Here is a 288,358-nt window from a genome sequence, read left to right as displayed (position 1 = left end):
ACATTCATAGCGTATGCATTCTCAATCGATAAAACTTCTAGATACTAGGATCGGGGGCAGTCTTAAACATCGCAAACAAGACACAAAATTATGTTTAGTCGTTAAAACAAAGAAAGAAGCTATAAAAAAAGGAAAGATGTAAATTCACCTACGTTAAAAGTCATTAAAAAGCCCCTATTAAAATAAACCTACTGTATGACGCATTCCAGGAAATTGGAGACTGTTTGCGTAGGACCCTTCAATAAAAATGGTTCAAATGGCTCTGAGCACTATGCGACTTAGCTTCTGAGGTCATCAGTCGCCTAGAACTTAGAACTAATTAAACGTAACTAACCTAAGGACGTCAAACACATCCATGCCCGAGGCAGGATTCGAACCTGCGACCGTAGCGGTCGCTCGGCTCCAGACTGCAGCGCCGAGAACCGCACGGCCACTCCGGCCGGCTAGGCCCCTTCAACATCGTGGAAAAATGACTTAATTTTTATTCACCACTCACAGACGTTTTTGATATCTCTTGACTCGAGTCATTCGCGACCAACTTGATGGCACGATATGCTGGAGGTAGGATTCTGCACATGGAAATCCTTAACGACTAATGAGATTGCTGCAGGAGTAGTCTGACCGAACATCTGCCAATCATTTCTGTTCGCCTTCCGGCACACATCGTACAGATAGGCAACACCGGGACAGTAATAGCGCTTAAGAAGCATAGGGCTGCCACGCACCTGCCATTGAGTTGACCTAAGCATGCCACGTAAGGCTACCGGGTTCGCCTTCTGACGGATTACCAGCTCGGAAGCGCCACTTGCTATTCAGCTGGCGCACCAGAGGGACTAATAGCTTCGCTTAGCGATGTCGAAGACGAAAAGCCAAAGCATATCTCCTGCCTCCGCAGACAGTACACATAGCATGTCACAGATATTTGGAGCACTTTGATTACCTGTTCAAAGCTGTGTTTTGTGCGACGTGCTCCTCTACACTTTCAACATTATTCATCGATCTTGCAGGGACCTGTTAAACCGACAGCAATCATTCATTACGCCGAAATGCTCTGAAATTCTACTGGTTAAGTTATTTTGTAGTTTTGCTTTTATTTTGAAAGCAAATATGTAGTTGTTTCTCAAATATCTGTAGTTGCGTATTATCCAGTGTACTTCCCACATTCTTATGATTGTGCTATTCTTATACAGCAAATGCGACCACCTCTAAATCATAATAATTTTACAGCACCCTGTAAAAATTGGCTGTTTGTAGAGATCCCACCCATAACGTGTTCCTCACTTTGTTGAGAAATGAACATCTTGATTCATTGTAACATAACCTAACCAATGTTGGTGAGTCAACCTTGCAAATTTACAGCCAAATTTCTTGGATTAAGTCCACGATCAAGATGTCAGTGCACAATATTGCAAATGAATCTAATTAACATAGCACTGAATTGCATGTGTATCGCATATCGTCTTAGAACTGTCAGTGAAGTGAGCGACAGAACTGAAAGAGGGGCTACAGTACGACGTACACGCCTGCCCAGCTGGCCGTGCGGTCTAACGCACTGCTTTCCGGGCGGGAAGGCGTGCCGGTCCCCGGTACGAATCCGCTCGGCAGGTTAGCGTCGACGTCCGGTGTGCCAGCCAGTCTGTGGATGGTTTTTAAGGCGGTTTTCCATCTGCCTCGGTGAATGTGGGCTGGTTCCCCTGATTGCGCCTCAGTTACACTATGTCGGCGATTGCTGCACAAACACTGTCTCCACGTACACCATAATTACTCTTATACGCAAAAATTTGGGGCTACACTCGTCCGGTGTGAGACGTTGCCGCGATCCACTGAGGGCCGAACCGCACAATAACCCTGGGTTCAGTGTGGGGCGGCTGTGGGGTGAGTGGACTGCTGGGGTTTGTGAACCACTGAGGGCTACGGCGCGGACGGTCTCTCCGTTCTTTCTAGGTCCCCAGTTCAGTACAATGCAATACACGACATAAACTGATGTGTCAAAACATTGTGACCACTTTCTTAGTGATTTGTTGGTGCACCTCTGTAATGCGAAAACAGTAACGTTTCTGCGTGGAATGGATTCAAGAAGCCCTTGTTAGTTTTCCGGCACACTGCAATATCCACGCCTATATTATATTCAGAATAATATTCACGACACCATTGTGTGTGGAATGTGAATTAATTATTATAATTAATCGCATTCTCGTAATATTGATAAAACGGACTTCATCCATAATAAAATAATAAATAATTACTGTCAATGACAAAATTTAATATTTAGCATAAACTTATATCTCAGACAATACCCATGGAAAAACATAATGAAAATCTCAATCTTTTGTTATCTATGATTTTTCTAGAAAAATCCTTCTTCTTGTTCGAACTCTTGTATTGACAGGATGTGATTGATGTCTCGTAACACGGAGGTCTGTAAAAAACTGTTATGCTGCTAATTTAATATTTGAAAAATAGAGTTAATGTGTCATTGAAATGAATCTTCTTTGTTTGGTGTTTTATTTCATTGTAACTGTCGTCTGCTCAGCTACAAGAAGAGCAGCGCAGCCATTAGCGCTATTGATCTACAGCACGGATTATTGGTAACTGCTGAATAATGAGCGATTAACACTGAGAAATATTTTCAAATGCTAATGCATATAGTGAAGGTAGAAAAAGATTTAATATGTATCATTTGTTAGTAGCAAAACAGAGCGTGAAACAGAATCGATAGCTGTAGTCTTATGCTTGGCGCCATCTAAGTGATGTATTGCTGCGGCAGTTTTAAATTGATTTTCTACGCAGACATAAATCTTGTTGGTCATATTTGCGATACTGATTGTGTATTGGTGGCCCAGAACCCACTCTGAGGTAATAAATTCCAGTCAGACTCTGAATACTGCTCAGCTACAAGCAGAGCAGCGCAGCCATTAGCGCTATTGATCTACAGCACGGATTATTGGTAACTGCTGAATAATGAGCGACTAACACTGAGAAATATTTTCAAATGTTAATGCATATAGTGAAGGTAGAAAAAGATTTAATATGTATTGTTTGTTAGAATGCAAACAGCATCTTACGTGGTATTAATTCTTATCTGCTGATGTATGAAGCCTGGTTATTTCGTAACAGCTTTTATGAAATATTTTGACAGGAAAAATACATTAGTGTTATGTGCGTGTGGTACTGTGTTACAAAACTGTTCATTTTGCTTAAAGAAAAGTGCTGCCACATCGAATAACAGTAGCGTTAAATTCGACAAACGACCTGCAACTAGTAAAGAGACTATTATGTAACAGCACTGAAACGTTACTAAAAGTCACTACTCTTGTTTAGTTCAGATTACTTATCACGCATTTAGCTTGTTTGTTGGTTACATATGATTACTTTTGTGCATGAACGCAGTGCTATTTGGGGTTGTTTGGGGGAGGAGACCAGACAGCGAAATCATCGGCCTCATCGGATTAAGGAAGGATGGGGAAGGAAGTCGGCCGTGCCCTTTCAAAGGAACCATCCCAGCATTTTCCGGGAGTGATTTAGGGAAATCACGGAAAACCAAAATAGAAATGGCCGGACGTGGGATTGAATCGTTGTCCTCTCCAATACGAATCCAGTGTGCTAGCCACTTAGCCACCTCGCTCGGTCTGAGTTTCAGACAGACAATACTGCTACACGTTTCCAAGTGGAGATTTCTTTAACAAATTAACTATCATTAGCCGGGAAAAGCAGTGACTTAATAAAACTTCATATTACATTAATAATAAGTAACTAGTTTTATTGTAATCTTGCTGAAATTGTACAACACGCAGTCAAACGATACACGCCACATTGGCGGCCAACTTGAGGCCACAAACACAACATTTATTTTAATACTGTATTTACTATAATGTATAAAATATTAATACTTATGTTAGTCTCTTTTCGTGTGTGAATATCACACAAGAGAGGTTACTGTATAAATATATGGCATCTGAAGGGTTGCTAGCAGTAGCTAAGAACATTTGAGCTGTACTACCCACCGACAACCGGAGCTAAAGTGCGAACAGATGTCCGTGTTCATTTCCTGGCTTACACACAGGCACGAAGTTGGCATTAGTTACGTGTGTACTGTTAAAAAGATCAATTAAGCTGTACTACCCGCCGACAACGGGGGCTAAATTAGAAGCAGGCGTTCATGTGCTCAGACGTTGGGTTCATATTCCTGGCTTACGCACACGCACACGCATTAACTACGTGATCACTGTTAGATATATAGCTGCAGTTCTGTTAAAGTGATAGCAGCGTTAAATATCAGTGCTTCAGTATTCCGGCTGTTCATTAATTTCCTGGTTTACACACAGGCACATGTGCTCAGACGTTGGGTTCATATTCCTGGCTTACGCACACGCACACGCATTAACTACGTGATCACTGTTAGATATATAGCTGCAGTTCTGTTAAAGTGATAGCAGCGTTAAATATCAGGGCTTCAGTATTCCGGCTGTTCATTCATTTCCTGGCTTACACACAGGCACGAGGTTGGCATTAGTTACGTGTGTACTGCTACACGGATCAGTTAAGCTATACTACCCGCCGACAACGGGGGCTAAGATAAAAGCAGGCGTTCATGTGCTCAGACGATGGGTTCATATTGATAAAAGCAGGCGTTCATGTGCTCAGACGATGGGTTCATATATCTGGCTTACTCACACTCCATACTACGTGACTACTGTTGGATATATAGCTACAGTTCACGGACTTGTAGTCCGGGGTGATATGTTCAATACAGCATCACCGGTCTATTGCGGTCTAACTGTGTTGGTGAGGCGGTAAATTTGCACAGCGCAGTGACTGCGTCACTGTAATTCACTTTGGAGGTGTGGCGGTGCGACTTGTAGTCCCGTACCACCCTCTGACGGTGATTGTACTACATGAGTCAGGCAGAAAAATTTTGCCTAACATGGGCGGGTGAGGGTGCAGCGGTGGGACTTGCAGTCCCGTGACGAGATGCTGAGTTCACAGAAAGTGATAGCAGCGTTAAATGTCAGTGCTGCAGTATTCCGACTGCGAGTGTAATATTTTCAGATATAAATATTCTGGTATATATTTTGTACACACAAAAAGGTTGAAATGGCTATGAGCGCTATGGGACTTAACATCTGAGATCATCAGTCCCCTAGACCTAGAACTACTTAAACCTAACTAACCTAAGGACATCACACACATCCATGCCCGAGGCAGGATTCGAACCTGCGACCGTAGTAGCAGCGCGGTTCCGGACTGAAGCGCCTAGAACCGCTCCACCATAACGGCCGGCTTGTGCACACATTTCAGCCATTTAGCTATTGTTATTTGCGTATGTGCTAGATGTAAGATATTTTGTGGGATTTATTGTTATAGTCAGTGATATATTTTTCTGCAATATTATTGTCAAACATTGTTAGGCCAAAGGAGCACGTAAAGTCGAATGAGCATGCTAATGCAGAAATGGCATCAGACCCTCAAATAGATCAACCATCGCACACTTCAGCGCAGGTCCTTGACAATGTAAATACAGATGATAACGATTTATTACCTGATATTCCAAGCGGGAATGACATTTCTGCAGTTAAACCTCCAGAAGTGAATAAAAATATTTCTACCGGGCAAGGGTCAGAAATTACCCAATTCTCAAGCTATGCCACTACCCGATACTAAAATTATTATTTGAAAAGTTCAGTATCATGGAACAGGAAAGGAAAAGCGTAGGCAAGGAAAGGCCGTAAAGTTCAATATCATGGAACAGGAAAAGGAAAAACATACGCATCAAACGGATATAGAAGAACGAACAGCAACGCGAGCTCAGAAAGCAGGAGAGTGATAGGAAATTCATGGAACAAATAAACAATATTTTTATTAGAAAGAGATAAGGAAACTTTCCAGACAATCAATCAGCTGTTAGTCGATCGCGATACAGCAATTACGACTCATTTCAACAAAGAAATCAGTGCAATAAAGATTAGTATTAAACCGTTTGCAAACATATGAACTCAAGTGAATGATCTTTAAACCGAAGTAGATATGTTAGAAACGCAGTTAAAGCTTTGACTACTACTGTGGAGACAATACAAAATAATATCCGCACTGAAGAAACAAGTCCTAACGGAAGTAGCCATGGCACTGAACAATGAAAATCACATTCTTGAAACAATGTCAGCAGTACACAGCAACGAGGACGCTGGTACTGACCGGCAAAAGAACATTGAAAATTTGCCGAGAACGTCTATTGCAGTGCAAAATAGATAGGTAATCAATCTGTATTACCCCAGCAATTTGTTTCACCAAGAAACCTGAAATATGATGCAGTGTTTAGTTGCGATGAAGTCAGAACACCGCCTGCGAATGACAACTCCATGCACTTAAGTACCTTAAGGCATGAAGAGAGCCTGATTAAACACCGCAAATTCCAAGTATTAAACGAGGAGAGTAAAAAGAACATTCATCCCGTAATTTTCATGGGAAACTTCAGAAGCGTTCCTCCAAAGTCTTGGACGGAGGAACAGAAAGTCCAATTTGGCGTTGAACGCAGCAGAAACATGCAAAACATTTAACGAATTTGAGAAGGCGTTTCTCGACCACTTCTGGCCAGCATAGACTCAAGAACGACTGAGGAAGATTGTACGTAAAGCAGAAATATATAACCCGAAGACAGGCTCTTTGAGAAAATACTTTGAAAAATATGTTAATATGACAACGTACAGGGATGAACCAGTAACCACACGGGGCCTGTTACGAGTATTGAAGGCTAGGTTGCCAACAGGTATTAGAGAGAAATTGTTTATCGTCACCAGATACTGATCTTGAGGAATTTTCATATGTGACAGACTCGTTAGACTTTGTCCAAAAAGACGCCAGAAAGAATTCTTACGCAATAAATAGTGCCAAATGTTCTAACGGAAAAGGTTCCTGAACGGAAGCAATGGAAATAGAGTCGAAGGCAGTCCCGAAAAACAAAAACAAAACCCATTGCAATGGAAAGTATACTAATCGTAAAATTCTTTACAACCGAAAATCTGATTACTTCTGTAATAATAATAATTACCAGGAAACCAATGACTACCAACATTCGAATGGTAATCAAAGGTAATCTAGTAATGAAAATGCCAAAAATAATAATAATTCTAATCATAAAAGACGAAATGAATATGAATCGGACAGTTTGTACAAGGATAAACTAAAAAAAACATTCGTGGTGACAACGAATACTGGCAACAACCAGGGCTAAGTCATCGGCAGCCACAACAAAATTTTATGAATCCGGGTCAGCCAGAAAATTAAGTTCATGCTATTCCCATGCCGAATAACCAGTATCCACAATGGTGGGACCCGAGTAGACTACCTCCGACTGTAGAATCACAAAATGTGAAAAAAGGGAGGTATTCTCGGAGCCGAAAGAGAATATACCAAAGTGAATAAACTAATCTCGGTGCCTGTAGGCCTTCGCCAGATGACCTAGACCAAGAATGAAGGCATTAGGTCTATGCAAGAGAACTTCAATATGATTCGCTACCAGGATGGTAAGAAAATTGAAGATGAACTCTATCAAGAAACCGCCGTCGCTGATAGGGAAGAAAAGGAAAGTATTCAGGCAAGTGTCAATGGAACCATGTATAGTGTAACAGAGGTGCGAGTTTATAGGTGATGAACGCACAATTTTTCAAGAAGGTAACGCAGATAAAGAGACTGCCGATTTTGCCTGCTACGAATTGCAAAGTTATAGGAGCGCTGAGAAAGAAGGCACAAATTGTAAAGTACCAGACATAGGTTGAAGTTTCCTTTGGAATTGATAGCGTTATAAAGACGTTCCTTTTAATGGAAAACTTATGAATACCGGTGTTAATGGGCCTTGAGTTTTTACGGTACAGAGAGGCTATAATAGATCTCGCCCGGGGAACATGTGTACCTAAGTACGGCAACGACCAATAACGTTGAAGGTGAAGCTGTAGTTCGGTGCGAGCCTTGGGCTGACAAGATGATTAGACGTATATGTTGGCAAACAAAAATTGTTGGTGTTTGAGTCTGATCACCCACAAAAGTGCCATACTAAGCGAAACAATGACGCACCCAATACCATGAGTGACATAGGCCCAACAATAGAGGAGAAGGTTGAAAGAGGCATCCTGCACTGACGCTTCACAGGTTGGACAATTAACAAAAGTGCTATCCAGGTACCATGTAGTGTTTATAGATCGACCAGGTATCATAAGAGATTATATTTATGATATGAAAGTCTATCCCCATAAGACCGATTGTGGAGCTTCATCTCCGTCCCCTGGACGAAGAAAATGGCAATTATTGTACGAAGGACAATTTAAAATAATCTCAACTAGAAAATGTCAGTACAGGGGACCTAAAAAGGATTGTATTATCATACCGACATTAGGAAATATTTGCAGTTGGAAACCACTTATTTGTCTCTGTAAAGAGAATAATATGTTCAGTGAAAATGCACGATAGCACAAATGTAAATATGTAAATAGTTGTTATAGTGAAAATGTTATCATAAATAATTTCACGAATTTATATGTACTAGTCTGTAAGGTCACATGTCAGTAGTTGTGCGGTAGTATTCGTGAAGTATAAATCCCAAAGGGGTAGAACAATATATTTCATGATAAAAAGTTTTAATTATTCTGAAAAGGTGATTTACTCGGTAGAAGTAAATGCTATCTCAATAAACAAAATTTTCTTATCTTTTCTATGTAGATTATAGAAGTTGGTTTTGGGTGCGTTTTTCCTTACGCAGTTATCTTTGCCTTTTGCTCTCATTAACTTTTCTCTTATTAGGTGAACCGAACGTGGACATCTGTCCCATAATCTAACATGAATATGAATGAATGAGTATACATGAACATAAATAAAATGTTTGTCATCAAATATGGAAATGTACGGTTATCTACACAGTACAAAGATGATCCTGTGGCCAGAACAGTGTAGAGGATTCTATCAGTCGTCTTTTTTTTTTTTTTTTTTTTTTTTTTGACAGTATATGATCTTTGTTATCATGTTATTACAATATGGAACGACGTGAACATGAACAAAAATCATTACTTTGTAAAGTGTCAGTTTATGGACGATTGTCTTCTGATGGTTTATGAAACACTAGCAGCAATCAGAACACTGAAGCGTGTCTCAAAAGAACTATGTAAGTCTGGTGGACCCGTGAAAGACTGTGTTTTCTTTTAAGGAAAGTGATGAACAGAGATTATAGGTGTGATCTTTGAACAAATGAACGCTGATAGAGAGTTAATGTTAGCAGCAACGACATGGACGATGAAAAACGGTCAATAGTATAAAAACTGATATAAAATTTCAGAGCTCAATTAAAGCTGTTACGAGTCATCTTCGTGTGCGAAATGTTATGAGACACACAGCCAGTTGCGCGGCAACAATATAATGTTTGCTTACCGCAAAAATTAAACAGAGCACATGAAGGACACCAGAACGAAAAACGGTGCAGTGTCGTACATGTGCATAGCTAATTAAAGTTGACAATGAATCACTGCATTCAAATGAACAATGTTAAGATGTCGGATATCGTCCGAAGACAAACTGTAAGAATCCGTGTGAATGAAAGTGAACTTGAAACTAACACTTCTTTCACAGGATGAATATAATAATTACCTTGTAACTGATACCTCTTTTCGACATTTCACGTACCCACCTTGTACGAGAGTGATGTGGAAAGAGCGAAGCAGGACCTGCTGCAGTAACACTTCCAGACAGCAACAGATCCAGACCAGGGTGCGGCCGACAGCAGCCGACGCTCCATCCACGCTGTCTCCACCTGCTCTCGCGTCCGTCGGCCGTCGTAATTTATTATATTATTATTGTTATTATTATTTATGATTGTTGCCAACTTACGTGGTGGGCCTTAATAAAAATGATATTTCATTCAATTTTTGATTTACGATTAAATGCTTTTGTGAAGTTCTCCTTTTTAACAATATTAATCTAAAATTATTTGTCACGTTAACGAATGTTAGACTCGCTGAATCTTAAGACATGAGCATATAAGTTGAACCATGGAACAAACTTTTCTCATTAATTTTTTCGGCTAGTCAGTTCACTTTAAAGCAAAAAATCTTTGCTTATTAATTACAATTGCGGCCCACACGCGCGCGAGAGTATTTTTTCTTACCTCCGTTAACCATTGCATTGTAGTCGGAGTCCTGGCTCCGGCTCTCGGTTGTGGTACTGAAAATAAGAACCTTCAAGCTACTTTTTTTCTGCAACTTTGGGCGGCTGTGGAGAAAAATGTATATTATGTTAACAGCGGCCGAGTATTTCGCTTCCGCAAATTTTTTGTAAGTTAATATCGCCACGTAATGGCGTCGTTGGCTGTATCGGCCGCTGCGATTGTTGAACTGTAAATTACTTGATTGCAGGATAATTCAAGGAAGGCGGACATGAAATCAGGATCACCTCTTACAAATTTAAAGTGCACAATAACATTAAATCCATATATTATCTGCTTAATTCGTACAAATATGCTTACATTTGCCAGCACACGCAAGATGTCCGTCTACACGCAATCAAGACAAGAGAAGAAGTGAAGACGACTAAAAAATTAACAAATGAGCCTGTCTTGTCGTCTCTTTAGATCATTTTGTTATATTTCTTTGCCCTCGAAACTTACACAGAGAAATTATTATAATATGGAAAAAAATTTATGTCCGCCTGAGCGGCTAGTGTCCATTTATTATTCAAATTTTAAATGTCTCTTCTTTATAAATACCGATTTTTAAGTCTTTTCGTAACATAGCACTGGGGCCGCTATATTGCCCCCCGAAATGTTTATGTCATAAAAAAAATGTTCGTGTTTTTTGACATAAATATTTCCTATTTCATGTCCACAGTGTCCACACGCAGATTTTGTCTTCACAGTTTACATATGTCACATCATGTTTAAATTGTTGTACTTTGCACACAAAGTGTAATATAGATAAAGTTATTTACATAACAATATAATACACAATTGGTTACGTATACAGCCATGTACAAAAGAAAAGAACATAGAATTCAAGTACGAGTTAGTCTGTGTAATTTTAGCAGTCCCAGGGGTGTCAACTGTTCGCTCTCCATTTGGCGCGGCCGTAGGGAAACCCTGATGAAAGCCTCAGCGGAGCGACAGACTAACTGCTTTTGTTACTTTCAATTAATTGTTTCTGGGATGTCATTGGTGTACAGAATGTGCATACGTTACTAACAATTTTTCGTTGCAGTATGCAAAGAAATGAGGTCATTATAACAACTTATATATCGTCGTTATTGATTGCGAAGTCGATGATCTACACCGCGACGTTTAGCTCGCGACGGCGCCGGTTGGTGTGTACGGTGCTCGGTGTTCGTGGCGCCTGCGGAGAGGTCAACGCCCGCTCGACGCCAGCGTGTCTCTCGCCGTCGCGGAACGTCTGAATCAGCTGATCGGCTGCATGGTTGGCGATGGGCTTCTGTCTCGGCCGGGCGTGGCGGAGTGGGATGATATCCGCCCCCCGCACTTGTTGGCAGCAGTCAGCTCTGCTACGCATCTCCGACGTAGTACATGAAACATACACGCAACCAACGTAATATATCCGTCCCGCTGCAGATGGTTACGCTGGTGGGAAAGAAGCATTTATTAGTGCGGCAGTTGTTAAGTTTTCGCCAGTTTCCGTGTGTCAGGCCAGCATTGTCTTGCAGAATACATGACATGGATCTTCTCCCGTGAATGCGGTTTTGATGCGATATTGTTTCCATTACACGTCATTTTTTGTCTTGATAAAATTATTTATGTTTTCACCGCACCCGCAGGCACTGGTGAGTGTCCCAATACGAGTTTGGCACAAGCATTCGCCGTTTCTGCGGTCGCTGGTTTGCAACAGTCCACGCATCGCATTCCAGTCTCGCATTATTGTACTCACTGAAATTACAGTCTGTCCCAAAAATATTGACTGTAGGTTCACTTCACATTAACAGTTCACATTTATAAGTAAATTCACAGTTTTTCGTGCGTAATATTGGCGTTTGGCGTTTTCACCGCTGTTGAACTTACAGTACTAGCACTTCACTGTCCGTATCACAGTTTCACCTTCACAGTTTTTCACACTGTTTAAAGTAACTGTTTCGATTAGTTCACAAACACTAATGTATTTCATTTAGTCTGAACTGGATTTTGGCTCGTGCTGGATTTTACAGTCTCTCGCACTATTTACCTCGTTCCATTTTCCACTACAGTCGTACTTGCCTTCAGACTTTTGACTACACAATTGTATTTCCGTCTCATCTGAGGTAAGTTCCCATGTCATGTCTGCCTATTCATTGCGTACTTGCCCTCCAGAGCCAGGCTCGACTTTACAAAACTTTGCCTCTCGTATTATTTTACACATTTTTGAATTTAGGCCTAGCGTGCTAGTTCCTAGATTAGTGTTTGATTTGTGACTTTTGTTTACACGATTAATTCGTGCAAATATCTGCCTTAGTAGACGGCATTATATTTTAACAGTGCTTAGCGGTAGTCGCATTTACTGATTTGCTGTGTACCTTGTCCACAACACATGAGGTACCTTAGGTGATGTACACCCTGCACTCACGTCGTTTAGTAAATTATGATTGAGCATATTTCAGGATCGGTACAGACATAAATATATGGAACAACATATACACTATAATATTGAATTTCATAAGGTTCATTACTACTACAGTTCAAAAATATTCATGACATACTAATGAAAAATTCTTTCATCATTAAATGCTGTTGAATTTTTTTAAATATTTTTAAAGCATTTTTAAAAATGAAATTTGTAAAGTATTCTATGTTCATTTTTCTTTCAAAATGCAATTACTTAAAAATACTGTTATTCCTTAACATCTAAAAAACAGAATCACACTAATCTTGTGTGCCTCATTGTCTTTAAATGTTACACTAAAATCTGAACATTTACACACAGAAAAAATACGCTCTAAAGTTGCTCTACTGCACTAACTTCTTTAGGTCTTTATTTTTTCTTATTTCCTTCGTAACTGCCTCCTTCTTTGACCACGGGATGGTGTAGTTTGCGTGACAAAATATCGTGAGGTACCACTTCGTTGTTATAGGTGTAGCCCTCGATAACACCGGGTTTTTCCGAAAACACATTCTCATAATCTGTAAGTAGCTGAGTCAATTCCTTTTGTTGTGCTTCAGTCAAATGCTCCGAATCCCTGACTTTCATGGCTATCAGTTTCCTTTTTTCCTCTCTATCTTTAGTAATAAACTCTTTATAACATGCTTGTCTTGTACTTAAGTCAGAATATAAATTCATTGCCTGTATTCCTTCGAATCTCGACTGAAAGCTCCGGCAATATTTACCGTGCACTTCCCGTGTCCTTAACAACGGCAAAATTACACGTCTACCTTCATCCATAAGGCTTACTTCCCCGCACAAGAGGTCGATTTTTGCGCCACTCTGGCGTAAAAATTCCATCCCCAGGATGCAAGCAACACCTAATCCCTTAACTACTGGGAACGAGCTTTTCATTGCTTCATTTCCTACTGTAAACTCGACTTGCACCTGGTGCTTTATGATATGAGATTGTGCACCTATTGCACCTGTTACACGACAATTCTTCACTGGCAATACTGGTATTCTATTATTTTGACTCAAGTACTTGTAAAAATTTGTACTCATGACATTGGTTGACGCACCGGTATCGAGTATTATTTGTATTTGTGCTCCGTACATGTTGCTGTTGTTGTGGTCTTCAGTCCTGAGACTGGTTTGATGCAGCTTTCCATGCTACTCTATCCTGTGCAAGCTTCTTCATCTCCCAGTACCTACTGCAACCTACATCCTTCTGAATCTGCTTAGTGTATTCATCTCTTGGTCTCCCTCTACGATTTTTACCCTCCACGCTGCCCTCATATACTACATTGGTGATCCCTCGATGTCTCAGAACATGTCCTACCAACCGATCCCTTCTTCTAGTCAAGTTGTGCCGCAAACTCCTCTTCTCCCCAATTCTATTCAATACCTCCTCATTAGTTATGTGATCCACCCATCTAATGTTCAGCCTTCTTCTGTAGCACCACATTTCGAAAGCTTATACTCTCTTCTTGTCTAAACTATTTATCGTCCACGTTTCACTTCCATACATGGCTACACTCCACACAAATGCTTTCAGAAACGACTTCCTAACACTTAAATCTACACTCGATGTTAACAAATTTTTCTTCTTCAGAAACGCTTTCCTTGCCATTGCCAGTCTACATTTTATGTCCTCTCTACTTCGACCATCATCATTTATTTTGCTCCCCAAATAGCAAAACTCCTTTACTACTTTAAGTGTCTCATTTCCTAATCTAATTCCCTCAGCATCATCTGACCTTATCAGATACATTCCATTATCCTAGTTTTGCTTTTGTTGATGTTCACCTTATACCCTCCTTTCAAGACACTGTCCATTCCGTTCGACTGCTCTTCCAAGTCCTTTGCTGTCTCTGACAGAATTACAATGTCATCGGCGATCCTCAAAGTTTTTATTTCTTCTCCATGGATTTTAATACCTACTCCGAACTTTTCTTTTGTTTCCTTTATTGCTTGCTCAGTATACAGATTGAATAACATCGGGGATAGGCTACAACTCTGTCTCACTCCCTTCCCAACCACTGCTTCTGTTTCATGCCCCTCGACTCTTATAACTGCCATCCGGTTTCTGTACAAATTGTAAATAGCATTTTGCTCCCTGTATTTTACCCCTGCCACATTCAGAATTTGAAAGAGAGTATTCCAATCAACATTGTCAAAAGTTTTCTCTAAGTCTACAAAAGCTAGAAACGAAGGTTTGCCTTTCCTTAATCTTTCTTGTAAGATAAGTCGTACGATCAGTATTGCCTCACGTGTTCCAACATTTCTACGGAATCCAAACTGATCTTCCCCGAGGTCAGCTTCTACCAGTTTTTCCATTCGTCTATAAAGAATTCGCGTTTGTAGTTTGCAGCTGTGACTTATTAAACTGATAGTTCGGTAATTTTCACATCTGTCAACACCTGCTTTCTTTCGGATTGGAATTATTATATTCTTCTTGAAGTCTGAGGGTATTTCGCCTGTCACATACATCTTGCTCACCGGATGGTAGAGTTTTGTCAGGACTGGCTCTCCCAAGGCCGTCAGTAGTTCTAATGGAATGTTGTCTACTCCGGGGGGCTTGTTTTGACTCAGGTCTTTCAGTGCTCTGTCAAACTCTTCACGCAGTATCGTATCTCCCATTTCATCTTCATCTACATCCTCTTCCATTTCTATAATATTGTCCTCAAGTACATCGCCCTTGTATAGACCCTCTGTATACTCCTTCCACCTTACTGCTTTCCCTTCTTTGCTTAGAACTGGGTTTCCATCTGAGCTCTTGATATTCATACAAGTCGTTCTCTTTTCTCCAAAGGTCTCCTTAAATTTTCCTATACGCAGTATCTATCTTACTCCTAGTCAGATAAACCTCTACATCCTTACATTTGTCCTCTATCCATCCCTGCTTAGCCATTTTGCACTTCCTGTCGAACTCATTTTTGAGACGTTTGTATTCCTTTTTGCCTGCTTCATTTACTGCATTTTTGTATTTTCTCCTTTCATCAATTAAATTCAATATATCTTCTGTTACCCAGGGATTTCTACTAGCCCTCGTCTTTTTACCTACTATATCCTCTGCTGCCTTCACTACTTCATCCCTCAAAGCTACCCATTCTTCTTCTACTGTATTTCTTTCCCCCATTCCTGTCAATTGTTCCCTTATGCACTCCCTGAAACTCTGTACAACCTCTGGTTTAGTCAGTTTATGCAGGTCCCATCTCCTTAAATTCCCAACTATTTGCAATTTCTTCAGTTTTAACCTACAGTTCATAACCAATAGATTGTGGCCAGAGTCCACATCTGCCCCTGGAAATGTCTTACAATTTAAAACCTGGTTCCTAAATATCTGTCTTACCATTATATAATCTATCTGATACCTTTTAGTATCTCCAGGGTTCTTCCATGTATACAACCTTCTTTCATGATTCTTAAACCAAGTGTTAGCTATGATTAAGTTATGCTCTGCACAAAATTCTACCAGGCGGCTTCCTCTTTCGTTTCTTAGCCCTAATCCATATTCACCTACTATGTTTCCTTCTCTCCCTTTTCCTACGATTGAATTCCAGTCACCCATGACTATTAAATTTTCATCTCCCTTCACTATTTGAATAATTTCTTTTATCTCCTGATACATTTCATCAATTTCTTCGTCATCTGCGGAGCTAGTTGACATATAAGTTTGTACTACTGTAATAGGCTTGGGCTTCGTGTCTATCTTGGCCACAATAATGCGTTCACTATGCTGTTTGTAGTAGCTTACCCGTACTCCTATTTTTTATTCATTATTAAAACTACTCCTGCATTACCCCTATTTGATTTTGTGTTTATAACCCTGTATTCAGCTGACCAAAAGTCTTGTTCCTCCTGCCACCGAACTTCACTAATACCCACTATATCTAACTTTAACCTATCCATTTCCCTTTTTAAATTTTCTAACCTACCTGCTCGATTAAGGGATCTGACATTCCACGCTCCGATCCGTAGAACGCCAGTTTTCTTTCTCCTGATAACAACGTCCTCTTGAGTAGTCCCCGCCCGGAGATCCGAATGGGGGACTATTTTACCTCCGGAATATTTTATCCAAGAGGACGCCATCATCATTTAATCATACAGTAAAGCTGCATGCCCTCGGGAAAAATGACGGCTGTAGTTTCCCCTTGCTTTCAACCGTTCGCAGTACCAGAACAGCAAGGCTATTTTGGTTAGTGTTACAAGGCCAGAGCAGTCAATCATCCACACTGTTGCCCCTGCAACTACTGAAAAGGCTGCTGCCCCTCTTCAGAAACCACACGTTTGTCAGGCCTCTCAACAGATACCCCTCCGTTGTGGTTGCACCTACGGTACGGTTATCTGTATCGATGAGGCACGCAAGCCTCCCCACCAACGCCAAGGTCCGTTCCGTACATATCTGCTTGCAATATAGCCTGCACAACACTTTCGTCGGTTCGGTTGCATTTCTGCGGTATGTCTACAAGCTCCTTTTCTATTTTTATTCCCTCATTGTATCTCAGCATACATGGTTTATGGCTGTCATCCGTGAATGTGTCCTCACTACACCATCCTGCAGCCAACAACGGAGAGCGTATTGTGGCTGTCTTTAGTTTAACGGATGAGCATTAGTGGGTTGACAGTTGTCTGTCACTTCCACTAACCTCACAATGTGGTTCTGGTTGTTGTTGTTGCTACTGTTGGGTTTGCTGCCCCGCCTCCCTGATGGTGTATTTTGATACTGTGTATGGTCCTGGTTTTGCGGCTGTCGATTGTAACTTCCTGACATGTTCTGGGATGGACCTGGGTTGGCGTCCATTGTGGCGCTGTGTTTTGTTATCACTGTGGTGTCGGTTCATTACAACCACGCCACTGGTTTCGGCTGTTCCGCCATTGCGGATTGCCATTACCATTATATCCATTACTCATGCGTCAATCGTGATGTCTCTACCAATTTTGACAATTATAAGCGTTGCCGTTATAACCATTGCCATTGTTTGTGCCTCGATTCTGTTGCCGGTGCTCTTGCCTATTCCCGTTGCCATTTGGTACTAAGTTACTACCGTTACTGTGGCTGCCATTGTAATCGGCTTTTTGTTGATTACAGCCTGCATGGTTCCACTTGTTTTCGGTTTTCATGTCTTCGATCAATAAGTCAACAGAATCCACTATTTCCATGGATTGTTCTATATCGTATTCCGGCACATTGATGAAATATCTTTTAATTTCACTTGGCAACTTCATTTTTATTAATCTGATTATGTCACGATCGGACATGGGCTCGTCCCAGTACCTGGTTTTGTTTATATACTTTGCAAAATATTTGCGTAACGTTCCCACCTTAGGAGTGTACATTTCTGGACTGTACAACTCCTTGCGTAGTCTTTCTTGGACGCTATCGGACCAGAATTTTTGCAAGAAAGCACCTTCAAACTGTTGCATCGTTAGACATTTTTCGGACACGTCGGTGGCCCACAGTGCCGCGTCTCCTTGAATAAAGGAGACCACGAACTGTATTCTTTGTCTTTCCGTCCATGTCCTGGGAAACACATTCCTGAAGCTCTTAATAAATACCACCGGGTGGACATTTCGCTTTTCGCTATTTAAGGGTTGGAATGTCCTGCGTTTTATCACATTGTCCTCCTTTTTGCACATCTGATTGCCACATTCTGTAACATTCATTACTTCGTGATGTGCGCTGCACGGTATCACATGTTGTTCGTGCTCATAATTCACATTAGGTTGCGGTTGCGCACTCGCACCCTGCATACCGTCAGCGATATTACAGTAATCAGTACGCGGAGTCGGATTCATTATCTGTCCGCCACTGTTTACATTGCTTTCAAACGCAGACAGACTCCGCGCGACCTCCTGATGCCAATTCGGCAACTCCGCTGTCACACGGGATTTGATTTGTGTTAATTCGGCGTGTAGTGTGGCAGCGCTAGCGTCAATATTTACACTCGCGGCCGCAGTCGCTTGTTCTAAAGCTGTTTTTACGTCGCTTTCAATCTTTGCAGATATCTCGCGATCCTTTACTTCTAGCCATACATTAAATACTTTTTCGACTTTTTGCGCTTGCACTTCCAAATATGTATCAATACTTTTCCGTGCATCTATCTTCACATTATCCACGCGGTTGGTTAAAGTATGGACATTGTCTTCCAGCCTAGCCTGCGATATCTGTAATTTTTGCATCTCGCCGGCTAAGCTTTGCACAAGATCGGGTACTTCTTTGCAAGTGTCCCTCATGTCGGCAAGTTCGCTTTGGATACTGTCTAGTTTCGATTCACTGCGCTGCTCTTGCTCACGTAGCATCTAAGCCAGTTTTTCGTCTATTTCTTTTTCCCTCTGTTCTGACATTCTTTCTCTTTCCCTTTCTTTCTGTTCTCTTTGTTGCTCTTGCTCATAGAGCATCTGAGCCACTTTCTGATCTCTCTCCCTATCTCTTTCTTCTAACCCGCGCAGAAATTCTGCAAATGGGTCTGCAATCGGTGAGCGTACTGGTGCCCCGCTTAATCTAGCACTCGATTGGCCCCCCTGCCCAGGCAGTGGAGTTGTTGCTATTCTATTCCCATTCAGATGTGGAGCGTCATTCACTGTCCACAGATCCTCGCCCCCCGCTCCGGAAATTATGTTATCCGAGGCAGTGGCTTGGGATTCGTTTACGTTTTGCAAATGATCCTCACTTTCCATATTAACAAAATTTTGTTCGTCTGGTACGGATGCTTTAGCTTGTCCTATCTTACCCACAATAAATTCACTTTAAGCCACTGACAAACCTTTAACACTGATACATACGCGAATAATTATCCCCTCCAAAAATAAACACATAGATACACAAATACAATTTAAATTGCACTATACTTACTATTTTTTCACCGAAGGTATCTCATGTGCAGATGGGTTCGATATTCCGCACAGAGCTACACAGGATGCTTGCACAATAGGCCTTACCTTTGTTATTTTTCTTTATCGAAATCCTTTTTCTTTTCTAGACTTTTTCTTCTCCAGATCTCCTCAGGGCGTGGTTTTGTTGTTGTACATGTAAAAGAAATCATATAGGCATTAATATTTTACAACAATTAGACACATACACAAATCCATTCCTTACAATAGTAAGTATCATATTAATACATGTCGAATTTTCTTTGATCGGGCCCCAAAGTAACGGCGCCAATCTCACGTCCGTCGGCCGCCGTAATTTAATATATTATTATTGTTATTATTATTTGTGATTGTTGCCGACTTACGTGGTGGGCCTTAATAAAAATGATATTTCATTCAATTTTTGATTTACGATTTAATGCTTTTGTGAAGTTCTCCCTTTTAACAATATTAATCTAAAATTATTTGTTACGTTAATGAATGTTAGACTCGCTGAATCTTAAGACATGAGCATATAAGTTGAACATTGGAATAAACTTTTCATATTAATTTCCTCGGCTAGTCAGTTCACTTTAAAGCAAAAAATCTTTGCTTATTAATTGCAGCAACACTTGCGGCCCACACGCGCGCGGGAGTATTTTTTCTTACCTCCGTTAACCATTGCATTGTAGTCGGAGTCGTGGCTCCGGCTCTCGGTTGTGGTACTGAAAATAAGAACCTTCAAGCTACTTTTTTTCTGCAACTTTGGGCGGCTGTGGAGAAAAATGTATATTATGTTAACAGCGGCCGAGTATTTCGCTTCCGCAAATTTTTTGTAAGTTAATATCGCCACGTAATGGCGTCGTTGGCTGTATCGGCCGCTGCGATTGTTGAACTGTAAATTACTTGAATGCAGGATAATTCAAGGAAGGCGGACATGAAATCAGGATCACCTCTTACAAATTTAAAGTGCACAATAACATTAAATCCATATATTATCTGCTTAATTCGTACAAATATGCTTACATTTGCCAGCACACGCAAGATGTCCATCTACACGCAATCAAGACAAGAGAAGAAGTGAAGACGACTAAAAAATTAACGAAAGAGCCTGTCTTGTCGTCTCTTTAGATCATTTTGTTATATTTCTTTGCCCTCGAAACTTACACAGAGAAATTAAATAATACGGAAAAAAAATTATGTTCGCCTGAGCGGCTAGTGTCCATTTATTATTCAAACTTTAAATGTCTCTTCTTTATAAATACCGTTTTTTAAGTCTTTTCGCAATATAGCACTGGGGACGCTATACTGCCTTCGATCCCGCGGCTCGACGAGGAGGTGGCTACATGACGTCGTCGAGGAAACGATGAACTTTTATTTTTTTGAACCGCAGGAACTTCTCATTTTCGTGTTAAACCTAGGTGAAATCGTCTATTGACCTCTGATACAACTAAAGTGTAGTAAACTCGAATAACACGCGTTAAATTCGATAATTGATCTGCATCTAGTAAACAGACTATCATACAACAGCTCTGAAAATTACTAAAAATCGTTACTGTTGTTTAGTTCTGATTACTTATCATACATTTAGCTTGTTTGCTGGTTATATATGATTAATGTTGTGCATGAACCTAGTGCCATTTACACTGCTTGACAGACAACATTGCTACACATTCCCAGGTGGAGATTTCTGCAACAAAATAACGATCTTTAGCCTTGAAAAGCAGTGATTAAATAAAACCTCATATTACATTAATAATAAGTATTTAGTTTTATTGTACTCTTGCTGAAATTGCACAACGCGCATTCAAACCATGCACGCCACAACACGAGTCACACTGTACCCGGAAATTCCACTCTAAGACGAAAAAGAATAAGGCGCACCACGAAGCAATTATTGAATGCGAAGGAAATCCCTGTGAGTGATGTAAATGAAATAAGTGATTACAGTTTCAGAAAACTTGCATAATTATTCAAGAGGAAGGGCTCTTCAAACTCAGGAAATGAACAGTGCGTTGATCTACCTCCAGCCCTCATGCAAGGATTTATTTAGCTAAGCATTGATTAACAGAGTTGTAAGATGTCCTCCTCGGAGATATAGAGCCAAATTGTGTCGACTAGATCGTCAGAATCCCTAGTTGGTTCGAGGGCCCTGCACATAATGCTCAGAACGTTCTCATTTGGCGAGAGATCTGGCTAATTTGCTGGCCAAGGTATAATTTAGCAGGAACGAAGATGACGACAGTCAGGTTGGAATGAAATCTCCGTCTGGACACGTCTTCAGGCTGGAGCTTCATTGATGAGTAGAACTGTCTTCTGTAATGAGTCGCACTTCGAACTGACGACCCGCGAATATGTGTCTGGAGAAGCCCAAGAGAGCGATGGGATGCAAAGCTGACTGTCGCCCGAAGTACAGCCTGACAAATACGAGTGTTGGTCTAGGTTACCACTTCTTTTCGTAGCATGACGCCTTTCATTGTCATTCGGGTCACGTCAGCGATATTCTAAAGCCCCGTTTTGTTGCCCTTCATGGCAAGCAATCCTGGGCTACATCTCGGCAAGCTAATGCCCCCCACAACAGCGAGAGTTTCTGCTGGTTCTTTTTGTGCTTGCAGCAAGGTTGCCTGGTCTATACCCAATTGAGAACGTTTGGGGCATTATGGGCAGGGACCTAACACCATTTCGGACTTTTACGATCTAATGTGCCAGTTGGGCAGAATTTGTCACTATATCGCTCAGGGGGCCTTCCAGCAACTGTACAGGTCTGTATCAAGTCGAATAACTGCCCATAAGGGCTAGAAGTGGGTCAACGCGTTATTGACTTGCTCGAGTTGTGAATCTCTTAACTCTCCAATAAATCATCCAGTTTTTCTGAAATGGAAGCATTGATCATTCATACTCGTCTCGAATCCTTAGCAGACACTCAATGAACGTGTTCTAAAACAAGTCAATGAATTCATTAACAAATAAAGAAGGTAAGAAATAGATGAACCCTGAGAATAATGATGTAAACGTAAGATTAAATTTTGGAAATTTATATGCCAGAAACAATACAAGAGTATGACTTGCATAATACAGCCAAAGGGTTTCAACAAAATTTAACTTAGCCCGATTTCGTAAACGACTACCTTTAAAATATTACGAAACGATTAATGTAGCTGAGAACCAAGATTAGTTGGTTAGGACACCGAAAAAAATTATGACGTGACTGTACTCACTTGCAGTGACAAATGAAAACAGATGTACGAGCAAAATGCTCTTGTCATATAAAATAACCTCTTACAAGAATATTTAAAATCATATAAAATTATATGTATTGGGATTGATATCAAAGAGGTAGTTGTCAATACAAACTGTAGGTACATGACGTAGCACACTATAGCTGCTAAGGGCTGTAAGAGGAAACAGCCAGCGGAGGTGGCATCATACTAAGAGAATCACTGGCCGACTTTGACACAACATGGACACGAAACGAGTAGCACATCTATTAGGTTCAAATGGTTCAAATGGCTCTGAGCACTATGGGACTTAACATCTGAAGTCACCAGTTCCCTAGAATTTAGAACTACTTAAACCTAACTAATACAAGGACATCACACACATCCAAGCCCGAGGCAGGATACGAACCTGCAACCGTAACGGCCGTGCGGTTCTGGACTGAAGCGCCTAGAGCCGCTCGGCAACTGCGGCCGGCATCTATTAGAAACTGAAGAAATCAGCTGCTTACCTTAAAAAAATATTTTAAATTGCATACAAGTGTTCATCTCGCAACCCAACAAGTAATACTACGCAAAATAAATATTTATGCAAGACAATACAATAGCATTGTAAGATGGCAAGAGTTATGCCCCTTACATGAAGTCATTAAAGGTCACCTAACTCACGTTGAGCGAACAGTAGGGCAGAAGAAAAATGACTGACAAGGCACAATGCATCTTGTAGAGGGTATAGTATGGACGTATTGGAATAATTAATGTCGGATGACGTGAAGTAATTCATATGATATGGAAACTTTCTGGAAACGCGTCGATTTAATGGAGGCTAGTTTATCCCAGGGAAGTATTCAGAGTTGAATGTGGCTGGCTGGGGAGCGGCGAAGGGAAGCGACAATATGCAGCATAGGGCGGCTCAAGCTCTGAGAAAGCGGTAACGGGACGCGGCCTCCAGCTGCATTAAGATTAGTGAGAGTGAGTGGGTGGTTGACCGCATGCTGGTGTACCGGGAAGCAGACGGAGAACTTGTATGTCTGTTGATAAATGTCTGTCGTCCCGTTTTCATTGTAACATGCGAGAAAGCCGCGAAAAGCTACGGTGGAGCAGTCAACAGAGGCCGAAATATGCGTGTTCGTGACTATAGAAACTTCACGCTGAATTCACGGTCCACAGAGTCTGAAGTAAATCAGGTGAAGAGCGACGCAATGAAATACGTCGGCCTCCGATGAGAACGTAGGACCAAGGGATTTGAAGTACTCTCCTGGAAGTTAGAATTCCGGAACAATTGGTGTTTTGTGCAGACACTAACCCTGATGGGTGGCCTGGGAGGAGCTAAATAGCAGAAGTTGAGAGGAAGGGAAATTTTGTGGGAATTTGTTTACTTCCAAGAGCAGCCATTGGTCGGCGCTGGGAAGCGACGCATAATTAACGCGACTTCCGCTGCAATTGGAGTAAGTGATTTTGCTGGAGGGGAAACTGAGGCGAAGAGCGAACTGGGAGAATTCTCCGTAGGGGTCTTCCGTTCCCAGCTTGCCTGGAGTGCGGACGTGGCGTTCTTTACTCAGCTTGGCTGAGAAAGAGTGAGCAACTCTGCAGTTTAGGACTTAGCAAATGGAACGATTGAGCTTGGAGATAGAAAGTTTTGGTTCGGCTATGTACTGACCAAAATAGCTAGGAGTGAATAGACGAGCACAGCCTTGAAGCACCACGAGGCCGGCCGACGTCCTCACAACAACGACACCCTGCTACGCTGAATTCGGTGATATTGCACCCGCTCTGGCTAGAACTAGGCCACTGATTAATTTGTTGGAGCAAAGTTTCCACAAGGGTTTAATGGGCTGTGTATTGGGGAATTCTTCTCGCACTTCGCATTACGCCTGGGTCAGTCGATAGGAATTAATTTTGATTTATCGCGCTTTACTCCACGTAAACGCAATTTATTACCACTGATAGGAGAGTCATGCAATGTGTTGATTGATGGTCGGGAGTTCGAATAAATTTGTGCTAATCGACTGCATGTGTTTTCAATCAAGTAGTTGAAATCCCAAGTCACTTTCTTAATTAATTTTATGTTCAACATTTTGCATCTGGTGTTCAATAGCTGAATATAACATCAATGTGCACCCCTTCTTAATTAGAAGTGATCAATTATGAATCAATTAATGTCAACGCGGCCACCGCAGTTCAATCAGGAGTGACAGGGCCTTATTACTTTCTTTGCGTTATCTGATATTGCGGCAGTTTTGCACTCTTTGTTGATCTGTTGGTCTTTTAGCTGGAGTGAACACACGCCAAAACCAGATAAGTGACAGGTGGGGTGTTATATATATGGCTGACCCATACCAGGATACGATACTTCGGGATTTGCAAGGAAGTAGTCTTGAAAAAGGACATTTTTCCCCGTGATACATTGATTATCCATTTTTAATTGAAAAAAGGGGTAGCATTAATTACAATAAGTTACATTGTCTTCTTCATGTGCTGTCCTTTCAAATTGACATTTTTAGGTGCCTATGCATTGTATTTGTGATTTGTTGGAATACTTATGATGTGCAGTGCCGTAATCAGCCGATAATGAGCACACAGAACACAATCATTGGTACTAGCCGTTTTGGGGGAATGCTTCATGAACAGTTTGTCGGGTCACTGCTCACACCCAGTGTATCAATTTGTGTCCTGTTATACATTTTGCGTTATCTAATTATTGAGTGTAAGGGTTACCTGGGTTTTGAGTTCTCATGTAACATAAAAGAGCATATGATAAAGGGGGGAAAAACCAAGACAATAGCAGAATATAATCAGATTGTTAACCGGGAGAACATGGGTGATACAAGGGAAACCTCTAGCGATGAGCGTGACGAACGCGAGTTGGAACTTCGTGAAACTGTGTCTCACGACCGGTTTAGTCCGCTGAATAGCAAGGACGTTGATTCAGGCAGTGATGATGAGGGTTCGGGGGACGCAGGGAGCAATCCATATGTATGGAAAATCCAGCCTAAGAAGCCAGAGTGTGTTGAAAGAAAACGGTGTCCAACCATTATCAAACGATTCATTCACAAGTGATCCGACGGGGGCGCGGAGACGGTACTTGTCTAGATATCGAAGGGTTCCTCAGAATAGAGGAGAAGAGTCGCATTTTCAACCACAAAAGAACGAGGATCAAAATGCGGCTACTCTCAAAAATATTACGGACCTGTTGCGACAGATGCAAACGGCGAACTTACAGCAAAGCGCCAACCTTAATGCCGAAATTAAAAAGGCGAATTCGGAGCTGAATTATAGGCTCACAGAAGTTCATATGGAAGTAAAGAGGAGACATAGAATCTCGGCGCCAAAATAGAGGAAGAGATTGCCATCATCAAACGAACGGCAATTGAAGCCAAATTAATTGCGAAATGTGCAAGAAAAATCGCGAGAGAGACTCGGGACTCCACGCAAAGCACGGAAAAAGTAGGAAGGGTCATGTTATCAAGGCTACAAAGCCGGATAAAACATGTCGAAGAAAAGCAACAAGAGCAACCGGACATAGGGCCTAACGAGATGTTGAAAGAGGAGGTGGCGATATTAAATAGAAATTTAGAGGACGAGGAAAAATGTCTCATTACAGAGACATCAGGAAAGGAGAAGGGTGTAATTACTGCGTCGACTGAACCGTCACTTGCCGGAACACAGGTAACCGCTTCACGGTGTGACAAAGTTGACACTATAAGCAAAGGGAGCCACGCCTTGATTCACAGCTCTGAGGCAACGACCGAGGTAAACACGGACGGCGCGCAGTAGTCCAGTGAGCACAATTGCTGTCGGCTGATTAGATGTACCGAACAACTGTCGAACATACAGAGGGAGAGATAAGACGGTATCGTGTCGGAACGAAGTAGTCCACGTCCAGAAGTTCATACGAATCGTAAGAACCGGCGAAATGATAACTGGAATGATGACCGGTTTGACTACAAGCATTTTGTATCAGTCGGAAAGTTCCATCAATTCAAGGACGAAGGTAATAGCTTGCATTCAAAAACTTTTATGGGACAGTTCGAGGTATCTTTGCCCCCACACTGTCCATTGATGTACCAGCTGGATTTTGTGTGCTCCCATATGGAGGGCGCGACCCCTGAGTACATGAGACATGTAGCGAAGACGAGCGTCTCGTTCGAAGAATTCAAAAATGCCTTCTTGGGCAAGTATTGGTCTAAAGAAACCCAAGAAAGGATCAAACAAGAAATTATGATGTCCAGAGATATCGAAGGGGCAAGATACCGGAGTCCGGTCAAATTTTTAGAAAATATGACAAAAAGGAACCAGTACATAGACAACCCATGTAGCGGTGCGGAAATCATCAGATTATGCTACATGAAACTTCCCATCTCGTATCAACAATTACTTGCCGGTTGTTGTGGTAGCGATACTGAGGTATTTAAGGGCATTTTGCGCGAACTGGAATTTGCATTTCAAGAGGAATAGGCGCGGGAGAAACGCCGGAATCGTGAACAAAATAAGAACCGTCGCAATAATGGACCCCAGTGGGATAGTAGGCCAGTACCGAACTACAACGGCCACAATCAAGATAAGAATAATGGCAACTCGAAAAGAAGGTACACGGAAGAAGAGCGACCCTCTCCGGTGCATCATAATAAATCACAAAGGACTTGGGGCGGTAATCAGCAATCGGGAAGGAACAGGAATAATGGTTACCAAAATATCAATCAGGAAGAGGTCGAAGTCCGCCTTCCGAAGCCTGGTCCATCCCACCTTAACGGGCAGGATTACGAATGACTAGACCAGAGCGCGGACGTAGTAATTATAGGCTTAGAATAAGGATTTTTGCTAAAGTGTCTTGTTTGTTTGTGTATGTACTGATCTTAGTGGTAGAATGTCTCGTTTATATGTCCCTATATCTTGTGTTTTATTATTAATAATGATATCTCGCCTCTCGATATTGTGAAAGTGAATTGCACTAGATTATTTCGTAAAAACACATGATTAAAGAATAGAAAACAAATATTTCTGGGCGTACCCCTAGAAAATGATAGATTAAGAACCCTGTAAGTTATAGGACGGTTCACCGTAATTGTATCTCCATCACTGGAGAACATATTTAAGGTGGCCAGTCCCGAAGGTAGTTATGAGGACGCACCGACGCATCACGTATACCCCTGAATACGTTAAGAGGTGGATAGCTATGAGCAGTTGCGTGAATTAGGGCACCCAGTGCATGTTTAAAATGAACCGGATGTCATCTTCTACAGAGCGAACAGCAGCATTAATACGCCAGAAATGCTTGTTGATACGAAGATAGTGTAACAACTGCGAGTGTGAGCAGTGAGCTATATTTGTGTTGTGCCATTGTGACACTGCTAATCCGAAACATGTTCGCAGGCCTTATAAAACCATTCGTGACAAAAGGAGAAAACGGGAAGAAAATAGAGGAGAGAAGAAGCGTCGCAATAGAACACGATAAAGGACGCTATCCAAACTTCCAACAAAAATCTTGGTAAGACTGACACATGTCTAAGTTTGTTGTGTTTTACACATGTTAGTAGGCACAATAAGAGGGACGTATGCCACAGAGGGAATTCAGAAGAAAAAAAAGATTAGAGATAAAAAGTAGTAAATAGTAGATATGTAGTCGGGTTGGCCAACACCGTGTTAGTAGTAGGAATTGGTAGTTAGAAATGGTGGTGGGATCCTGTCCAGATAATCTTGATTCTCCATCCCTTGATTGTGTGTGTGTGTGAACGACTGTGAAGCAAGTTGTCTTGTAGATATTTATGTTTATGTATAAAAAAGTTCTGTTACATTTCTATTTTAATTGATCCTGAAGATGATTTACCAACAAGTAAAATTATTCCTTTTTCAATTAAACAAGTTCATTATCTTAAATCAAATGTAAAAAAAAAAAAAATATGGTACTGATGGTTAAACATGAGCACTTTCCATGTACTAAAATTAGTTCCCTTAGTGTGTTAAGGTGGCGTAACTGAGCAAGAGGGAGTTGAAGCTACGACACCTGGCACACCACACACGAGCTGACAAGGAACGAGGACGACAGCAATGGGGGGAGCACACAGCTGACGATGGTGATGGCATGCAGACTACGCCCTGAATCGACGGGAACGGTGGTCAACCCCGCAGCCAAGGAGAGGTGATATCCAGCACCTCTGTGTACGACAAAGATTCGGTCCTTGTCTCTGTACACGGTGTGGATCGGGGGCAGCAATGAAGAGGTCCAAGAAGGTTTCTGTATTTGTTGCTCGTCACGTCAGGTGGAGCGACAGCCCAGCTGACCTTTTGTGCCAACTTTGAGGACCTGAGCAAAAAATAGGCTGTTGTCTGATCATGGTCCCTCCCTTGCCCTAAAACGTCAATAGAAGGAGCAATGACCTGTGGCCGAGCCGCGTGAGGTCACCGATCATAGATGCACCGATGGGGTCTTGTACCTGCCGGACAAGATGTCAACAACGAGCTCTTAGGTGAGAGCCAGGAGCCTCAAGAAGATGCGGGTGCCTGTGGCGCCGTCTCGGTAATCGACGTTGCTCTCTTCTCAGCCGTTAGCCATCCCTCAACTTGCTAGTCAGAACTAATGTCACTTCCGTTCGTGCAAGAAACCTGTGCCGTGTGTGTGAGTGTGTCAGTGTGGATTCAAATGAATAACATGCGCCTCAACGAACGTAAAGTACTCATTTGTTCTGTTTATGAATTATCTTTTAAGAAGGATATGATTTTATAAATGTGCCATTTGTTAAAAGTCATATATTTGCCATGCCACGTCTCTTTGGGTTAGAATAAGATTTCATACTTACACCTTGTTACAAATACACAACAGTGGTTGCTCAATATGCAATGATTCTTGTCATTTTGGTTGTGTTATATATATGGTACATGTGTGTACACAATCCTGACACTGGACTGGGCCAGACCATGTTGAAGTGTGTAAAGATGACACTTACACCATGCACAATATAAACGTCCAGAGACAGTGAGACACACAAAAAAACCTTTATTTATAAAATATCAAATGGGGGTTCACATGTAATTGAATGAGAGCAACCACTATCAACTTCACAAAATGTTACACGAATATTGTTCATGTACGTTTTTAGTTATTTAAGTCGAGTCGGAATGGATAACTGAGAGTAAATAGGTCTTAAATTATAATTACGGGTCTTGACATTCAAATGACAAGCACAGAGGTGCTTCAATATGTGTATTTGCCCTTGTAATATAAATGTAGTTTTCTTTTGAGTACTCTGACCAATTATTGTCTCAGGAATCAGCAGAGATTAAAGTAAAATTAGACTAAATAATGACATCTGTAACAGTAAATTCAGTCATTGAAGGCAGGCACCCTTAGAATGAGTGGGAGTTTGCATCAGAGAGGAGGCAGTGGTAATCAGTCGCCCATAACTAATCATGTGAATGGATTAATATACCAGTTATGTAGATATTAATTTTGTAACACAGGTGGTAACACCATAGGAGTCATCACCTGTACTACAAAATTGATTTGAAGAGAGGGGCTATGTAAGATGGCAAGAACTATGCCCCTTACATGAAGTCATTAAAGATCACCTAACTCATGTTGAGCGAACCGTAGGGCTGAACAAAAATGACTGACAAGGCACAATGCATCTTGTAGAGGGTATAGTATGGACGTATTGGAATAATTAATGTCAGGTGATGTAAAGTAATTCACACGACATGAAAACTTTGTGGAAACACGTCGATTTACTGGAGGCTGGTTTATCCCAGGGAACTATTCAGAGCTGTACGTGGCTGGATGGGGAGCAGTGAAGGGAAGTGACGATAGGCAGTTTAGGGCAGCTCAAGCTCTGAGAAAGTGGTAACGGGACACGGCCTCCAGCTGCCTTAAGATGAGTGAGAGTGAGTGGGTGGTTGACCCCATGCTGGTGTACCGGGAAGCAGACGGAAAACTTGTATGCTTGTTGATAAATGTCCGTCATCCCATTTTCAGTGAAACATGCGAGAAAGCCGCGCAAAGCTTTGGTGGAGCAGTCAACATAAGCCAAAATTTGTGTGTTCGTGACTATAGCAACTTCACGCTTAATTCACGGTCCTGAGTCTGAAGTAAATCAGGTGAAGAGCGACACAATGAAATACGCCAGCCTCCGATGGGAACATAGGACCAAGGAATTAGAAGTACTCTCCTGGGAGTCAGAATTCCGGAAAAATTGGAGTTTTGTGCTGATGCTAACCATGATGGGTGGCCTAGGAGGAGCTAAGTAGCAGAAGTTGAGAGGAAGGGAAATTTTGTGGGAATTTGTTCACTTCCCAGAGTAGCCATTGGTCAGCACTGGGAAGTGATGCATAATTAGCGCGACTTCCGCTGCAATTGGCGTAAGTGATTTTGCTGGAGGGGAAACTGAGGCAAAGAGCGGGCTGGGAGAATTCTCTGTAGGGGTTTTCTGTTCCCAGCTTGCCTAGAGTGTGGACATGGCGTTCTTTACTCAGCTTGCCTGAGAAAGAGTGAGCATCTCTGCAGTTAAGGACTTAGCAAATGGAACGATTGAGCTTGGAGATAGAAAGTTTTGGTTCAGCTATGTACTGAGCAAGATAGCTAGGAGTGAATAGACAAGCGAAGCCTTGCAGCACCACGAAGCTGGCTGATGTCCTCACAACAACGCCGCCCCACAACGATGAATTCGGTGATATTGCACCCACTCTGGCTAGAATCAGGCCACTGATTAATTTGTTGGATCAAATGGGCAAAGCTTCCTTGAGGGTATCATGGGCCATGTATTGGGGAATTCTTCTCGCATTACGCCTGGGTCAGTCAATAGGAATTAATTTTGATTTATCACGCTTTACTCCATGTAAACGCAATTTATTACCACTGCCTGATGGGAGATTCATGTAATGTGATGATTGAAGGTCGGGAGATAAGATAAATTTATGCTAATTGACTGCATCTGTTTTCAATCAAGTAGTTGAAATCCCAAGTCACCTTCTTAATTAATATTATGTTCAACATTTGCATCTGGTGTTCAATAGCTGAATATAACATCAATGTGCACCCCTTCTTAATTAAAAGTGATCAATTCTGAATCAATTAATGTCAACACGGCCACCGCAGTTCAATCAGGAGTGACAGGGCTTTATTACTCTCTTTGTGTTATCTGATATTGTGGCAGTCTTGCACTCCTTGTTAATCTGTTAGTCCATTAGCTGGGGTGAACTCACGCCAAAACCAGATAAGTGATGGGTGGGGTGTTACAGCATATATTCTAAGCATTTTGTGCGAGAGAGAATTAGAAAGTACTGCATGAAAAGGAGGGAGGGGAAGACGATGTTTTGGAGTCTTCTCTGTGAAATATGAGGCGTCAGTTTTAGGCGTATCTTAATAAGGGCTTTATGCCCGCCTGGCTTGCCGAGTGGTCCAATGCACAGCTTTTTGGAGCGGTAAGGAGCACCTAGTCCCCGGCACGAATCCGCCCGGTGGACTTGTGTCGAGGTCTGGTTAGTCGGCCAGTCTGTGGATGGTTTTTAGGCGGTTTTCCATCTGCCTCAGAGAATGAGGGCTTGTTCCCCCTATTCCGCATCAGCTTCACTATGTCGGCGATTGTTGCCGGCCGGAGTGGCCGAGCGGTTAAAGGCACTACAGTCTGGAACCGCACGACCACTACGGTCGCAGGTTCGAATCCTGCCTCGGGCATGGATGTGTGTGATGTCCTTAGGTTAGTTAGGTTTAAGTAGTTCTAAGTTCTAGGGGACTTATGACCACAGCAGTTGAGTCCCATAGTGCTCAGAGCCGTTTTTTTTTTTTTTTGCCGGCGATTGCTGCGCGAACAAGTTCTCTACGTACGCGTACACCACCATTACTCTACCACACAAAAATAGGGGTTCAACTCGTGTGGCGTGAGACAATCCCTGTGGGGTGGGAGGGGGGGATACCGAACAGCACAATGACCATGGGTTCGGTGTGGGGCGCCCGCATCTCGTGGTCGTGCGGTAGCGTTCTCGCTTCCCACGCCCGGGTTCCCGGGTTCGATTCCCGGCGGGGTCAGAGATTTTCTCTGCCTCGTGATGGCTGGGTGTTGTGTGCTGTCCTTAGGTTAGTTAGGTTTAACTAGTTCTAAGTTCTAGGGGACTTATGACCACAGCAGTTGAGTCCCATAGTGCTCAGAGCCATTTGAACCATTTTTCGGTGTGGGGCGGTGGAGGGGTGAAGTGGATTGCGGTAGTCGTCTTGGGGTTGTGGACCACTGTGGCTGCGGTGGGGACAGAGCCTCTCTGTCGTATCTAGGTCCCTGGTTGAGATACAACATACAACATACAACATTAAAGAGCTTTATACTGTTAACGAAATTTTTGTAACGTAGATGCAATTGTTCATTCGGAATGAAACCGTCGTTAAGGGAAAGGTGTTTGAATATTTGTAATTCTGATAGCATATTAAGTCTGGAGTCTTACTTTCCTGTGTGCAAGATACTGATGTCATCAATGTCTTTAAATTTATGGTCTGTAAGTAATAAACGATCAGGAAAGGACGAATTATAGTAGTACCATTTTTTTATAAGACATGTTCTTTAAATGTAACAGCAATAACTGCTCGTCCTATCTGTCCTACGTAACAGGCTGGACGTTTGTCACAACTAATTTTACGGACACCTGACCTTTTTAAGGGAGAATGCACTGATTTCAGACTATGAATTAGGTTATTTTTAAAACTATTGTTAGCAGAAGAGCTACATTACAATCGTATTACATAATTTTTTTTCTTTTCGTTACGTTCGTTGTTAGAAGTCCCAAGAGTACGAATTTTATTATTGGTTGCATTTTTTGAAAATATTATCCACTATGGTCGTTTCGTATCCAGAATTGACTGGGATAATTTTAGTCAAATTAATCTCAGCATCGAGTTTTTCGTCAGATAAACGAGTGGAAAGAGCTCTAAGGATGAAAGCACCATAATGGATAATATTTTCAGGTGTCTATAAAATTAGTTGTGACACATATCCAGCCTATTGTATAGAACAGACAGGACGAGCGACTGCTGTTAGGTTTAAAGAATATTTCTTAGGAAAAAAAGGTTCAAATATCTACACTCCTCCAATGATGATCATTTGTTACAGACCATAAGACTAAAGAAGCTGATGACGTCAGTACCCTTCACATAGAAAAGAATGACTTCAGACTTAACATCGTTGAAGAATTACAAATTTTCAAACATCTTTCTCTAATGACTGTTTCATTCTGAATAAACAGTTGCACATACAGTATAAATATTTCTTTAATGATACAAAGCTCCTACATAGAAACGTCTAAAACAAAATCCTCATTTTCCTTGTAGGCTTTAAAATATCGTCTTCCTCCCTCTGCTTTCATTTATTACATTGTAATCACTCTCACACAAAATGTATAGAGCATTTGCTACTGCGTTGTCCTGCATACAATTTGTTTCCCGTAATACTGACTGTTGACTTGCGAGAGGAACACTTACATACTATTTACAATATTTTTGTTATTATAAGCAGCGGATTTCTTCGATTCTTGATAGATGACGAGACTTATTTCGTGCTGACGTTGTGGCAACTTCGGCCTGTGAGCCTATTAAGGTAAGACCGCACAGAGCGGAATTGCGCTGCGGCGGAGAGGCGCAGAAAGACGCTACCAGACGTTGTCCATATAAAATCGCACGTGGCAGAACGCCTACGCGACAGCGAAAATGCGCGGCGCGGCACTGGAAGGCAAAGTGATCGACTGGCCAACTAAGACGTACCTTGCGGCGTCCCGTGGTTCCGCTGTAGCTAGTACGGTACAGGAAGTGTCGTGACAACATACATCATAAAAATCGCTGCTCTTTTGACGTGGGAAACGAAAGTTTCTTTAGGAAAACGGCGTTACACGAGGGAAAAATTAATTGTACGTGTAAGTTGATATTCAGAGTTCTATGATCCTCGTTACAAAGGAAATGGGAGTAAACGTAACGTATAAATACCTAAATTCCTTTTTCTAGTTTATGAAACGAACGTTAGGTCTTTATTGTTATGAGTACATAGTTATTATCACATTTTATTTCGTATTTTCTGTTCGACGACATTGCCTGTAGCATGTCGGTTTCTAGGCCAAACAACTTTGCGAGGAACTCAAATAATCTTTGGATATATCCCGTACGTAGACAACTTTATTGCGAAATTGTCTTCTATATGAAAATGAGCTCGTTATTTTATCTCTTTACTCTCTTCTTCGTTAACAACACTGCATCGTGTCTGAGAAAATTCTGCAAGATACAAGTGGCAAGGATCACGTTCTATATATGTTCCGGAGCGAGACAGATGTTGCGACAGTAAAGCCTAAACTTTAGATATAATATTTCAAAAGCGTTATCTTAAATTCTTCGTGCTCTACTAAGCTTTAACTGAATACTTTTTTCTAGCTGTCTTCTGATTTTGTAACAAGATGTGGTCTCATCAAATACGTTTTTAGTGGAAAAACTTCGTATCCAACAATCATGTAGGGAAGTCGAATTCTCATTCCTGGTAATATTTTGGGCCTGGTATATTCAAGATATTAGTTTCCAGTTTTGTTGCTAAATCTGACCGCAAAAAGATCTCTGCATTGCTGTTCTTTGCAAGAGCACCTAAGTTCACACACATATAAATTTATAGTTTTCCTCCACACATAACAAAAAAATTTTCACATTGAAAGGTGGCTACACTGAGCCACTGCGCCAGAGATTGCGCCAAAGAGTGTTATTAACCCGCCTCCACAGTGCTTGGTAAGAACTCGTAGTAGTCAGTGCTTGTCGAGAGCTCGGGGTAGTCTGAGCTGAGATGTTGTAGTGAAGAGTGTTTGTTGAGATGTGCTAGTAGGCAGTGCTTGCTGAGATGTGATACTGAAGAGACTGGTTGAGATGTGATAGTAGAGAGACGGTGTGAGATATATTGTAAGGATTAGAGTGAATTTCATCAATATAAATGAGGTAACAAACTCAGTTTATTTTTATTTCAGTATCCTAAATAATGCGTCATTACAGGTTCAGTCAACAAAGCATCTGGCGTGTGTTCTTGTATTAGAGTTTAATTCTGCTTTCCTTACGCAATTATAGTATTTGTAATTTTCTTTTATCACGTCAGTAAAATTGGTATTTAAAAATTCTTGTCTTGTTGGAGAAGAACCGTGCCAGATGTGTACGTTGAGTCACACTCCCACACACAGAACATTTACACTTGTGCCTTGGTTTAGTAGGTTTTATAGTTGCTGGGGACTTAATTAATTAACTGTGTTAACGAAAATTTTCTTTCATTGTTTGTTGTTATTCTATGCAGTCAGATTGCTTACAAAAACCAGTCAGGGCCAACCGCTTATGAAACAGCGTAATCGGACATACAAAACTAAAATTATTTGCATCATATTTAATTAAGCCCCCATGCACGTGGCGACCCTGCCAGGATCGTCCCTTTGAATTCTTCTGATTGTAAAAATAGTAGACAGTAATATTGTTGTAGTAATTGTAGTTAGTAATTGTAGTCTATTTTGCATGTGTAGATTCTTCTAATGGTATTTTCCTAAATTTAAATTTGTTGTCTTGTCTATGGGTTTGACAATTTAGTGCAATTATTTCAATTGTTCAATTAATCGTGTTTGAGGGAAACATTTCATGTAAATGGTATTGTTGGAGATAAAGTGTCATTGTGTGCAATTTTCATATAGTAACGAGTTTTGTATGATTTGTAAATGATTACGCGGTCAATGATACAGGCAAAAATGATGAATAGTGAGAATAACGAAATTGTTGACATGGCGAACTCGCCAACACAGGACAACAGTATGATGAATAATGGAGTTGAAAATACTTCAATAAGTCGGGAAGACAGTCCGGAACCATTTCAAAATTTTTCTCAATCAGAAAATTCACAGACTACGAGATTAACGATAGAAGATTCTGAAATAGTATTGAACACAGATAGCTTTACAGCTATGCAGAAGGAAGTTAGTTTTGCGGGAAATGTTAGGGGCGAAAAGAATTTCGAACCGGCTGATATGGAGCAGTTGATGGGTGCTATATTAAATTTGAGAGCACGAATGGAAACACAGTTTAGATCTGAATTAAAAACACAGATGGGAGCAATCAAAACTGAGATGGGAACAATTAAAACAGAGATAGGAACAATTAAAACAGAGATGGGAACTTTGGGATCTGAATTAAAAAATGATATGGAAACAATGGAAACACAGTTTAGATCTGAATTAAAAACACAGATGGAAACAATGGAAACACGGTTAGACTCACGAATAGGGACATGTTTCAAAAATATGAAAGATGAGTTAAAGAAAGAAATCAGAGAAGAAGTACAACCGATTTTGAACTCTCACAATAATAGATTAATTGCAGTAGAGATTAGACAAAGGGAACAGGATAAAGAACAGGAAGAAAGAGATCGCGCACACGATAAGGAAGAAATAATTGAAAGAATCGAGGAATTCGTACCAAATGACAGAATAAATAACCTAACACAACAGTATGAACAGTTAACTACTAAATGTGTTAATACTGAAACCCGAGTCGCGACACTTACGGAAGACGTGAATAAACAGAAAGAACAAATAGGTGACTTATCGGAAAGAGTTGAGGAGATTTCAGACAAATTGACAAATCTTAGTTTACATGGGGACAGAGATTCGGATGATACAGCTCCATTACCATTTGCAGAAACCGAAGAGTATCAGAACATAAATAAGCATGTTGAAAATCAGGGAAAATTTAATGAACGCGTGAAAAGGGAATTTGAGGTATTAAAAAAGCAAGTCAAACAAATTGAAGGCGAAATCGTAGGAAAAGACGGCAAAGGAAATTTGGAATCACAGATACCAGAAGGGTTTGAAGAAAATAATTTGTTTCATTTACGGGATGCAACAAGAGAGCGCCAGGCGCGCGAACTTTACAATAATCGACATTCGGACTGGGACAGACGCGGTAGGTCTTTGTCGCCACGAGGCGAAAACTTTGACTATAAACACTTTTTGACTGTCCGGAAATTTAAGATCTTCCGCAATTCTAAGAATGACATACATCCATGTGCATGGTTAGATCAATTTATGTACGCACTCCCGCCAAATCTGCCACTAAGTCACAAACTAGAAATTATGTGCGGCTATTAAAGTCCTCAGGGGATTCACTACTCTAAGTGAATATGTGCCGTAGCGAGCATAGGGCCCCGAGCTGTAGTGGTGCTATTTCTCTTTTAGTTTTCTGCACCGCTGCCTACTCTTTTACTATTCTTTGCATCTGTCAAACCAACTCTTCGACTATCAATCTATCTAGAGAGTAAGTAAACATTAACCGGATATGACTAATTGTACCTAAAAGTGATTTCGTAAATTACCATTTGGACTTATTGTACCTTCAGCAGCATTCTTTCGTAGCTTAAATGAAATTTTACCTGTTTATCTTCGTGACAATATTACTTCATATGTTGACGACATTCTTATTGCTAAACATTCTTGGAGTGAGCACAACAAAATTTTGGATTCATTATTACGTATCTTTGCACGAGTTGGCATTACTGTGAACTTAGAAAAATCTGAATTTGGTCGTTCTCAGGTGAAATTTCTCGGTCACATTATTTCTACAGAAGGTATTCTTCCGGATCCAGAAAAACTAGACGCTATTCGTAATTATGCTGTACCTGCCACAAAACGTGATGTTCGTAGCTTCCTTGGTGTCTGTAATTTTCTTAGGCGCTTTGTTAAATTGGACGATTTGGCCACACCTCGTTTTTGCGATCTATCTGGAAACTTCTTTTTAAACGAAAATCGGTCGACAACTCCGTTTGGTTAGTTTGTATTCCTGATGAGTGGGTCAATAAATTGATTTGGTATACGCATTTCAGTTATGCACACTTTGGTCCCAGAAAATGCTTTCACAAATTACGAGAAAATTGTTATTTCAGTAATATGGAAAAACGTATTCGATCTGTTCTGGCCAAATGCAAATTATGTCAAAAGGCTAAGCCGCCAACAGTTTCTCACAGAGCACCGTTGTTTCCTATCATTCCAGCGAAATTAAAGGAGATGGCTGCAGTCGATTTGTTCGGTCCAGTGGTTCGTTCTACTAATGGTTTTGCGTACATTTTCGTAGCAGTGGAGTTGACATCAAAATATGTGTGTTTTACACCTTTACGCAAAGCAACAGCTCGTTCAGTATCTAACGCTTTCATCAAACATTTTCTTAAAGAAGTTGGTCATGTTGATAAGGTTATATCAGATAATGGATCACAGTTTCGTTCTAAAATTTGGCTTCGTACTCTACAGCGTCGTAAAATTAAACCAATTTTCATTTCACTTTTTCACCCTCAATCTAACGCTTCAGAGAGATGGATGAAGGAAATCAATAAATTGTGTCGTCTTTATTGTCATCAGAATCACAGAACGTGGGATCAGCATCTTCATATTTTTCAAAACATTCTGAATGAACTCTCTAATGATTCAACTTCTTTACCGCCTATACTGGTATTAAAAAATAAGGCACCGACAAATCGCATTACTGAAATCGTTCCTTTTCCGCCTACACGGAAACTGCGGCATTCTGAAGTTGTGAACTTGGCTCTGCAAAATATTGCATCTGCGGCTGCTAGAAGAGAGAAATCAGCTAAGCGTCCTGGTCGTTCAAAAATCTTGTCAGTTGGTCAGAAGGCGTTAATTAAGTCTCATCGTTTGTCTCACAAAGGAAAAGGCTTGTGTCGCAAATTTTTTCTTCTTTATAACGGTCCATATAGAATTCGTAAAATTATTCATGATAACACTGTCGAAGTAGAAACTCTTAAATCTCGACGCTCTAAAGGAATACATCATATATCTAACGCAAAAATTTTTGTGGAATGATATACTTTTAAAAAATTTTTGTGGAGTGACATACTTGTGAGAAACTAACAGCTACATGTAAACATGCGGAGAATACAAGGATACCGCGCTGTGTTTTGGCGGCGGCATATACTCAAAGCAACAGTCAAGTCTGCGCGCCGCACAAGGCAGTCGTTGACCGCGAACAATTGCTTCCTACGTCACGCGCCTACAGCTGATCGAGCGCTCAGTGCGAATGCACTGACAGCCGTAAACAAATACACAGTTTAATTTCTCCGATTAAATTCAGTATAAAGCTATAGTGACTTGATGAATTATGTTATTAACATTCAATATTTTTCAGGATACGGTTCTATAAAATATTTAAGAACTTCAGGTAAATTCTGTGTGTCTCCGACGTTAAGACGACTTGCTATCGAGAAATGTTCAGGAAGAATGTAATTTCGAAGAAGAAACTAATAAACTAAAAAGGTAACTATTAATTGAGTTTATTTTTCAGGTAACATATTTCCACTTAGGTACGTACTTTAGACGTAATTTGCTGCTCGTGATTACGTGATTCATACTTTGTGCTAATTTCATGTTCTATGAATTTACGTGTGAAGCGACGTGCTTGCGTACATTTGCTGATTTTTGTCAATGTTTTATTAATGAACAGGATTGTTATTTGTATATGTTATGCATCGCTTGGCTGCACTGCTTTTTTCACTGATGTCATACTTTTTAATTATGTGCCTGCTGTGCTTATTTATTTAAATTATAATTGTCACCTGATTAGTTGTGCTGATATGTATGTAAGTTATACTTTGTGATTTATCTGCTTGCGCCTTCATGTTTACTTATTAAGATGACATATGAACATTATTTGCTTATGCTGATATGATGCTAATGACCTGTTTGCTGCTATGCGTATGGATTGCATATTTATACATTTCTGTTTGTTGTCACAACTATACTTTAATTTGGTATATAGCAATGCTGATGTACAGTGTACGAACATAGAGTTTAGGTTACAGTATGGTGTTAATTATAGATTGTTCGCTTGGCAGAGCCTCGTTGTAAGGATTGTGCTGCATCCACTTGTTGACATTCTGTTCTCTACTGGTATATTTACTCGCTAGTGCTTGTTTTGCTTACGCTCAGTGCCTTATATTTTTAAGATAAGAAAATGAACTGCTATAATTCGACGAACGACATTGGTACAAAGAACTTCGTTGAAGTCACATGAGCTGGAGGTTTTATGGAAGCTGTATAAATTTATGCTAATAGGAAGGAAGCTAACGACATGACATACCGAAACTAGGTTTAGACCATTGACAGTCATTACACTGCATTTTTCGTGAGCAATTGAAATAGGAAGTGACACTAGACACAAGAAATACTCCACATGTTTGCTTCTGCCATAATTCTTGAAGTGGTGTATACACTGTGAGATATTATGATCATTCACACTCCGTAATCGTACTTAAATACTGAGAGTTATTCGAACTATGTCTGTTAGAGGTCATGTATGCATTTCTTTTGTTTATAATTCATAATGAGTAGAAGATTTGGGTCAGATGGATTACACAGAGGTTGTGTGTTGGCAATGTGTCTTCGGATTGTATGGGATGATGAACTGAAGTTTGCACTAGGATTTTATCTGTACTTGTTCGAGGAGACTGACTAGAGGAAAGAGTTGTTATGGAAGTGAAATGATATTGGCAATAAGGTTTATATGTATCGACGTATTGAAGAGGTATTATTGAGGTATTATTGAGATTATATGAAGTTGATGCTTATTGGAGTTTTTGTGGACAAGAGGTAAGGTAAATGATGTTGATGATAAGATTTATATGTATCGACGTAAGAGGTATTATTGAAGTATTGAGATTATGTGATGCTAATGATTATTGGAGTTTTGGTATATAAGAGGTAAGGTAAGTGAGGTGCATATTTTTTTTGTTGGTCTTATGGAACAAGGAGGATGAAGATAGCAGACTAGAACACTAAAGTAGAAAGAAGATAGTCTATACACACACTTTGTTAAATCACTAAGCAGTATATACTTTTTTTTTGGAGAGAGGAAGTAATTGCGTATCTTGGCTCACTGACAGTTGTTCAGCAACCATATATTTTGATCTGGGTTGGCAAACATTGGTCTTGACATGATGACTATGACGTTGACTTAACTATTGTTGACTCTTATACATTGCTGCCACTACTACTTGATACACATGATGAACATCAGATTTTGACAGAATTGCATTTACACAGTTAACACTATTCAGTTACACAGTAGTACTTAATGTGGATGAAAGATGAGTGAGTGTGTTTTGTGTGTTTTCCTTTCCTAATCTTACCCACCTATCTCCTAAATATTATTTTATTTGTTTGTAGTGGCTTGCACTGACACCCATAAATATTATAGGTTTACTGATATTTGAGTATTTGTAATAGTTAATATGACAATTATCTGATATCATTTGTGTGTTTGTTATGATTTGTATGTTTAGTGTAAAAGCATTTGTATGTGCATTCAAACTATTGTTCATGCCTGAACTGTGTGATCAGTGATAGTGAATATTATGGACTGTTACTTGTACTTTTTCTACATGATTGGTGCCACTAGGACATGTTTAATTTCTGCTGATGAACTGTGTGATCAGTGATAGTGAATATTATGGACTGTTACTTGTACATTTTCTACATGATTGGTGCCACTAGGACATGTTTAATTTCTGCTTATAAACCTTGATGAACAGTGTGATCAGTAATAGTGAGTATTATGGACTGCTCTCTGGACCTATTCAACATTGCTGGGTGCCACAGATGGAGCTGCTTCTACTGATATAATGTCACTTGTTGCTGTCTGCACCTACTCAGCATTGCTGGGCGCCACTACATTACTGGGTGCACAGATGAAGCTACTTCTATGGAAATGATGTCACTTGCCGGTGTCTGCACCTACTCAACATTGCTGGGTGCCACTGTTAGAACTGTTTCTACTGAAATGATGTTACTTCTTGTTGTCTGCACCTACTCAACATTGCTGGGTGCCACTGATGGACTGCTTCTACTGAACTAATGTCACTTGTTGCTGTGTGTACCTCTTCAACTTTACTGAGTGCCACAGATGGAACTGCTTCTACTGAAATGATGTCACTTGTTGGTGTCTGCATCTGCTCAACATTGCTGGGTGCAACTGATGGACTGCTTCTGCTGAAATGATGTCACTTGTTGGTGTTTGCACCTGTTGACCATTGCTGGGCTGGAATTATCAACTATTTTTTTTGAATAATTAAAAGTATTTTATGTGAACATTGGTATAAACTGATTTTTTGTGTATTGTGTAAACTATTATGTAAAGCCACATGTATGAAAAGAAGTTGTATTGCTTACTGTATTTCATATATTAGGTTATTGAAAGGTCAGTGCAAAGCCAAAATTTTAACTAATTATGTGATATTTGGTATTAATATTATCTTTTATTTTTGTCTGTATTTTTGTGGACGAATTTGGTGGTATTTTCACCACCAATGCTGGAAAAATACCATCAAATTCTTGCCTGTGGAGGAGGGGCATATGAAAGGTGGCTACACTGAGCCACTGCGCCAGAGATTGCGCCAAAGAGTGTTATTAAGCCGCCTCCACAGTGCTTGGTAAGAACTCGTAGTAGTCAGTGCTTGTCGAGAGCTCGGGGTAGTCTGTGCTGAGATGTTGTAGTGAAGAGTGTTTGTTGAGATGTGCTAATAGGCAGTGCTTGCTGAGATGTGATACTGAAGAGTCTGGTTGAGATGTGATAGTAGAGAGACGGTGTGAGATATATTGTAAGGATTAGAGTTAATTTCATCAATATAAATGAGGTAACAAACTCAGTTTATTTTTATTTCAGTATCCTAAATAATGCGTCATTACAGGTTCAGTCAACAAAGCATCTGGCGTGTGTTCTTGTATTAGAGTTTAATTCTGCTTTCCTTACGCAATTATAGTATTTGTAATTTTCTTTTATCACGTCAGTAAAATTGGTATTTAAAAATTCTTGTCTTGTTGGAGAAGAACCGTGCCAGATGTGTACGTTGAGGCACACTCCCACACACAGAACGATTACACTTGTGCTTTGGTTTAGTAGGTTTTATAGTTGCTGGGGACTTAATTAATTAACTGTGTTAACGAAAATTTTCTTTCATTGTTTGTTGTTATTCTATGCAGTCAGATTGCGTACAAAAACTAGTCAGGGCCAACCGTTTACGAAACAGCGTAATCGGACATACAAAACTAAAATTATTTGCATCATATTTAATTAAGCCCCCATGCAACATGCATATTACTTTCGTCCATTTTGCTTAGAGATTGCCGAGCTACTTACGTAGAAAACTGGCTACGTATTCTCGCCCTACTGCGGATTATACATGGGACAATAAACAGAGCAGCGGCGTGCCGCGCAGCTCTGCTGCAGTGCAGTTCTGCTCAGTGCGGCCTTACCTTCAGTCGGGTGCCACCTCCGGTGCCTGTTTCCTCTTACAGCCCTTAGCGGTGTGCAGTGTGCTACGTCATGTAGATATAATTTTTACTGACAAATATCGTTGTTATGCCAGTTCCAGTATTTGTAATTTTTACATCACTTCAAGAAGTGCTTTTATATGACGAGAGCATTTTTGATCGTAGATCTATTTTCATCTGTCAGTGCATATAAGTATAATCATCTCACAAATTTGTTTAGTATAGTAACAATCTATTCTTGGCTTTCTCTACATTAATCATTTTCTACTTTTTTAAATGTAACTGTTATTTTATTTTTCTGATGAAGAAACCCAAAGTCGATGAAGAAACTGGGTCGAGTTAAATCTTGTTGCAACCGGTTGGCTGTACTGTAGAAAAAAAAAATATATTAAATTTCGATCAATCGCTAGTTACGAACAATGATGGTTTTTATTCTATGTCGAAATTATGTGAATCAAATTTGTATGTTAAATCTGTCTCCACGTACACCCCTTACAATTTCCACGATCTATGTGCTAGCTTGCCCTAAAAAATAATCACTGCTGCAATCAAAAGTCTGTGTATTTTTCCACTAAATAACAATTTTCAGAATATACTAGCACTACTGTAGTTGCTGACCACACGGTGCCGACAATCTGTGTACAGTGTTGACATTTAACACCAATACATGTACTGTATTCATTACTGTCCGGAAAAATTTTGGAATGGCTCAGCAATTGCGTACATAAATTGAGAGTTGTGCCCTGCTTCTTTCGGAACTACGTTACTCCTTTCCAGCAAGTACGTACATGCAACGTTACGCAATTTTGCAGCTGACTGATGTATACCTAGGCAAACACACAGGTGTCATTAACATGTTCCGTGCACGTCTTCGAAAAAGTAAATCCAAAATTTCATTCTACACAAAGTATGAAAACTAATAACTCCCGTTTTCATGAGTGTGCAAACACCTGTTACGTATCCTTTTGTTAATTTTTAAATGAAATTGTCAGATGGCCTCAGTCTTTTTGCCAAACAATTCTGAGGAACGAATAAACTTTGGTTTTTTTTTATTACAACACTTTAGTCCTCGAAGTTAGACAGTCGAATCATCACCCTATCTTTCCAGGTGTTGGCAAACGTGTACTACTAATGTTTCCTTAATAAATGGTCACTCACCACTTTAATTCTGTAAGTGAATGATAATGCTGCACAAAGCTCGCAGTAATTGTTCCTTTCGGATAAAATTGCTAAACAATTCAGGGAAATATCTTTAAGAAGCTTCGGGCAACACACGCTGCTTGGCCAAAGCGAAGTTCCGCTTTAAAATACATGGTGCCTGTTAAATTAAATATTCCGCGACAGAGTCTACACTCCGCTTAACGCAAATTACGAAACCAGTCTCCAACACAAATGCAGCAGCCGCTCGTAGGGTGCAGAACAGGACCACTAGCCACAAGATAGGGAACAAATGGGGTTGCAGTCCGATCACAACAAATGCTCACACCAAAATCCCAATATTAACAGTTTGCTCAAGATACACCTCTACCAATACAAAGCTGCAATAATCTAATAACTCATATAAGCCGACTCTCTATGTCTGAAGGGACTCGTGATCACACAGGCGCCCAAAAACGGCTTGAAATGTTGTGTGACGTGTTTGGTGTCTGTGAGGGTACTTGTTTTGGTATAGCCGTGCTGCCTTTCGACCGTTTGCATCTGCTTGGGCCGCGCGGGGTAGCCGATTGGTCTAGGGTGTCTTGTCACGCTCAGCAATTCTATTAATTGTCCAGCTTGTGAAGCGTCCCACGTTATATTGTGTACGTATCAAGGGATAATATCATTGCTCTTCTTTTTGGGGGGGTACAAGGGGACGCATACATCCCTAGGTCCACTGTTTCCGATGTGATAGTAAAGTGGAAACATGAAAGGACACGTACAGCACAAAAGCGTACAGGCAGACTTCGTCTTTTGACTGACAGAGACAACCGACAACTGAAGAGGGTCGTAATGGGTAATATCCAGACCATCACACAGGAATTCCAAACTGCATCAATATACACTGCAAGTACTACGACAGGTAGACGAGAAGTGAGGTAACTTGGATTTCATGGTCGAGCGGCTGCTGATAAGCCACATATCACGCCGATAAATACCGAACGATGCCTCGCTTGGTGTAAGGAGCGTAAACATTGAACGATTGAACAGTAGAAAAACATTGTGTGGAGTGACGAATCACGGTACACAATGTGGCAATCCGATGGTAGTGTGTGGGTATGGCGAATGTCCAGTGAACGTCATCTTCCAGAGCGTGTAGTACCAACAGTAAAAATCAGAGATGGTGGTGTTACGGTGTGGTTGTGTTTTTAGGGCGCTTGCACCCCTTTTTGTTTTGCGTGGCACTATCACAGCACAGGCCTACACTGATGTCTTAAGCACCTACTTGCTTCTCACTGTTGAAGAGCAATTCGGGGATGGCGACTGCATCTTTCAAGACGATCGAGCATCTGTTCATAATGCACGGCCTGTGGCGGAGTGGTTACACGACAATAACATCCCTGTAATGGACTGGCCTGCACAGAGTACTTACCTGAATCCTATAGAACACCTTTGCGATGATTTGGAACGTCGACTTCGTGCCAGGCCTCACCGATCGGCATCGACACCTTTCCTCATTGCAGCACTCCGTGAACAATGGGCTGTCATTCCCCAAGAAACTTTCCAGCAGCTGACTGAACGTACGCCTGCGATAGTGGAAGCTGTCACCAAGGCTAAGGAGGGGCCAACACCATATTGATTTCCAACATTACAGATTTAAGGCGCCACGAACTAGTAAGTCATTTGTAGCCAGGTGTCCGGATACTTTTGATCATTTAGTGTACGTTTTCCATTCGTCCCACGGGAACTTCGTAGCTACGAGATGCTTACCCAGACCTGCTATTTTTGAGCACGTAGTACAGCAGAGACACCTCTCTTTACGTCACAAATTATGCTGCCATCACCATCTGCGAGGACATCAAGCATTAAGCAACAAAGGGTACACAGCGACTGGAATACATCGCAGGTCTCTCCCGTTTCAGGAAGGGCCTCCGGACTAATGTACAAAATCATAGAACTATATCCTAGACGTCAATCTGTTGTAGAATTATGAAACATATGATACGCTGAAGAATTATGACGTTTTCGGTGAATGAAAATCTCCTCTATAACGATCAACATGGATTAAGCGAACAGAGATTCTGTGAAACAGCCGGCTCTGTTCCTCCGTGAGATTCATAACACTGTAGACAACGGCGCTGAGGTTGATACCGTATTCCTTGACTTCAGGAAGGTATTTGACACCGTCCCGCACTGCCGTTTAGTGAAAAAAATACGAGCTTATCGAGTATCGGAGCGTATTTGCAACTGGATTCAAGACTTTCTTGCAGATAGAACTCAAAAAGTCGCTGTTAACACAACATAATACACACATATAAAGATAATTTCCAGAGTACCCCAAAGGAGTGTGATATGACCGTTACTGTTTACAATGTATATGAATGATCTACTGCGAAACGTCGGAAGTTCTTTAAGACTGTTCGTAGATGATACAGTTGTCTGTAAGAACGTAGCAAAACAGGAAGGCAGTAACGATTTGCAGGATGGCCTACAAATTATTAATGAACGGTGCAGGTTCTGGCAGTTGGCTCTGAACGCCAATAAATATAAAACATTGCGCATACAAAGGAAAAGAAATTCATTGAAGTGCAACTACACTATTGATGACAAATTACAGGAAACCATATCTACCGTAATACGTCTAGGTGTAACTATTCGGAGCAACCGTAAGTGGAATGACCGCGTAAAACAAACAGTGGGAAAATCAGATGCCAGATGATACTCTTAGGAAGTATCTTAAGGAAATGTAATTGATCCACGTAGGAAGCGGCTGACAAAGCCCTTGTTAGACCGTACCTTTAGTAGTGTTCATCAGTGTGTGACCTTCACCGGGTAGTACTGATAGAAGAGGCATAGAAGATCCCACGAAGAGCGGAACGTTTCGCCACGGGATCGTATTGTCGCAGCGAGACCATTACACAGATGTATCAATAAACTCCAGTATCAGGCGCTTCAAGGGGGGCGTTTTGCATCACATGAGCTTCACTACTGAAATTTGCAGAGAGTACTTTCCGGAAAGAGTCGGACAACATGTTACTTCCTGCCACATGTTTAGCGAGATTACTGTGACGAGAAAATTCGCTATGTTAAAGCTAACAGTAAGTTTTCGATGATGCTGGGCCAAAGTCATGCAATTTTTTTTTGAAAGACCATTTGACCGACATTTTACTGTGTATTACTGTAATTAAGCTTCTGTACAATCTAATGTTCGGATTTTATGCCATTATCAACTACAATGCTAAAAGTTCTTAGACCACTAACGCGTCATATCTGTAAAGGCAGCACAAAGCAGTTAAACAAGAATCTTGTTTACTTGCTTTGGACTGCCTTAACAGATAGATTTTGTTAATGGTCTAAGAATTTTCAGCATTGTAGTTGATAACGACATTAAAGCAGAAATGTAGATGATACGGAAGATAAATACATTCATAGTCAAATGGCATTCAAATGCCCTTTAAAACAAACAAATAAATAAAACTAATACAGGTTTACCGAAAATGATTCTCCCTACGAACCGTTCACGACATGGCGTGTGGAGGGTGGGGGGGAGGGGGGGGGGGCAGTTATGGTACCTTCCGCCACACGCCGTCAGTTGGCTAGTGCGTATTGATGTAGATGCAGAAGGGGCTCAGGTCTGCAGTAATAATCTTGTAGCCTACAGCTGACTAGTTGACATAGATCATTGCCTCGGGTCACGTCGAAGTCCAGGAGGGTATCCACTACAGCGTAATATTGGTCCTACAGTCTGATTCCATGTCACTGCGCGTGTATCGACCAGGTATTCGCCTGGACGACAGCACTTCCCGACCCGACCAGCAACTGAGTATAACAAGCAATGTGACTCTTGTGACCAGATGACAAATTTCCCTTGACTCACGATCAGTCTCAACGATCCCTCGCCCACTGTGATCGTAATCTACGATGTCGTTGACTCTACATGGGAACATGCACGTATCTACTGCTGAGCTCCATCCTGAACAATGTGTACTGAACGGTGAGATATAAAACAGTTGGGCCTGGACAAGTAATGCACTCTGTCTTCAGTTAAACCACAGATAGAGCCGGAAAGTCGCCTACCGCCTGGCTCTGTGAAATGGCACGGTCGTCTAACATTCTGTCGCCTCCTTTCGTTTCACCATCTTTCGACCATTTCTCACAGATACTCACAACAGTAGAACGCGTATCCCCGAGAGTCTCGTTCATAGACGCTATGCCTGAACGAACTACTCTTTGTCCAGGTCACTTAGATCACTTAAGTCACTGCATTTCCCCATTACGGTTCCGTGTCGTCGCTAGAATGCCTCCCTATTAATCCTCTTTCAGCTTATTTACTTTCGTTGCTGCGTCACGAGCCAAAAGGCGGCCTTTAGACTCGCGTTGGGCTGTGGTTATAAAGTTTTGGCTCTTCAGCGTGATTTCCACATGGTGTATGATTCACACCTCTCTTTAAACGTAGATAAATGAAAGCTAATTCCATCACAAAAGTGAAAGGACCGCATATAATCTGATTACATGTGGTGAACGTCTAGTGTACGTTATATTGTGTACGTATCAAGGAATAATATCATTGCTTTTCTTTTTGGGGTGCACAGGGTGACGCGTACCCCTAAACTTTTCCTTCTCCAAACTAACTTCTTTACGATACTGGAGAACTTTAAAGTTTGCCAACGATTTGTTTCACGGGAGTCAATCGGATTTATTTCCCTTTTTGATGTAGGTAATCGCAATATGAGCGATGCCAGTGCAGTATGTGATGGGAAAAGCGATTCCTGTAACAGTTTCGAACGTTTCGAAGCGGCAGGCAAACGTTCTCGACAACTGAATCGCTGGTAGCCAATCTTTCAGTCCACCATCTCGATCCGTAACTGAGCCTAAGTTCGGGAAACGGCATACTTGATTATTCACTTACGCTTGCCATCTCATTGGTTGTATGCGTGATTGTACGCTGTATCCTGCCTTTCATTCCAAGACAGCTTAGAAGTTAAGGTAAGATGAGCAGCTTAATAACAAACTGTTTTACTTGTTCTCCTTCTGTTAAGAAGCTAAAAATTGCGAATAAATCTTGTGCTAACGAAACTTCAGAAATTTACACGTTGACCGTGGATGACGAAAGTGAAAATATTAACTTGAGCACTGAACCCAAGTTCGAAGTTACAGTGAACGAACGTTGTACGATAGCAAGTCACTTGATCGTCCAGAATGGCTCAAGAAATCGCATTCTGTGAGAAAAATGAGCGGTAAATCGTTTCAAACAAAAATCTTGGCTGAAAAATCTGCAAAGTACAGGAAATTTGGCCTACAAAGAGATAAAAATGTCACCGAACAACATTGGGCTACCCTATCTGTGTCGTCTTACCGTGATTCAAGAAAAGAAGAGATGAGTTCTTTTGGTATGAAAATATTTATACACAACGAAAGTTCCGTTCAGAAAGCTGCTGCCTAAAAAAAAAAAAAAAAGGTTCAAATGGCTCTAAGCACTATGCGACTTAACTTCTGAGGTCATCAGTCGCCTAGAACTTAGAACTAATTAAACCTAACTAACCTAAGGACATCACACACATCCATGCCCGAGGCAGGATTCAAACCTGTGACCGTAGCGGTCGCTCGGCTCCAGACTGTAGCGTCTACAACCGTACGGCCACTCCAGCCGGCGCTGCTTCCTAAATACTACTTTGTGCTAAAGAGAAGACTTTGGAAAATGCTTGGTCCGCAGCGTTTCCAAATGCACGGGAGGTGACAGCAAATATATTTCGTGCTGCTATTAACGTCATGGAAAAGGATGTATGTGTCAATGATTTTCTGACCGAAAGTGGTCTTCAAGAACTTTACTGACACGGGTCACAGTTTTCATTCCGGAGAGAGGGACACTTAAACGATCGCAGGATTATTTGACAGAGAAGAAAATGCCATCATCACTATTTCCTGTTCCCAATGCAGTGAAACGTTTGGGGATATCTCGAAGTAATGAACCATGATCACACCTACAAGATCCTTATTTAATCTTTTTATAATCATCAATTGATGTTCGATAAATTGGTTGGTGCTCCACTGTAGCTGCTTTAACTTGTGGGTTACGTACGCTCTTGGTTTATAAAAGGCAGACCTCTTGCTACTGATTCGAAGAGTAAAGTAAGAAGGCGTGAAGTCTATAGTAGCCATAAACTGACGTCAGTTTGGAAACTGTTATAATATAAGGGACTGCTATTAGAATTAAGTTTTATGGTTAAATAAATAATCAGCTACGTCGAAAACTTCAGTAACTTTCGCTGCATTATATATAGTGTAAACTTACCCCTAAACATTTTTTAGGAAGAGAGCACTGCGCAGAAGGAACAGCACATCGGATGTCCTGGAAAAATTTAATGCATCAGTAAATGAATTCCCATGCAGGACGCTAGTGCGACGAGTTCTATGATCACAATGTTTGGGGTCCTTGTCAAGCAGGCGAATCAAAGGAAATTAAACGAGTTCAGTGGCGCACTGTTCGAATTTTAACAGTTCGGTATATCACAGAAGATAACGTAACAAATGTACGGCGAAATTAAATGGGAATCCTTGGAAGACAGATGACGAATTTCTCGCGAGTTAGGAGTTACGTAACTTTCGAGGCGGAAGATGACTGTTAGACCATTATGTTTGCACCTACGAAAATCTCTGGCCTTGGAAGTAGCGTAGCGTTTCGAAGGTAGCGACGTGGACTACGAGTCGTAAACATAGTGCCATTACAGTTTACGAATCTGACTGTGAGTTCTGACCCCAAATTCTGAGTTTGATGGTGTTCATGGCGTATAACAGACGGGAGTGGTGCTGATATTTTGTAAGGCAAAGATGCCGAGGAGACTGGCATGGCTGAAAATGAACACATTTCGTACGCCGTGATCGCATTGTAGACACATGTATTGTTCCAAGACGATCGCTTTCAACAGTCTTGTGCTCCTATCACCCGATCTTACGGAATCTGTTATAAAACAACCGTATTACATTACACGAAGTTAAAGGTAAAAGGCACTCCCCTCATATACATGTCATGATAGAAATCCAGTTGACACAATGCACACAGCTGATACAATGCGCGCAGATGATAAACTGAACAGAGTTGGTAAAATCCTCGTATCGTCCAAGCTTGCCGCACTGCACTGCGCTGCCGGCGGGTCGCTACCTTGGAGGCGGCACACCCACTACGAAGTTACCTAATTCGCCGCTGGATGCCGTGTATCGGACATGCTAAAAATTAACTCCGCAGAGCACTTTCTTAGAGCTCGTCGTCTCTCCCCGACCACTTATAGCGGTAATTAACGACTTGCAGCGCGTCTGAAATTAATTTACCGGCAGTTCGCACCTCGGCCGCCTCCCAGCAAGGCACTGGCGGATCCACAGTGCCCGACACTTGCAGCCCACTCCGCAGCTCACAAAGCTACCTCATGGCGCCCCTTGCAGCCGCACTCTCTCCTCTATTCTGCGTCTGCGACCTGCTCGCCCCCTTAAGCAACCTGCGATGAGTCCTGCGTCCCTGTAAGTCTGGCACTACGTGTGAAACTGCCATACCCACCGGATGGCACGTTCATTGGAAACAATTTCCGTGCATCGTCTTTTCGATAACGCGAGTCTTTAAAGTTGAGCGCATGTGAACTTTTAAGTATATGTATGATGATCTCTCCATTGGCAAAAGATTCCGGAATAGTCCCCTATTCGGATCTCCGGGAGGGGACTGCCAAGGGGAGGTTACCATGAGAAAAAGATTGAATAACCAACGAAAGGATAACGTTCTACGAGTCGGGGCGTGGAATGTCAGAAGCTTGAACGTGGTAGGGAAACTAGAAAATCTGAAAAGGGAAATGCAAAGGCTCAATCTAGATATAGTAGCGGTCTGTGAAGTGAAGTGGAAGGAAGACAAGGATTTCTGGTCAGATGAGTATCGGGTAATATCGACAGCAGCAGAAAATGGTATAACAGGTGTAGGATTCGTTATGAATATGAACGTAGGGCAGAGGGTGTGTTACTGTGAACAGTTCAGTGACCGGGTTGTTCTAATCAGAATCGACAGCAGACCAACACCGACAACGATAGTTCAGGTGTACATGCCGACGTTGCAAGCTGAAGATGAACAGATAGAGAAAGTGTATGAGGATATTGAAAGGGTAATGCAGTACGTAAAGGGGGTCGAAAATCTAATAGTCATGGGCGACTGGAATGCAGTTATAGTGGAAGGATTAGAAGAAAAGGTTACAGGAGAATATGGGCTTGGGACAAGGAATGAAAGAGGAGAAAGACTAATTGAGTTCTGTAACAAGTTTCAGCTAGTAATAGCGAATACGCTGTTCAAGAATCAGAAGAGGAGGAGGTGTACTTGGAAAAGGCCGGGAGATACGGGAAGATTTCAATTAGATTACATCATGGTCAGACAGAGATTCCGAAATCAGATACTGGATTGTAAGGCGTATCCAGGAGCAGATATAGACTCAGATCACAATATAGTAGTGATGAAGAGTAGGCTGAAGTTCAAGACATTAGTCAGGAAGAATCAATACGCAAAGAAGTGGGATACGGAAGTACTAAGGAATGACGAGATACGTTTGAAGTTCTCCAACGCTATAGATACAGCAATAAGGAATAGCGCAGTAGGCAGTACAGTTGAAGAGGAATGGACATCTCTAAAAAGGGCCATCACAGAAGTTGGGAAGGAAAACATAGGTACAAAGAAGGTAGCTGCGAAGAAACCATGGGTAACAGAAGAAGTACACCAGTTGATTGATGAAAGGAGGAAGTACAAACATGTTGCGGGAAAATCAGGAATACAGAAATACAAGTCGCTGAGGAATGAAATAAATAGTAAGTGCAGGGAAGCTAAGACGAAATGGCTGCAGGAAAAATGTGAAGACATCGAAAAAGATATGATTGTCGGAAGGACATACTCAGCATACAGGAAAGTCAAACCAACCTTTGGTGACATTAAAAGCAACGGTGGTAACATTAAGAGTGCAACGGGAATTCCACTGTTAAATGCAGAGGAGAGAGCAACTAGGTGGAAAGAATACATTGAAAGCCTGTACGAGGGGGAAGATTTTTCTGATGTGATAGAAGAAGAAACAGGATTCGATTTAGAAGAGATAGGGATCCAGTATTAGAATCGGAATTTAAAGGAGCTTTGGAGGACTTACGGTCAAATAAGGCAGAAGGGATAGATAACATTCCATTAGAATTTCTAAAATCATTGGGGGAAGTGGCAACAAAACGACTATTCACGTTGGTGTGGAGAATATTTGAGTCAGGCGATATACCATCTGACTTTCGGAAACGCATCATCCACACAATTCCGAAGACGGCAAGAGGTGATAAGTGCGAGAATTATCGCACAATCAGCTTAACAGCTCATGCATCGAAGCTGCTTACAAGAATAATATACAGAAGAATGGAAAAGGAAATTGAGAATGCACTAGGTGACGATCAGTTTGGCTTTAGGAAAAGTAAAGAGACGAGAGAGGCAATTCTGACGTTATGGCTAATAATGGAAGCAAGGCTAAAGAAAAATCAAGACACTTTCATAGGATTTGTTGACCTGGAAAAAGCGTTCGACAATATAAAATGGTGCAAGCTGTCGGAGATTCTGAAAAAAGTAGGGGTAAGCTATAGGGAGAGACGGGTCATATACAATATGTACAACAACCAAGAAGGAATAATAAGAGTGGACGATCAAGAACGAAGTGCTCGGATTAAGAAGGGTGTAAGACAAGGCTGTAGCCTTTCGCCTCTACTCTTCAATCTGTACATCGAGGGCCGGCCGCGGTGGCCGTGCGGTTCTGGCGCTGCAGTCCGGAAGCGCGGGACTGCTACGGTCGCAGGTTAGAATCCTGCCTCGGGCATGGGTGTGTGTGATGTCCTTAGGTTAGTTAGGTTTAATTAGGTCTAAGTTCTAGGGGACTTATGACCTAACATGTTGAGTCCCATAGTGCTCAGAGCCATTTGAACCATTTGTACATCGAGGAAGCAATGACGGAAATAAAAGAAAGTTTCAGGAGTGGAATTAAAATACAAGGTGAAAGGATATCAATTATACGATTCGCTGATGACATTGCTATCCTGAGTGAAAGTGAAGAAGAATTAAATTATCTGCTGAACGGAATGAACAGTCTAATGAGTACACAGTGTGGTTTGAGAGTAAATCGGAGAAATACGAAGGTAATGAGAAGTAGTAGAAATGAGAACAGCAAGAAACGCAACATCAGGATTGAAGGTCACGAAGTCAATGAAGTTAAGAAATTCTGCTACCTAGGCAGTAAAATAACCAATGACGGACGGAGCAAAGAGGACATCAAAAGCAGACTCGCTATGGCAAAAAAGGCATTTCTGGCCAAGAGAAGTCTACTAATATCAATTACCGGCCTTAATTTGATTAAGAAATTTCTGAGGATGTACGTCTGGAGTACAGAATTGTATGGTAGTGAAACATGGACTGTGGGAAAACCGGAACAGAAGAGAATCGAAGCATTTGAGATGTGGTGCTATAGACGAATTTTGAAAATTAGGTGGACTGATAAGGTAAGGAATGAGGAGGTTCTACGCAGAATCGGAGAGGAAAGGAATATGTGGAAAACACTGATAAGGAGAAGGGAGTGGATAATAGGACATCTGCTAAGACATGAGGGAATGACTTCCATGGCACTATAGGGAGCTGTAGAGGGCAAAAACTGTAGAGGAAGACAGAGATTGGAATACGTCAAGCAAATAATTGAGGACGTAGGTTGCAAGTGCTACTCTGAGATGAAGAGGTTAGCACAGGAAAGGAATTCGTGGCGGGCCTCATCAAACCAGTCAGTAGACTGATGAAAAAAAAAATTGAGTTAGTGGGTAGCAGCCGAGTACGAATGCATGCAGCCATGAGTAGTCGAAAGAATCGCGCGAAACTGTAGAGATGCGGTGGACTGTTCCGATGGCGGTTCCCCAAGTGAACTTTTTCCCTTACAGGATTGTTTTTGATCCAGTTCTGCAATATGATGTTCATGGACTTATAACTCAGCTGCTACGACGTTACCCTTACTTTACGGTGGCAACAAGTGCGGTAGCAAATCGCAGATAAAAAGAACTGAATAAACGGTTGAATCGTGATTTATTTCCAAAGATTTCTTAAGAATTTATTTTATTTACTAACGATTCATCAAGAACATTAACACATATAAACACACTATGTAAACATGGAAGTAGTTGCCACGGAGTAACTGATGAAATCATAACCAAATTCCTTTTAACAAATGGGAATTCTATTCACTTTAATGGTGCTAAAAAGCATTTTTTAAAAGAAACAGATTTAAAATTATAATCGGAAAGCACCCTCAAAATATCAAATTTACAATTTATTCAGAGGCAGAATGAAACAAGTTTTGACTGTATGAGCTTTCGGGCAGAGAACCTTGCCGCTCCCTTTTGACACGGCCGTCATTACGACCGCTCACAACAGCCTCTGAAAGACTACACTGGTGCAAATCTGCAGCACACTAGATTACTTTAAACTAACAGTTTTAACCAATTACACAAGCACACAAGCTATGCACCCCCCGTAGGAGGGATGGAAATGGTACAAAACACTAACAATTAAAATATTAACCTTGCCACCGAAGGTGCAACTTGTTTTTAACTTCTAAGAAGAGTCTTTTGGTGAAAGGGTGGCAACTTTATGTACTAAAATAATCATTTAAATAAAAGCCCATGAAATGCAATCTTAAATACAATTCTACAAGGTTGGTGAAACGATAGTTAAGACGCTCTAGAGTACACAGATACCGCCTCTCAAAATCATAGGCAATAATATCAAAGTTTCCAAAGATCAAAACATATTTTAGGTATTAGTCTGTTACACTCCAAGCAATAAATTAGTTAACACACCAAATCCGACAAACATGACAGAGGCAGCTACTAACGTACGGTAGATTGATAGGGAGATTACAGAATAACCCGAACCGCAGGTTGCTCAAACCCGCCCCTACTCCACAAGGGAAAAACGGACCACCCAATTGATAAACAACCACCTTCGTGCGGGTGGGCGACCCCAAAGCAAAACGGCTGGTGACCTCACCAAGAAAACAAGTAGAATTTAACAAGAATAAATCAAACAACATACCACCAATCACTTAACTTCTAATAAACTGCGATTTCTCGAGAAGACCTGGCGCAGCACCCCCAAATCGCTCTCCCGAACCGTCCGCTGCCAGCCGCTTCAACAGACGCAGGAAGGCGCGCCGATCTCCCGTCTCACGGCGTCGCAGCTCGCACCTGCCAGACTGATGTCGTGGGTTGACTCCTGTTGCTCTCGTGTCGACCGCGAAATCACTACCCCTCGCTAAACGCCGCGGCCCACTGAACTCACGTGGCGACCTCACATGCGCCAACGCTCAAGACGTACAAGTGATGTGTCTTAGTGTGCGATCGACCAACCGATCAATCCAACCGCCAATGACCATTGCCTGAGCAAACTCGAACAGACTGGCAGCCTAACACGCAGACCCAGATGCCCCAATCGGGCGACCACTCACTGAGTTCTCTTACTGGTGGAGTTGAAAGACTCTCATGTTGCCGGCTTCAAAGGTTGATCTGAACGACAGACATACTAGCACTCCGAACACTAACCGCCTAACAAATGTGGAGGAAAGACAGACTAGCAAGCTGGGGACGAGAGACTGACCCAGACTGACCACTGGCGAATTTTTTTTTTTCTTAATTCTGATTTCATTCCCCTGCCCCATATAGGCAGGCGAGGGCTGTCAGCGGCACAATCCGCCGCTCTTCAGCCGAGTGACGTGACAATGTAAAATAAGAATAAAATGTTACATACAGAAGGCGATAAAGGGGAACTTAAAACAGAATAATGGGAGAAAATAGAGGTAATAAAAAGACTAACATGTAGACGTTCATGGTGGACAGTTAAAAAAAAAGTCACCAGAAAGTCAAAAAACACAGTTGGCGATTCTTCAAAACTCAGAGAAGACACTCAATGGACATGCACACGTTAAAAGTTGGTCACAGTTGTAAAAACTCTCCGGAACAACACACTTAAAAAGCCACTTGGAGCACACACAACGAAGAACTGCCAGGTGGGACCTGCAGAGGGAAAGGGCAGAAAGGATGGGAAAGGAGGGGAGAGCTAGGGGCAGCAGGGGAAGAGGCAGGATGAAGAGAGGAGGGGTATCAGTGAGTACACGAAGAGGCAGGAGACATGTGGGGCGGGAGATGAAGAGGAAAGACAGGGCAGGAGAGAGTGCAGAGACACTGAAAGGAGTCGCAAGAGATGGAGGGGGAGTAGGAGAGGGGAGCCGCTCAGGAAGAGGGAGGGGGAGGAGAGGGAGCCCTGAGGAGGAGGCAGGAAGATGGGGTTAGAGTTGGTAGGAAGGGTAGATGTCAGGGCGACCCTCATCATCCCGGAGGGGCAGATGGTGGAAGTTCGGTTGGGAAAGGAGATAGAGGGTATGGAGATGGAGAGAGGGTGGGACAAAACGGTAAAGGCACGGCAACTAGTTGGGGGTGGAGAGGAAGGGAGACACCAGTGGGTGAAGGGGATCAAGGCAGCGGACAATATATAGTGTGCAGGTGTGTTCAAGGAAAAGGAGAAGGTGGGGGAAGGGGACGAGATCGTAGAGCATGTGCATGGGGGACGGAAGGCGGATGCGGAAGGTGAGGTGGAGTGCATGGCGTTCGAGAATTTGGAGGGCTTTATAGAAACGGGGAGGGGTGGAAATCCAAGCTACCATGGCATAACAGAGGATAGGGCGGATCAAGGATTTGTAGGTGTGAAAGATGGTGGAAGGATGCAGACCCCATGTCCAGCTGGACAGGAGTTTCAGGAGGCAGAGGTGGTTGTGAGCTTTGTTTTTGATGGTAAGGAGATGGGGAGCCCAGGTGAGGTGGTGGTCGAGTGTGAGGCCAAGGTATTTGAGGGTAGGAGTGAGGTGGATAGGACAGCCATAAATGGTGGGGTAGAAATCATGGAGGTGGAAGGAGAGGGTGGTGCAACCTATGATGATTGCCTGGGTCTTGGAGGGATTAATACAGAGGAACCACTGGTTACACCAAGCAGTCAGTTGGTCAAGGTGGGTTTGGAGGGTACGTTGGGACCGTTGAATGGTAGGATAAAGGGCTAGGAAGGTGGTGTCATCAGCGAACTGGAGAAGATGAACAGGAGGGGGAGGTTTGGGCATATGAGCAGTGTACAGGAGATAGAGGAGAGGGGAAAGGACAGAACCTTGGGGCATGCCTGCAGAGGGATAGAAAGTACAGGAGTTGGAATTGTGGATAGTCACATAGGAGGGCCGATGGGAGAGGAAGGAAGCTACGAGATGGACAAAGTTGATGGGGAGAGCATAGGTCTGGAGTTTGAAGAGGAGCCCAGGATGCCAGACATGGTCATAGGCGCTCTGGAGATCAAGGGAAACAAAGATAGTGGAGCGACGGGAGCTAAGTTGGAGTGAAAGAAGATTGGTAAGGTTAAGGAGCTGGTCGTCGGTGGAGAAGGAAGGCCGGAAGCCACATTGGGTAAGAGGAAGGAGGCGGTGCTGGTTAAGGTGGCGGTGAATATGGCGAGAGAGGATGGCCTCGAAGACCCTACAGAGCATGGAGATGAGGCAGATTGGACGATAGGAAGAGGTATCAGAGGGGTGTTTGTCAGGTTTAGGGAACAGCAGGACACAGGAAGTCTTCCACAGGTCGGGGTGAAATCCAGTGGAGAGGAGGACATTGTACAGGGTAGCAAGGACAGACAGGAAGGATGGAGGGGATTCCTTAAGGTGACAGTAGGTGATGCCAGGGGCGGTGTTGCGTTTGGAGTGAAGGACGAGTGTGATGTCTTGTGCATTGATGGGAGTGTTGATGGCTGAGGGGGTAACCGATCCAAGCACTGTAAGCTAGGGGCGAGTGGGGGGACAGAGGTGTCATTGAGGTCAAGGACGGTTTGGAAGAGGGAGTAATCAAAATGGGGATCGTCAGGAATGGAGGAAAATGGTTAGCCTTACTGAGGTTGTCAGGAAAGGGTCGATCGTCATGGAGGATGGGGTAATGTGGGGTGGGATGGCTACTAGTAAGGTGGGTTGAAGGCTGACCAGTACTGGGAGGAGTTGACAGGGAGGGTGGAGTTGAAGCATGTGCATGTCTGGCGCCAGTCCCAGCATTTCTTTGCTGTAAGGAGGTTCCAGATATGTCACTGTAATTGTCAGTGGCGGGTGAGAGTATCTCGGTCACGAGTGTGGAGGAAGGAGCGATAGAGCCTGCGGGATTCATGCAGAAGAAGGACAGCCTGTGGAGAGAGTGTAGGGTGGTGAGGATGGATGAGTTTGGTAGGGACATGAGCCTCCACAGTGTCAGTGATGGTCTTCTGAAGGAAGGAAGAGGCATGGGTGATGTCATCAGGGTGGTGAAAGGTGAGTGGGGGGCTTTCGACCTGTAAGGCAATGGATTCTCGCTAGGCATCCCAATTGGCATGGTGGTAATCATTGACAGACTTTGGAGGGGCAGCTGGGCGGGTGGCTGCAGTGGCAGGACGGGTAGTGGAGATGGTGAGAAGGACAGGTAGATGGTCATTACTGACGGGATCGATGACATCAACAGCGATGCGACCAAGGAGGTTGGGGGAAACGAGAATAACATCGGGGGTGGAGTTACTTTCAGGACAGGTGTGCTGTGTGAGAGGAACAAGGTCAACATGGAGGGTGGCAAGGAACTGATGCCACCACCGAAGGGTGGCAGAGTCACGGCTGTGGATGTTGAGGTCAGCAGCGATCACATAGGTGGAGAAGGTATGGTCAACATAGGAAATGAAGTCAAAGGGGAGAGGAGCTGTGGGGTGGATATAGATAGTGGCACAGCTGATGGTGAGGGAGGGAAAAAATAGGCTGAAGAGAAAGTGTTTGGTCGGGTCATTGAGGAGTGGCTGTGGCCGGACAGGGAGATGCCTGAGGTGGCCTATTGCGACCCCACCTTGGGCTAGGGGAAGGGGATTGTCAGTGCAGTGAAGGAGACAGGGGGAGGTGCGGATAACATGATGACGTTGGAGGAAGGTTTCATTAAGGATGAAGGAGTCAACCTGGTGCTGGGAGAGGGTATGCATGAAGAGATATTTGTTTGTAGGAAGGGAGCGAATGTTGTGGTAGACGAGACGATACTGTTGATGTGCCAAGAGGTTTGAGGTGGGAAGGGTGCAGGAAGGGGAGAGAGGGTCTTAAACAAGGGTGTCAAGGCAGGTGAAGGTAAAGTGGGCATGGTGGCAGGAGTAGTTGGCGTAGGTGTTTAAGTGGAAAATAGTGTGGGCAGCAAGGGAAATCTGCTGGAGTGTGTGGGGGCGCTGAAAGGGGTGGATGTTCTGCAGGACGATGGTGAGGAACCGGATGATGTCTTCTGCTGTAGGGGGAGGGCAGAGGGAATTGTTAGGGTGGATGGGTGGGTCAGTGGGGCGAACAGGGACAGTGAGTTCAGGGTTGGTGGGAGGGGGCTTAACTTTGCATTTGGAGGAATAGATGGGGAGAGGTTCATTGCAGGTGTTGCAGGAAGGGGGGGAGGCGAGGTTGGGACACTAAGGAAGTGGGAGGCTTTACAATGGGGACAGGTGGGTGGGTTCTTGCAGTTTTGGGTGAGGTGGTCATTGTACGGAAGACAGTGCTGGCAGCAGTAGGACTGAGGAGGGGAACAGGACGGGTAAACAGGGTGGTAGCGGTTGGAAATCGGGGCTCCCTGCGTGAGGAGGTGGTCAATGGAATAGGCGGACTATGTAAAAATACGCATGGGAAAATTAGGGCCAGAAGAGTTGTAAATACAGCGGGTGTAGCAGACTTCCAGGGCGGGTTGAGCATTCAGTTCCGCCAACACCTCAGCTTCCGTGACCACAGGGCTGAGTTTTGTGATGACGGCGGTGAGGGTCGGCGGACGACGAGGCAGTTTGGGCTGATGAGGAGAGGAGGATGTAAGGAATGGTGTGAGGGATGCATGGGGCCCAAAAGTGATGCCGGGAAGGCGCCGGAGGAGATCAGTATGCAAGGATGGAGAGGAAGACTTGATGAGAACAGAGTCACTGTGAGGGATAAGTTGGGTGATGGGTGCACTGTGGATGTACTTCCGGATTTGAAGGGTGAGGGTGTGGGCATCCAGGAATTTAGGATCAGGGTAGGTTAGGATGAAGGTATACAGGGAGGGGGCTGGAGAGAAGGGAGGTGGGGTGGTATCCATAGTGGGGACATTGGGAGGTGGGGGAGGCAGTGGCTTTTTGGTTGAGGGAGTAGAGGAGAGGCCGCCACTGGACCGTTTTGAAGATTTTTTGGGGGATGTTGCCTGGGAGGAGGGATGAGGGACTGGATGTATGGGGAGGTGGTGGGAGGCAGGGCCCTCCTGTGAGGTAGTAGCACTGGATGAGAGGGTAGGGCGCTCTGTGGTGGCGACTGAGTGCGGCGGGCGGTGACTCGGGCAGGGGAAGCAGTGGTAGGTGCAGGGGGGAGAGAAGGAAAGTCGTCTCGGTGGGAGGCAGGAGCGGGAGGGGGGGTGGGAGCGGGGGCAGGGGCAGGAGCAGCAGCAGGGGTAGTAGCAGGGGTAGGAGCAGGAGTGACGTACGGGTCGGTGGGAATACAGTGATAGGGAGGAGATAGATGGGGAGGAGGCTGTGAGTAGGGGAGGTGGATGAGACAGGTTAATGCCAGAGATAGCACTCCATGATGTCTCAGTGGGGACAGGGGAAGGGGAGGTGTAGATAATGGTGATAGTGGGGGTGTCCATGATTGCAGGCAGTCCCCACTGGCGACAGAAGAAGCCGAAGTACAAAATGAATGAAAACGGGGGGTGGCGACAAGCACTGGGCGGCGGTGAGCACAGGGAGACGGCGGCGGCGGTGGCGGCGGCGGCGGCGGCAGCAGCAGTAGCAGTAGCAGCAGCAGCAGCGAACACCGAGAGACGGCGGCAGCGGCGGCCGCAGGAATAGCAGCGAGCATAGAGAGACGGCGACCAGGCGGCGGCGGCGGCGGCGGCGGCGGCGAGTACAGAGAGACAGCAACCAGACGGCGGCGGCGGCGGTGGCTAGCACCGGGAGGCCGCGACCAGGCGGCGGCGGCGGCAAGCACCGGGAGCCGGCGACCAGGCGGTGGTGGCGCGGCGGGCAGCAGTGACGGCGTACAGACGGGAAACAACACGACAGGCACGGTTGGGGCTCTTCCACGTCGAAGATACACCCTGAGAGTAGCCCAGGCAGTGCGAGTCCTCCATGTGGAAGTGAGGGAATCCAACCCTCGAACGCCACTGGCGTATTTTTTTTTTCTTTATTGTGATTTTAATACCCGTAGAAAAACAGGTGGGCTGGCAGCAGCACAATACGACGCTCTTCAGCCCAAGATATTACAATGGTAAAACAGAAAAGACACATGAGTTGGTACAAAACGGCGGACAAAAAACAGTAGACACATAAAAAACATGAATCCGTTCACACTCGATGACAATCCACACTATAAACTGTTGACACGACGTACAAACACTGATGATGTCGATGGCACTGGTGAACGATGGAGTGTGACGGTGAACACTAAACACTAAACATGACGACACACACAAGACACTAATGGCGATGATCTCTGGCGCGCAAATGTCCATGTAGCATGTGCGAGTCCGGGGACCTGCCAAGAGGGGAACAAGGGTGAGGGGGGGGGGGGGGAGAAGAGAGAACAGAGATGCCGATGGCTGAGGATATGGGAGGAGGAGTAGAGGGACAGGGGAGGGGAAGCCTGGGGGAGGAGTGGGGAGAAATGGAGGAGGGAGGGAAGGGGAGAGAAGGAAAGGGAGGATGCACAAAGGAGCAAACACAGGAAGAGGGAGGGAGGATCAAAGTTGATATGAGGGGTAGATGGAGGAGAGGAGGGCATCATCAGGGAGGGGGCGCTGGCGGAAGTCACCTTGTGAGAGGGTAAGGAGGGTGGAGAGATGGAGACCAGGTGGGACGTGGAAATACAGGTGCGACAGCGGGCGGGGGTGGGAGAGGATGAGGGAGCAAGTGGGTGAGGAGGATCAAGTTTTTGGGAGGTGTACAGGATCCGTATCCATTCAAGGAAATGGAGGAGGTTGGGGATCGGAGTGAGGTTGTACAGGATCCACATGGGGGAGGGGAGACGGATGTGATAGGCCAGGCAGAGACCATGGCGTTCAAGGATCTGAAGGGATTTGTAAAAGGTTGGGGGGCAGAGATCCAGGCAGGATGGGCGTAACAGAGGACAGGGTGGATGAGGGATTTATAGGTGTGGAGGACAGTGGAGGGATCCAGACCCCACATACGGCCGGAAAGGAGCTTGAGGAGACGGAGTCAGGAGCGTGCCTTGGCTTGGGTTGTCCGGAGATGGGGGGTCCAGGAGAGGCGACGGTCGAGGGTAATGCCAAGGTACTTAAGGGTGGGGGTGAGGGCGATAGGACGGCCATAGATGGTGAGATAGAAATCAAGGAGGCGGAAGGAAGGGGTGGTTTTGACTACAATGATCACCTGGGTTTTGGAGGGATTGAGCTTGAGCAACCAATGGTTGCACCAAGTGGTGAACCGGTCAAGATGGGATTGGAGAAGGTGTTGGGAACGCTGCAGGGTGGGGATGAGGGCAAGGAAGGTAGTGTCATCGGCGAACTGGAGAAGGTGGATGGGGGGTGACGGCGGTGGCATGTCCGCCGTATGTGAAAGGTACAGAAGGGGGGAGAGGATGGAGGCTTGGGGCACACCAGCGGAGGGAAAAAAGGTGTACGAATCCATGTTATGGATGGTGACGTAGGAAGGATGGTGGGAGAGTTAATGGGAAGGGCGAAGGTTTGGAGCTTGAAGAGGAGACCGGAATGCCATATGCTGTCATAGGCATGCTCGAGGTCGAGGGAGAGCAAGATTGCGGGGTGATGGGAATTTAGCTGTTCAGAAAGGAGATGAGTGAGGTGGAGGAGAAGGTCATCGGAAGAGCAGGACAGTCAAAAGCCACACTGGGTAACAGGAAGGAGGTGGTGCTGGCGGAGATGCTGGTGGATGCGTCGGGTGAGGATGGAATCCAGGACCTTGCTGAAGATCGAGGTAAGGCTGATGGGACTATAGGAGGAGACGGCGGACGGCGGTCTACCGTGTTTAAGGAACATCAGGATATGGGAGGATTTCCACAGGTCGGGGTAGTAGCCAGTGGACAGGACTACATTGTAGAGCCTGGCCAGGGTGGAGAGGAAAGAGACAGGAGCTTCACGAAGGTGGCGGTAGGTGACATGATCGTGACCAGGAGCGGTGTTGCGATTTGTGTGGAGTGTAGCAATGAGATCCTGTGTAGTGATGGGAGCATTGAGTTCCCTGAGTGCAATGTTGGCCAAGTACTGGAAACCAGGTGCGAGGGGAGGGACAGAACTGTCAGTTCGATCGCGGACATCCGGGAAGAGGGAGTAATCGATCTGGGGATAGTCGGGGATAGAAAAGACATCGGAAAGGTAGGAGGCAAAGTGATTGGCCTTACTAAGGGCGTCAGGGGAGGGGTGATCTTCATGGAGAAGGGGATGGTAGGGGGAGGGTTTAGTTTCGGTAAAGCGATGGAAGGCTGACCAGAACTTGGACGAGTTTATAGGTAGGGTAGCATTTAAATGGGTACATGTCTGTCGCCAGTCCTGGTGTTTCTTAGCCGCGAGTAAGTTTCGGATGTGTCACTGGAGTTGCCGGTGGCGTCGTAGTGTGTCCAGGCCATGCGTGTGGAGGAAGGCACGGTAGAGATGGCAGGATACCCGGAGGAGGAGGACGGCCTGTGGGGGTAAGGTAGGACGGTGGGGGCGGATGGCGACAATAGGGACGTGGGCCTCCATGTCCTCAGTCAAGGTCTGCTAGAGAATGGAGGTGGCGTGGGTAACATCGTCAGGGCGGTTGTAGGTGAAGGGGTGGCCTTCGACGTGGGTGGAGATGGTATCCCAGTAGGCATTCCAGTCGACACAGGGCCGACGATCGTCTGAAACGGTGAGGAGGACAGGGAGATGGTCGCTACCAATGGGGTCCAGGACATCCACCACTATGCGGCCAAGGAGTTTGGGGGAGGAGAGGATGACATCAGGAGTGGAGTTGGATTCGGGGCAGGTGTGCTGGGGAATGGGGATGAGGTCACCTTGGAGGGTGGAGAGGAACCAATGCCACCGCTGTAACAGGGTGGCGGAACGCCCATGGATGTTGAGGTCGGCGGCGATCACGTAGGAGGAGAAGGTACGATCAATGTGGGAGAGGAAGTCGAAAGGAATAGGGGCGTTAGGGCGGACATAGATGGTAGCGCAGGTGACGGTAAGGCTGGGGAAGAAGAGACTAAGGATCAGGTGTTCGGTGGGGTCGGGAAGGAGAGGTTGCAGCCGAACCGGGATCTGGCGGTCGTGACCAATGGCAACTCCGCCACGCGCAATCGGGAGGGGATTATCGGAGCAGTGGAGAAGGTAGGGCGAAGTGTGGATGGTGTGGTGGGCTTGGAGGAAGGTTTCATTGACACTGGCGAACTCATGCACGTGTACAGGCAACCTTTGCCTTTTCCCACCAGAGGGAGACACCAAAGCTGCGATTGCCACAGCGGCGCCACCGCCAGAAACGGTGGGCGACTGCTTCACACTACACGCTGTGGCGCGCTCTTCAAAACAGCAATTTGTACCACGGCTCAACGGTGCCCCGTAAGATTTCCTACCGTATGTTTCTTCTTGTTGTCTCGCTTGAAAACTGCAACTTCTCCATTACAACTGCTCTGAACCACAAACTCTAGGAAGCTCAGCGTCTAGAGGGGAAAAGAGGGGGAGGGGGGCCTTGTCGAAGCAAGAGAGGCCGTTTGCCCGCTTCTGAAATCTGAATTTATAGACTTTCCTATTCCCACGATTCTCTGCTTTCTCCTAACGTGCTGAGTAAAGATCGTCGGGACACAGTGTACCTTTAGCAGTCATTAAGGTAATTAAGTCTGCTTGTCTATTAGGCTGTTCACGAAAACAAAACGCACGATAACGACAGCCTTGCCATTGATGAATTCATTATTAGTCACGCTCCAGGTCAGATAGATAGAACATTCGGTGTTAACCCGGGAAGACCGTACATGTTGGGCGCGCATCCCAAAACTGTAACAGAAGACAAAATACAGATAGGTGATAGACGGTTTGACCGAACACCAGGCTTAATGAACCTTATTTTCCTAAGACCTACCAAAAAACCTATAAATTATTCAGTTAATGATAAGGTCACGTACCGTGAAATACTACACATGACGTGTACACAAGATCACCAAAAGCCTAAGCAACAGCAAATATAAAACCATTATAAAACCAATGCTTTAAGACGAAAACACCAACAACGGTGCCAGCAGCGGTGATAGTATTGACGTTGGTCTTAAAGCAGTGAACAATCGAATCCCTCAGTATATATATTATGACGACCCCAACGAACTAATGGATCGACTACGTCTGCTCATCGTATCAGCTGCTGCAGGTAATACAGCTCATTTGAATGAAGTTGTCTCCATAATCTCTGAGCTTCGAGAGAGAGGTATCATCGAATAAGTATGGAGACCATAGTTCGAGAACTACACAAACCAGCACGCAAAACATACCCACGCAGGCATGTCATGATTAAAGGGTTGGATGACTTGTGGCAAGCTGATCTTGTAGATATGCGGCTATATTCACATGAGAATAATGGCTTCAAATACATTTTAATGGTTATTGATACATACTCCAAATTTGCATGGGCATTACCATTCAAGACAAAAACCGGCCCAAATGTCACTGGTGCTCTTGAACGCTTGCTACAGACAGGAACCAGTTGATGCCTGGACAATCTCCAAACCGATCATGGTGGGGAGTTCTACAATAGGTTATAGGTGCTTCAAGACAGTGATGCAGCGGTATGCAATACATCACTACTCGACATCCACTCACTTTAAGGCGAGTATCATGGAGCGCTTGAACAGAACAATAAAAGGCCGAATATGGATGCGGTTTAACCTTCGCGGGTCATACAAATTTACCCATCTCCCCCCAGAAATAATTGCCCAATATAATAGAACCAAACATAGCACAATACAAATGCGGCCAATCGATGTTCATGATAACACACTCATGGATACCGTATACTTTCGCATTAAGATACTCGATCCATGCAAACAGAAATTTAATGTAGGTGATTTGGTGCGTATTTCAAAACACAAGACCGCATTTGAGAAATCATACCTACCCAACTGGTCAAGTGAGATATTTAAAGTTTCAAATGTGCAGCGAACGAATCCTAGAACTTACGTATTGAAAGACAGTAAAGGTGAAGAAATTGCAGGCTCCTTCAACACTGAGGAGATGTAGAAAAGCTCAGAACCAGATGTTTTTCTCGTGGAGAGAGTCCTAAGACGACGTGGAAATAAGGCCCTAGTCAAAGGCTTGCTTTTCCTGCTACACAAAACAGTTGGATTGATGCTAGCGATTTGCTATATAATGAGCATTCATCGCCCACAACCGCCACAGTAGCCTGACATGCGCAATCGAAGACACATTAGAGGAGGCGGTGGTGTTCTGGACAAGCTACCTGTGGAATTACACATCCAGGGGTATAATTACTGCGGACCTGGGACAAAGCTTCAGAAACGCTTGGCGTGAGGCGGTAAGGAAGAGAATCTGTTTGACGAAGCGTACATGGAACACGACATTGGATACACAGCAAATAAAGATCTATCAAGCCGTCGCATTGCAGATAGGATTTTAGCTGATAAGACTAAGGCGATACGGAAAAGAAAAGATATTGGTATAAGTCAACGTATCGTGGCATTCGCAGTTGATAAAACGATGCAAGGAAAAATCCAGTTAGGATTAGGAGCGATGAATTTCAAGCGAGCTATGAACGCTGCACGACGCACACTACATAAGAAGACCAAGAAGGGTTGTTTGAAGAACTGTGACCTGACAGCGATGTATGCAGCTAAAAACGCAATGAAGGACAAAGAATCACCAACCAGAAGAATAAGAAGATCAGTTAAAGCACCTCGTGGTCTACCAATACCCAAGACATCCGGCCGTTTTATTCCTTTTCTCAACCCGGCCCTCTCTGCGCTCTCAGCACTAGGTACGCTCGCCGGTGGGGCTGCAGTTATCGCTCGAACGGTCAAGAATGCGCAAAACTCGCAAGCCCAGTTAGAAGAGGGGAGAAGACATAACCGCATGATGGAAGCCGCAGCCATTGGAAAAGGCCTATACTTGAAGCCGTACAGGAAGTGTCTTGGTCAATTCATATATAAAAAGAGAGCCGATTAGCGGTCCTACGAGTTCGACCACTCACAAATACGGACCTTCTTAAGTTTGTTAGGCATAAATTCATGATACCAAGATTCCGTGGTGTGTTTATGAGGGATACATTACCTAAGACTATGTGGAAAACTGGTGAATGCGGTATTGTGAATTCAGATGTTGCCGGAAGTCCCGGCACCCAGTGGGTGGCGTACATTATGAAAGACGTTGGGGCAGTGTACTATTTCCACTCCTTTGGTGACCTGCAGCCACCCGAAGAATTACCACAATACTTCACTCACAGAAGACATGTACTACACAAATATCAACGGTATCAGAACTTTAATACATACCTCTGCGGACATCTTTGCAGCATGTTTCTCTTGACGTTCACAAAGAGGAATAAGAACAATAACTAACGTATATAAGCAGGATGTTTAAACATTCATTCATCAGTTGACGTTCAGATGCAATGTAGTACACTTTGACGTTGAAAGGACTGTCATCTATACTGTGTGCTAATTACTTCCCACCAATTGATTTGAGTGGAGGTCAATGGAGTATTCCATTGATTGGACTGCAGACGTACAACAGCACCCCGAATATCACCGACGCTAACAATAAACTGCATCTCGATATTAATGGTGAAAAAGATATTCTTGAAACAGAACCTGGTGCATACGATATTGACGATTTAAACGACCAAGAGGTATTGAACTACGTGCAAACATCAGTACACTTAAATCTGAAATAGGAACTGTAAATGCAACGATTGACTTTAAACAGAAACATGCAATAGGACCCCTGCTTGGATTCACAAAAGGGCAGATTTCGAAGAAAGGTCCAACTAAATTTTACAAGTCAAATCAGTCAGTGGGTACACTCCCAGTCAGCACAATACGTGTCGAGTGTAACATTGCTACGAACTCTTATCTCAATGATACTCTCATTCACACTACTTATGGATTCTTCTCCTCAGTTGCAACGGGGTATAAGATTTTTAGACCCCTGCCAATGCAATATACCTTCCAGTGACTGCTCAGACATTGGGCTATTTGGAGCTACGTATTGTGGATCAGAATAATAAACTTGTTGACTTTTGCGGTGAGGAAATCATTGTTCGTTTACATCTAAGACAAGATGGGCTTGCGGTATAAAACAAGTGCACGCAATCCACAGCACACCCCTCCACTACCGAGCAGCAGACTGACAACACCTGCGAACTACGAATTTCATAAATCAGTTGCTCTCAAACCCCGCAATGATGTCATCACTCAATATAACCAGTCCAGTAGAGTATGATGACAGAATTATACATGAGGAATACTTCTCTCACAAATCTTACGCTTCAACCACGTTTAACAAGAATGATGAAATCAGGATTGTCATACAGCACCAGGACGCACTCACGCTTCCCTGCAAGAGTTTCATATATCTCGAAGGCTCATTCAAGAAAACTGATGGCAGCAATACCGTGGGGTCCAAGCTCACACGCAACGCATTGGCATTTCTCTTCCAAGAGATTCGCTATGAACTGAATGGTTGTGAGATCGATCATACGCGCAATGTCGGCATAACATGGACCCTTAAAACGTAAGTCTCGGCATCACCAGCAGATCTGCGTAGTTTAGAAATTTCTGGATGGTTCATAGACGAGGCGAAGGATAGAACACCATAGTAGTACAAGCGATTTACTGCATGCATAGCTCTAAAAATACTTATGGGATATTTTGAGAAGATGAGACAGATTACTATGAACGCTAAACAGGAACTCATTCTCGTGCGGAGTGCGACAGACAATAACTCGTACATTCAAGGAGCTCAAGAAGAGAATAGGATCACAATCAACAAATTAATACGGAAAATGCTTCACATCAGTGTATCCGACGAGGAACGTTTAAAGCATTTAAAAGTGCTGAATTCAGGTACATTTCTGTCACTGACATTCCGCTCATGTGAGATCTTCGAGTACCCAGTGATACCGACCACGAGCAGACAAACATGGGCTGTTAAGACCTCCAGTCATCTAGAGACACCCAGATTCATCATACTTGCATTTCAGACTGATAGAAGAGCAAATACAGCAAATGATTCCACTGTGTTCGATAACTGCAAGTTAACCAATGCCAAAGGCTGCCTCAATTCAGAATCCTACCCATATGAGAATCCACATCTGGAATGGAATGAAATAATGTCGTGTGACTAGGGCCTCCCGTCGGATAGACCGTTCACCAGGTGCAAGTCTTTCGATTTGACACCACTTCGGCGACTTGCGCGTCGATGGAGATGAAATGATGATGATTAGGACAACACAACACCCAGTCCCTGAGTGGAGAAAATCTCCCACCCAGCCGAGAATGGGACCCGGGCCCTTAGGATTGAGAGTCTGTCGCGCTGACCACTCAGCTACTGGGGAAGGAAGGAAAATGCATACAACCTCGGGTATGACATGTATGCAAGGTTTCGTCATTCTTACTATGAAATTGCAAAAGGAGAGGGAGGGGGATGTCTACTGAGCCCTTGTATGTTCAAAGAGCTTTCACTGATCATTGTAATAGACTGCTCTAAACAGAATGAGATAATTAAGTCTGGACCTATAGACGTGCGAATTGAATTTGAATCATCGACAAATTTTCCAGAATACACCGCTGTATATGCCTTAGTCCTACATGACAGAATAATTAATTACTGTCCGCTCACAGGTGTTGTGCAGCGAGCTGTATAAGTGAATATGTGCTGTCCTCTGCATTGATCATTTGACGATGGCGTCTCAGCCGGTGCAGATCATTTTAGATGTTCAAGGATTCCATGATGGAGAGCGTAGGCAGTTCGTATTTAAAGATGTTGCTTTTGTAGCCTACACACAAGACGCAGGAATAATTGAAACCTTCTCTGCAAATATTCGATCACCAAGACCGTTCACGCAAGTGTTTTACAAAACACGGACCAGTGCACTGTGGTTAACTAATTTTTATCATGGAATTCACTGCGATGATCCTGGCATACTCTATAAAGATATGGTGACTGCACTTAAATTATTCGATCAAAAGGACACCATCGTTTATGTGAAGGGAAAGGGCAAAATCTCCTGGATGTGTCGAATATTTAAATTTGCATCTATTCAAGAACTTGAATGGTATGGATATACATCTATCCATCGACTGAAGAACATTTACCAAAAAAGTGCTTTTGTATCTGCGTATGAGAATGTAAAATTACTTTTAAGTTTTAGGTTTGGTTTGGTTGTTTGGGGAAGGAGACCAGACAGCGTGGTCATCGGTCTCAGCGGATTAGGGAAGGATGGGGAAGGAAGTCGGCCGTGCCCTTTCAGAGGAACCATCCCGGCATTTGCCTGGAGTGATTTAGGAAAATCACGGAAAACCTAAATCAGGATGGCCAGACGCGGGATTGAACCGTCGTCCTCCCGAATGCGAGTCCAGTGTCTAACCACTGCGCCACCTTGCTCGGTAAAGTTTTATTACAAATAAATAATAATTTATAAAATTGACTGTTTTTTCTTTCTATGACACCCAACGTGTCTAGAATTGTAAGTTTATTCGTTGATATTGTATATGAAGGGAATTCCACTGGAACTGTCCAGGAGAGACACATACCTCGGCCTTTGACGTGCTCTCTAACGCTACCTGAGTCAGCAACAGATCAGCTTTCACCTCACCTGCGTGGAATGCACCTACTGTCATAGACGGGTGCCGATGCGTCAGATGCCAAACTCGTGGCCGCCGTCGAAAGCGACAGACACGCACCGCTGCTGACGTTTGGTAGGGGGGTGCGTCAGTTACCGGCCTCGCTGCCGCCGTCGAAAGCGGCGCTGCACTCACCTGCTCACCTGCGTGGAATGCACCGGCTGTCACAGTTAGCTGCCGCTGCATCAGATTACGTTCTCGAAAGTAGCTGCTGACGTAGGGCTGTAAGGGATAGAGCGCTGCGTGTGTTCGTGACAACCAGGCCAAGTCTGGCACTTGTCATTCAAAATGGATTCTTTTTTAAAAGCAGGAAACCTTATAGGTTTCTGCAGTGCAATGTGGCTGTATCTACATATTCAACACACACACACACACACACACACACACACAAACACACACACATACATTTATAATATTTTAATAACAAGGATGATGATTATTCGGGTATGAGATAATAACAACATTCAACTTTTTTTTTTTTTATGAAATAACTGTGTTTTTATTGACTTCAGAATTTGGTTTTTGACGAAAGATATGAACGTTCACATCTTTCCAGATAATTGTTTTTAAAAAATTTTACATAATTCATAAATGTCTAAGCAGAATCCTGGAAACATCCCCCAGGCTATGGCTAAGCCATTTCTCCGCAATATCCTTTCTTTCAGGAGTGCTAGTTCTGCAAGGTTTGCAGGAGAGCTTCTGCAAAGTTTGAAAGGTAGGAGGACAGGTACTGCCAGAAGTAAAGCTGTGAGGACGGGGCGTGAGTCGTGCTTGGGTAGCTCAGTTGGTAGAGCACTTGCCCGCGAAAGGCAAAGGACCCGAGTTCGAGTCTCGGTCCGGCACACAGTTTTAATCTGTCAGGAACGTTCATATCAGCGCACACTCCGCTGCAGAGTGAAAATCTCATTATGTGTATGGATTTCGAGGTGTGGTATACTGCTGAGCGCTTTAGCAGACCCACGTACCTCGCACTCGGAAAATCGGGCCATAATAGCGCTCAGGGTGGATTCTCGGTACCACTCAGCAATCGATGTGCTCCGAGAAATAACGCCATTGTCACCCCATATATGGTGCAGAGTGGTCGTCTCCACGTCACCTTGATGTTTAGGGTGGTGAGTCAATTCATAGCATAATACTGCACTGCATTTAATGGCGTTAAATGCCGGATCTTCTACGACTTTGAGGAGCTCGGTCTCCAAGACTGGGAGGCATGCATCCAAAAAGCTTACAGGATCGCGATACCTCTCGCCCAGATTCTCAATTCTGGTGAAAGAGATTCGCCCCTCAAAGCCCTAACAACTGCTGAGTATTCTAATGGGGTCATTACGCCTTTATTCTGATCCAGTTCACCACCTATAGGATGGGGGAGAGAACTACTGCTAGCCACAGGAAAATTACAGTTAGTACTATTACTACAACTAGGAGTCCACCCGGTAGATGAAGGGGCTGGTGATGGGGCATCGTGATCATCATTATCGGGGACAGGTATGCGTCTTGGAACACATACCTTGCGTGAGCGGCGGCGGCGAGCTACTTCCGGAGGAGAAGAGGAGGTCGGGACAGCCGGCTTGAAGGGCCAGGCTGTGGCGACGGCGGACGGGCTACGCTGCTGCTGCCTCTACGTGCCTGTGGAGCGGGGACTCGATGTTGTTGTTCTTTGCGTCCAATCAGTTGAGTTGCCCCAGGACGCCTGAGTGGCTGCGGCAGCGCTGGGAGTGGAGCTTGCGCGTTCTCTGCAGCCGCCTCCCGCGCAGCCCTTATAGGGGCTATGCAAAGCGCGGCGTGTCTTTTCGGTTAGGTGCGCTCATGCCCCTGCCCCGCAACCACCGCTCTAGGTACACGGCCTACGACATGTGATACACCTGTAACATAAATAAGAAAAAAATAATAATAAGAGTAAATAATGATAATTATTTGAAGGAATGTTAACGTTCAAAATTATTCACCTTCCCCACTCTGACTCCATGGTTTGAGCAACTTATTGCCAAAATCAAGTAGGTCCTCAGTCAGTCAGGCAGGTTGATCTGTTCCTCCTTCTCCTCCTCATAAAATGGTTGACATGGCTCTGAGCACTGTGGGACTTAACATCTGTGGTCATCAGTCCCTAGAACTTAGAACTACTTAAACCAACCTAAGGACATCACACACACATCCATGCCCGAGGCAGGATTCGAACCTGCGACCGTAGCAGTCGCGCGGTTCCAGACTGAAGCGGCTAGAACCGTTCGGCCACACCGGTCGGCTTCTCCTCCTCCTCTAAACGCTGAGTGTCCTGTGGGGCGGACGCCTTTTGAGCGCCACCGCCGCCTCCTTGAACGCTTTGGGTGTACACCCCTCCCCGTGTGCTGAATTAGGAGCATCTACAAGGAAAAGACAAGATTATGAAGACTAAATGTATACAATCGGAAAATGGGTATATATATTAGATGAATTTATATCAGTTTACGAACTATGTTTTTATTAGAAATGCGCTTGACCCCTCTCCATCTCGAGCTGCTTGTCTAAATCAGCCAAGATTCGACGGAAGAAATCTAGAAAGATGGAGAAGACTGAATATAATATCGCGTATGGATAGGAAAGTGTGCATTCACTTAAATGATAGAGAAATAAGCAAACCAGCAAAGATAGACAAAAAGGAAAGAAATGAAATCCAGAATGAGATTTTCACTCTGCAGCGGAGTGTGCGCTGATATGAAACTTCCTGGCAGATTAAAACTGTGTGCCCGACCGAGACTCGAACTCGGGACCTTTGCCTTTCGCAGGCAAGTGCTCTACCATCTGAGCTACCGAAGCACGACTCACGTCCGGTACTCACAGCTTTACTTCTGCCAGTACCTCGTCTCCTACCTTCCAAACTTTACAGAAGCTCTCCTGCGAACTTGCAGAACTAGCACTCCTGAAAGAAAGGATATTGCGGAGACATGGCTTAGCCACAGCCTGGGGGATGTTTCCAGAATGAGATTTTCACTCTGCAGCGGAGTGTGCGCTGATATGAAACTTCCTGGCAGATTAAAACTGTGTGCCCGACCGAGACTCGAACTCGGGACCTTTGCCTTTTGCGGGCAAGTGCTCTACCATCTTTTTTTTTTTTTTTTTTTTTTTTTTTTTTTTTTTTTTTTTGCCATCCCTTTTTTTTTTTTTTATAATACTCAGGACCTTTGCCTTTCGCGGTCAAGTGCTCTACCAACTTTTTTTTTTTTTTTTTTTTTTTTTTTTTTTTTTTTTTTTTTGCCAAGTAGTAAACAGAAATTGTTATGGTGCACAAAAGACTATCACTTCATAACTGAAAATTGAAGGAAGGTTGCTCCGCTCGCTCCGCGAGAGAAGGGAAATGTGAAAGCGAAAATGGGAAAGAAAAAATGCCTTCTGCATTGGTGAGCATCTGAATAGTATCGTAAAATTGCGGCAAGTGCTAAAGTCCCAGGAAGCAAATGGGAGTCATACATACAGGTCACTGGCAACCTCTGCGATCCGAAAGATTGTATTTGAAGCATTTAACCGTTAATTATGATGTTCAGCATATTTCCAAATATCCTCCTGTAGTCACAGTGTTGTCTCATTTTAAAGTGTTCAATTTCTATGTAAGAATAATAGTCGAGGAAAGTAGCATGCCTATTCTGCATAATAAACGATGCTGTGTGGCCCATGATCCACGTTGCAGCGTTGTTTTTTGCTCGTGGATATCTCAGTTTTTGTGGCTGAATGATCTCTAAAAGATCTACACCACAGGGCGTCGTACGGTCTATCACCGACAATCGTTAACGAAGAAATGTAGTAATTTCTTCTGCATGTCCGCACGTGAACCTATGAAGAAGCGTATCGACCCGTCCGCATGCGTCACAGTTGGGCGTTGGATGAAGGCCAATTTTATGTAGCTTTTCATTCGTTGCTACTTTATCGTTGACTGTTAGATACCAGTCGGCTATGACGCGTGACGGTAACACGTCGCTGTGCACATTCCGCCATACTATACTCCAATGTGTATGTGGATGTTTTTCTTCGAGACGATTCCTGTGGTTTGTTGTCGTGAGAAGGCCATAAAGCTTCCTGTTCGTCAGGCTTCCGTTATCGACGATGTTGTGTCGAATGTAGCTCATTTCCATGTAGTACAGTCGCACATGTCGGTAAGCAAGTGGAATGCCGGCGATAGTAACGGGTGGGTCAAGGCTATGAGGCTTCCACCGCTGAATGAGGTTTGTGATGATACTGGTCCTCCGGGTACGGAACTCCTTCCTGATGCGATTTAGGAGCAGGGTGACACATTTTTTGTGTACTTTAATGAGGTTAAGGCCACCTTTGAACGAAGGTAAGGTTAAGGTATCGAATTGAACTTTGAAAATGTGCCCCCTAAAAAGAAACCAACATAACGCTTGTTGTATACTCTTGGCTAGATGGTCGGAGATGGGAAGAATTTGCGCCAAATAAGTCATCTTGCTCGTAATGGCGATCTCGATGGTCTTAACTTTCTGTAGTATGTTCAAGTCACGGTCGGAGTGAAGTATCAAAGCAGCACGAAATTTATTAAGCATGTGTGACCAGTTCTTCGTCAGGAATTTGTCTGGTTTGGCCTCAAAAGTAACACCGAGGGTTGTGTGAGAATCCTTGACCTTGCACCAGGTAACATGGGATATGTCTCCGATACCGCCACCGATCTGCAAAGCTGTGGTTTTAGTTCTATTGAGTATTGCTCCTGAAAGAAACGTGAATTTTTGTAAAAGAGTTTCCGCTGACAGAAGTTGTTGCGATGATGACACAGTTACGCATACATCGTCAGCATACGCAATGCATGGGATAGTGACAGACTCGACGCTAAGTCCGATCCCGCTACGCGCCAAGTTGTTCAGTAGCGGCTCCACTGCAATGGCGTACAAAATCATTGACAGAGGACATCCTTGGCGGACGGATTGCTCAATGGAAACTTCTTTTGTAAAATGGCCATTAATGAGAATCCGTGAAGAGGCGTTTGTAGTAAGTTTGCGAATTAATTCTATGAGATGAAGTCCAAAACCTAGTTTCTTCATGCTTTTAAAGAGGAAGTCATGACGTACACGGTCATAAGCCTTCTCAAAATCTAGAAAGATCAGAGCGCCCTGTCCTTTGGTTTCAGCATACGAACAGATGATGTCCCTCAAATCGCAGGCTGCTGAGATTGCACTTCGGCCTTGCACTGCACTGTACTGGTAACTGCCCAAAACCTTGTACATAACGGTTTGCATCCTTAGCTTAATCGATCTGGTGATGATTTTGAAGTCGGCATTCAGGAGTGTGATGGGTCGCATGTTTTCGACCTTCCTGCTGTTCCCTTTTTTCGGTAAGGGCAGGATGATACCTTCCGTAAATGCCTTGGGTATAACTTCCAGGTGCCAGAGTTCATTCGCGATCGCGAGGAGCGTCGGACCGAGGAGGTTCCAGTAACGCTGGTAAAACTCAGCGCTGAGACCGTCGGGTCCTGGTGACTTCCCTTTCTTTGCACTGTGGACCGCCAGTCGGATTTCGTCCTCTGCGAAAAGAGATTCCAGATTTGCAGTATCCTGTTGCGACAAGCGACAGCTCAAGGTCCTAAGAAAATCGTCGCACGAGTGTTCATCAACGGCTTGCTTCTTGTAAAGTTGACTATAATAGTCGTAGACGTGCGAGATGATGTCACGTTGCTTCGTGATGGCATTCTCAGCGTCATCAACAACGGCTTCAATCAACATGGCTTTACACCGTTTCGTCGTTCTCAGGATGTGGTACAGAGAGGCCCGTTCTTCGGCGGCAACGTCCTTGGGGTGGGCTCGCACGATGATGCCTTGCATTCGTTGGCGTTGTATCGCCGTGATTTTCGCTTTATATCGTTTGATCTTTATGTCGATGTCGCCAGAAGGATTGTTAGCGCGACTGTACAGTTCTCTCAAACAGCGATAATAAAACTCAATAGTCTGTTTCTGCCAAAAGCTTTTTTGTCGGGCGTAACTCATGAGGGTGAGGCGTAATTTAGGCTTAGCACACTGAGTCCACCACTGGAGAGCGCTATCGTAACGACGTCGTTGCCGCTGGAGCTGTTGCCACGTCATGTTCACCTCCTCTTCAAGTTGGGCATCCTGCAGAAGGCTGACATTCAATTTCCAGTAGCCTTTCCCGCGGTATATTTGCTGGCGGCGTAGGTTAAGGTAACACTGATACGCACAATGGTCGGAGATGTTGATAGGAGCGATATCACAGTTCACAGCGTGTCGCTGGAGGGCCTCGGACACATAGATCCTATCCAACCGACTGGCAGAATGACTAGTTACGAAGGTGTACGCTACCCGTTCACCGTGCAGTTGTTGCCATGTATCGTGAAGACGCATGCCATGAATTAAATGTTCAAGTTCGATACATCTGTTCGTGTGAGGAGTTTGGTCTCTGTCGTTAAGCACACAATTGAAGTCACCACCGAGGATGAGATGTGCACGATAAGCGCTAAGAAGAATGGGAACCTCGTTTTTATAAAATGTTGAGCGATCTCTCTTATGAGTGCTACCTGAGGGAGCGTACACGTTAACAATCTGCACACCATTCACTCGAAGAGAAATGCCACGACCACTAGGCAGCCGCTGCACATCCGTAAATGGTATACCGTCGCGCAGAAGTATGGCAGTGCCTACAGCATCCTGGTGATTGATGTTATCAATGAGAACGTAACCGGGCACTTCTAAGACTGTGATTACCTCCTGTAGGAGGGCAATGTCAACGCTGGTACCATACAAGAAATCAGTTAGCGAACGGAGTTTCACCGCACTGTGAATTCTATTGACGTTAAGTGTGGTAACATTGTAGGTTTGGCTATCGCACATGATGGTTCAGAGGACAATGAGCTCTGTGTTGGATCGTCCTTCTCGACGTCTTTGAATCAAACTCGTTGGGAACGTCTGGAGTACTCAGAGAGTGGAAATGTCGCAGCGCGATGGTCATGCGCGAGAGCAGCTACTGCTGCATCTCCTCGTCCTGCTGCCACCACGGCTCATTGCTGTCGGGGTGCTTCGCGGTGCGCGCGCCGCCCTGCCCGCCACCGCCGGCTGAGTCTGTCAACGTGGTCGCATCCGCCTGACCAACACGCGGGGCTGCGACTGACGTCAGCGAGTTCCTGCGGGAGCGCTGCTGCAGCTGCTCGCTGCTCTGCTCGCTCTTCCTCTTAGCCGTTACGGTGCTCTGTTCCCTCTCAGCGCTCAGTAGTGCCTTCAGGTGTTTGGTCTGTTCACGAATGCGTTCTTGCCTCGCGGTGTCCTCGCAGCGCACGGAGTAAGAAGATTGAGGTTCAGTCTCGCTGCCACTTTCTGACATGTGTACGGGTCTCAAATCATCCGACTTGTCCTCTTTGCTACTATTCCCTTTGCTTCTCCTTCGGCGGCCTTTCTTCGTGGCTGCTGCAGTCTCTACCGATAGGGGCGGTTCAGGCAAACTGATCTGCACCCGCTCCTGTATCTCACACGGCTTAGTTTCAGAGGTGGCTGGCGCATCGTTCTTATCCAGCGGTAACTGCCCCGGTGAGGATGACGGTGCGGGATCGACGTCCGTCCTACCGCAAATGTCTTGGGCACTGCATTCCACCTGAACTGGCATCTCCGCCTCGCTAACACGTTCCGGCTGCCGAGGTGGTGGTACCGTCCCCGCGACTACCTCACTCAATAGCGGAACGAGCTTTTCACTACCGTCTGCAGGACGTTCCCGTGGAAGTTGAAATGGACGTCGACGTGTACAGTTCATCCGCAGATGTTCTGTTGAATGGCAGATCGAACAGGTAGGGGGTTGTCCAATGTAAGTTACCTGTGCACGACAGCCGCCAATGGTAACATACGAAGGTATATGCTTTTTTAAGTCCACACGTACACTTCGCACCCCGCTGTTAACTTGGTAGCGATATGCACTCGACCATTTTTCATTGGTAACCGACAGAACAACGCCGTACAGTGACAGAGAACGTGCTATCAGGTCATTAGGGCACTCAGGTGGCACATTAAATACCCTGACGGTTCTCACTCCGTATCCCGAAGGCACGATTTGGACATTGCTAATACTGCCATCATTATGACGAAATGGTCTCATACCAGCATGCTCCTCAACGAATTTCTCATAAGTGTCACTCGAAATAAATTTGATAAATAACGAGTACTGCACAAAGTCCAACTGGAACGTGTCGACTATATCTTCCGGCAATTTCAGATCCTCAAAAATCCACTCATGGATTTCGAAAGCCGTCGGTCGCAAGGCAGCACGATCGAATACACACTGAACGCTGTTCGCTCTGTTAATTGTCGACATCTTACTTACAACAGTGGTACAGAAACAAACGTTAACAGCGCTCGCACACGCTGCGCAGCTCGCCACCGCAGCACTGCTCGCGACGTAAACACTGGCCCGCGCTACCGCCCGTCACCGCGCGATGTGCACTGGCCGAGTGCCGGAGCACGACTGAAGCTACCGAAGCACGACTCACGTCCGGTACTCACAGCTTTACTTCTGCCAGTACCTCGTCTCCTACCTTCCAAACTTTACAGAAGCTCTCCTGCGAAGCTTGCAGAACTAGCACTCCTGAAAGAAAGGATATTGCGGAGACATGGCTTAGCCACAGCCTGGGGGATGTTTCCAGAATGAGATTTTCACTCTGCAGCGGAGTGTGCGCTGATATGAAACTTCCTGGCAGATTAAAACTGTGTGCCCGACCGAGACTCGAACTCGGGACCTTTGCCTTTCGCGGGCAAGTGCTCTACCATCTGAGCTACCGAAGCACGACTCACGTCCGGTACTCACAGCTTTACTTCTGCCAGTACCTCGTCTCCTACCTTCCAAACTTTACAGAAGCTCTCCTGCGAAACTTGCAGAACTAGCACTCCTGAAAGAAAGGATATTGCGGAGACATGGCTTAGCCACAGCCTGGGGGATGTTTCCAGAATGAGATTTTCACTCTGCAGCGGAGTGTGCGCTGATATGAAACTTCCTGGCAGATTAAAACTGTGTGCCCGACCGAGACTCGAACTCGGGACCTTTGCCTTTCGCGGGCAAGTGCTCTACCATCTGAGCTACCGAAGCACGGCTCACGTCCGGTACTCACAGCTTTACTTCTGCCAGTACCTCGTCTCCTACCTTCCAAACTTTACAGAAGCTCTCCTGCGAAGCTTGCAGAACTAGCACTCCTGAAAGAAAGGGTATTGCGGAGACATGGCTTAGCCACAGCCTGGGGGATGTTTCCAGAATGAGATTTTCACTCTGCAGCGGAGTGTGCGCTGATATGAAACTTCCTGGCAGATTAAAACTGTGTGCCCGACCGAGACTCGAACTCGGGACCTTTGCCTTTCGCGGGCAAGTGCTCTACCATCTGAGCTACCGAAGCACGACTCACGTCCGGTACTCACAGCTTTACTTCTGCCAGTACCTCGTCTCCTACCTTCCAAACTTTACAGAACTTTACTTCGTCCACATGAGCACAATTGCTGGTGCCGCTGCTGTCACTGGCGGATCCTGAACGCTTCATTTTTGCAAAGTTAATTACGAAGAGGGGACAAGTACCGGACGAACGATGTATACGAGCAGAGTGAGAGTGAGGTGGACCGTGCACTGATTTATATGGGTCCTGCCTAGCTCGTGTATCTAGGCGGGGGGGTGTGACATAGAGAGATGACGCTATCTCTCTCCCCCTCTCTCTCTCTCTCTCTCTGTCTCTCTCGCACCGCGCCACGGCAGCGTCCTCTTGTGGTGGCGATAGGAACCAGACACGCACCACGTGGTGGGTACACTGGGTACAGCCATGTTGAATAACGGCGCTTTGGAATGGTGGCGGTGATATGAAATAGACAAGTTTGAACTTGGCGCCATTTTTTGTTAGGTTTGTGGAGGTAGGCCAATTGCCTCATCTTTCCGCCAAAATTCAAACTTACCCCCAAAATCCGCCATCTTGATTGACGTCACAGAGGGGTGCGTCTCTGAGGTCACAGGGGGTGTGTGTCTGACGTCATGGCCACCATCTTGGATAATGGTACTTTGGAATAGTACTGGCCTTGCCCCAATACGCCCCTGTGGGGTAAATGGAATTTACTGAGAGGTGAAAACAAAAGTTTTCGACTGTCGTCCGACCAACAAACTAAATTATTTTTAAAAGATTTATTACTATTGTCATTTTTCATAAGTCAGTAATACTGATTCCTTAAGTTACAAATAATAAGGTTTTTTTTTGACAGTACTAGTCTTAAATTGTGACACAGTGTGATGGAGTTTACAAATTGTGAAACCTGTATATGGACAACATATTCCTCACAAAGTACACGCACTGCAAACATACTTTATATTTTGTACCATTCATCGGTGACATTAAAATTAAGACCTACACACCATATGTTCTCAAATATGTCATGAATGTGCTTTCACCTAGTTGTACGCACGAAGGGCAGTGAAATGCAACCCGAACACCCGCAAACATCCATCTCAACGTGTCCGTGGAAAGATTCCATTCAAAAGTAATCACTAAACACGTTAAGATATTTATCCCACTAGGAGATGAGACGAACAGTTACTTTTGCGTGGAACGTCGTCTGCCGCTGACGGGTGCTGCACTTTATTTTCCATTTTGCACAAGTTCTTCCTCTTTTTTTCTTGTCTGATGATTACAAACAAATCACTTTTTTCGGCTATCGTTCATACATTAATTTCATCACATCGTGAAACCATTTTAAATGCCGTTTGTCACCTCTAGGGTGAGACGTATCCGTAACGTGTCTCAAGCGTAGGTCAGCCGGAATTTAACGGCTTGCAGCAGGGTAACTCAACTGTGCGTCCGCTGAGCGACAAGGGAAACAGACCGTGCTGATACTATATATGGTTAAAACAAAAAGACCTCAACGTTTTTATTTCTTCTCCCTGAACTTTAATTCCTATTCCAAAGTTTTCGTTGGTTTCCTTTACTGCTTGTTCAATGTACATATTGCGTAACAGGGGGATAGGTTACAACCCTGCCTCACTCCCTTCTCAACTACTGCTTCCCTTTTGTGCCCCTCGACTCTTACAACTGCCGTCTGGTTTCTGTACAAGTTGTAAATAGCTGTTCGCCCCCTGTAATTTACACCTGCTACCTACAGAATTTCAAAGAGAGTATACCAGTCAACATTGTCGAAAGCTTCCTCTAAGTCTACAAATGCTATAAATGTAGGTTGTTCTTCCCTTAACTTATATTCTAAGATATGTGGTAGGATCAGTATTGTCACACGTGTTCCTACATTTCTCCGGAATCCAAATCCAGCCCCCCCCCCCCCCCCCATCCCGAGGTCAGCTTCTACCAGTTTTTCCACTCTTCCGTAAAGAATTCGTGTCAAGAAAGGCAGAGGTGTTTCTCACACAAACAACATCGAAAAGAAGACTATTATCTTCAGAGGATTCTGTTGCTAAGTAACGTTACTAAGAGTATTAGACCGGAAGCGTTTCGGCCCTCAAGTCTCAATAGGAATGCTAAAAAAAAGGACAGTGAAGACATCGTAATATGAGGTGCAGCCAAATGAAAACGAGATAGGTGGAAAAAACCTTTCAAACTATGTATAGTTTCGAAACTAATTGTTATAATGGTTAATAGATTTATCCAACTGTGAGACAAAGCGGCCATTGCCTTCACGGGAAAATTTATGCGCCTGCCTAAGATACCGTGCACCTCTTCGATTGAAACAAATCTTCAGGGCACCAAAAACTGAAACTGCTTGGGTAGGGATCATGATTGTACGGTGGATATGGAAGAGCCTCCCAACGAAACTTCTGCAGCGTAGTCGAAACAACCTTGGCAAGATGTGGGCCCTCCTACTGTCAGCACCAGCAACATTTGAATTCTGTAGCTCTTGAACTGCAGACACTTGCCTAACTCGTGCCACACTGTTGAATGCGACACATTCACTTCTCTGCTGGTACGGCGGCGTAGTTTCTGGGGCTTCTTTCGTAAATCGTACGAATGCTTTCCAACGCTTCGTTCTCGACTAATGACCGTCCTGTGCTTTTCTTCTTGCATATGCATTCTATCTCTCCGAGTTGCTTTGCGCATCCAGCAATGTTGTGACGGTATGCTGCCTCTTTACCATACTTGTTCCGAAAATGTCATTGAACGATGAATATTGATGATTTGTTTAGTATTCTGACACAATACACCTTTCTAGTGGTGTATGCCATGGTTTTGAATACGAAAGCCAGGAAAAAACGGCAACAGAAACTTTCCGTTGTTTTGTTGTTGCCAGCCTTTCCTGTGAGTGTTATCCATTTAGTGTACTCCTGAAACAAACTCATTACTGTAGTCACGGATATACTTTCTTTTTCTTTTATTCATTTTGAATTACTTTTTCCTATACCAACAGCGCTTGTGGAATAATTAATTGTGATAAATTTTCAGCAGACATCTGGAAGCCTGATTTAAGGAATCAAAATAAGTAGCAAGGAACGCCTTGAGTAAAGGGTCGCAAAAGGCATTCGACGTTCCATATATTGCCTAGCAATCAACCAGAATACTAGCCGCTAGTGGCAACAGGGGATGGGACTGGTGATACCCAGTGGTGAGCACAGCATTGGACTACAGAGCATAGTTGAACTTCTTCGTTGATGAGTAACTCACAACGGTGCTACAGTGTTAGTTGTGTTGATGCAAAACAGAAACATGGCAACGATAAACAAAGGAAATACGGCATTATAGCTACAACAGCTCCCGAAGTTCACATATCGTCAGAAAGTAACCCAAGGAATTTCACAGAGTGAGGGAGAAGTGACAGGTGAAGTATCAGCGTTTTGCAAGATGAGTCAGTGGAATGTATGTTCGCGCGTACGCTCAACTGTGCAGAGTACAAGGATGACGATACGTGCTTAAAACGCGAATGTGATATTGAAATAGGTGTCGGATAAGGTCCTACAAATCTCGTCTCCAGTGAAACTTAATAAAGGGCAATTGTTGTCCAAGGTGCGGTATAAAACGTAAATACTTACGTGGAAGATCAGCCGCAGCATAGTAAAAAGCAATTACGAACAGATTTCGAATGAGCCCTCAGCAATATGACAGTGCAGTGCATAAGGAAACTACAGATACTCAAGGTGCACTTGTCACAAAGACTAGTGTCTGCCCGTTTCGTGGATGCTCGAAACAATTTGCAGGGTGTGCATAACAATGAACTCATTCGCTATCTACATCAAATTCGCGGGACATATATTACAGTGATTTCAAGGGAAGTAGTGGATGGTTACGTAAACTCAGTAGTACAGAACTGGTAGACACAAGATAACGGCCGGCCGGAGTGCGGTTCTAGGGGCTTCAGTCTGGAACCGAGCGACCGCTCGGTCGCAGGTTCGAATCCTGCCTCGGGCATGGATGTGTGTGATGTCCTTAGGTTAGTTAGATTTAATTAGTTCTACGTTCTAGGCGACTGATGACCTCAGAAGTTAAGTCACATAGTGCTCACAGCCATTTGAACCATTTTTTGAACAAGATATTTCAAACGAAGCGTCAACTTGACGATGCACGGCAAACTACTGAGTCAGCCCAAAAGTTATGGACAAGATAAAAGAACTTATCCCATCGTTCAGTAACGATTTCTTTTTCAGTTCCGAGCGGACGGCATTTGAAGAGGAAATACTTGTGAAAGGAACTCTAGAAATTATAGGTACCAAGACAGTCGTATAAAGATCAGCTAAAGTCAGTACTGTAAGTCATTCGTTTATAATTGTGTCGACTGTTAATCTGGATGGCAATTTGGCAAGAAGGTAATTTATTGTGCTGCGAGAAGTTGGAGGAGCTCTGTCCTCTACGATTCTTTCTCGTGTGCGTGATCTTGCAATGGTAGTAGGGAATATTGACGTCACAGCAAGCAAGGGTGAGAAAATGGGCTTAAGACAACTACGATATGAGCACTGCTTTTGGGCAATAGCTGGTGAAAAGAACTTGCATTTCATTGTTTCCCAGTCTGCGTAGAAAAATCATGCTCTTTTAGAGCAAACTATTCCTCTTGAAAAGTGTGTGTTATGGTTCATAGGCTAACACCTTGAACCACTGGACAAATTCAGCCTCTGGATGCTTGTTTCTTTTCAGTGCCTATGCACTATATGCAGCCACGCCTTAAAGGACAACCAGTGTCCCGATAAGTTCCATGACAGACTGTCCAGCATTTGGCTGCATACCATCACATTCCACGAATTCTCGTCACCGCGTTACACCAGTATGACTCTGTATGCATTCTTTAAGAGTGGACGCTTGCTGAACGTGCGACACCGTTTGTAACTGCCAAGGAGTTCGCCTTCGATCTTGATGGTGTGAATGTTTGTGATCACTGTGGCGCGCCGTTTTTCATTCGGTGTTCATGGTGCAAATTAATGGTGTCTTTTGAACATTTCTTGAATATCAACGATGTCCATTTCATGAAGTGTAATATGTACATTCCACAGAAGGTCGACCTCTGCACCTTCCAGACACTCATTTTCTCTCGCCCTCCTGATGCACGTGGCGAGTCATTAGTAGCTGATATTTTTTTCCTGTCATAACTGTTAACACTTTCAAATGAGCCTCACTACAGACTGATCCCGCTACCTCGCACTCGAGAGGTTCCTTGTTAGAATTTCGCAAGAAGACTATGTGGAAGGAAAATCGTAAGTTAACATGTAACATTTATGTTAGAAATTTTGGTAAAACACATTAGACATGTTAGTAACTTGAGAGTAAATTCCTAGTCGCACCGCGTTAAACAACAGTCAGCAACGCTTGGAATGCCCTATACGTCAGAGTTTGTTGTCGGCGATCTGTGTACAAATTAGTTTCCGCTGGAACGATCAGTGGAATAGGTGGAATATCTGCGCAGCAGGCCGCTTAATTGACACTGCGAAGTGAATACCGCGGCTGCTGCGCAGCTCCGCTGATTGACACATTGTAGGCTAGCCGGCCGGCCGCCGGCGTTCCGTGCTGGGTCTGCAGACCTTTGTGGCCAGCGGCTCGTATTGACTGCGTGACGGCTGCGCCACCCGCAGGCAGTGGTCCGGCAGCAGCAGCCGCACTGTCGATCTGTCTGTGTAACGGGAGAGTGGGCCAGTAGGTAAGCGCTCCGGCTGTGTGTATGCCAATGAATGCCATGAATGTTCGCACACCGTATGATTCGTATTGACTGGGCGTGTAGGGTACGAACAGGATTTCAACGTGAATAAACAGGAACACGGAACTCTCATTCGTTTTCTAGAGGACTGAGTTTCAAAATTTTAGGAGTGCTTGTGTACTTCAGTATTTTTCAAAAAACGTTCAAGTAGTTCTTAGCAGAGTGAGTAAGCGTGTAGTATTATTAGAGCGAGGCCTCTGGATGGAATCTTGCTGTTGGTACTTTTTTCCCCATTTCTACGTAGTTCTAAAAGCTGATTTATTATGATTTTGCAAATTACCAATATTTAATTATTACTTATTATTTTCGTGATACTTATCCTGACAAAAACGAGAAAAAAATTATTTCATAAGGAGACTGGAAATAAGAAAAGGGGCACATAAGAACATCCAATAAAATCAGTACAGTAATTTAATTTATATAATTATACTCTTATCTACATTTGTGGCAAATATAATATGTAAACTATGGAGCCCTGCACGGATCGGGATGATACTGATTGTAAGAACGTGGAAAACGACATTTACTGCGACATACTGCTCGTGTGATGAACGCCGAATTTTTACATGTGTGATTTTTCAATGTTTCTATTAAAAACTAATTTGCTTTACGTTGATAAAGGGTTCTCGGACATCACAAAATTTAGCAGTGTACCACGCATATCACCGAAGATTGGTACAGATGACTGAAAGAATTCTTATGCAGTCTTCTCTAGAAGTTACCTCTCTACTCTCTTCGATTATGTTTTATAAGACTCTTCGTTTGCATGTAAAAATAAAAGTCACAAGCCTACACTGGCGGAGTACATTTCGGAGCGATACTGCACACTGACAGAATGAAAGGAAAAAATGCAGTACAGGTGGCCAGATTCAATCCAGGGACCTCACACTTATGAAACCAACTGCTTACTCGCTCGGCTATGGAATCGTGGAAAGCGAGTGACAATTCAAAATAAACATTGTGCCAAAAATTTTCAAACCCAGTTTTCTCGAAAACAGTTGAGGGCTGATTCTTCCTGTTTACATATGTTGTAGGTTTAGTCGTGCCCAGCACATCATGTCAGCCTGAGTAAAATCAATGAGGAAAAGATCAGAGTCTGTGTCCGTTGTTGTTATGGTCTGCAGCCCGAAGAATGTTCTGCTGCAGCTCTCCATGCTAGTCTGACCTGTGCGAGCCTCTTAATCTCTGCTGCAACCAACATCTTTTTGAGTCTGCTTGCTGTATTCATTTTTGGGTCTCCCTCTACGATTTCTACACCCCGCGCCCTCCCCACACCCCACACACAGGCACTTCCCACCTATACCAAATTGGTGATCCTTTGATGACTCAGAACATGTCCTATCAATTGATTCCTTCTTTTCGTCAAGTTGTGTCACAAATTTCTCGTCTCCCAATTCTATTCAGTACTGTCCGCCCCGATAGCTGACTGGCTGTTGTGTTGTCTTCGTCATCACTTCATCCCCATCCGGCGCGCAGGTCGCCCAATGTGGCGTCGAATGTGATAAGACCTGCACCAAGGCGGCCGCATTTGCCCCTTAAGAGGCCTCCCGACCAATGACTCCAAACGCTCCTTTTTTTAAATTCAATACTTCCTCAATAGTTAATTGATCGACCCACCTAATGTTCAGCATTCTTCTTTCGATAACACAATATTTCGAAAGCTTCTACTATCTTTTTATCTAAACTGTTTATCGTCCATATTTCACATACACACATGATGATTCACTACCATACATCGCTGCACTATAGACACATACTTTTAGAAATGTCTTCCTAACTCTTAAATAGTCGATGTGAATAAATTTCTGAAATAGCTGGTCTACATTTTATATCCACTCTACTTCAGCCGTCCTCAGTTATTTTGCTGCGCAAATAGCAAAACTTATCTACTGCTTAAAGTATATCGTTTTCTAATCTAATTCCCTTTGTATCACCTGATTTAATTCGACTACCTTCCATTATCCTTGAATTACTTTTGTTGATGTTCATCTTATATTATACTTCCAAGACATTGTTCATTCAGTTCATCTGCACTTCAGAGTCATTTGCTGTCTCTGACAGAATCACAAAGTTATCCGCAAACCTCAACGTTTTTATTTCTTCTCCCTGAACTTTAATTCCTATTCCAAAGTTTTCGTTGGTTTCCTTTACTGCTTGTTCAATGTACATATTGCGTAACAGGGGGATAGGTTACAACCCTACCTCACTCCCTTCTCAACTACTGCTTCCCTTTCGTGCCCCTCGACTCTTACAACTGCCGTCTGGTTTCTGTACAAGTTGTAAATAGCTGTTCGCCCCCTGTAATTTACACCTGCTACCTACAGAATTTCAAAGAGAGTATTCGAGTCAACATTGTCGAAAGCTTCCTCTAAGTCTACAAATGCTATAAATGTAGGTTGTTCTTCCCTTAACTTATATTCTAAGATATGTGGTAGGATCAGTATTGTCACACGTGTTCCTACACATTTCTCCGGAATCCAAATCCATCCCCCCCCCCCCCCCCCCGAGGTCAGCTTCTACCAGTTTTCCCACTCTTCCGTAAAGAATTCGTGTACGTATTTAGCAACCATGATTTATTCAACTGAAAGTTCGGTAATTTTCCCATCTGTCAGCATCTGGTTTCTTTGGAATTGGAATTACTATACTGTTCTTGAAGTCTGAGGGTATTTTGCCTGTCTCATACATCCTGCACACCAAATAGACACGTTTTGTCATCGCTGCCTCTCTGCAGACTATCAGAAGTTCTGATGGAATATCGTCAGCCCCTGGGGGCTTGTCTCGACATAGATCTTTCACAACTTCGTCAAATTTTTCCCGCAGTATCATACGTCCCATCTCATCTCCATCTACGATCACTTCTATTTCTATAATATTGCTTTCATCTCCCTTGTATATGAACTCTATACACTTCTTCCATCTTTCAGCCTTCACTTCTTTGGTTAGGATTGGTTTTCCATCTGACCTCTTGATATTCATACAGTTGCTTCTCCTTTCCCCAAAGGACCCTTTAATTTTCATGTAGGTGGGATCTATCTTTCCCCTAGTGAAATATGCTTCTAAATCCTTACGTTTGTCCTCTAGCTATTTCTGCCTAGCTGCATTTTTTAAACGTTTTTATTCCATTTCGCCTGCTTCATTTGCTGCATTTTTAAATTTCCTCGTTTTATCAATTAAATTAAATATCTCTTGTGTTATCGAAGGATTTCCCACAGGCCTCGTCTGTTTACATACTTAATCCTCTGCTGCCTTCTTTGTTTCATCTTTTAAAGATACCCGTTTGTCTTCTGTTGTGATCCTTTCCCCTGTTCTCGTCAACATTTGCCTAACACCCCTTCTGAAACTCTCAAAAACCTCCTTATTTTTCTAACTTTTTCCAAATTCTTCGGTTCCAGTCTATAGTTAATAACCAATAAAGTATGGTCAGAGTCCACATCTGCCTCTGGAAATGTCTTCTAATTGAAAATCTGTTTTCTAAACTTTTGTCTAACTGTTACATAATTAATCTGACCCCTTCGGGAGCATCCATGTGTTTTCTACGTACATAATCTTCTTAAACCACGTGGCAGCGATGATTAAATTATGTTTTGTGCGAAATTCTACCAAGCGGCTTCCTATTTCAATCCTTTCCCCCTGTCCATATTCACCCACTATTTTACCTTCTCTTCCGTTTCCTACTATCGAATTTCAGTGCCTCATCACAATTAAATTTTTGTCTCCTTTAACTATCTGCAAATTTCTTTTAATTCATCATACATTTCTACAAAAAAATGTTCAAATGTGTGTGAAATCTTATGGGACTTAACTGCTTAGGTCATCAGTCCCTAAGCTTACACACTACTTAACCGAAATTATCCTAAGGACAAACACACACACCCATGCCCCAGGGAGCACTCAAACGTCCGCCGGGACCAACCGCACAGTCCATGACTGCAGCACCCTAGACCGCTCGGCTAATACCGCGCGGCTACATTTCTACAGTCTCTCCATCGCCTGCGGAACTAGTTGGCATGTAAACTTGTATTCCTGTCTCTCTTGGCGACGATAATGCGTTCACTATGCTGTTTAAAGCAGCTTACCCGAATTCCTATTTTCTTATTTATTCTGAAACCCATTCCTGCGTTATCCTTATTTGACATTGTATTTATAACACGGTATTTACCTGGACAAAATTCTTGTTCCTCCTGCCACCGAACGTCACTAAAGCGTTCTATCAATCTATCCATTTCCCTTTCTAAATTTTCTAACCTAGCTGCCCGATTAAGGTGTCTAACATTCCACACTCCGATCCGTAGAATGCCAGTATTATTTCTCTTGATGATGACATACTCCTGAATAATCTCCGCCCGCAGAACTGAATGGGAGAGTATTTTACCTCAGGAATATTTTACGCAATACGACGCCATCATTATTTCACCATACAGTAGAGCTGCACATCCTCGTAAAAAATTACGGCTGTGATTTCCCCTTGCTCTCAGCCGTTCGCAGTACCACGACAGCAAGGCTGTTTTGATTGATGTTACAAGGCCAGATCAGTCAATCATCCACACTGTTGCCCCTGCACCTACTGGAAAGGCTACTATCCCTCTACAGAAACACACGTCAGTTTGTCGCCTCAGAAGACACCCCTCCATGCAAGCCACCCACCGACAGCAAGGTCCAAGGTGCATGAGGGGTGTTCGATAGCGTCACGAAAACTGTCATATTCCAGGAAAGTATTTTGTCGTCATCTTCAGAAGATGCCTACAACTATTACTTGTAAACTTTTGCAGAAGCCCTTGTGTGTTGCGCCATATGCTGTTGAAATTAGGTAAACTATAAAAACGTTAAGATACTGTCAACTGCTTCCCGGGACTGTGCCATCAACAACGCTATCCATACGGAAGTAAGAGATAATTTGATTAACATAGACAATCGATAACGGCAGCAAAGCCTGGTATCCAGCTCCACAAATCCTATAAACACACATCTTCTAGAAAACGATGCAAGATAAACTGATGTGTTGGCAGAAGAGCCAACACCGTGTAGCTAGAGGAGGCCGAAATGTACGCGTTTAAGCTCACGCAAACTGGCGTGAGGTCTGGAACAGGACAATGTAATTAATATAGCCAATAAGGTACGTTGTTGCTGGAATACTTAACTTTAATCCATAATTGGTGTACATCGCTCTTGACGGTACATTAATAACAATCTCAATATAAACTGGTAATGGCGCCTTGCTAGGTCGTAGCAAATGACGTAGCTGAAGACCATGCTAACTATCGTCTCGGCAAATGAGAGCGTAAATGTCAGTGTAGCTTCGCTAGCAAAGTCGGCTGTACAACTGGGGCGAGTGCTAGGACGTCTCTCTAGACCTGCCGTGTGGCAGCGCTCGGTCTGCAATCACTGACAGTGGCGACACGCGGGTCCGACGTATACTAGCGGACCGCGGCCGATTTAAAGGCTACCACCTAGCGAGTGTGGTGTCTGGCGGTGACACCACATAAACCATACACGGATGCACTAGTTTACTCATTTGGATTCGGCAACACAAATGACTGCGAATTCGGATAATTTTGCTACAGAAAAAGCTGCATTCGGATGGCGAAGCTCAAAACTGTTGATTCACGCTTGTACATTCGTTTTTCATAATGATAATTAATGACCCAGAATGAATATTGCAATCGAGTTCAGAATGTACGCAGTTGTGAGACTTCTTGAGAAAGTCAAAGAGTGTGCCTTGACTCGAACTGAGACAGTTGACTTTCGATAGAGTTGCTCTTCCGGCTAGTAGACCGAAAGTTTAAACATCTGCTCCGAAAAAAGAAATTCTTCTCTTGTCAAACATCTCCTCCTGGCCTTCCGTCACTCCTTCTGCCGATATCGTTGTATTGCATCGGTTGTCGATGGATCTCTGAGGTGTTATACGTATACTTAGGTCTCTCCAAGACTGCTTTCGTCTGAGTATGTTTTCAGTTAACCGCTTCATCCACATTTATTTCTCTACATCTCCATTTATTATTTAGTCTTCTCTTGTGCAGCCCTTCACTGATCTAAAGAACTTGATTTTATGATGGATCTTGCTGTCTTAGATATTTTGGTATCAATGCCCAGATTCCTGTTCCATACAGTACTTTGGGTAGTGCCATGATTTTCTAAAATTTAATTCGTGTTTCTCTTCTCTTTTTTCCGTTCAGTGTTGTTCTCGTCGTGCCACGTATACATTGGGAGCTATTCGTTTTCTTAATTATATCTTACATGTCTTCAAAAGTTGTTTCACATCCGATATACTGGAAATGGGACACCTGTCCTTGGTCCTTACAGGATATTTTCCTAAAAAGACCATTGTTGTTTTGTTTTAGCTATCGATACCTTCAGGTTATATTTAACTCTTGTATTGCTTATTCCATGTAGCCTACCGCTATATGTAGTTTGTCTTTACTGTCGTGTAAAACTTATTGGTCGTCGGTATAAATCGTTCCGTTCAGAAATTATCTTTCGCAGTGTTTACATCTTGAAGTGTTCTGCCCTTCATCCATTGCCTGACCAGATCATTACATTTTGTTACATTTGTCCCCTATTTTAAACAGTGAAATAACTTCAGCACATTACAGTTGTTCTCTTTCACTTGTGCACCAACATATGGTACAGAGACGAAACATTCAGAATTCTAGGAACGTTCCACTAGATATTACCATTTCTGAGTTAATTCTATTCCAACCAGGTCTTTTCTGTCTTCGTGAATGCACGTTTTAATCCCGTTTCCCATCCCCTGCGTTTCGTTTCATTGGGTCATCGGAATGTAGATTATATCATATGTTCTTATAATGATCTTTCCAGTTTTCTGAAGGAATGATATCAATATCTGCAGTACCTTTATCGGTTCTTTTTAGCTGTCTGACCTGTTTATATCCTATTTCCTATTTGAGTTGAACATGGTGTTCGTTGTCGAAAGGAAGTAGCATAAAAGGAGACGTGACAGTGAAACGGTGATGGTGTTGGTCTCCTCTACATATTCTGACCTAGAAGTATGTATACTGTCTGTTCAGGAACGTTAACCTCAAAAATCACCTTAGGTCTATGAAGTCACTAAGAAGAGAGTTATGCAGATGAAATGTTTTAATGGGAGATTATGGTTTCCACCAGAAGGTCGTAAAGACCAGAATCGGTATGCCAATCAGGCAATATCGCCGTGGCCATTGAGGCAGTCGCCCAACCGACGGACCTTGTTGAAGATAACCCTTTGATAAAACACCGTGTTGTGCTGTGTGAAAATGTCCCTAATCCTCGTCCGACAATAATCGTCGAAACTTCAGGACCTTTCAGGCAGAGATGAGGAGTATAGAGTGGGTGCTGCAGTGTCTCCCACTTGAACTGGTGTAACTTTTGCGTTACAGATCGACCAGCGTCTTCTGTTCAGTCACCACCAGCACAAAACTGGTTTCATCATTCCGCAACCGTAGATTTTGTCAAACATGGTGCCCCACACAAATTCTTCACCTTCCGACGGATATCTACCGGTGTTTATCCTTCGACAATCAAGAAAATAGTAAGAACACCTTGTTCCTTTTTGGACGCATTTAGTAATAATGCCCCATAGCTCACGTTTCCGCGTTTACCTCGCGCACGTCGCAAATACACAAATGCCATAATAAACCCTGGTATATGTCGGTGCTCATATACCTGCATCGGAGTCAAGTTACGTTGCAATTACGCGGCAGCTGGGTCCTCAAACGCATACTGGGAATAGAGTTTACGCTGCTGAACTCACTAAGTTTAATGGATCAACCCACTAGGAAAGCTTCCCGTGACGATTCTTCTTGACACGTTCCTATAATGATATCAGCAGATGTTGGCACTATGCTTCTGCGACGCTGTTCCCTTGCCTTGTTTAATGTACTGGGACCTCTACATGGCAGTTCCAAAGAACACTCGCCATCACCATGTCGGTTGGTGGTTCGGTTTTCGCCTCTTTTCACGGTGTTCAGTCCACTTGTTTCAATTCCTTCAAATGCAAAAAATGCGGTACTGCATGATCACTTTAGCAGCTGGAGCTGATGAGCTGGCACCTTTAGCTGCGTGCTATGGCACTGTTGCATGCGGACTTTGGCGTGCACCGTGACTGCAGACAGGTACTTGGAAACAAAGAAGAAATGTTTTACGTAGTTATATTATTTAAGTGTAATAATTACAACTTTTCTACTTTTTCTTGTTTAGAATCGTCAGTCTTCTGACTGGGTTGATGTGGCCCTTCACGAGGTCCCCTCCAGTGCCAAGCTTTTCATGTCAGAGCACCTATACCTTCAATTATTTGGTGCACGTATTTCAGTCTCTTTCTTCCTCAACAGTCCGCTGCTTCCTCTACTACCATGGAAGCTGATGACTTAACACAAGTCCTATCATCCTGAAGCTTACTCATATTTTTCTCAAAAGTTCGAACATTTTGCAGCATTTTGTACCGTGTCGAATAGTTTTCCCAGGTCGACAGATTCTATGAGCGAGTCTTGATTTTTCATCAGTCTTGCTTCCATTATCAATCGCAACGTCATAAATATCCCTCTGGTATCTCTACTTTCCCTAGTGCCAGAGTGGTTGTCCTCTATAGCGACTTTCAATTGTGGGAATCACATTATATGTAAGAGTGGAGATTAAGACGTATGAACGACAAAATATGGAAGTTTCTGTCTGGCCGTGAGTCGTGTACGGACAGCTAATGCGGCTAAGGTGAACTCTTGCGTAAGGCGGGAAATTCGTGTTCGAGTCCCTGTCTGGTACAAGTTTTCGATGTAGTCATTCCGCTATACAGCTGATGGTTGTCCGTATTCGCAATTGTGAAAACGTTTCCTGTGCTTCATGACGGCTGTACTCGTGGCAATGCGTGTTCAGGAACATTCTATAACACTTCTTAACAATACAGGCACTGCTGTGTCGTATTCTTCTATCACTTCACACAGTTCTTCTCCCTCATAGTGGCCTGCCACGCCTTCTTTCCAGCTATCCGCTCCCTGCTCTGCGTTAGTGAAGGCCACTTGCAGCCTTGATATTGACGTCTTTGCTTTAATCATACCGAAAGTTGTTTTCACTTTCCTCTATGGTAAATCAGACCTTCTCACGACCACTTATTTTTTCGATTTATTCCCATCCTTCCTTCAACAGTTTCAACCTATCTTCCCTGCACTTTCAATTTTTTCCCCTTCCTCATTGACGTCTTGCTATATTCCTTTCTTCCATGAATCATTTTCCGTTCTTTCGTCGCTCAACTGAAGTATTTGTCTTGCTACCGAAGGCTTCTTCGCAGTTATTCTCTTCGTACCTACATTTTTCCGTGCAGCGTTTGTGATTAACCTTTAAAGATACATCCAGTCTTCACCTGAACTGCCTTCTGTATAATTTATTACAGCAATATATGCAGCTTTAGATGAACTCAATGTCATCTCGTCTGTCATCAGTATTTCAGTATCCAGTTTCTTTCTACACGGATTGTTCAGGATGATTCTCTTGAATGCTGCCTCTTCCTTGATAGAGCTGTCGATCGCTAGACGATTGGTGGATAAATGCTCTACGAATACCGCAGTACTACTAAAATTGTGTGACGTTTACACTCTAACGAGTCGAGGAATTTGCTCCGCTGATGAATCTGATATGATATCTACAGCTACACAAATACACTGAAACTACGTGGCAAAGGGTTCACCGAACCATTTCTCTACTGTTCCATTCTCGAACAGCGCGTGGGAAAAACGAACACTTAAATTTTTCTGTGCGAGCTCTGATTTCTTTTATTTCATCATACTCGTCGAATTCTCTTCCCTATTTCGCGATAACACAGAATCAACTACCTTTCTCTGAACTTTTTCGACGTTATCCATCAAGCTGATCTGATGGGAATCCCACACCGCACAGCAATACTCGACAAGAGGACGGAGGAGCCTAGTGTAATCAGTCTAATTAGAAGAACTGTGCCACTTCCTAATTTTCCTGGCACTAAACTGCAATCTTTGGTCCACTTTCCACGCAAAACTCTCTTCGCGAGTATCCCTATTTACGTTATTGCTAACTGTAATCCCAAACTAATCAGTTGAATACACGGCCTACAGACTTGTGTGATTTGTCGTGTAACCGAAATTTAGCTGATTAATTTCAGTACTCATGTGGATGACGTCTCACTTTTCATGATTTAGAGAAAATTACTATTTGTCGCACCGTACAAATATGTTGTATCCATCATATTGCAACTGATTTTGATCAAGTGATGACATGACAAGTCGGTAAATGGTAGTATCATCTGCAATCTAAGCTGCTCAGGTTGTCTCTTATGTCGTTTATTTAGCTCAGTAACAGCGGAGAGCCTACAACACTTCCATGGGGAACGCCAGATATCACTTCTGTTTTACAATGACTTCCCAACTACCAGTACGGACTACGATCTTCCTGACAGAGATTAACGAATCCAGTCGCACAGCACAGACGATACTCAGTTTGGCATGCAATTTGACTGGAAGTCGGTTGCGAGGAACGGTGTCAATTTAAACATTCGAAATCCTGTCTAAATGGCTCATCATGTGGGCCGTCATTTAATTTGCGACAGTTTAATTTGTCCCAATCTCCAAGCAGAGGATCTTTGTCGGTCCCTTAGGAAAAATGAGTTCTTGCTGCGGAGGTTGTGCCAGTAACACAGAGAGGTCATCTTGTCTCTTGGAATGAACAGACGTGATAATGTCAATAAAATTTTTCAGGGTATGTGGCCACATCGTCAATATGTAAAGACGTTTCGGCCAACAGCTACCACCATGGCGAAGAGGCTCCACGGAAACCTCATTACAGCTTCGTTCCTCAGCTCATACTGCCCAGTAAACCAGCCACCATGTCCGGAGCCGCCACACCAGAGGTCACTGCACTCAAACGGCATCATCTTAGTCAAAGACCACAAGAATAGTGGTACTGATACGAGAAAGCCGCCGCAGCTCAACCTACGCCGAATCCTAGTGCGGTTTAGGGCTAAAGCTCACGACCTAACATGTACCCTGAATAACCTACCAGTCTTTGTGCGCAATAACTGAAAATACCTGACAATTTATCTGAAAGTTCTAGCTGTCGTTCTCGGCTCATAGCGAAGTTGCGTATGAACACATCATCACTAATTTTAACCTTACATGGATGCCTGCTGTGGTTGTTTCTAAGACGCTGACTTCCATATTGTTCCTAGCCTTACTCTTATTACTCTCTACATATCTCGATTCGATCATGTTGGGCAAAATTTCATCAAGGACCATGAACTGGCCAAGGGTGAGTTAACAGGATAAGACAACATCAAAGAACCTATCGAAGCTTTAATAGCTTTAGGCTGAGCGGTATTATACAAGGAAGGAAGGATAACAAGTATTTTATATAGTCCCAAATGACGCCCTGCAACGGAGATATGAAAGTACTGAAACATGGTTGGTATTTACTTACTAAGGAGATAAATATTTAATTCCTTGCGTTGGATATCCATACGACAAGCAATTCCCTTGCTCAGAACATAATCGTTAACCTGATGTCCCTCTTGTAAGCGTCATTTAAATAGGTAGAATAACTGGGTCTTGATCTTGCTTAAATTTAAGATCAGAAAAGAACTCCAGAACTTCCGTGAGTACGGCTCCCGTTTCATATACCAGACCTGGCTAGTATAGTCATGTTCTTCGAACATCCTGCAAAGAGCATCGATGACTTGACTGTCAGTGCCTCTAATGGGCCTAACGGTGAACTTAAATGTCGATATATGCACAGCCCAACGGGTAATTCTTCCCTTTTTTCCAAGCTCTAAAATTTGAACTTCTCTTGGGCGAAGAGAACAGAGATAGCTTCCTATTCATATAAGGAATATTTTAATTCGACAGTTAATAATCCTCTCGAGACATAAGCTAAGGACCTCTTTGCCCCTCAAACTCCTGCAAAAGTACAGCGGCCACACCGGAGTGCGAAGCGCCGTTTTTAACGATAAAGGGAAGTTCAACATTATGAATTCCTAAAACGTGAAGGTTAACCAGAGCTTCCTTAACGGCTTCGAAGGAGGCTTGTTGCCTTTCACCCCAAGTCAAAGACTACTCCTTTGTTACATAACTTATCGAGGGGGGAGAGGCTGAACCAGACGTACATGAAACATCGCACTGTAGACATCGTTCAGGTAGTTGTAGACATACTTAAATTTAATGTCTCCGAGCACATTATCTGACAAGCAAGACAGTACCGCGGCCCCGGTGGAAAGCCGGAATGGAACACGATTAAACTTGTGAAGATTCCAATCGGTACAGAAGGCGGTTACATGTTTGCATTCCTCAGTTAAGCGTACCGGAAAATAAGCTCGGTTCAGATCTAAAATATTAAAATAATGCGCCCCCAAAAACCAAGTAAAACAAGTGTAATGGCCCCTCTGCCTCTTGGGAACCAAAAAGACAGAAGGGCATAAGGGGAGGTGGACGCCTTAATAACCCCTTCACTAATGGTACGGTCGATTATTCTCCTATGGGCTTTCATCTTCGGAGGGGATAACCCATGAGAAGCTTGCCTAATAGGTACACCATCTTTCAAACGGGTATTATACTCAATTCTACAAGTAGCACCAAGTCTGTCAGAACCTCTGGAGAACCCTGAAAGTTCTTCAACATCTTCCTAACCCAGTCAACGTCCAAGTGAGCATGACCAAAACCATGACATTGCTCGTTTACCGTATTAACAAAAATACTCACCGACAAGAGCTAAGAACAATAAGTACACTAGAACAACAGTTGAAATAAAGATGTTACCACCATAATAAAGAACGAGTCCACTAAGGCATTTAAATCCGCAACTCGAAAGTAAATTAACCGTGAGACCATCAACCACTAAGAGATTAGTGGGCATTAAAACGCCAGAATACTAAGCTTCCTCGCACATCACCTATCAGAGGTAACATTTGACCATTGACAGCATGACATCTCTGTGTAGAAGTACACAAGGAGCGCAGCTTGCAAAAGGCACGATGCACGAGATGCTATTGGTAATCAAGGACAAGATACTACCAAAGTCAAGAAGAGCACAACCAGGCTGATGATTAAACTCCACACAGACATTGTTCCACCCATTGCCGATCTAATGTGGGCGCACTGCTTCGGTTGTTTAGGGGCGTTACCCACACCCGTCTCCTTCTGGCATCAGCTGCTTGGTCGTGGACCCCACTTATCCATGCAGTCTCGTACCAAATTCCCTGGATTACCACATCGATAGCAGTTCCCAACTTTAGGCTGGAAATGAGGAACTCTTTCCGAACTCTCAAGATTACAGCAAATGCTACAACGGGAGTTCCCGGTTTTGTCGCGCCATTCATCGTCCAACCGCATTTCCTTAATGGAAACGAGGAAATGATAAAGTTCAGCCTGAGAGGTGGATTTAGTGGAAAAGGTAAACTGCAGTCAGTCATCTGGTTTCATCCCCCCAAGAACATTATCAACAATGTCTAACTCCATGCCCGGGAGCTCTAAAGCGATCGTAGCGGTGCAAACCTTCTCAATATAATCAGTGAAGTTTTCATCAATAGATTATACACGCCAAAAATATTTATTCTCAGATTCTCTTTTAATTCAAGGGGGTAATTTAAGCTCGCTATTCTTTTGCTGAGTGCTCTTAATGAAGATTGATTTGAGAGAACCTCAGAAAAAATCCTAGTTAGCAACCCTCTAGTTAATGGATATAATAACCCCATAACAATTTTTGTGAAACGCGTAACGTTGAGAGGTGGGATGAGCCCCCTCTCATATTTCTATCTTAAGACTTTCCTCTCTAATTGCATGCAGTGAAAAGTTGCTATTCCTTCACACGCGGACTTCCCATGCAGCGTCTCTTGTCACCCGGGTGGTCCGGCCACAGGCGGACAATGCTGATCTTGAAAGGGTAAGCCGACAGGTGTGAAGGAGTCAAGTGAATGCTTTCAAGACGCCGACATTGTAGAATAGCGGCAGAGACACGCTCGGAGGGGCCTGAAGTAGCGGCTAGGCTAGAGGTTCCGTTACTTCGCAGAAACTTAGCGAAAACACTTTCTGGTGGGCTACCAGCGAGGCGTGGGAATGACTTGTGTACCCAGGCAGTTGTGGCGGGCAAACTCCCACGCTTCCTGGAAAATCGTAACTGTGATTGGCTTGGTCAGGGCATAGCTCCGTGACGTAGCAAAATCAGCGCAGAAATTGGCGCCAAGAATCTCCATTGGTGGAATGGTAGTGCTCTGGCAATAGAGTGGAAAGTACAAGCGGCCTATGTTGTCTGTCTTGGGCAGTTTTGGCTAAAGTTGACTGTATCGAAGTTACTGTGTAACTTCGCTTGTGAAAATCAATGACTGTACCGTCAGTGATTGTGTAGCGAGCCTTCTTCGTCTCCTTCAGAGGTGCGTTTGTATTGATAGGAAGTCTTTAGTCTGGAACAACCAGACCAGGACAATTTGTTTCAGGCTATACTCGCAACATTATCATCACCACGACAGGACGTCGAAGCAACCAGCCATCGCTTGCAGTACGCCAGATCGTGTCCTTGCAGCTAAGAAGACAGCTTGGTAATGTACGTCCGCAGCACCGGCAAAGCAGGCATTTTTGCTAGGCGATAATCAGAGCTCAGCAGAGCGCGCCTGTTCGTCTTTTCTAACTTTGTTCTATCTTGGGTGTTCACTGTCTGAGTTCTCACCAATGTAGCAGCAATTAATGTTGGGTTAGCTGTGTTTCTCTCTTAAGATTTGAGTTGCAAGGCATTGGCTCCACATGCCACTTCGTCATAAACGTCACAATCTAGTTTAGGGACAACTTCACCTTCACAGCGTTTATTTGAGTATCCAATTTGAGCCAATTTGATGTTTTGTAAATGTTTCATGTGTTTTTGTTTATCTTTTTGTGTCTAGTCTTAGTAAATCATATTGTTATTTTGGACAGAACTTTCATTCTGTTAATCGGTAGAGCAACCCTATCATTTCTCACTACATTAATGAACCCTTCCTTTATTTAACTTATTTATCAAATTAAATTATTGCAGGTGCCAAACTCTTTTCTACTCCACTTGCAGGGTTGATTACAGTCAGTTCGCGTATCTTTTTAATCCATGTGCAACAGCAAAAGTCGGAGTTAGAATAGGGGGGGGGGGGCTTAGAGCATCATTTACATATGTAAATTCTAGAAGAATTTAGTGTTAAATACACTGCTAGCCGTGGCACCTCGCAACGTATTCGCATGATGTTCTATTTGGTCTGTTAACTACAAATATCTCTTAAGCTGGATAAGTTGCTCTATCGAAAGATCAGTGACCTCTCTTAATAGCTGATCCAGAGGATTCGGTAATAAAGCATACTCTTTATCAACAGACCTACCTGTTGGTAATTCCGTGACAAAAACAATATTCCGCAAAACTTGTCATATAATTCCACCCTGCGTCTGAATAGCATGTCCTCCCTCTTCTAATCGAAGAAGGCTAACCTTAACATGCAAGTATTTAATTTGGTTAAGTATGTATTCCACTGAACTATCTTGCTCGGCTGTTACCTCTAACTGCTTTATGTCTGACACTCGGTTACTTCAATGCGCCAATCGCGCTAGCACCTGTCACCACTGTCTACTGGCAGGACTGGCAGGTTAATTGTCACTAAGAAAGGCCATATTTTGAGCCAGTTCTAAAAGGGCTGAAGACTAAAATATAGTTGCTGAAACTATGAAACTGATATTGTCAGGAGATATGTTCACTCAGTGCTTATGTTGTAACACTTATATCGACTAGGAGTGGGTTTATTTTAACTAACTGTGTAGCTGCAATTTATGAAGTGTTAATTCCGTGTTGTTTGAACTCCTTGATTTGATGTATGGCAAGAAAATTAGAGTTTTGTAATGTATATATGGAAAAAACAAAAGAATATTTTGAAATTTTAAATTTTTATAATATGAATGTGTTTCTGAAAGACGTATGTTTGTTAAAAGCTGGTTCATGCTTTGGGCACTTGTATTTGTAACATGTAAGCAGTGTAGGGAAGTCCCTCCGCAACGAAAGTGGCACAGCACGATGTAAAAGGTGGGTTTGGCGGTCGAGCTGAGCGGCTCCTTTGTGTGAACGTCACGCAGTGTGTGGCAAGCCTTAGCACGGTACACCTCCTCATTGATTAGAGAGGCAATTGGAAGCTGCATTAGAAGGGATTTGCCTCGGATATCGATCTGGCTGTTATTTGGTATTCACAGAATAATGGAATGGCATTAGTAAGCTGAAAACCCGACGCTAAGAAGAGATTTTATAGAGCATTCGCACATCAAGAGCCATGAGTACAGTTAGCTGACATTTCGCCTGACACTACTCTTCGCCACTGCTTCACAAACTTCATACAATCAGTTAAGTTATATATATTTGCGTGGACCAGTTAACTTATGTGTTGTTTCAGTAATAATCACATGAAACGTCAATTCGTATTCGAAACCAAAACTTCAATCCAGATAACGAACCTATGTAGGGTCCTCACCTGAGTGCTACTAAAAACGAGTATCCTGATTTAAATGAACAAGTCTGGCATTCATGTGTTTAAAGGTGATTTTTTGTCTAAAGTAAAAGGAGTAACAAAAGTTAAAGTAAGAGTAAAATTTGAATGTTTTCTTTATGGACTACTCCAAGTGAAACTATTAAGGTACGAAGTTTAAGCAGAAAATTTTAAAGATCAATCAATAGGAAAGTGAAAACTTTAATTATTTAAAAGTTAAAACCATAAAAATGAAGTTGAATAGACTTTCGCTAAAGTATCCTCAGTTTATTACAAAATATAGTTTTGTAGGATTACAGTGGAAGTGTGTGGAAATAGTATTGCCAAAAATACCTGCTTCACAGATGATTAAAGGACAAGTACATATAAATCTTTAAAGAACCGATTTGCGGTAGTACTAATAGAAGGGAAGTTATGCACATTTTCAAAGATAGTGTAGTTTTCGTACCAATCATGAATGGTTCCCTTTGAAATTAATTAAGCCCAGTGTTGCATTTTATTACCTTGCAAAGTAATTTAAGTGAATGATTAACTTTTAGAGATAGTTTTTACTTTTGCAATAATCAAAGAACCTTGGCTAGTGAACTATACCAGTTTATGGATCCCCATCATATTGTCCTCCTGTTAAGAAAAATTGAAGTATTACTGCTACTAAGGAAAACTGAAATATGCAGAGGAGCCTAAACAGTGTATTTAAGATGTTATTCATCTGTTTTCTTGTTATTCTTGTCAGCCAAGACAGAAGCCGCTCATGTGCAAAATTAATTCTGCACTTCATGTAGTGATGTTTCAGTACTTTGATTAAGTAATGTTGATGATAGTGGCTGTCAATACTACGAGCTCGGCTCAACTTTTCTCCGCATAATTTATGGTGTGTGTTATTGGTAACCTCTCCTACATACAGTACAGAGTGCACTATGTCAGTTTGTATCCTGTTTGCTATTCAAAGGGAAATCTCAACTTTAATAACTAATACCCAATTTTCTCAAATATATATTTCCAAACTAATGTGCCTAATTAGACTGGCGACTGTTCTTTTTTTTCATTCATTTAAAATTTTACCACTTCCATTAACTCCCAAGGTTAATGTCCGTTTGGTTTTACTGTAAACGTCACAAAATTCGAAATTGTAGTCCGATATCCTTGCCATTAGGCAAGCGCACGGCCGAACTTTGAAATCCTCTCAGAGGATAACATTAGCGTGTTTCACGGCACGTTAGAATTATACGTAGCTTTCCCGTGACATAACTAAAGCTTCAGTTATTAGGGAAAAGTGTTGTATGGTGCAAGACTAAATGCGCTGCTAATTCATTAACGATCATATCCGTTTCCTTGCCATGTATTTTTAACTCCAATTAAAATTGCTCGTGATGAAGCAGAGCTATTCCAGGACACGCCTGTGCGTCCATAGCACAATAATAGTTAGCTGAAACAGTACAATAATTAGTACCAGTTCTGAAAAAAAAGCGGTAAATGAAGATGCTTAGGCAAAAAATTTCCACATGACCAGAGAACAACCAGGTTCTGCTACCAGTTGAAATTATATAATTACAGCCTCGTAATTGATCTAGATAGGAAAACTGGGAAGGGCTGGGATACTGGGGATTTTACGCATTTCATTCACTGGCAGAACACAAATTTATTTTACACAGTTTCAATCACATAGCATCCAATTAAGCCTTTTTTAATTAATTAAAAGCCCAAGCAATGAGAATCATTGACAATTCAATGCCAATGTAAATAATTTAAAAAGATTAATTAAAGTTAACTTTAACAAAAATTATTTAATATTCTTTAATGCAAAACACAAGCTCTATATGATACAGAATGAAATAAGGGTAAAGTCGTAATAAAGGCACATGTACATCTAAACAACAGTACCAGAACAGATCAGAGGGGAATTGATTACCAATTGGTGATATTAAAATATGATTTAAATTTGTCTGATAAAAAAGTAGAACCGTACTTAAAATAACGAAAAGCTATTTAACACCAATATGTAGGCATTATAACTTTGAGCCCACAACAGACATCAGTTGAAGATTTAACATATTTTCCAATAACACAAGAATAATTAAGTTACAACACATTTAATACACACTGCCAATCTTCAAAAGAAGCTTTCTTCTTAATCACGGCAATTTATTCAGGCCAAAGATTCACAAGAATGACGAATACGTAACGTGAAAATATAAAATAAATTATAATATATCAGCCAATGAATCAGTCTAAAATGTCTACCCGATCTTGGAATATCATTGATCTTCAAATGCCATGGAGACATGGACGTTTGTACCGAATAAACACAACGAAGAGAGACGAAAATGACAGTGAACAGGGCTCTGACACCTTGTGCTCTTCTGATAAATCACAGCACAAACCACTTCGGTACTCAATAAGTTACATGGAGCAACAATACTGGTGGCCCGCCGACAGCTAACACCACAGCGAAGAGGCCCCATGGACAGCTCGTTACAGCTTCGTTCCTCAGCTCATATTTGCCAGCAAACCGGCCACAACGCTCAGAGCCGTTACACCAGAGGCCGCTGTGCTCCAACGGCAACTTATTAGTCAAAGATCGTAAGAATAGTGATATCGATACATTGTGAGAAAGCCGCTACAGCCCATCGATTTCATTGCATCTGACCATATCTCTCAACTTGAAGCGAGGGTACATAAATCATGGGCGCGATGCCAAAAACTAGGCCAATTACGGTATTGCGCTGAGCCACCACTGTGCCACCGCGCTAACCACGGATTGCCGTTTGCCTGCTGCTCGGTGTCCGTTAAGTTACTGTGACTAGGATTACTTTCGTACAACGGCATACCTTACTTCTGCAGCCGTCGGGCGAGGCTGGGTTTGCGTCGAAAGAGCAAGTCAACTAGACTCAGCCGTCATAGCGATGGCGTCTTCCATGATGTCGCCGCCGCTCTGTCTTATTTCTGACAGGACCGCTTGCCTCATGGGCTGAGAGTCGAACTGAGCCCCTCCTGCTCACAGAGCCACTGGGGCGCTCGCCAGCGTAAATAGTCTTTATATTTACTAAGATGGTATCTGTTCTTTCGGACAGTTAAGGCTCACCGGCCACTTGACCATCTACTTCTTCTGTGCGAATGCACAAACAGTGCCCGAACTCTTACGGGAATCGGCAACGCGCCGCGGGTAATGAGTATAATGGGCGGGGGGACTACGAATGTAGTGCGGAACAATACGTTGAGAACGTGGGTTTGTTAAGTCCCATAGTGCTCAGAGCCAGAACGTGGGTTTCGTGGGAGGCGTGCGAGAGATAAATCCCTGCAGTCGCGCTATCCTCTGTGTCCTCGGTGGCTCAGATGGATAGAGCGTCTGCCATGTAAGCAGGAAATCCCGGGTTCGAGTCCCGGTCGGGGCACACATTTTCATCTGTCCCCGTGGACTTATGTCAACGCCTGTAAGCAGCTAAGGGTGCTCATTTCATTGTAAATAGTCTTTTCCACCTGCCAGTCTGTGGTTCGTTCCATAGATGTCTCTTGCTCAGTGTAAGGCACGCAGAGAGCCACGTCAGGCTGCTGACGTTTCTTAGCCATGGTTAGAACCATTCGTTACTGGAGGTCGCACCACACCTGTGCCCGGGGTCCGAGGGTCGCGGCTCACCATCCAGCACCACCTAGTGAGGGACTGAGTCATATTAAAGGCACTGTATGTAAGTGCTGTAACAAAGGCATTAGCCAGTTTCCAAGTGGCTTCTGACTAACCTTACCTCACCGTCCTCCATCAGAGCACTATCACACTGTCTACAGTTGCCATACTAAGGTTACGAAGTTTGGTTGGCATTACAAGTTGAAATGTAAGGCACAGTTTTTCCCAAGTCTCACTTTTCCGTTAGTTCTGTCCTCCATTGTTCCTTTATTTCGTTATTCCGATTTCTCACAAAATTCAAGTGTTTGGTGACTATGGACCAGTAATAGGGAGTGTGACATTATATCTTAGAGAAAATAATAATAATAATAAAAACAATAACTTCCTATCTAAGGGTTTGTAAGAAAAACAATAGTTGTACCTTTCACGTAAAAATTATAAATGAATATATCTGTGTCACGATATTTCAGCAATATAAATAAGTACATCTACGTCTACATCTACATTTATACTCCGCAAGCCACCCAACGGTGTGTGGTGGAGGGCACTTTACGTGCCACTGTCATTACCTCCCTTTTCTGTTCCAGTCGCGTATGGTTCGCGGGAAGAACGACTGTCTGAAGGCCTCCGTGCGCGCTCGAATCTCTCTAATTTTACATTCGTGATCTCCTCGGGAGGTATAAGTAGGGGGAAGCAATATATTCGATACCTCATCCAGAAACGCACCCTATCGAAGCCTGGCGAACAAGCTACACCGCGATGCAGAGCGCCTCTCTTGCCACTTGAGTTTGCTAAACATCTCCGTAACGCTACCACGAATACCAAATAACCCTGTGACGAAACGCGCCGCTCTTCTTTGGATCTTCTCTATCTCCTCCGTCAACTCCATCTGGTACGGATCCCACACTGATGAGCAATACTCAAGTATAGGTCGAACGAGTGTTTTGCAAGCCACCTCCTTTGTTGATGGACTATCGTTCCGCACGCATACTCCCAGATATTTTACAGAAGTAACTGCTACCAGTGTTTGTTCCGCTATCATATAATCGTACAATAAAGGATCCTTCTTTCTATGTATTCGCAATACATTACATTTGTCTATGTTAAGGATCAGTTGCCACTCCCTGCACCAAGTGCCTATCTGCTGCAGATCTTCCTGCACTTCGCTACAATTTTCTAATGCTGCAACTTCTCTGTATACTACAGCACCATCCACGAAAAGCCGCATGGAACTTCCGACACTATCCACTAGGTCAATTATTTATATTGTGAAAAGCAATGGTCCCATAACACTCCCCTGTGGCACGCCAGAGGTTACTTTAACGTCTGTAGACGTCTCTCCATCGATAACAACATGCAGTGTTCTGTTTGCTAAAAACTCTTCAATCCAACCACACAGCTGGTCTGATATTCCGTAGGCTCTTACTTTGTTTATCAGGCGACAGTGCGGAACTGTATCGAACGCCTTCCGGAAGTCAAGGATAATAGCATCTACCTGGGAGCCTGTATCTAATATTTTCTGGGTCTCATGAACAAATAAAGTGAGTTGGGTGTCACACGATCGCTGTTTCCGGAATCTATGTTGACTCTTACAGAGTAGATTCTGGGTTTCCGAAGACGACATGATACGCGAGCAAAAATCATGTTCTAAAATTCTACAACAAATCGACGTCAGAGATATAGGTCAATGGTTTTGCGCATCTGCTCGACGACCCATCTTGAATACTGGGACTACCTGTGCTCTTTTCCAATCATTTGGAACCTTCCGTTCCTCTGTTAGAAGGGGGGCTAGTTCTTTCGCGTACTCTGTGTAGAATCGAATTGGTGTCCCGTCGGGTCCAGTGGACTTTCCTCTGTTGAGTGATTCCACTTACTTTTCTATTCTTGGACACTTATTTCGATGTCAGCCATTTTTTCGTTTGTGCGAGGATTTAGAGAAGGACCAGCAGTGCGGTCTTCCTCTGTGAAACAGCTTTGGTAAAAGGTGTTTAGAATTTCAGCTTTACGCGTGTCATCCTCTGTTTCAATGCCATCATCATCCCGGAGTGTGTGGATATGCTGTTTCGAGCCACTTACTGATTTAACATAAGACCAGAACTTCCTAGGATTTTCTGTCAAGTCGGTATGTAGAATTTTATTTTCGAATTTACTGAACGCTTCACGCATAGCCCTCCTTACGCTAACTTTGACATCGTTTAGCTTCTGTTTGTCTGAGAGGTTTTGGCCGCGTTTAAACTTGCAGTGAAGCTCTCTTTGCTTTCGCAGTAGTTTCCTAACTTTGTTGTTGAACCACGGTGGGATTTTCCCGTCCCTCACAGTTTTACTCGGCACGTACCTGTCTAAAACGCATTTTACGATTGCCTTGAACTTTTTCCATAAACACGAAACATTATCAGTGTCGGAACAGAAATTTTCGTTTTGATCTGTTAGGTAGTTCGAAATCTGCCTTCTATTACTCTTGCTAAACAGATACACCTTCCTCCCTTTTTTTATATTCCTGTTTACTGCCATTTTCAGGGATGCTGCAACGGCCTTATTATCACTGATTCCCTGTTCTGCACTTACAGAGTCAAAACGTTCGGGTCTGTTTGTTATCAGTAGGTCCAAGATGTTATCTCCACGAGTCGGTTCTCTGTTTAATTGCTTGAGGTAATTTTCGGATAGTGCACTCAGTATAATGTCACTCGATGCTCTGTCCCTACCACCCGTCCTAAACATCTGAGTGTCCCAGTCTATATCTGGTAAATTGAAATCTCCACCTATGACTATAACATGCTGAGAAAATTTATGTGAAATGTATTCCAAGTTTTTCTCTCAGTTGCTCTGCCACTAATGCTGCAGAGTCGGGAGGTCGGTTAAAGGAGCCAATTATTAACCTAGCTCGGTTGTTGAGTGTAACCTCCACCCATAATAATTCACAGGAAGTATCCACTTCTACTTCACTACAGGATAAACTACTACTAACAGCGATAAACACGCCACCACCGGTTGCATGCAATCTATCCTTTCTAAACACCGTCTGTGCCTTTGTAAAAATTTAGGCAGAATTTATCTCTGGCTTCAGCCAGCTTTCTGTACCTATAACGATTTCTGCTTCGGTGCTTTCTATCAGCGCTTGAAGTTCCGGTACTTTACCAATGCAGCTTCGACAGTTTACAATTACAATACCGATTGCTACTTGGTCCCCGCATGTCCTGACTTTGCCCCGCACCCTTTGAGGCTGTTGCCCTTTCTGTACTTGCCCGAGGCCATCTAACCTAAAAAAACGCCCAGTGCACGCCACACAACCCCTGCTACCCGTGTAGCCGGTTGCTGCGTGTAGTGGACTCCTGACCTATCCAGCGGAACCCGAAACCCCACCACCCTATGGCGCAAGTCGAGGAATCTGCAGCCCACACGGTCGCAGAACCGTCTCAGCCTCTGATTCAGACCCTCCACTCGGGTCTGTACCAAAGGTCCGCAGTCAGTCCTGTCGACGATGCTACAGATAATGAGCTCTGCTTTCATCCCTCTAGCGAGACTGGCAGTCTTCACCAATCGTAGAATGAAGGCTTTCACGACTGGGTGACATGGCTGTTGATATACTTTCCGGGATGTGACGTCGTGGTCCAAGAACTTTTCTGCTCCTTACGTTTCGTCCAGAACAGCGCTGGACTTCTTCAGAGGCGCCTCTGAGGAAGTCCAGCGCAGTCCTGGACGAAACGCAAGGAGCAGAAAAGTTCCTGGACCACGACCTCACATCCCGGAAAGTATATCAACAGCCAGTCTTCACCAAATCAGAAAGCCGCCGGAAGCCAGAGAGAATTTCCTCCGATCCATGGCGACACAGATCATTTGTGCCGACATGAGCGACCACCTGCAGATGGGGGCACCCTGTACCCTTCATGGCATCCAGAAGGACCCTTTCCACATTTGGAATGACTCCCCCTGGTATGCACATGGAGTGCACATTGGTTTTCTTCCCCTCTCTTGTTGCCATATCCCTAAGGGGCCCCATTACGCGCCTGACATTGTAGCTCCCAACTACCAGTAAGCCTACCCTCTGCGACCGCCCGGATCTTGCAGACTGAGTGGCAACCTCTGGAACAGGACAAGCAGCCATGTCCGGCTGTTGATCAGTATCTGCCTGAGACAGAGCCTGAAACCGGTTCGTCAGACAAACTGGAGAGGCCTTCCGTTCAGCCCTCCAGAATGTCTTTCGCCCCCTGCCACACCTCGAGACGACCTCGCACTCTACCGCAGGTGAGGGGTCAGCCTCAATGTGGGCAGTATCCCGGGTAGCCACGGTCGTAGTCCGATCGGGGGATGCGTGGGACAAGCTGGCCGTCCCCGACAAACCCACATCCGAATCCCCACAGTGATGCCCATTGGCAACAGCCTCAAGCTGTGTGACCGAAGCCAACACTGCCTGAAGCTGGGAACGAAGGGATGCTAACTCAGCCTGCATCCGAACACAGCAGTTGCAGTCCCTATCCATGCTAAAAACTGTTGTGCAAAGAACGTCTGAACTAACCTACAGAGAGCGCAAACAATTCGACACAAAAGTTAAACGGTTACGAAAATACAAGATTCCCTAGTAAATGCAGTAATGCTGCTACTTGCGCACTGCTGACACACTGCTCGGCGGCGAAAGGAGACTACGCGATTTTACACTATTCAGGTACTAAAACGCGATGCTACAACTCTCAAATACTATAATACGCCCGAAATTTATGGATTAAACAATGCAAGTACCAAAAACACGCAAAGAAATTAAGAATTAAACTATGTAACAAATAAGTGAGCTAAGAGTGTACGACTTGCTGCTGCAGCTGCTTATCCGACGGCGGCAGGGAGCAAAGGCATTAGCTGCAAAATAAATTGTTTTTATGACAAATAGGGGAAGATTATAGCACCAATGCAGATCATAAATAAGAAAACAGTGCCGAAATACGTTTCCCACATTTTCTGACTGAATACCTCAAACATTTGTAACAAATATTATTAATGACAGATGTTTGTGTGAACTACAAGTGTTGATTGCTGCAAAAGCAGTGAAACGTTTTAATTATCAAATCTGCAGATAAACAAAGTAGATGCCATATTTTACAATAGCTGCTACGCCTAATTTACTCTTATCCTGATATGTATTTTCAATTCAAATACTAATTCAGAAAGAACAATCGCTTTCGCGTCCAACTCTAGTAGAAGATTCATGCAGAAGACGATTAGAAACAAAGCGAAAATTCCAATATATTCATCAAACAAATGACTGATGAAATTACTTCAACGCCACTATATCATTAAGTGATTTGCAAGACTGTTCCTGAGAATATGTAAAAAAGTTGTCACAATATTAATGTAAAATATAGTTGGAGGAATTTGACATTACAGGGCCAGTTCAACTCCCTATCACGCTATCCTAACTGAGGAATTTCACAGTTTCCTTAGTGTCATCATTTGGCACTTCTGTGCTTCAAATAGGGGACTGATACATCTTCATGGCATGTAGGCTAACCCGACTTGTGTGCCAATGGAAGGTAGTGAGTGAGGTGGGGATGGAGGAGAGATGAGCATAGGTCAGTTGGAGCGACTGGTCAGACAAATGTGTCCTATGAGCTGCAGGTTTTGCTACATGAGGTGTAGCTATTAAATGGGTACCATAAGAAGTTGGCAGATGGACGGTACGTCATGTGTGATGGATGCATTTTGTACAGCTGAAATCCAATGAAGGTTGGCTGATGGATACACTGATGCTAGTTGTCTGAACATAAAATACTGCACAAATGAGGTGTGCAGCAAAACATGTAGTAGAAAGGGCACAAATGAGGTTAATTGTGGTACACATTATTCAGTGTTTTCTGCATTGAAAGCAACCCTTTCTGAAAGACTGAATAGAACATTGAAAGTAAAGATGTGGAAAAAGTTTGACTTAAAGAGATAATATAAATGGAGTGATTGGGTTAAAATCTATGTTTTTGATCATTGTTAATGTAAGGTTTTTCACGATTTGGTTGACAAGTGTAAATATCTTTAAAAGACTTTCAAAATCGGTATAAATTACTAAAGGTACCCATAATGAATGAGTGTAACTTTTATATTATATTTTTTCACATTCCAGGGGCATTTTTATTCTTACCTCTTTAAGTTCTTTAGCATAGTTTTCATGATTGTCTAATTCTACAGCAAACAAAAATATCTTAAACATCTATCTGAAGGATAAATTTTTCCATCATGATTAGTTGTTTGTGAACTACTTAATCCAGATAAAATTTTTATCAAGAATAATGAGAATTTATTCGAATTAAAAGAGGATTACCAAGATTTTCTTGTTTATTTTTTTATGAGAATGAGGAGGATCAATACAGTTCTCATCACAGGAATATAGAAGATAATACATTTTTTCTTTTTCAAAAATTTAATCTAGTGCTAAGGCAATATAATTTTTTAAATTTACTAAATCTTTCCACAACTAGATACAAAGCAGATTATATTGAGTAAGGAAACATTTTTGATGGGAATTTTTAACATTACACTTCTCCTATCTTTAATTGCTCTCAGTAGACTGATATAGAAACAGCCAGATTTTGTTTATTAGCACTTAATTCTAAATTATTTATAGAAGAATTAAGACCAACCAGGCTTTTTCCCTTGCATTTCATCCATTTCTGTTAATAGATAATTTTCTGATCTTTGATAATGATCTTCTAAATCAGATGTTCTTAATAAAACTACATTAATTGTTTTAAAAATAAATTCTTGTGTTTTCTTGTCCTTTAAAACTACAGTAAAAAGTTCATTTTACCTTCATAAATCTTATTTGTATTAAAATATTCTGAAATTTGCCGATTAATTCTTCAGTAAATGAAATAAAAAATTCTTGTGGTTCAGCAACATTACTGACATTATTAATTTCTTAAGCTATTATTCTTGATTTAAAAGTAGAAGATTTTGTATAAAGTCATTTCGTTGTTTTAGAAAAATCATCATCTCCTAGAAATTTATAACTTGAAAAACTTATCTGATAGTTTTTTTTTTAATTTCTTGGTATTTATATACTAGAACTTCATTCACAATATTATTAATATTACCATCAGACCTTTTGATAATATCAAATGGTTGTTTATTAAGTTCACAATAATTTTTAAATTTCTCCTTTTACAGAGCTCATGAAGAATTCCTAAAGGTATTTCATTCACTCTATTATCATTGTTATTAACACTGATCTCGGGATTTACAATACAGTGGATTAATCGTTCTGTATTAAGTTTAGAATATTTTTTTAAATTTCTAGTTTTACCCATCAGTCAGAGTTATCTTATAATTTTATTTCTTAGTTCTCTCTTATTCATTTCTTTCTTGTTAAAATATTCAATTCCAAGAGATCGAGTATAGTTACACTCGAATAACCTGTTTCTTTACAATAATTTCTTAAATCGGAATAACTCGCTCCATGTTTCCTTTTAATAGTTTTCTTAAGTCCTTAAATTGTAACTTTGAGTTTTATCCTTTTTTACTTAGTGCGTAGTTAAATAAAAATTTCTTTCGTTTGTATAGATAAATTTTTGAATTGGTAGTATACAGTAAAATTGAAATCATGGTTTTGTATAGAGAAATTTTAAAGTAGTTTATATACACACAAATTTTTTTTAGAACTAATACAAGGTAAGATGCACCTACAGCTCATTCCACTCTGTTCATTATCGAGCCTAAGCATGACCTGATTGGGTACCTCCTACACCTTATACTGACCCACAAAGTGGGGTCATACTTTTCTGGATGGCTTATTCACATAGCCTCTTCCTCTAAAGTATCTCAGTAGTCTCAGCATGAATATTTCCCAGACACTGGCTCTGGTTGTATCGTGCTGCCTCAGTTTATGGGCGCTCTAAATATTTGCCCTGGCTCTACGACTATTATCCTTGATTAACTCAGGGTTGTTAACATTGGGCAACAATTCATATATGGACCACATAATTTATACAAGGGAATTCATTTACATCTACATCTACATGGAGACTCTGCAAATCACATTTAAGTGCCTGGCAGAGGGTTTATCGAATCACCTTCACAATTCTCTATTATTCCAATCTCGTATAGCGCGCGAAAAGAATACACATCTATATCTTTCTGTACGAGCCCAGATTTCTCTTATTTTATCGTCTTGATCGTTGCGCCCTATGTAGGTCGGTGTCAACAAAATATTTTCGCATTCGGAGGAGAAAGTTGGTGCTTGGAATTTCGTGACAAGATTCCGTCGCAACGAAAAACGCCTTTCTTTTCATGATTTCCAGCCCAAATCCTGTATCATTTCAGTGACACTCTCTTCCATATTTCGCGATAATACAAAACATACTGCCTTTCTTTGAACTTTTTCGATGTACTCTATCAGTCCCAACTGGTAAGGATCCCATACCGTGCAGCAGTAATCTAAAAGAGGACGGACAAGAGTAGTGTAGGCAGTCTCCTTACTAGGTCTGTTACATTTTCTAAGTGTCCTGCCAATAAAACGCAGCAATTTGGTTAGGCTTCCTCACAACATATGCTATGTGTTCTTTCCAATTTAAGTTCTTCGTTATTGTAATACCTAGGTATTTATTTGAGCGGCTTTTAGATTAGACTGATTTATCGTGTAATCGAAGTTTAGCGGATTCCTTTTAGCACTCATGTGGATGATCTCAACCTTTTCGTTATTTAGTTTCAACTGCCACTTTTCGCACCATTCAGATATTTTTTCTAAATCGTTTTGCAGTTTGTTTTGATCTAACGATTACTTTATTAGTCGATAAACGACAGCGGCATCTGCAAACAACCGAAGGCGGCTGCTCAGATTGTCTCCCAAACCGTTTATGTAGATAAGGAACAGCAAAGGTCCTATAACACTACCTTGGGGGAACGCCTGAAATCACTGCTATTTTACTCGATGATTTTCCGTCAATTACGACGCACTGTGACCTCTCTGACAGGAAATCGCAAATCCAGTCACATAACTGAGACGATATTCCATAAGCACGCAATTTTACTACGAGCCACTTGTGTGCTACAGAGTCTAAATTCTTCCAGAAATCCAGGAACACGGAATCGATCTGAAATCCCTTGTCAATAGCACACGGCACTTCATGTGAATAAAGAGCTAGTTGTGTTTCACAGGGATTATGTTTTCTAAGCCCATGTTGACTGTGTGTCAATAGGCCGTTTCCTTCGAGGTAATTCATAATGTACGGACACATTAGATGTTCTAAAATCCTGCTGCATATCGACGTTAAGAATATGGGCCTGTAATTTATTGGATTACTCCTACTACCTTTCTTGAATGTTGGTGTGACCTGTGCAACTTTCCAGTCTTTGGGTAAGGATCTTTCGTTGAGCGAACGGTTGTATATTATTGTTAAGTACGGAGCTAATGCATCAGCATATTCAGAAAGGAACCTAATTCGTATGCAGTCTAGACCAGAAGATTTGCTTTTGTTAAGTGATTTGAGTTGCTTCACTACTCCGAGGATATTTACTTCTACGTTACTCATGTTGGCAGCTGTTCTCGATTCGAATTCGTCTTCTTTTGTGAAGGTATTTCGGAAGGCTGTATTTAGTAAATCTGCTTTGGCAGCAATCTCCATTGTTATCGCGCAGAAAAGGCATTGATTGTTTCTTGCCGCTAACATACACACGACCAGAATCTCTATGGATTTTCGGCCAGGTTTCGAGACAAAGTTTCGTTGTGAAAACTGTTATAGGGGTCTCGCATTTAACTCCGCGCTATTTTTCCAGCTTCTGTAAAGGATCGCCAATCTTGGGGATTTTGCGTCTGCTTGAATTTGTCTTGTTTATTTCGTTGTTTCTGCAACAGTGTTCTAATCCGTTTTGTGTACCAAGGAGGATCAGCTCCGACGTTTGTTAATTTATTTGGTATAAATCTCTCAATTGCTGCCGATACTATTTCTTTGAATTTAAGTCACATCTGGTCTACCCTTATATTATTAATTTGAAACGAGTGGAGTCTATCAGGAAGACGTCAAGTGAAGTTTATCTGCTTTTCTGATTAGGTATATTTTTCGCTTACTGTTCGAGGATTTGGGGATTACAATATTCAGTCTCGCTACGACAACCCTGTGTTCACTAATCCCTCAATCGGTTCTGATGTTCCTTATTAACTCAGGATTATTTGTTGCTAAGAAGTCTAGTGTGTTTTCACAAACGTTTACTATTCGCGTGGGCTCATAAGCTAACTGCTCGAAATAATTTTCAGAGAATGCGTTTAGCACAATTTCGGATGATATTTTATGCATACCTCCCGAATGAAACACATATTTTCGCCAAATTATCGAGGGTAAATTAAAATCACCACCAACTATTATCGTGTGAGTCGGGTACGTGTTTGAAATCAACCTCAAGCTTTCTTTGAATCTTTCAGCAACTGTATCATCTAAAATGGGAGGTCGGTAAAAGGATCCAATTATTATATTATTCCGGTTGCCAACAATGACCTCTGCCCATAATAACTCACAGGAAGTATGTATTTCAATTTCGCGACAAATTAAACAAATTAAACAACAAACACGCCACCGCCAACTGTGTTTAGCCTATCTTTTCGGAACACCGTTAGGTTCTTCGCAAAAATTTCGGCTGAGCTTATATCCGGCTTTAGCCAGCTTTCGGTGCCTATAACGATTTGAGCATCAGTGCTTTCTATTAGCGCTTGGTGTTCTGGTACTTCCCCAACACAGCTACGACAATTTAGAACTGTTATACCAGTGGTTCCTGTATCTATGTTCTTCCTGTGCTCAGATTGCTCCCTTTGTGCCTGAAGCCCTTTTTATGTTTTCCCGAGACCCTCTAACCTAAAAAGCCGCCCAGTCCACGCCACACGGCCCCTGCTACCAGTGTAGCCGCCTCCTGCGTATAGTGGGCACCTGACCTACTCAGCAGAACCCGAAACCCAACTACCCTCTGGCGCAAGTCGAGGAACCTGCAGCCTACACGGTCGCAGAACCGTCTGAGCCTCTGATTCAGACCCTCAACGCGGCTCTGTACCAGAGGTCCGCAATCGGTCCTGTCGACTATGCTGCAAATGGTCAACTCTGCTTTCATCTTGCAAGCAAGACTCGCAGCTTTTACCACTTCTGTTAACCGCTCGAAACCAGAGAGAATCTCTTCTGATCCAAAGCGACACACATCATTGATACCGGTTCGAATCCTGCCTCGGGTATGGATATGTGTGATGTCCTCAGGTTAATAAGGTTTAAATAGTTCTAAGTTCTAGGGGACTGATGACCTCAGATGTTAAGTCCCATAGTGCTCAGAGCCATTTGAACCATTTGATAGCCGATAGGGTGACTGCCTGACTGGAAGATAGTCGGAAAGTAAAATCCGAGATTCATTACGATTAGTCATACCTAATTTAAGTAAACACTTCCGGAAAACCATGAAACATCTGAAGAAATGCTACAGCCCGATCAGGAGGTTAGTGCGCACGTCGAACCCACTGACTATAGTGACCTGCCCTCCTAGAATGGCGGCACAAACGAAACCTCATCTCAGGCCGAAGTCCAAAATAAAATATCCCATGGACATAATCCAAAACTAATCCCATTTTACTCACAAAATCACACCCCATGAGGAGATGGCTGCAGTTATCAATAGCTCCATGGACCAAGAAAATTCACTGACTTGGCAAGAAATGCACACGGATCCTATGAAAGGAAGACCTTAACCATCAACTGTTCTACGAGCTCTACTTATGGGCTTTAGATTGGGAAACTTACAGATGATTCGATATCTGGAGTACCACCTACGACTCGTTAAGGAAAGACTGCTGCCGCAATGTATTAGCACAAAGAGAGGCTCATGATTGAAATATGCGCACACAAACAGAGGGGGAATATGGGTCACCCCTTTTACTTTATTACATGCTCTCAGCAACGTGAGAAAGGAGGCACGCCATCCATGCCTATGGCGTCAGTTGTCGAAACGCCATTTTCCGCTGATCTCGGACTGGCGTGCAAAATGCTCCTGCTGGCCACACCGGTAACATCCACCTTGTGAGAACCTCATCTTACTGGCCAAAACTGAGGCCGGAGTGGGGTTGAGATAAAGCCTTCTCACAGCCTCTCCTTTGATCGGCTTGTTGTTGAGCCCCTTCCACAAGAGTGTTTGAGTTATCCAGTTCACGATAGGCAGTCGGTCTCTTGAGAAAAAAGATCCTACAAGGATCCTCCGGTTTATACCCTTGCAGTTCAGTGGCAACAATCTTGTGTTCAGCCAACTCCAGATCAAAGGCGATGGCTGCAGTGCGACCTTCACGAAAATACTCAAACAGCTTCTCGTAATCATGTTGGACACGGAGAAAAATTGTTAACTAGCTAGGTCGCTCTGAACACTGGCAGACAGGCTCTCCCTCAGCATACGGGCCCGCAGTTCCCGTAAGTAGCTCCTCCTCGCTAAATCCTCACTGACCATCTCTGCCAAGAACCCTAGACACAACCGAAAAAACGGTCTCCCACGACACCTTAAAACGTTAATGTGTTCCTCCTAAGTAACAGAAAAACACAAAAATTTAACCAACTCCTGTTGAGCATTAATATCAAGACATTCTATTCCGTACAATCCATTCAGGAACAGGTTAGGTAATTTCGGAAAACTGGAATACGGGATCTCTATAATGCCAATTCTGGACCCTGGAGAAACGGTTTCGTTTTCGGTAACCATCGGATTTAACAGTTCACTAGGCCTCTGATCACTTTGCCACTCTACGGCGGTTAACATAATTTGAAAGTTTATCACTATATAATGTAGTCCATCAACCTCAGATTTGAACTAGGAATCCGTGACTACCGAAGTCAGGCCTCCAACCCTACACAACCAGTGCGTAATTGGAGCCCGCATGCGGTACAGCTGAGCGATCGGTGGAGCACTAAACCGAAGAAACTTTAAGGTCTGCTCTATATCTGTCAGTGAAGAGACACACACAGACGATGGCCACATTCACCTGACACATACGCTCTGTTGTCATCCGCACCGTGGCTCCCATAACTGCGCGAAGACGCGGCAATTACTCTGCGGTGTCCTCATCTTCCGCCAATCCTCGGATTATATTATCATATCTCACCCGGCACTTGGGTAGGCAGCAAACTCTCACCTTGACTCGATTTTTCATAAAAGACGAATGCATCTGAAACACAAAGCCAGAAAGATCAGATTGTGCCTAGCCAGATGCAGTACAAGTATTAAGGCTTAATTATATACGTGCTTGACGTTCACTGTAATTCAGTCTCTCAATTTCAAGACACCATCACGCTCTAGCTACCTGAATGGTACGCACTACTAGCATAAGATTGGCTGGGATTGAAGGGACAGGGTAAGTATGGACTAAGCATCATTCATATCAAGATTTTTATAAATACCCCACTGGAAAAATAAACTTTACAAATTAGATCAACAGCACCGTAACGTATTAAGATGAAACTGTGCAGTTACATAAAACAGTTTAAGAACAATTACTAATAATCAATTAACAACGTTATCAAATATTTCTGTGAGATCAAGTAACAAAAACAAATTATAGTGTCAATTCAAATACTTACTTTCAGCTCCCCAATAGTCATTCACGAGAACATGATTTACATTTACAGGAAATATTATTCTCTTTCCAATAATCAACAAATTCTATGTGCCACTGGTTATTGTGGTTCAAATATATACAGCAAATTTTAGTACAGGTAGCAAGATAATATTTCACCATCTGAAATTACGTAACCATCTTTTCAAAGGTTGCAACAAAACAGTCTTGAGAACAGGCCACAAACATCTTTAGAGTGTGTTTGACAAAAATTCAATCAATAATTCACTTTTACCTAAAAAGAAGCTCACTTAAAGGAAACAAAAACAATTAAAGCTGCTAGCTGTGAAACCTCGAACCGTCGGGCAATGTGGTCCGGACGAACGGGCCCAAAATTACTTACGGAAGGCCTCATAATCTGCTCTCTACACTACTCCTTTGCTAAGCAACCAGTGGCAAAATGACAACCTGATGAGCAGAGAAGTAATTTTAAAGTTAAATGAGTAAAAGCTTGAATCATCAGATTACATGCTAGCAGCGTAGGCAAAACAGTTATGAAACGTCGCTAATTGATAATAACATAACTGGCCAAGGGAAACACCCCTGCCCCCACCCTTACACCTTTTAGTAAAGAAGTTCAGCGGCCAACCGGAGTTCAGATTCAAACCACTCCACGAGGCCGAAACGGTACACACTTAAACGTCAAGTGGGACAGAAAACACAGACGGAAAGAAGATGCGAACGTTTGGTCGATGAACCACACCTACGTAAACACGAGATTGTCCTGGAAGTATAACCCACCAAAATAAATACAAGATTTGCCCTGATAAGGTGCATAAGCTTGCGTGCTCCAAATAACTAAAGAAAGTGACTTGGTGATTTAGTGTACAACATACCAGCAGAAAAAGATGATTTGGACGTCATGATTAATGAGACACTGAACACATAAGAAACTTACAAAACCTCAATAACTTAAAACACAAAATCATATCACTACCCTATGACAATTAAATGGAAGCTACTATGTTTTGATAGGAGTAACACGCTCCTCAAATCGTCTGACCAGACAGACGAACTGGTGACAGCCACTACAGGAGGCTGAAATGAGACAGATACAGAAGCAACAGTGCCCAAATACACTCAGGAAGCGGACCAGTCTCAATATCACGCTCACAGCGGAGAGCAAGGGCAGCCTTTGCGAATGCTGTGTGGCCTCGGCATCGAAGCAACGAACTAAAAGTACTCACAGAGCATACAAAGCCACTACGCGACGACAGTGGGAAAACGTCTTGGAGTCGCAAGGAGATGTGTGGATGGCGACGACCTCACTGCTCGACCCGGTCGACCAAAAGAATAATGTGTCCACTCCCGTTTGCCATACACGTCTCTTGTGTCCGGAAGTGCTCAGCCAGACCACGTTGGAAGTCACATGGGCACTAGAAATAAGTGCTGCCTCACACTTACTGTTCCTTCCTCTCCCCCCCCCCCCACCCCCACGCCAACGACACCAAAGATTGTTGTCTGTCGTACTTTGGCTGGTCCTGTTAGATGATCTGTGTATTTGAATCGATCCAGTACGCAAGGGTTTCATTAATGAAGATTATTAATGTTTATTTTAAGTGCTTTCGGGCCGCCGGGCTACTCTCTGTGCGCTTACATATTACGCTAGTTTGTTGGGGCTAGCGCGAGCTACATCCCGTGGTGCTTGTGGCGATGTTGCTAGCCTGCTACGTTTGCGCATTCAAGCACATGGTTGTAGATAAGCTCGCACCAAGACAGCATTTTTATTGTAGTAAAGCTGAATGAGTTCACCTGATCTTTATTACTTCTCCTGTGGAAGTGTTTGTTAATGAACTGCAAATGGCTGTTGATAACTGTGCCCAGAAGCTGAAATACAGCGCTGCCATTTATCCTTAATAGTGTTTCATTTGATGAAAGTTGCAGCTTTTGGTATAATTTAGGTTTTAGATTATTGGTTAATTCGTTAGCATGATGACCAAGCAGAGGTTCTGAAATGAGATGTTCTATTGTAAGACACACCCAGGAACAGAAATAGAATCAGATTAGTAATGATGAAGATTAGGCTGAACTTTAAGACACTAGTCAGGAAGAATAAGTGCGCAAAGAAGTGGGATACTGAAGTGAAAACAAAAGAGGAGATACGTCTGAAGTTCTCTTAGGCTATGGATAGGTGAGTAGACGTATAGTTGAAGAGTAATGGATATAGATAAGAAGTAAGCACACTAAAGACGGCAATCACAGAAGTAGGAAAGAAAACCTTAAGTGCACGGAAGACCGCTGCGAAGAAACCATAGATACTAGATGAAATACTTTAGCTGATCGACGAAAGAAGTAAGCACACAGATGTTCAAGGATATTCAGGAATACACAAATACAAGCCACTTAGGAGCGAAATAAATACGATCTTCAAATGAAGCTAAGTCGAAATGTCTGCATGAATAATGTGAACAAGTCGGAAACGAAACGATTGTCGGAGAAATGGATTCAACATACAGAATAGTCAGAACAAAACAACGTTCGTTGACACTGAAGGGAAGACGTTAATATTTACAGTTAATCCGGAATTTCACTTTTAAATACAGAGGAGAGAGCGGACTGGTGAAAAGAGTATACCTACGAAGGCGAAGACTTGTCTGATGATGTGATAAAAGAAGAAACATGAGTCGTCAGTGAAGAGATATGAGATCCAACATTAGAATCAAAATTTTAAAGAACTTTGGAAGACTTAAGATAAAATAAGGCAAAACGTATAGATAACATTTCACGAGAATTCTTAAAATCATTGGGGGAAGTGGCAACAAAACGGCTATTCATGTTGCTGCTTAGAGTGTGTGACTCTGGTGACATACCTGCTGACTTTCAGAAAAAAAACTTAATCCACACAATTCTCAGATTAAAGAGCCGTCAAGTGCGAGAACTGTTGCAGAATCAGCTTAACAGCTCCCACATTCAAGTTGCTGACAATGCGCGCCTTCCTGCGTCCGTTGAAACGGCTGGCAGCGGACGGTTCGGGAGAGTGTTTTGGGGGTGCTGCGCCAGGTCTTCGCCAGGCATCGCAGTTTATTAGAAGTTAAGTGATCCGTGATATGTTGTTTTATTTACGTGTTAAATTGTACTTGTTTTCTTGGTTAATTTCTCGTCCCCAGCTTGCTCGTCTGTCTTTCGTCCGCATTTTTTAGGCAGTTAGTGTCTGTCTGTCTGTCAGTCGGTCTGCCGTACGTTAATAGCTGCCTCTGTCATGTTTGTCGGATTTGGTGTTAACGAATTTATTGCTTAAGGTTTAAGGCCGAATTCCTGAAATATGTTTTTATCTTGCCTATCATCTTGAGAGGTGGTGTATGTGTAATGTAGAGCATGTTGGTACATTTTTTGTAAAACTGCATTTCATGGATTTTATTTAAATGGTCATTTTAGTGTATAAAGTTGCCACCCTTCCACCGTAAGAGCGCTTTAAAAACAAGTTGCACTTTCGGTGGCAAATAATTTTAATGTGAGTGTTTTGTACCATTTCCATCCCTCTTACGGGGTGCATAGTTTATGTGTTTGTGTGAGTTGTTAAAGTTTATTCCTGCCTCTGAATAAATTGTAACTTGATATTTACAGGGTGCTTTCCGATTATAATTTTAAATCTGTTAAAAAAAAAGGGCTATTAGGATTAAAATTTCCATTTATTAAAAAAAATTTTAATTTTTCTCATCAGTTACCCTTTGGCAACTACTTCCACGCTCACATAGTGTGATTAAAGGTGTTAATGTTCTTGATGAATCGCTAGTAAATAAAGTAAATTCTTAAGAAAAGGTTTTGAAAGTGAATTCACGGTTCAGAGTTCAAGCAAGGGTAGCTCAGTTGACAAAGCACTAGCCCACGAAATACAGACCTCCCCAATTCTAGTCTCGTTTCGGCACATAGTTCTAATCTGCCAATCTGCCAAGAAGTTTCGCACTATGGTGCAGAGTGAAAATTTCTGTCTGCAACTAATAAATGTTTTAGAAGGCCAATCTGCACTTACTGGTCACACTTGCAGCTCCGCTCCTGTGTATGTGCTGAAAGTGCTATCGTCGCAGAAGAAAACGATTTGCATGGAAGGAGGTGGGGCTGCAGAGCTGAACATAATTAAATGTTTTGTTGTTGTGTTTCAGTAATGAGATTGTTAAGGACCCTGGCTATCCGACGAAGGGTGCAGAGTTCACCTCCATTGTTGACTGGCCCTCGTAAGTGACTAACATGTCGGGGACCTGCGTTTGGTTCAAGGTACTGCCAAAGTGTTGTTTCGGGGTGCACTCATCGTCGTGATGCACCTTCAGAAGCTAATTGATCGAGTCGCAGTGGTTCCCCGGCCTGGTATATCTGCTAAACGGCTGAGAAAACAGTGTTCTGGCGACATGACCCTCCATACCACATACGCCCGGCGCAGCAAGGCGGAGGATGACGCGGAGGCCGGTGGACATCCCTTGGGCCTTCACTGCCTAACGAGATCGTTTAGAGCGCTGTAGGTAAAATAATCCGCACCTCATGAGGAATATAAGTCAACGCATTAACATTAAATACATGGTGCAATCTGAAATCTTAGAAAATTGATCGTTACTTAAGTACTCATGTCCCATGGCTAGCCAGGTTGGCTAGAGTGGAACATTTTGAAAATAGATGAAATATATTCACAGTTGCGAGCAGAGCACAAGTCATTCTATGACCACAATGAAAATTTGTGCAGGACCGGGACTCGATTACCCCATACGGACCCCAAAGATGTTACGTTGAAATAGTCAATGCGAACTTGTGCTCTGCCTTACAGTCTACCACAATTATTGACATTAGTGGGAGAGGGATCAATCATTACCCAGGTTAATGTTGCCATTTAACGCAGCAACAGAATCACCCTAAGCTACGGTGTTCCTCGGGTTTAAGGTTAGAACTCCACTGAGTTATTTGTGGTCCATAGCCGACCCACAGCGAGACGAGCCAGAAGTAACATTAGAAGATCAAATGGAAAAGCAGACTCTCGACAAAAACCTGTTGCCGAAAATCTACCGGGTCGGCTATCGAGTCTTAGCTAGTAAGACAGCTAATAAAATTGCGAAAAAATTGGTACCGAGGTACAATGGACTTTGGTAAACCATGGGAATATTCACACATGTCACATGTTATTATTTGACCCAAGTAGAAAGAGAGCGTTTGGAGGTAATTTGTCCCAGGTGAAACCGGTGCCTAGAGGCATAAATAGTCAACAAGGGCGCAGTTACTGTTCTGAGGTATGTCCCCCGTGTGACAAGGACACGAGCGAATAGCAGCAGGGATTGCTACGACATGATGTACCGTTTTTAAAACAGTACCGTGAGGCGTTGGCTGTTGGACAATATGTCCTGTGTGCTGGAAGATTTTTATACAGCTAAAATCCGATGATGAGTGACCAGCGGATAAACTGATGCTTACCATTTAAAGATCCGATACTGCACACGTGATGAGTGTAGCTGTGCAGGCAGTGGAAGCAGTATGTGTGAGGTAGTTGGCGAACCTCACTGATCTGTGTCACACCTTGCGTATTTGTTAGACCATCTGTGTATTCCTGTTTTAATCAATTCGACTGCATTTATCCTCGACCACTTTACTCACTTCCATGGGGCCTTTGTAAATAGAAAAGAATTTGCAGCTTTGGTTTTTTTCTTGCTAGATAGATGGTGGGTTTTTAGTAGTACCTATTGTCCTAATGAAAATACTCGTGTGCTTGCCGTTCTCTCCGCTCGGTACTTTCTCTTTAATGCAGCAGCTTTCAAATAGCTCAGTGCTAACTTTACTAAATGCTGATACTGTACTCGGGTTACTAGCGGGAATTTAATTATTTCTCGGATTTTATCTGGTCCTGGTTTATTTTTCAGAACAGTGATTGGAGGTAATAGTGTACTGTTATGTGGCATTTCTTATTTTGGAAATAAGAAAAATGTCTGTCCCACGTATTGTGCTGCTTGCTACAATACAAATGACAGAGCGTTCCCAATTCTTTCATCGTTCGTTGAGCTGGGTTGGCGCTTGGCTTGTACCTGGAAATATAAATAGGCTCAATTTTATGTCGCCGTAGCGTGTTTTACCATTGTGCTGAACGATATTGTGGTTCATTGTCCGATAGCATCTTATCGACCCGTCCAGCTTGTCGAAGGAAATCTCGTGTCAGCGCTTCGCTTACGCTTGTCCCCGTTGCTTTCTTCAAGGGTGTCAATGTCTCATATTTTGACGTTAATTGTAGAACTACGAAAATGAATACATGACCTGTCTGTGTACGGGGTAATGGACCCATAAGGTCTGTTGCTGCTATGTGTTTCAATTTCTCCGGAATGATAGGGAACATTAGTGGTCTCGTTTGAAAGGTTACATGCTTAGCGCTCTGGCATTTGCTTACATTTAGCTAGAATCTGTGTGATTCTTCGCTCCATATTTGCGAAGTGACACGACATCTTTAATTTTGAAAAAAACATTTCTTCGGACGAAAATGGCTATTACTCGAGTGAGTGTACCAAATGTACGTATTTATCAGTTCCTGTGGTATGCATGCGACCCACAGACTTGTACTTGTATTATGTCTGTAGAGTCTGGAACCTCGCAACCGCTACAGTGTTCCTTAGGTTAGTTAGGTTTAAGTAGTTCTAAGTTCTAGGGGACTGATGACCTTAGAAGTTAAGTCTCATAGTGCTCACAGCCATTTGAAACATTTTTATGTCTGTAGAATAAGACATTGTCCCTTATGAGATAAAATTGTCTAAAGACCCGTGATTCCCTGTTTTTCTACTTAATTTTAATCTTGGCCAGGTCTGGGTCTTTGTCTTGTTCCCTGCCTAACTGTTTTATGGTATTGGTGACGTAGTTTTCCAATGGCACGTTTTTCCAGTAGTACACGTGCACTTGTTCTTCTTCCGTGTTACTCACTCTGCTTTTGATAACTCCTGGGAACCACCGGGAGACGAAATCAGCTATGACACTTGATGGTTGGTTCAAATGGCTCTGAGCACTATGGGAGTTCTGAGGTCATCAGTCCCATAGAACTTAGAACTACTTAAACCTAACTAACCTAAGGACATCACACACATCCATGCCCGAGGCAGGGTTCCAACATGCGACCGTAGCGGTCGCGCGGTTCGAGACTGTAGCGCCTAGAATTGCTCGGCCACCTCGGTCGGCCATTTGATGGTCCAGCTACGAAAGTGATTCGTAAGTCACATTGCTTCAGCGTTAACATCCACCGACCTAGTCTTCCTGTCAATAGCTTTGCACTTAACATAAATTCTAGTGCCTTTTGGTTCGTAAATAAATTGGTTTTTCGACCGAGCAAAAAGTATCTGAATCTACGAAACTCCCATACTACTACCAAGACTCCTAACTCCGTGATTGAATAATTTTTTTCACAATTGGTGAGGACTCGACAAGCGAAAGCTATTTATTGTCTTTCTTTTCCGTTGTCCGTCTTCCTCATATTGTTGAAAGAGTACCACACCCAAGCCTGTTTTCGCACTATCGGTTACCATGCAGAATTCCTTCGTTAAATCGGGATGCGCTAAAAGTGGTGCCTTTAACAGTGACCATTTTAGTTGTTGGAATTCTTTCTCTGCTTGGGCATCACACACCCAGGGCATCTTTTTGCTAGTTAACGCACATAAAAGTAGCCTAGCAAGGGTTTCTATACAAATGAATCGTTTGTAAAAGTCAATGAGTCACAAGAACCCATGCAACGTCTTTCTATTATATGGAGTGCTGTGTTCTGTATGGCTTGCAGTTTGTTAGGATCAGGTTCAATTCCCTGTTATAACTTGGCCTAAAATTTCGACCTTCCTATTCCCAAAACTGGATGTCATTACGTTTACGGCTACTCCACATTCTTTTAATTTTCTAGCAATTTGTCAAGCGCCTCATTATGGAGTTGCCATGATGGCTCTGCTACTAAAATGACATCAACATAACAGGTGAGACGCTGTTGGAGTTCTTGTCTAACACAGACCCTAAACCTCTTATAAAAGCAACAGAGGATATGTTCACTCCGAAAGCAAGCCCTTTAAATTGATAACTTCGTCCAAATACGATAAAAGCTGTATATTTTCTACATTCAGGTATTAGTTATATTTGCCAAAAACTATCTCTCAAATCAAAGGAAGAGAAAATCTTAACCCGAAAGAACTTTTGTACCAGCTCTTCCAATTTTTCTGGGCGATCGTTCTCGGGAATGGCAATGGAATTTATCTGTCTTGGATCTATGACTAACCTAATACTCCCATCCTTCTTATCTACAATTTGCAAGGGACTGTTGTATGTTGAGGTTGAAGTTTCAATAATGTCGTCTTCTAGCATCTTAGTAATTCTAAAATTACTTGTGTTCAGTAACACTGTGGAATAGCGTAAGGCGATACTCTAAATGGCTTTTGTTCTTTAACCTGGAATTCGTATTGAAAATTCTTAATGGCACCGATTTTTGGTAGAAACTGCTCAGCATATTGTCGTAATACTCTTCCTAATTCGGCTTTGTCTGTATCTGAGATATCCCTCACTTGTCGCAACTTATTATCGATCTCTTGATGAATGTCCACCATTGCCTCTTCATCTACAGGTATTGTTTCTTTCGCCCTCCTTTATCGTGGATGTCCCTCGTCCGACTGATGCAGATCCAGTTGCATAGTCAATTGTTTGTAAGGCCCTGGCATCCCTTCATGTCTGAGTTTCTCTTCAAAATTAAGACGCACCTTACAGGGCATATATCCTTCGTCCGTATTGAGTGTAACTCGATTTTGACCCATGAAATCGGCTCCAGTAATTATGGGTACAGAAAGTTTCGGCACAATTACCGTGTTCGCTTCTATTTCATGCCCCTGACATGAAAAATTACCCGTGTTTGTCTATTAATTATCGCTGACGCACACATGATCGGTCCTTTGACATCAAGCCGTTTTGTCCGTAACACTGGTAGTGCCTGGCCAGCGTTACATTTCTCAAAAATTTCTTCCTAAATCCCCGTCATTCCGCTTCCCGTGTCAAAAATGGCGTCTACAGGGATGCCACCAAACTCAATCTGAACGATCGGTCGCACCTCATGACGAACTTTAGTTCCATTTTCATGTATTAATGCCTCCTCGATCGAGACATAAGTTAATCTGTCAATATGTCTAGCTTGGTTCTCCCATTGGTTTGTTATCGTCACTTAATTCTCCTCATTACTTTTAACACCTGTCGTCTGAATGCTTTGGGATGGAGTTATTTGCCCATAATCATTATTAAACGCCTCTATTACTTCTTTATATGTTCCTGTCCTATATATGTCATCTGTCTTAGGTATCACTATTGGTGCTATCAATGGTGCTTTATCCTCTTGGCACGCTATTTCTCTCTCCGTTTCATGTAAATGAGGTACATCTTTTACAATTATGTCATCATCAGTTTTTGTACTACTGTCTATATTCACAGTTAATAGCTTCTGTTCCTCATCATCGGGCGATTCCCACTCAAATGAATCCCAGCATGCTGGTGTTTGTATCCTATTACTCGCTAAGCCTACATCAGAATCTTGCTGATTAAAACTATGTCCATTTACTTGTTTAATTACATAATTAACTTCATTTTGCGATTGAATCACTTGTGACTGGTCTTCGTACCGTTTATCACATCGATTCTGACTCTTACCTGGGTTTGGTGGCCTCAACTCTATTTCCTGCACCGGTTCATTTCGCATATTTTGTCCTCCTGAAGCTTGAATTTCCAAACCTTTCTGCGTTCTGTCTATTGCATTACCAACTGAAAAGCCTGGATTTTGTTGTTGAAAACCTCTAAACCATCCGGCACCGTAGTTTCTAGGACCAAATCCACTATTGTAATTCCGCGGCCCACCAAAACCATAATTATTGTTCGTCCTCTGTGCGTTTCCAAAATCATAGTTATTATTGTTATCCCATGGGCGATTGCCACTCCTCCCAAAACGATTACTTTTCCCTATGTTATCATTGCCATTGTATTTATTATTGAAGCCTAATCGGTTGTTGTTATTCCCCCTACTATTGTTTTCTCTGAATGCACGTTGTTTCTTCGCTTCATCTTCACTGAAAATTAATTCGAGTTGTCTTAACAATCATTTAAATGCTTGTATATTATCTCCTGTCCAACCAACCAATGACTGCTGATAACGTAACGGTAACTTCATTGTGCACATACGTATCAGTTTCCCATCATTGTATGGATTATCTGACCACTGATTCCTTTTTGTCATTGCTTCGAAAAATCTAACTGGCTTATTTCCTCCGGAATTTTCGAATAACTCTTTCTGTAACAATTCAGACTTTATGCTGTTCTGGGTTTCCGTGGACCAATATCGCTCCCAAAATGCGGATTTAAGTTGCTCATATGATTGACAGTTTACAGCTACTCTTTCCATGGTTTCCGCTATTGCACCGTCGATATGCCCACAAATGAAGCCAAGTTTATGTCTGTGTGGCCAATGCTCTGTCAAACCGATCTGAATTGATTTATAAATGTGCGTGGGTGTAAGCCGTTCCCGCTTTCTTTGTAATGTTGGAATTTTCTGACTGTCAAAAAGTCCAATTTTTTTATTCCACCATAAAGAGTTTGTGTTTTCTCACCATTATCCGTTCCCTTCAACTGTGTCATGTTTTCTCGTGTTCGTTCTACCATATTTTGGCACTTAGATGACAGAATTATGTCCAATTTTGCATCGTATCTACGCAGTGCTGTGCAGTTACCTAACCGTACTGTTCCTCGTGTATCGGACTGAAGGATTCGTTTACATTTTCCGTTACTGGTTCAGTGTTTTGCCTTCCTATTTGATTCATGTTGACTTGCGGTCTATAACCTGTTGTACTGTCACTTGGAAATTGCGTAACTGGTACATGAGTCGCCGTAACTTCCACTGTTCTCGCGTCACTCGCGTACGTTCGGAGGGTCGGCTGCCGCTCTGTAGGAATGCCCGCGTTTACCGTTTCTCGATCCATTGTCAGCTGTGACCGCACATTACCTGCTTCGCTCATCTGTGTTAACTGTTCTTTTCTTATTTGCTTCTGCTTCGTGTCAGTAATCACTGACGCAGCCTCTTGTGGATATACGACTAAATCTCATGCCTTTTTAGTGTTTCCCCTACTGCTACGGAAGACTGCATGACTGTCCATCACTGTGTCGGATGATACTACCGATTCCGCAGCCTCACTACTACTTTCTGTACGGCTCTCGATACACTGTTTCAGTTCCGTACGAAGCAGTTCATACTGTTTCTGATTTTTCGAGACTATGTTTTCAATGCGTGTATCGAATATTTTTAATGCGGCTCGCGTGTCACGTTTTCTGACATTGAGATCTTCCACGATTTGTTGCGCCTTACCAGACGTCTTACGTGCTTAGGTGTTAACTCTTTCGCTAACGTTATAGACACTGCATCCTGCATCTGGTCTACGTCAGAACGCATCTTTTTCTGGTCAGCCATTAACGATTGTATAATCTCATACGAGGCTCTCGCCTCTCTCCGGATTTCAGTGAACTGTTCATTGACATCTGTTCTGCTAATTCCGCAGGACAAGACACATAGTATAAATTGTGGAAAGGGGCCAAAATAAGGGGCTGTCAGTTACACTCGAACATACAACTTTATTATTTGATCAAACATTACAAGAGCCCAAAAATTTTTTCTAAACACAAAGCTTTAATCTTTGGGAATTAATTACCGGCTGAAAGCCACTTTAATTTAAAAACTGCTGAAGACCAACAACTTAAAACGCAAGCATAATCAGAAATTCAAAAGCTAAGCCTTATCTTAAAACAGTTCTTTAGTTAGGCTAAAGTAAACAAGTTAATTTCAAATCGGCTCAACACCGAAGACTTAAGACCCCGAAACATTTTTTTTAAATACCGAAGTCCTTACGTGAAACAGTTCTTTAATTTAGGCTGGGGGCCTTAAGAACAAACAACTGAAGCTCAAACCCGCTGAAGGCCAAAGACTTAAAAATTGAAAAATGTTTTAAATTGCCAAAGGGCTTACGTGAAACAGTACTTTAAACTACGCTGAAGGACTTGGAAGTAGAACATCTTTAATTTAAAACACAAAACCGGTTAGAAGCCATACAAGTATCAATGACAAGAACAAATTTAAAAAAAGGCAGTCCACACAAGGGCGCCCAGATGTTCGAGGGTCGGCCTGTCATTCAAACACTAACGCTCGCTTAGGTGAGACAGACAGTTGGGCCAACCATTCACGATCTGACGACAACCCAACCGACCGACAGTCAGCGGACCCACTGACAAGATAACTTCAAATTCACTCTACCAGGACACAACAGGGAGTTCAACGGAACAACATAGAAGATATTGGCGCCCACAACCAATCATACACCGAGCTGTCAAACTACACACCGTGCTGGACACCAAAAATACGATGAGGAAACTACACTGCCTGAAATTTACGTCAACGCCCAGGGCAGGTAACCGGAACGTTAACGGCCACAAGGCAGAAAATTGCGCTGGTACACTTCAATACATATCACCGAATACAGTGAAACTCCACCGGAGGGTGGATAGAATTTCCAAACTTGAAAACCACATTGTTTCTCGTGGGAATATCCCAACAGCCGACAACGATCTCCAAATAACACAGTGGGTACAGTCTTGACTTGCCGGTGGGTTAAATCAAAACTCAACTTTCGAGCCCAGGTCGTTGAGCCACAGACCTCGTAGCAATGGGAACAGCGCCACACACTCCGACACCGCATAGAGACCGCCAACGGGCCCTGGCCAAACTACGCCCCGCCAAGAATCCCTCGCTTCTCCACGCCAACCGACCGACTCCTCAGAGCCAGTACGCCGACAACATTTAAAATAACTTGTCAGTCAAACTCACACAAACTACACACAGTATCACGAACACTTGCACGAAGAACTAGACAATGCTAACTGCAATGACTGTACAATAACAGTGTCGAATCACGAGTTGGCACACACAGCCAGCCCGTAAGCTATCGCCGGCCAAAAACACAATGTCCGGCAAGACGACCGACCGTAGACCTACCTAGTCATCCCCACTCCAGTCATGTGCGTCGTCAACTGTGGGGCGAGTCGAGGTGGTCAGAACCTCGACTGAACTTGTGCCGCGTGCCAACTAAAACCCTGTCTTGTCCGGACTACCTGCTGGCACGTTCCAACTGACTTCCCGACAAACGACCACCGGGAACTAATAGCAATCCGCAAAGATAATACGGTAGGGCTTATATCGATAAGAGCTGCTGCTGCCGCTCACGGGCAGGCAAAGCAGCAACTTAGTGACACAAGTAATTGAAAGTAACATAACGAGGTGGCAATATGGCAAAAACAGGATGTTAAATAAGATATGGCACGAACACGAGCCACGCACGTCTCACGTAGTTTTTGTTGATTTTCGCGGAAACATAGGTTTCAAATTGGAGAGCATTCAAGGCAGCATTTGTCTGTTTGTAACTTCGCCGTTTCAGTTTTTAAATCTGTTAACCCTGCATTTGCTTCAAGCTTGAAGTTTGCTAACCCGGCCTTTGTCTGCTTTACGACGGTAATCCGTTGCTTCAATATTTTGAACACACTATCTGACTCTTTGCCATCATCACCTGTCACTATGTGATGTAAATTTTGTCGTTCGCGTCTTTCATGTGGCATCTCACCGACTTACTTACATAGTGTGGACCACAATATTTGGATCAACATACTGCTGCTGATCGTCCTCTGATTCTACTACTGACCCACTCACTCCGTCATTTGCTTATTTTTGTGAATTCTCAGACTGTGATACCAATCACGAAACTACCACCATTCCCTCTACACTATACTATCCCTACGTTCTATTCAGTGACTCGTACTCGATACTTTTTGTTGTACATCAATCTCTATCTTGTCAGTATCTTCAGTTTGCCGTACCTGCGATATCTCCATTCTTCCGCCATCTCCAATCTCTAACTAATCTCTGTCTTTCTCGAATTGCGTGAGCTTGCGGTCTCGTCAACCTGAAGTTATATGATCTTACACATTACCAAAATATCATAGAAAGTTTGTTAGCCTGCATAAAAATTATTATCAACGCTGTTCACTGTTTTTAGAACTTCAACTCAACTCACCAATGCCATGAAAAACTTCGCGCACGCCAGCAAGGTCATGCACAAGCTACTTTTACACCAAAATAAACCTTATCTCATTTATTAATGCAACTTTTCTACACTTTTGAACACACATTTACTCTACTCTCACCACTATGCATTTACATACATTGGGTAACATCGTCACAAAAACAAAACAAAAAAGATGACTTTTTTCAAAAACTTTTATTTCCCTTTCTGATTTGACTACTTGCAATCCAGAGAGGCCAACTGCCATCCTGGCATGGTCACCATTTGTAAGGTTATGGTTAGGTGGTTCCTTGTTCTATGACTGAACGCAACTGTGTAAGCTGTAATGACATTTTTAATACTGCAATGTTGTCACGGAAATACATGTTTTTGCACAGTTTACAATGGGACAACTTTAAGGCATTTGTCAAAATGACGCATCTCGGCCTCTGAAAGTGAACTAATCATGAACACAACAGTATTAAATTGTAACTACCAGAAAGTTAAATAATCCTAAACACAAGAACATCAAATTTTAATTCAAAGTTGCTTTACAAAAATATTCTTACAATTATGTTATGATGTTGGCCAGTACTATGATAAATCACCCTATTCTGTTTCTAAGTTCAGTACTATTTTTAGGATGACAATAAAGTCTTTGGAGGATGATTAGTTTTGTGATAACTCGAGCAAAAGATTACCCAAGGTCGCTCGAGTTTACAGTAGACACAAGCTGGTGAACCGACAAGTTTACCCCTCTGTACTCAGTATTTACCTCAGCTGCGATGAGTTGTCATCTGCCTGGCTGCTCTCGCCCACTGAAATTCCTATAAAATCTAATTAAGCCTTTGCTGAAATTTCCAGCAGAAACTCTCCCTATGTCTCTCGACATGCGAGAAAATATGAACTCATCCCTAGTCTCAGACTGTGGCAATTTACACGCACTTGGCTGAAGCAGCGTGCATATTAAAATGCCCTCTCAGATCTCACAAGACCAGTTAACTAACTGGCTGGTTCGTTTCTCCACAGTTGCAGCTCAACGATGCTACAGATAATTTCTAGCTGGAGTCAGCCGCTGTGGACGCAGTGTTCACACAAATTTCTCCTCTGCGTCATACAGAGCGTTATGCACTCTGTTCTGCACTTGATGGCAGTTCAGAGAAGAGTCCCTGAAAATATCGTTCTCGTCCTTCTCATAGCCAAACTCTCTCCCCGTCTTGGTTCTTTAGTTCTCCAACTCATGGCTTTTTTCGACCAATGGGAGCATTTGTCTAATTGTGTGGAAACTCTACCAATCGCACCACTGAACTGCGTTTAAAACTCAGCACTTTACTCCTTCCCGGTGCGTTTCCGCCAATCGGACGTTTTGTTCCTGCTCCAGACGCCTAAAAAGTTTAATGTGTTTATCACATGTGTACCACTTGCATTTCATGTGATCAAATGCGTCACTGGTTTTGTTCATATCCTTTTGGAATGCCGAAATGTAGTTTTTTAAAGCTTCTTTCTGTCCTACTTCTGGTGGCCCATTATTCGCCCTGCAATATGCGTCACCTGTCTGTCGCTGGCTCTCGCTGCGCCCCGTTAAGAGCTTTCAGTAGTGTCTACCAGGGTGCGGCCTCTGCTTCTGAGCACGCTGGTTTCCAGACAAAACGTTTCCTCTCGCTGCTTGTTTCGCCTTCTGCTCATTGACATGCATTATATAGAAGTGGTGTGTTAATATCGTCAAGTGAGTGTCATCCCTTTTGCATTACATACTTATAGGCAAATCTGTCATATTCATCTTCCTGTTACGATTTATAAATTTCTTATGTAAGGTGCGAAGCTGACCTTCATTCATTCTGCCACCATATAATGTGAAGGCAGCTGAAAAGTAAACATTCCCACATCTTTTGGACTCCGTCTTTCTCGACGTGTTATTCAACAACCACAGTATTGGAGCCTCTGTGGCTGAACGCCTAGCCGCATTACCATTCTCGACAGTGATTGTATTCATATTGAAACGTCCCCTTAGACAAATTTATGAATTACTGTGCTGGTAAACCCCTTACGTTATTTGATTTTCAAACAGCTGAGCAAAACTGAACGTACTCAGACATTTCGCTCTCTACCTATTCTGATCAACACTAAACTGACACATAATATTTTTAGCGCAACGCAATCTGACTTTCAGTAATCCCTACAAAAGAATGGCCCTGACTAACAATAACCTACACCTTTCATGAATCACTTGCCTCACAAAAATCTTCGTTACTCGAACTACTGCAAAACAGTGAGAGCCAATACTGCGAGCTGAATGAAAGATTCTAACTATTGAAGGCACTAACTACTGATAGGCATACTTAGCAAATGAAAGATTTTGATAGAGAACAAACAATGTATTTACCATAATAGTGTTCAAAAGTCATAATATATATATCAAACCATGACATCCAGTCTTACAAATTTACTGTCTCTGATGGACACACGTCCAGATCATCCGCTCTCAAAACTCCGCCATCTCTCTCCCCACATCCACCACTGCTGGCGGCTCACCTTCAACTGCGCAACGCTACGCTCTGTTAACAGCCAACTGCCCAACATTACAACAGCCAGTGATTTTCATACAGAGCGCTATGTGGCGTTACCAACACAAAAACCGAACCAGCCTACTTGCAATATATTACATAAGGAGACCTCTACAGTGGACCATCCGCCAATAGAGACCGCAGAACACGCCTTATGGGTACGTCGTACCTGCAGCGTCATACGAAAATCGTAGGGAGAATGGACCACCAATATTGCATTCGCGTTTTGACCCAGGGTTTTAAAATGAATTATTTTTCATGTTTGTGATATCTCGCTCCCAGTTTCGACGTAGAAGCATGAACAAAAGGGAGTTGCAGCCTAGAACTTCCTGTCATCGGAAGTTCACTGTTATTCGTATTCCATGTTTTGTGACAGTATACTGCTCCCGATCGCCTTCTATTTACGTTACTTGAAAATTTCTTCGTTTGGTTAGTTGATTATGAGAATTTAGATACTAATAACCACGCTATTTATTCAAGAGCCTGGTTCTAAACTACGTACAATATCATGACAGAAGTCTCACTCCTAACGCTACATGATAGGACTTCCAGATAGATAGCCTTACCCTCTCTTACCATCTCACTCGTGGGCACCTTCCATCAGAAAAAGAAAACATCAGATAGTACACCTACTGACTTTATTACGAAAAATATCGTATGCTGCATGTAATATAGGTTGGCTTTATGCATCTTTACTGAAATCGCTTCCGTTGTGTTCTGTAGCATTACGAAGGTGTTTGCTCCTCTTTTAATGGCAGTCTGCACCTCAGCATTGGGAGCAGCTTTGTAAAACAATATCCATTTCTCTTGACAATGTCACTGGATAATTGTTGGAGAAATAGTGGCTTTCTGTACTGCAGATCTCCGGCAGCATCAAATTTAGATTCAAGTAGAAGCGGCTGCCGAAGTCAAAGCTGAGTCCTTTGAATCCGTCTTCTGAGACGATTCACGGGTACCAAATAGTAGAAGTTAAACTCTTGCACTAGGTACAGAAACTCCTTCAGTGTTCAAGACACAATAGATACTGCAGACAGATTACTTTATTATCTGTCTTTTTCACAGAAAAGCGTGAGAGGTTTTCCGTCTGTTGTTATTCTTCAATTTACCGGTAAGATGGCGGTTTTCTTAGACTGAATCGTTAACAGTTGCTGTGCGTTAGACAGATCCTGAAGCCCTCGTTGACGTCAGAGCTGAGTGCGTTAATAAAGCGTATCGATCTGCCCGCTGAGCCAGAAATATTCAGCACAACGGGCGATATTCCTGGAAATCGCTTGAGGCTCATCCTGAAAGCTATATAGCACAATTAGCCAGATAAGGTGTGGGCGGAAGTTCTTACTTCACAAGTTCCGGAGAATATATGCGCACGCTAAACGGAAATTAGAGATCTGATGACTTCCATGATATCTGTTTTCTGGAATGATTTTTCTTCCTTTTCTTTCTTTTTGTAGTTGTTTATGAGTCTTCTACCTTCCAGATGATATTTTTGTGAGACATTTGTTAATCGAAGCTATTACACATCTTACCTTTCTGAAGAAGTGACTTGTACAGTATATTAATTTATATCTACTTTCAAAACGATGAGGACATGTTTCTTTCTTTAGTTTCTTTCGCACTTCTATTCTAGACTGTGGGAAATTTTTAGCAATGGGAACTGTTTAGCAGCTTTTAAACCCGATTCGCCGGCCGGTGTGGCCGTGCGGTTCTAAGCGCGTCAGTTTGGAACCGCGTGACCGCTACGGTCGCAGGTTCGAATCCTGCCTCGGGCATGGATGTGTGTGATGTCCTTAGGTTAGTTAGGTTTAAGTAGTTCTAAGTTCTAGGGGACTGATGACCTCAGTAATTAAGTCCCATAGTGCTCAGAGCCATTTGAGCCATTTGAAACCCGATTCACTGTGTAGTACCAACCTCGAACAGTTCCTGGAATAGCCACACAGAGTGATACCAAATAATACCGAAAAAGGACATAGTTTTCGCAGAATATTTGGTAATACACGGCCTAGCAGTAAACTGGAAAAATTGAAATAGAGTCGTGTTATATTCCCCGATTTATGTTTTAAACTCCCGAAATCAAAGAAGGTAAGCCACTCTACTTGTATGTGGCCACTTCTCCTCAATAGTTCTAATTCTCTGATGGATACTGGATTGTGATAGTGGATCTCTGACAGTCTATTTCAATAATAGTATTACAATTTGAGCACTATCGTGAGCTGCAAACTCATTATCAGTTTATTGGTAACCGGTTTAGACCATACGCTTCATCAACATACTTCACTGATAATAAAATTAATGACGCTAGTGATGAAAATTGTAATGTTGCAATCGGCCGTGGTCCTCTCCACCTATTTAACAAGGATGGCTATGCCAATATTTCAGTACTATTCTGATTCGAAAATCGATGCCGGTGAAGAAGTTTTAGCATCCTTCTCACCCTTTGGGATTCGAGTGAGGTCGTTGTAACATCCATGTCACCCTTTGCCTTTGACGTGATGCTGTACATTACACCGGGAAAATGGAATATACATGAGGGAGGAAATTTGTAGGAACACGGAAACGTAGGATGCTTTCATGAACGAAAGCAATTAATGTTCCTTTAAAAGTTTCTACAGGACTTACATAAAATCATAGAATGGAAGGCAACCTGTCCATCATTTGTGACAACTGGAAGAAGTTAGTTTATGCCACACACTGGTCTTGGTGCAATCTGTACGGAAACACAGCCTACAGTAAGAAACTGTGTTACATTCTTCAGACCACACAACACGTATCCATTCCATGAGATTCTTACCGACCGAGTTCTGTGTACCACTCAACATCGAACTCTCACATATTATTCTTCGGAATTTTTGTAACCACCGTGAGAAGTGGCTACCAAGCGACTATTCCGTTTGTTGTGTAGAATGTATGAGTCTGGAGATATACCAGCAGACATTGGAAAAAGTATCATCCACACATTTCCAAGCCGGTCGGAGTGGCCGAGCAGTTCTAGGCGCTACAGTCTCGAACCGCGCGACCGCTACGGTCGCAGGTTCGAATCCTGCCTCAGGCATGTATGTGTGTGATGTCCTTAGGTTAGTTAGGTTTAAGTAGTTCTAAATTCTAGGGGACTGATGACCTCAGATGTTAAGTCCCATAGTGCTCAGAGCCATTTGAACCACACAATTCCAAAGACAGAAGAGACAAGTAAGAGCGAGAACCATAGCACACTCAGCAGCCAAGTCGCTGCCAACATAGACGTTCAGTTGTGCAGAGAGGTGTTTAAATGTAATCCGGGGATTCGATCACCTCGGATGAGGATAACCGCACGGTGCTACATAGCAGGAGTCACAGCTGAGTGCGGACGTCACGCACGCGGAAGAGAGGACAAGTATTTGCGATCTTGTTGCGATAACGACAGGAGCCTAACGACTCTCCGTGGTTTTTCTCGTTGTCATGTCTCCGTAGACGGTTTGGTTTTTCTCTGAGGTTTTCCGCCAAAAAAACATAAGTTACAGCTCTGTGCTTGGAACGCATTTCCGTTGCAGACGACATTTTGAAGGTGCCGTATAGCGCAAATTCATTTAGCTATAGGTGCTGAAGAGGGAATATTCCACGATGTTCCACAACAAATTCGCAGTTTTTAACTGAAACTCATCATCATCATCATCATTTAAGACTGATTATGCCTTTCAGCGTTCAGCCTAGAGCATAGTCTCCCTTATAAAATTCCTCCATGATCCTCTATTCAGTGCTAACATTGGTGCCTCTTCTGATGTTAAGCCTATTACTTCAAAATCATTCTTAACCGAATCCAGGTACCTTCTCCTTGGTCGACCCCGACTCCAGCTACCGTCTACTGATGAACCCATGAGTCTCTTAGGTAACCTTGCTTCTCCCATGCGTGTAACATGACCCCCACCATCTAAGCCTGTTCGCCCTGACTGCTACATCTGTAGAGTTAATTCCCAGTTTTTCTTTGATTTTCTCATTGTGGACACCCTCCTTCCATTGCTCCATCTACTAGTACCTGCATTCATTCTAGCTACTTTCATATCCGTAACCTCAACCTTATTGATAAGGTAACCTGAATCCACTCAGCTTTCGCTACCATACAACAAAGTTGGTCGAAAGATTGAACGGTGCACAGATAACTGAGTCTTGGTACTGACTTCCTTCTTGCAGAAGAGAGTAGATCGCAGCTGAGCGCTCACTGCACTAGCTTTGCTAAAACTCGCTTCCAGTTCTTTCACTATGTTGCCATCCTGCGAGAATATGCATCCTAAGTACTTGAAACCGTCCACCTGTTATAACTTTGTTCCTCCTATTTGGCATTCACTCCCTTTATATCTCTCTCCCACTGACATTACTTTCGTTTTGGAGATGCTAATCTTCATACCATAGTCATTACATTTCCAAACTAGCTCTGAAATATTACTTTGCAAACTTTCAATCGAATCTGCCATCACAACTAAGTCTTCCGCATATGCGCGACTGCTTATTTTGTGTTCACATATCTTAATCTCACCCAGCCAGACTATTGTTTTCAACATATGATCCATAAATCATATGAACAACAGCCGAGGCATTTTGCTCTGATTGTTGCCAGCATCATATTTAAAGTACCAGGGAAGCAGGTTGGTAGCCTTACTTGCCCCGGGTCCCATTGAGTTTTACCCCTGATGGTTGAGGGACTAACCGGTGGATTTGGTAGTCTTTGCCGTCTGAGCACAAAGGTGACCACGACTCAGAATATGTCCGAGATGCGCAGCCTTATTCAAAAGTAACTGGTATCCCGACTGTCAGGACCACTTACTTGACCACTCATACGTTGCCCGTGGTTCATGAACTAGAACATGACAACAGGAAACTACACCATGAACCACAGCTGTCCTGCTGTCCTAGAAAAAAAAATGTGTGGCATTACTTATTGAAGACTCTTCGTATTAATTGTTTGTGAGGCCTAAAACCCGTTCCCGAGTTGCAGAATTTGTTTCAAAATGTTGACTAGGGAATGGAGTTGTTTCTTCAAGTACCAATGGATGCAAAATTTTAACCTTGTATGTTAGGTGAAATAAAGTGTTCAATAAAAGGCTCAGTGGCTTACTACTCAAGCATCATTGCATCCAAGCTAACCTGCTAAGTGGTTAACTAACACCATTTCACTCATAATCATCTCAAGTCAGCTGGGTTCACCGCCACAGTACAATCAGCAAAGTGAATGCCTTGGTTGTATACAGTGTAACGATCCACGGACGCCGCTGGAAACTGGTTGACACAAGTAATGCAAAATAATGATATGACAACAGGCTCATGTGAAAGGGAAATTATATTAGAAAAACCTGACCAAATACAAATTCAGTAACTGCTCCCTTTGCTAATAGTGCCGGCACTTTTTCGCTTTAGCACTCGTATCTTACAACCACGAAATTATTCTCCAGCTAAGAATTACTGTGTTAAGCTGAATTCCGGTCACCAAACCAGATATCAATGAATTAACAGATAATCGATAAAAGCTTTAATGTATTAGAGATAGAGGGCAATCAGTCTGAAAATACAGATTTATTAAACAATAGCCATGGTTTCGACAATTTTCTTCAGAGGTTATTGTATGTAGAATCACATTATCTATATTCGATGTGGGAGTCATTGACTTTGTTTAGTACATGTGCGTGTCATCCACTTACTTAGAAGTATTGTATCTTAAATGGTGATTAAGTGGATGACATGCACATATACTAGACAGAATCAACGAGTCTTACATCGGATATGGAAAATATGTGATTCTACTTACAATAACTTCTTAAGAGGATAGCTTTAAAATTGTCGAAACGACACTCAGCGTTTGATAAACCTTTATTTTGCAGCTGGTAGGCTGTTATTTCCATTCCATTGAAGCTTTTTCCGACACAGTAGCTCAAGCGTAGCCATTTTTAAAATCTTAATAACCTGAGACCCCAGCTACATTATCACTAACAACAGTCATCAAAATCACAGTCTTAAGGGGAAGTGACACCGCTAGATTTCGTCTACTAGCAACAGTTCTCAGTAGCCTCTTGTAGAAAGCAACAACAAGTTTGACAAAAGAAGCAATGAAATATTGGATGAAATCACTCAGCTTTACTGCAAATAGTGATAACGGCTTGGTGGGAACTTATCTACACCCAAGTGCCTCCGTGCGCACACTCAGCAGTCCGTCAACGTGGGCGCAAGTGCCACAGCAATAGCACGCACTAGCCCCAACAAACTAGTGTGAGACAAGAACGTATAGAGATTAAAACGACGTCTGAAGGCGCTTACAACAAACACTGACGCACTTACTTAATGACAACCTGGCGATCAACAAAAACCACATGCGCTGCCTCCGCATCGATTGGAATACACATATTGTCCAACAAGGTCACACAAGGCGTGATAAACAGCAATAACGTTCGCCAGCAACCTCACACATACCTTTTCCCCTGCAGGTCCAGGAGCACACTTCGCTTGTGCTGTATCGGAGCTTTAAACCGTCAATATCAGCGTATCCAACAGCCAAATCATCCTAGGGTTTCTGCTGTATAAAGAGCTAGTAACACACCTGGCGTGCCGTCGTCAGTCAACTCCATGCAGTACCCTTATAGAAGCCGTACGTCATGTAGCTGAAATCGTTGCTACTGGTAACACATGTATTACGAGATGTCGACATCCATGTTACGACGTTTAAACTTCTCACATACTTCATTCCAAGCAATACACCACCCATTGTTCCACCAAATATGACTTAACACAGTCCTCTCTCCCTTTTGAAGTTTCTCCCTGATGTCGCAGATCTTCTTCTAATTATTCTGAATTTCTTTGATACACTTAAATAATTGGTTTGTGTTAGTCAGAATTAGGTTGATACTTTTCAGTGGTAGATTTCCGTTTCCCCCTCACAGCTTCAAACATCCTGCTCAACGTATCATTGATAATGTTGTCACTTCCCCTAATATTAACCACTTCGAAATTAATTGCCAATATTAGCACCGCCTATCTGGCTATGCGCTCTGTCCTCCTTGGTTTCCCAACAACAACAAAATGCGTCTTACAAATAGAATTTGAGGCGTTACAAGTCAAACAACAAAGCTAATGCTTCGACTTCATAAACCGAATTTACATTTTCCAGGTCACTATGCGCCCTCGAATCATGTGTTTCTGCGACTTACAAATGTAATAACATATTTTTTAAAGAATATTCTAAATATTGGAGGTCCATTCTTTTAAGGTTTATGCGCTATCCTTCGTTGTAGAGTTTAAATAACTTAAAGTTTGTAACGGTGGGTTTAATGATTGCTTTAGCGTGGAGTTGATTTTTAATTAAATTCATTTCCTGTTGTCAGCCAGACGAGTTTTTTAAGAGAAGTTCAAATCTGTTTCCACACTCTGAGGATTTAAATATTTTAAATACATTTGTTTGTAGCATAGTGGCTTTTATTACCATTCCACCACGTAGCTCCCTATCATTTCAGTGCAGCACCGTCAGAAGACTGTATCAAAATGCTTGACGAGGAGTAGAAGATCCATGATTGGGACAGGGACAGGTAGCAGATCCACATTTTAAGGAAATGAAACATTTTTCTTGAATCAATCTTCTGACTGGTTTCTGAGGCCAGCCAGGAATTTATCTCCCGCACTAACGTCTCGTCTCTGAGGAGTACTTACATCCTATGTCCTTCTACGTACCACAAAAGTCATTTCCTCATATCTCAATAAGTGTTCTTTCATCCTGTTCCTCCTTCTTGTCATTGTTTTCCATACATTACTTTCCTCGCTGATTCTGTGGAGGACTTCTTAATCTCTCACGTTAGTCCACCTAATTTTTAAAAATTCTTCTGTAGCACCACATCTCAAACACATCGATTCTCCCCTCTTCCGGGACTTACCGCTGTCGATTATTCTCTACCATTCAATGTTGTGCTCCAAACGCTCATTCTCACAGATTTCTTCCTCAAGGCTTGTGTATGGTAACAGCAGACTTCTCTTGGCTAGAAATTCCCCGAAGGGCTATGCTAATCTGCTGTTTACAACCTCTTTGCTCCCTCCGTCACGGCTTCTTTTGCTTCTAGTGTAGCAGAATTCCTTAACTTCGACTACTTCATGACCACCACTTTTGATGTTAAGTTTCTCGATATTCTCATTCCGCTAATTCTCATTACTTTAATCTTTTGCCAGTTTACGCTGAATCCATAGTCTGTATCCTTTAGACCGTTCAGTCCGTTCAGCAGGTCCTGTAATTCTTCTTACATTTTACTGACGATTTAAATGTCATCAGCGAATTTTACTATTTTTTTCTTTCGCCTTGAATGCTAATGCCATTATTGATCATTTCTTTTATTTCCATCATTGCTTTTGTTCGCGCAGGCTGACAAGAGGGGCGAAACATTACACTCCCTGTTTTAAGCCCTTTTTAGTCTCTGCGCTTCGTTCTCGGTATTCCATTCTTATTGTTTTCTCTTGGTTCTTGTACACACTGCATATCATCTGTCGTCCCCTGTAGCTTGCGCCAAATTTTTCACAGAATTCCGAACATCTTGTTGCACCATTTTACAAGGTTGCATGCTTTTTCTGTATCAACAGGTCCAGTGAACGTGTCTTGATTTTTCTTCCGTCTTGCTTCCAAATGGAGAACTGTTTCTAACCCCTATACATTCCTAAAGCCAAACTGTCGTCTAACACATCCCGTACTTATTTGTCCATTTTTCTGCATGTCACTCTGATATCTAAAATGTCTAAGATGTTAATCTGATTATGCCATAATTTTCAACTATTTGCGGATATTCCCCCTTGCTAACTTCGCAATTGTGAGGATGATATTTTTCAGAAAGTTTTATGATTTTCTACATACCAACCAGAGTAGTCGATTGATTGTCATTTTCTCCAACAAACTTAAAGATTCTGGTGAAATGTTATATGTCGCGTCTGCTTATTTTGATCTCATGTCTTCCAGATCTGTTGTGACTGTAATACTGGATCCCCTATACCTTCCTCAGCGATTCCAGTTTCTTCTTTTCTGAAATTATCATCCAGAGCATTGTTACTTGCCTGTTATATGTTAAACCATCTTGCACTGCCGTTTGGATTTGCTGTGGCTCTTCCAAACATGTCCACTGGATTGTATTTCTATTAGTTACGAAGACGGATGGTTTGAGAATGTACACAATGCCCGAAAGTAGTCACCACCATTAACTATTATATTAATGCAACTTGCTACGGAACTTCATCCATTTATTTCAATAAAGTAGAAATTACTGTGGATAAATAGGTAAAATTTTGGTGTGGCTGTGAATTATATAACCCTTCTTATTACTATAATGAAGTGGCCTTAATCCGAGATACTGGGATACTGACGATGTACGCGCTCCCGGTAGACTAGGAATCGAGGTTTATGTCCTCACCATGAGTGAGAAAAGGCGAGATGAATGAACTAGGTGCTGTACCCATGCCAGTGTAACCGTATTTTCGGAGAACTTTCGAGTCGTTGAACTCGTTTTCGTAACGGAGGTTGCTCCCACACGCCTGCGCCGTAACACTTGAAGGCTGTCGGGTTGAACCCTTGTGGTGCAAGAAATGTTCACCAACAGTATCTGGCCGGCAACGCGGCGGATTCGCGGTTGTGAAAGGATCCCCTTCACCATACCTAGTGTCAACGACCTGAATGAGATTCCAGATTGCCTCGTACAATACAGAGATCCCAAACACCGTGAGAAAACGACCCCTCGAGATCCCCCAACCAAACTTCAAACTATTCCAAACAACTGTGTCTTCCATTTGAGACGTAGAAAGTCCTTAAACAAATTTACTTTGTTCATCGTTTTTAGAATTTTCAATAATAGGTACCATTGTTATCAGTGTGCCTTCCCGTCGCAGCGCATATATACAGTGAGTAAAATATCTGCGACGGCAGTGAGTCCTTTGACGACAAGAGACACCCTATTCCGTAGTATTTGGTAACAGCTGCTAGCAATGACAACAAATATGACATACAAAAGAATAAGAGCACAACCTTTTGAGGAACAGAGCGCGGAGAGTCATTTACAAGAGACATTACCACTTTCTTTACATCTCGATGATGGTATTCACTACCTTTTGCCAGATGATGATTATGACAGCGCTATTGTAATTTCTGCTGAGTACACGGAGTACGGACGCAGCGAAGTTTTCTATTCAGGAGATGGCGCACAGAATACTCACCCAGCTACGGCCCGACGACCCGACACTGTAGAACTGCCGACGCTGAAACTTATGCCTTATTTAGAACTAAAGCTGCTCGTATATCAAGGGCCAGTTTAAATCCTTCATCGAAAACGAATCAGCCCTATCAACCGATAACAGAGAAGATTTTCTTCAAGGATGTACCGAAGAAGAAGCGAGATGCCCATTTAAGGTATTTCGTAGACTGAGTCAACCTACGAAAATAGAACGAGAATCCTCAAAGTGCGAGATGGAAATCGACTCGGAGAGCTGAGGCTCAGTTTGCCTATCTCCCTATCTCCCATCAGAAGCCCTGATTGAAACCGACATATCCATACCCTTCCATTGGCTCAAATGGCTCTGAGCACTATGGGACACAACTGCTGAGGTCATTAGTCCCCTAGAACTTAGAACTAGTTAAACCTAACTAACCTAAGGACATCACAAACATCCATGCCCGAGGCAGGATTCGAACCTGCGACCGTAGCGGTCTTGCGGTTCCAGACTGCAGCGCCTTTAACCACACAGCCACTTCGGCCAGCATACCCTTCCATTGCTATGGCAGGAAGTTAATCAGTAAATGCACTCAAGCTCTGGATAATAGAGTCTAACTGAGAGCATTTTCCTTAAGATAATTCAGTCTTCGGACGAGGAGGTTCGTCTGACATTTATTGGGAGGAAGATCATAGATGATTCTATTTCCTTCAACAAATGCATTTCTTGTTGATTCCAAAGCAGCACGTCCACAATGCAAGGTCAACCAAGAGCGTACTCCATCCTTTGGGAAAAACTGGGCCACTGGGCTACTGAAATCGAATAACAATTGTGTAATCTAATCTAATCTCCTGATCCTCAGTCGTAGTCACGGCGCTGAGAAGCGCAAACGTCGTAGCTTATGTTATCTGTGTTTCAGGGAAAACCACCGCCGAAATATTTACACCTACAATCAAACCTCTGTTCCTTAGTTCCGACTAGTTCTATTTCGCACGTCATCGTCGTGTTTAACATATCTTTCGTACTATTTGGCGCGTGGGATTGTAGGGCCTACAGGATTCAGTAGGTCTCCCTTTAACGACTTGGACAGGAATTTCAATGAAATTTTATCAGAAGCCCCCTGATTGCTAACAATTGTGTTGTGTCGCAGGACACGTCCACATTGAGGTGGAAAAAGCCATGGGGTAGCAATATGGACATATAGAGATGATGGTAGTATCACGTAATATATGAAAGGGCAGTACATTTCAGAAAGTGTCATTTGTACTCACGTGATTTATGTGTATAGTTTTCCGACGTAATTATGGGTGTACGATGGGAGTTAACGGACTTTGAACGGTAGTTGGGGCTAGAAGCATGGGATATTGCATTTCGGATATCATCAGGGGACTCAGTATCCCGAGAACCACAGTGTCAAGGGTGTGCCGGAAATATGTGCTGAGAAGCGGCGTTTACGTAGTGTTGTCCCTGTTTACAGACAAGCAACAATGTGTGAAATAACTGCAGAGTCCAATGAAGGACGTACGACGAACATATTCTTCAGGACAGTGCGGCGAAATTTTGTGTTAATGGGCTGTAGAAGCATACGGCCGGCGCGAGTGCCTTTACTAACAGCATGACATCGCCGGCAGCGCCTCTCCTGGACCCGAGTGTGGCGCAGAACCAACGAAGCCGTGGACCCAAGTTGTGAACAAGGCACTGTGCTAGCTGATGGTGGCTCCATAATGGTGTAAACTGTGTTGAAATGGAGCAGATTGGGTGCTGTTTTCCAACTTAACTTATAATTGACTGAAAATGTGTATTTTCGGTTACTTGGAGACCATTTTCAGCAATTCAGTGATGGAATATGTATTCATGACAATTCGCCATGATGACTGAACCACAATTGTTCGCGATTGGTTTGAAGAACATTATGAAAAATTCGAGCTGTTGGTTTGGCCATTCATATCGTCCGACATAAATCCCACCGAACATTTATGAGACATTTTCGAGATGTCACTTCGTGCACAACACCCTTCACCGGCAACACTTTCGTTATTATGGACGACTGTACAGGCAGCATTGCTCAACATTTCTGCAGGAGACTTCAAGTGACTTGGGTCCACTCAACGCCAAGTTGGTGCAGTACGTCGCGCAAATGAGGTTCTACACGTTATTAGGGGGGATCTCGTGACTTTTGTCACCTCCATGCATTTCCCAAGCGCCTGAGATCGCTGTCATTGGTGTGTGGAAACGGCGCCGCCAGAAGGTGGATGCGGCGGACGCGTGAATGGTGCGAGCGCCGCAGTGGCCCAGCTGGAGGAGTGGATGGATGGTGGCGGAGATAGTCGCTGCAGTGACATGAAGCAGCTGTTTGTGGGGACAAGTCTGAGGGGCTCAAGAATTGCAGTGTGCAGGACGGTTGTCGGACGAGACGGTAAGCAGCGCATAAGTTTCTGCAGTGCTGATAAAAATATGGTAGAGCCGTTGCTGTCTTTACCTGGCCAGATGCATAGGAACTTCAGAGAAGGCAAAGGAACGACTTCCGCTTGAGGTACGGATCACTATCTGAGTGCTTTCGCAATCGATGGTGGCAGCCTGGTGACTTTGTGATTGAAACGGTGCACCGTGTTATGTGTATAAGTGCTCTGAGTGCAGCCTCTTCTAAAACAACTTCGTGAACGGAATTAGAAATCTGCAAATTGTGAGCAGCGGCTCGTTAGTACAGTGTGGTTTTAATTAGAGAGCAGCTATTCACAGAGGTCCGATGTGTGTGGTAATTATCGTATGACAGCGACACTTGTTAGATATGCTAATGCCTTAATATGGAATCGATTTATGCTGGAATAAAACTAGCTCCTATTTTGACAACCAAGTGTAAATTTGACGCTGTGCAACCTCTTGTCGACGTCTCTCGTGCTCATATTTAAAAAAATAAAAAATGGTGCAAGCGGTGGTTAGTAACAAATGGTTGAAATGGCTCTGAGCACAATGGGACCTAACATCTGAGGTCATCAGTCCCCTAGAACTTAGAACTACTTAAATATAACTAACCTAAGGACATCACACACATCCATACCCGAGGCAGGATTCGAACCTCCGACCGTAGCCGTCGCGCGGTTTCAGACTGAAGCGCCTAGAACCTGCGGCCACACCGGCCGGCTGGTTAGTAACAAAATATTATTACTCTCTCCAGCTTTTTTCCAACGTAAATCGTTTCTGCAATCACGCATTAGAATATCCACCAAGTTTCGCTGTCATAGGATAATGCCAGCCCACATTACGCTGAGTGCCTGCACTTAAATTACAATCACCTAACCAACTGGTATTTACGGCACGCAAGGCGTGCTGAGGGTATGTTGTGATGCAGAGCAGGCTTGATTGTATCAGTTCACGCCATGGGCGTCGCTAAGCAAATTGAGGAGAACTTGATTGTGTTCAAGACGAGCACGTATCAATTGTTCATCCAAGGGATTTAAGAGTTAATTATGTATTTAATACTCCGTATTAAGATTGTGTTTTGCTAGTCTCTTATGTCAAAGAATTTTCATAGATGTAGTGAGATCTCATATGCACACAGTGCAAGAAGATATTCCGAAGTAATCATGGGTTGCTTGTTAGTTTTGCAGGTTCTTTGACATCGGTGGTAACAGCAGAGTGAGATGTGATTAGAGAGAACATGAATGATCCTGAATAAGTTAATTATATTTTGATACTGTTAGTTGCATTGTTAGTTACATCCGCCTAGGTAGTCGAGAGCACTAATGCGCTGCTTCCTGGACTCGGGTAGGCGTGCCAGCCCCGGATCGAATCCGCCCAGCGGATTAATGGCGAGGGCCGGTATGCCGACCAGCCTGGATAAGATATTTAGGCGGTTTTCCACATCGTGCTAGGTGAGTACCGGGCTGGTCTCCACGTTCCGCCTCAGTTACACGACCCACAGACATCTGAAAACGTTCGCACTATTCCATTTCTTACACTAGACGCAGACAGCTGCGGTACACTACTTGCGTCCCAGGGGGTTCGGCGTGGCGTCAGACAGGGCATGTGGCCATCCTCTGCAACTAACACTGCCAAATCCGTAATAACACGCCTGACGCGGGACAAAGGCCCAAAGAAACAAAGAAAGAAAGTTGCATTGCTAGTTACCTGTTGTAATTTAAGATTGTGGTAAAGGGCCAGACATTTTGAAGTGTGTGTTATTAGCTGGTGGTCAATTGTGCAGTCCACCTGAATTCATTCAACATTTGACCTTGTCCTGTTGTTGTCGGAATGATATATTGTGGTTGATTATTTTAGCCATTTTTCTGTCTACAGAAATATTTACTACTGAAATATGTATTTCGTGGTAAGTGGTTTCTGTTCTGGTAACCGAAATTCTTGAAGGCCAGGAGAAACAGGAGAGACATACCTGCACAACCCCCAGCCCAAAACTCCACACCACCCATATCTCATGCTATATTTGGTAACAGAACATGGTTGTTCGTTGTGGCGGGGCGGGGGATGTAGCCCAGCAGCCCTACAATATAAATGAGAGACTGTGTCTTGCTTTGCTGTGCGTTCATTCAATCACGACAGTGAGAGACGTGCCGGGTGCAACTTGGCTTAGGAAATGGAAGCTCACTTAGTGTGCGGAGAGGCTAGAGTGATGTCAGAGTTTGAATGTGGAGGAATCTTCTATGTAACCGCCAATTCCAGTCCATCTTAGAAAAGTTACAAGTAAGTGAGTTTACATGAAAGGTAAATTTAAGTATAGTCAAGGACATGTCAAATGAGAAAATTCCCGGGTCAGATGCGAAAAGGAAACTCGACATGACACGGAAGTTAGCTCAAGAGTACTTCACCTTCAACTTTTGTAAGAATAGATCATTTTCCTCTCATCTTAATTTGGAGGCACATGTATGGTAGTACAGCTGAGAGATGGGGGAGACTATGTAGTTCAAGTAGATCGTGTGCTGCTGATACAGAGGGAGCAATTGTAGATATTGTGCAGTGAATTTAGCGATTTGCTGATGGAGTGTTTAGGAATGACTACCTTCATTAAATTTAAGCTGGGTTTACGGATTCGGTAACAGCGAGGAGCCCAATGCGTCTTTTGTCACTTTCATGAATGAAAGAACTGAAGGGTTTCAAAGTCGATGTGCTACAGCGAGCTATTTTTCGCTATTCCAGATCTTCTTATCCGACTCCAATATTTTGCAAGGCGAGGGGAGTAGCTAATTACAGAGAACATAATAAGAAGGTCTTCCTGTACTCCATATCACTGCTTGATTTATATGTTTTACCATCTTGTATTTGAATCATACGTATTATTAGATCCGGCTACGTAAGGAATCGAAATGCATTATGACTTTTGCTGCAGACTGGAATTTGTGTGAATTTAACAGGGTTTCATTCTGGGTGGAAACTGATGTAGCAGTGTGGTCTTCGCTTCTGGATGTGTTATTTTCGGATATTAAGTTTAAATCTGTGTACCATTATCTGTACGATGCGTGATTTTCTTCAAGGATTGGTTGGAATACACGGAACATTCGAGGGAATTGTTTCAGCCCCTTCGGATGTTCCGTTTGATGGTTAAACCAGAAAAGGTCAGGGCTGGATTCCGAGACATGTCGTTTCTTGGACATGTAGTATCAGATTGGGAAATTAGAATTGATCCTAAACACGATGAGACTTTTAGAGACTGTGTATATACCAGAAATGTAGAAAAGGGGGCTAGGTTTATTAGAATGGTTAATTTCTGTAGAAAATTAGTCCATTATTTAGGTCAGTTGGCTGGGCCATTGAACAAGATGTATATTCTAAGGGAGCGAATCCCAACATCCTTTAATGCGGCTAGGTTCCAACTAATTTTCCGTTAGCTATCTTTTGATCAACAGAAGATCTATTATCGGGTAAGGTACCCCCAAGGAGATGAGAGGGAGAGAGAGAGAAAGAGAGAGGTGGCATAAAGCCTGGAGCAGTATTTTCGTGGCCCATGTTCAAGAGGCTCAGGGTTACAACTAAGGGAAATTCCCGGGTCCAGTCATTGCAGGGGATCGAGTGTATCATAGCAATTTTGGTAAGCAGAAGAGAGCAGAGTCTAGTCCGATAGGAAAGCTCCAGCAACGCTTAAAGAAGCGTTACGAGACTGTGCTGTTTGCAACTCCGGTTACTATATTAATAAAATATATATCTACCGCTAAGGAAAGCAAAGCATGCATATCTCAGCCTTCAACAATAATTGCAACTGTATATTTCCAGATTTAGCTGGCGCGGCTTGTCGGCGATGTTTTACTGCATGACGTTTCCTCCCTTCTGTTGAAGGGGTGTGGGGGGGGGGGGGGGTGGGGGGGGGGGGTGGCGACATTCAGCCATGATCAGTGGCATGACAACAGTCAGCGCCAGAAGTAATGGACATTTTTGTGTGGCACTGATGCCGCTAGAAGGCAGTCGCGGCAGACATGTGGATACTATGAGCGCCTTCGCGGCCCAAACGGAGAAATTGCAGGAGTGACATGAAGCCAGTCTTGGACAGAGAAGATCTTGAGTGACTTTAAGAACTGCAGCGTGTGGCACGGTTGCTGGACGAGACGATTAGCAGTGTGGACAGGGCTGCTGTATGAACAACAATTTGCTGGTGAAGCTGGGGTTTTAGCCTGGCCGGACATAAAGCAGTTCCAGAGGAGGCCACGGAACAGCTTCTTTCTGCCTGTCATGAGGGGTGTGATTTGCAAATCACAAATCTGTGATTTGCAAATGATGGTGGGTCGGGTGTTTTGCAGTTGTGGAAATGCACTGTGTTACGTGCGAATGTACTTTCAGCGCAGCCACATCTAAAACAGTTACCTGACCGGAAGTCTGCGAGTGATGAGTAGCAGCTTGTTCACATTTACGGCACACGGGGCTTGCATAGGTGTGTGTTGTGATACGGAGCACGCTCATTGGTGTCAGTTCATGCCGAGGGAGTGATTAAGCAGTTTATATAGATGTTGACTTTGTTCACCACGATTGCGAACTATTTGTTTACTCAGTGGATTTAAGAATTAAGTGTGTATTTAATTCTTGCCACTGAACCGTTGGTTTAATCCTTGTATTAATATTTTCTTTTGTTATTATCTCACGTAAATACGTAAATGAACTATATATATATATATATATATATATATATATATATATATGTATATATATATATATATATATATATATAGTATCAGAAGTTATCCAAACATAAGTGTGGGTAGCTTGGTAGTATTACCGGGAGCTATTGCGTTAGTTCTCAGGCGTCGGTAGTAACAGTAGAACAAGGTGTAGTAAAGGCTGTACGACTGATCCCAAAGAAGTGAAGTGATCCATGGCACTGCTTGATATTCATTGTCATTTATGATTGTGGCAGAGAGCCAGACATTTTAAGACGTGTATTGTTACCTAGCAGGCCGTTGGATGATTGGGTGGAGGATTGGTGTAACTCTGTTCTGCTGTTGTCAGAGGTATATTTTGCTTGATTATTTTAGCCCTAATGAGTTACTTCGGGCTACAGAGAATTTATTTTATTGAGAGTGGTTTCTGTTAATTTAAATAAAATTTGTGACGGCAGTTAAAATAACTCTTAAATTCAGCCCCACGTCTGCACAACGTATTGCCCGAATCCCACTTTATCTAAACCACACGCTCCACAGTTCCCGCTGAAACGCTGAAAACCCCCGCTTGAGGCTACTCGTGCACATTAGATTCCGCTGTATAGCGGGCTACAGTTGGGTTGGTATCTAATCACTGTTTAGGACGACTCCAGACGCATCTTCGGCCGTGACTCTCCATCACTGGAGTGGAAATATCTTCGGTGATGAGTCCAGCTAGTAATTGTTCCTCGCTGACCAGCGGAGAAATGTGTGGAGACGCCCCAGAGAGCAGCGGGATGCCAACTGTACTGTCCCCCACTGCACTCCCCGACAGCACTGAGTGCCGGGCTGAGGTGGCATTGAATTTCACAGCAGGAACCTTTGGTTGTCATCTGCGACACCCTTATAGCACAGCGGTACGTCGACGACAATCTACGGGCCGTTTTGTTGCGCTCCATCGCAAGCCGTGCTCGGCTTATATTTCAGCAAGATAACGCCAACCCGCACACGGTGCGAGTGTCCACAACTTCTCTTCATGATTGCCAACGCCTGACGTGGCCAGCAAGGTCACCGGATCTCTCTGAAATTGAGAAGGTTTGGATCATTATGGGCAGAGCCCTCCAAAAGAGCTCGGGATTTAAACGCTCTAACGCGCCAACTGGAGCGAATTTGGCCCACATCCCTCAGGTGGGCATCAATAAACTGTAACTGGCATCAATACAACTTGTCTTATATTAATGAAGTAAAACAGTTATCTGGCCCTAATCCTAATATCCACTTACCTCCATCTTGACGACATTGTTGCAGATTTCTCGAAAGCAACCCAGCAAACACAAAGCAGGCAGCAGCTAATACAAACTGTTGCGTACCATGTGCTGCAGTGTGGTAATGCGTAATGATAAACCTTCCTTAAACAGTGGAGTGGGGAGAGTAACTATCCCTATGAAGTGATGTTCCGAGACAACGATTTCAGAATGAAGTGCATATTTAAAAAGACACGGTACACAGTAAACCTTCGCGAGATCTTCGCACATAACATTTGACTAAACAGCACTATGCTTAACAAAAATAACAACGAACAGTGACCTGAAAAGGGTACAATGGTAACAGAGATTTGTAAGAATTGAACAGCTTAATGAGTGGATACCGTAATATATGACTCAGCGAAGTGGGCTGGTCTTTCTCTCAGCTCTGAGAAAGTTCCCGAGCTGATAATAGTTCCGACTAGCTGGGAAACGCTGCAGTCTTACCTCAAACTTCTTCTCTTCAAAAAGGTTTTTCAAAATTTTTGTTCTTCGTACTTCCAAGGTATAAACACATCAGCATGTTCCCAGAACTCCTGAAGATAAACGTTGACTGTGGGTATTGTATCACAGAAACAGTCCCTTTGACTGTTCAGAGATGTCACTAAGCCCGCCCAAAGATGTAAACAATCTTGCATGACCAACGGCCATTAGACGGAGGGGTCCGACAGCCGATCAGTTCCAGTCATTCCACCAGGAAGAAGGTACACGGTTCGTGTTGTCTGTACTTCAACCATGCCTAGAAGGTGAATACCGCGCTTCGATCGCGTCCGCGTCGTTACACAGGAAGGACTCTCAACAAAGGAATGTATCCAGGCATCTCGGGGTGAACCAAACCGAAATTGTTCGGACATGGAGGACATACAGAGAGACAGAAAAAGTCTGTGACATGCCTCGTTCATGCCACTCAAGGTCTATACTACTGCAGTGGATGAACGCTATCGACGGATTTTGGCTCGGAGGAACCCCGATAGCAACGCCACCAAGTTGAATAATGCTTTTCGTGCAGCCACAGGACGTCGTGTTACGACTCAAACTGTGCGCAATAGGTTGCATGATGCGCAACTTCACTGCCGAAGTCCATGGCGAGGTCCATCTTTGCAACCACGACACCATGCAGCGTGGTACAGAGAGGCCCAACAACATGCCGAATGGACCTCTCAGGTTTAGCATGACTTTCTCTTCACCGGTGAGTGTCGCATATGCCTTCAACCAGAGAGTCGTCTGAGACTTGTATGGAGGTAACCCGGTCAGGCTGGATGCCTTAGATACACTGTTCAGCGAGTGCAGCAAGGTGGAGGATCCCTGCTGTTTTGGGGTGGCATTATGTGGGGCTGACGTACGCCGCTGGTGACCGTGGGAGGCGCCGTAACGGCTGTAGGATACGTGAATGCCATCCAGCGACCGATAGTGTTTTTATATCGGCAGCATATTGGCGAGGAATTCGTCTTCGTGGACGACAATTAACGCCCAAAGAATATCAGTTTTGAAAAATCTTATTATTTTTAGAAGAGAAGAAGTTTGAGGGAAGACTGCAGCACTGCGCAGCTAGTCGGAACTATGACCAGCTAGGTAACTTGCTCAGAGCTGAGAGAAAGGCCAGCCCACTTACCTGAATAATATATTATGTTATCATTAAGCTTTTTGGATCTTAAAGAAATTTTCTGTTACCATTGAACCCTTTTCAAGTTACTGTTCGTTGTTAATTTTGTTAAGGATAGTACTGTTGAGTGCAATGTTATGTGCGATCTCGCGAAGGTTTACTGTGTACAGTGTCGTTTTAAACATGCACTTCATTCTGGAATCGTTGTCTCGGAACATCTCTTCGTAGGAATAGTTACTCTCCCCACTCCACTGTTTAAGGAAGGTTTAACATTACGCATTACCACACTGCACCATATGGTACGCAACAGTTTGAATTAGCAGCTGCCTGCTTTGTGTTTGCTGGGTTGCTTTCGAGAAATCTGCAACAATGTCGTCAAGATGGGAGGTAAGTGGAAATTTTGATTAGGGTCGGATAACCCTTTTACTTTAGTTGCTCATTTCAGACAAGTTGTGTTCAGATCAATTACAGTTCAGTTCAAATTATACTCTGTTAGGTGAAAGGTTAGAATACGAGTTTTAGATAGATAACAGTTTGGGAGAACATGGTTTTAGTAATAAGTACACTTTTTCTAAAGTGTGAAGTAGAGTTAGGCTAAACTTCATACCGGAACATATAAACATATACCGACCCTATGATTATTATGAGATTTATGATGCATACTTACTAGAATGAGGCAATGATTATGATGATTACTGTAGAGAAAAAGTGAGTGGGTAATGCTTAGAACATATGGACCCTGTTTCTTGTTGTAGTCAATTTTTATGCCATGTGGTTGCATTTCATGTTTATAAATGTAAAATGTAAAGTTTTGAAAATATGTCGCTAGGTAACAATCGTGATTGAAGGTAATTTGATTTGAGACAACACCGCTATTTCTTTAATGTAGAGTTTATGACTATCTTATGAAAATTATTCAAACTTTTATTAACATACAGTGCCAAATTTTTTATCGGTACAACACGACGTGTAACAGTTACACTTTACCATAATGCGAGAAGTTTATGTTTTTGTCTCCATTTTTGCATGAAAAATGTTTTGCAAAGATTTGGCTCAGCGCTGATTGCTACTCAGTACTGTGACAACTCTTTTAGCATATGATACCTCACTGAACTATTTGTGACTTGAATTTGTGGTTTTGTTTAGTGTTTATATTGATGAATGACTTTTTTCCGATATCTATATAGATAAATTCACGCAACATTTAACATCTACTCAATTCTGTGGAACTATTCTGCCTTGTCTTTGTCTAAGAGGTAAACTTGACTTATTATTATGAAACGATGTCGAAGCAGTATTGTCCATTAGTCTAGATGTTCGTGAAATTTTCGAAATGAAGATTACATGGAGAGGCAATACACTGTAATAAGAGAAAGAACATTCAGGAACTATATGGCATACTAATTATTTTTTTTAATTTTCAGCTTCATTTTTCTAGCCATGACACAGGACAAAAATCATTTGTATACATTTTTCAGTTAACATATGTGACATTGCAGACTGTCTTCTTATATTTACATATAATTTAAAACAATATCATGCATTGCTTTACCTTAAGGAGTTTTCTGGTTATATTTGCCTCTTACACTTACCACAAGCACTGACAATGAGTAAAATAAACTTATGTTATTTAATGAGTTTTTTATAATGCATACTCTCTGTACAAATTTTTACTGTAGGTTGCAGTGCCATTAGTGTAATAATTGTGTTCAGTCTAGTCCAGTAATGAGCTCCCATAAATCATGAAAGATAAGTAAGAAGCCATACAGGATGTATAGCAAGTCAAGAAAGATGTATGAGGAGGAAGCAAAGAGGTATATGTGAGAAATTAATTTGTACAACATGTACATGAGCTAAGAAATGATTATAAAAGATAAATCTGAGATGAGAAATAGTTAGGTAGGATTAATACAAAAACAGTTTGGAAGGGCAAAGATGACAAATGGTTGGGTGGGTCAATGCAGCTAAATGATGTGAACTTATGAGACTTTATGAAACATATGGCAGAAAGAAGCAAAGGAAGAAAGTAAATAGTTACATCGGTTGTAAGTTCGATGAAAGAATAGGTAAAATGATTAAGAGGTGCACAGACTACAGGATAAAATATAATTAGATAGGATGCTAATTACTGACCATATTAGGTACAGACTGACATTTGATTGACTGCATAAAGTATTCTTTGATGCGAATCTTGGCTATTCTGTGATTCAGGTTTTTCCCAATTATATTTTTGTGTTCATATCTCTGTGTGTGAGCATTATCCTCATGTATTCATTTCTTGTGTGTGATCACTATCGTTGCATGTCTGTTTCTGACTTATTCCGTACACTATTGTGTATTTCACTGATGTTCATATATATTTGTTCATTTGAATAGATTTAGAATTTTCTGTAGGTCATTCTGTACATGTAATAATTGTTTCTTGCCATGCTTATTAGTGTACACTGTTTCACATGATTTACTCGTCTGATGTTCCTGTAATTCTTCATTGTGAAACCATGATGCCATTTTTCTTAATGTTTTTATGGATATATAAATGTAGTGTTTCCATTACACTACATGTACATTCCTTATGTACAACTACATAAAATCTTAGTACTCCTGTCCTAATGAAGGTAATTGTAAATTGTAAACGTAACAAATTGTAACTCATTGAACATTCACCACAAATGAGACTTGCCAGAGCACATGAAATATAATTCTGATGATATGCTAAAATACTTTCTACCAAATATTGGCATGCTTCACCGACACGAGCTGCAACTGACTTTCATAAGGATCTCTTGGATACCACAAGATGGCTTTCGAGTTATCAATTGATCTACAGTCTGCATCAAGCAGATGATACAATTTATTTTATTGCTTGTTCACGTGTGAGGTTGTCAGCTGAGAACTGCACATAGTGTCACCGTGGATGCTTCCACATAACTCCCCACAACAGTGATATTATTGTAACTACCTAAAGAAAGTTTGATCGCTTTGACAGGGGAACTCATCAACCTATTTTCATCGTGCAAATTACTACTGCCATGTGTGACTGTGTAGGTCTTGTGTGATATACTCAGTCCTACTTATTGAGTGTTACAAAAACAAAGTAGATCACCAATACTACTTACTACTATACAAAATGTGACCTATAAACTTTCAAAATAGCCCCGTGCAGAACGTTCTCATAAACATCATGAGAAATTATAATATGTTCTTGAATTTTGTAAATACTTTTTCCGTGTGATTCTTTAACTCACAATTTATGTAAAGTGATTTTTCTCTTTGTATTTATAACATGTTTTGTATGTTCCATTCCTATCTTAAATAACCCTCACTAAAAATTCTATTCGGAGAAGGCTGAATGTATGTAAGGTGGTCAGGTCATTTGGAATTTTTTTATTTATCAGTGTGCACGTAATAGAGAGCAAGTTACGTTACTTTTAAACAATCTTTGGTCTTATTGTGGCACAGTATTTGCCTCTGCGCAGTCCCATACATTCTTAATTGAAATGTGGATATTGATGGACGTATTGAGTAGTGCTGTGTTGACCTGTGATTGTATCTGTTAGAGGAAGGCCGGCCGTAGTGGCCGTGCGGTTCTAGGCGCTACAGTCTGGAGCCGAGCGACCGCTACGGTCGCAGGTTCGAATCCTGCCTCGGGCATGGATGTGTGTGATGTCCTTAGGTTAGTTAGCTTTAAGTAGTTCTAAGTTCTAGGGGACTGTTGACCTCAGACGTTAAGTCCCATAGTGCTCAGAGCCATTTTTTGTTAGAGGAAGAAAGACTGATTGTGTAGGGCAACAAATGATGTATGTACTGGAAGGCGAAAAGAATATGCATTTTGAATATCTTATAATTTTTTTGAAGAGAAGAAGTTTGAGGTAAGACTGGAGCACTGCACAGATAGCCGGCATTATTGTCAGATAGTTAACTTGCTCAGAGCTGAGAGGAAGACCACCGCACTTCCATCAGTCATACATTAAGACAGCAACTGATTAAGCTGTTTGGTTTTTATACATATTCTCTGTTACCATTGTACCTTTCTTAAGTCACTGTTCATTGTTCACTTCGTTAAGCATAGTATTGTTGAGACCAATGTTATGTTTGAAGATCACGCAAAACTTTACTCTGTGTTTTTCGATACATACTACATTCGAAAATCGTTGTCCCGGAATAGCATTTCATAGGAACCGTTACTCTCCCCAGCCCACTGCATAAACAAGGATTATGCATTGCCACATTCCACCATATTTTGTTGTACTGGGTCTGAACACATACAAGGACGAATTTGTTGCAGGAGATGAAGTGGATAATATTGTTGCAACTATTTAAGACTGAAAAGTAATAAAGAATGATGGTCTTCAAGAGACGAGGAATCTGAAAGGCAGCATCAACAGGGAAGGGAGCCTACAAACCATACTTGTGAATACTGAAGCTACTCTCTATTCCCGACACGTTACCCATAAGGAAGACGAAGCGGTGCTCCTCCGAGGGATTCCAACAACACGGCCAAGGGGAACATTATCATCATGGATAACGGACGCGACAGCAGCAGTAAATTGTACAGTAATGCTATAAAGAGTAGGTAAACGACACGAGGTGCTTCCATAGAGTTAGAGAATCCGATAGCCCTACGGAGTTTCGAGTCAGAGACGTCGTCATTCACTCCTCCTGTCGGATGCGGAAGAAGGCATTTGTTGGAGGTTAAAACCACTGTTGCACAGAAGTAATTGCTATGGAGATTCACGATCCTTCATCCCCAGCACCGCTGATGGATAACATGACAGAGTACTTATACAGCAGGTCATACCTCCAGGGATAGAACAGGTTAGACAGTGTAGCACGGGTTGTCGTGCTTCACATTAGTGTTATCTTTCAGTCTTGTTTGTGTTCTTTCGTTACCCTTTCTCTATGTCAGTGAAGTTATTATTAATGTGGACGAAGGCGCATTGTGTATTACCTTTTTATTTACTTATTATTAACAAGGAAGTCTAACGAGGAATCTGTTGTGAAATGAGAGTATTAATAAACTCGGCTGTGAACAAGAGCTTTCTGGTACTGCATTCATTCTCAGCCTTACGGAGGCAGAGAATTTGTTTAGCTAGTTTAATTAAAATGAAAATAAAGTACCACTCGCCCGAGGCGACCAGTGCGCAAACACCGGACAGACGAGGACAGAAGGGAGACTCTCCAGCGGTGACGGCTTCGCAAGCACTTATTTGCATTGCAGATTAAAACCGAGCCCTCAACACTGTGCTTCTGTAATTCGCACGCGTGTGCTTTTGTACCTGCCTTACTCCTTTCCGCTTCAGAAATATACAAAAGAAAATTGGTACGTCACGGTACGTTATCTGTAGCGTTGTACCAACACAGGTCCAAACAATTTGCGTCAGGGCAAGTATTTTGATGCTAACGAACTGCAAGACTTCGTGGAAATGCAGAATTGTAATTCTATGCAGCGCATTTCCAGTAATTCATTACTGGTGTGGCGAGGATACTACCCCTCCCCCTCTCTCTCACTCTATCTATCTCTCTCTTTAGTTTTCAGTCCCGAGATTAGTTTGCAGCTGTAGGCCGTTCCCCTCTTCTGTTCGCCTTCACCTTCATTCCACGTTCGAAACGCATCCCACATAAAACATAATCTGCTGCATGTATGACACGCTTGGTCTTCCCTGACGATTATTTCCCTCAATAACGCCCTCTACTATTGCCCCAGTTGTTGTTGCTGTGGTTCTTGTGTCTCAAAATGCATCCTATGTTTTTCTGTCTTCTAGTTTAGACCTGCCTCCACAGAGATTTGGTTTCCTATGGTCTTCTTAGTACCACTTAATTCGTAAATTTCCAACTGATCTTCATCATCCTTCTGCAGTACCAAATCTCTAGTTACTGCCCGCCATCCATGTGGGACACGTGTTGATCTGACCGCGGACTACTAGACTGAGCCACATATAAATGATTTCAGCAAAGTGTACGGGCCTGAAGGTAGCGTTGACGCAACGCGGAAACTAGTAGCGAAGTAAATAAAAAATCTTAAGTACAGCTGGAGGAATTTCATTTTTAATAAAAATTATACTAGATGCGTCCCACCTTCATACAGTTAAATATGGATGTACGAAGACCAGATCTCTAGGGCTTCTGTCTTCTCTCTTGTTTTCCTGTTGTCCAAGTTTCACACCAGTATAGGACCACACTACAAACAAATACTTTTATAATCCGTTTCCCTATTCCCACAGCAGTGTTCTTGTTGGTGAGTGAGTTCTTTCTCAAAGGAAATGCAGTTTTGGCCTGCTGTACTCTGCTCACAATTACCTTGCTGCTTATCTTGTCCCTTCTAATCCTTCTTCCCTAACAGGCAAATTCCTCTATCTCTTCTAACTGTTCTCATCAAATTATTATTCTTAATGGTTCATATTCTTCTTCAGTATTGCATATCATCACTTTAGATTTTCGCTTGTTTATTCCAGTACCATACTCTCCTCAGATATTCGCTTCCGTTGTGTTGAGGACTTTCTCTAGATCTTCTTGCGTCTCCTGTGACCGCATTTGCCGCCCACTTAGCCTGATCCCCAACCTCAGTAGTTTCGCGAACTTGGTATGTAGCTTGCTGCATGTAACAACTGAATATAAGAGCACAGACTACAAATCCTTCTTTCACACGTTTTCTAATTTTTGCGTCCGTTCCTAATGAAAATTGCGAATGCCGGCCACTTTGTTCTTGTAGAAGCTGAGTATCCCTCATACTCTGTTTTGGACCTGCTTTCATCACCCGTCGGAACATCCCTTGCCAGATAAGATTATCAGATACATTTGCAGGTACTCAATGACAGCACAAGATAGTTTTGAGTCGTGGCTGGCTCATGCTATGCGTTGGATTAAACCTTGGGTGCTATTCTGTGTTTAGTCTCGCGTAGTTATCGCGATTATGCTCCCGATCTATATTAACGACATAGGAGACAATCTGAGTAGCCGTCTTAGATTGTTTGCAGATGATACTGTCATTTGCCGTCCTGTAAAGTCATCAGATGATCAAAACGACTTGCAAAATGATTTAAATAAGATATCTGTATGATGCGAAAAGTGGCAGTTTATTCTGAATAAGGAAAAGTGTGAAGTTATTCACATGATTACTAAAAGAAATCAGCTAAATTTCGATTTGCGGTAAGTCACACAAATCTGAAGGCTGTAAATCTACTAAATACTTAGGGATTACAATTACAAATGACCTAAATAAGTACTATCACATAGATAATATTGTGGGTAATGCAAACCAAAGACTGCGATTCATTGGCAGAACACTTAGAAGGTGCAACAGGTCTACTAAAGAGACTGCTTACACCACGCTTGCCCGCCCTATTCTGGTGTATTGCTGTGCGGTGTGGGATCCGCATCAGGTGGGACTGGCGGATGACATCGAAAAAGTACAAAGAAGGGCAGCTCGTTTCGTATTATCACGAAATAGGGGAGATAGTGTCACAGACATGATACGTGAATTGGAGTGGCAGTCGTTAAAACAAAGGCGTTTTTCATTGCTACGGGATCTTCTCATGAAATTTCAATCACCAGTTTTCTCCTCCGATTGCGAAAACATTCCATTGGCACCCACCTACATCTGGAGAAATGATCATCACGATTAAATAAGAGAAATCAGGGCTCGCACAGAAATATTTAAGTGCTCATTTTTCCCGCGTGCCGTTCGAGAGTGGAACGGTAGTGAGACAGCTTAAAGGTGGTTCATTGAACCCACTGCCAGGCACTTTATTGTGAATAGCAGAGTAATCCCGTACATGTAGATGTAGATACTGTTATCCTCTCTTTCAGTTGGTGGCAGCAGCGTTGTGTATCGATATTCGCACCTTGGACTATCTGTGGACTGGCGCTTATAGTCTCTGGATGGGCTGTGTGCGAGTAGTTGGTCGGCTGGTGTGGAGCAGCGAGGAAATCTCTGCGGCACGTAGTTTGACATGCCCGCTGGCGGCCTCTATGCGGTATCCGAGTGTGTGGTGCTGTTCCCATTGCTACGAGGTTCGTGGCTCACCGATCCTGGAAATGAAAGTTGAGTTTTCACTTAATCTACCAGCATCTCACGACTGTTCACATTGCACCATTTCGAGTTCGTTGGCGGCTGTTGGGATATTCCTGCGAGCAGCAAAGTGTTTTCAAGTTGGCAAATTTTAGCCACCCGCCAGTGGAGTTCAAATTTACTTGGTTATTTGAATTGAAGTGCACCAGCGGAACCTTCTGCCTTGTAGCCATTAACGTTCCGGCTACCTGCCAACCCTCGGAACTTCTGAGCCGCCTTGGGTGTACTGCCTTTTCTTGTTTGTTCTTGTTGTTTGTACTTGTGTGGCTTCTAGCCGATTTTTAGATTAAGGTTGTTTTGCCCTTAAGGTGTCAGATGGTTTGGGCCTTCAGCCTAATTTAAGAACTGTTTTACGTAAAGCTTATGGCATTTTTAAAATTAATGTTATTGACTATTGAGTGTTAGACCTTCAGCCAGCTTTGAATTTAAGTTGTTTTGATCTTAATGTGTTAGATTCTTGGGGCCCTCAGCCGATTTTGAAATAAAGTTGTTCTGCCTTTAAGGTGTTAGATGGTTTGGGCCATCAGCCCAATTAAAGAACTGTTTTATGTAAAGCCTTTGGCATTTTTAATAATAATGTTATTGAGTCTTATGTGTTAAGCCGATTTTCAATTTTAGTTGTTTGCTCTTAAAGTGTCAGATTATTTGAGCCTTCAGCCTAATTAAGGAACTGTTTTAAGATACGCCTTAGCCTTTTAAATTTCTGATTTAGCTTGAGCTTTAAGTTATTGGCTTTCAGCCCTTTTTAATTAAAGTAGTCTTGCCCTTAAGGCATGAGATTGTACGGTGCATTCAGCCGCTAATTACGTTCCAAAACTAAATCTGTGTCTTCTCCTAAAAAAATTTTTTCTTGGCTCTTGTAGCGTTTGATTAAATAAAAGGTTGTATGTTTGTTTGTAACTGACAACCGCTTGTTTTGGCCCCTTTCCACAACTTAAACTACCTGTCTTGTCCTGCAGGTTAAGCAGGGCGTCTCAGTGGTAGCAGAGCGTGGTTGCACTTGTGCTTGCCATTCTGGTTCCTGTCATTTTCACACTCGTTTCGTTTGTGTTCTGTGGCACCATATTATTTTGGCTGTTACTTGTTTCAGGTGCTTTTCGTAATGGCAGTCACACAGTGTTCGGGGATCGGCCTGCTGGGAAAGGACCACCTTGTTTACGACTTGGCATTATTGCGCCAACCAGTTGAGGCAGTGTTCCAGAATTGGTAAACCGTTTGCACGCTGCCATTCTTCAACCGGTTGACGTCATGCCGGCGGTGGTGGGTGAGAGAGAAGCGGCAGCTGAATTTTTGTTTGAGGCTGTTAAAGGCCTTGAGGACACTATTTGTCTTTTGGAGGGAACCCAACTTTATAACAGTCAGCTGGATAGCGTGAGTGCACAGTTAATGCATTTAACTAATCGGATAGTGGATTTAAGCACGTTAAAATTCATCACAAAAAATTAACCATTGAGTTGGGAACTTTGGTGAGCGCATTACAGTTTAAGCTTACGTGTTTGGAGTTGGATGGGAGGAAGGTTGAAGACAGGGACTTGCGCTGTCAGGGAAAGAGTGAGAGCCAGCACTGGGGTGGTACTGTTACATCCTCTGTCAAATTATATGTTGTGTTTGCCAAGTTGCCTAATCCTATGGCCTATTTCTCCGAGATATTACTGAACTGGTTGTGGAGCGACTTGTATGAGGCGGAAAAATTATTGTGGTTATAGGTTCTCCTAGAACAACACACGGCCGCCTTTCATGTTGAGCACAAAGTAATTTTGTCATTGTTGCACCACTTAGCTAGAGGCGAGTTGCAGAACCTTCTCTCATGAGCCACGGCGGAAGGGTTTTCCCTGCATCAATTAAGGGAGCTCGTAATTAGGTTGACCACCGGGGTTCGTAAACGGCTTGAGTGTCATTATATTAGGGATGTGCAGCGGGGTGAGAAGCAGTTACATCAGTATGTCGATAGAGTTGAGACAGCCTCTTTGGCCTTGCTAATTGATTTACCTGAACAAGAATTGGTCTCAATCGTTCGTAGGGGAATGTGTGCGGCGGATAAGTCGCATTTTGTCTTCCTTACGCAGCCTTCAATCTGGGAAGACGTCCGTGACGTGGTCATAGCAGCATCCGCATTACCGCGAAGTTAAGGGGCTGGATGTCGGCGCTGATTCCACAGTATCTACATCCGCTGAAGTTATCAAAAGGGAACACTGGCGTTGTTTCAGGTGCTTCAGTGCGGCTCATTTGCTGCGCTCTTGTGTTCAGCCTCGTGCACCCAGAGCCAACAGATGACGCTGGGTTGGGCCGCGAACTCGGATCCGAGTTTCTAGACATTGGCGTACTCTGGTGGTCGCTTCTTCATTACCCCTTGCCTTACGTTTGATCTTGGGTAGGTGGCGAGATGGTTTGTGCCCTTTTGGGTTCTGGTAGTTCTTTTTCATTATTGAGCCTCACTGATTTTTGGAATTTGGGCATCTCACGAAACTTCGGTTGGTCCCTTCGCTGGTGCAGAGATGTTGGGTGACCAATGGCCAAGTGTTGTCTCTGTATGGTTGGATCCGGAGGAGGATATCGGTCGGCGACTTTTCCTGGCCTATGTCTTTAGCTTTGTTTAAGAAACGGCCCATTAATCTAATTTTGGGGTGTGATATCATCAATAAAACCGGGTTAGTCTTAGATTATTCCGGACACACTCTTTTCTTTAAATTCGCATCTGGAGAGAAGTTTGGCCTTCGCGAATGCGCTAAACTTAGTGTTCATCGAACTGTTGCGGCGTCGGCCCTTGAGGCCGTAGCTAACGAGTTTGGTGTGGCCCATGTCTTGCCCCATCAGGCTTCTCAGTTACACGATTTGTTGCAGTTTTCCCCAGCTCCCCAGTGATAACTTGGATGTTACTAACGTTCTTGATTATCATATCCCTCTGTCCGACAATATTCTGCTATGGAAGTTCCCGCACCGCCTCTCACTTCCTAAGGTGAGGATACTCAAGCCTAAGATATCTCAGATGCTCCAACAAGGAGTAATGAGGCCATCTACATCTGCTTATGCTTCCCCAATATTTCTTGTACCTAAAGATCAGAGACGTGATTTCAGACTTGTGGTTGACTACCACCGTTTAAACACTGAGGTTGTCCTTGAATCGGTACTCCTACCTGATGTCCATAATTGTTTCACTTGGTATGCCTGCGGTAATTGTTTTACCTTCCTTGATTTGAATCAGGCCTATTATCAGATTCCGTTGGCAGAAGAATGTAGATATATTACCGCATTTTGTTCTGACTAGAACTTGTTTGAGTTCAACAGAGTTCATTTTGGACTAGAAACTGGAGCGGCTATGCTTACTCGTTTGTTGGATAATATCCTTGGCGACTTGAAGTTAGTCTGTGTGATTATTATTTGGACGACTTGGTTATCTGTAGTCGTTCGTTTGAGGATCATTTGGAGCATATCCAGCAAGTTCTTTTGAGATTACAGGGAGCCAGGCTGACCGTTAAGCCTAGTAAGATGACGCTAGCCAAGCACAAGGTATCTTTCTTAAGTCATATAGTGTCGGGTCAGAGTATTCGCATTGACCAAGAGCAAACTAAAACCTTACGGGCTTTGCCTCCACCTACTAATAAGCTGGGAATTGCTAAATTCATAAGCATAGTAAATTATTTTAGGCGTTCGCTCCCAATTTTGCTCAGTTGGCGGCACCGTTAAATCAGTTACGCCGGGAGGGCGCACGTTTTGAATGGGGACCCACCCAGGATGCTTCCTCTGGGCGTATTAAGGCAGTGATAGCCAATCCTCCGGTTCTTGTGGTACCCAATTTTAATAAAAGGTTTGTTGTTCAAACGCACGCTTCTTGAGATATCCTCAGGAGGAAGTGATATGTTCCGACTCTTCCAGAAACTTCGTCCCTCGACATTTGTTCATCCCATACCTTGATGTGAAATGCCTTTCTTGTAGCATCTACCTCCAGAGTTTGATTAACTCCGTGATGCTTTAACACGAACCTTGCTCTTCGCACTTAGAGCTTTTGTATGCCCTCAATTCATTCCACCAGGCAATGATCCCATATTATGGAACAGCATTCTACATCTACATCTACATCTACATTTATACTCCGCAAGCCACCCAACGGTGTGTGGCGGAGGGCACTTTACGTGCCACTGTCATTACCTCTCTTTCCTGTTCCAGTCGCGTATGGTTCGCGGGAAGAGCGACTGTCTGAAAGCCTCAGTGCGCGCTCTAATCTCTCTAATTTTACATTCGTGATCTCCTCGGGAGGTATAAGTAGGGGGAAGCAATATATTCGATACCTCATCCAGAAACGCACCCTCTCGAAACCTGGCGAGCAAGCTACACCGCAATGCAGAGCGCCTCTCTTGCAGAGTCTGCCACTTGAGTTTATTAAACATCTCCGTAACGCTATCACGGTTACCAAATAACCCTGTGACGAAACGCGCCGCTCTTCTTTGGATCTTCTCTATCTCCTCCGTCAACCCCATCTGGTACGGATCCCACACTGACGAGCAATACTCAAGTATAGGTCGAACGAGTGTTTTGTAAGCCACCTCCTTTGTTGATGGACTACATTTTCTAAGCACTCTCCCAATGAATCTCAACCTGGTACCCGCCTTACCAACAATTAATTTTATATGATCATTCCACTTCAAATCGTTCCGCACGCATACTCCCAGATATTTTACAGAAGTAACTGCTACCAGTGTTTGTTCCGCTATCATATAATCATATAATAAAGGATCCTTCTTTCTATGTATTCGCAATACATTACATTTGTCTATGTTAAGGGACAGTTGCCAGTCCCTGCACCAAGTGCCTATCCGCTGCAGATCTTCCTGCATTTAGCTACTATTTTCTAATGCTGCAACTTCTATGTGTACTACAGCATCATCCGCGAAAAGCCGCATGGAACTTCCGACACTATCTACTAGGTCATTTATATATATTGTGAAAAGCAATGGCCCCATAACACTCCCCTGTGGCACGCCAGAGGTTACTTTAACGTCTGTAGACGTCTCTCCATTGATAACAACATGCTGTGTTCTGTTTGCTAAAAACTCTTCAATCCAGCCACACAGCTGGTCTGATATTCCGTAGGCTCTTACTTTGTTTATCAGGCGACAGTGCGGAACTGTATCGAACGCCTTCCGGAAGTCAAGAAAAATAGCATCCACTTGGGAGCCTGTATCTAATATTTTCTGGGTCTCATGAACAAATAAAGCGAGTTGGGTCTCACACGATCGCTGTTTCCGGAATTCATGTTGATTCCTACATAGTAGATTCTGGGTTTCCAAAAACGACATGATACTCGAGCAAAATACATGTTCTAAAATTCTACAACAGATCGACGTCAGAGATATAGGTCTATAGTTTTGCGCATCTGCTCGACGACCCTTCTTGGAGACTGGGACTACCTGTCCTCTTTTCCAATCATTTGGAACCCTCCGTTCCTCTAGAGACTTGCGGTACACGGCTGTTAGAAGGGGGGCAAGTTCTTTCGCGTACTCTGTGTAGAATCGAATTGGTATCCCGTCAGGTCCAGTGGACTTTCCTCTATTGAGTGATTACTGTTGCTTTTCTATTTCTTGGACACTTATTTCGATGTCAGCCATTTTATCGTTTGTGCGAGGATTTAGAGGAGGAACTGCAGTGCGGTCTTCCTCTGTGAAACAGCTTTGGAAAAAGGTGTTTAGTATTTCAGCTTTACGCGTGTCATCCTCTGTTTCAATGCCATCATCATCCCGGAGTGTCTGGATATGCTGTTTCGAGCCACTTACTGATTTAACGTAAGACCAGAACTTCCTAGGATTTTCTGTCAAGTCGATACATAGGATTTTACTTTCAAATTCACTGAACGCTTCACGCTTAGCCCTCCTTACGCTAACTTGACATCGTTTAGCTTCTATTTGTCTGAGAGGTTTTGGCTGCGTTTAAACTTGGAGTGAAGCTCTCTTTGCTTTCGCAGTAGTTTCCTAACTTTGTTGTTGTACCACGGTGGGTTTTTTCCGTCCCTCACAGTTTTACTCGGCACGTACCTGTCTCAAATGCATTTTACAATTGCCTTGAACTTTTTCCATAAACACTCAACATTGTCAGTGCCGGAACAGAAATTTTCGTTTACTCTTGCTAAACAGATAAACCTTCCTCCCTTTTTTTATATTCCTATTAACTTCCATATTCAGGGATGCTGCAACGGCCTTATGATCACTGATTCCCTGTTCTGCACTTAAAGAGTCGAAAAGTTCGGGTCTGTTTGTTATCAGTAGGTCCAAGATGTTATCTCCACGAGTCGGTTCTCTGTTTAATTGCCCGAGTTAATTTTCGAATAGTGCACTCAGTATAATGTCACTCGATGCTCTGTCCCTACCACCCGTCCTAAACATCTGAGTGTCCCAGTCTGTATCTGGTAAATTGAAATCTCCACCTAACTACAATATGCTGAGAAAATTTATGTGAAATGTATTCCAAATTTTCTCTCAGTTGTTCTGCCACTAATGCTGCTGAGTTGGGAGGTCCGTAAAAGGAGCCAATTATTAACCTAGCTCGGTTGTTGAGTGTAACCTCCACCCATAATAATTCACAGGAAGTATCCACTTCTACTTCACTACAGGATAAACTACTGCTAACAGCGACGAACACTCCACCACCGGTTGCATGCAATCTATCCTTTCTAAACACCGTCTGTACCTTTGTAAAAATTTCGGCAGAATTTATCTCTGGCTTAAGCCAGCTTTCTGTACCTATACCGATTTCAGCTTCGGTGCTTTCTATCAGCGCTTGAAGTTCTGGTACTTTACCAACGCAGCTTCGACAGTTGACAATTACAATACCGATTGCTGCTTGGTCCCCGCATGTCCTGACTTTGCCCCGCACCCGTTGAGGCTGTTGCCCTTTCTGTACTTGCCCAAGGCCATCTAACCTAAAAAACCGCCAAGCCCACGCCACACAACCCCTGCTACCCGTGTAGCCGCTTGTTGCGTGTAGTGGACTCCTGACCTATCCAGCGGGACCCGAAACCCCACCACCCTATGGCGCAAGTCGAGGAATCTGCAGCCCACACGGTCGCAGAACCGTCTCAGCCTCTGATTCAGACCCTCCACTCGGCTCTGTACTAAAGGTCCGCAGTCAGTCCTGTCGACGATGCTGCAGATGGTGAGCTCTGCTTTCATTCTGCTAGCGAGACTGGCAGTCTTCACCAAATCAGATAGCCGCCGGAAGCCGGAGAGAATTTCCTCCGATCCATAGCGACACACATCATTGGTGCCGACATGAGCGACCACCTGCAGATGGGTGCTCCCTGTACCCTCCATGCATCCGGAAGGACCCTTTCCACATCTGGAATGACTCCCCCCGGTATGCACACGGAGTGCACATTGGTTTTCTTCCCCTCTCTTACTGCCATTTCCCTAAGGGGCCCCATTACGCGCCTGACGTTGGAGCTCCCAACTACCAGTAAGCCTACCCTCTGCGACCACCCGGATCTTGCAGACTGAGGGGCAACCTCTGGAACAGGACAAGCAGCCATGTCAGGCCGAAGATCAGTATCAGCCTGAGACAGAACCTGAAACCAGTTCGTCAGACAAACTGGAGAGGCCTTCCATTCAGCCCTCCGGAATGTCTTTCACCCCCTGCCACACCTTGAGACGACCTCCCAGTCTACCACAGGTGAGGGATCAGCCTCAATGCGGGCAGTATCCCGGGCAACCACAGTCGTAGTCCGATCGGGGGATGCGTGGGACGAGCTGGCCGTCCCCGACAAACCCCCATCCGGACCCCCACAGTGATGCCCATTGGCAACAGCCTCAAGCTGTGTGACCGAAGCCAACACTGCCTGAAGCTGGGAGCGAAGGGATGCCAACTCAGCCTGCATCCGAACACAGCAGTTGCAGTCCCTATCCATGCTAAAAACTGTTTTGCAAAGAACGTCTGAACTAATCTACAGAGAGCGCAAACAAATCCACAAAATTTAAACTGTTATTAAAATACAAGATTGTCTAGTAAATTCAGTAATGCTGCTACTTGCGCACTGCAGACACTGCTCGGCGCCGGAAGGAGACTACGCGATTTTACACTATTCAGGTACTAAAACACGATGCTACACTCTCAAATACTATAATACGCTCGAAATTTATGAATTAAACAATGCAAGAACCAAAAACACGCAAAGAAATTAAGATTAAACTATGTAACAAATGAGTGAGCTAGGAGTATACGACTTGCTGCTGCCGCTGCTTATCCAACGGCGGCAGGGAGTATCGATCGAAGAGATATTCTGGAACCTATACTTTTAGGTAGGCTACAATTCCTGACGATTCTTTTAGTGTCTATGGCTTTCGTACGGTTAATTTGTAGTCGTTCTACTTCCGAAAGTTGGACGTTCGTATTTTTTGGAAAGTTGGCAACTGATTCTGCTGTTGCGTGCATACGCAAACTCTGAATTTGAGATACTATTATAGCAAGAAGTAGCGAGATAAAATGCTGTTTAGTGTAGTCGGACGCACCCTGACGTGGAGAGAAGCCACGCATGAGGACAGGTCGCAGCTTGCGCTGACCGTGTAGTATCGTCGGAGGAGATTCTGGTATTAATTGACGATTTTTGGTAATTTGCCGTTTTGCTGCACGCAAATTGTTGCTTGCTTGCACACTGGAGGGATTTTGTCACATCTGGGTACGCGTACATTGAGACTAATTTCTGTATTTTTTTGTGGCCAGATATGTGATTATTGATTATAGACATCGTGATATAATTAAAGTTTTTAAACTGTTCAAAGAAAAGAAAGATCTTAGTAAAGTTTGTCAATGTATTAATCTTCATCTTGAGAATATTGTAAATTAAAAGTTTTTTTGGTTCGTTTCATTTTTTTAACATCGCTTAAGGCTTGTTGACGAAACCGCTCCTAATCATTCAATGCCAATACAAAACAGAAAATATTCGAGTAGTAGCATCAGTAGTTATTCCCACGCATTGAGCCCTGCACGGACCGCAGTATTTATTTCGAATTATGTTAGCATGATGTTGGTCACGCAGTTGCAGTCGCAAGACGAGGTGAGTTGCGTGTTGCGTACAGGAGCATTGCAGTGCAATTGTCAGGAGACGTTAGAGAATATTTTAAAATTTGCTGCCAGATACTGGAGAATTGGGAGTGCGATGCGGCGGCCGGCAGCACTTAAGGCGGGCCACTGTGCTACTGGTCACAGTAAACACTTGGTGTTCAAAACGTGTGGCTCCTTGATGTTGAGTGTATTGGTTTGGCTGTGATTTGTGACTCTTTGGTCACGGCATATTATGGCGTGTCCCGCACGTAGATATGATTAGAATGCGCCAAGAAAGATAGTACTCCCATCAGTTATTCTAACCTCATGTTTTGCTAATTCTGCCGTCGTTAGCTACAGATACAGTTAGAGCTCGCTGTCAACTGTTGCAACTGGTTGGTTAGATGAAACTGGTCGCAGTTAATCAGTGTTTAAATTCACGTAAACGGCTGTTGGAAGCATGTCGTTGTGTCTTGTGCATAACAATGAACTGTTTCAGATAAAGTTCTGAGTTGACTAGTGTAGTACGAGAGAAGACCCAGCAGTGGAAACTAACATGAACAGTTTAGGTGCATCCTATCAAGTGAACGTAAACGGAACAGAATCTGTAGCATTAATATTATTATGAACAATGAGAAACTGTTTAAGCGTTTTTTACTGTACTGTTTTTAGGTAGAAAATAATTGCACTAGTATCATTTTTGTACAATTAGCATCTTTTTGTACATGTTTATTTGTACCAGGGATGAATGATGCATAGATAAAGACATACATTTATTGGTATAAACAAAAATGTGAATGTATGGCCTATCTTAATTTTCTAGTTAATATTGTGCAATCTGCAGAATAAATAAATAAATAATACCTAACTTTTTAAATAGTGATTATTGTTGATGTGCACTATTTTTCGATGATGTTAGACTGTTTAGTAACTAGTCCGATTCTGTAATGGAACAAGATGGATGTTTAATAGCAGCAAACATTGAGCAAGGTTGTCTGAAATACAAACCAGTAACCACCGAACTTGAGGGAAGCTAGCCTTCTTAATGATTTTCAGTTTTTTTTTATTATGACATTCCGCCTTAAATATTTGGTACTAATAATTGCTTTGGGAGCTTTGTTTTACATTTGTAGGAGGGTTCATCTTGTTTCTTTTATACGACATTATTTTTTGGCTCACTGCAAGTGTTTTAAGGAAATTTTATTCGAGATCAGGACCCAAAAGTATTTTACTGAGGTGCTCTAAGGAGAGATCTGTTATAGTTGTGTGTTTTCTGAGTTAAGTAAATGTTATTGGTAAGAAAACTCAATTAATCGTGACAGTATACTTAACAGCACTTCCAGCATTTCGTTACTATTTTGTAGCACCACGTCCTCTTTATACAGCAGTATCCGTTACAGTCCGCCTCATAGAGGTTCCGACTTTATCTACATGCTTCATTTATTTGTAAATAAGAGAATTGTAACACTCCTTTTGGGCAGGGCTGAAGTCACACTGCTCACACTGGAAGATTTCTCTGCATTAAGAATGATGTGATATGTTTGTGTGATACTAGGGCACTCTCATGAACATCAAAGTGGTGTGCCTGAGTGAACTTCAACAGTTGTGCATGGGGGCGTAGATGATACTGCTGAGTTGTGGGATGGCCTCTCCACCGTAGGTAGGCTGTGGATACTGGTGTCTACTCACAGATGCAAGTCAGGGCGATCAGAATTTCGGCCACCTCCCGGATATAGTGGCAGGTTGATTATGCACCAAACACCATCATTTCAGCTCTCAGCATGTCTGAGGTGGAAGTCCCCAACTCATTATATCAGCAGAAGATGTGACCAACTCACAGCCACCAGGTTTCGTAGACCAGGCAGGGATCAGTTGAAGAATGAAGAGGTCACCTGTCAAATGGCACGCGGCATAACACAAAGACTGAGTCATAGCTGGTGCACTGTAACTGACTGGCGTATGGCCTTTGATGTGTGAGTTTTTATTGCAGTCCATTTGTGGCAATGATATTATGTCTTACTGGAGATGCCAGCACATGTCCACATTTTGTGGAGTCACAACAATTTCTTCCAATGCTTCAGCTTGGTGTTCCCCTCCATCTAATTGGGTTTTCTTGTCGAACATTTCCTTGATTTTGTGGCACTGTGTTACAGTGTGAGACTAAAGCTATAATCCCTCCTCAGTGAGGTCATGTTGCTGAATTAACAATTCAGGCTTGTTACTCGAGCGAGGTGAAGGAACACCAGCTGTGGTTTGCTAAATTACTTCCAGTATTAACTCTCTTTTTCATTCTGATTGCTACATAGCACGTTCGCCTGGGTAAACTTGGCTTAGCACTGCCTGGAGGAAACTAAATCGCATTTTCATATTTTGCGCCGTAAATATTCGGTTGTATAATCGTATCGAGTTAAACATTAAAACTGGTATCGATTACTTCAACTAGTAATACTGAATACGCTGTTCAAGAATCAAAAGAAGAGGAGATATACACACACACCAACAAAAGTTTTGCATCACCTCGGAGCCTGTACAGAAAATTAGAGTAGAGATCAGCATAGACATCATTTCAGCCATTTTTATTGCGCATTAAAACACACATTGCATGTTGTACCACCATACAACGAGACCTTCAGAGGTGGAGGTCCACATTGCTGTACACACTGGTATCTCTACTAGCAGCACGTCCTCTTGCACTGATGGACGCCTGTACTCGTCTTGGCGTACTATCCACAAGTTCATCAAGGCACTGTTGGTCTAGATTGTCCCACTCCTCAACGGCGATTCGGCGTAGAGCCCTCAGAGTGGTTGGTGGGTCACGACGTCCATAAACAGCTCTTTTCAATCTGTCCCAGGTATTGTTGTTCATAATTCTTCCGGGTTATATGGCCGTGGTCCATGGAATACTTCTATTCCTAACGTTTCGTCCAATACTACGTTGGACATCCTCAGAGGTATGGCTGGTCCTGTTGAGTCCTGCCGACTGACGAGTCGGGCGTCGGAGAGCGGCCTAAATACCGAGGAGAGTGGGCGTGGTCTAGCTTGCACATAGTAGCAGAGAGAAAACTAGTCAAAGATAAAATGTAACTATCGATAATAGTCCATCATAGATAAAAATCACTTATCGATTCTGTAACGCCACTGTCCATATGTCGCTCAATTTCAAGGCCTCTTCTTTTCTATTAAAATTATCTTCATGTTTACAAATTTCAATAGCCTCTCTATACAGTCGTGGATAATAATTCGTGGTAGCACTTAAAACTGTAGTTTCAGAAAATTTAACTACATGGTTACTGGACTGATGTGCATGTTCCGCAGCCGGCCGAAGTGGCCGTGCGGTTAAAGGCGCTGCAGTCTGGAACCGCAAGACCGCTACGGTCGCAGGTTCGAATCCTGCCTCGGGCATGGATGTTTGTGATGTCCTTAGGTTAGTTAGGTTTAACTAGTTCTAAGTTCTAGGGGACTAATGACCTCAGCAGTTGAGTCCCATAGTGCTCAGAGCCATTTTGCATGTTCCGCAACGGCCGATTTATCTATTTTACCCAGTCGGCAAAGACTTTTATGCTCCTTTACCATCGTATTCACACTTGTTTTTGTAGTACCAATATAGACCTTGCCACAGGTTAACGGAATTTTATACACACCGCTAGATGATTATGGTGGTCTTCTATCTTTAACAGAACGAAGTACTTGTCCTATTTTTCTGGTAGGTTTGAATACCGGTTTCACTTTATGTTTAAGCAAAATTTTGCTGTAACCTTACTAATTAAAGGTAGGGACACCGTGTTCTTCCATTGTTCTGTACCATCCTTGTCCTCTGGCCTGCTGTAATTAAGTCTTTAAACTCTATTAATTTCTTTCTTTGAGTACCCATTCTTTTCGAAGGCCTGTTTCAGATGATTCAGTTCCGTATCCAGATGTTCCGGCGCACAAATCCGTTTTGCCCTGTCCACTAAACGTTCGATTACGCCTCTTTTTTGTTGTGGGTGATGATTGGAGTTCTTATGTAAGTATCTATCAGTATGTGTTCTCTTCCGAAACGCTTTATGATTTAGACTGCCATCGGTCTGTCGCATGACTAACACATCGAGAAACGAAATAGTCTGGTCTTTTTCCACTTCAATGGTAAACCGAATTTTAGAGTTTATAGCGTCCCCAGTGCTATATTACGAAAAGACTTCAAAATTGAATAATATATTTTTATCATGTAGCCGTAAAACAATAATTTCTCTTTCGAGAAATGCTAGGAAATACAATGCAAACAAATAATTTATGACAAAATGATCTAAAGAGACAACAAGATGCGCTCTTTTGTTAATTTTTTTAGTCGTCTTCACTTCTTCTCTTGTCTTTATTGTGTATCGACGGACATCTTTTGAGTGATGGCAAATGTAAGCATATTTGTATGAGTTAAGCATATAATATAATGATTTAATATTATTGTGCACTTTTAATTTGTAAGAGGTGATCCCGATTTCATGTCCGCCTTCCTTGAATTAACCTGCATTCAAACAATTTACAGTTCAACAATCGCAGCGGCCGATGCAGCCAACGACACCATTACGTGGCGATATTAACTTATGAAAAATTAGCGGAAGCGAAATACTCGCCCGCTATTAACATAATATTAATTTTTCTCCACAGCCGCCCGACGTTGCAGAAAATACTTAGCTTTAAGATTCTTATTTTCAGTACCATAGCCGAGACCCAGAGCCAGGACTCCGACTACAATACAATGGTTAACGGAGGTAAGAAAAAATACTCTCGCGCGTGTGTGGGCCGCAATTTTAACTAATAACTAAAGATTTCTTGCTTTAAAGTGAACTGACTAGCCGAGGAAATTAATATGAAAAGTTTATTACATTGTTCAACTTAAATATCATTTTTATTAAGGCCCACCACGTAATAATAACAATAATAATATATTAAATTACGACGGCCGACGGACGCGAGAAGTTTATGCAATTAAGATCATCAAAAAATTCGTCTAAGGCTTTTTTACCGTGTGTCCAAACCACGAATGTGTCGTCTACATAACGATACCAACAACATGGTTTCTTATTTGCTTTATTCAACGCAAATTGTTCAAATTGCTCCATGTAAAAATTGGCAATCGCAGGGCTCTACAGGTTACCCATGGCAACACCATCCACCTGCTACTATGTGCAAGCTAGACCGAGCCCACTCTCCTTGCTATTTAACCCGCTCTCCGACACCCGACTCGTCAGTCGGCAGGACTCAACAGGACCAGCCATACCTCTGAGGATGTCCAACGTAGTATTTGACGAAACGTTAGGAATAGAAGTATTCCATGGACCACGGCCATATAACCCCGAAGAATTATCAACAACAGTACCATCCGGTCGTGAAAGCCTTCATTGTATCCCAGTTATGTTTGATAGGCTTCATGACTGGAGAACATGCTGGCCACTCTAGTCGAACGAAAACGATATCCTGAAGAAAGTTATTTACAAGATGTGCACGATGGAGGCTCGAATTGTCGTCCATGAAGACCAATGCCTCGCCAATATACTGCCGATATGGTAACACTATCGGTCGGAGGATGGCATTCACCTATCATACAGACGTTACTGCGACTTCCATGGCCACCAGTGGTGTACGTCGGCCCTGCATAACGCCATCCCAAAACAACAAGATACCTCCACTTTGCTCCACTCGCTGGACAGTGTGTCTAAGGCTTTCAGCTAGGCCGGTCTGCCTCCAAACACGTCTCGGACGATTGTCTGGTTGAAGACATATGCGACTCACCAATGAAGAAAAAGTCATGCCAGTCCTGAGCGGTCCATTCGGCATGGTGTCGTGATTGTAAAGATGTACCTCGTCACGGAAATCAGGAGTGAAGTTGCGCATCACGCAGATTATGGAACACAGTTTGAGTCGTAAGACGACGTCGTGTGGCTGCACAAAGCGTTATTCAACATGGTGGCGTCACTGTGAGGGTTCCTCCGAGTCATCCGTAGGTAGCGTTCATCCACTGCAGTAGTAGCACTTGGGCGGCCTGAGCGACGCATGTCATCGACAGTTCATGTCACAACAACATCGCTTTGGTTCAGCTCGAGACGCCTGGACACTTCCCTTGTTGAGAGCCCTTCCTGGCACAAATTAACAATGCGGACGCGATCGAATTGCGGTATTGACCGTCTATGCATGGTTGAACTACATACAACACAAGCCGTGTACCTCCTTCCTGGTGGAATGACTGGAGCTGATCGACCGTCGGACTCCCTTCGTCTAATAGGCGCTGCTCATGTATTGTGGTCTACATCTTTCGGCGGGTTTAGTGACATCTCTGAAAAGTCAGAGGGACTGTGCCTGTGATACAATATCACAGTCAACGTCTATCTTCAGGACTCCTGGAAACCGGGGTGATGGAAAGCTTTTTGTGTGTATGTATTTGGAAAACGCCGGGAGGTACGAGAAGAGTTCTTTTAGAGTAATCCAGAAGGGTGAAACGTCCCCTTAGAAAAATTATGCATGACTGTGCTTAAACTGACACACAATATTTTTAGCGCAACGCAATCTGACTTTCAATAATCCCTACAAAAGAATGGCCCTGACTAACATTAACCTGTACCTTTCACCAACCACTTACCTCACCAAAAATCTTCGTTACTCGCACTACTGCAATACAGCGAGCGCCCCTACTGCCAGCTAAATAAAAGATTCAAAGTACTGAAGGCACTAACTACTGATAGGCATAGTTAGCAAACGAAAGATTTTGATAGAGAACAAACAATGTATTTACCTCAATAGTGTTCAGAAGTCATAATGTATATAGCAGTTCATGACATCCAGTCTTACAAATTTCAAAACTCCGCCATCTCTCTCCCCACATCCAACACTGCTGGCGGCTCACCTCCAACTGCGCAACGCTATGCGCTGTTCGCATCCATCTGCCCAACACTACAATGGCAGACAACAATGAAACTAGCCACAGACAGCACACAGCACAGCCAGTGATTTTTCATACAGAGCGCTACGTGGCGTTACCAATAAGAAAACCTAAACAGCCTACTTACATAGCCCCCATGCTCCCCACAAAAAATTTTACAAATTGTTTTGGGCAGTGGCCAATAATGATTTGATAAAATTTTTCATAATTACAATAACAAACAAATCAAATGCACACACTTATTGATACAATGTTGGTCAAAAGCTAAAATTTTCTCACAGTCCATAAAGACAGTACTGATCGCTCATCACAGTAAAATAGCAGTGTTTTTCTCAAAGTCTGAGCAGTAGAAGAAAGTGCACACAGAAGTAGTGGATTTCCATGCAGTCTTGAAGAAGTAGTGTTGTCCTTCCAACGAAAAGACAGTGCTGACTCTTGACATGCAGACAGGTAATGGGCCACAACAGAGAAAACCCACCGTAGAGTCAGTCGAAGTTTTGAAGAATATTGGTAGGTAGGTCATCACAGAGTAGACCCACTGTAGTCGTCGTAGAGAGTATGGTATTGGTGGGCCACCAGAGGTGCAAACCCACTGCAGTCCTTGTAGAGATTACGGTATTGGTGGGCCACCAGAGGTGCAGACCCACTGCAGTCCTTGTAGAAATAATGGTATTGATGGATCATCAAAGGTGTAGACCCACTGTAGTCCTCATAGAGATCGCCAGCAGCCATCTGCTGCGACTGTGCAGGTGCACAATCACCATCGAAGAGTCTTGCAGACAATATAGCAAGTCCATAACCACCACTTGTGCACTCACAAAGTTTTTGGAATTGTCCTTAGAACCAGCAATGCTGTTATCCAGTCCCTTGCTGAATTTTTAACAGACGTGCAAACACTATCAGTCCCTACTTCTCACATATTGTCCATATACTATGACCAACAGAAACGTGTGCAGTGAAATGGAACTTACAAGTTACTTAATTTGATGAACTGGTGTCAATTATAATTTTATAACATGAGAATACAATTACAAAGGTACAAAATACATCATTAAAGAACATAACAATACAGATAACATTTGTAGTACAGGCTTTACAAAAGAATCGAAATAAACATATACATCAGTGTTACAAGAATTATGACATAAGTTCATACATAAAGATCAGAATAACTTTTGAAACATCAACTTCACATATGAGCAACAAAACAGAACAGATTAAATAATGTCTAAACATCTTTACAAAGAAAATAACATATTATTAGAAAAATTCTACAACATAACTCTTATTAGCTAAACACATTAAGACAGGAAAAACACAAATACACAAGGGTACACAAACACATAGAGGTATAAGACAAAAGGAAAGGACAGGGTTTGTTTTAGTGCAGTATTTTGCATGGAGATCGCCCTTCGTTCATCATTATTCTCAAAAAGTCCTATCTAAGCCTGCTTTCTGTATTCTGTTCACATCCTCTTTCAAAAATAATTTTTCTCCACTGTACACTACTTTTTTGGCCAAACCATTTTCTTATAGCTTCTCAATGCATTTCTTCCAATTCATCACAACTCGTTCTCTTATATAGCCTACCCCCTCTTAAGCTAACTTAAATCTACTGAGCTCAGATATATATATCAAGGGACGAGGCAATGCAGCAGCACATAACAAATTAACACAAACAGCAATGACAAAAAAATTCAAATTGGCAAAGCAAGCAGCACTAAAATAAATTAACAGAGCAATTGCAATATTACAACTAATATAAGGCAATGTGCAGCAAACAATAAAAATAAATCAGTAGTAAAACTGGCTTAACAGAGTAATACTAAGTCAAATTCAGTAACACTATGCCTGGCAAACAACAGCAGCATATGAAATAACTTATACCTAAATATGACAAAGCTCAAGCAGAAAAAATATTACACTAAAAATGGCCATGTCTAATACCTATGTTACATCTTAACACTAGAGTGATGCATCACAAAAACTTACTCTGCAAGAAAGTTAGCAAGTCATTAAAAAAATTGTTTATTCAATTCCTGTGAAGGGAAATGTCTATTTGTGCTCTTTTCTAAGAAAGCATGTCATAAACGTATTCTTTGCTGGGTCTGTAGACAGAAAATAGTGATATTAGTACGTATATTAAATTTTGTAATAACCAATGCTGCGGTGCAGCTAGAAACTAGATATTAAAGAAAATGTGCAAATATGTACAAAGGAAGGTATGAAACATCATTCATTAGCCATATGGCATTTCATAAGATAGTAAAAAAAAATCTCTCAACTAGAAAGACAGTAGTCATAATCAGGTGTATAGACATAAAATATTTCTCGTCACTTCATTAGACATTTCAGCAAATATAATAAATTAAGAGCTCCACAGTGTTATCATATGTTTTCAAGTTTGAGTGTGTCGTATTTGGGATGCTTTCTACAAAGGAATGTCAATAGTGAGGATAATGGCCCTTGGTTTTTTTCACCTGTGCCTCTGAAAAGGCACACACTAATGGCTTTTTCTCCAGGCGTCTGAGGCAGCTGGCCGCTCAAGACGCATTACGTCAAGGTCACTTGGCTTTCTTACTGAAATATTTACGACACCAGTTTGCAATACAGTGACAGTCTCATATAAAAAATTTCACAGGTCTTGAATTTGCATTACAAATCTGTAAAAACAAAATCCTGTAAATATAACAGTGTCCAAAAAATTTTCGCCAGCATAGTGATACAAGCTCACATATACACACATTTCATAACTCTTAAAGTACGATTCTTGGTTTCCAACATCCTTTTTCACAAACCAAAGTCCCTAACTACTACTCATTATTCCTTACCTTATTACACATATTCATATTCGTTGACACTTCTTCAATATTTCATCTTAATAAATATGTAGCATAATCAAATTCCTCATATAACGTCAGCTTATTGATCATAAACATACCTCAACAGCATAATACACATCGTCGTCATAATAATAACATCATAACAGATCAATCACATCTCAAAATCGTCGTAGCTTCCTCCAATAATTTCAAAACCTAACAAAAACTCTCTGCTCATTTCAATAGTGTCATCTACCTCAAACGTACTTTAAAATCATGCTCCCGTACCAACTAAATCATTCAAAGCTCTCGTAGTATCACAATGGTTCCGAAAAAATATGAACAGTTCACAAGGTACGGACGAAATACAATTTCATAAGTGTGAAGTTATCCATCTGAGTAATTGCGCAAACATGTGTTACTGATGTAGTAGAAAAATGTTTGTTTCTCTGTTAAATAGTCAGATAGCTGTGTAATTTATGTGTTAGAGAAATATGGTACCAATGTGTAAAGTTGTATAAGCAAGTACCATATTAGCTAGGGCTCCTTGTGCTTGCCAAACACATGGTACACAAAGTAGGCGTGTACCCCCTGAGGATTAATGTAATTATACCCTCAGATGTTACAGATTACAGCAATGGAATGAAATGTATCACAGAAAACCTTTGTAACATTGTACTTCAAATATCTTTAAAAATAAATGTTTTAAGTACAAAATTAATCACTCAAATACGTGTACTGTAGCGCTAAACTGTGCATCTTGTTGTGAGATAATCTCTGTGCATGTGTCGTAGTTATCGTCCTCCAAAAGCTAAGTTCTGCAAAAGTCAATGTACTTACCTCATGATAAACAAAAGTGAAATGCTTTGCATATAGATATCTTAGTTATTACGCTTATTGCCGTGATGAAGAAAGTACTATGCTGTAACTTATTGTTGTGCTACGGAAAATGCAGTCTCATAGTAGCTATACCACAAAAGTTACTACTTAAACATGTTTTACTTTCCAGAATAATTCAGGAAAACTGTGCAGATATAAAAGAGAAACACCGCAAAAGCAACATTGTAAATTGTCACTCATTAGTAGCGTCATGATAAAATCGTGTAGCTGTCACATAAACTAACCACTGTGTCATCTGGTATTTCACTGAAATTACTTTAAATCCAGAATGTATTTTCGAGTAAACCAAAATGTTGCATTAAAATCTCATTAGCAGTATATGTTCTAAATACGTGAGCCTTATAGTCGTTACGTAATCGTGCAACTAACAAGCAAGAATGTACACACACAATAACACTGTGTCGTCTGTTCACAATAACAATGCATTCGTAATTTCTGTTTAAATAAGTTCTCTTGGTACTTGATTGGATAGACAACTTCAAAGATTGTTGCATGGTAACAGTTTCTAAGTCTGACAATCCTTACTAGAAATGTGAAGTGAAAAGTTTTATGGCAAAGACAAAGTTAAAAAGCAGATTATCTTTCAATAAACGGTTTTACATGTGAAATGTGGTGTAAACCTTTACTCTTCCCAGTACACAGAGTTTCAACTTGAACGCAATATCATACGGTATACGTCGGTAGAGAATACTGGAATTTTTCTCTGAGCCAGCCGGCGCACGTGGCTGCCTGCGGTGCGAGTCATTGTCTGCTATCTCTTTGTTGGCGTGCGTCGTTGTTGGGATTAGGAGACCTAACTTTTACAAATTCACCTTGACGAGAAGGCCCTGCCCTGTTTGAAGCTCGCCAGTTCTGATCCAACTAAGGTCTGTCGTTATGATTATATCGTCTGTCGTCATATCGGTAGATTCCATAGTTTCTTTCTTGCCAGTCACGTGGTGGGGAATTTCTTCCTGAATTGTAACTGCACGCTGGACCATTGCATTTAAAGTTATTCTTTCCCCCTTGATAATAATTATTTTGGTTCCCATATTGTCTGTTTCTCTGATTGTCTCTGTGATTGTCATTACTGCGGAGAGGTGATCTTTTCCTGTAATTATTACTACTCTGCCAATGGTTGTCATACGGGTGGTGTCTGTTTTGGTCACGATTTACGTTGTAAGAATAGCCTTGTCGTGTATTATTTCTGTCATCGCGGACTGTGACAGATGTGACCTGTAATTGTTGTGCTCCTATTTTCGCGTTCCGCTATTGTCAGTGTAAATTTCCAGTTCTTGTAACAGTCCCTGAAAAGCTTCAATGTCGTCTTCAACGTCCTGCCAAAGTAATATGTCGTAAATGTTCAGGCAATTTGATTAACCAAATGCGGATGAGTTCTGAGGGGCTGTATGGGTTTGAAAGATACTGATTCTTATGAAACATGTCTTCAAAATATTTCATAAGACTGGAAAATTCGGATTGTTCGAAACGTTTCATCATTATGATGCTATGTTTTACTCGGTCTTGTGTAGCTTGAGACCAATACGCTGAGAGGTGGGCATGATAAAATTCTCCTTCACTGTGGCAATCGTGAATGACCGATCGCATTCTTACAGCTGGTTCATTCTCTAAATAGCCACACGTAAATTCTAACCTGTGCTCCAATGACCAGTTTGGAGGAAAACAATGAGAGAATTGATGGAGCCATGCTTGTGGATGAATGTCGTTGTCAGAATTCTTAAATGTTTTGAATTTACGTGTAGCAATGAACAGCTTATAGTCAAAATCATCGTGTCGGCGAGTCGCCCATCGCTCATTGTTACTTCGTTTCGGCGGTTCCATCTCAAAATTCAATGCGCCTTGCCAATTTCTTTAATAATTTCCGAAGTGTCCTGTGTTATTATTTTGTGGTTGTCCGGTATTTCTATGTCCCTCTTCCCGTACTGGAGCGCGAGTGTCCTCTGAAGTATGTAATTCTTGTATTACTTGTGCCAACTGATCTTGTACTTCCCGGATTTTTCTTTTGTACTGTGTATTGATTTGATTTTAATTTTGTTTGAATTTTCTAATTTGTTCATACTCTTCAGTGTCCGTGGAGGCTACAGGTCTTGTGTCATTCAGATCATCATCTACTTTGTAGATAAGTTAGAGAACTGATCTGAAAGTTCGGCTACTTTATCCAATAGTGAAATTATTTCCTCCGTGTGTTTTTCTGAACCAAGTTTCAGATTGTCCATTTGTGTTGAAATCGTATCTACTGTGTCTTTTAAGTTTTCCTGAGTTCTTGCAAGTTGCGTAACCGAATCGGTAGATGCAACTGAGCCAATTTTAGCTTGCAAGGTGTCGTGATTTTCATGAACAATAGTTTGCAGTTCTTTTATGGCTGCTTCATGATTCTGTAATGCATTTTCATGACGCGGAAAAATAGGCTAGCAATGCTCACAAATTTGTGTTTTTACGTCGTTACAGACTTTTTCACATTTCGATTCGATTTTATGTAACTCAGTAGTTAAATCTTCACGTGTTTGTTCAAGCATGGTGTGACGATTTTGTTCCATTGCTTCTAACTGTTGCTGTGTTTGTCTCTGGTGTTGTTCCATTGTGTCTAACTTTTGTAGCCTTTGTCCCATTTGTTGCATTAACTGTAATAACAATGCACTGGTGTCTGAAACATGTTCCTCAGTGCTATTCGGCAGTGCATTTGAACCGGCAATATTCGCATTTTTAAAAGCAGAAAATTTGTTTTGACTTATTTGAGAAAACGGTGAGGACCCAAAACCTGAATCTACAGTATTTTCAAGATGGTGTCCTGTCATTTCGGAATCCTGAGGCGAGCTGTTGCCGACCGATCGATTGATAATGCTTCCCTGTTCTCTAATTGTTTCACTGCCTACACCATTATTTGCAGCCCGCTCTTTGTTACTCGCACTACTGCAATACAGCCAGCGCCCCTACTGCCAGCTAAATAAAAGATTCAAACTACTGAAGGCACTAACTACTGATAGGCATAGGTAGCAAATGAAATATTTTGATAGAGAACAAACAATGTATTTACCTCAATAGTGTTCAAAAGCCATAATGTATATAGCAGTTCATGACATCCAGTCTTACAAATTTCAAAACTCCACCATCTCTCTCCCCACATCCACCACTGCTGGCGGCTCACCTCCAACTGCGCAACGCTACGCGCTGTTCACATCCATCTGCCCAACACTACAATGGCAGACAACAATGCAAACTAGCCACAGACAGCACACAGCACAGCCAGTGATTTTTCATACAGAGCGCTAGGTGGCGTTACCAATAAGAAAACCTAAACAGCCTACTTACAAGGGATAAGCAGTAGTACACCTATCTCTCTTTCAGCTATTAGGATATGATATAAATTACGAATATGATAGTGACCTTTCCAACAAGTTTCTCAAAGAACAGAGCTCTATACATAGAATATTAACCGTCCCCAAAAAATAAAAAAAAATAAAAAAATGAAACTAAAAGCAGGAAAGACACAAAGACAATGTTCTGCAAAGAAGGGTATAGTCAGCTGAAATGAAGTTTACAAGAAACGTAGAATGAGACTCTCCGAGAGGTTAGAGGAAATTATTCTGATATCAGGAAAGAATTGATACATTTTGCTCGAATGATACATCAGAAACTGAGGTAGCAAGCCAGAAGAAGCATATTGGAGAAAGGGGGAAAAATAATAGGCAGGCATGTAATAGACTACAGACCTATAGAAAAGAGGAAGACAGAACGCACAAGGAAAAGATGGTTTTTGTGAAAAAGTAACAGGCTGTAAGCCTGATACTTGAACTGATGAAGATGGAGAAGAAAATGTTTGTTCCAAGAAGAATCGCTATTACTTGTTTTTCCTCTGAAATTTTTTTTTCTAATTGTCTTCCAGAAGAGTAATTGGTTATAAGTTTGGTCTTCCCTTTGATGAAGGTTATTAGTTTTTTCAAAATGAAATTTATTCATTTTTGTTTGAACTACGTATTTATTTTATTCTTTTACTAAGAATAAATTACTGATTCGTTTTTCTCGAATAAGCTCATCTTTGATCAACACGAGGCTTTTCTTTTGAGAAAGGTTATTTAAGGAGTCTTAAACACGCCTTAGAAGGCTTCTGCGAGGAAAATATAATTATAAGTTACATTACTGAGCCGATTGTGGCATTTTCTTATAAGCCTAAAGGGATGTAAAGAGGCGCTCTTAAGATAAAAGGCGAGAATTCTAAAAGTAAAATAAAAGTAATTAGAGTCCTCCCTCGGCCATGGGTGTGTGTGTCGTCCTTAGTGTAAGTTAGTTGAAGTTAGATTAAATAGTGCGTAAGCTTAGGGACCAATGACCTCAGCAGTTTGATCCCATAAGACCTTACCACAAATTTCCAATAGTAGTCCACGCGAAATACCGTTCAATGTAATCAAAATGTCCTGGATCCCTATTTCGTTACCAGCCATGGCTTAAGTTCTAAATAAAAATCATCTTTTATGGCGGCCGAAGACTTTCGACGTAAGGTGTCACACAGTTTCTGCCAACGCCCATGTCACAGAAGGCACTGGAGAGGGCAAGGATTTAGGACTGGGCTAGCAAACTGACCATTAGGAGCACAAGAATCTGGAATGATCAACCACGTGAGGAGGTAGAACGCAATGGAAGCTACTGTATGAAACACACGTAAGGTGTATCCACGGGACATGTGGCCTGTAACTGTAAAGTGTCATGATCACTTATTCATTGGCAAAAGTTTTCGGATTAGTCCCACATTCGGATCTCCTGGACGGAAAGCCAGTAGTGAGGTAAAAATCTGAAAAAAGATAGAATAAACCACAAAGGATAACATACAACGAGTCAGAGTGAAATTTCTGAACGTTCTAGGCTAGATAGAATACTTGGAAAAAGAAAGGACCAGCTTAGTCTAGATGCAATGGGGTTAGTGAAGTGAAACAGTAAGAAGATAAGAATCTCTGATCAGAAGAACATTGAGAATTATCAGCAACTGCAGCAAGTGGTATAAAACGAGTTGTTCTTTATGACTACAACGGTAGTATAGACAATGAGTTGCTGTGAACAGTTAAGTGTCTGCTTTATTCTCATCAAAATCGACAGGAAAGCAAACTTACCAATATCAGTTCGGCTATACACGCCGACATCACAACTAGAAAAATAAGAGCTATACATGTGTATAAGAATATTGAACAATTAATTCATTACACCAACTTAAATGGTAAGTTGCGTATCATGGAGGTGAGGAATGCGGCAGTAAAGGAAGTAGTAGACGAAAGGATTATAGAAGAATATGTGATTGGTAGATGGACTGATGGAGGAGAAAGACTGAGTTCTGAAAGAAATTTCAACTAGTCTCAGATAATAAAGTGCCTTAAAATTGTGAAAAGAGGGAGTATAACAGGAGGAGACCTGAAGATATGTGAAGGTTCCAAGTGTATTACATATTGGGAAGACATAGAGTTTAATAGATAGTGTGTTGTAGGGCTTACCTAGAAGCCAATATAGACTTAAATCACAATTCAGTAACGATGAAGAGTAGTCTGTAATTTGAGAACAGTACGAAAGAATCAGTGATGAAAGAAGTGGGATACTGAAGTAGTGAGGAATGATAAGACGCTTTTCAGTTTTTTCTGTTGCTGTAGATACTGCAATAACGAATATCACGTTATTCAGTTCAGTGTGAATGGAGTCTACATCCGCAAACAGTGAGTAGAGAAGTGATTCTTGAGTTTCTCCCGGCGTATTTGATAGTCAAAATATCCACGGGTGTGCTGCCGGTCTACAGTGTCCAACGGGCACAATATTTCGGCGATCATACATGTCGCCATCATCAGGTGAACTGACGGACTGAGCTCCTGTGAACGTGCCGGCACGGAAATCCGTACGCTATGGCTGCTCAGAGGGAACTGGGTTCGGTCGCGGCGGCGGCTGATTTAAATACCCTCCGCCCGCGGCGCGCTCCCTCCGCCGTCCGCGCCCCGCGCCATGGTCGCGCGGTGGAACAGATTGCGACGGGGTCTGAGATGACGTCGGAGTGATGGCTCTGTCCGCCGTGGTCGTCACAACTATACGTTTGCTCGATTTACTCTTGATTAACCCGATCGCTGGTTCCCAAGCCTTGCTAAGATTATAGCCACAGTCACGGTTTATGAGGTCGTCATTGGTGCGAATTTCGATGGCCTCTCTAACAACGCTGTCCCAATATCTCGACGTCTGTACCAGAATCCTCGTGCGGTCATATTCCATGGCGTGATTTTCCGACAAACAATGTTCAGCGACCGCCGACTTGCTCGGATACATCAGACGAGTGTGCCTCTGGTGTTCACGGCATCGATCCTCGACGGTACGCATCGTCTGACCAATATACGACTTGCCACATTGACACGGAATCTGGTACACGCCGGCCTTCCTCAAACCGAGGTCATCTTTGGCGCTCCCCACTAGTGCACGAGTTTTATTTGGAGGACAAAACACAGTTCCGACCCCGTGTTTCTTCAGAATGCGAGCGATTTTCCCCGAGAGTGCGCCTGTGTATGGAATAAATGCAGTGCCTACCTCCTCCCTCGTGACTTCATCCATCTCAGGGGGTTGTGCTGCAGTGGTTGGGCGGAGAGCACGTTGAATCTACCACTCTGAGTACCCATTTTTTCGAAATACAGTTCTCAGATGTTCCAATTCCTGGGGTAGACTCTCTGCGTCAGAGATAGTGCGAGCCCTATGTACTAGAGTTTTAAGTACCCCATTCCTCTGTGAAGGGTGGTGGCAGCTGTCTGGATGCAAATACAGATCAGTGTGCGTAGTCTTCCGATACACCCCATGACCTAGGGTGCCGTCAGCCCTTCTCTTGACCAAGACGTCAACTTCGAGGAGTAAGCCCTGTCGTCATCCGTATGGAAACCTACTTGCTTTTTCCGTTACGTGGACGACACGTTCGTCATCTGGCCACATGGTATGGATAAACTCCGTGACTTCCTTACACATCTAAACTCCATACACCCCAACATCAAATTCACTATGGAGACTGAAACGGAGGGTAAATTACCTTTCCTTGACGTCTTGGTCAAGAGAAGGGCTGACGGCACCCTAGGTCATGGGGTGTATCGGAAGACTACGCACACTGATCTGTATTTGCATGCAGACAGCTGCCACCACCCTTCACAGAGGAATGGGGTACTTAAAACTCTAGTACATAGGGCGCGCACTATCTCTGACGCAGAGAGTCTACCCCAGGAATTGGAACATCTGAGAACTGTATTTCGAAAAAATGGGTACTCAGAGTGGCAGATTCAACGTGCTCTCCGCCCAACCACTGCAGCACAACCCCTTGAGATGGATGAAGTCACGAGGGAGGAGGTAGGCACTGCATTTATTCCATACACAGGCGCACTCTCGGGGAAAATCGCTCGCATTCTGAAGAAACACCGGGTCGGAACTGTGTTTTGTCCTCCAAATAAAACTCGTGCACTAGTGGGGAGCGCCAAAGATGACCTCGGTTTGAGGAAGGCCGGCGTGTACCAGATTCCGTGTCAATGTGGCAAGTCGTATATTGGTCAGACGATGCGTACCGTCGAGGATCGATGCCGTGAACACCAGAGGCACACTCGTCTGATGTATCCGAGCAAGTCGGCGGTCGCTGAACACATTGTTTGTCGGAAAATCACGCCATGGAATATGACCGCACGAGGATTCTGTTACAGACGTCGAGATATTGGGACAGCGTTGTTAGAGAGGCCATCGAAATTCGCACCAATGACGACCTCATAAACCGTGACTGTGGCTATAATCTTAGCAAGGCTTGGGAACCAGCGATCGGGTTAATCAAGAGTAAATCGAGCAAACGTATAGTTGTGACGACCACGGCGGACAGAGCCATCACTCCGACGTCATCTCAGACTCCGTCGCAATCTGTTCCACCGCGCGACCATGGCGCGGGGCGCGGACGGCGGAGGGAGCGCGCCGCGGGCGGAGGGTATTTAAATCAGCCGCCGCCGCGACCGAACCCAGTTCCCTCTGAGCAGCCATAGCGTACGGATTTCCGTGCCGGCACGTTCACAGGAGCTCAGTCCGTCAGTTCACCTGATGATGGCGATATGTATGATCGCCGAAATATTGTGCCCGTTGGACACTGTAGACCAGCAGCACACCCGTGGATATTTTGACAGTGAGTAGAGAAAATCGAACGATTTTATATATAAACAACTGCGAAACGTATCTTGTTTACAGACACGCTTTTTAAACAAAGTTTCAGACGTTTAGAATCTTGTTTTAAGCTAGAGGCATGACAAGGTTGCACAACATTTCACAGTGTTGATGTATTGGTAAACATGGCCTGCAGTTGATCTCTTTGAGCCGTGGAGAACGCTTCGTCGGCCTTTCATATTTTTGCTTTTCTTATCATTAAACGCGCGTTAGCAAGAGTTTGCTACCGGAGAAAGTGTTACAGCTTACGGAAGGTATTTTTCACGCAATATCGACTGACCACAATCTATTGGTTATGAACTGCAGATTAAAATTGAAGAAACTGCAAAAAGATGGGAATTTAAGGAGATGGGACCTGGATAAACTGACTAAACCAAAGGTTGTACAGAGTTTCAGGAAGAGCATAAGGGAACAATTGACAGCAGTGGGGGAAAGAAGTACAGTAAAAGAAGAATGGATAGCTTTCAGGGATGAAATAGTGAAGGCAGCAGAAGATCAAGCAGGTAAAAAGAAGAGGGCTAGTAGAAATCCTTGGGTAACAGAGGAAATATTGAATTTAATTGATGAAAGGAGAAAATATAAAAATGCAATAAATGAAGCAGGCAAGAAGAAATACAAACGTCTCAAAAATGAGATCGACAGGAAGCGCAAAATGGCTAAGCAGGGATGGCTAGAGGACAAATGTAAGGATGTAGAGGCTTATCTGACTAGGGGTAAGATAGATACTGCCTACTGGAAAATTAAAGAGACCTTTGGAGAAAAGAGAACCACTTGTAAGAATATCATGAGCTCAGATGGAAACCCATTTCTAACCAAAGAAGGGAAATCAGAAAGATGAAAGGAGTACATAGAGGGTCTATACAAGGGCGATGTACTTGAGGACAATATTATAGAAAGGGAAGAGAATGTAGATGAAGATGAAATGGGAGATACGATACTGCGTGAGGAGTTTGACAGAGCACTGAAAGACCTGAGCCAAAACAAGGCCCAGGGAGTAGACAACATTCCATTAGAACTACTGATGGCCTTGGGAGAGCCAGTCCTGTCAAACTCTACCATCTGGTGAGCAAGATGTATGAGACAGGCGAAGTACCCTCAGACTTTAAAAAGAATATAATAGTTCCAATCCCAAAGAAAGCAGGTGTTGACAGATGTGAAAATTACCGAACTATCAGTTTAATAAGTCACAGCTGCAAAATACTAACACGAATTCTTTACAGACGAATGGAAAAACTGGTAGAAGCCGACATCGGGGAAGATCCGATTGGATTCCGTAGAAATATTGGAACACGTGAGGCAATACTGACCTTACGACTTATTTTAGCAGAAAGATTAAGGAAAGGCAAACCTACGTTTCTGGCATTTGTAGACGTAGAGAAAGCATTTGACAATGTTGACTGGAATACTCTCTTTCAAATTCTAAAGGTGACAGTGGTAAAATACAGGGAGCGAAAGGCTATTTACAATTTGTACAGAAAGCAGATGGCAGTATAAGAGTCTAGGGGCATGAAAGGGAAGCAGTGGTTGGGAAGGGAGTGTGACAGGGTTGTAGCCTCTCCCCAATGGTATTCAATCTGTATATTGAGAAAGCAGTAAAGGAAACAAAAGAAAAATTCGGAGTAGGTATTAAAATCCATTGAGAGGAAAGAAAAACTTTGAGGTACGCCGATGACATTGTAATTCTGTCAGAGAGAGCAAAGGACTTGGAAGAGCAGTTGAACGGAATGAACAGTGTCGTGAAAGGAGGATATAAGATGAATATCAACAAAAGTAAAACGAGGATAATGGAATGTAGTTGAATTAAGTCGGGTGATGCTGAGGGAATTAGATTAGGAAATGGGACACTTAAAGTAGTAAAGGAGTTTTGCTATTTAGGGAGCAAAATAACTGATGATGGTCGAAGTAGAGAATCTATAAAATGTAGACTGCCAATGGCAAGGAAAGCGTTTCTGAAGAAGCGAAATTTGTTAACATCGAATATAGATTTAAGTGTCAGGAAGTCGTTTCTGAAAGTATTCGTATGGAGGGTAGCCATGTATGGAAGTGAAACATGGACGATAAATAGTTTGGACAGGAAGAGAGTAGAAGCTTTCGAAATGTGATGCTACAGAAGATTGCTGATGATTAGATGGGTAGATCACATAACTAATGAGGAGGTATTGAATAGAATTGGGGAGAAGAGGCGTTTGTGCCACAACTTGACGAGAAGATGGGACCGGTTGGTAGGACATGTTCTGAGGCACCAAGGGATCAAAAATTTAGCATTGGGGGGTAGCGTGGAGGGTAAGAATCGTAGAGGGAGACCAAGAGATGAATACACTAAGCAGATTCAGAAAGATGTACGTTGCAGTAGGTACTGGGAGATGAAGAAACTTGCACAGGATAGGGTAGCATGGAGAGCTGCATCAAACCAGTCTCAGCACTGAAGACCACAACAACAACAACAACAACAACATCGAGTTTGTGGGAAGTTCGTAATTCTGGAAATAAAAATCACAATCAGAAGTTGTTTACCCAAGAGCTGACCTAAAAAATATGATGTATCAGTGAGTGATGTTGAAAAAAAAAACTCCACAGTTTGGAATCAGCTTGTCATCGAGAGCATAAAAAAATTAACTGGTCTAAGAAGAGTGGGGCATCTCCTGTAAACAATACAGGCACTTATTATTTCTGCTGCACGGTTCAGGATCACGGGGCAGCAGAAACACTGACCATGATGAGGAGAGAAAGAATCAGGAAGCACCGTAAAGAATGTAAGTATTTTACAGATATATTATTATTTAATTTTTATGGATGAACACAGAGGAGAAAAAGATGTTATGAAAAGATATTAACTAAAACGATTAAAATACTATCTTATAGCTAGAAAACATATTTAACGTGTTTAGAAAATAATTTTTAAATTGACTGGTTGTTTTAAATGTAGTTATCTGTACAAATAATTTAGTAAAAGTCATATTAGCACGACAAATTTCCCGCGGGAGTAAGGGAATAGAACTGATATAAAATTTCAAGCAAGCTTGTGGTTTGTTCATTTTTAGGGTAGGTTTCGCGTATCGCTCAACCAACTGTTCTCATGCAGTTTCTTCCTCCAGAAGCCCTGAATCAAGTTTAAATCTGTATCATCTGAATCAAGAGTATCAGCTGAAGTGTAGTTACTTTTGGATATATTGTTTCTACGCAAAAAAAAAAGTGCAGATAAATTTAAAATTTCTGGAGCTAGAGGCATCGGTTTTAGTAGCAGTCTAAATTTTGATGACTTGGTAACAAAATCATGTGCTCAACACAATCCTTAGTTGTAATCCGTTTGAGATCTCTATGGGTTGCCATATAGAGGAGTGGGACTAGACGTGTTCTTCTGGGTAGCGCTTCACAAGATAGCACGTTTAGTGGCTGTTCTTCTATCCTCCAATATAAAGTAAGTTTTTATTGCTTTCCGTAACTCCAGCACAATGCTAAAAGTAACTTAGTAATAAAAAAAAAAGACAAGTTTCCACTATGTTCTACGGCAAATATTTGTATGTGTTTGATGTGACTTCTTAGGCTTTCCTGGCGTAGAAAGTTTTGAAAGTCTCCTAGGTTTAGATGATGAATCCTAAAACAACGTGATTCAATATTTCGCAGCTCCAACGGTCCACGATTTTCAGGAAAACTCTGCCGCTCCTGTGTCCTCCTGACTCACCAGAAGGAGCATCGTCCCAAATTTGGTGGCCAGTTGGATCGATGAAATTCTGAATCAAGTTGATTTTAGGATCTGACAGCGACCCCATTTTATATTTGTCATCAAAACTGACTAGGCAATGTAGGATATACCATCTAGTATTCGACAGGTCTATAATAGGTATGCAATCAGTTTACGTTTTTGGCATCTTAAAAAAATTGTAACCTTAGTTACTACTCACTCGTATATGTGATATTACGGATAAAGTTAACAATTTCTGTTTTCGGGACAGTTGTAACACAGAGCAAGAAAACTGAGAAGTCGAAGAGCCACACAAAGTTGCGAGTGACACACCGCAGTTTAAACTGCCTTCTCAAATAAACGTTTCAAAAACAGATGTCGCCATTGTGCTGGAAGCAGTAAGCTGTATGAAATCGCTTGCCTCATCCAGAGACGAATATATATTATTTGGTGAACTTATAGCAAACAGACTGAGGAACTGCAGCCGATGAAAACTGGAGGTATCTCTTGCTCAGCACAACATAGAAAGCGCAATGCTTTCTTTGGAAATGGGATTGTACCATATGCTGGGCACGTTCCAAGCGTTCTTACTACAACTACGTCGTCTTCCTCCACGATTAGCGAGTCTTACAGTTCAGGAAGATACTGCAGTTGTGCCTGCTCAACTACATTTAAAGGAAGTGATGAAAACACCGGTGACATTGTCTCTGAGGCTACTCATACCTACCTAATTGCTCTGACATAATACCTTCAAGGATCTTATAAGATTTTTTCACTTGTTTAATTAATAATTGATTACACATCTTTGGTGCCATGTTAATTGGCTTTTCTATGTTCTTCATGTTCCATTATACGTTATTTCACAAATATAAATCTTTATTTGTAATTAGTTTGTGGTTATTTATACATTCCTTCGTGAATTCCTTCAGAGATGGTATCATAGTTCCTCAGACTTCACAGACAATCTGTGATACTTCATGCTTCGAGATCCTAAACGTGTGCATTAGGCTCGTGAACCATTCTCTATTTGCCAGATAACCCTGTGTCACGCAAATCTCAGAGGCGGTGGAGTGACTTGTCTATACTTTTCCTTTATGTTTCTGCCTAAAACTGAAGCAGACCTTCAAAGTCACTTTGACTCTGACGGCTGAAATTTCGGAAACTTATGCAGTCTTCTGTTTTCAAATTCAAATTAGATTACAGCCGAAAAGAGATCTTTCCGCAAAAATTTCAAGATTTCACCAGTGTCCCTTCTTTGATTGTTTTCGCTATTGACTATTATCACTGCACAAGCTTCAATCCGTTCTAGGTCTGTAATATCTGGCTAATGTCGAGGAACAAGACATTCAAGTGCGTGCACACAAAAGTCTCTAGACTGCCAATATACAATGTCTAGCTACATGTTGAAACCTTCCCGTCTCCTCTATATCGCTTCTGTTACGCAACCTTCCCTTCTACAATAACCTATGAATCCTTCCCGTAGGATTTCTATCTCTTGCTTAGTAATAACAAATGAAATCTTCCCTTTGAAATAAATTCTCTTTCTCAATAATAATAAGTGCAATCTTCGCATACAAATTTAAATGCTGCTTATTAAAAGTGATTTGCTGATTCTTTCGACGAAACATAGAATGTGTCGTCGTCGTGGCCCTCAGTCGTTACCTGCAATAACCCAAAACTGTTCCTTACCATTTTTACTGTTACTGGATTGCCATCTAACTGCTACATCGAACTGCGACATGAGTATACTTACTCTGTTTTACTATACTCTATTAGCTGCTGGTGCGCTGTCATAATTAGTGGCTGTATTTATTACCAAACCTGACTTTATTCTTTATTAGCAAAGCTGACGTTATTCTTTAATTAATTTGACTGAAGTTACGTAATTCATAGTTAAACTTTTCCTTGACATCAATAAAATTTTGCAAAGTTTTACGTTGATGGTTTTTGGGATGGATTACAATCAGTAATGCAATATTGCTAGCAAAAATTAATTATATTCTGTAAACGATTCTCCAAATATTTGCTGTTGGTAATGAAATGATTTTGCAAACGTTCAAATGGGACTTACTTTTTACAATAATCTTACAACTAGCTTTGCGCAAACATACCTTCAGTAGTCTTGAGTTTCTCAAAACAAAAGTAATTCAATAATATTAGTTCCTCTTATGATAATAGTTAGCTGATATCTCTGTACATCCATTTATAATCTCTTGTAAATCATAGCTGGCAGGAACACCGCTCCTCTCAAAGTCTCGCTACAGACCTGCTACCGACTCACTTCATATCCCGCTTACTACTGACTTCCTACGAACGCTTAAGTGCGGTCTCTCCCACCAACAATGCTTTATCGTGCAGACAATCCCTGCTACCATTACAAAATGTATCAATGCGGGGTCTTTCCCGCTCTCTTCTTAAAATGTATCCATACGCGGTCTCTGCCGCCCTTTCTAAAAACGATATCAGTGTGCGGACTCTCCCGCCAAGAGTTCTTTGGTGCAGATATTCCCTGCTACCACAATTATTTCCAAAATAACAAATATTAATTATTCCTACTTAATCCTATTAATAAAATGTAAACATCTTTCATAAACTGTGGTTTGACAGTAGACAATAGAAATATACACGTCTTACAATGTCTACGAGCATAATGTCTACAGAAAATTCCTAGATTTTGCACACACTGGACTTTATAAATTCCTCACAATTTCTAGAAACTATGAGCTCAAACCGTAAGTATTCCTACAGTAGTAATGAGACAGCATTTCGAAACTTTGGGAAACGTTGCCGTTTAGACTGATGGTTTGAATAGTTTATCCGAACCAATCCAAGCGAGAGCATAGTTCTTTCTTTTACAATTACGGTCTTATTCAATTTTGAAATAGTTTCTAAAGTATGTGTTTTACGTCTTTAATGCTTCCGACTGAGATACCCCTCCAGAAATGCTACTTGATTTCTCTGTTGACTTTCAAGCTTGTGTGCATTAATGGACCGCGTGAAACTCACACGCGAGAAAGTAAGGGAAACACGCTGCACCTGTGTGGTATTGTAATCGTTCCTGTCAGCGACAACGAAGACTCAAACGTAGTGGCGGCGGAGCTGACGTTCCCCACATTCAGAAGATGAAATATGCTTCGGAAATTCCTAACTCCAGTGACTTTGTTGAAATGGAGAGAGAGTTGAAATAATTTAGGTAATTTTAACTTAGGTAATCATAAGCTATGCTGTGAAATGTTGCCCAACGGCTCCCTTCATATGGTCATACATCGCGGGAAATGGCGAGGTAACTAGAAGACGAAGCAATAATACAGAGTTGGGTTTGATGGACAGACAGGCATAAGCACTTCCTATGCGAAAAGGAATATCACCTCACTGGGATGTTAATCAGTTAGGAAAATGAGAAAGATGCCAACGCAGAATGTACCATACCAGCGGAAAAGCGCTTCTTTCGGAGCACAGGAAAGGTGGATATGTTCCTGTTTAAAAATATGACTGAAAAGTGGGTACCAGCTGCCTCATTCTACCTTCCTAAGCACCTCTAAAACACTAGTTCGTCCCTCATATCAACCCATTCACACTGGCCTATTCTCAGTCATACATTCAGCCCTACTAATTGACACTATCTCTTTGTGTTTCTCTAACAGTCACTATCTCCTGTCTTACAGCCACAGTATCCTTCTCTCTGTCTACTGCATCTGCCTTCTCCCTCTTGCTCTCCCTGATTGCTACTCTCTCATTCATTATTTCCCACTGCTGCTGTCTCTTCTCCCTGTCACTGCCTCTTCCTCACTGTCATTATCATAGACTGTCTCTCATTATAACAGACACTGACGCACTTTCTCCGTCTATTCCTTTCTTTCTCACTGGACTGTCTCCTTCACTCTTTTCCTAGCAATGTTCGGTCACTGTCACGTTTGCACCTCACACCGAATTTTGCGTGCATATTGTACATGTACATGCAAGGTGAGTTTGAAGTTCTGTATCTCGGAAACGGATATCGATATCGGTAAAATTTTCAATGTAGTAAGGGATCGGGACCTCAGAAATGTAACGCAAGAATTTCAGCCGTTTTCTAACGAAGCGTCCATGAGCTAATAAGAATTTTTTAAAACGGGAGGATGGCACTTCTAGATAAACGACTAGAGAATATATCTTAAAAATTTGAGTAACTATAAACGGTTATTTATTATTTAGATTTTCGCCACATACCTGATTTTATGTATGTATTTCACTTATAGACGTATGATACATTTGAACCTCTCTGTCTCGGAAACGGATAAAGATTTGAACAAAATTTTCAAAGAGGTTAGAGATCCAGATCCTAGGAACAAGTCGTACAAATTTCAGTTTCAGGCTGTGCATAGCCGTTTAGAAATCAGTAACACTGTTCCGGTACAAAAAAAAGTAAAAATAATTTTTTAGATTTTTCTAAGGAACCTCCAATTAACTAATGGTTCTTCCATAAGCCCCGTAAGGCCAACCGTATACTACGTCAAATGCAAAGAGAACCAACCGACTTGCTTCATTGCCTGTCCAAAAGAAAGTGTGTAATATTCATACACAAAACAACTTGCCCCTAACTTTCTACCGCCAATAAAACCGAAGGCCGGAGGAACCCTCTTTTTTTTCTTTTTCTTTTTTTTTGGAACAGTATTTTGGAACTTGTTGGGTAGCACATGCAATAGCATGAGTGCAGATGTACCTGAGAATATGATGCAGACTTAGTTCCTAGACTGCTAAGAAGCGTATCGGGGGAAATCGATTTGCTGCCATGTTTTCAGCTTACTGCCAGTGCATAAAAAATGTTTCTTTAACGTTCGTTTCCAGGTGTTACGATGTCTTCCTCTACTTACTCATCCATCCGTTGGTTTCCAAAGCAGGGTTGATATAGAGATTCTTCCACCTTTCATGCACACGACGCGCCCTGCAAGCTGCAGCCGCCTATCAGCAACGATTTCGTGCTGCCTGCGTAGACCACTTCTTTTCAGCACGTCATAATTTGAAACGTGGTCGCAGTAACTGATCTCCAAATATTGCCTCAAACAACGTCAGTGAAAAACATAGAGCTTGCGTGCTGATTTTACTGACATTTCCCATGTCTCACAGGCATGTACTGTCATCGGTAGGTTGATGGAGGAGTGGAGCCTAAGCTTTATGGACATACTTACAGAGTCTAATTGTCATATTCTTTCCCTGTTCTACTGGTGATGTCTGCATCTACAGCCCTATTACTAGGCTAATGGCTCCGAGCACTATGGGACTCAACTGCTGTGGTCATAAGTCCCCTAGAACTTAGAACTACTTAAACCTAACTAACCTAAGGGCAGCACACAACACCCAGCCATCACGAGGCAGAGAAAATCCCTGACCCCGCCGGGAATCGAACCCGGGAACCCGGGCGTGGGAAGCGTGAACGCTACCGCACGACCACGAGATGCGGGCCCTATTACTAGGGACATGGTTGCCGAGTTGTGCATATTCATCACTACTTTCTAGTTTCTTTTGTAGCACTATAATCTGTTTAAATATGTTTCCGCTTGTTACGCACATTGACTTAGTCTTATCACAACTTATTTGTAGCCCTACAGAAGCGGCCTTTACATCCAGCTTTTGGTTGTCATTAGTTGTAAATTTTACTGTGAAAAGCCTAGATTGCTCATTTTAAAGTGTCCCTACGTGGCAGTTGTCCATAGTTCTCCTCATTATGAGACCTACGACTAATTTGGTGATATAATGCTGTTTTGTCTGATGCCTGCTAGAATACTAAAGAAAAGGGTGCTCTCATCATCTTTTCTTATACTAGACTAAACTAAACTCCGACCGAACAGGTCTCGGAAAACGCAGCGGTACTGATCGACCGCCGTGTCCTCCTTAGACTGTAGGCGTCACTTGATGAAGATGTGAATGGTCGTGAGGTCAGCACGCCGCTCTCCCAGCCGCTGTCAGTTTCCATGACCGAACCCGCTGCTTCTCAGACACGTAGCTCCTCAACTTGCCTCACAAGGGCTGAGTGCACCCTGCTTGCCAACAGCGCTCGGCAGATCGGACGGCCACCCGTCCAAGCGTTAGCCAAGCCCGACAGCGCTTAACTTCGGTGATCTGACGGGAACAGGTGTTACCACTGCTGCGAGGCCGTTGGCCTTTTCTTAGTAGCAACTCGAATCTACGTACAGAATTAGGAAAACATCTGTAACATAGAATTCCATAAGGCTTACCATTTTCCCATGACGATTCTCAGCGTATAGTGTCAAAAGCTTTTTCTAAACTCAAAGAAGTCTAGGTGCAGTGCACAGTTGATTTCTATGGATGATTCCTTTTCTTTTTGTAGAATGTATACTTGTTCAGAGCAGCATCTCCTACTTCGAAAGATACCTGTTCTTCCAAGTCGACACCCTGCTGCTTCTTTCGACCTTTTTAGGCAAAATAGTGCCTAACATCGAGAGGAGCGTAACATGTCTCTCGTTTGCACATTAGATCAGTTTTGCGCTCTTCGGTACTTTACAAAGATGCCACGCCTGTTTAATTCGGAACTTGCCTTGTTTACCAACAGGTATTGCACAGTTTAGTAAGGAGATGATTTAAATCTTTCAAGATTTTGGATATTTCATCCTAAACTGCTGCTTTACCGTTTTGAAGTGTTACGATTAAAAGCCCTGCGTATCAAAGAAGTTCCTTAAATTTAAATGCAACGCTCGCTTGAGAATTTTAGCTGAATCAGGCGCAGAAGTGTGTTGTGTAGTGTCACTTTTTCTCGATACTATTAGACAAGGTAAGACATGGCTCGATGCACTGATCTCAAGTAGTTCGTTTTATAACTTCCGAAAGAGCATTCTTACACTTTTTTTCTACTGACCATTATGTTAACATGTGGTTAAAATGCCGTCAAGATACGTCCCCGCCAATTTGATTTTATCTCAAGTGGTTCGTTTTATAACTTCCGAAAGAGCATTCTTACACTTTTTTTCTACTGATCATTATGTTAAAATGTGGTTAAAATGCCGTTAAGATACGTCCCCGCCAATTTGATTTTGTTAACTTTGTTAATAAATTCGCAAAAGATATTCATGCACTCGTTTGCCTCTTCATAAGTAAAATATTTACCGGGCGTGTTTCATAAAAAGAATTTTTGAACTTCTGTAAAACGTATCATCGTATTTTTGTTAACAACTTTTTTACGTCACGCATTTGCCTATAACAGGAAACAGTAGCATATGCACTCTGTGTAATTTTAACGCGGGTAACTGAATACAGTTCGCTTAAATTTGTTAAACCAAACTGCAAGTGACTACTAATATAATTCTTACTTTGTCGTTAATGGATGCTACTTTTTCATATTTTGAGAATCACTATAGAAAATGACTGAAAGAAAGTAAGTGCGCCCCAGTATCGATCTCTAGCACTAGCAAAAAGAAAAAGGGGCAAAGAAGCTTTAAAGAAAGTTCCACGTCTTGATGTTTTTATGAAATTCCGAAAGAATCCAGGTAAAGAAGAAATTCTTGCCGCGCAAAATTGTAGAGGAAACGCTTAGCACAAATAGACCGAAAGACGAAGAAATATCACTTCTTGTAAACGAAAGTGAAACTGGAACGCCCATTATGGATGTATTGAACTGTTTTTCGAAAATGAAAAACTGATGAATCCCGGTACTACATAGCAATCAACGGGATAAAACAAAATAATGAAAGTGATTTTTCAAAATCAAAACAGCACTTTAAAAAAATGGTACCACAAGACGCTCTATTAGTGTATTTTTCCAGAGAAAGCTGGCAAACAATGGAACTATTGACAAAGATTGGTTAGTATATCCACAGGTCATGGAACTTTATTTTGTGTGCTATGTATTGCGTTCTGCAAACTTTAGGCTTGGCAAGCCCTCGATATATCTCTGACTGGAAGTATCCAGAGGTTATTGCAGGTGATGAAAACAGTTCAAGGCAATAACAGCGTGATCTTGGTCTTAAAAACAGAATTTCGGCTCTGACAGAGATTTATGGAAAATTTCTCACAAGCTTAAAAATAAAGTGCATCAAATGTAAATAAGTTGTTACTCTTGTACAGGAACTTGGAAGTGTTCGTAATGGTAGCGTTTCAATGTGCATGGAACTTATTACTGAATTTGATCAACGTGTTGCCAGTGTATTGAATCGTATTAATTATCTTTCTTTTCTTTTCTTATATATAAGCTATATGTAAACTGAATGAGCTATAAACCAATGACACCGCCAGAAGTAAATTAATGAGTTGTTTTGTGGCAAAGATAATGTTTTGATACATCGTTAAATATCTGTATGAAACAAAGTAAGATATATGCTCTTCAATTTATTAATTCATATATCTTCACAATTTTGTTTCGGGAAGTGGCAGAGTACGGACGAATGCTTGGATCCGTCGTACCAGCGTTGTTAAAAATATGTATTTTTACCGTTCATTAAAAGTATTATAAAAAGTTATTAGAAAAGGAATATTTATTCGCGGGGTTATAAGTTCAACTCCTACCTGTTCATTTCACTTGCCGTCGAGATCCTGCATCAAGAGGTTCGGTGCAGACAAGAATAATTACCGCCGTATCTGGAGGAGCGATCCTGCATATAGACTGTCACACTCAAGACTAAACACAGTGGAACGTAATGACTCAGACTTGATAGGAACCTACTGAACTTCGTTTACTTCTACTAAAAGTATTGTGCTTCGTGCGTTTAAGAACTCGTAGACAGATCGACAATTTAAATGGTTGCGGTGATTATTTGGTCCCGCACGCTAGTGGAAGCAGCAGTACGTAATGCAAATTATGTTTAATGACCTTGAATGTAATGATATTCAAAGTTCGTTGATATTAGGATCAATTAAAGTTCATCCAAGATTGTGCACAGATTCATAAATTACCTTCAAAATTTTCTCAAATATACTTTCCAATCAATTTTTCAAATTATTCAAGCAATAATTAATCCATTTCCATTTACACATCCCTCTTCACTAGCCACATGCCTCAATATAAGGATTCTGGAGATGGAGACAGGTCTTAGCTGTCTCTCGTTTCGTATGAGGAAGTAATCAGAATCATGGAAAAGAGAGGAAGAAATAATGCCACAAATTATGGCAGCTAAATATTATTCTGTCATAGACGACTAAGTCCTAACACTGCACACAATGTTTAGTTCAGTTGTGTCTTGTTTTTAGTTAATAAACTGGTATTAGCAGAAGGGAAATTTGTTGCATTTGTATCCAATCAAGGACATGATGCCCAAGACATGGTAGATGCCGTATTTCACTTTCTTGAGACACATGAGGTGGACATAAGGGACTGATTAACAATGCAGAAAAAACGAGTATCTTAGATATTTACTCTGGCTTGCGAGCCTGCAATTAATGCTGTCACTTCTTACCCTTACTAGATTCCTGGGTTAGCGCACACACTGAAATTCATGGATTCGAGTGCATCAACCTTGGAATCCTGCAACTTCTTTATTTTAAATTCTACAAGAAATACTTAATTTTTGCCGCGTTTCTGGTGATCTGTGGAATTATTTCAGCATATTTTCAGGAAAGACAGCATGTTTGTTAAATCCATCTCTCCAACTCGATGGTCTGCTAGAGAAGAAGTCTACGGAAGTTTCAGAAAAGATGGCGAGATAATCATCAGACTAGTGTTGTCAATCGCAGGCAATAAAAGTGATGAGACTGTTTTGAATTCTGAAGCTAGAGTCATAACGAAGAAACAGTGTAGTTCTCAGACACTTTTAGGACTGTAATATGAGATTCAACTTTTGAAAATTTCGTTGTCGTAAGTAAGCAATTACAAGCTGTAGACAGGGGCCTAGCCACTGTTCTCAAGTTGTACTGTTCTTTAGTTAAGTTCTTAGAAGAAATGGAAATGAGATATTAGGTTTTCAAGAATAAAGGTATGAAAAATTTTAATATCTTTGTAATAGTGCTAGAATTCAACTACATGAATTTCAGGAGAATAGACGCAATAAGAAAATCAAAAATTTTTTCATGAATCTGATTAATGAATTGGATATGATACAAACATCCATTATTTTGATATTGGATAAATTGGCTGAAGTTCTGAACAAAAGAGTTTCTTCTTATAATGATTCCAGTGAACCATTTATGTTTTCGGCAGACCCGAAAAAATTAAGTCCACATGAAATCCAGGAAGCGTCGACCAGGTTTCAGCTACTCTACAGTTCATGTCGTGAGGTCTCAGCATTTGTACTTGGACGATCACACACAATAAGCTTCATCTGTAATTTAAAGAATGAAAATGAGCAATACTCTCTTCCAGGATTGTGTAAGGTGCGAAAAAGGTAGCACTTTACAGAATCTTTACCAAACTTTTAACACAGATCTTCAAATATACTTGAGTACTCCAACTTCTAGTTGCTCAACAGAAAGGCTATTTTTTGCTTTAATACGCACAAACTGGATTGGGGGGAAGGAATGAGAGAGGAAGCCGCCTTGTAGAATTTTGCACATTGCATAACTTAATCATAGCTAACACTTGGTTCAAGAATCATAAAAGAAGGTTGTGTACCTGGAAGAATCCTGGAGATACTAAAAGGTATCAGATAGATTATATAATGGTAAGACAGAGATTTAGGAACCAGGTTTTTAAATTGTAAGACATTTCCTGGCGCAGATGTGGATTCTGACCACAATCTATTGGTTATGAACTGCAGATTGAAACTGAAGAACATGCAAAAATGTGGAAATTTTAGGAGATGGGACCTGGATAAACTGAAAGAACCAGAGGTTGTAGAGAGTTTCAGGGAGAGCATAAGGGAACAATTGACAGGAATGGGGGAAAGAAATACAGTAGAAGAAGAATGGGTAGCTCTGAGGGATGAAGTAGTGAAGGCAGCAGACGATCAAGTAGGTAAAAAGACGAGGGCTAATAGAAATCCTTGGGTAACAGAAGAAATATTGAATTTAATTGATGAAAGGAGAAAATATAAAAATGCAGTAAATGAAGCAGGCAAAAAGGAATACAAACGTCTCATAAACACTATCGACAGGAAGTGCAAAATGGCTAAGCAGGGATGGATAGAGGACAAATGTAAAGATGTAGAGGCTTGTCTCACTAGGGGTAAGATAGATACTGCCTACAGGAATATTAAAGAGACCTTTGGAGAGAAGAGAACCACTTGTATGAATATCAAGAGCTCAGATGGCAACCCAGTTCTAAGCAAAGAAGGGAAGGCAGAAAGGTGGAAGGAGTATATAGAGGGTTTATACAAGGGCGATGTACTTGAGGACAATATTATGGAAATGGAAGAGGATGAAGATGAAGACGAAATGGGAGATACTGTGTGAAGAGTTTGACAGAGCACTGAAAGACCTGAGTCGAAACAAGGCCCGGGAGTAGACAACATTCCATTAGAACTACTGATGGCCTCAGGAGAGCCAGTCATGACAAAACTCTACCATCTGGTGAGGAAGATGTATGAGACAGGCGAAATACCCACAGACTTCAAGAAGAATATAATAATTCCAATCCCAAAGAAAGCAGGTGTTGACAGATGTGAAAATTACCGAACTATCAGTTTAATAGGTCACAGCTGCAAAATATTAACGCGAATTCTTTACAGACGAATGGAAAAAATGGTAGAAGCCGACCTCGGGGAAGATCAGTTTGGATTCCGTAGAAATGTTGGAACACGTGAGGCAATACTGACCTTACGACTTATCTTAGAAGAAAGATTAAGAAAAGGCAAACCTACGTTTCTAGCATTTGTAGACTTAGAGAAAGCTGAAGGTGGCAGGGGTAAAATACAGTGAGCGAAAGGCTATTTACAATATGTACAGGAACCAGATGGCAGTTATAAGAGTCGAGGGGCATGAAAGGGAAGCAGTGGTTTGGAAAGGAGTGAGACAGGGTTGTAGCCTTTCCCCGATGTTATTCAATCTGTATATTGAGCAAGCAGTAAAGGAAACAAAAGAAAAATTCGGAGTACGTATTAAAATTCATGGAGAAGAAGTAAAAACTTTGAGGTTCGCCGATGACATTGTAATTCTGTCAGAGACAGCAAAGGACTTGGAAGAGCAGTTGAACGGAGTGGACAGTGTCTTGAAAGGAGGATATAAGATGAACATCAACAAAAGCAAAACGAGGATAATGGAATGTAGTCAAATTAAGTCGGGTGATGCTGAGGGAATTAGAATAGGAAATGAGACACTTAAAGTAGTAAAGGAGTTTTGCTATATAGGGAGTAAAATAACCGATGATGGTCGAAGTAGAGAGGATATAAAATGTAGACTGGCAATGGCAAGGAAAGCGTTTCTGAAGAAGAGAAATTTGTTAACATCGAGTATAGATTTAAGTGTCAGGAAGTCGTTTCTGAAAGTATTTGTATGGAGTGTAGCCATGTATGGAAGTGAAACATTGACGATAACTAGTTTGGACAAGAAGAGAATAGAAGCTTTCGAAATGTGGTGCTACAGAAGAATGCTGAAGATTAGATGGGTAGATCACGTAACTAATGAGGAGGTATTGAATAGGATTGGGGAGAAGAGAAGTTTGTGGCACAACTTGACTAGAAGAAGGGATCGGTTGGTAGGACATGTTTTGAGGCATCGAGGGATCACAAATTTAGCATTGGAGGGCACCGTGGAGGGTAAAAATCGTAGAGGGAGACCAAGAGATGAATACACTAAGCAGATTCAGAAGGATGTAGGTTGCAGTAGGTACTGGGAGATGAAGAAGCTTGCACAGGATTGAGTAGCATGGAGAGCTGCATCAAACCAGTCTCAGGACTGAAGACTACAACAACAACAACGCACAAAAAAGTATTTAATGATATCTCAAATGCAGGATCATCTTCGTTACGTTGTTGATCTTGCTGCTGAATCAGACTTGACAGTGAAACTGGACGAAGACGAAATCATAGACTAGTTTGCGAATGACAAGGCAAGGAAAAATACGCTTGTTATTTAAACACTCAGTGTTTTGTTCCCTTGTACCTTTGCAAATATAGTGTCAATTGCTTCTATAGTTTCAGATTAATTTTAATAAACGCACAATTATACTGTTTGCATTTATATTTCTTGTATGGCTCTGTTAAACTTTTCCAGTTGTATTTTCCTTTATAAAGGTTTGCAGCTCGTAGTTACGTTTTACACACAAAACGTATGCCCACATATTGGTCTGCCTCTTGCTTTTCAGCTTATTTTCGAAATTGTAATAATTAAATGGGTTGTTTTGACTGAAGATTCCTTTGAAGAACTTAACCAATTGGACAGCTTTGTTCATCTCCTGTGAGAACACATTTACTGTCTTTTCCTTTACGGGGCCCTTCGGAAAACTATGGGATTTCGTAATTTCTAGAAGGATACGGTATAATGTCCTTGTGGCATTTCGAGAGGCAGAATTTTGCCTCTATTCACCAAACTGCGTTTGCTTCGGCGGTCCATTCGCTACATTGTTCATGATTTTGCAATTACCATCTTTCTTCCGTCTATCAAACGCCAAAATCAATCCTGAACCTATCGCTCTCCCTGATTTCCCTCCCTTTGGCTGTGCAGTCGGCAGCTCTGCTTATTGTCTATAGGACAAAATGAAACTGCTAGAAATCTACATTCAGAGACACCTTGTAGGTATTGTGAATTGTTGATATATTATTTTCTTCCAGCGCTAATGACTGCTACACTGCAAACAGCAGAGAACACGAATAAAAGGAAATATACATCTACATGGATATTCTGCAAATCGAGCCGCCTTCTCAATAATCCTCTGTTATGCCACTCTCGAACAGCGTGAGCAAAAATCGAACACTTATGTCTTTCCGTGCGAGCTCTGACCTCCCTTATTTTATTTTGATGTTTGTTTCTCCCTATGTTCGTCGGCGTCAACAAAATATTTTCACATTCCGAGGAGAAAGTTAGTGATAGAAATTTCGTGAGATGGTTCCACCACAACGAAAAATGCACACCCTCTCCTCTATTTCTCGATAGTACAAAACGTGCTGCTCTCCTTTGAACCTTCCCTATCTGCTAAGGATCCCAGGCCTTGTAGCAGTACTCCAAAATAAGACGGACAAGTGTAGTGTAGGCAGTCTAGTAGATCTGTTGTATTCTGCCAATAAAACGCAGTCTTTGGTTTGCCTGCCCCACAACAGTTCTATATGTTGTATTCAATTTAAAATGAATAAAGGGAGGTCTTTGGTTTGCCTTCCGGATAAAATTTTTTAAGTATTCTTTCCAATTTAAATTGTATGTAATTGTAATTCCTAGGTATTTAGTTGAATTTACATCCTTTAAATTAGACTGGCTTATCATGTTACCAAAGTTGAAAGGATTCCTTTTAGCAATCATGTGGATTACCCACGCTTTTCATTATTTAGGTTTAATTGCCCATTTTCGCACCAGTCAGATAACTTTCCTAAATCGTTTTGCAATTTGTTTTGACCTTCTTATGAGTTTACTAGACAATAAACGGCTGCTCACATTGTCTCCTAAATCGTTTATACAGATAAGGAACAGCAGAGGGACTACAACACTACCTTGGGAAACAACAGAAATCAATTGTGTTCTACTCGATGACTTTCCGTCCGTTACTACTAACTGTGACTTGTTGGACAGGAAAACACGAATCCAGTCACATAACTGAGACGATACTCTATAAAGACGCAAGTTCACTACAAGCCGCATGTGTTGTATAGTGTCAAAAGCCTTTTGGAAATCTAGAAATAAATAATAAATGTGAAATCCCTTGACAATAGCACGCAGCGCTTCGTGCTTGCCAAGAACTACTGTGTGTCAGTAGACGGTTGTCTTCGAGGTAATTCATAATGGTCCAACAACACAACATATGCTCCAAAATCCTACTGCATATCGACGTTAATGATTTGGGCTTGTAATTTAGAGGATTACTCCTACTATATTTCTAGAATATTGGTGGATACGGATCTTTCATAGAGCAGCGGTTGTATATGATTGGTAAGTATGGAGCTATTGCATCCGCATACTCTGAAAGGAACCTAATTGGTATACATTCTGGGCCAGAAGACTTACTTTCATTAAGTGATTTAAATTGCTTCACTACTACTAGGATATGTACTTCTAAGTTACTTACGCTCGCAGCTGTTTTTTATTCGAATTCTGGTATATTTACTTGTCGTATACGGTGTTTCCGTTCTTACGTACGACTGAAGAACTGTGTTGTAGAAAAGAGAGTGACAGTCTCCAGCAAAATGGAGCTGAAATATATGCTACAAAGCGAAGTGTAGTTTTTTTCTAGAACACAAATTTTCTAAAACTATTTTCGCTTAACAAGTAGTGTCACAAGTTTCATTATCAAGTCGGAATTCTTTTTGGGGGAATAAATGAAAATAGAACGTAAGTACGCGTGCTGAAAAGGCGACTTACCTACAACAAATAATTGCATAGCCGTCCGGTGTAAAGTGTTAGCGAAAAAATATTTTCTCGCAAAAACTCGCAATGTGAAGAAACCAAAAAAAAAACAGAGAAGTAACAAAAAGTAGGAGACTCTATAGTCTTACGGCAAAGATAAAAAAACAACACATCACAAAAAAACTCTCGCGCGTTTTTGATATCACTTTGCACCAGACATGAAAAAATATCACTGCCACAAAGCCCCCCCCGTTGATATGCGAAACCCCAGGGATATCCTGATACTTGAATTTCATTCGACGTCCAGCTCTGGTGTGCGTCGGGTGTCTCGGGGGCGGTGACGTTGTTGTTTGTGGTGATGATTCATCTGTCTCGGACGATGTACTGAGCGGTTTTTCGGTATGCTCTGCGTCCATGATGTGTTGATGCACACGCGTGGTGTCAGAGGTTGGAGAGGGTAAAACCCATGCTGGTTTGACACGTTTAATCGATACCTTTGTCGGAACTGCATTGTACATTATGTCCACGGTATGCTTATTTCTACTCAGCACCTGAAATGGGCCCGTACATGGTGATTGTAAAGGCGATTTGACTGAGTCTGTTCGCAACATTACGTGAGAGCAATCGTATAAGTCTTTGTGTACAAACACCTTACGGTTGCCATGGCGAGAAGGTGGCGGGCAACGTATATTTATAAAAAGTTAATCCAAAGTCCAAACTGTCGATTATCTCTTTGCTTCAGGTGGAGCGTTTCTGTTCGACGAACGAAGCGGCTCGGCCGGCCTACTTCAAAGTTCGACTGCGTGCCTATCGGCTAATGATCTCAGGAGGCATTAAACTCGCGTTAGCCCCACATTGTGGCCTCGTTCCTTAGTCTCTGACAATGCTAATGTCGTAGAAACTTTGGATCCACTGTTCATAATGAGTTTTGAAGGGTAATTCGCATGAGGAAGTGATATTTTCAGCTGTACCATATGTTCACGTCACCGAGATGTAATTAAAGTTTGGTGCTGCATGTCAAAAGTGAATAGGAAATGTGAACAACACTATAGTCTGATTTGTGATTTATAAGATTGTCACTGACACATGAAACTATTTCACGAAAGACTGCTTACTTTGAGTTCTTTACTGAGCGTTATGGAACGGTGAACTCTTGCATAATTTAACAATGATTTATATCTTTTAAATACATAAATATTGTCAGTCAAAGTTTTTTATTTACTGTCTGCATTTATTGGTGAAAACATGTTCCGATTTTTGTTTTCGTTTATGGACCACATGAAAATTAACAGCAATTATATTTAATACGAGAACTGAAGCAGAGTGCACAACTAGGGGTGCTTCCGCACTGTGCAAATAGTTGTTGGTAGACTGGTGTCTGATTTTACTTCCTTTTACCTGCGATGCGTTAATCTCTTCACGTAGGCATGTCTTTTTGTTATATCAATTTTGCCATATGTATTACAACTTGTACTAGAATTTGTAATTTCACCCTTCCACTCTCCACCAGGTTTCAAATTTGATCAGAACAGTAATTGTCACGAAATTGAGAAACTTTAATAGAGTGCCTCAAGTCACAGAAAACACTACCAACTAACTGGTCGAAATGTTGTGACAATTGCTGTATATTAGTATTACGAAATAATTGTTGTCAGACGCCAGGACAGCCAAGCACGTTAGTACGTCCGTTCCGGGATAGAGGAAGGCGCTCCGGCCCCGGATGGATTCCATCGAGTTAACAGACGTCGAGGGACGATGTGCCAGCCGGGCCCGGTTGTTGTTTTTGAGCGGTTTCCCACATCTAACTAAGTGAATACTACCGTAGTAACGCTAGATGCAGACAGATGGCGTAGGCAGCTCTATCCTAGGGGGAGGGGGCGGGTGGGGTGGGGGGGGGGGGTTAGCCATAGAAAATGCATCCGGCTAACCTCAGCCACTGACATTAAGATTGACATTCTGAATCCGTGGAGGTACGAGAGAAGGCCGGGAGAAAAGGAATTGAAATAAATATTGCTCATGTGATCTCAAATGTTAACAGAAGCGACAGGATGGCTTTGGAAGATTAGGAAAATTCAATGCGTACAGTGGGGAAGAGCTATAGAAACACCTCCCAAAAGAACAGTGAAATGAAAATGAATCGTGGAGACAGAAATATCATAAAGCTGCAGGTTATGAAATTCCGTGCTGCAGCCGATAAATACAATGGTGATAAACATATAGTTGTGGAGCTATGAAAGAAACGTATTTTGGATAAAACTGTAGAAACCCACTAGCGAAAAACCACAAATTCAATTTACATTACTCTGAAGTAAATAATCTGTAATACAAAGAGTTCAAAAGGGATAGATTGTAATTTGGACGGGAGAAGTAAATTTTTTCGTGATGGCAAGTGTCACAGATACAAAATTGTTCTGAAAAAAAATTGAACAGGGTTCCCATCCATTGTTTCAGCAGCAAGGGAAGGTGCAAGATAGTATCAAAAAAATCGAAGGTAAGACGCGAAACCAACCACAGTTCTTCCACTGTGGTAACACCTCCCTTTTCTGTAATATGTTACAATCAAAGAGGCTGTCAGCATAACGAATCGTCTTACAAGCCTTATGTGAGAAAAAGGTACGCCTTTGAGCCGGCAGGTGACACACTTACGGTAACAAATCTTCATCTGCAGTTTTGATTTGCTACTGTAGTCGACGCAGGTACATCGTTAATCATGTTTACGGGAATGGAAACTTGTGGTAAGTTCTATGGGACCAAACTGCTGAGGTCATCGGTCCCTAAGCTTACACACTACTTAATCTAACGTAAACCAGCTTAACCTGACTTACGTTAAGGGCAACAGACACACCCATGCCCAATGGAGGACTCGAATGTCCGACTGGGAGAGCCAAGCTAACCGTGACAAGGCCCCCTAGACCACGCTGCTACCCTGCGCGGCAATATGGGAATGGAGGAGGCAATGCGGGTAGAGAGTAGAAGAGTAAACAGAAGTGAAAAAAAAGGCTCTCGCTTAATGAGCGATACCAGTCTCAGTAAAGTACAGAATGACTTCGATGAAGATATTTTCTACTTCAATGAAGATAAAGACCTGGGTTGGATTTTAGCTTATGCATTGAACTTTTTAGGTTAAAAAAATCATTCGATTTCAAAGGGGTACGTAATTTAGAAGTAAGCACATTTAAGATTGAGTTACTTTTTACATATATGTATAGGATCAAAGTGTGTAAGCTGTGTTAAAGTTCCTTAAGATATAAGTTACTATCAGGTGTAGTGAGGTAAGGTCCTGATATATTAATCTGCCTCTATAACATGAGTTTTTACTCCCCTGTAGACAACTGAAGGCGTGGTCTGACAAACAATTGAAGAAGTAGTCACAGAACAAAAAAAAAAAAAAAAAATGGTTCAAATGGCTCTGAGCACTATGGGACTTAACATCTATGGCCATCAGTCCCCTAGAACTTAGAACTACTTAAACCTAACTAACCTAGGGACATCACACAACACCCAGGCATCACGAGGCAGAGAAAATCCCTGACCCCGCCGGGAACCCGTGCGCGGAAAGCGAGAACGCTACCGCACGACCACGAGCTGCGGACAGTCACAGAACACAAACAATTGTTATATACAGAACATGCTCACTTCGCTGGTATGACTCGCATTCGAGAGGACGACGGTTCAGTCCCGCGTTCGGCCATCCTGATGTAGGTTTTCCGTGATTTCCCTAAATCGCTCCAGGAAAATGTCGGAATGGTTCCTTTGAAAGGGTACGGCCGACCTCCTTCCCTGTCCTTCCCTAATCCGATGAGACCGATGACCTCGCTGTTTGGTCTCTTCCCCCAAACAATCCAATCCAATCCAATCGAAGCTAGCCAGAGAGGTAGTTACAGAGGGAGCCGCGGAGCGATAACAAGCAAGTGCGAGCTGTATAAGGCGCATTATGTAGTGGAACGTGTGTGTAACAAGTGGTGTTCTGTTACTGACGTTGAAACTTGCACTGATTACTTTGGCCGAGTCTATGGAGACTCAGTCACTCCATTCAGAGAGGAACGAGGCCCGTATAGCATGGGCATTACGATATGTTTCTTTTCATGGAACGTAGATGGAAGCAGCTTCCTATTCACTAGTACGAATAGGCCGAGTAAATGGACTGTTACATAGTAGGACATTTGAACAATGCCTTACAGAAGGGAATTTGTTGCTCTGAACTGCATCATTAATTGCTTGTTGTTGCCGTAAACTCATGGGCGGTATAGTTGGTCTTTGTCTCTTGGCCATCTAAGCAATATGGATCTCACATTACGGAACAGACGTTGTTGGAGGTTGTTTGGCTATTGGGTTAGTGCGTATGCTGTGGTGCGATTATATAGTTCACAGTGCGGTGATATGAGGACTGAGTCATACTGCATTTTTGGTATCAAATCGTTATAACTAAATGTGGAGTGCTAAATGGTTCAAATGCCTCTGATCACTATGGGACTTAACATCTGAGGTCATCAGTCCCCTACAATTTAGAACTACTTAAACCTAACTAACCTAAGGACATCACACACATCCATGCTCGAGGCAGGATTCGAATCTGTGACCGTAGCGGTCGCGGGGTTCCAGACTGAAGCGCCTAGAACCGCTCACCCAAACCGGCCGGCGTGGAGTGCTAACTGCGTCCTTCGATCTCACGTGGATTTTTCTGCATCTCACTGGGCAGCAGGACCTGTATCGTAACCTCTGTTTCAGTCTCAGGTACACTAACTACCTGTTATCCATTCGGACAGTAAACAGAAAGGCCCTAACAAGTAATGCCGTTAGATGAATGCAAATATATTAAGCTGGTGACCGACGATGCAACTGTATGAGCCATTTCGCCGATATTTGAAGTTATGTAAAATTTGTTTCTTATCTTGATTATCCTTATGTCCTATATTATCATGATTTTCAATTTTTTAATGAATTAGATTGTAATTGAGGATTTTAGTAATGCTAGAGCTAGTTTCAGATTTTAATAATGCTATTACTTTAAATAAGAGTGCAGATTATAATATAGATATGTATGGAATAGAAGGCCTGGGAATACATGAAAGGTTCACACCATAATCTCTGTTTGAATTGTTCTGAGCAGCGCTTGTTTTGAAGTCACATGTGTCCTGTTAGTGTAAAGGGGCTGTTATCACTCTGAAATATGCGATGATCTACATGTCTTGAAACAAGTGTTAGGGAATCTGTGTAATGTTGCTTTGGTGTGGAAGCATCATGAACGTTGTCTTTCTGTAACGGCTTGTTGCTCATAAACTGTTCCTGTTTTAGAACTTAATGCTACAATCTTTTCTATGAAGAATTTGTTATGATGTTCCTTTATACAGGGTGTTACAAAAAGGTACGGCCAAACATCCAGGAAACATTCCTCACACACAAATAAAGAAAAGATGTTATGTGGACATGTGTCCGGAAACGCTTAATTTCTTTCACAAACTTTAAAGACTAGCTTGAATAATAGCCTGTAATAGTTTAAGCTTGCAGGGCACCTGTGTTGTCACTGTCATCAGACATTATTACCAAGGAGGGTCCGTTTTCCTTTCATGGAGTCACTGAGCGTCGTAAAAATATTAATATTGATTAACTACTTACTGCCAGTTTTGTTTGTTTGTTAATGGCCAGTATCAGTCTAAATTTTGCTGCCTCAGGAACTGTTCGTCCTTGTGTTTCATAAGAGAGGCTTACTAATTTGTAATTTTGAGTATTTACTTGACTCACTTGAAGTGACATAAAATATTATTGGAAAAACTATTAACTAAAGATACAGCAAAAAATTAAGAGTTCGCAATTAAAGTTATTCTGTATTCAGATTAGCGAGTGACTTCTGCTGGCTTGATAAGTATTTTATTTTTGTTGTGGTAGAACTAAATCGTTTCCTTAAACTGAAGTGGGTTCTGTTTTGCAACAATTAAAAATAAATTGCTTGTCTTTTTCTTAATTTGCTTTACGTTATGCTGAGGTCATTTTTTTTACGTAACCAAGTTTCAGCTACAGTCAGTTTCTTATTTAACTAGCAACTTCATTTAAATTTACTTTCACAATCTAGTATTTGAGCGTAAGTAACTGCAAACTAAATGCTTTCTGGTTCATTTGTTTTTTGAGGAACTGCTGTGTTGTGGAAAAGGGTGACAACCTTTGTTGCCACGTCAGTGATTATTTGCTTCAGTTTTTTGCCATTACCTTTCTTAGAATTCTGGATATTCATTGTCGTAGTAGGCAGGGACCCTTTAATTATCCTTTATTTTGCTAATCAGTATTTTTTGTATTAAATATTTTCCTACTGTGTGCTTCGTGAGAGAATCCACTAAACTGCAACCTTTCCAGAATTATTATTAGTATTTAGATTTGGTTTAGAATAGATTTCCTTCCGTCAGAAGGGTCAGATGTACACTGTCCTCCTACTAACAGGTATTATTTTCCTTCGGTAACGACAACCTTACTCACTGTAAAATTTCATTCGGCATGTGCTATCACGGTCAATTGTAACGCATTTCAGTAGGCCGAGTAGTAAGGGGGTGGTTCAAATGCTCACAGCGAGAAGGCTCAGTGTGGTGCAAAAGTGTGTAGCAAGTAGGAAACCATGCCAGGGAGACGCACTCATGCTTCCTACAGCCAACTGAAAGAGATTGAATGGGGTCAAATTGTGGCCTTCCAAGTGTCGTGTTGGTCCTCTCGGAGAGCTGATGCAGGTGTTGGGCGAGCTGTGTCTCTTGTACAACAATGCTGGTATCAGTGGGTACGTGAACATTCTGACACACATCCGTAGACGAGGTTCAGGACGTTCACGCAGCACAGAAGCCCTCCGGGCAGCAGTGGCAGATCGTACAGCTACCACAGTACAGTTTAGAGATCTCGTGAGCCCGGACGTGTGAACCCGGACTGTTGCGAACCGGTTATTAGTAGTGCGACTAAGATCACGCACTCCTCTAGCCCTCTTCCACCAAGCAACAGCATCGACATGCACAATTCGACAAATGCCGTTAGAGCATTACTTGTTAGATGAAACGGAGCGCCGTGGTCTTCAGTGAGGATAGCCGACCCCACGTGCACGCTTGTGATGGTCGTTTGCCCGTACAGCGTAATCCTGGTGAGTTCTGTCTCACTATTTCATCATCATTCGTGTCCGTCCCCAGTAGCTGAGTGATCAGCGCGACAGAATGTCAATCCCGCGGGGCCGGGTTCGAGTCTCGGCTGGGTCGGAGATTTTCTCCGCTCAGGGACTAGGTGTTGTGTTGTCCTAATCATCATCATTTCATCCCCATCGACGCGTAAGTCGCTGAAGTGGCGAAAGACTTGCACCCGGCGAACGGTCTACCTGACGGGAGGCCCTAGTCACACGACATTATACACTCCTGGAAATGGAAAAAAGAACACATTGACACCGGTGTGTCAGACCCACCATACTTGCTCCGGACACTGCGAGAGGGCTGTACAATCAATGATCACACGCACGGCACAGCGGACACACCAGGAACCGCGGTGTTGGCCGTCGAATGGCGCCAGCTGCGCAGCATTTGTGCACCGCCGCCGTCAGTGTCAACCAGTTTGCCGTGGCATACGGAGCTCCATCGCAGTCTTTAACACTGGTACCATGCCGCGACAGCGTGGACGTGAACCGTATGTGCAGTTGACGGACTTTGAGCGAGGGCGTATAGTGGGCATGCGGGAGGCCGGGTGGACGTACCGCCGAATTGCTCAACACGTGGGGCGTGAGGTCTCCACAGTACATCGATGTTGTCGCCAGTGGTCGGCGGAAGGTGCACGTGCCCGTCGACCTGGGACCGGACCGCAGCGACGCACGGATGCACGCCAAGACCGTAGGATCCTACGCAGTGCCGTAGGGGACCGCACCGCCACTTCCCAGCAAATTAGGGACACGTCTCCATGAAGCTGGGCTACAGTCCCGCACACCGTTAGGCCGTCTTCCGCTCACGCCCCAACATCGTGCAGCCCGCCTCCAGTGGTGTCGCGACAGGCGTGAATGGAGGGACGAATGGAGACGTGTCGTCTTCAGCAATGAGAGTCGCTTCTGCCTTGGTGCCAATGATGGTCGTATGCGTGTTTGGCGCCGTGCAGGTGAGCGCCACAATCAGGACTGCATACGACCGAGGCACACAGGGCCAACACCCGGCACCATGGTGTGGGGAGCAATCTCCTACACTGGCCGTACACCACTGGTGATCGTCGAGGGGACACTGAATAGTGCACGGTACATCCAAACCGTCATCGAACCCATCGTTCTACCATTCCTAGACCGACAAGGGAACTTGCTGTTCCAACAGGACAATGCACGTCCGCATGTATCCCGTGCCACCCAACGTGCTCTAGAAGGTGTAAGTCAACTACCCTGGCCAGCAAGATCTCCGGATCTGTCCCCCATTGAGCTTGTTTGGGACTGGATGAAGCGTCGTCTCACGCGGTCTGCACGTCCAGCACGAACGCTGGTCCAACTGAGGCGCCAGGTGGAAATGGCATGGCAAGCCGTTCCACAGGACTACATCCAGCATCTCTACGATCGTCTCCATGGGAGAATAGCAGCCTGCATTGCTGCGAAAGGTGGATATACACTGTACTAGTGCCGACATTGTGCATGCTCTGTTGCCTGTGTCTATGTGCCTGTGGTTCTGTCAGTGTGATCATGTGATGTATCTGAGCCCAGGAACGTGTCAATAAAATTTCCCCTTCCTGGGACAATGAATTCGCGGTGTTCTTATTTCAATTTCCAGGAGTGTATATTATCATCATTCGCGAAAATGGCTAGATTGGACTGTGTAATGATCGGGACTTTGTACGGACGCTGATGACACCGTAGGTTAGCGCCCCACATACCAAAAATCATCATCATCATCATCATCGTAGAGTGCGTTCGTCCAAGACGTATTGGCCCCAAACTAGGGCTTATGATTTCTAGCGCGATAAGCTAAAATTCTTAATCACCTTTGGCGGTTCTGGTGCGGGCACTAACCAGCTTTCGGTACATGCATAATTTCGTGAGGCCCTTTCTTTTGCCGTTCGTGCAACACGAAGGTAATGTTTTGTTCCAGTAGGATTATGCCCATACACTGCTCCAGTGCTAAAGTGCTACAGTGCTCTCCAAGACGTGCGGCAGCTTTTTGGTCATTACGATCTCCGGGATTGTCTCCAACCGAGCACGTGTGGGATATGGTGAGACGAGAAGTGACTCGTACGACTCATCAACGAACATCTCTTACGGAACTACGCGGAAGGTCGAGCACGCTTGGCATTACGTGGCCCAGTACAATATTCGCCATCCGTACGATCGTCTGGATGCCGGAGTCAGCGCCTGCACTGTTTAGGCTGCACAATGAACTAATACGGGTGTTCCTACATGGCTCGGTACCTACTTGTGCTATTGATCTGTAAAAGTAATCATTTCATGTACTCCATATGCACTGTTGCAACAATAAATCTTGAGTGAATTGGAAACTCTAAAGGGCATACCAGTTTCTTCCAGTAGTGTAATTGTCTGCAACTTCTGTACCCAGAATGACTGCTAAATAATTTTGCGAAGATTTTCATTACTCGACTGAAACGAACTTAGCATCGGCTACTATACACCACGGCAAGTAATTGTGGAGGATCTCATCCAAATTCACCAACATTGCAGGATGCCGAATGGCGAACCGCGTCACACCGAACACTCAGAACGCCGAACGTCGAAATCAGGAAACAGAATGGCCAGTGCCCATCGAATTCACCTGGCTCCTGAAAATCGCTAATGTTCCTCAATGGCAGCACTCCAAAGATACAAACACGCTTCAGAGGTGCAACGGGGAGGTAACCCATATAGCTTCGCCCGACTAATCCAAGCGGACAATAGGATTATCTTGCCGAATATTCCAAAGATAAGTTCGTTATCTCAAAAAGTAAAAATATTGTGACCGAAAATGAAAGTTCACTGAATAGGCAGCTTTAAAGTTTCATTTTAATGTCACAGACATTCAATGTGACCACCATCAGACATGCGACAAAAATCCTGACGCTGTCTCGTACTTTTTCGAGAAAGTCTGCAGTTATTGCATTCACAGCTGCTGCTATGTGGGCCGCAGTTCACCCAAAACGGTTAGTATGGGAGGAACGTATATGGAAAAAGAAAACACATGGCACGAGATCAGAGAACCTAGTAAGGTAATGGCGCAACACAAGATCTGTTCGTCCATTACCGTTGACCCAACATTCAGGCAGCTCACGGTTAAGACATGTTCTTATATATATAGTGGGTGGAGAAAAATATGGAAACACCAAAACAAAACGCAATACCACGCATGATGTAGGAAACCCGCTGCCATTCAAATAGCTTCCAGTCGTCTGGAAAGGATAAATATACGTCTTGTATGGTTTTAAGAGAAATTTTATAGTTTTATACCGTTCTTCCTGCAAAACAGTGGCGAGTTCAAGTAACGACGTTAGAGGTGGGTAACGATCATCCACCCTGCTCTCCAAAGTAGACAACAAAGGCTCAATCATAAAGAGACCTTGGGACTGGTGGTCAGAGCAGATGCGACAGTTCATTCTCGTGCTCACAAAACCAGTCCTGGACGATGCGAGCCAGAGGCCCTGTCGTCTTGTAACACACAATCACAATTGGGCAACCAACACTGTACCATTGGATGTACTTATTGAGCCAAAATACTCACATAATCCTTGGAAATAATTCGACCTCGCAGAGTATCTATGTAATAACTCCATATAACTGTCCAAATCAACGAACCCTCACCATTTTTCGCCCTTGGAACGTAACCTCGGTCAGAAGTACGAAAGAGCATGCAACACGACTTAAAGGATCAAATACCTTTCAGCCGTTACTCCATAGTCCATGTCTTACATCTTCGGCACCACGTTCTCGCGTTACAGGCGTTTGCATCATTCAGGACGGGTTTGAAATTCCACCTAGCCCTGCAATTTCCTGCACATGATGCTCCCTTCGTGATGTTTTGGGTCTGAGAGGGTTCGAGAGTGGGACATTCAGTCCGGCAGCGACCTTTGCAGCGATCGCTCCTCAATTTTTATCAGAAGTCTCTTCAGTGAGCGCATATCGCGATCATTTAACACACATATTCGTTCGCGTTTTGACTTACAGGGAATGGTGCTATCCGACATGTTGAAAAGTACACTGACATTTTTCACGTAGGAAAAATTCGCTGATAGGAAAGTACTGAGAAAATTTCAGCTGCTATCGTGCACTGTAAACTTGATTTTTCTTTATGATGTTAAGGTTATTCGTTTTTGCTGCGCTCTAATTTGAACAGCCTTTCCCGCCAATGGCGTGAATCGGCGAATAAGTAAACGTACCCACGACAAGAGGACGTAGCACCGTGTAGCGTGAGGTCCAAAGTGCACGCACGTGAGTTTTAAGCAATTAAACCATACCAAAAATGTCTCAAATCATCAACTGTTACACAAGTGTTTAGCACAGAAAAGAATATTAAAGTAGTGAACGATGTTACATTACAGACAATTCCTATCAATTTGGACTTTCTTGTTGACGTTAAATATTTTATAACAATACCAGTAGCACAGTTCTGATAATAATTTTTGAATAATGTATATTTTTCTAGCAATGAAAGAGTTCCTTGTTTATTCCTTGTAGCGCCCATAAAAATTGGAAGTGTCTATTGGATGACGAAATCACACATTTTCATGACAAGTAAGGCACACCTGATAAAAGAAATGCCAATACAATCAGGCATTTTACAGTGATTAATAATTTAATATGGAGAGATTTAGAATGGAGTAACGAATCCTCATGGCCGTTGTTCTGCGTATTGTGCTGCATAATTGACCCACTTGATCAAATTCGTGTGATGAAGCCAATTGAGAATACAAAATGACTAGAATATAACAATACTGTTCCCCTCTCCTTCTACAGACAGAGGTGTCGTTATGTCCATGCCAGGAGTAGAAAAAAATCAATGAGTCATTTTTTGCAAAGTCTAAGAAGACGTTTCGGATATAACATCGAAAATTATTCTCTCCCATTTTTACAGAATTTTCTACGTCAATTAGAAGACTTTTTAATGTAAACGATCTTCTTTTTTAAACTTCTGTTCGTAATTTCCCTCATGTTCATGAAGAGAGAGATAAATCTTCGGAAACGATAATCCACTGTTATTCTCGCTGGCTTTGTTGTTTATGAATGTGTCATAGCACTTATCGACTGCACAAGCGACTGTGTCTTCTTTTCTTTCGAAATGACAAAGCTCTATTTTCAAGAGACCTGAATAATTGGCTTTAGACACAGCATTTACGGGATGACAGAAAGCTTCGTCTTCACATACGTTACGAATGTATCTGTATTACCTATTAACCACATCTCCTCTACAAGTTTATTACAGATAAACTTCATAATTTTGTGACTTCATTTTCCGTATGATTTCCTGTATGTTTAACTAAGTCTATGATACCTGTAAATCAATACTATTTATCTGACTTGCAATTCAGAGCATACACTCTCATAAATGTCTCTCGGTAACTGTGCGTTGACTCTCAGGAGCAGTTCTAAATCGCTCAACTTTGTTTTCTTTCACCTTCTTACGAGTTTCATTTCGGCGCTTATTTCGTATCTCTTGTAAATCTTTCTTCTGTTTACAAATTCATGTTCGTATTATACGATACGAAATCGGCTTTGGACACTGCTTAAATTTAAGCGCTTCCTCACTCTTTCGTGTAAAAAATATTCACGTCCTTTTCGTCTTTTTTCCTCATTAAAGCTATTAACGTTTTTATATATATATATATTTTTTAGGGCTTGGAAGGTACTCTAAGTTTTGTTTCCGACTTTAATTAGCACAGCAGTCATCGTCTGAACGATAATTCATGGAGTCATCTGAGTTATTTCATCTTGCTAATAAAGTTTCCACAATTTATAACAACATGTCGACTACTGGAATGACTACCAAGAAATTAACTAATAATTAATACTTCTGGAGAAACAGGTGATTTCCATTTCATAAGAAGTTCTTCATATTTCATCTTTGCAAAACATTAATTGTATTACATATTACTGTGAAACACAGAAAACTGCACAGAGACAGCTGCTATTAGCAAACACATACCAAGAATCCACAAAAACAATTAATTCAGTATCATCTCCATTGTTAACAATTAGCGATACCGACATGGCAACTGCTAATTATTGTAAATTAAAGAGTGTTTCAAATTCGAATAAACAGCTTTTACAGAAATTATAGTTAATATGTAATGAATGTAATATTGCGCTCATTTCTGAATGTATATAATTGATTGCAATTATAATATAAATTCTGTAAATTGCTGGGTAATAGCCAAGAAAACGTTATTTTAATGCATCGATAGCAACGCGAAATTTCAATGACTGTGTCGTTGTTTATCTCTGTCGCGTTGCGAGCAGAGAGAAAGCAGAACAAGGAGCGCGGAAATTATATGTTGGACGCTCCCGAAGAAGCGGTGTGGAGTTACGATCGCGCCAGCGTAGGCGATTATTTAGAGCACTGTGGGAGTGAACAGCCGGAGTAAGCTGCAATTCTAACTATTGTCTATCTCATAGTTATCCGTGGCTCTGCAAACGACTCGTGGTTCTCAACCAGCAGCAACAACAGTAGCTCAGCATTGTCGCCTGCTACATTCTTCGTCGTCCGCACAGCTACAACATCGTAAGTCTGTTTTATAATATTGCACGGTCATTGCCCAGTGACATTTGTTCCACAAACTTCAATAACATTCGTCAATAATAACCTGCAATAATTAAGACTTGTAGGGCACCTGCGTTTTCATTGTCCTCAGACATTATTGTCCATCCATGCAATCACCAAGTGACGTAAAAATATGGAAACTGATTTACTACTTACTGCCAGTTTTGTTTGTTTACTAATGAGCAGTTTCAATCTAAATTTTGCTGCTTTAGTCACTTTTCAGTTTTATGTTGCATAACAGAAGCTTAACTAATTTACAATTCTGAGTATTAACTTCACTCACTTAAAGTAAAGTGAAATTTCACGGACAAAACTAACAACTAAAGATGCATCACAAATTAAGAGTGTGTGATTTCATTTATTCTGCGTTTAGCTTAGTGAGTGACTTCTGCTGGATTGGTATGTACCTTATTGTTTTGTTGAAAGTAAATCAGCAGTTCATTTGCTTAAGGTAAATTCAAATCAATATTTCATTAATTAAAAGTCAATCGCTTGCCTATTTCCAAATTTAGCTTAACGCTACGTTGAGGTTAGTTAAATTCATTTTTACGACAAAAGTTTCGGTTATAGTCAGTCATTTACCTAACTAGCAACTTCGTTTAACTTTACTTTCAAAATTTAGTATTTCAGACTGAGTAATTCCAATGTCAGTGCCTTCTGATTCATTTATTTGATCATGAACGATCATGTGGTGGAAAAGGTGACTACCTGCTTTTGCCACGCCAGGAATTGTTTGCTTAGGTTTCTTTGGCATTAGCTACCCTAAGATTCTGATTGTTCATTGCGCTAGTGGGCTGGCGACAATTTAATTACCTCCTTTCTGCTAATCAGTATTTCTTATATTATCAGTAACTTTTTTATTAAAATATTAAGTGGTGCCTTTCCCCCCCTCCACCCCCCCCTCCCACACCTGTGTGGCTTGTGAGTGATTGCACTAAATTCCACCCATTTCAAACTTATTATCAGTATTTGGAATAGGTTTTTCCTTCAGAAGAATCTGTTGTACACTTTCCTCCTATTAACCGGTATTATTTTCCTTCGGTAACGATTGCCATACCGACTGTAGAATTTCATTAGCCTTATGCGATCATGGTCAATTATATCACAATGTAGGAGGACGATTAGGAGGGAGAGGCTACAAATTGTGGACAGTTGTGTCAGAGAGAGTTTGCATTGAAAAATATTTTGAAATTACTGGCGTAATCAGTGAAGAGCTCAGAATTATCTGTGTATACAGATCCCCAAGTGGTAATATTACCATATTTCTGAAAAAAACTAGAAAAATTATTATTGAAGATTAAAATGAAAGTTGTAGCAATACTGGAGACAATAAAATAGATATGAGTAAAGAATGAAAACCAAAACAAAAATTGAAACAGTCATTATTACAGCTTAACATGAAAACAATAATAGATGTACCTAGGACAGTGACTGCTCATAGTCAGACCATCGTTGACAACATAGTCACAAATACTGAAAAGAGCAAATGTGTAGTAAAAGCTCTACAGACAGCAACCACTGACTATTATGAATTAATAATTGACATCCCCACAAATAGGAACTCAAAAACACAAGAATTGCAAAATAAGAAAGAAATCATGATTATCAATGTAAAAAACATGAACATTTTCAAAACAATACTGAGGAAAGAACAATGGTCCGAAATAACGCAAGCACAAAGTACAAATGAGAAGTATGATGCATTTCTTAACATACTAATGCATCACATTCATGTAGTCCCCCCCAAAGTAACCTATCAGAAAAAGCAGGGTCACAGTAAGAAATGAATTATTCAAGAAAATGCCGGCCGAAGTGGCCGAGCAGTTCTAGGCGCTTCAGTCTGGAACCGCACGACCGTTACGGTCGCAGGTTCGAATCCTGCCTCGGGCATGGATTGGGGTCATGTCCTTAGGTTAGTTAGTTTTAAGTAGTTCTAAGTTCTAGGGGACTGATGACCTCTGCTGTTAAGTCCCATAGTACTCAGAGCCATTTTTGAACACAAGAAATAGTTGAACTCAGGACTAGAGTGAAGGAACTCAGACAAGCAAGAAATTTGGAGACAGGCAGTAAATAAGAAGAGCAAAAGCCATTTCAATAAAGAGAGCAATAGCAAATTCAAAGCCAAAAAGTAAAACAACATGGGATAGAATCAACAGTGAAAGATATAACCAAAAGAGTGTAAAAAGCAGCAATTTTATTAAGTCAATAAAAATTGATGACAACATAGTTGCAGAAGTAACAAAAATTGTTAATATACTAAACAACAACTTTGCAAACGTCGTGAAAATTTTAATAGAACTCACGAAAATAATCCAGAAATTAAAACCCAAGAAGTCTGAAGAAGATGATAAAATATCAAATTATTTATTAAAAAAAGTGAATGAAGAAATAATCAAACCTCTTTTGGATATTGCAAACTGCTAATGTGGAGAAGGAGTATTCCCAGAAAAATTAAAAGTAAGCAGAACTGTACCAATATTTAAGAAAGGAGACAAAAATGATCCAAATAACTACAGACCAGTGTCTTTAATCTCTGGTTCCTTGTTTTCCAAGAAGGAAAAATGTACAGAAACCGCCATCTCAAGCCTCACAGAATCCGTTACAGATGTATTAGACAAATGACGCTCTATGTCCGCTTTGTTTTTGGATCTGTCTAAAGCGTTTGACACAATCACCCATACTACACTTATTGAAAAACTTGAAAGCTATGGATGCAGATCTGAAATCAGAAATATTAAGTATGGGGTGCCCTAGGAGCTGTACTTGGCCCACTTCTGTTCAACCTATTTGTAAAGAACACTGATGTCAGTAAGAAAGATGAAAAATACTATATGCAGATGACAAGACACTAATGAATGCAGAATAAACTCAGGAAACTCTGGAAAGAAGTGCGTTTATGTCAATAAATAACACAGTACAATAGCTTACGCAAGATGACTTAATTTTAAATCTAAAAAAGACAATGTTCACAAAGAGAGAAATCGAAGAACACATGGTATATTCATAGATGAAACAAGACTGGAAGAAGTAGCCATTATTAAGTTTCTGTGGATTACAGTTGCCAGTAAGCTCCTGTGGTATCAACATATAGATAATATTTGCTATAAATTAAGCACTGCAATATTTGTTATGAAACAGCTCGCACATTATGCCAACAAGGAGTTTCTATGTACAGTGTACCAAGCTGTATTTGAGCCTTATCTACAATAAGGAATATATTCCAGCAGTAAAAATGCAAAAAGGATATTTACACTGCAAAAAATGCTGTTAGGACCATCTTGAACAAGAAACAAAGAGACTCATGCAGAACTGTTTTCTAAAGTCTAGAAATACTGACATTTGCATCTCTATACATTAACAAAACAATAATATCATTATTAAAAGGAAATGCAGTACTAGAAATAAATGCAGACGTTCATACATATGAAACAAGAAACCGACTGAGAGATTCTGAAAAAGGTCCTCGTTACTCGGGTGTCAAACTCATAAAGTGTGTTCCAAAGAGTTTACAGAACAATGTGAGCAAAAAGACGTTCAATAAACTCTTAAGGTGAATTGGAATGTCCCTATCCTGACAATTTTGCATCTAGTGAGATGACTTCCCTGTATTTCACGGACCACTGTAGCCACTGACATGGAACTTTTACAGGACATTAAACTCTATGTTCTGACTCTACTAAGCTGCAATAATTGCATTTCAGCCACTGCGTATGGAAATGCAATCTTTTAATTACATGGTTAAAATTTCGTGTATTTTTTCTACGTTTTCCTAAATAATTTCAATTATACATAATATTATGTCCTTCTTTTAGGCCAATAGACTCAGGATATGAATGTTATTACTCCCAGAAAATTTGAATATTCTACTTGAAGTAGTTTCTGAGATTTAGGGAAAAATGCAACAATAAATGCAAATTTTCAGGAAGGACTTCTAAAGTTTCAAGTCATTCAGAAGCACCCTGCACCATACTATATCATCCTCTTTATCTTTTTCCAAGTTTTTTCTTCTTTTCTTCTTTCTGGACTCCTTAGTAGCAAACTGTGCTGCATACTCTGCTTTATCAATGTGAACCTTGTCCATCCGTTCAAGTTCTCTGATGCCATTTGGTCCAGGAATAATTCCCATACGCTGTAGCGATCATTAAAAGCAGTAACAGTATCACTGACCCCCACTTTACCGTCCCCATTCCAACAAATGCATTTTTTGGTAAGCGAGTCCTTAGAAGATTATTGAAAGACTCATGGGGATTCTGAGTCTGACCATGCAGACCCTTCTTCAGTAATTCAGGATTTTCCAGGTCTCTGTAAATACGTTTTATGACATCCGTGACTGCTACTGGGATTGAATATTTATTGCTGTATGAAATGTTTGAGTACTGGGCATTGCGGTAATTGTACCATGAATCAGGTCCAGCAGGGCAAAGGTGGTGTACTGGTTCTTCATCAGTGACAGTCTATGAAGGAATGTAGCAAATAGTGCCTGCTTCATTTTCAACAAATCCTAAGTATTATTTCTAATTGCCATTCCATAATACTGCTGTAGTTCATGAATCATTTTTGTCTTTCAGCCTGCCTCTTATGCTTTTCATATCAGAAAGATTCTTGTCTCTCAAACTTTGTTTCAGCTTCCTCGTCCTGGTGCACATCCTCTTCTGGACATGATCAACACATTCTAGTTTTGTGATAGTCTTCTTACCATAAACCAGAGTGGCTACTACATTGTTATATGCCTTTGTGCCTCCATCACCTAAGAACTTAGTCTAACACACTCCCCTTTCGTTCACAGATAGACAAAAAATTTAAATAGCTGCAGAGGCTTCCATACAACCACTTGTTCCTCCATAATTTCTGTCACAGACATGCTCTTCTTCATTCCTTGATTTACACTTATAACAATTTGGTTAAAATCTGGAAACCTATTACCTTTCCAGCATCCATACTGGTCGCTGTAGCAACAGAATTCTACATCTACATCTACATCTGCATAGTTACGCTGCAATTCACACTTTCTCCCTACGTAGGTGGGTGTCAGCAAAATATTTTCGCATTAGGAAGAGAAAGTTGGTGATTGAAATTTCGTAAATAGATCTCTCCCCAAAGAGAACCGCCTTTGTTTCAGTGACTGCCACCCCAACTCGCGTATCATATCAAAAATGGTTCAAATGGCTCTGAGCACTATGGGACTTAACATCTGAGGTCATCAGTCCCCTAGAACTTAGAACTACTTAAACCTAACTAACCTATGGACATCACACGCATCCAAGCCCGAGGCAGGATTCGAACCTGCGACCGTAGCGGTCGCACGGTTCCAGACTGAAGCGCCTAGAACCGCTCGGCCACACCGGCCGGCCGTATCATATCAGTGACACTCTCACCCCTATTTCGCGATAACACGAAACGCACTTTTTCGATGTCCTCCGTCAATCCCACCTGGTAAGGATCCCATAACGCGCAGTAGTATTCCAGCAGAGGACGGACAAGTGTTATCTAGGCTGTCTCTTTAGGGGTTCGTCGCATCTTCTAAGTGTTCTGCCAACGGAGCGCAGTCTTTGTTTCGCCTTCCACACAATATTATCTATGTGGTCTTTCTAATTTAAGTTGTTCGTAATTGTAATTCCTAGGTATTTAGTCGAATTGACAGCCCTTGATTTGTGCGATTTATCGTATACCCCAAAATTTATCTGATATCTTTTAGTACCCATGTGGATGAACTCGCACTTTTCTTTGTTTAGTACCAATTGCATCTTTTCGCACCATACAGAAATTCTCTGTAGTTCATTCTGTAATTGGAATTGATCGTCTGATCATTTTACTAGACGGTAAATTACAGCGTCATCTGCAAAACAATCTAAGGGGGCTGCTTAGATTATCACCTAGATCATCTATGTAAATCAGGAACAGCAGGGGGACTACGACACTACCTCGCGGAACGCCAGATATCACTTCTGTTCTACTCGATGGTTTAGCGTCTATCACTACGAACTGCGACTTCTCTGAGAGGAAATCACGAATCCAGTCATACAACTGAGACGATACTCTATACTCATGCAATTTGATTAATAGTCGCTTGTGAGGAACGGTATGAAAAGCCTTCTGGAAATGTAGGAATACGGAATCGATCTGAGAGTCCTTGTCGACAGCATTCATTACTTCATGGGAATAATGCGTTCCACAAGAACGATATTTTCTGAATCCGCGTTGGTTATGTACCAATAAGTCATTTTCTTCAATGTGATGCGTAATTCTTAGAACTGTAGCCGCACTTCTGCTAACTGCTGTCAAAACCTACTGGTATGTCAGTCATACCATCATTTATTTCAACAGCTTCGTTGGCAGCGCCCTTCATTGACTCACATGCAACAGATTCCACAACAGCTCCAATAAATTTTGCCTACTTGTCGATTTTACAAGGTGGGAGTGGCATCCATATTCATCCCATGCACTCATTATTTCTGCTGTAGCGTGTCCTTTGGCAATAGCTCTCAATCCATAAAACCATCTAACATTTACTTCAAAATAATTGTCTTTACACATATGAGATTGCCAAAATGAATAAGTATATTTTCAACTGTCACAATTAATGACAAGTTTCCTTGCTAGTTCATTTGGTACCTCACTGTCTTCATACAAACCAACCGGCCCTCCACATGTTTTACAACACACACATCCATCTGAAACCCTTGTTAGGATGTGTAAATCTATCAGAATATAACTTAACCTATCATTTACATCACTTTGTTTTGAGAAAACTGTGTATTACAACTTTTTATTTTAATGTTAGAAGCACTAATGGGTGTTTCTCTAGATACTGACGAGTTTGCCCATATTTCACTGACTGTAACTTCACACACCACATGTAGAACACAATGTTTCCCTTTATTCGAAAAAGTATTACCATGTTTCTTAAAAATACTTCGTTTTGGTGCCATACTTTCATTTTTGAAAGATTTACCAGTCTGTTCGTCACTTTTTCTCGGAGAAACGTTAGCACATCGACGTACAGCGCGTGTTTATACTATGAAACGATACGGTACTGTTTTTGACAGTGCTACGTAATTTAACCTTCATAATATAGCAATCCACAGCCTTCTATATAAAAAAATGACTGATTTTATTAGATTTTGAAGTAATGCACGTAAAAATTTTAACATTTTCAACATTATATTTGAAAAAAAAATTATACTTGCAATATAAGTTTATAAGTGATATATATGTATCATTTTATTCGGAAAATTACAAATTTTGTAATGAGATAAAAATCCGAAAATGTGAAGAAAGGGTTTTTCCTTTCCACCTTCCCTTAAAGTATTAATTAATGGAAAAATAATTTTATAGTGTAACAGAGTACATGTATCAATGAATGAAAAATGCTACTATTACTGTTATAGAGGTACTGTAACTAATTGAACATATTATGATATCCAAGTAACTTGAGAGGATGAATACTGAGAGAAAAATGTAAATATGAGAATAATGTACTTGTATTATGTAAATAATTTTCGGGACCTAAAAAGTGGGTGACAATTGCATGCAATATTATTATAAGTATTGCCACTTTGATGTATTAAATTGTGATAAATACGTTAAATATTGCCAAAAAGTTACTCAATCAAGGGAAACTGAAATTCTCATTACAAATTATGATAACGTGTCGCAATGTTATCTGTTTATCGATGAGCGTAAATCAAGGCTATGTAACAGCCATCTTGCGCATGCCTCCTACCGATATGGTAGGGATTAACGCTTATCCAGCAGCCTGACGAACTACGATATCAATTAATCATGCAATCACACGAATATCTGATTGAAAAACATATTAGAGGGTAAGACTCGTTACACCAAACCACGCCTGATAATCTGTTACTATGCTTCTTAGGGGGAGATAACGTCTTCATTTATCCATGTCTTATTAACGTTCATCACTAACTACTACACCATTGGTTCCTTCAGCACGCTAAAATAAATTACCTAGTTCGTCAACAAAAACAAAGTAAAACAATTTCCCTACAACGTATTGGGCTTTGGTAAGGCTTACGATTGTGCATAGAAAACAGATGGAAATATTGGTGGTAATTACGTGGCGGGACAAACTGTAATTTTTGCAGGAGGAGAATGAAACTTTTTGTGGACATTTTTTGAACATTTAGCTATATTTTGGTATACAAAAATATTTTCTTTTATTAGCAGGTAAGCCATAATGGACCGTGAAGTAGATGTCAGGTTGCGACAGCGGTCGGTGACGGAGTTCCTCTTCAAGATCGGCGATGACCCTGCCACACCTATTTACAGGAAGTTGCTCCCTGTTTATGGGGAGGACACAGTGGATTACAGCAGAATCCAGCGGTGGTTGCAGAGGTTTGAAGAAGGTGATTTCTCTCTACTGGACAATCCACGATGCGGTAGACCATCGACGGCGGTGAGTGATGTGAATAAGGAGAGCACTGATCAAATCATCCAAAATGACGGATGTGTGACGGCGCGAGAGTTTGCTGAAATGATTCGTTTGTCATTTGGTAGTGTGGTATCACTGGTACAGTCACTAGGGTACTGAAAAAACTGTGCACATTGGGTGCCTAGATTATTGACAAGACAACTGAAAATGAAGATGAAGAATGTGTGCGAGGGTCTCATGAAGACCTTTACTGAAGATTGGAAACACTTTTTTGACGGCGTCATTACCAAGGATGAAACATGGTTGTTTTCGTCAAAATCTGAGAGCAAAACCCAATCCATGGAGCGGCGTCATCCGGGCTCCCCTATGAAAAAAAAAAAAAAAATCAAGACTTTCACTAACAGCAGGCCGAAAGGTGACGGCCTCCTTCTCGGATCATTGTGGTGTCATTCTCATTGACTTTTTGGAACCTGGCTCCATACTTAACCAAGACCGTTACTGTTTGTCAATGGACAAGCTGCGACGTGGCATCAAGATACACAGACTACAGCTTCTGGGCCAGCTCATCAGACTACACCATGACAATGCGAAACCCCATACATGTTATGACGCAGGAGAAAATTGTTCCTCATCCTCCCTACCGTCCGAACTTGGCTCCGTCTGAATTTTACCTCTTTGGTCGTCTGAAGGCCCAAATCCGCTGTAAAACATTTGATGGGGAGAAGGACTTTATTTCCTGTGTCAAGCGAGGGTGTAAGAGTCAATCCCCAGAGTTTTACCAAAGTACATTTGCATAAGAAACAACGTTGAGTCAGATGCGTCACAGCTGATGGAGGCTACATTGAGTAAACTCAATGTATAGCTAAATGTTCCAAGTATGTTCACAAAAACTTCATTCTCCTCCTGCAAAAAATAGAAAAGTTAGAGACGACTGTGTAAAAATTTTGAATGCCCTTTGTAAATGACCCGAAAAGTATCCACATTCAAATACGAAAGGAAAAGCCAACATAGTTGGAAATTTTAACAAAGACAGCAGGCACGATAATTATCATAAAATGTCAAAAACTGAATACAGTAACTGACAAACGTTCGAGAAAGGTCAAGAGATATCCTGTAGTGCTGATTACAAAATTATTAGTAAAAGCTGGGGACTCGAATTGCTCGTACCAACACTTGGCACATATGAACAAAGCAAGTTTCTGAAATACAGAAATTTAGAATATATTCGCAAATAAAAAGTGTCTACTCGTATAATTCATTGTAACTAAAGTTCAGGAATGGAATCAGGAAAACTAGGAGCGCAAGGCTCGCTGAGTGAAACGCGTTCATTGGGAAAAATCGCGCTGATAGATGATATACAGGAACTCGAACGATTGTTGAAACTATAGCAAGAAAGAGAATGACAAGCATATGAAGACACAATTCGCAAACCTCCAGTGGAAAAAAGCAAGCCCCTCACGAAATCAATAAATCATGTGTACCCTATCTCTCAGCCTACCGGAGTGGCCATGCGGTTCTGGGCGCTACAGTCTGGAACCGAGCGACCGCTACGGTCGCAGATTCGAATCCTGCCTCGGGCATGGATGTGTGTGATGTCCTTAGGTTAGTTAGGTTTAATTAGTTCTAAGTTCTAGGCGACTGATGACTTCAGAAGTTAAGTCGCATAGTGCTCAGAGCCTTATCTCTCGCTCCTCCAAACGAGACATGGAACATGATCCCGGAAAGAACGCTGAAATATTAAAATGCAGTTAGACTGAAGCCTTACACAGCCTCATCACGACTCTCAATGTCGCACTTAACCTACGATATACCTTCATCAAGACCCAAAAAAAGCGTGCCTTTCCACTACCAAATCCACAGCATTCTTATGACTTACACAGGGGGGACAAACGTCTTTGCCCTGGTCAAGCTACTGGAGGTCGGTCATGCTGTTACCACAGCATAACATAGCAGACGTACGCTGATAAGCCAGAACATTATGACCACCTAACCAGTAGCCCGTATGTCCATCTTTGGCACGGAAAACAGCAGCAACGTGTCACGGCGAGGAAGCAATGAGACCCTGGTAGGTCGCTGGAGGGAGTTGTCACTACATCTGCATACAGAAGTCACCTAGATCCCGTAAATTCCAGGGCGGGAGCGATGAGCTGTAATGCCACATTTAATCACATCCCAGATTTGTTCGATACGGTTAATATCAGGCGAAATGGGGACAAGGGCGGGGCGCGGCAGCACATCAATGGAGACTCGTCACTGAGTTCCTCGAATCACTCCATCACACTCCTGGGCTTGTGACACTCTTTCTGAAAACTGCCACTGCCGTCGGGAAAGATAATCGTCTCGAAGCGGTGTACGTGGCCTGCAGCAAGTAAACGACTCCCATTCGCCGTCCTGGTGCTTTACACGAGCTCCACTGGGCCCATGGACGACCACGTGAGTGTTCTCCAGAGCATAATGGAGCTGCTGCCACATGTCTCCGTACTGCAGTGAAGATTTCAGGGAGCTGTTCCCCTGGAAGATGGCGGATTCGCGCCCTCCCATCAGCATGAAGAAGAAGGTATAAGAAATTGTTAGACCATTCAGTGCTCTGATGATTGTTACGTGCCCATTTCAGTCGTAGTTGCCGATATTGTGGTGTTGACAACGGCACATGCGCTGGTCTTTGGCAGCTGTGGCTCATTGTTAGGAGTGTTGCGGGCTTTCAAATAAGAGAATGTGACCCTCAGCTATGTACCCTTACAGTTGAAATATTAAAATTTTTTGCTGGTTTCGATGTCTAGGGACTGGGATATGTAGTTGCCGCATTACAAGCCAAATACTGCTGAGTCTACAGTATACAATATGAATATACACATGAATCAAATGGTCGAAGGTTCCTATTAGTCGGCAATTACGTATTTTGAATGTAACATAGAAATCCATAAATGAAAGATTGCAATTAACTAAAATCTGCAGGTACTACTTTAACGACATTAAATGATGAGTACCATAGCAGAAGTAGCATTACGAATGGCATTTATTACTGCAAAACATTTATTGGTGTCGATGGTCCAGCAATCAAATAAAAATAAGTTGAATAACAGGGAAACAATAGATTCCTACTTCACTCAACAAGTTATGAACAACATAGCTCGCTAGATATTCCCTTCCCTCAGTTACTACGGCATGAGCAATCTGATTTTCAGCTGTTCAAATTTTAAATTTTACATGAATTTTTTTCATTCTGAAAATTTCTAGGCATTTTCCTACACAAATAAGCTAAGTATTGTATTTGCACAGGTAGTCAGTTCCTAAAATTACCTCCATTACTAGACCACTCGGTACCAAATATTCTACCTCGGCCGGCCAGTGTGGCTGTGCGGTTCTAAGCGCTTCAGTTTGGAACCGCGTGACCGCTACGGTCGCAGGTTCGAATCCTGCCTCGGGCATGGATGTGTGTGATATCCTTAGGTTGGTTAGGTTTAAGCAGTTCTAAGTTCTAGGGGACTGATGACCTCAGATGTTAAGTCCCATAGTGCTCAGAGCCATATTCTATCTCGAATTTATTTTCTCCACATTTAAATTCTAAAAGTATTTGTCGTGTTATTTGATTATTCATACCACCAACAGCCGTTTTAAAACTTCCTGGCAGATTAAAACTGTGTGCCCGACCGAGACTCGAACTCGGTCCCGAGATCGAGTCTCGGTCGGGCACACAGTTTTAATCTGCCAGGAAGTTTCATATCAGCGCACACTCCGCTGCAGAGTGAAAATCTCATTCTGGAAACAGCCGTTTTAATCTGAACGCTAGTGACTGGGAAGATTACTAGTTTTCTATTTTTGATCATGGTTCAAATGGCTCTGAGCACTATGGGACTTAACTTCTGAGGTTATCAGTCCCCTAGAACTTAGACCTACTTAAACCTAACCAACCTAAGGACATCACACACCTCCATGCCCGAGGCAGGATTCGAACCTGCGACAGTAGCAGCCGCGCGGTTCCAGACTGTAGCACCTAGAACAGCTCGGCCACCCCGGCCGGCTTTTGATCATGTTCATAAGACATTCCGACACCGCTGACACATTACTACCTGAATATAGAAGTGTATCTACCATTTCTTTGCCAACTTCAATTTCAATAAAGGCTGTACATTTACCATTTACTTTCGTTCTAAATATTTCTCCCTTAATAAATCATTTTTTACGTCTCGTCTCTTCTCTTCCAGTTCTAGCGTGCACAAAATATGTTCCATATATGACTCAATCCCATATTCATCCCAAAATAATTCATTAAACACTTCCCTCACCCCAAATTCTTTCCTTCCCTTTTCTAAACCTCTAGCAATTTTAAATTTCTCTCGTTTCCACATTTGCGGCAGTAACGACCGTAACGTTCTACCGTACCAACGCCAATCAGTCACACTAATATCACACTCCTCCTTTATATACCAATTCGTACGAATTTCATGACACAAACTATCCCCAACAAACTCTTTACTTCAGACTTCAGCACTCTCTAAGTTTTCTGTTAGTTCTTGCACACATTTCGCCGCTTCACTACCCACAGCATGCACAACTTCACGGTTTTTCCCCTCCAAAATATCGACACTTACAGCTTCAACAAAATTTAACATCAATTCACTGTTAAACGCTTTATCTTCCTGATATTATACTAGATACCTAAGCCATGACCACCATAAATATTCATTTCAGCAACCTTATCTGCTGATACACCATTTAAATCACTACATAAATTCACATCAGAAACCTTACATTCCTCCGCCGACAAATTAACTTTACGTGAATCGTACACACTTTTATCCTTCGCCTCTATATTACACAAATTGCTACATTCCGCTGTGATCGGACAAAAATCTGCACACACTGCCATTTCTACACACTTTTCATCCAGATTAACCCCCGATCCTACTGTACATACATTCTCACATTCATACTCTGACAAATGTTTTAGAACCACACATTCATCGATAATTTTCGATTCACCTTCATTCGTGACTAGAAATGTCAGTAACTTTTACATCATTACATAAATTACCATTACTCTGTTCCTTTAAACAGAAATCATCTACCTTCTCCGATACATTTTTAACTTCAACTGCTGGCGAGACCAATTCTAAGCCTCCCTTAGTAACATTGACTCTTTCCGCCGAAACACAATCACCCTTACTTGCAGCTGGCGAGACCAAAGCGAAACCGCCTTCACTACATTGACGCTTTTCGCCGACTCACAAATACGCGCTACTACAACACATTCCTTGCTGCAATTGCTACTATTTCCTAATAGCTCTTCAGAACTCTCCACACAATTTGCTTTACAAAATTCATCTCCTCTTTAACTTCTTTTTGAACCACTGAATCTTTCCATTCATCACCATTCACACACTCATTCATTACACATCCATAACTTACATCATTCCCCCCAAATTTATTCCCATTATTTTTACTTGAATCTCTCACAAATCTATGCTTCCGCCGTTGGCGCCTGCTTTTATTGAAAGAGCCACCTATATAGCCTTCTTCTTTACATACTCCATATTACATATTTGTTGCCTTCTTCCAAACCTATCAGCATTTCTACCATTACCATTATCTCCAGTCCTTTTCATCACCTGTTCAGATCACCATCCCCATACCTGAGATGTGGCGAACATCAGTTTCCCAACCGGTTGTTACGCGATTGCACTTCGCGCGAATTTCCCCCATCAAATTTGCATGCTTTACTTGGGTCCCGTTCGCGGAAGCTATCACTCCCGTTCGTTCTCCGACCATTCAGCTCATTCCAGCTACTATCTCCCTAAGAATTCCTTTGATTTCTCTCACGACTATTATTTTGGTGATGATTATTTGGATTTCCATTTTGATAACTACCACCCGGTTTGCTCTGCGGTTTGAACTTCAAAGCCCTCTCTATTTTTTCTACAAATCCTAGAAATTCGTCCGTGGAATCACATGGACTATGGACTAGATCCCACTGTCTTTTTAACATGGTGATTTCCGTTAAAATAGATATTTCACATCCATTAGCTTGCCGAATTCGCGCTTGCAAAAATCTCTCATCATCCCATTACCGTACCTGTAACTTGGCCCGCCTCTGTTTGGCCTCGCTCCAAAATTTATTCAAAAATCACTTTTCTAACTCTTTGTGCAATTCGCAAGAACCGCATTTAACATTTTCCCAAAACTGTGGGTCTCTCTCCAAATGCCATTTAACGTGTTGTATTTTCGCTTCGTCCGAGATGCCATGAACCGCTGCACTCAACTTATTTAGACTCTGAGCCCCCACGCAAAATGCCTTTAACGTGATACATTAGGACCACTATCGATAGCATGTGTTGGTTGTGAAAATTACTGCGTAAATTCACTATTGCGAGAAACCTACTTGCGAAAAAAGACGGATCTCACACTGTGTTTTGTGAGAGTTTCACTCTACCGAAACCTCTACTTGTTTTTCAAGGGTTTTTACGCTTCAGATAGTACACTGAGTAACAAAGAGCAAAGTAATTACCCCTTTGCAGGACACAAATCCGGGACGAGCCCCCATTTGCGGGCTTTAAAATAAAAAATGTGACCCTCAACTACGTACCCTTAGACTCAGAGTTGAAATATAAAAAGTTTTGGCTTGTTTCGTTCTCTAGGGGCTGGGATACGTAGCCGCCGCATTACAAGCCAAATACTGCTGAATCTGTAGTATACAATACGAATATACACATGAATAGAATGGTCGAAGGTTTCTGTCAATTGGCAATATACGAATCTTGAATGTAACATAGAAATATATAAATGAAAGATTACAAATAATTAAAATCTGCAGGTACTACTTTAACGACATTAAATGAGGAGTACGATAGCTGAAGTATCTTTAAGAATGCCATTTATTACTGCAAAACGCTTACTGGTGTCGATGGTAAAGCAATAAAATAAAAATAAGTTGAATAACAGGAAAACAATAGATTCGTAATTCACTCAATTAGTTATGAACAACATAGCTCGCTAGATATTCACTTCCAAACGCATACTATATCTTCACTGCAGAAGCCGCGGAAATCTCACAAGTGCACAAGTCGGCATTACGTAATATTTCTATCTCCCGCGACCACACGCGAACTGCTCCACGCTCTCCAAGTATTTCCTGCGACCGTCCGTCGCGCCTTCCTATCTAGCACTTTCCAGTGTCCTCTGTGACCCGATGCTCCTCCCCCACTTCCATGCAGTCTCGCCATTTACTTCGGCAGTCGCCTACCGTAGCAACGAGCGCTGTGATTGGCTAAGGCGCCTCCGCCATGTCTCCAAGCCAACGCACACTCACAAACATATTGAAACACATATGAAATACTGGATTTACATTTAAATAACTTCAAATCAAATAATATTACTACGGCTGGATCATAAACACGCTCGAACACACTTTATTAAATACATAAAGAAATTAAATAAACATATATCAAAGGAATAGAAGCTAAAGTAGGCCAGTAGCCTATGTCTCTGTGCATTCTAAACCACAGTAAATATTTGACCAGTTTCTTCATGAACAGTATATATCGGATATAAACAAACACATTGACGAATAAATAAATTTATAAGCATGCTGCTATCATATTTTCGTGTGACTGTGGAGTACTTATGGCCTGAGGCGAGCAAATAGCAATCGGCCACTTTGACGTCCAATAACTCATGCCTGTAATTCATACCAATTTAGGTTTACACTAATAGCTTTTTGAGGACACATAGATCGATAAAATCTGATGTACCATTTAGGTTTTGGAAATTTGTTGCTGGGTTTTACTTTTATTATTTACAGCCAGATACTAAACTTTAAAATAATAAAGATACTGAAAATCTGGTTACATCATCAGAATTGTCATGCAAATAATGGTAATGTACATGTTTCTTTTTGAGATATCATGATTCCTCTGGCTGCTGTTAATTTTCACATGGACTGTCAAATGTCTGCCAATATGGTTTCACAAAATCTGCCATCTTCGGCACTCCCGGCATGCAAATCTCCTTCATCGACACAAAGCACCGTCCTCGACACAGAGTGAACGTGGAATTCCCAGCCACGTGGTCGGCCTGGACCATGCACTGGGGCTATCCCACTTGCTCCCGCTACTGTTCGACACCTCACGGTTGCTAACGTGCCCGGCTTACCGAGCGGCCCGTGCGGCCACGCCTACTCCGAACTCAGAATATTTTCTGGGCGCCACAACTGGTTCGTTACCACACAGTGTGTTCAGTCACACTTGTACTGTGCCCAGAATTAACACTGATGTTAGTTCCATTACAGTTCGCTGCCTGTCCTTTTTTACGAGTCTGACCAGCCTACTACGTCTAACACTTGTAATGAGTAATGACTGCCCAACCCCATGGCGTCTGGATGTGGTTTGTTCCTGGTTTGGCCACTTGTTGAAGACGTTCACCATAGCACTCCTCCAACACCTCACAAGTTGTGCAGGTACTGCTGCCCTCTATCCAAGAATCCGGGTTATCACAGTCTGACCTCAGAGGAAGTCAGATAGATCGCGCGCATTTCCCTTTCTACTCACAGACAGCACACTCACTGGTATTCTTGGGTCGTGCGTATGTCTGACTAGCGGTCGTTTCTTAGCAAACAACGCTGCTATCGTCTGGATGGGTCTACATCTGTTGTAGATTGGTTGTCTTAATGTTGTGGCTGATCAGTGTGAAACACTGCACTACACCAAATATGGAAACATAAGCAGAAACAAATTCTCTCACTCTTTCATGGAAGAGAGAGGGAAAGGAAAGAATATAGGAATATAAGAGAAAAGTAATGTAAGATACAGTTTTGGGGTATGTAGGAAAAAATTGGATGAACTTATAAATACCTATACACGACTCAAAGTGATACAGAACACTTTTAGTTTGCATCATAACGTTAACTATGGTAGAAATAATATACAATATTTCGGTGCTTGAACTTTTGCCGTGTTAAATTAGGGAGCGTACTGTAAATTATAGGTGCTAGTAAGGGATACAGCAAGACGGTGAACCCAGGAAAATATCATGTAGCGATTGCTTCAGAGACGTTTCGCCCTTAAAAGCGACTGCATCAACTAGCAACTAATAAATTGCGTCAATCTAATTTTTTTTAGATTCAGTAGACAGATTAAAATTCACGACAAGTTTCCATCATCATTCATGTAGCGACATACGAGTACTGGCCGTAAAGTTTTCAGCAGGTCGAAAACATGAAACATGGCGATGGTGTTGGTGCTGCTCTAGCTATTCAGTTATGAGTATGGCATGGTGACAAGATGGTGCTAATCTGTCTCTACGCATTCATCTTTGAATGTGAGACAGTGATACTTTTTTACAAAGACGGGTAATTCGGTGGATGCCTTCGTTGTAGAAATATGTTCTTTGACTCTTCAGGAAACAGTGTACTTCGCACGTTCGTACGTTACCCCGTATTGTTTCTTCATCTAATAAAAGAAAAAGGCGCTACTGGTTGCCATGTCGGCAGGACACTGGGAGACGATAAATTTTATAGTCCAAAGAAGCAGCAAGTTTGGCTGTGTCCTGTGAACATCGTCTTTATTGATTATTAGTTTCAGCTCACTGACAAGCCATCTTCAGATGTAAAATACTGAAAACTGCATTTTTGTTTGGTGATCAGTCTTCTGACTGGTTTGATGCGGCCCGCCACGCATTCCTCTCCTGTGGTAACCTCTTCATCGCAAAGTAGCACTTGCAACCTAACTCAACTATTATTTGCTAGATGCATTCCAGTCCTTGACTTCCTCTACAATTTTTGCCTTCCACAGGTCCCTCTAGTACCATGGCAGTCATTCACTCATGTCGTAACAGATGTTTTGTCATCCTGTCCCTTCATCTTATCAATGTTTTCGACATATTCCTTTCCTCTCCGATTCTGCACACAACGTCCTCGTTACTTATCTTATCAGTCCACCTACTTTTCGACATTCGTCTGTAGCACTACATCCTAAATGCTTCGATTCTCTTCTGTTCCTGTTTTGCACACAGTCCATGTTTCACTACTATACAATGCTGTACTCCAGAAGTACATTCTCAGAAATTTCTTCCTCAAATTAAGGCCGATATTTGATATTAGTAGACGTCTCTTGGGCAGGAATGCCCTTTTTGCCATTGGTTGTCTGCTTTTGATGTCCTCCTTGCTCCGTCCGACAGTCATTCTTTTACTGTCTAGGTAGCAGAATTCCTTAACTTCATCTACTTTGTGACCATCAAACCTGATATTTTCTCGCTGTTATCATTTCTACTACTTCTAATTACCTTCGTCTTTCTTCGATTTACTCTCAATCCATACTCAGTACAAATTAGACTTCGTTCCGTTCGGCAGATCATGTAATTCTTCTTCACTTTCACTAAGGACAGCAATGTCATCAGCGAATCGTATCATTGATATCCTTTCACCTTGTATTTTAATTCCACTCCTGAACCTTTCTTTTATTTCCATCATTGCTTCCTCGATTGAACAGTAGGGGCGAATGACTACATCCTTGTCTTACACCCATTTTAATACGAGCACTTCGTCCTTGGCCGTCCACTCTTAGTATCCCCTCTTAGCTGTTGTACATACTGTTTACGACCCGTCTCTCCCTAGTGCTTACCCTTATTTTTCTCCGAATTTCGAACATCTTCCACCATTTTGCATTGTCGAACGCTTTTTCCAGGTCGACAAATTCTGTGAACTGCAGTAAAAGGTAACAATAGCATAATTCATTTCAAATTTGCGTACTATGATAGACACCAACTAATTTTCCAATGTGTACATGACGACAAGAGCGATTCACGTCACCAGATTATGACGATGTGTAATGCATGGTGGCTCATACGCAATGAATTAAGTAAGAATTTTTATTCGAATGTGTCACCGAATGAAAGCTTAAGCCTTCAATGAAACGATTTTTTTCAAATTATGTCCCAAAAAATAATATTTATTATTAATGAAAACTCCAGTAGGAGCTGGCAGGAGCAAAGTCAATGTATTAAGCTTGTACCACTGGCGAGCACTTGTCACTCAACTGGTGAATTGTCACTTTCAGTCTCTATTGAAATAACATCACATTCTTCTTCACTTTCTGAGCCGTTAAATTCAGATTGACTATACTCAATATTTTTTGAAAGTATTGCCTAAACAACAATATAGGAGATCGTCTGAAAGCGATAAAGACAGTAAAGACGGTATCTAGTGGCAACCAACTCAACCAAAACAGGACAACCAGGCTATGAATGTAGTACCATATGTTCTCCAGTGGCCGAATATTTAACTATCAGTGCTGAAACGGATATAGCGGGCGGTTTATTTTTCCGACGGTCTGTTCTTAAGTTTCCCACGTATACTCGGTGTTTTAGGTTTATGTCAAAATCATAAAACGAAATAACAGGGGATTTTAAGTTAATGTATATAAAATGTATTATTCTATTCTTCTTCTCTTTAATGTAATTTTCTGTGGTTTAGCTCTGAAGAGGGCTCGTCAGTCAGGTGAAACTCGTAGTCACTAAAAGACCATGATCTAGGATTTCTATCCACACATCACATCATAACGCCTGTTGTAGATTTGACAGTGTCAAATAACAACGTTAGGTATCTCTGTCTAGACATCTCCGAGTAAACTATTTGGAAGCACTGTGTCATGACTATCCCAAATACAGTATCAGTAATAATTTCTGATGATGTTTTGGTTTTGGACTTCTTCAGTAGTACTGCATCCACATGTTTCCACCCTTCGCCTGGCTCCTTTGTCTAGGGATCATACTGACACACCCAGTGATACACACTTGGTGACAAAGTTGCTAAAATTGTCTGGATTGACCCTAACGTGGATGCAACATTTTCACTGATACGCCATTCGGCGGTATTATTGAATGGGTGTGAGAGGTCGCAGTAATCACCGGGAAAGATTTTTCTGACCTTCAATCCGTACTCCAGTCTTCGTGCAGCGGGGATTCTGCGTTTTCCAAAGCAGAAACGAATTACTTTACGATACCTAATTTTAACAAAGTGTTGAACCATTTTGTCCCGGTTTCTTTAGCCATGCACTACAGTGCCTTGGTGCAAGGATTTCAACGTGTACCTGGTTTGTGTCCAGGCAAAGAATCGAATAATCTGTATGAATAGACATTAATGACGATTAACAGGGATCTGAAGTTATTTCGTACTAATTTCGCTGACTCCGAGTATCTTGGTATCAGCTGTGTTGCTTATAGATTTACGACCTAGTAGCGACATACAAAAATTTGTTTAATTAAATAACGCAGTTATTACGTGGTTACAGTTCAAACGTTATGACTACTTGAAACGTCCCCTTAGAAAAATTAATCAATTACTGTGCTGATTAACCTCTTACATTATTTGATTTTCAAACAGCTGAGCAGAACAGAACGTACTCAGACATTTCGCTCTTTACCTATTCTGATCAACACTAAACTGACAGCCAATATTTTTAGCGCAAAGCAATCTGACTTTCAATAATCCCTACAAGAGAATGGCCCTGACGAACATTAACCTGTACGTTTCACAAATCACTTACCTCACAAAATCTTCGTTACTCGAACTGCTGCAATACAGCGAGCGCCACTACTCCCACCTAAATAAAAGATTCAAACTATTGAAGGCTTTAACTACTGATAGGCATAGTTAGAAAATGAAAGATTTTGATAGAGAATCAACAATGTATTTACCTTAATAGTGTTCAAAAGTCATAATATGTATAGCAGTTCATGACAGCCAGTCTTACAAATTTACTCTTTCTGATGGACACACGTCCAGATCGTCCGCTCTCAAAATTCCGCCATCTCTCTCTCCCCACATCCACCACTGCTGGCGGCTCACCTCCAACTGCGCAACGCTACGCGCTGTAAACAGCCAACTGCCCAACACTACAAAAGCAAATTCCAACAATGCCACCCAGCCACAGACTGCACACAGCACAGCCAGTGATTTTCATACAGAGCGCTACGTGGCGGTGGCGGTGGCGTTACCAATATAAGAACCTAAACATCCTACTTACATATTCTTTGCAGTCAACTGAAATCAGATGATTGTTTGCGAAAAAGATTATGTATGTATGTATCAGCTGCCCTCACAGGAACTAATTAAGCGATGAAAGCGCAAAATCATATGACAATCGAACCTCATACAGCCAAGCTGTAATTTCCTGTTTCAGTTGAATTAAAAATCATATGTTTCTACATAATAAATTGTTGTTGTTGTTGTGGTCTTCAGTCCTGCGACTGGTTTGATGCAGCTCTCCATGCTACTCTACCCTGTACAAGCTTATTCATCTCCCAGTACCTACATCCTTCTGAATCTGCTTAGTGAATTCATCTCTTGGTCTCCCTCTACGATTTTTACCCTCCACGCTGCCCTCCAGTACTAAATTGGTGATCCCTTGATGACTCAGAACATGTCCTACCAACCGATCCCTTCTTCTAGGCAAGTTGTGCCACAAGCTCCTCTTCTCCCCAATTCTATTCGGTACCTCCTCATTAGTTATGTGATCTACCCATCTAATCTTCAGCATTCTTCTGTAGCACCACATTTCGAAAGCTTCTATTCTCTTCTGGTCTAAACTATTTATCGTCCACGTTTCACTTCCATACATGGCTACACTCCATACAAATACTTTCAGAAACGACTTCCTGACACTTAAATCAATCCCCCATGTTAACAAATTTCTCTTCTTCAGAAACGCTTTCCTTGCCATTGCCAGTCTACATTTTATATTGGCCGCTACTTCGATGATCATCAGTTATTTTGCTCCCCAAATAGCAAAACTAATTTACTACTCTAAGTGTCTCATTTCCTAATCTAATTCCCTCAGCATCACCCGACTTAATTCGACTACATTCCGTTATCCTCGTTTTGCTTTTGTTTATGTTCATCTTATACCCTCCTTTCAAGACACTGTCCACTCCGTTCAACTGTTCTTCCAAGTCCGTTGCTGTCTCTGACATAATTACAATGTCATAGGCGAACCTCAACATTTTCATTTCTTCTCCATGGATTTTAATACCTACTCCGAACTTTTCCTTTGCTTCCTTTATAGCTTGCTCAATATACAGATTGAATAACATCGGGGATATGCTACAATCTTGTCTCACTCCCTTCCCAACCACTACTTCCCTTTCATACCCCTCGACTCGTATGACTGCCATCTGCTTTCTGTACAAATTGTAAATAGCCTTTCGCTCTCTGTATTATGCCCCTGCCACGCTAAGAATTTGAAAGAGAGTATTCCAATCAACATTGTCAAAGCTTTCTCTAAGTCTACAAATGCTAGAAACGTAGGTTTGCCTTTCCTTTATCTTTCTTCTAAGATAAATCGTAGGGTCAGTATTGCCTCACGTGTTCCAACATTTCTACGGAATCCAAACTGATCTTATTCATTGTATTGTTAGTGGTTATCAGTTGAAAGTCTCCATTCATTGAAAACTGTGCATATGCTAGCATGCTAGGGAAAAGTTCTAACATGGTATTTACCACACTCCGGCTCACCGAAACACTGTTTAAAACAAATCGGTTCTGCTTAATTACTCTAATTATTATTTCCTCTGCGACTTGCACGAATACGGTCTCCGCAGAGCGGGTCCCTCATATTACAATCCCCGTTGCCGCGGGTAACGGCTTCACAGAGCTCGTCCCTGGAGAGAATTAACGGAATTAGTAATGGCTTGGTGTTTTAATCCCGGGCAAGGCCGCAGCCACGCTCGCGCTGCGCTGTGGGAGTCGTTGCGGCAGAGCAGACAGCGCGCTCACGCTGCGAAGAGGCCCCTCGGCGCCCGTGGCCACCACAGGGCCCTCCCTTCGGACCGTACAGCACATAATCGCTGCTGGTCTGCACAAATTAGTGGGCACAACGAACGCTGGAACATCTGGTACGGCTCTGCCAAGACAATGAACTCTGCAGTATTGTACACGTATTAAGGGAAGAACTAGGTGGATCTGTTTGCGTTCCCAGTCCGTATTGTTTACCTGCACGATCAGGGTACGCGAGAATATTATCCTTCTTATACATGCAAAATACGCCGATGTAAATGCACCAACGCTATGAAGCAGCAATTCGATATTTATCATACTTTGTAGAGATGTTTGTTGCGTAACGTGTGCCAAAGTCAGTAAACATTCATTCAGTTACGAACTATTGACGATACACTAAATATCACATGCGCACATGGGCACGAAAACTGTTCGTTCTAGTACATAGATATTTCGATCCCATCTTCGTATGTTCTTGTTATATCTATTGGCCATTAATTAGTTACACCACGAAGATGACGCGAAATTTAAGCAACAGGAAGAAGATGCTGTAATATGCAAATGATTAGCTTTCCAGAGCATTCACACAAGGTTGGAGCCGGTTCCGACACCTACAACTTGCTGACATGGGGAAAGTTTCCAACTGATTTCTCATACACAAACAGCAGTTGACCGGCGTTGCCTGGTGAAACGTTGTTGTGATGCCTCGTGTAAGGAGGAGAAATACGTACCATCACGTTTCCGATTTAGACTAAGGTCGGATTGTAGCCTATCGCGATTGCGGTTTATCGTATCGCGACATTGCTGCTCGCGTTGGTCGAGATCCAATCACTGTTAGCAGAATATGGAATCGGTGGGTTCAGGAGGGTAATACGGAACGCCGTGCTGGATCCCAACTGCCTCGTATCACTAGCAGTCGAGATGACAGGCATCTTATCCGTATGGCTCTAACGGATCGCGCAGCCACTTCTCGATCCCTGAGTCAACAGATGGGGACGTTCGCAAGACAACAACCATCTGCACGAACAGTTCAACGACGTTTGCAGCACCATGGACTATCAGCTCGGAGACCATGGCTGCAGTTACCTTTGACGCTGCATCACAGACATAAGAGCCTGCGGTGGTGTACTCAACGACGAACCTGGATGCACGAATAGCAAAACGTCATTTTTTTGGATGAATCCAGGTTCTGTTTACAGCATCATGATGGTCGCATCCGTGTTTGGCGACATCGCGGTGAATGCACTTTGGAAGCGTGTCTTCGTCATCGCCATACTGGCGCATCACCCGGTGTGATGGTGGGTTGCCATTGGTTACACGTCTCGGTCACCTTTTGTTCACACTGACACACATTGAACAGTGGACGTTACATTTCAGATGTGTTACGACCCGTGGCTCTACCCTTCATTCGATCCCTGCGAAACCCTACATTTCAGCAGGATAATGCACGACCGCATGTTGCAGGTCCTGTACGGGCCTTTCTGGATGCTGAAAATGTTCGACTGCTGCCCTGGCCAGCACATTCTCCAGATCTCTCACCAATTGAAAACGTCTGGTCAATGGTGTCCGAGCAACTGGCTCGTCACAATACGCCAGTCACTACTCTTGATGAACTGTGGTATCGTGTTGAAGCTGCATGGGCCGCTGTACCTGTACACGCCATCCAAGCGCTGTTTGACTCAATCCCCAGGCGTATCAAGGCCGTTATTACGGCCAGAGGTGGTTGTTCTGGGCACTGATTTCTCAGGATCTATGCACCCAAATTGCGTGAAAATGTAATCACATGTCAGTTCTAGTATAATATATTAGTACAGTGAATACCCGTTATCATCTGCGTTTCTTCTTAGTGTAGCAATTTTGATGGCCAGTAGTGTAGTTTGTTGATTCATTTGAAGTAAGGCCTACTTCAAACAGAATATTCTTGGATAAAATTAATCGCATAATACAGTATATTAGCGACCGTCAGAAACGCCATTGTCACCCACTACGTAGATTTCCTACTAAAATGCTGGATTTACTAGCAACTTATATACAGCCAAAGCTTATATTCTCTCTCAAGCACAAAGCACACTGTACAGTAAGATATTCAAACAACATACCACAGTTTCAAATGAATAGAGAAATATTAGTAATATAAGCAAAAAGAGAAATATTAGCAATGCAAGAAAAACTGCGAACTGTAAGGCTTCCTTGCATAAGAACAGGTGTTAACAGAAGACTGAGACAAACAATTCTTACAACTTCCAAATCCTGGAACTTCGGAACTACTTGATAAATATGAACTATTTTCTGTTCACTCTTAGATACCTGTACGAAATAATCAGTGATCGTGCAATGTCGTTGTGGTTAGATGCTGGTCAAAGCAGTGAAATAAAATTTTTAGTGCTTAATTTACTAGATTGGTGCTTTAATGAAGACATCTCAAAGATTCGTAATAGAAATTTGACTGGAAATATATTTCAAAAAAGGCTTTGGCCGTCTGTGCTCTTTTCTCCGTGCCATAATACGTCCCTTCACTACACCGGACTTAATCTGTTAATTTTTCGGCCACACATCGAAAAGAATTGCAGATGTATCTAGAAGGCTGTGACGAAGATTTCACCAATCCGTTTCCTTTCTTTTTTTTTCAAATGTAGTTTATTACAAACTGATTTCAGTTTTTAGTTTAGCTGTTTTCGCTCAAAACTAGTAGCAACTGTGATCATACGTTTAAAAAATGAGAAAATGCCTAATTTCACTTGTAAAGCACACAGAAAGTTTAAATAAGAGTATACTAAATGTTGTTCCTTAGCCTGAATGACAATTTTCGATGAAATCAATGATTCCATCGAAGAATGGTTCAAATGGCTCTGATCACTTTGGAGCTTAACATCTCAGGTCATCAGTCCCCTAAAACTTAGAACTTCTTAAACCTAACTAACCTAAGGTCAGCACACACATCCATGATCGAGGAAGGATTCCAACCTGCGACCGAAGCGGTCGCACGGTTCCAGACTGAAGCGCCTAGAACCGCTCGGCCACACCAGCCAGCACCATGGAAGAAGAAAATCAGTGAAGGAAGTGATGACGCCATGTACAAGGCCAAAGGCGAATTTTGTAGTGTATTTAGGTTAATTAACTTAGAAATACTTGCCCATATGACGAATGTTTTAGTGCATGTGGCGTGTGTATTGAACCAGGAACCTAGAAACGACGGAGAGGCTTCGACCTGCCATAGGCCTCAGTGGTTCACAACCCCACAACAGGCCCCTGCAGTCCACCCACCTCACCGCCGCCCCATACCGTACCCAAGGTTTTTGTGCGATTCGGCCCCCAGTTGAACCATCCCCCCCCTCCCCGGAAACGTCTCATATCAGACGATCGTTTTCCCAATGTTCGCGAGTTAGAGTAATTATGGTGTACGCGTACGTGGAGACAGTGTTTGGCCAGCGATCGCCGACACAGTGCAACTGAGGCGGAGCAAGGGGATCCAGCCCGCATTCGCCGAGGCAGATGGAAAACCGCCTTAAAATCCATCCACAGGCTGACCGGCACACCGGACCTCTCCACTTATCTGCTGGGTGGATGCGTGCCTTTGTTTCATACGTATCTAATTTAGACGCCTCTGTCGGTGCGTGCAGTGAGAAAATATACCATGACGGCGTCATGGACACTGTGTGAGTCTAATGGTGGGGCTCAAGCTGTCACCCTGATTCCTCCAGACCTGCCTGTGCTCTGTCACGGGTTGACTCCCGTAGCCGGACTGCAGAGGTGTTAAGAGACCTTAGAGGTTTCCTGCAGTTAAAATGCTTTGAGGTGTTACGAAGCAGTCATAGCCCTCGAGGCGTACCAGCCTTTCTTCCATTAATCTGGAAAACTTAGGAAGGTAGTTATGTGTGCTGCATGTGCATTACAAGGTGGCTGATCGTGGATATTCGGGAGCTTTGTTGACGCTGCTTGTATGTTTCCAGTGGAACCATCATCAAAAGTTTTCCGATATATTATCAGGCCATAGTGGCTCCATTTCCTACGAGTCACTGCTTGCATCTTCATTTGTTGTAGGGGCTAACGTCCTGGTACAAATCATTCTCCAGTGCCAACCTCTTCATCTCAGAGTATCATCTCTTCTTCTCAGAGAAGCACTAGCAGAAAAGGCGTCAATTATTTGTTGAATGTATGCCAGTCTCTGTTTCCCTCTAGAGTCCTTTCCAGCTCCCTGTAGTACTATGGAAGTCATACCCTGATGTCTTAATAGATGTCCTACCTTTTGTCAGAGTTTTCCACACACTTCTTTCCTCATCGAATCTGCACAGAACCTCATCATAACTTACCTTATCAGTCCTCCTAATTTACGACTTTCGTCTATAGCACCACATGTCAAATGCTTCGATTCTCTTCTGGTCCGATTTTCCCACAGTTCATGTATCACTACCATACAACGCTGTACTCCAAAAGTACATTCTCAGAAATGTCTTTCCCAAATTAAGTCCGGTGTTTGATACTGGTAGAATTCTCTTGGCCAGGAACGCCTTTTTTGCCATTGCTAGTCTGCTTTTGATGTCTCCTTGCTCCGACCGTCATGGGTTATTTTACTGCCTAGGTAGCAGAATTCCTTAACTTCATCTACTCCGTGACCATCAGTCGTGATTTTAAGTATCTCGCTTTTTCCTTTTCTAATACTCCTCATTACTTTAGTCTTTCTTCGATTTACTCTCTAGTCATATTCTGTACTTAATACACTGTCCATTACATTCAGCAGATCACGTAATCCTTCTTCACTTTCACTCAGGACAGCAATGTCGTTAGCTAATTGTATCATTGATATCCTTTCACCTTGAATTTTAACTCCACTCCTGAATCTATCTTTTGTATCCGACATTGCTTCTTCGATGTACAGATTGAACAATAGGGGCGGAAGACTCTATTTTTGTCTTACACCCTCTTCAATTCTAGCGCTTCTTATTGGTCATCCACTATTATTATTCCCTCCTGGCTCTTGTACATATGGTACACTACCTGTCTCTCCTTCTAGCTCTCCCATTGTTCTAAGAATTTCTAACGTCTTGCACCATTTTACGTTGTCGAATGCCTTTTCCACGGCGACAAATCCTATGAACGTGCCTTGATTTTTCTTTATATTGCTTCCATTATCAACCGCAACGTCCGAACTGCCTCTCGTGCCTTTACCTTTCCTGAATCCAAACTGATCTTCATCTACCACATCCTCAATCTTCTTGTCAGAAACTTGGATGATGATCCGTTAAGTTATTTGTGCGGTAATTCTCGCACATATCATCTCTTGCAGTTTTCGGAGTGGATACTTTTTGAAAGTCAGATGTTATATCGCCAGACTCATATGCTCTACACACCAATTTGCACGGTCGCTTTGTTGCCACTTCGACCAATGATCTTAGAAGTTCTGATGGAGTGTTATATATCGCTTCTGTCTTATTTGATCTTTATGGCCTCCAAAGCTAATTCTGATTGTAATACAGAGATCCCCGTCTCTTCTAAATCGACCCCTTTTACCACATTTTCCCCCTGATAGAGGAATTCTATGTACTCTTTCCACCTATCCGCTATCTGCTCTGCATGTAACAGCGAAATGTTACCACCCCAGCTTTTAATTTGTTGTTGTTTTGAGTTCCTTATAAGCTGAGTCAGTCCTTCTGACAATCATTTCCTTTACGATTTCCTCACTTTTCCATCTAGCCATTTCGTCTCACCTTTCCAACAGTTCCTATTTATTTCATTCCTTAGCGACTTGTTTTCTGAATTTCCCCGAACGTTTTTGTGTTTCCGTCTTTAGATGATCAATTGAAGAAATCCTTCTGCTACCCTTGGTTTCTTCGCAGTCACCTTCTTTGCACCAATTTTTTTCTTTCCAACTTAGTGATTCCCTTTTTAGAGATGTCCATTCTTCTTCAACTGTACTGCCTACTGAACTATTCATTATTGCTGTATCTTTAGCCTTACAGAGCTTCAATAGTATGTCGTCATTCCTTGGCACTTTCGTATACCACATCTTTGCGCATTGAAATTCCTGAGTAATCTCCTAAACTTCAGCCTACTCTTTATCACTACTATATTATGATTTGAGTCTATATCTGCTCCTGGGTACGTCTTACATTTCAGTATCTGATTTCAGAATCTCTGTCCGATCATGATGTAATCTAACTGTAATCTTCCCGTGTCACGGGGCTTTTTCAAAGTATACCTCCTCTTCTTATGATTCATGAACAGAGTATTCCCTATTACTGGCTGAAATTTATTACAGAACGCAGTTAGTCTTTCTCCTCTCTCAATCCTTATCCCAAGCCCATATTCTGCTGTAAGTTTTTCTTCTATTCCTTCCCCCACAAATGCATTCCAATCCACCATAGCTATTAGCTTTTCATCACTCTTCACGTACTGTATCACCCTTTTCAATATCCTCACATACTTTCTGCATCTCTTCATCTTCGGTTTGCGACGTCGGTATGTGAATCTGAACTACCGTTGTTGGTGTTTATTTACTGTCGATTCTCATAACAGTCCTATCACCGAATTGTTCACAGTAACACACTTGGTTGGTTGGTTGTTTTTGGGGAAGAGACCAAACAGCAAGGTCATCGGTCTCATCGGATTAGGGAAGGAAGTCGGCCGTGCGCTTTCAAAGGAATCATCCCGGCATTTGCCTGAAGAGATTTAGGAAATTCACGGAAAACCTAAATCAGAATGGCTGGACGCGGGATTGAACCGTCGTCCTCCCGAATGCGCGTCCAGTGTGCTAACCACTGCGCCACCTCGCTTTTTTTTTTGTCTCCTTCGCGTCTTGATGGCGAAGAAGCAATCATTTGGAACAAAAAAAAAGTTTCTGAAAGCCAAAATCAAATTTCATTTTCCTTTAAGAAGAAATTATGAGGAATAAATAAGGCAAAGTTTTCTTTTATTTTCTTTATTTTTTTTTTAATATACAGGGTGTCCCAGCTATCTTGTCCACCCAAAATATCTCTGGAACAATAGCAGCTATTGGAAAACGACTTTCATCGGTATCGATGTAGGGCTGGGGCCCATGAATGTACATATTTGGAAACATTCTAAAACGAAAGCACATGTGATTTTTGACACAAACTTATGTTTTTTTAAATGGACCTCCTATAATTTTTCTTCAGCAATCCATAGCATGACAAAGCACATACACAATGGCGTTGATTGCATCGGAATATTCCCATTACAACCTGAGATATTGAGACGCGAAATTGACGCTTGAAACACCCGACGTGCGCTGCTAGCGCATGTCGTGGTTTTCTTTCCAACTTCGTGTCTTAATATCTCGGGATGTAATGGGAACATTCCGATGCAATCAACGCCATTGTGTATGTGCTTTGTCATGCTATGGATTGCTGAAGAAAAAATACAGGAGGTCCATTTAAAAAAACATAAGTGTGTGTTAAAAAACACATACGCTTTCGTTTTAGAATGTTTCCAAATATGTACATTCATGGGCCCCAGCCCTATATTGATACCGGTGAAAGTCGTTTTACAATAGCTGTTATTGTTCCAGAGATATTTTGGGTGGACAAGATAGCTGGGACACCGTGTATAAAGTCGTCGTGCGACTTGTAGTTAAAGACCAGTTCTTACAGGTGCGCCCGAAGTGTCTCCGCCTACAGCAGGCCAGCTCGTCCAAACGTGTCTTCTCATATCGTAGGCGTGGGTTCTGGGTGGCAGATCTATTCAGTTCGGTTCGGTTAATACAGTTTTCAGATTCTCAGGGCTTGGACGTTCCAGCTACGAGGTGGGTCATCGAAGGTGCTCCGTAAGAAATTGGAAAGATATTGCTTATAGCGTGGGCTGCGTATCAGGACGCAGTGTCGTTCGTTGAGATAAGTCCAATATCCTAGCGCAGACTTGTCGCCAGAAGTAAAAAGATAGCGGATCGTGTAGCCACAGATCCAATTCACAGAGTGAGTTTTGGCGGAGGGATAGAAAGTCTGATCGGGGTACAAAAGCATGTGGACGTCGATCTGAACTGGTGTCTGTCGAGTAAGAAACACCAAAATTCGCCGCGCAAGTGTCCAGACGTCGAACGCTGTGCCACAGTGGAGCCGGTGGACATCCGTGTCATCCACTCCACAGTGGGTGCAGAGGGATGAATCGGCGAGATGGATGCGGTGCAGACGATCTCGGTTAACTTGGTTGCCATTCACGGTCATGTACCACGCTGATTGAACGTCTGATTCGAGAAAACGCGCATGGATAGCCTGCCATATGTGTCGCCACACGTACTGTGGATACTTACGTTCGATGGGGTTGGACGGGCGGCACTGTTGTAACAATTTGGAGACTGTTTTCGTGAGGTACAAACGTGTAAGTGGTAAGGACCGGTAGGCATAACTGAACTCCAGGAAAAATCGTTGGATGTAATAAAAGGGGGTTGGAATGGTCGATACCAGTACTAGGGCGGACAAGGAGGCCGGCGCAGAGTTGTGAAGCAGGAGGCTAGTAAGGCTCTGCTAGCAACGATGCCAAAGTTTTAGTTGGGAGCTGACGTAAAGAACCTTGACACGAGTCGGCACTTGGATGGAGTCCCACCCCGCCACGATCTCGTGACAGTACAAGGGATTCATATTGCACCTTGAATAACATCCACGAGCTGAAGAAGGAGCCGAAAGCCATCAAAGTCGGGCCAGGAGATTTGGGACTGGGAGTACTTGAGCCACGTGTGGTATACGGGAAGCATGATACATGTTCACGTATTGCGCGCGTTGGATAACGTCGAGAGCTCGTAGCCGGTGATCTGCGAGATTAGCTCTGATTGTCTGTAGCAAGCGACTACCATTGATAGTCGCTGCGCGGGGCGCAGATCTGCTGCGAAATCAAGTCCAAGACATCGTATGGTGGCGGCGACACTAAGGGGGGCAACGCATCTCTCCAGCAAGCCCTCACCAATGAGCAGGACCTTGGATTTTGACAGGTTGAGGAAGCTCCCCGACGCTTCGCTGTAAGTCGCCACCCATGTCAGTGCTGCTCGTACTTCATCTTCACTGCGCAGATATAGTACTATGTCGTCTGCGTAGGCTGTACAACAAAAACGGTGGCCGTGCTCAACCATACCTTCCAGACGTTGGCGCATGCCCTGGAGCAGGGGTTCCAAGGCGAAAGCATACAAAATCGTGGAAAGAGGGCAGCCTTGTCGTACAGATCGTGCGATGACCAGGGGCGGTGTGAGGCGACCATTGTACATGATTTTAGAGGTTGCACTACTCAACAGGCGCATAACCACTGTGAGAATACCGCCAGGAAATCCCATATGCTGAAGAACTGTCCCTAAATAGAAGTCGTCAACACGGCCGAAAGACTGGCTAAAGTCCAGTGAAGCCAAGGCGCCAGGGAGACTTTGATAATGCGAAAATGCTATCATGTCTCTGTAACGGCAAAGGGCCGTACGGATGTTTTTGTCGCCTCCCAGGGAAGTCTGGTCGCAGGATGTGACGTAAAGTGCTACCTTCTTGAGTCGCAATGCCAATAACCGTGTGAATATTTTCCTGTCGCTGTTGAGCAAAGTAATTGGTCGATAGTCCTGCACCCTCGATAACCCATACGGTGTCCGCCGCTCGTGGTCTCGCGGTAGCGTTCTCGCTTCCCGAGCACGGGGTCCCGGGTTCGATTCCCGGCGGGGTCAGGGATTTTCACCTGCCTCGAGATGACTGGGTGTTTGTGTTGTCCTCATCATTTCATCATCATCCAGGAAAGTGGCGAAATTGGACTGAGCAAAGATTGGATACTTGTACGGGCGCTGATAACCACGCAGTTGAGCGCCCCACAAACCAAACATCATCATCATCATCAACCCATACGGTTTATGTACGGGGATAATAATACCATATAGAAAGGCGCTCGGGACCACAGTCATCGGTGACATCAGCTCTTGTGCGATTGCCGTCCACGTGGAAGCCAACAAATAGTGAATACTTTTATAAAATTCGATGGGTATACTGTCAGGTCCAGGAGATCTGTTATCGGAACCCGCCTTGATAGCATCTACCACTTCATCTGTGGTTACGTTGTCTTGGAGATCATGCACTGCATCCTCCGGAAGAGTGTTCGTTGTAAGCTGCGCGACATCTGTGATCAGTGCTGCAGAATGCGGTACGGCTGCGTATAGCCCGGCAAAATGAGCATGGAGAGCACGACCGATGTTTTGTTGGGTGTCGTGCCGGCGCCCTTCCACATCAGTGAGTACTTGTATCAGAGCTCGTCGTCGTCGTTGTCGTTCCTGAAGGAGGTGGTACATCGACGGACTTTCTTGAGGGATACGATTAGAAGCACGAGAATGGACTACAGTGCCTTCCAAGTTACGCCGCATGATCAAGGAGACCTGCGCCTTCGTGCGATGGACAATCGACTGCCGGGCTGGCGAGAAAGGCATCGTCGCACAGTCACGTAGTATGGTGTAGTAGAAGTGCAGGGTATTAGTTTGCCACGCCTTTAATTCCTTCCCATAACTCATCAGTGTCTTCCTGAGGGTCGGCTTTGCACAGGAGAGCCACCATGATAAGGTGGAGTCATAGGCTTCTCGACGATGGTGGCAGCGTGCCCACGCTTCTTCGACCATACGGCGACAGTCTGAGGAGGTCAGGTGAGCGACATTGAGTTTCCACAGACCACGACTATGCCACACTCGCTGTCGGGCGAGAGTGACGTCACAGAGGTACGCATCATGGTCTGAAAAAGCCAAAGGCCACACTTCCGCATGACGTGTGCCATCAGCGAGGGAGCGAGTAACGTAGATGCGGTCTACGCGGCTTGACGAGAGGTGTAGAATTTATAGCCCGGTTGAATTCCGTGGAGCTTCTTTCAAGTGTCAACAAGTCGTAGACGGTCGATGACCACTGAGAGAGATGCTCAAGGTGAATGTCGCGGGAGTTGGTCCGCTGGCTCTTGTGTCGAGTTAAGATCCCCACCGAGTACCAAATCGTCCTGCGGACCTGTGAAGAAGGGTGTGGCGCTTTCGGCAAAAAAAGTTTGTCGGTCATGACGGTGGCCAGTTCCGGACGGAGCGTAGATATTAATAATACGCACGCCGAACAGTTTGAGGGCCATTCCTCGCGCAGTGGGGAGGTAGATGACGTCCGCTGCAGGGAGTCCGTCGCGTAGCAGGATGGCGACGCCGCTACCGGTGTCGGATGCGGGGGAAACATGTACGTTGTATCCGGTGGGAACTAGGAAGTCAGCCACAAACACCTGTTGTAAGAGTGCTATGTCGACATCCACAGAGTAAATAGTGTCTCGGAACGTGGCCAGTTTATGGGGGGCACGAATGGTGCCAAGATTCATCGTGGCGATACGATATTGCTGTGTACGGCCATCCTCAGTATTTGCCAAACGTGCGGTAGAAGTAGCCGCAGTGGTGATAATTACTGGCGGGGCGCCAGCCCCAGTGTCGCCGTGGTGGACTCCTGTGCAGACACGCTGGCAGTCTGTTCCACTTCTTCTTCAACGTCATCGGCCCAGGAAGCTGACGACGTGGACATGTGACGGTCACGTACTTCCGGAACGAGTGTTGTGGATTCCGCAACATGAGTGGCAGGGGGACTCCCGTCATCATTCGTTGACAACGGCGAGGACACGTCCCCGGCTGGGAAAGGAGGCGTCACAGGAGGGGCGCCTATTGCTGCTGCATCGCGTGACTGGGCGCAATGTGGGAGATCACCGTCAGACATCAGGTCGACGTCTCGCGGGGCCGTCTGAGAAAGGGCGTCATCGGAAGGCGTTCGTCACCGTTTCCTGTGCTTGCGAGGCGACCGCTGTTTTCTGATGTGGCCTTCTGAATCTGAATGTGGTCGCCCGTCGTCTGACGCCGAATCTGTCTGGACAAAGGCAGACGTCGGCACGACATCGAGGTACGCGTCCATGGTTCCAACAGGAACATCGGTTTCGGTCCGCAACCCGGACGGTCCTGAAGCGAGCACTGGAGGCGACGCCGTGCTTGTGTCGTCGGCGCGCTGTGCTGCGGCGGGTAACGTTGACGATGCTGCTGGTGCAATCGGGAGAGGCAAGACGGGGTCTTGTGCAATTTTGGCGTAGCTGATGGGTAAGGACGTGACCGTCGAAGCCTGGGTCTCTTCACGTAACGGCGTCTGTATTAAACGGCGGTGTAAGCATTCGGAACGTACATGTCCCTCCTGGCCACATCCTGCCCACGTTCGTGGCTGCCCATCGTACATGACGATGGCCCTCACACCGCCAGTCAGCAGGTACGATGGGACATGTTTCGTCAGCTCAATTTTTATTTGCCGTACGCCATTTAGTACGGGGTAGGTGGTAAATGTTTGCCACTTCTCCGCGACGTGACCCAAGACGGTGCCATATGGTTGGAAAGCGGCAATGACCACATCCTGAGGCACCTCGAACGGGAGCTCAAACACTCGCAATGTCCGGAGACTGAATCCAGCATGGGTGACCGTCACAGCACCCATATGTCCATTACAGTGTTTCTATTTTAGTCCGGTGGCATGACGGTGAATTATGTCAGTGCAAATTGCTTCCGTCAACATCTTGATGTAGACAACACTTCCAGTGATGGAAAAGTATATGCCGATTTCGTCCTGGGGGTTCAAACGTAGATCCTCTCGGATGAAGTGTTCGACTTCGAAGGCTCTGGGTCGTGGATGTTCGGCCTGAAACGTTACTTTGATCGTTGCACGGCGGTACGAGTGCGCCATGGTGTACGTTAGTACTGGACTCGATAGACACAAACACCGCGACGCGGAAGTAAACACCACCGAGAGCGGAGCGTCGGACGGCGCGCGGAGCAGGTCCGCACGCTGCACGGCTGTGAGCCGACTGACTAGCTCGGTAGTAACACACTCTCCGCGCTATTTTCCTATTCACAACGAACCATACGCCAGTTATATCATTTTCTGCTGCTGTTGATATCACGCTCCACTCGCCTAATCAGAAATCCTTGCCTTCTTTTCATTTCGCCTCACAGACCTGTACTATGTCTAGCCTGAGCCTTTGCATTTCAAATAATGGCTCTGAGCACTATGGGACTTAACATCTGAGGTCATCAGTCCCCTAGAACTTAGAACTACTTCAACCTAACTAACCTAAGGACATCACACACATCCTTGCCCGAGGCAGGATTCGAACCTGCGACCGCAGCGGTCGCGCGGCTCCAGACTGAAGCGCCTAGAAGCGCTCGGGCACACCGGCCGGGTATTTGCATTTCCCTTTTCAGATTTTGTAGTTTCCCAACCACTTTCAAGCTTCTGACGTTCCACACCCCGACTCGTACAACGTTATCCTTTCGTTGGTTATTGAACCTTTTTCTCAAGGTCAGCTCCTTCTTGGCAGTCCCCTCCTGGAGATACGAGGGGGTGACTATTCCGGAATCCTTTGCCACTGGAGAGATAGTCACGACATTTTTTCATCATGACACGTTATGTGTCTTTAATGCAGTGGTTTCAGTTCCCTTCTGCATCCTGCATCCTATCCTGCAAACTTACAGTAGAAGAAGTTTTCCACATACATAGACCATTAGCAGAAGGAAAACTGGTTGTTAACCGCTACACTACACTGGACACTGGTACGCTGTTGAACACATCAAAGGAGCTGTACATGGAAAAAAAACAGACGCCATCACACGCACACTCACACGACACAGACCTACGCACACAAGAACAACACGAACAAGATGAGAGGAAGTAATCAAAATTCTGACTTGGCACCAAACAAATACGGATGAATTGAATACCAACAGGATATGGACACACAGCAGCAACATAGACAATGTGTTTTTGAAGGGGAGACGTGAAACTTGCGAATGAAATTCCCCAAAAACATGTGTCTATATTTGCATTTCCGCAACGGAAGTTACCGTAGAGGAGAACGGATATTTCGAATCAAACTGTAACTAACCGCAAAATATAGTCGCGAAATATTTTAGTGAAATATAATTATGTTCATAAGTTTGTTTACTTTCTAACCAAACTCACATTAACGCCATTTGACTTGATTACAAGCTACCGTTGTGCAGTAACGCAACGAGCGCCTGCAGATACTAATAATGTAGAAAAATTTAATGACTAACAAAAACAGGCAGAAACTGTCTTCAGGCCAGATTTCATTAGGGTTAATTATTGCTTAAAACATGTTTACATTTTACAGAATTATATATAACAACACCCGGGTGATGAAACAAGATGCAAAAATATTCTTGAGTATTTTTAAAACAAATAGAGGGGCCTGATACCACGTAATTTTTGTTTGGAGACACAGTTACTGTTATACCTCCAGAACCAAGTCATCAATAAATTCAGTTTTGCGTTTTTAGCGGCGTATTTCATCTTCATCTTTCATGTGAAAAGAGGGGGTTGATGAGATAATTTTGTGCGAGAAACGCCCACTTTAAAGTTAAATTACTGGTTACATGAAAGTGACATTTCAGAGTTGAATGAGAATGCGGCCCATTAAACAGGAATATTAATACGAGAAGTCGTGTCACACGCGGCATGGGGTAATGCGAGACACTAATTTTCTGTTACGACAAGTGTTACTGCGTGAGTATGCAACAAACAGAAGGATTTATTTTCGCTGTATAATCAGAGCGAATAGAAACTAACACTAACACTTAAGACTGATTGTTAAGTGGACCAAAGTTAATCAGATGCATTTCGTAGCAGTACCTACGGCAACAGAACTCGAACTGTAACAGCACTGTTACATTTTTCTCGGTACGCTGCAACCACACTATGTACACGAACTCATTTTCTATCAAGTTACGATTGTAAACTACATAACCAAAATATATTGTGTAGCAAACTAACAGCGAATCACGCCGGGCAGCAAAGGGTTTTGTAAACCATTATTAAGTCTATAGTGACTGCGTAACCAATAGTTCATCGAACCATCATCGAAGTTATGAAATATTCAGGGCAATTGGCTTTAATCCGACTAGAAATGAAAATGCAGCAAGGCTTGATCATCCACTGCTCCTCTGTGCTCTATGAGTGAAAGCAGTGATTCAAAAGGTGCGTCATGTTATTGAAAATGGAACGGAATTTCTTTAAAATGTTGGTAATTTGTGCTATTTTATGGGAAAATCCAAACGCAAAGTAAATCATGAATATGATTTTTTTCACTTCCGAATCCAGGTTCTGAGCTCATGTGGCAGCAGCCATTAATTAGGTACATTCTTTATACAATATTTCTTTTATACCCATTGTGGTTACTTTAAATTCCTTTGTACAAGGAAAAGAATAGACTTGGACTGAATTTTAGTGAATGATTCTGAAGTTCAAACGACGGCTAAATAATTGTCTTCCACGACAGCCGACTAATGAGAAAACTCCATATTCATGAACTATATCTCACGCCAAATTCTGCTGTTCCTAAACCTTTACTTGGAAATTTAGTGATAAAATGACGACCGAAAGTGGTGGATCGTTTTGCACTCGGAAGTATCTTCTTTGTTGTAAAGGAATTAGTTTCATTCAAATGCTCTGAACTGCCATTTCCAGCCTTCTGTCAGCCATTACGAACTTCCAAATGCCGCATTTCCTAGTGTTTGCAATGGGATTGGATTGTACTCTTCGTATTGTAAAACTGGTTGCGAGATATTTCAGACAGGTTAGAATTTATGTACTATTGTCTGTTTCACAAAAGTAAAGTGAAATAATCACATTTCACTTAACTCTTTCATGTCCGCTTAGCATATGATTGGCTAACCGCAACGCAGCCCTCTGAAAGCATAATTACAAACCGATGTTACGTGCATTGAAATTAGAGGCGCTAAACTAGAGTGTCCTGTGTCAAATGATCAGCATTTGTGGATTTTAAAGATGATATTTAATGACAATGTTTCGAAATGAACAATATATCAAATTTAACTAACGCGTTTACATATTTTCTGTATCTAATGGGAAATTTAATAAGGCTTCCGACCTGAATCTCTACTGGGTGTGTGACAGTTTTGCGTGCATGGTTAACTAACGCTTATTTAACAAACATATTCATAGTTTAATGAGAGACGTCTGTAAATAACTTTTAAGTCTCCGAAACGAGATTTTGTAATATGATTCCATGCAAACTCTTACCTAATCCTGCTAATATGTTATAAGACTTCCGGTTTATGTAGGTGAAATTACAAACGCTCGAATCTATGTGTACAGTATTTTACTTATTGTTTATTTATGTATTTATCTCTTTATTACAGCAGGAGAGCCTGTCTGGACGTGAGCCGTTATTACCCAACACTAGAATTCATGTTCATTATTTCAAATTTTGCCTGTTCTACATTCCATTCAGCTTTAATCTCTTCCATGCAGCTAGAAACAACATGCTTCAGAGTATGCTTGTCATCGTACTGAGCGTATGGCGTGGGGGAAAGCTGGCAAAGTCAGATTGTCTGGATGGTTAAGAGACATGTTTTGTAGGTCGTAATGCGATTGCGAGCGACTGACAGATTTTAGATGAGTTCGCCTAGAAGGTCCCCAAGCCATTTAATGTTCTAACGAGAGGTTCACATCCAGTAGCGACAAGGAAATACAACAAAGGGTTTAGACTCGTGTCAGTAGCTGAAGTATATTGTATGGCTCTGGAAGAAACATGACTACTTTTAGAGTCTGCTGAAGTAAAAAAAAAAAAATGGTTCAAGTGGCTCTGAGCACTATGGGACTTACCTGCTATGGTCATCAGTCCCCTAGAACTTAGAACTACTTAAACCTAACTAACCTAAGGACATCACACACATCCATGCCCGAGGCAGGATTTGAACCTGCGACCGTAGCAGGCGGTTCCAGACTGTAGCGCCTTTAACCCCTCGGCCACTCCGGCCGGCTCTGCTGAAGTCATTTAAAGGTTTATGGTCGCCAGTTTCGTACACAGATCCATCTTGAAAGTGGTATGTGTACAAGGTTAGAAGCTGCGTCTATATCATTGGCCATAGGTCAACTTTAGATTTGTTTGCTAGTCGTTCATAGAATAACACTGATGAATGGAAAGCCGTTGTCTTTAGATTCTGCACATATTTTTATTTTTGTGGAGACTGGAACACTGTATAATTCATCTAGAGTCCATAACATACAAATCTTGGGACAAGGTGGTACAACTGTATTAGGACACATATCTTACGCGACAAGCAGTTGGTCATAAAGGACTTGCAAAATTTCAATATATGTTGGGCACTGTATTTAAGAAAATAAAATGAGGAAGGAAATCAAAATTTGATTTTGTGAAATGATGGTAGTTCATGTACTATCCTGCGGCAGTGTAACATGGATCATTACCAAACAACCGATGTATAAATTTCAAGGGTCAGTGATGTGAAACTATGGGCAAAATTAAATATAAGAGGAGATGAAGGTATTAGAAAGCCATTCAGTGAGGTATCATTGGTAGGAAAATTGTCAGAGTGGTGGTTGTCGCTACAAGCCATAAAATATGTGCCTTATGGATGTAGAAGTCCTGGAAGACCCGAGAGGATATGCGACAAATAAAGCTAAACACTTCCGTCTAATTACTGGAAATGAAGAAGAAGGTAAAGGCGATGATGTGTTCCAAAGAACTGGTCAAACAAGGCAGAAGCGTTAGAGCATGTTCTTTCAATATTTTCTAGAAATCTTTGGAGGAAGTGGCTTCCTAATTATTAGCTATTAAACTGCAGAAATACCGTCTCACTTTCGCGAGAATATCGTAACACATATCCGAAAACAGCAAAAATAGATAAGTGCCAGAATTATTCCACAATAAACTTAATAGCGGTGAAGGAACTGATATGAGTAACGTACAGAAGAACGATCGGTTTGGTTTTAGCAGAGTTAGAGTCACCAGATAGCTGCGCTTGGTAACAGAAGCAAGAATAATGGCAAATAAAAACACGATCACATCGTCAACTCGGAAAAAGAGATTTCGGCAGCAAGGCATGATCAGTAAAACAGTTATAAACTGTAGGACGAAGTATCATATGAATGATATGTAGAAGAGAGAGAAAAGGAATGAAATGCAAAGACAGAAGCACACGAACTGAAAAAGGTATAAGGCAGAATGCTATGCTTGTTTCGTACTATTCAACCAGTCCGTCCCAAGAACCATTGACGGAAATAAAAGAAAAATTTAGGAGTTGGTTGAAAATTCAACATGAAGGAACGTCAGAATAATTACTGACATTGCTTTCACAGTGAAAGGGGGGAATAATTACAGGACCTTTTGAATTGAATATATAGTCCGAGAACAGAAAATTAATTGAGTGCACACCAAGGAAAGACGGAAGTAATGGGGAGTAGCAGAAACGTGCTCCGCATAGTGGAGAAAATTAGGGAATTCATGTGCCTTGGAAGCATGATGGACGAAGCAAGGTGGATAGCCTAGCACAGGGAAAAAGGATGTTCCTTCCTAAAAGAAAAACTTGGACCTTAATTTGGGATAGATATATAAATGGAAACAAAGGATGGGGTCTGAAAAAATCGAAGAGTTCGAGATATATTAGGGACGGATAGTGAAAATTAAGTGAAATGGTAAGACAAGAAATGTGCTAGGAAAGGAAAACGTGGGGTATATTGCATGGAGGGACATAATGATAGGACATTAGTTAAGACAGCAGGTAATAACTTCCACGGTATAAACGGAGCCACAGATGACCCAAATTACAGTGAGAAAAAGGCATTAAAATATACACTAAAATTATTGATTACGTCGGTTGTAAGTGTTGCAGTGAGAGAAAGTTGTGGTGACCCATCTGCGACGGCACGCTTGCGGCTCTGCTCTGCATGTTGAAATATGAATCCGGCTTTTTGAATTAGGTTCTCATTAGTGTTCATGACTCAGTGAAACAATACTGAAGCACTTTTGGTGATACTGAGTGGAGTCGAAAGTAGTCACTAGTATTAAATCTGGAATATTTTTTGAATGATTTTCAGCTCGAGTGTGTTTACACAAAAAATAGGAATAATAACGCCGGCAGTCACAATTTTCTTTATCTCTTATTAAATTAACTGGTGCATTTCGTATCCTGTGGATCCATCTTCATGTGCAAATCGTCTAATATATAATTTAATTTTGTGTCGAGTGATGTGAACTGTGTTTTCCCCGTTACGAGAAAGTTAGACGTTAAGTTTTGTATTTCGTGTTCAAGTATGGAAAATGTGTGAGAAACTGTAAGAAAAATACAATGAGAAACTTATCGAACAAAAAAGGAAGAGAATTATTAACCTTTTGAGGTCAGCCTAAAATTCATAAAAACTCAAAAATCATTCATTGGGTTAAAAACGAGCTTCCTTGTTTGTTCGGTGAGTTTTAAGTTTTTTCTATTGTTTCTCACACATTTTCCGCACTCAATTCACGAGATACAAAACCTAACATCTAAGTTCTCCGCCATAGGAAAAAGCTTTTCACCTCACCCAAGAGCAATTGTAGCTTACGTACTAGACGATTTGATCTTGATGATGGGACCACAGGGTCCGAAATGCATCGTCGAATTTAAAAAACAAACTCGAAAAAGGAACGTGACTAAAGGGGTCTTTATTGAAACTTTCTTTGTATTGAATACAGTCACGTCCACAGCTGCAAAATATGGATGATTTCAAATCGACTGTGATTAGTCTCATTGCAGTTATGTGATTCAAAAATCCGTTTATTCATTGCTGTCTCAGAAAATATACAATTCAGAAAAACAGAACTTTCACCCATAATGCCAAAGTGTACTTTGTCAATTTATAGTCAGTTTGTGTAGTTTCCATTCGTTATTGAGCATGGCAGTCGAGTCTGGAGGAGTGTTTATCCTGAGCCTGGCCTGCATGTTCCCAGTGCAGGAAACGCAGGCAGGCGGCGTGCGCGGCATGCGAGTCCGGTGGTCGCATTCCGGACAGGGCCGAGGAGCGCCGAACGCTGCCAGTATTCGGCGAGGGCCGTTTCTTGCTCCACGCTAGGCTCGCCATGCCACCCAACTCCCAACGTTACCTAGACACAGTCATACTGGGAACTTCCTCCTCCCGTTTATTTTGAGACCCATTTCGTTTTATCGTTTTGTATCTGCTTTGAGGTACACATTGTCATATGCTGTCAAATGAGCAGTATCCTGACCCCTATTTGTGGAATGATAGTGGGTGTGTCCATCTTTCGCCCTTATGAGGCTAAACTCTTTTGGGGACAGTTTTAGTGAGGAGTGTGAATGTCTGTGAAGTAACGGTAGCCAAGTCCTCCGCAAGAATCGAAATCAGAGGAAGTTAGTGATGATAGGCGCTGGAATCTGAAGTGATGTCTACGTTCTAACTCATCTCAAATATGTTCCCTTGGTTTCAGATCGTATCTATGGGCAGGGCAGTTCATTTCCAGAATATTACTGTCCGTAAAATATTGCTTCACAGATGCTACTTCATGATAGGAAGGCAAGCTCTATTACGTTTCAGGATGCTCTGATGAATTCAGTGAGAGATGGGCAACGATCTATTCAGTGCAGATGTTCGAAATCTTACAGGAATCTGCGAAATGCCACGAAGAATGTAGATAATGGCTAAGGGCACTACATCATTAGTGCATGGATAAGTTGAGAATGTGGGTTTGACAGGAGGCATGCTAGGGTAGTCCATGCAGTTGTGATGACCAATGTGTTTGTATGACTTAGGGTAACAAATTATTTTAACAAACAACATCGTGTATTACTTAGGGATCACCTTTAATGATACCCTCATACCTGGAACGTCCAAGCTATGAGAAGCTGAAAACTGATCTGATCCCTACCCAAACTGAACATAACCGATAATGGCATCTATTCCCACTCAACAAACATTTGGATATACTGGTGAATACAGGTCCTGCTAGTCAAGGCTCTCATTTATATATATTTAATTTTTATGACTCCCCTTCGGTTTCCTAACCTTTAACCCTTTCACATCCTGTCATAGCTCCAGGTTAGTCGTCCTGGGAACAGGATTAGATAGTGGCCATGGCTGAAGTGGTGTTTTCTGTTTTTTTTTTTTATTTTTCTTGTTTTCACCAAGAACTAAACTGGTGATGCCAGATTTTCCTTCCCTTTTCTTTGAAAGCCTTTACTACTCATCATGGGAGCATAGAAAACGAAGAGGAAGAAAAAATGGATAGCCAAATAGTAAGGAAAAATACCGAAGAAAAATGGGGTAGCGTGTCTAGGGAGTGATGGGTATGCCCATGATCTTCTAACGTTGTTGCATCTGATGATGCAGCTTAGGGCCACAAAAGCAGTTGTGTTTTAGCGAACATCACTTTTACCATCTGAGCGGAGTTCTTCCTAACATCATGCCCATCAACAATTGTGGTTGCCTGGAATATAAAATAGTTTTCAATAGGCTTCTGTATCAATACCCGAAACCACATCACCTGTGACTGTACCTTCTCGAGCCTAATGGAAGGATCTGAACCTCATCATATCCCACCTCTTCCAATTCATCAATACCCACACTGTCTTGTCCTCAAGTGCTCCATTCAAAAATACCCAGATAGGAAACCAGCCCCTAACCTCCTGACCACCTCATGATATTCCCATACCACAGCCTTCAACCAGCAGACCTTCTCTGATGCTATCTCCGCTCAGATTCCTACTAAATCCATATATCTGCTGGTGCTCCACTCTCCCACCATAAGGCACACTACTTCTCAATGCATCCCATCGTTTATATCTCTCTTTCCTGCTGACTCATTGACTCATGACTGGGATAAACTCCCATGCCACTGGTAAATTCAGTGCCACATTAGAAAATTGCTTGCTGTTAAACAACGCTTGGACTGGCGCAGACATGCTCCACTCTCAGTACTGATCTCCCAGTTAACTCCTGTTACTGGAAAGCATTCCACCGACTTATTGGCAACCATCCCATCCCTCACTACCCCATCCTTCTCAACATCCTTCCCTTACCTGATGAACTGAGCAAAGCCAATCGCTTGGCATCGAAACTCTCTGATATCTTCTCCAACCCTGATGATTCTTACTTTCACTTCTCTCAATTTCCTACTGTACACCAATGCACAGACTGCTTAGTAGCAGCCCTGGCTTCCAACTTCTGCTATTTGAATAACATTCCAGAAACAGAATTAAACATTCTAATCAAAGCACAGGATATGAAACAAGTACTTTACATGATGACCATATTACCTGTCAACACTTCAATGAATGCCCTCTCTGCTTCCTAATCACACTTGCCACATTGTGTACCATTATCCACTACGCAGGGTAATATGGCGACCTGCGGATAACCTCCAGAATTTTCTTCCTTGCAAACTGAAGAAACCCCCCACTGATGTCTCCTTGTAGCACCCCATCTGCTTCACTTTGGTGTTTATCAATATCTTTGAATCCATTGTCTCCTAATGCATCCACCGACATCTGCACCAGCCCTATCTGCATCCACTTACCCAGTGTGATGATCAACTCCTTAACCTCACCCATCTCCTACCCCAACAGGTCAACAACCTTAAACCTACCATCATTGTTTCCCTCGCCCTCGAGAAAGCATATGACTGCATATGACATTTTGGTCTCCTTCTCAGACTCCAGATTTTTTTCTTTCAATCAACTATGTCTGCCTTAGTGAATCCCTTCTCTTCATTATATGTCATTGTTAATACGATCCCACCACAGCAGTGTTCTGAGATTCTATTGTTTCCCCTCTCCTTTACCTCTTATACACTGCAGATGTGCCCAAACCACTTCCTCCTATCCGCTTCCTTCAGTACGCTGTTGACAACACTTCCTTGCCATATATCCCACCCTCCTGGAACTCCAAACATTCCTCCAAATCCCCCTTTGTCTCTCTACTTCCCAGAGTAACAAATGATTCCTTAAGATTAACCCCGCCAAAACCTAGCCAATAATTATCAGACACACCACCTCACTCAGTTTAGTTCCCAGTGTAACCAATGATTCCATTAAGATTAACCCCTCCAGAACCTAGGCAATAATTATCAGACACACCACCTGCAATTTCGATCTCCACAACTTCTGCCTCATCATTTATTGCTGTACAATATAGCTACCTAAAACATTAAAATATCTTGGACTAATCTTCAACTAACTTATCATGTGGAAACCTCACCTGCTAATGATTCAACATAAAGCCCACAATAGATAAAGTTATTGAAACTACTAACCAGCGGAATACGAGGATTACACCTGTACACTTCCATCCATGTGCACGAATCCGTGATCTACCCCGTCCCTTGTTATGGAAATGCTGTATGGATGTCTACCTCTCCCAAATTCTACAAGTCCCTCCAGATCCTCGAATGCCATGCACTCTACCTCACTTTCCACATCCATTTATCTTCCCCCATAAGGATCCTTCACCAACTCAGCAAGTTTCCACCTCTCGTCACTCACTCTCAATACCTCCGAATGGTCTATACCATCTGCAAACTCGACTCCAATAACCCTATCATTTCGCCTCCACTTTCCAATCAACATATGCTGCTGCGCTTTTACCAATCCTGCACCTGTGTACCCTCCGCCTGCTCACCAAAAGACACTTCAACCACATCCATCTCTCAGATCGTAAACTCCACTCCGTTACTTACCCATCCTACCAGCTGTATGTCACCCCACCCATTCCACCTCATCAAGGCTTCCTCTTCCTTCCCTCTCCACATTTCCTTATCCCCATTTTCTCCATCTGTCTTTCTTTTCGCACCCCCTTTTCCCAAGAACTTAGTGTCACCAATTCCCCCTCTACTCCACCCCTCTTCTGTCCCAAACAGCTACTTCTACCCCATCGCTGTCATGCACCTCTCGTCCGTCTTTATACCATCACATACGAATCTCTGTCACTTGAGAACATCGCTCCCTTCAACAGCAGAGGAGCAGGAGGAGATAAGTGTTAAATGTCATGTTGATAACAAGATTATTAGAGATGAAGCACAAGCTCAGATTAGGGAATGATGGAGAAGGAAATTGGCTGTGCCTTTTCATAGCCAGATGTGCCTTAATCTATTTAGGGAAATCACAGAAAACCTAATTCAGGATGACCAGATGTGCATTTGAACTGAATGGGACTCCAGGATTTGACAACAGATGCCCTACCCCTGGACAGATCCTTCCAGTTTTTAGTGACAGACAACTGCTTCTTTTAAATATCAGTATTTTGGTAAGAGGTTAGAAGTGTTTTTAAATGTGTACTTATTGTGTTTTGTTTTACCTTTTATTGTCACTATATTTAACTACCAGTGCTACATTTCATATATGTCTCATACACCTAAAATCTTCTATTTTCTTTTTCCGCTCAAAAGAGTTTTAAATTCAGTGTAAATATCTCTATTTTCGCTTCTTTTTCATCTAACTGAAGTTTACTGTCAATTGGCTGATGAAAAATTTACTTGCACAACCCTCTGTGAGTCGTGGTTCCAGTGGCTTTAACCGTTTTGTAATGATGTAATAGTAACAAATCATCACACACTAACCACATTTTAAGTTTGTTGGACACGTGATATAAAACTACATTTTTCATTGAATACTGTTTCTTCTTATGTCTAGGCTAAGTAATGATTTTTAATGTTGCATTTTCTCATTTTTCTGTTTCAAAATGTCTTTCATTATGACCTTATTCTTTTACATACCTCATGAAATAAAATTTTTTACACTGGCTTCTTTAAAATTATTGTATCTACTTCTGACTCGAAATTATAACAGTAATCTAATATGCCTAGACCAATGCTCACGAAATTTATTTAATCGTTACCAACCAAGTTGCACATCTTTATCTTTAGTGCTTGTACATCTGCTGCTCCTTCCACTGTCTGCAAGAAGTGGTGTACATGACCATATCTGGGAGAGGTAACACAGTTTGTACCAAAACCACTGAAATCCAGCATGTACTGGATTTCCCAACTACTGAAACTTCTATGGCGACACTAGTCAGTAAACGTCTTGTGGGGCGGATGGTGGAATTATTATTATAAAAATGTTCCTAATATTTACTTATTGCTGTGGTTTTCCGTTCTCAACACTGGATCTCTAACTACAATATTGGCAACCAGAAAGTCATTAGCAAAACGTGAAGCCTGTAATTAGAACTCCTAGTGCCCACTTCATCTGAGAATTACACTTATAGCTACACCTTATAGCTCTGAGGAATTAGGGGATTGTCTGGGATTCATAATCAAAAACGATTCTCTCTAAAATGTTCACTATATTCTGAAAGTCACAGACCAAAAAGAATCCACACAATCCAACTACCAGAGCAGTTGAGAGTCTAATGCGCTGATGCAACTATAACTGTTCAAACTAAATATTTAAGTGAATGCTCGCCATAATTTGATGATAATGTTCATCAAACGCCACGCTAAATAATGGTAGAATGTCTGTCCCGCGGCGACACGTGAAAAGACGACATACGCAAACTGAAGACAGATCATTAAAGTCATCCCAAAATCAACGGTTCACTCGAAAACGATTTCATGGTTACGCGTATCCCGAGTAACTTATTACGGCATCCGAGGCTGTTTATAGCAATGATACCGACGCGACGCGACTCCCGGCACAGGTGGTATGCTAATCAGCGTCTGGAGAGATCTGGGGCCTTCCTCTCTCGCGCAGCGTTCTTGTATATAAAGCCGCGGTGCGGACGACTAAGGGAACGCCTGATCAATTCCGCTCTCCCGACTAGCCGCTAGGCTAGTAATTAACCACTTTAAGTTATTGAAGAAATCATTGCTTCCTTTGCTGATGGCCGATGACGCTCTCAATTTAAATGTGCAATCAGCACACAGGTAAGTAATTATAATAAAAGTGTGACGTGGCTAAGTCAAATATTTTGGGCGAGAGAATTAATTTAATTACACTACAAGCAGTAGACGACCTCTGAACTTGCCCTTTGGAGATACGCTATCGATATAATTTTATAGTTATTCAGTTGCAACTTCTCGCATCTTCATGATTATAGCGGATCTCCCTTCTACTTAAATTTAAACATCCTAGCTTTATTTATTCGCCTACTTTATCTTGCTTCCTTAACTTTTAAGACAAAAACCAGAAAATCATGAATTTCAACAAAAATATTAATTTGTGAGGTCCAGAATACTGTTTCTACTAAATTATTATGAAAAAGGAATCCAAATATACATTTTTAAGTATCTAGCTCTTTTCTGTTGCGCCAATGATTCTTACAGAAAAACATCCAAATTTCGAAAATGGTTAAAGTTATTGAACAGATATTCAACACAAATTGATTTAGTATTACTCCTGACACGCTAGAAACGTTTCAGGTTATTTACTTGATTATTAAAGCATTGTGCAGCATTTGTGACGTCAGAGCTAGTTACAGCAGACTAGACTGGCACACAATGGAAAGACTGATGTGAATTTTATACGGCGTGAGTAGGCTGTTTCCCTACATCACCCTCGACTTAACTTTTTTTTAATGCAAATGGGAAGAAAAGAAATTTAATTTTGAAGGGAAGCAAGAGTACATCTTAACTCCCTATGAAAAATTAAAATTTATGTAAACATATAGAAATATTAAATAGAAACTGATTACCTACTTCAATTATTTAAATTTCTGGCATGTTCACTGCCCCTTAAGCAACATTATCACACAAAACTTAAGCAAAATCAATGAAACGCTTTGGCATATATATTGCTTAGACAAAGAAACACATAAAATACGTAAAATTATGAAAATATTAAATACACGAAATACATTTTTACACACACAAATTCAAAGAAAATAACACAGTTATTCATGATATACAAACAGGTAATTATATCTTAGCAGTATTTTCTAAACCTGAAAGAAAATTTCACAAATCATGACAATTTAATTTTTACACGCGGGTTGTAGCCGCTTTGCCTGGCGTACTACACTTCCATTCACAAGGGTAGAGGAGGGGAAGTTGCTATGGTGTGCGTCCTTCCCGTTCACTCTAAATTACATGGAGAAATGAGAGGGGTCACTGTGAGTTGTGTCCAAGTCACTCCACACTTTCACGCAGCTACCAGGCTGCCATTATCTGGTTTGTCCTCTAGAACAAACAAGAAGAGTGCCTCAGACTCTGTTCACTTAATATCTAAGGGTGGGTCACAATGATATGGGGATATATACATTTTATCTTTCAATACGTTACTGGAACAACTTTTTTAGTTTTACTCTCACGGTGACTTAATTGTCATAAAATCGGTAAACAAATGGCTCAAAACGCCGTTAGTCACGTATTAGAGAAAATTTATGCTCAAGTCATACAATTATGAATCCTATGTAATCTCAATTTATTATTTCCGGGCCAGAACACTGAACCAATGCTCGGTACATTCTTGATACATCTGTATTTTATTTACTTAACTGACTCATCTTTGATTACCTTATTCTTAGAGATAGTATGAGTATATTTGATTAGTAGTTGTCTTCTCAGCTTCTTTGTACATGTGAGTAACTTATGGTAATAGTACAGTTCTGAGTGTTCAAAACACACTACATATAGTTGACTACTAAATCCACTTATTGGTCCTCTGCTGCTGTGTCAGTTCCACATCGGCAATTATGTACTTACTTCATCGAAGTGTATTGATGCTGAGCTATAAATAATGTTTCACGTCTGCCATTATGTTACTCAATTATGTTGCTAGTGTATGTACTTATTTAACACTCGCTCTATTAACATTTAATGCATAGGATAGCACATTTATTTCATATCTATAGTGTATTGCAGCTGATCAGTCTGCTTACGTGGCAATTTATTTCCACTCGATCGGACGCTGAAACCACAGGTAGTCTCTCTCGACCTACCACTAAAGTGCGTTAAGTAATTATGGCCAAGCGTAATGCTAAATTCCTTAAACCTATAGGACGCCATGAGCTGCTCTGTCTCAATTAACATAAGGGTACCTATGAACGCATTCACGCCTCCAACTCATAACCTCAATACATGTAGGTGTGTCCTGTCACACACTACACAAAATAACAGCCAGCTCCAACCTTATAAATATTTCAAAGACGTGTCCTTCACGTCTCAACCACAAACACTGTTCAATTCTATTACACTGCTATTCCTTGCTACACAAGGTGAGTTTATTCTTACAACTTATCTGCATATTTTTCATAACACTAAGCAATCTCTTTTACTATTAATTAGTTAGCTCTACAGCATACAATAGGTTTCGCTGCCACTTCAGATCCTGCTTGTACACGAATTTGTATACCTTTTTAAATTACTGTTGTTGGACCATTTCAAATAAAACAACACTTTGTACTTACGATATTACCAGGGTTCTATACATAATTGTTACTAAAATACATTTATATCTTAATTACGTCGTACTTCTCTATTGTTTATGACACTGTTAGGTTTGTCACATTAGGTATTTTTTTTAATTACTGGCTTGATAACAATAACGGAAAATTTAATGTGTTGGAAAGAAGAGATCGGAATTTTAGGTGGATAGGAAAGATGTAGAGTCAGTGAGACCTGAAAAGGAAAGATCTCACACAGCTGGGACTGCACAGCTGCCACACTGTGTAGAGGTTACAGAACAACCTCCTCCCTACAGATTTCATTAGCTTAATGCTAGCTTGATAGTCATACTGGAAGATTTCAGTGTTTGAGAATAAGAGCCGAAGTTTTGGTGGATAGAAAAGATGAAGAATGAGTGAGACCTGAAAAGGAAAGAAGCTCTCATACAGCTGGGACTGTACAGTTGCCACACTGTATAGAGGTTACAGAACAAGCTTCTCCCTCCATAATTCATTAGTTTCAGAAATTTTTCGTATTGGAAAGAAGGGGTCGAAATTTTTGTAGATAGGAAAGACGAAGAATGAATGAGACCTGAAAAGGAAAGAAGATCTCATACAGCTGGGACTGCACAGCTGCCACACTGTGTAGAGGTTTCAGAACAACCCCCTCCCTACAGAATTCATTCACTACCTATGAAATTCTTTAGGTCTATCACGTTCCTGAGACATAATAGCTTTTTACTTTTAGGGTACTCTAGCCAATATGCATTGGCATGTGGTTTTCCTATGATCCTGAAAGGTCCTTGGTTTTTACTAAGATTAACACCTTCGTCCCAATATCTCCTATTTTTCAGAACTCGTATAGGCAGCTCCCAAGTTTCATCATTAGTTACTACATGTTTATCAATAAAAGGTACCTTAATTACTCCGGTTATCGGCAAGACCATTTTTAACTGGCTTCTCTCAAACTCAACAACACTCTGATATTTCGACAAGAAATCTATGCCAATTAAAACCTCAATACTGAGATTGTTTACAATTAAGCATGGATGATCAATTAAATCGCCATTAATGTTAAAGAGCAGCAAAGCTTCTTGCTTTACCGTTTTTGACACCTTGCCAGTAGCACCAATTATTCTCAGTCCTGATACCCTCATTACTGTAAGCTTGTCTTTACCAGGTAATGCATCAAGGAAGGACTGAGATATCGCACTCACCTCACCTCCACTGTCTAAGGGACAACATACATTGATACCCAACATATTCACTATTATTGTAGGGTGGCTTATTCTAGGTTGTATAGGTGATTCCTCAAATTCATCCAATAGTTCCTTTTGGATTTGTCTCCAACTAAAGTGATCGACATCTGCCTTCATTACATTTAGGTGAAAGTGTGTAGGGGCTTCCTGAATTACATTTTCAGCTGCCTTTTCCAGTCGATCTATTAATTTCAAATCGAAACACCGCACGACTTCATTACATTTAGTTTGATGGAAAAGACCCAAATTACTGTAGTCTGAGCGATTCTGCGCCTCCATACCGGGCATAACACTAGTTACAGCTAAATCACTTTCACTATTATCGTCGGGTTCCTTCTCAAGTGACAACTGGTCACAGCTACTGGGTTCATCGACCCCCAACAGGCTATCCTCTACATTCTCACTTACCTCCTGTCCTAAATCTATTAGTACAGTATCAACATCCTGCACAGGCACTTTAGATATGAGCATATCATCCTCGTCGTAAATATAAGCATGAATTTCTTCTGCTTCTTCACCTGACAATTCAGTATTTTGTAGCTCTTCCCTACCGTTACACTGCTGCGCCTTCTCTTTCTATTCCCACTTAGAAAGCGTCTCTAACACGGTATCTATCAAATACTGTGTGTGATGTAATATTTCTGCTGTATCCTTAGATGCTACCGACCCCTCATCCTCATGTTCAGTCTAAGTATTCTAATCTGTCTTACCAATTACTGTAATTAGTGGCTTAGGAAAAATAACCGCCTGGTGAGCGCCAGTGTCCTCATAGACGGGAACTAGTTTTCCTGCCTCAGCCTACTACTGTTTCCTTTATTTCCATTATAGTTAAATGGCACAGCATTGCTTTCCTCATTGTCGTTTACCTGCATAATTTTGTTTGGAACAAAATTACTATCATTTGGATGCCATTGTTGGTTCTGATAATTATTTCTCCAATTCCTACCTCTCTTAGGATGGCGAACACCCACTGTTCTGATGTTTACATTGGCATTCTGCTCGTTCTTAAAATTACTACTAGTGTTATTACCATTTCTGTTATTACGTGTCTGCTCCTCATTGGCAGCAACACGCTCTACACGTTCCAAATATTCAATGAAACTATCCAGATTGTCTCTAGGGGCAGATATAATTCTAGTTTGCCAATACCATGGCAGTTTGGCTTCAAGACCTAGTATTATCATTTCAGGTTTTAGCTTTTCGGCCAAATGTGACAAACATGAGATCCATGACCTAGCAAACTCTTTAATAGATTCCTTGCCTGCATTGAAGCGTTTTCCACTCCAAAATTCTCTCAACACTTCATTTTGCTTATTACTAGACCAATACTCATTAATGAAAGCTGTTTTAAATTCCGCTAATATTTTACACTTCAACATAAAATCAGCTGACCAACGCATGACGTCACCTGCTAAATGGCTTCTGATAAATGAGATTTTCTCTCGTTCAGACCAAGTTGGTGGAATCAGATCTTCAAAATCGTCCCAGAAATCTAGCGGATGGATATTTTTATCGGGATCAAACCGCAAGAACTGCCGACACCCGATAAAAGCGGCGTTTGCAGCTACATCTTGTTGCATACTACCATTACCAGAAGTTACTGCAGCTAATTTACTCTCAATGTTAGCAATGTTAGTGTTAATATTTTCTAGTCTCATTTCAACATTACCTACTCTTTGCACAATATGAGTAGTATCAGTTTTGATTGCATCTCCATCTGCTTGACATATGTTTACTTATATTAGCATCTTTAAACCTATCTGAGCACAGTTCAGATTCCGCCTCGATCTTTTCTGTTAACTTGTGCTCCAGCTTCGTATCTTCCATTTGAAACTCTTTGCCAACCTCAGAAACTTCGGATTTTACTGTTTTGTACATCTCAGATAACTGTTGAGCAACCTTTTTCTTAATATCCTCATGGTTGTAATCAATTTTATGATTTAAACTGTCGAGATCCACTTTCAACTTATTGCAGCCAGTCTTGAAGGAAGTTTCTAATTCAGCTTTATTGGATTCTAATTTATTGTCCATTGCCTCAAACCGTTTATTAAAATCGGTTTGTCTCTCCACAATCCTGTTATTTACGTCAATTATATCAGATTTTAACTCAGCTGTCATTCTAGCATTACTGGCTGACATTTTTGCATTACTGTTTTTGACCTCTGTTATTTGAGACTTTAATTCAGCTGTCATTCTAGCATTACTGGCTACTATTGCTTGTAATATTACATTTAAATCAATAGCCTCAGTATCTTTGGGTTACTCACTAGCTGGCTTTTATCACACTCAGGTGACGAGAAACTAGCTCCAATACCAGAATCATCAAAACTAAATGAAACTTCTTATTGATCAGTCATATCTAACTTCTCCTTCTTAAACTCTACCATTTCTGATGACTGTTTCAGCTTTAATTCATCAGAGAAACTATCATCCAATAAATTAAGAATATCTGATTTCTGCTTTCCTACAGGGGTCTCTGTTATTGAATCATTGCCCCTTTTCACACTACTGTCGGGAGACAATACTTCATATTTCACTTTAACATTACTATTTTCATGCATATTTGCGCATGAACCGTTGTCTAGATTTACAGTTCCCTCAGCAGACATACGTTCTGATCTAAGTTTAACCTAAGTTTCTTCTGGCCGTTCCATCGCCGACAGTCTTTTAGTGCAGGTTAGTAAAATTTTTAACAGCTTTTCACTTAGTTTCTTCTGCACGACGTATGGCATTGCCGGCGCGGCGCACCAGGATTACTGATGCAACGCTGCGCGTTTAACTGCAGACGGCACTCCGACGGCTGCTGTGTGTTTGCATGGCCCTCAACTGCAGGCGCGGCTCCGGTTGCTCTGGCGGACAATTGCGGTGAGGCGAAATTGGCTTTTCGCAATGCCGGCAGCGCCGCTAGACTCAATGAGAGCTCCGTCAATCCAGATGCGTTGTTAATTCAATTGCGTCGTCCACATGCACACGTAACACTATCACTGTTCTATTACTCAGTTGCGTGTCGCATTTCACTCCTGAATCCGAATTTTTAAAAATCACTTTCACTTTTACTCAGTTTCTTTCCTTGCCGATGCACCATATGTGGGGTGGTTGGTGGAATTATTATTATAAAAATGTTCTTATTATTTATTTATTGCTGTGGTTTGCTGTTCTCAACACTGGCTCTCTAACTACGATATTGGTAACCAGAAAGTGAAGCAAAATGTGAAGCCTGTAATTAGAATTCCTAGTGCCCACTTCATCTGAAAAATACACTTATAGCTACAGCTTATAGTCCTGAGGAATTAGGTGATTGTCTGGGATTCATAATCAAAAACGATTCTCTCTAAAATGTTCACTATATTCTGAAAGTCACAGACCAAAAAGAATCCACACAATCCAACTACCAGAGCAGTTGAGAGTCTAATGCCCTGATGCAACTATAACTGATCAAACTAAATGTTTAAGTGAATGCTCGACATAATTTGATGATAATGTTCATCAAACGCCACGCTAAATAATGGTAGAATGTCTGTCCCGCGGCGACACGTGAAAAGACGACATACGCAAACTGAAGATAGATCATTAAAGTCATCCCAGAATTAACACTTAACTCGAAAACGATTTCATGGTTACGCGTATCCCGAGTAACTTATTACGGCATCCGAGGCTGTTTATAGCAATGATACCGACGCGACGCGACTCCCGGCACAGGTGGTATGCTAACCGGCGTCTGGAGAGAACTGGGGCCTTCCTCTCTCGCACAGCGTTCTTGTTTATAAAAATGGTTCAAATGGCTCTGAGCACTATGGGACTTAACATCTATGGTCATCAGTCCCCTAGAACTTAGAACAACTTGAACCTAACTAACCTAAGGACAGCACACAACACCCAGCCATCACTCTTGTTTATAAAGCCGCGGTGCGGACGACTAAGGGAACGCCTGATCAATTCCGATCTCCCGACTAGCCGCTAGGCTAGTAATTAACCACTTTAAGTTATTGAATAAATCATTGCTTCCTTTGCTGATGGCCGATGACGCTCTCAATTTAAATGTGCAATCAGCACACAGGTAAGTAATCATAATAAAATTCTGACGTGGCTAAGTCAAATATTTTGGGCGAGAGAATTAATTTAATTACACTACAAGCAGTAGACGACCTCTGAACTTGCACTTTGGAGATACGCTATCGCTATAGTTTTATAGTTATTCAGTTGAAACTTCTTGCATCTTTATGATTATAGCGGATCTCCCTACTACTTAAATTTAAACATCCTAGCTTTATTTATTCGCCTACTTTATCTTGCTTCCGTAATTTTTAAGACAAAAGCCAGAAAATCATGAATTTCAACAAAAATATAAATTTGTGAGATCCAGAATACTGTTTCTACTAAATTATTGTGAAAAAGGAATCCAAATATAAATTTTTAAGTATCTAGCTCTTTTCTGTTGCGCCAACGATTCTTACAGAAAAACATCCAAATTTCGAAAATGGCTAAATTTATTGAACTGATATTGAACACATATTGATTTAGTATTACTCCTGACATACTAGAAACGTTTCAGGTTATTTACTTGATTTTTAAGGTATTGCGCAACATTTATGACGTCAGAGCTAGTTACAGCGGACTAGACTGGCACACAATGGAAAGACTGATGCGAATTTTATACGGCGTGAGTAGGCTGCTCCCTACATCACCCTCTACTTAACTTTTTTTTTAATGTAAATGGGAAGAAAAGAAATTTAATTGCGAAGGGAAGCAAGAGTACATCTTAACTCCCTATGAAAAATTAAAATTTATGTAAACATATAGAAATATTAAATAGTAACTGATTATCTACTTCACTTATTTAAATTTCTGGCATTTTCATTGCCTCTTAAGCAACATCATCACTCAAAATTTAAGCAAAATCAATGAAACGCTTTGGCATGCATATTGCTTAGACAAACAAACACATAAATATACGTAAAATTATGAAAATCTTAAATACACGAAATACATTTTTACACACACAAATTCAAAGAAAATAACACAATTATTCATGATATACAAGCAGGTAATTATATCTTAGCAGTCTTTTCTAAACCTGAAAGAAAATTTCACAAATCATGACAATTTAATTTTTACACACGTGGTTGTAGCCGCTTTGGCTGGCGTACTACACTTCCATTCACAATGGTAGAGGAGGGGAAGTTGCTATGGTGCGCGTCCTTCCCGTTCACTCTAAATTACGTGGAGAAAAGAGATGGGTCACTGTGAGTTGTGTCCAAGTCACTCCACACTTTCACGCAGCTACCAGGCTGCCATAATCTGGTTTGTCTTGCATAACAAACAAAAAGAGTGCCTCAGACTCTGTTCACTTAATATCTAAGGGTGGGTCACATTGAAATGGGAATATATACATTTTATCTTTCAATATGTTACTGGAACAAAGTTGAGAGAACTTTTTCAGTTTTACTCTGACGGTGACTTAATTGTCATAAAATCGGCAAACAAATGGCTCAAAACGCCGTTAGTCATGTATTAGAGAAATCCTATGTAATCTCAATTTATTATTTCCGGGCCAGAACACTGAACCAATGCTCGGTACATTCTTGATACATCTGTATTTTATTTACTTAACTGACTCATCTTTGATTACCTTATTCTTAGAGATAGTATGAGTATATTTGGTTAGTAGTTGTCTTCTCAGCTTCTTTGTACATGTGAGTAACTTGTGGTAATAGTACAGTTCTGAGTGTTCAAAACACACTACGTTTAGTTGACTACTAAATCCACTTATTGGTCCTCTGCTGCTGTGTCAGTTCCACATCGGCAATTATGTACTTACTTCATCGAAGTGTATTGATGCTGAGCTATAAATAATGTTTCACATCTACCATTATGTTACTCAATTATGTTGCTAGTGTATGTACTTATTTAACACTCACTCTATTAACATTTAATGCATAGGATAGCACATTTATTTCATATCTATAGTGTATTGCAGCTGATCAGTCTGCTTATGTGGTAATCCATTTCCACTCGATCGGACGCTGAAACCACAGGTAGTCTCTCTCGACCTACCACTAAAGTGCGTTAAGTAATTATGGCCAAGCGTAATGCTAAACTCCTTAAACCTATAGGACACCATGAGCTTGCTCTGTCTCATGTAACATAAGGGTACCTATGGTCGCATTCACGCCTCCAACTCATAACCTCAATACATGTAGGTGTGTCCTGTCACACACTACACAAAATAACGGCCAGCTCCAACCTTATAAATATTTGAAAGACGTGTCCTTCACGTCTCAACCACAAACACTGTTCAATTCTATTACACTGCCATTCCTTGCTACACAAGGTGAGTTTATTCTTACAACTTATCTGCATATTTTTCATAACACCTAGCAATCTCTTTTACTATTAATTAGTTAGCTCTACAGCATACAATAGGTTTCGCTGCCACTTCAGATCCTGCTTGTACACGAATTTGTATATCTTTTTAAATTACTGTTGGTAGACCATTTCAAATAAAACAACACTTTGTACTTACAATATTACCAGGGTTCCATACATAATTGTTACTAAAATACATTTGTATCTTAATTACGTCGTACTTCTCTGTTGTTTACGACACTGTTAGGTTTGTCACATTAGGTATTTTTTTTAATTACTGGCTTGATAACAATAACGGAAAATTTAATGTGTTGGAAAGAAGAGATCGAAATTTTAGGTGGATAGGAAAGATGAAGAGTCAGTGAGACCTGAAAAGGAAAGATCTCACACAGCTGGGACTGCACAGCTGCCACACTGTGTAGAGGTTACAGAACAACCTCCTCCCTACAGATTTCATTAGCTTAATGCTAGCTTGATAGTCATACCTGAAGATTTTAGTATTTGAGTGTAAGAGCCGAAATTTTGGTGGATAGAAAAGATGAAGAATGAGTGAGACCTGAAAAGGAAAGAAGCTCTCATACAGCTGGGACTGCACAGCTGCCACACTGTATAGAGGTTACAGAACAAGCTCCTCCCTACAGAATTCATTAGTTTCAGAAATTTTTCGTATTGGAAAGAAGGGTCGAAATTTTTGTAGATAGGAAAGATGAAGAATGAGTTTGACCTGAAAAGGAAAGAAGATCTCATACAGCTGGGACTGCACAGCTGCCACACTGTGTAGAGGTTTCAGAACAACCTCCTCCCTACAGAATTCATTCACTACCTATGAGCTTCTCTAGGTCTATCACGTTCCTGAGACATAATAGCTTTTTACTTTTAGGGTACTCTAGCCAATATGCATTGGCATGTGGTTTTCCTATGATCCTGAAAGGTCCTTGGTATTTACTAAGATTAACACCTTCGTCCCAATATCTCCTATTTTTCAGAACTCGTATAGGCAGCTCCCAAGTTTCATCATTAGTTACTACATGTTTATCAATAAAAGGTACCTTAATTACTCCGGTTATCGGCAAGACCATTTTTAACTGGCTTCCCTCAAGGTCAACAACACTCTGATATTTCGACAAGAAATCTAGGCCAATTAAAACCTCAATACTGAGATTGTTTACAATTTAGCATGGATGATCAATTAAATTACCATTAATGTTAAAGAGCAGCAAAGCTTCTTGCTTTACCGTTTTTGACACCTTGCCAGTAGCACCAATTATTCTCAGTCCTGATACCCTCATTACTGTAAGCTTGTCTTTACCAGGTAATGCATCAAGGAAGGACTGAGATATCGCACTCACCTCACTTCCACTGTCTAAGGGACAACATACATTGATACCCAACATATTCACTATTATTGTAGGGTGGCTTATTCTAGGTTGTATAGGTGATTCCTCAAATTCATCCAATAGTTCCTTTTGGATTTGTCTCCAACTAAAGTGATCGACATCTGCCTTCATTACATTTAGGTGAAAGTGTGTAGGGGCTTCCTGAATTACATTTTCAGCTGCCTTTTCCAGTCGATCTATTAATTTCAAATCGAAACACCGCACGACTTCATTACATTTAGTTTGATGGAAAAGACCCAAATTACTGTAGTCTGAGCGATTCTGCGCCTCCATACCGGGCATAACACTAGTTACAGCTAAATCACTTTCACTATTATCGTCGGGTTCCTTCTCAAGTGACAACTGGTCACAGCTACTGGGTTCATCGACCCCCAACAGGCTATCCTCTACATTCTCACTTACCTCCTGTCCTAAATCTATTAGTACAGTATCAACATCCTGCACAGGCACTTTAGATAAGAGCATATCATCCTCGTCGTAAATATAAGCATGAATTTCTTCTGCTTCTTCACCTGACAATTCAGTATTTTGTAGCTCTTCCCTACCGTTACACTGCTGCGCCTTCTCTTTCTATTCCCACTTAGAAAGCGTCTCTAACACGGTATCTATCAAATACTGTGTGTGATGCAATATTTCTGCTGTATCCTTAGATGCTACCGACCCCTCATCCTCATGTTCAGTCTAAGTATTCTAATCTGTCTTACCAATTACTGTAATTAGTGGCTTAGGAAAAATAACCGCCTGGTGAGCGCCAGTGTCCTCATAGACGGGAA

Source organism: Schistocerca americana, chromosome 3, assembly GCF_021461395.2.
Source record: "Schistocerca americana isolate TAMUIC-IGC-003095 chromosome 3, iqSchAmer2.1, whole genome shotgun sequence".
In the NCBI taxonomy this organism is placed as follows: Eukaryota; Metazoa; Arthropoda; class Insecta; order Orthoptera; family Acrididae; genus Schistocerca; species Schistocerca americana.
Note: the sequence above shows the minus strand (reverse complement) of the source record.